At 45.7% G+C, this 281,157-nt stretch overlaps 6 protein-coding genes across 12 annotated transcripts; 5 read left to right on the top strand and 1 right to left on the bottom strand.

The window, feature by feature from the left end:
• Positions 1-3,439: 3,439 nt before the first annotated feature.
• LOC122109489 (splicing factor 3A subunit 2-like) lies at positions 3,440-5,857 on the bottom strand. Its single transcript, XM_042681921.1, has 2 exons — positions 5,115-5,857; positions 3,440-3,518 (listed from the first exon to the last, which is right to left on the bottom strand). The coding sequence occupies exons 1-2, from the start codon at positions 5,855-5,857 to the stop codon at positions 3,440-3,442; spliced, it is 822 nt and encodes a 273-aa protein (XP_042537855.1).
• A 32,342-nt stretch (positions 5,858-38,199) lies between these two features.
• Positions 38,200-146,452, top strand: Atp2b4 (ATPase plasma membrane Ca2+ transporting 4). 6 transcript variants are annotated; one of them, XR_006147689.1, is made up of 22 exons: positions 83,022-83,165; positions 83,576-84,247; positions 97,069-97,266; positions 97,997-98,254; positions 99,129-99,254; positions 99,663-99,794; positions 100,897-100,932; positions 102,617-102,778; positions 104,155-104,369; positions 106,101-106,343; positions 107,118-107,359; positions 108,568-108,799; positions 109,418-109,597; positions 110,283-110,370; positions 111,590-111,696; positions 115,240-115,431; positions 116,108-116,321; positions 117,166-117,377; positions 117,721-117,828; positions 119,672-119,848; positions 128,552-131,778; positions 146,442-146,452. XR_006147689.1 is itself a non-coding variant. In XM_042681402.1 (22 exons), the coding sequence occupies exons 2-22, from the start codon at positions 84,055-84,057 to the stop codon at positions 128,843-128,845; spliced, it is 3,693 nt and encodes a 1,230-aa protein (XP_042537336.1). In that variant the 5' UTR covers positions 83,022-83,165; positions 83,576-84,054; the 3' UTR covers positions 128,846-132,704. The 6 variants fall into 6 exon arrangements, 5 of the variants coding, with proteins under 5 accessions (XP_042537334.1, XP_042537336.1, XP_042537333.1 ...); XM_042681402.1 differs by lacking the exon at positions 146,442-146,452 and adding an exon at positions 122,809-122,892 and having other exon boundaries at positions 128,552-132,704; XM_042681400.1 differs by lacking the exons at positions 83,022-83,165; positions 146,442-146,452 and adding an exon at positions 38,200-38,260 and having other exon boundaries at positions 128,552-132,704.
• Lax1 (lymphocyte transmembrane adaptor 1) lies at positions 143,578-149,825 on the top strand. Of its 2 annotated transcripts, none has more exons than XM_042681403.1 (6): positions 143,578-143,874; positions 144,387-144,556; positions 146,371-146,480; positions 147,068-147,178; positions 147,671-147,750; positions 148,836-149,825. In XM_042681403.1, the coding sequence occupies exons 2-6, from the start codon at positions 144,474-144,476 to the stop codon at positions 149,700-149,702; spliced, it is 1,251 nt and encodes a 416-aa protein (XP_042537337.1). In that variant the 5' UTR covers positions 143,578-143,874; positions 144,387-144,473; the 3' UTR covers positions 149,703-149,825. The 2 variants fall into 2 exon arrangements, with proteins under 2 accessions (XP_042537337.1, XP_042537338.1); XM_042681404.1 differs by lacking the exon at positions 143,578-143,874 and adding an exon at positions 144,219-144,253.
• Positions 149,826-155,070: 5,245 nt separating this feature from the next.
• On the top strand, positions 155,071-160,084 carry Zbed6 (zinc finger BED-type containing 6). The gene has a single exon (XM_042682107.1). It carries the CDS (start codon positions 155,937-155,939, stop codon positions 158,871-158,873), a length of 2,937 nt encoding a protein of 978 aa, XP_042538041.1. The 5' UTR covers positions 155,071-155,936; the 3' UTR covers positions 158,874-160,084.
• An 11,809-nt stretch (positions 160,085-171,893) lies between these two features.
• On the top strand, positions 171,894-201,389 carry Zc3h11a (zinc finger CCCH-type containing 11A). The gene is made up of 16 exons (XM_042682108.1): positions 171,894-171,976; positions 175,100-175,219; positions 176,218-176,341; positions 177,854-178,057; positions 178,170-178,286; positions 178,752-178,832; positions 179,993-180,103; positions 181,046-181,108; positions 184,956-185,054; positions 186,118-186,186; positions 192,809-193,312; positions 193,875-193,954; positions 195,333-195,660; positions 196,785-196,945; positions 198,592-198,659; positions 199,438-201,389. The coding sequence occupies exons 1-16, from the start codon at positions 171,923-171,925 to the stop codon at positions 199,694-199,696; spliced, it is 2,442 nt and encodes an 813-aa protein (XP_042538042.1). The 5' UTR covers positions 171,894-171,922; the 3' UTR covers positions 199,697-201,389.
• Positions 201,390-206,561: 5,172 nt separating this feature from the next.
• Snrpe (small nuclear ribonucleoprotein polypeptide E) lies at positions 206,562-213,008 on the top strand. Its single transcript, XM_042681863.1, has 5 exons — positions 206,562-206,681; positions 207,421-207,447; positions 209,171-209,233; positions 210,898-210,976; positions 212,743-213,008. The coding sequence occupies exons 1-5, from the start codon at positions 206,628-206,630 to the stop codon at positions 212,796-212,798; spliced, it is 279 nt and encodes a 92-aa protein (XP_042537797.1). The 5' UTR covers positions 206,562-206,627; the 3' UTR covers positions 212,799-213,008.
• The last annotated feature ends 68,149 nt before the right edge of the window (positions 213,009-281,157 follow it).

The raw sequence follows: 281,157 nt of genomic DNA, 5'->3' as shown, positions 1-281,157 counted from the left end.
CTAGCACAAAATAATGGTACTTTGTGTTTAGGCAAGATTCATACTGTTTTTCCCTTTTTGTGGTACAAGAGGTCAAACCCAGGCCCTTGCATATGTACACAAGTGCTCTGCTTCTCAACAGTACTGGTGCTCTACCACTTGAGTCACAGCTCCACTTCCTGCTTTTTGCTGGTTAATAGGAGATGAAGAGTCTCTGTGGACTTTTCTGCTTAGGCTGGCTTTGAACAATGGTCCTCAGACCTCAGCCTCCTGAGTAGCTAGGATTATAGGTGTGAGCCTCCTGTGCCTGGCCGGCAGTACTCTAAAGCTAAGCAGTCCTCACCCCCCAGGTGAAATCCATGGCTCTGAAAAGACACAGCAGCAGGGGTCTGAACCTTAAAGTTCAGACGAAGATGTGGTCTGTGGCCTGCGGAGTTCCCTGCACCTGTGACCCAAGCTCTCTCCTGAGAACTGCCGTTTTCATCTACCCTGGGGCTCTGCCTGGACAGAGTCCAGACCTCCACCCTCTCTAATCTCAGTCCTCTGACCCTCCCATTCCAGTGTCCCCGTCCCTTTGACCCCTTGCCTCTGTCATATTCTAAAGAAGAAAAATCCAATCCTGCCCTGCTGGCCTCACTTCTCCTTAAAATGCCAACTGGAGTAGAAGTCAGTGGGAGCTGCCATCTAAATCTGACTTCTTCCTTCTGCAGCTCCATTTGTGATGGGAACTGCGAAGCCATTTATCACCATCACGGCTGCTAGTGCCACTGGCTGGGGCCACGGATGGCCATGCTACCTGGAGCGTATCCTCCTGCCTGCATTTTCTTTCACTAGTGTTACTGTGCAAAGATGATGAAGGATGCGGGGGGGGGGGGTGGGGGAGGGGGGGGGGGCGGGGGGACACTAAGGGCTAGGAGGCAGGGAGAGAGACACAGCTCAGCTTGTCACCAGCCCTGGGCAGCAATTGCCAAGGGAAGGACACAAACTAATAGCTGACATGACTCATAGAGAAAATGCCAGACCTGTACAGCTAGGTGGGCTGTTTCATCTCTGGTTTTCTAAATGCCTCTAATACACTATCCGCAGGCAAAAAAAAAAAAAAAAACATAGACTCGGAAACACGCGGCCGGTGCTGGCTGAGCACTGGGAGAGTGGCAGATTAGAAGAGGCAGTTCAACCTCAAAGGCAGACCAAGGACAGGGAAGAATGCTGAGCTTCTGCAAGATGGATTAAGAAGGTAGGCAGAAGGGAGACACCAATCCACACAACAAAAAGTAGCTGAGGAGGTAATACGTTTTCCAAAGAAACATTGTAGACATCTGCCTCCCTTTGGGGATGAGGGAAGACCACTCTTGGGGAATGAAGTTGGATCACTTTTGCTTTGTAGTCTTCTTTTTCCTTGTGGTCTTCCTCCTTCTTCTCCTCTTCCTTCTTTGCCAGTCCTGGAGCTTGAATTCTGAGTCTGGGCACTGTCTCTGAGCTTCTTTTGCACAATGCTAGCACTCTACCACTTGAGCCACAGTGTCACTTCCAGCATATCCTGAGTAGTTTATTGGAGATGAGAGTCTCATGGACTTTCCTGCTTGTGCAGGCTTTGAACTATGATCCTCAGATCTCAACCTCCTGAGTAGTTAGGTTTATAGGCATGAGTCACCAGCACCCAGCTTGCTTTGCTACTTTCTAGGAAGTTCAGCATGACAAGGAGGTAGCTTAGGACATCCGGTCTGAGGCACCCTCTGCATATCCCACCCTGAGATGGTGCTCAGTCTCAGAGTTCTCAGGTCCACCAGAGCTCTGGCAAAGGAGTGGAGTTCAGGAAAGCTGTGTCTCCCAAATTCAATGCCAGCTAGAACATTAGGCCATGTCTTTCTTTGAAAATTGTCTTTGCAGGTGGAGTTAATGCCATCCTGAATTTGGGGTGGACCCTATGCCCATGACTGATTGCTGGCAAGAAGAGATACAGGAAAGAAATGCCACGTGAAGACAGGAGGTAGATGTATGCCTCTTCAAGGCAGGAGTACCAGGGATTGTGGGCCACCACAAGACACCACAGGAAAAGAGCATGGAGCAGAGTTTATCTCTGAGCCTCTGGCAGGAAGCAATCCCACCAGCACCTTGACTTCTGACTGCCCAACTTCTGTTACTATAAATCATTACTTGGGCTTTAGGAAAATGGTACAAGGGATCTGGGCAGAAAGGCTCCAGAGGGGCCCCATCTCCTTGGTCCCATAGAGCCCTAAAGATATCACCCAGTTTGGTGGCCCAGGCATCTTTGTCACCAGAGTTACCCAGCACAGCATCTTCAGAGCCTAGAGATTCTATTACCTAGCACCCTAATCTTGGCAGACATATACAAAGCCCAGCTTCATTGTCATGTATGGGTACCTTCCCTCCTCCTGAGCACTGATGCCCTCTGGGGCCTGGGCCCTCCTAAGATGACCTCCTCATAACTACAGTCTACAAGCAGAAGCTTAGACAGTGGCCATCAACCATGGTCCCTCTCCTATGTCCTAGGCCAGTGGGGACAGGGAACTAACCATAACAAGTGCTAGGTTAAGAGAGGTCAAACCAGTGGCCATCAAGAATCCAGTATTCAAATAGGGATTCAGAGACCCCAAGACATGACACCTATATAAAAGAGACAATCAATGCCCATTTCCTCCTATCAAGGTATCTGGGGAAGTACCCTTCCTTAAAATGTGGCATTCAGGGGCTGGGAAGGTGGCTCAGCAGTAGAGTGCTTGCCTCGCATGCATGAGGCCCTGGATTCGATTCTTCAGCACCACATAAACAGAAAAAGCCAGGAGTGGCGCTGTGGCTCAAGTGGTAGAGCACTAGCCTTGAGCTGAAGAGCTTAGGGACAGCACCCAGGCCTAGAGTTCAAGCCCCACAACCAACAAAAAAAAATTTTAAAAACACATGTCATTCAAAAGAAATCTCAGAGTAGAAGGGCGGAACAAAAGTAAAGAAATAAAGTAAGCTGAGTGCTGGTGGCTCACACCTGTAATCTTAGCTACTCAGGAGGCTGAGATCAGAGGATTGTGGGTTGAAGCCCAGCCTAGATAGAAAATTCTCTGAGACCCTTATCTCCAAATTTCCAACAAAAAATATAAACAGAAGTGGAGGTGTGTCTCACATGGTATGGTGCCAGCCTTGAATGAAAAAAGCTAAGCAAGAACAAGAGGCCCTGAGTTCAAGCTCCAGTACTCACAAAGGAAAAAAAAGTAGGTAAGAGAAAGAAGTATGCGGTCTTCCAAGTTATCTCCCCTGCCTCTTCTAATACCCTCCTCCCTCTTATTAGACATCTTGCCTACCTTCTTAACCATCTATCAGAGCTCCTGAGTTTTATCACATTCCCAAAGCTTCCTGGTCCCTCCTCAGAGCTGGAGCAGAGGTGCTTATGATTCAGTACTCTCTGCTCCCTTGTGTGGGTTTCCTGCTCTGTTGCCTGTGGGTGAACTCAGAGCCGGATGGTGGGCTGCTGCCCCTCTTCCCCTAGCATGGTCATACCCTGTGCCTTGAGGTCTTTCATGGAACCCCTAAGGAGCAGAGGCGGGGTGCTGTTATCTTGACAGAGTGGAGTAGAGACGAAGTACTGACAGATGAAGTACAGACAGTCACCACGCACAGGGGCAGCTGATGGGGATCTTTGGTTCCATGGAAGACAGAGCCAAGCAGATCTTGACCCAGCACCCAGGACTGGGCAGGCATGGGGGGAAATGGGAGGGCTGGAAATCAGGAAGCTAAGGGAGCAGATTCACAGCCACTGCAGATCCCAGTGTCAGACTGTCTGTCCCAATGGTTCTAGAATGTGGCCACCAGAAGTATGGCTGTCTTCCTCCCACTCACAGCTGGTCAAAGCTGTGCCAGGGTAGACCTTGGGCACCTTTCCTTCCCTTCAGCCTCCAGCCTGACTCATCCCAGGAGCCTAGGAGAGCATGGGTCCTAGAGACCTAGCTCCTTGCTCCTTGGCTCTCTTCTGGTCCTTTCAACCTCTCCTTAAGTACATCCCACATCCTGACAAGAACTGTCCTGACCCCAGCAGGGGTCCCCTCTCTTGAGGTCTGAGTTGGGCCACTGGCAGGATTTAAGACCACCACTAAAGGGAATTGCAGCCCTGGAGTAGTGTTGGGGTTGTTTGCTTTTGAAAATGTCACCAGCAGTCTCTGGAACCTCTCCAAAGGAAGTCTAAGGACAAAGGGGCCAGGGATCCGGCCGAACTACATCCCACGGCCTCCACAGCTTTAGGAAAGGACTGTCCAGAATGTTCGTGGAGGCTGAGGCCGGGCTCCTAGGGCAGGGGCTGTGAGCCCATTTCCTGGGGAGGGGACCCTGTCCTAGGGGAGGGAGCTTTCCTAATTACTAATAAATGTCTTTTGTTCTTAATGAACAGTCTGTCTACCGCCTCCGACTCAGTTCACGCTCCTGCTTTCTAGGAAGATGGAGCCCGAGGTTGAGTGGGTGGCAGAAAGGGAGACACCCCCTCCTCCCTCCCTGCCAGTCACAGCCTCTCCACCAGGGAACCTGGGAGCCTGAGCTTCTGGTTTTCCTTCAGGAGCCCAGAGACAGGAGGGCGGCAGAGGGGAGAAGTAGCAGGCTATGTGTGTAGGTCCTCCTGGAGGACGCAGGTTCTAGAACCGCATCTCTCCTTTCCTTCCACTTCTTCCCTCCTCCCTCCCAGCGGGCCAGGCTCACATTTTATCCGGAGCTATTTTAAGGGGTGGAGAAGTGGGGGACAGAGCCAAGCGGTGGAGCCCAGGCACTCCCGCGCTCGGTTCCCCTCCTCCCCTCCCCAGCCTGTTTCCAGGTTGCCAAGGGGACTGTACAGCCTGTATCTGCCTCTCCTGCCTCTCTGCTGTCAGCACTAGGAAAACTTTCTAAGGCCGAATCAGTGGGAGCGCTGGCAGCTCCAGTCGGTGGGCCAGGAAAGGCCTCTCTGTCTTCAAGCTTTCTGCCACACGCCCTCCCACACAGCTGAACAGGCAGGCACACGCGCCCGCACACGCAGGCACAAGCTCACACCACCCCCACACCCCCTCAGCTCCACGCGCCCAGCCCATCTACAGGGAGAAGAGAAATTAAAAAAAAAAAAAGATTGTTCTGCCCATCCCCCGCTCGGTGGAGTGGCGCCCCACCCGGCCTCCATCTGCTCTGGTGAAGCCCGTGGGGTGTGGGTGGAGCCCGTGGGGTGTGGGTGGAGCCCGGGGTGTGGGTGGAGCCCGTGGGGTATGGGTGGAGCCCGTGGGGTGTGGGTGGAGCCCGGGGTGTGGGTGGAGCCCGTGGGGTGTGGGTGGAGCCCGTGGGGTGTGGGTGGAGCCCGTGGGGTGTGGGTGGAGCCCGGGGTGTGGGTGGAGCCCGTGGGGTGTGGGTGGAGCCCGGGGGTGTGGGTGGAGCCCGTGGGGTGTGGGTGGAGCCCGTGGGGTGTGGGTGGAGCCCGGGGTGTGGGTGGAGCCCGGGGTGTGGGTGGAGCCCGGGGTGTGGGTGGAGCTCGTGGGGTGTGGGTGGAGCCCGTGGTGTATGGGTGGAGCCCGTGGGGTGTGGGTGGAGCCCGTGGGGTGTGGGTGGAGCCCGTGGGGTGTGGGTGGAGCTCGTGGGGTGTGGGTGGAGCCCGGGGTGTGGGTGGAGCCTGTGGGGTGTGGGTGGAGCCCGGGGTGTGGGTGGAGCCCGTGGGGTGTGGGTGGAGCCCGGGGTGTGGGTGGAGCCCGGGGTGTGGGTGGAGCCCGTGGGGTATGGGTGGAGCCCGTGGGGTGTGGGTGGAGCCTGTGGGTGTGGGTGGAGCCCGGGGTGTGGGTGGAGCTCGGGGTGTGGGTGGAGCCCGTGGGGTGTGGGTGTCTCCTGCACCTCCCCCTCCCGAATCACCCCCCACACTCCATGTCATTCTGGGTAGCAAAACAGGTTACACTAGAGGAGAGGACAGCAAGGGGCTGATGGCCGGGGGAGGTGGGGATGGCCCCCAAACTCCACCAAGGGTCACAAAGTATGACTTCAAGGTGGACACCTTCATTTGTTCATGCCACCAAGACACAGCTGCTTTGGGTGTAGAAGGGTCAAGTGCTTGCCCGGGACCATCTGAGAGGGTTCTGGAAAGGGGATGCCTTCTTTGAGCAAGATCATAGGTCAAACGAAGTTTGAGCTGTGGCTCATGCCTGTCATCCTAGCTATTCAAGAGCTTGAGATCTGAGGATTGAGGTTCAAATCCATCCCAGGCAGGTAAGCCTGAGTCTTATCTATAAGTCACCACCGAAAGTCCAGAAGTGAAGGTATGGCTCAAGTGATAAAGTGCCATCCTTGAGTGAAAAAGCTAAGGGACAATGCGCAGGCCCTGAGTTTAAGCCCCAGTACTGGCAAAAGAAAGAAAAGAGGAAAGGAAGGCTTTTGTATTGTTATTGTTTTGTTCTTTTGTTTTAGTTTGCTGGTCCTAGGGCTTGAACCCAGGGCCTGGGCACTCTCCCTGAGTTTTTGTGCTCAAGGCTAGCATTGTACCACTTTGAGCCACAGTGCCATTTCTTGGTTTTTGGTAGTTAATTGGAGATGAGAGTCTCGCAGACTTTCCTGCCCAGGCTGACTTTGAACCACAATCCTCAGATATCAGCCTCCTGAGTAGCTAGTCTGCCTCAACAGGTCTTCTTGGCACATGGGGGCCTCAGGTGAAGGCAGAGGGTACCTCATCCTTCCATCCACACATCTACCCTTCCACTGATCACCCCCAAAGCCTGGTGATTTTCTTGGAGGATCTAAGGGACTCAAGGGAGGACAAGTCAGGAACGGCCCAGGGGAAGGTGTCTCCTAGGAGGGGAGAGACTGTCGCCACCAGCCTGGGGAAGGTCCTGTCCAGAAGGCCAGTTTCCACTTGGAATGAAGCGTTGGAGCTGGGAACGGGGACGCCCTCTCATTCACACAGCAGGGAGGCTCTTGTTGGGGGCACTGCTGGGCATGGTTGCCATGTATGAATGCCTGCCTACTGCCCACCACCCCTTTGTCACTTTCCCCAGCTGCCAAGTTCTGAATACTCCAATGGGACATAGACGGGCCGAGCTCCCATTCCAGGACCCAGCCTCCCTCTGCCCTCCCTCTGCCCATGCGGCCCGGGTAGGGGAGCCTCGAGACAGACACCTGCGCCATCGGCCTGTGTCGCAAAGACAGAGTCTTGGCTCCACTAGGACTCGCGTGTGAGGACTTCCTGGTGAAACAGGAAGATGCCAGAGTCAGCCCACTGATCTGCTCAACCCCAGCCCCCATGGGCGGCCTTCCAGGGAGCTCAGGAACGTGCAGGACCACGGAATGGTGTGTCTAGACCTGAGACACCTCATATGGTGGAAGGCTGGCTTACAACACAGCACAGTGCCTGCCAAGGGGCCCCCTGGGGTCCTCACCACAGAGGCAGGGTACTGGACGGAAAGCTCGATGCTCAGTGCTTATGCTTACAAGAATGAGAGAGAAAAGCTGTTCGCCAGTGGCCCTCTTCCCCCAGAGGGCTATGAAGGTTCATCTAAAAGAGTGAGCAGCCTGCAGGGAGGAGGGGGTGTCCAACTGGAGCGGCTGTAAATCCCGGCTTGTGTGGGCTGAGCTGGCAGTGCTTCGCAGTCATTAAACCCCATGGTGAAGGCAATTATACAAAGGCCTGCGCAGACACCTGGGCCAGGAGTGGGCAGATGGTGCCCTGAGTGCCCCCTCCCCGGGAAAGAGGGGGAGAGAGGCATCTGGAAAGATATGGGAGGCTAGTGAGAGCGGCTTAAAACAGAAAGGCAGGAGAAAAGGGAAGGGGCGAGGGGGGAAGCACCAGGGGAAGGTGCCCATAGGGGCCAGCGGGGGCTGGGGATGGAGTGGGTAAGGCAGAAGACGGGGAACAAGGTCCAACAGTCAAGGGACCAGGGGCTGGAGCAGGAATCCCAGCAGAGCTTACCCCCACAGGAGGGAGAGAGAGACAGAGACAAAGCGCTTGCCTCTGTATCAAGCATGCCTACAACATGCCAGGCACCATGCCAAGGCACCAAGGATGTAAAGGCACATGACTTTATATAAGACAAGCACACCTCAGCTTTCCAAAGCATGCAGTGACAGAGGTATACTCAAGAACTGATACCCATAAGAAAAATAATAATAGAAATGAGCCAGGTGTGGTAGCACGTGCCTGTAATCCCAGCACTTGGGAAGCTGAGGCAGGAGGATCAAGTCAGAAGTCAGCCTGGGCTACGTAGAGAGACCCTATCTTAAAAAAAAAAAAGCAAAGCTGGGCACTGGTGACTCATACCTCTAATTCTAGCTACTCAGGAGGCTGAGATCTGAGGATCATGATTCAAAGCCATCCCAGGCAGGACAGGCCGTGAGACTCTTATTTCTAATTAACCACCAGAAAAAGCTGGAAGTGGTGCTGTGGCTCAAGTGGTAGAGTGCTAACCTTAAGCAAAACGTTGCTCAGGGACAGTGCCCAGGCCCCAGAGTTCAAGCCCCAGGACTGGCAAAAGAGAGAGAGAGAGAGAAAGAGAGAGAGAGAGAGAGAGAAAAGAAATGTAGGATGGAAGGCAGGAAGGGAAAAAGAATGAATGCAAAGAGGCTTCCTGGAGGCAGAAGGTGCCCATTGAGTTCAGTGCTGAAGTTTGAGTTAGTCGTGGAAAGTAAGGTCATAGGGGCTCCAGCCCCCCCCCCAGCACCCCAGAAAAGGCATGAGCAAATCATTCCTGGGTCAGTTCAGAGTGGGCACAGACAAGCACCTGAGATGAGCTGGGAGACAGCAGGAGACAGGCGCGGAGACTTTGCCGGTGACAGGGAGTCATTGAGGGGTTTCCTCAGGTTGTGATATGGTAGGGGTTCATGTTAGGATTGTCACACTGATGGTGACATGAGAGATACATTTGTGTGGAGGCAGGGAGACCAAGTAGGAGTTGATTGCCATTGTCAAAGTGAAAGACATGTGCCACATACTGTGATAGAGGACCAGGAAAGAGGAGGAGGACAGAGGGGAGGACTGGATGTTTGTAGACTCGCTGAGGCCACGTGTCTAACAGGCTTCTAAGGGAGAGAAGGGTGCAGCCCACCATGCAGATGTGGGCTCCATCCCCAGAAAGATCGGGGGGAGGGGTTCTATGAAAACATACAAGGTGGAGCAGCAGGCCCAGTCAGGATCCCAGAGGCAGCCCTGTGAGGAAAGCGGATTATTGAAAGAAGTCAGAGACACGGAGAGACACAGGCAATTTAAGGCCCCAGACACCAATGAACACATACAGGGTTTCTGGAAGGAAGGCGTGCATGCAGGGTCATTAGCAATAGAGTGGAGAAATGGGGTAACGGTGTCTGCCAACCACTCAGCCCCGTCTCTTGAGGGGGAGAGCTGTGATTCGTTCTCCCCAGCACCTAGCCTTGTGGTTGGCACACAGCAGATGCTCTTCGAACCGCCTTGTGGGCTTCAGACTCCCCCCACACAGGTGGCCTTGCCCAATTGTCTCTTCCAGATGTTTCTAATAAAGGGCGCCCGGGACCCACCACTCAAGAGCTCTGGTTCACAGCTGCTGTTCCTGATGTCCTGGCTGCCGGGTCCCTGGCTTTCCCCGCCCACACTGCCGGCCACATGCTCCCTCCACCCAGTCAGTGGGGAGCACTAGGAGCAGGCTCATTATTTAACGGTCAATGGCTTCTCCAACGTCCTCTCCTCCCCTCCCCGCTTCACGAAGACAGTTTGGAGCCCAGCCTCTATTCCTGTTAAGTGGAAAGCGATTTTCACTCATTCCCAAGATGAATCATTTTGTTTTAATCGTCCGTCCTTTTGCTGGCACTGTCCCTGCCATGGCTGCCGGCTTTGCCTTTTAGCTGACAGTTGGCAGGCTGCCTGCCCAGTCCCTCCCCGTTCATCACCAGGAAGGGAGGTACAACTACGAAGAAACCGGGGAGCTCCCCTCATGGAGGGAAAAATTTAAAAAGAGCTGGGTCATAGGTGGCCGTGGGGCAAAGCTAATGACAATGACTAACTGTCCTCCAGTTCAGAGCAGGCAGAGAGCGCCTCCTGCCTTCCTACCTCTTGGGGGGCTGTCACAGCAGGAGACAGAGTTAGGGGGATGGAAGACACCCCCCAGAGCTGGACCCACAGGTGACCAGGAGACCCTAGGGCCAGGAGCTGCTGATAAGAAACAGGGAAATTGCGGGACCCAACTTCAGTTTCCCAAATTTTGGTATAAAATAGGTGGGCTTCCTGGGAACGAATGTCATTGGAGAGGAAGAAAGGACAAGAGACCCATTCAAAACTATCTTTGGAGGTCCACTGGGGCTAGGTTCAGTTCCAGGCAGGTGCTTATGTTCTGTGGCTCCTCCTACATCAGAGGTTGGCTTGACAACTCCTGACTTCAAGGAAAAGTGGGTGAGTTTGGCCAAACCAGGGAGGGACTCCAGGGCCTTCACCATTGCTCCCAGACAGCACCAGGACAGGAGAGGGGAGAGGGCTCAGGCAGCGACACCAATATAGCCTTTTTCCTGGAGGCCAGGTCTGGAGCAAAGGTCACTGTGCTGATTGGAAGATGCTTGTGATGATCAGAAACATGCCAGCTTTCCTCTTTCTCCTCTCCTTCCTCTTCTCCATCTTCCTCTTCCTTCCCTTTCTCTTCTTCCTCTTCCCTCTCTTCCTCCTCCTTTCCCTTTTCCTCCTCTTCCTTCCTTCCCCCTCTTCCTCTTCTTCCTTTCCTCCCTCTGCCTCTTGTCTTCCCTCTTCCCCTTCCCCTCCTGCTCTTCCTCTTCCTCCCTTTCCTCCTCTTCCCCCCCCCTCCTGCTCCTCCTCCTTCTCCATCCATGTTTACCAAGTCTCTATCTGACTCTGCTTGATTGTACCTGAGAGTCATTCTAACAACCTGTTTCCCAGATGCTGGGCTCCTAGACAGGTCCCAGGCAGGGGGCTGGGGGAGAAGGAGCCTTAGAAATTCTTCTCCCAAAGACCCTGATGGAGGGGAGACAAAACAAGGGCAATTTGTGAGCAGGAAGGAGTTAACCTAGGCTGAATGACACCGGACAACATGTGTGCGAGCTCCAAGCAGAAATCCTGATGTCTGTTGTTCTCAATAAATATTAATCGTCCCTCCTGCCTTTCTTGCCACCGGACAATGCCTCCCATTCCAATGCCTTATTCATCATTTATAACCCCACAGATCATAATAAGACTCATAAAAATTCAAATTGCAGTAGCTTCCTTCTGCTTCTTTTGCTCCAGATCACAGAGCTGTGTGGCTCCCGCTCTGCTGGGAGAGAGAGCCCCATCCTTGGATCTTGCTCACCTCTATTTAGGCTTATAATTCGGATCATGCCACCCCTTTGGATGTCCTTGGAAGCGTAAGTGTCTAGTGTCTTGTCTGCCAGGAACATGGCGAAGATAAGAGATGAATACAAGGGCCGTGCCTAGCTCCCTAATTTGGGCTTTCTGGATGTGGTTCCCAGGGCCCCTACTCCACAGGCCTCCGACAAGAGGCCGAGGATTTCTTGTGCCTGTCTTGGCCCTGATCTCAGGCCCTGTTCTCTAGCTTCTATCTGCTTTTCATTTGCTACTAATGGATCTCTTCCCCCATGAATTCTTAGCACCCACAGACAGATCCGCACATTGATTAGGAGAAGGCTTTATGTCTCGCCATCAATTTAAAGATACTACCAACTGCAAGGGATGGAACTCTAAAAGGATGTAACAATAACTCTAGCTCACAGAACATACCCAGCCTCCTGAAGGAGTTCTGAACTTCTCAAGCTCTTTTCTGGGCAGGTCATAGTGGCCCCAGTCCAAGGCAAAGTAAGAAAAAGGTAAGCTCATTTTTGGTTTTGAAGTGAAGGAGCCTGGGGAAAAGGAGGATGAGGAGAGGGAAAGGAAGGTGTAGCAGAAGTGAGTCCATACTGAAGTATTCAACTGGGAGCAAAGTGCTTGCTTAGCATGTGGTGGGACCCTGGAATCCATCCCAGCACCACAGAAAATAAAATAAAATGTTTAAGAAAGAATCCTATATCACTTAACAACAGTGATAGGTTCTGAGAAATACATCCATTTAAGGGCTAGAGATGCTGGTTTAGAGGTAGAATGCTTGTGTAGCCTGTGTGCATGTTCCTGGGTTCAATCACCAGCCCCACAAAAAAGAAAAAATAAAAAAAAATAAAAAAAAAAAGAAATGCATGCTGAGGCAATTTCCTCCTTATGAGAACATGATAAAGTGCACATACACAAACCTAGCTGGTGTAACTCAAGATCTTCACGTGATCTCTTTTAGTGAAATCAGGAGATGAAGTAAACAAGAGCCAGGTATGGTAGCACACACCTGTAACCTCAGCACTCAGGAGGCTAAGGTCAGCCAGAAGAACTTGGTGAGTTCAAAGCTCTAAGTGAGAGAGTCAGAGAAAGAGAGTGAGAGACAGAGACAGAGAGAGGATAAACACTCCCTCTTTCAAAAAGAAAGAGAAAGGAAGGAGGGAGGGGGGAAGGGAGGAAGGAAGAAAGAAGGGAAGGGAAAGAGGGAGGGAAAGATTACCAATGTCTGAGGTTGCTGCCAATGTACTATTATATGCTGGTTTACAGGAGAATTTTTGTTGTAAGCAGAAGGAATACATTCTAAAATAACAAAGTATAAGACCAGGCCACCAGGTATAGTGACATACCCCTGTAATCCCAATACGAAGCCAAGACAGGAGGATTGCGGAATTCTAGGCCAGACTGAGCTATATAATGGACCACATTTCAAAAACAGTCAAGCACAGCCACTCTATAAATGAGTAACCCGGCCGCTCTCCCTCATTATCCAGTACTATGAACCACACATAGTGGGACGAGTCTTCTATGGTGGCGGTGCGGCGGCTTTGCTTACACTAACAGCACGTGGACACAAGAGTCAGGTGTTGTGCCATGTCACTGGGCTCCTTTGGGATCTCAGGGGACTGCTGTCATACATGTGACCCCAAATGGACCTAAGTATCCTTACACCCAGCACAGGTAGATCCGTCTTTCCCAAGCTTAGGGCCCCTCCCCACAGCTGGACACGAGATGAAGAGTGACAGGAGACTTGCCTGCCAGGGTCAGTTTACCCAGAGGTCCACTCAGTGTGTGGAGAGCACCCCCCACCCCTCCCCATTGCACCCAGCAAGCCTCGGTGGTCTCTCCCACCTTTCCCCGGCTTACCCCTCCCCATTCTCCTCAGTGCCACCTTCCCTCTCCTACAAGGCTGACACCCTGGGTGAGCAGAACCTTGGCCCTGCTTGCCGCCTGTCCAGCCGCTCTGACTTAGCACTGCTTCCTGCTTTGCAGGGTCCCCTCCTACTTTCTGTGCCAGGCCTTCCTCTGTGTGGCCAGCCACCCTCAGCCGCCTACTGTGCAGCTGCTGCCTTGCTTTCTCATGGTTTTTGAGACAGGGTCTCATGATGCAGGTCAGGTTAGTGTTGAACTCTCAATCCTCCCGGCTCAGTCTCCTGGGTGCTAGAATTACAGGCTGGCACCACCATGCCCAGCTTGCTTTCTGCTGGAACTCCTGGTCTCCAGAAGTGACCTGACCTATGTAGCCCACTCACCCCTCCTGAAGACCCTCATTCAGCCTTCGCTGCCTGTCCCTTGGCATCAACCCCTTCTCCTCTCCATCTGTTGCTTTACCTCCTTGTTGAATGCTTGGAAACCTGCCTCAGTCCTGCCTCGGTCAGTGGCGGGCGAGCGGCTCTCTCTCCTGCGTGTGTATCATAACCCTCATCTGAACTGCCTCACTACATAGCCAAAATGAATAATTCATTACTAGGAGCCAGAGAGCTGCTAAAAACCACCAGCCAGGGTCTGTTGAGCTGTTCTCTGGCTCTTATTGACACATTGAGCTATTTTCCCAAGAAATCCTACCAAGTAAAGCTGTGTTCTGTTGGTTTACACCTGTAATCCTGGCTTCTCAGGAGGCTCAGATCTGAGGATGGAGGTTTGAAGCTAGCCTAGAAAGGAAAGTCTATGAAACACTAGTTTCCAGCTGGGTTTGATGTCCCACCTACTGAGCAGGCCAAGGCAGGAGGATCCCTTGGGCCCACGAGTTCCAGTCCAGCCTGGGCTACATTGTGCTTTTGAGAACAAAGTCTATGGATACACAAGTCCCCATATCAAGTGCTGTAGGATTTCTGCCTGTGCATTTCACACACATCTCCTATATAACTAGTTGGTGTTTTAAGACAGAATCTTGTTATGTCCCTCAAGCTAGCCTCCAGCTCACAATCCTATGTGCTAGGATTACAGGCATGCACCACTATGCCCTTCACCTATATACTTTCAAGTCACGTCTAGATTACTTAAACTACCTAATGTAATGTAAGCGCTGTGTAAACAGTTGCTCTGTTGTACTGTCTAGGAAATAATGGCAAAGGGGGAAAAAGGCCTTTATGTGTGCTACATGGAGGCAATTTATTTTCAATTCATTTTTTACATCCTTGATTGGTTGAATTTGAGGATTTGGAACTGGTGGAGACAGGGGTGTCTGTAACAGACAATCACATGACCCCACTAGCCCTTGCTCTCCTCTCCTCCTTGTCCACCCCCCCCCAACGCCCACACTGGGTAGGTTTCTCCCAGAAGTCAGAGTACCCTGATGCAGGGCTGGCACCATTTGCATCTTTCCCAGGGAGGAAGTGACAGGGCAGCTCCACCCCTGTGCATCTGATGACTGGCAGTCTGACACCCTGGGGCCTGAACTCTAGGCCTGGACACTCTCCCTCAGCTCTTCAGCTCAAGGCTAGCGCTCTACCACTTGAGCCACAGTGCCACTTCTGGCTTTTTTCTTTTTGCTTATGTGGTGCTGAGGAATCAAACCCAGGGCCTCAGGCATGCAAGGCAAGCGCTCTACCACTGAGCCACCTTCCCAGCCCCTGACACCCTGGATTCTAAAGGAGGCCCTACCCTTTCCTTCCCAGCCAGGCTTTCATTCTGATGCCTGTCTCCAGTTCTTGGTGCCTGAAGATGACACAATCCAGGCACCTTCAACCCCTGTCCTGAGTGTTCCCAGGCCACCGCTCTCTGTCTGGGTACTGTCCTGGGTAAGAAGTCTCTGCCTCATATTCACCTCCTCCAAGGACTCTTCTCTGATTGCATCTGCTTTGTTCTAAATGGTATGGCTCCTCAGTAGTCAGGGTGTGGCTTCATGGGAGAGCAATTCCTAGTCCTGGTTTCCATTCTCAGCACCTCTGTCCCAAAGAGCAGGCTGAGCATGGTGTGGCACACATCTGTAATCCTAGCATCTGGGAGCCTGAAGCAAGACCATCATGAGTGCTAGGCCAGCGTGGGGAACAAGCAGGGCCTTGCTATTAGAGCTCAGGCTGACTTCAAAGTCACATTCCTTGGGGGCATATTTATCTTTTGGGACCATGTCTCAAAAAAATAAAAAAATAAATGACATAAGTAAGTAAATAAGAGATAAGATGAAGTAGATAAGAAACTTGCTTTCTGTTTACTGTTGGTTGTTGGTTGTCTGCTGTGTAGGCAGTGTAGCTTCCACTTTCCAGGCCTCCAAACACTGTCTCCTCCCCCCAGGCTTCTGGTAGAAACCTGTCATCCAGACAGGCATAGTGACAACAGGTTCCCAGCTTCATGGTGGGTGGCTGCAAGGCCCAGATGGAGGCCAGGGGCCTAGGGAAGGAGGACCCACGACCTGGGGCGGAGCCACTGGGGTTTGGAGACTGATGGTAGCACACTGATTGCACATGTGGGAGCTTACTGGACTCCCTAAGGACAGCCATGCTAGACCAGAGAGGGCGGAGCCAGCCAGGCCAGAGTGTCAACAGAGCCCCTGGCCCCAGGTGTCAGAAAGGAAGGGAAAGAGGGAAGGGAAAGGTACCGAGGAAGGTGAGGGTGTGCTGGGTGGGGGTAATAACAAGAAAAGACAAACAGGAAGAAGAGAAAGATCTGATCAAAATATTTTTAAAAATAAAGAAGATATGATACAATCAGAAGCCAGGACTCCCCAACACACAAAGACCAGGATAAAGTTCCCCATCTCAAGATACACCCTCAGCTGAGAATGGTGGGTCACTATGACCACGACCAAGCTGGAGGAACAGCAGGGAACACGGTGGTGGGCCTGGACTGTGCAAGGACTTGGGGAATCCCATTGTGTGTGTGCTGTGTACTGTGGCTTGAACTCAGGGTTAAGGTGCTTTTTTGCTCAAGGCTAGCACGCTACCCTTTGAGCCACAGCTCGGCTTCCAGCTCTTTCGTGGTTCATTGATGATCAGGAGTCTCATGGACGTTCCTGTCAGACTGGCTTTGCACCTCCACCCTTAGATCTCAGCTCAGCAGATTCCTTTCCTTCGGAGAGTTTTAAAGCCCGGCGCCAGCTGCCTGTATGCCTCTGCTGGCTTGCCCTGCAGGCTGTGGGAAGGACTGCATGATTTCTCAAGGTCACTTGATGAATTTGTATCATGAACCACTCAGCCATACAAGGAGATAGCACGAAGAAACTCATGCCCCCATGTGGGTAAAGCCAACTGGGCATTTACTACACCACTGTAGACCCTGCCTACCCTCCCTGATGGCCTGATTCTCCTCCTCCCTGCTGACTATAGCTCTGGCTTGTCATCCCTAGGGTACCCCTCCACCCCACCCCAGCCCTCTCACAGGCGGGCTGCCTGTTAGGGCCTCTCTGCAGCCCAGCACCCCCCCCCTGCTCGGATGGCTGAGCAGACGATCAATATTTATGTGACTCCACAGCTCCCGCGTGGGCGGGCTTCAGTGCAGACACTGCGCGCGTGAAGAGACAGCTCTGGCATCCCAAAGCCAGGAGCTGGCCACGCTGAGACTCCAGTGGCCAGGACAGATATGCACCCTTGTCTCTTTGAGGCAGCTCTTCCCATCCCTGCCCTGGGTTCACAGCTCTATAGTAGTGGACCAGGTAAAGCCAGCTGACAGTAGGAAGCAGTTTATTCACCCTGGCTAGAAGGGTTGTGGGGGAGACCCATTTGTCCTCCAGAGCTCCAGTCCAGCCCCAGCAGCCCTTCCCATCTACTCCTTTAAGCATCAAGCAATGGCCACCTGCCCCACAGACCTCCCAGAGGAGCTGGGGTGTGGGGAGGGGGAGGAGGAAGGGGGAGGGGAGCTTCACTTTCTCAGTGGCTGATGGCTTCTGGTTAGTTCTCTGACCTGGCTTCATCCTCTCCTTGAGGAAGGATCCTTCCTCCTCTCCCCCCACATCTCCTTAATTCTCACATCATCACCTGACACAACAAGAATTTCCTCATGGGAAAATGGCCATACCAGCCTGGTTCCTCATGCCTGTAATCCCAGCTACTCAGGAGGCTGAGATCTGAGGATCACTGTTCAAAGCCAGCCAGGGAAGGAGAGCCTGTAAGAATCTCATTTCCCATTAAGCCACTAAAAGAAAAAGCTGGAAGTGGAGCTGGGATCAAGTGGTAGAGTGCTAGCCTTGAGTAAAAAAGCTCAAAGACAGTACCAAGATCCTGAGTTCAAGCCCCAGGACACACACACACACACACACACACACACACACACACACACACACACACACACACACACACACACACACACACACACACAGCCTGTACTACAACTCCTGGTAAGCAGGGGTGGGTTCAGCCACGCCCCTTGTTGGGGCCTTCCCTTCCCTTGGACTTCCCCAGGAGGACTGATAAAGGGACACCATTGTAATTGTTGAACAAGTGGAGAAAAATTCCAGAAAAACATCTGCAGCTGCCCACTTAGTCTCCCCCACCAACCATTCCTCTGCCCACAACTAGGCCCCCACCCCAGTAGAAGCAGCATCTCAGGTACTCTACTTGAATTCCTTTGAAACTCCTGCTGATCTCTGTTTGAGGAGTTTATCTACCCATTCATCAGTCTCTATGATATTCAGATATTTGTATTAAAACTATCCTAATTAGACCAGGAGTGAAGGTTAGTAGCAGAGCATTTGTCTAACACACCTGGAGCCCTACATTTGATTCCCAGCACTGCAAAAGAGAGGCGGGGAGAAGAAAGAGGAGGAGGAGGAGAGGGGAGGGAAGGAGAGGAGAGAAGGAGAGGCAGGCTCCATGCAGCCCATCTGCTTAAACACACACACACACACACACACAGTGTTTACCATACCTTTGACTTTCACAGGTAGATCTCCATTTTATAGATGAGGAAACTGAGGCTTAGAGATGGAGAGATGGATCTAGAGCTCCCAGTTGGGACCCGAGTCTTCTGATCGCAGTCTCTCACATGACCCTGACCCTGCTTGGCCCCTCTGCTCCTCTGATGTGCCCTTCACAAACCACAACCTCTAGGAAGGCCTCTCTGCCTGTGGGCTGGGGGCAGGGTTCTCTGAGGACAATGGGAAGCTGGAAGTCCAGGCAGTGAAGGGGATCCTTTGGGGGTTCTGCTAGTGAAGCCTTTGAGGGAGGGGGTTCCATGGTTCCCTATGGAGGCCAACTCCATCCCTGCCTAGTGAGCCACACCACCGCCCCGGTCCAACACACACCGGAGGCTCAGACAACACATGGGGTTGTCAAGCAGCACCCATCTGCCCACCTAGCTCCAGAGCCCTAGAGAAGCCGGCAGACACTTCCTTATTATAGCCCCACACCCAGGCTCTTCTCCCCTCAGCATCTTCCAGGACCTACCACAGTTTGAGCTGCCATCTTCTGATGCCTCCGCTGAGCACACACCTTTGTTGTCATATGTGGTTCTCACTGAAAGAACCCTTGAGGAGGAGGTTTGGGCAGCTCACACCTGTAATCCTAGCTACTCTGGCAGCTGAGACCTGCTGATCATGGATTACAGCTAGCCTATGCAGATAAACCCACAGTTCTCCAATTAACCCAGTAAAAAGTGAGAGCTGCAGGTGTAGCTCAAGTAGTAGAGCATCAACTGTGAGTGAAAAAGCCCAGGGAGAGTGTGAGGCTTTGAGTTCAAGCCACAGTACTGGCACAAGGAAGAAAAAAAAAAACAATCCAGGTCTTTCTAAAGTGAATCCTGATGCCCTCTCCTCATCCCATAAACTTTTCCAGCTTCCTATGCATTGAGACTGGAAATGATTGTTTTCTCTTTATTTTTAATATATCCTATAGTCAAATAATTGAAACTCATGAACTGCAAAGAGGGGCCTATGAAAAGTATCCTATCTTTCTATACTTACGTTGTGCAAATTAGTAATAATTATATTTCTCTGGGACTCTCTTCACGACCAACAGAATACTACATACATTTATATATGCTTGCTTGTTCTTTGGTATGAACTCAGGAGCTGACACTGTCTAGACCAAAGTTCTACCACTTGAGTAATGCCTCCAGCCTTGTTTTTGGTTGTTGTGCCCATCCTGGGGTTTGAACTTGGGGCCTGGGTACTGTTCCTGAGCTTTTGTACTCAAGGCTAGCCTGCTACCACTTGAGCCATAGCTCCACTTCTGGCTTTTTTTGGTGGTTAATAGGAGATAAGAGTCTCATGGATGTTCCTACCTGGGCTGACTTGGAACCACAATCCTTTGATCTCAGCTTCCTGAGTAGCTAAGATTACAAGAGCTACTGACACTTGGCTTCAGCCTTGGTTTTTGCTGGCTGATTGAAAATGGAGTCTCTCCAAAACTCCTGTGCTCAGGCTGGCTTTGAACCATGATCCTCCAGGTCTCAGCCTTCTGAGTAGCTAGAATTACAGGCATCAGCCACCAACTCCTGGCAATGTGCTTGCATTTTGACTAAACAATGTGTTCTGGAGATTGTTCCCTGTCTAGACCTGACATGCTCTCCATTTCTTTTGATGACTGCCAAGTGTCCCTCTCACCAAACCTCCATGGTGGACATGTGGATTCTTTCCTATCTCTTTTTTTTCAGAGGCAGTGGTTGCTGGAAATTGGACCCAGGATCTTGTACATGCTAAACCAGGACTGGACCACGGAGCTACTGTGCATACCCATTTCTAATCTTTGGCTATTAAAAAGAATGACAGTAAGAGACATGCAAGGCCACTTTAGGCCAACTTCTGGATGTAAAATTGTTGAGGACACAGGCTCTGGAATGGAACAGTCCCAACAGGAGACAGAATAGAAAGGCAAAGAATCTACTGACAGCTTCCACTCAACGTAGACCTCTATCCAAGAGCTGATTGACAGCATCTATCCAGTTTCTTGCCAATGCAATCTCTAGAGGTTTTATAACCTCTCTGCCGTTTGGTTTCCAGTCTAGGGACACATGATGTAGTTACCAGGGTTCAAGTGCAGTAGTTTCAGGACCCAGCACACTTTCTCAGGGAAGTACTGAACTTTCAGGGCCACGATTGTCAGTACTTATTTCCCAGGTCCCAAGCTGGAGCTCCTTCCTTGGCCCTGTCCCTCTCTCCTCTCCTCCTCCCTTCCTCCATTGCTTTATTAGGTTCCTAATGTCTAACACCTCCTTACACGATCTGCCTGGCATCCCAGTTCTTTGTCCATGTGTGTCTTACCCACCAGACATATCGTCTGGGAAAGGCTGACCTGTCACCTTCTGGGGTCCCTCATCCCCTGCCATAGTTCCAGGCATGTAGTAGTAGTAGCTTGGTGAAAGTATCCCTCAGCTGTCCAGGCTCTCAGTCCTTCAGCAAAGAGCAACAAAGGTCACCTCCAGCCGCAGGCTGAAGAGGCAGTCGGCCTCCCTTTCTTCCTCCCTGAGGTTCGATCATCAGAGAGGACTCTTGACGCCATGGATAAAATCCCCCGCTTCTGCATCCCCCCCCTCCATCTCCCCACAGCCACCCACACACGCAGAGCCTGGGGAAAAACATTCAAGACACGCCACCTCTGGGGAGGGAGGAGTGGAGAACACTCCCGGCTGCTTCCTCCCCTCCTACGCTGGTCCCCAGTCTGGACTCTGTGCCACCACCCCACCAGGATCCTCAGGGATCATCCCCGCTTAGGGACGGGTGTCCAGAAAGCGAAGGGAGGTGGGAGGAAATCATTTTGATTTTTCTCTGGAAGCATAAATGCTTTTTTAATTGCTGTCAAAGGCGGCTCCTCAGGAATGTATTATTGATAGCAATTGAAATGAAAGAAGAAAAAGCAGCCGTCTCCCTTTGCTGCTTTCCCGGCCCTCCCTCTGCTGCCAGCCCACCCACACCCTTCCCTCCCAGCTAGACCCCACCCGCCCGCCGCCTGCCTGAGATTCCCCTCCCAGCTCCCAGAGCTCTGCGCCTCCATCTCCCCCGCCTCTCCCTCCACAGTCTGCTCTTGAACCTGCCGAGATGAGAATCTCGGTTTTCCCACATTCTGCCCCTGCCCTCCTCCTGGCTCCCCAGGGTCTCTTTTCCGGCTTGGCGGGAGCTCCTGGCCCTCACTTCCGGTCTGCCATTCTGTCACCTCAGCTTATGAGGTCCCTCCCTCTGGGTCCCCCACCTTTATCTTAAATGTGCATTGCCGTAGACCTTTCCTTGACCTCTCTGCCCGGCTTTCCCGTTCCTGAGGCTGTGGTGATTGCTTTCCACCCTCTCCTCTCTTGCACACTCATCTTCTCATTTTCTGCCCTGGCCTCTTTTTCTTGAGCCCCGGTGCCCATTTAGTCTGTGTTTAATGAGGCGAGGTGAGGCTATCCATCGTGTTTCCAGACGTGGGATATGCAAATTTGGGGGTTCACCCTGTGTGTGTGAATGTGTGTTCGAATGTGTGTGTGTGTGTGTGTGTGTGTGTGTGTGTGTGTGTGTTAGTACTGGGGCTTGAACTCAGATCCTGGGCACTGTCACTTAGCTTTTTGCTCAAGGCTAGTGCTCTACCACTTGAGCATCACCTCTCCTCTTGGTGTTTTGGTGGTTAATTGGAGATAAGAGTCTCAGTAGACTTTCCTGCCCAGGTTGGCTTTGAACCTCCATCCTCAGATCTCAACCTCCTCAGATCGCACCGTCTAGAGTAAGTAATTAGGATTACAGGCTGAGTGGCACCCCACGTTCTTCTTCTACCCAGGCCTTCATCTATTCCTCCAAATTCCTCAGGACCTTGAGAGCTTGGCCCTGTGGGATGTAGGGGAACAGGGCTGGAGGCAGCACTACCAGAGCCAGAAACAAGTGGGCCCTGAGGACAAGAGAGGAGAAGACCCACATGCTGTTTGTTGCTCTCTACCCTGCTGCTGTTCAGATCCCTGGCACTGTGGAGTTCTTCCTGCTCTAGGTGAGATCCAGTTGTTGTTGTTGTTGTTTTACACTGGAAGCTGTCAGGGCTCCTGGTGAACCAGATGGGCCATCCAGTTCCCCAGCAGGGCCTCCTGTGCCTTTAAGAAAGCCAAACACTCAGGCAGTCCAGGCTTCCCCACCCCCCTCCCCAGCTGTGGGGGAGGGGAGCACAGCCAGCTACTCCAGCCCGCCCCCTCCAGTCTCACTCATAAATAATGGTCCCTCTTCCCAGGGGGGACCTCGATGGTTGTGCTCCACGGAGCCTAAGAGAAAGGTGACAGGGCTCGTTTATCTCTTGCTCTCTCTTCGGAGGCTTCCTTCCCCCACCCCTCTTTCCTAGCTATTTCTTCCTCCCAGAGCTTTCGTGGAAGGGAACATGGGATGAGGCCGAGGAGGGAGTACTCCAGACTCCCCCAGTCCTCCCAGCACACCTGTCTCTCAACACCACCCACAGATGTTTACTGAGCAGTTACTGCGTGCTGCGCTGTCCAGCCAGAAAGCACAGCTGCCCTTTCTCCCTTCCCCAGGTGTCCAGCCCAGTCTTACCTGCCTGGCGGCCCAGCCAGACCCCACCCACCCCATCCCCACCCTACAACCTCCCAGAGGGCCTACAGCTGTGGCCTCCGCACAAATGGCCCAGAAGACAAATCTGCATGACTGTGATATTTGCTTGCTTCTCGTTTTTAGACCAAAACGCAGTGAATTTCCCAAGCCTCTCTGCCAGCCCTTCTCCCTCTCCGGGCCCTGCTTTTCTTCCTCTAAGCCCAGCCTGCAGCATCCCTCTCTCTTCCCAGTGCCCTCCTTCACCTGGTCACAGTGCCAGCCAAGTCTGGTGCAGCTCCATCGGGGCTCACCCTCTGCCTGGGCTTGCTCCCAGCATGCCCTTTGCTCATGCAAGGAGGCAGGTGTCTGTAAGCTCAAGGAGCAAAGACAGCAGATTTCCCTCAAGTACCTCGTTGCTGCCCCTCTCCCCTTTTTTTGTGCTGGTACTGGGGTTTGAACTCAGGGCCTCAGATTCTCGCTTGGCTTTTCCCACCCAATGCGTCATGATGCTCTACCACTTGAGCCACACTCCACTTCTACTTCTGGCTTTTTTGTGGTTAGCTGGAGACAAGAGTCTCATGGACTTTTCTGCCCAGCCTGGCTAGCTAGGATTACAGGTGTGAGCCACCAACACCCAGCCTGACCCTTCTTGCTCTGCTGATCCACAATTGTGTTCTCTGTCTATCCTCAAGCCCTCCTTGAAGGGCAGAGTACACAGCCACCATCACCATAACCTCTATTACAGAAAAGCTCAGGGCTGCTAGCCTCTGGCCAGCTCTATGCAGATGCCAGGCCTCAGTCCCTAATGGAGAACGGGAGGGGTCAGGGGTCAGGAGAGGCTTGCTGTCTCTAGTCCGATCGTGGCTGCAACAGATAAACCATTGCTGAGGGCTCTGGGATGGGGGCCTGGCCTGGTGTTCCTGCTGTTACCCCTGTGCTCCCCCAACTTCCATCGCAGGGACACCCAACTGTCCTCGGTCCCATCTGTTTTCCTCCCATCTCCCTGTACCTCTCTTCTGCACCTCTCTTACTCTCCTTACTCCTCAAGGCTTCAGCTTTTCTGCCTCTCCCAGGCTTCCTCACTATCCTTCCGCTCCACCCCCTCCCATTCTCCTCCAACTCCCTCCTTCCCGCCCTCTGTCCCTCCCCACCCCCCAAATGCACACCACCTTCCCTCCTGCCACTATATTTAGCTCAGAGCTGGGGGCTTAGAATGGTGGCGGCTGGAGTTCCGCTGCTTGTGGAGCTGGTGTCTAGGTTTGGAGAGTCTGTGGCATTTCTACGGGTCTCTCTGGCTGTATATCTGGGCTGTTTTCACTCCTTGGTGGCTCCAGCCTGGGCTGTGTCCACTGAGAATCAGGACCCAGGTAACAGCATAGGCAAGCCCAGTAAGACAGGACCTGCCACAGATGGGGACCCGCAGCACCCCGTGTCCCAGCCCTCCCAGCCAGAGAAACAGAGCGAGTGGTTGTCAGAAATCAGACTCCCTTCCCCAAAGTATCTCACTATGCTGCTGTAGTCTCTGTGTGAAATCCACAAGTGTGTGTGTGTGTGTGTGTGTGTGTGTGTGTGTGTGTGTGTGTGTGTGTGTGTGTGTATTGCTGGGAAGGAAACCCAGGAACTCCAGTAAAACCACAGAAGAGCCTGGTTGTGACACCTGTACTCCCAAACTCCTGATGGCTGAAACTGGAAGACTGAGAGTTTGAAGTCAACCTAAGTTACATAACAAGACTGCATCTCAAAAGAAAGGAGGGTTGGGAGCAAGTGGGGTAGCTCACACCTGTAATCCCAGAAGGCAGCAGAATTAAGAGTTTGGGGATAACAGCAAGATCCACACAGCTTGGCTCTGTAGTGAGGCTTTATCTAAAAATATTTTTAAATCATATCCAATATTGGAGGGTATCTTTACAGTCAACTGATGTTTTTTGATTGGAGTTTTTTTCTTTTTCTTTCTTTCTTTCTTTTCTTTTCTTTTTTTCTTTCTTTCTTTTTTTTTTTTTTTAGCAGGACCTTTTTAGGTAATCCAGGCTGGCCTTGAACTCTCTCCTTTTATACCTGGCTCACCATTGCTTCTGATCCTCCAAGTCTATCCCTCTGTTTATTTATTATCCCTCTGTTTAATTGTTAATTAGTTGTACCAAGAGGTTACAATTCCATAAGTCAGGTTATGAATTAGTAATGCTTGAACTTGAATTCAGGGCTCACATCCCTAATTGCTGTGCTTACTTTAGTGTAGGAAGCTGTCCACCAGTAGGCAGCCACCAGCCCCTGGAGAGCCATGGACTGGAGTCCAGGCTCTACTTCTTATTCTGTACCACCTTCGACAGGTTATCCTCTCCTCAGAGGACCCATCAGTGGTGTGCTTACAGATAGCCCCAGTCCCTGAAAGCAGACAGGGGCACAGGACAACTTGTAAAGGAGAAGGTTCTGGAATGGCATGGGGCCTGGCGTGGGTGAGACAGGCCACAGAGCTGGCTAGCATATGAATGACAGGTGCATGGAGCAGCAGGAGTCAGGGGGTGTTAAATGTCAGCTACCACATGGGCCCTGGCCCAGGTGAATACACACCATCACCTCTCCTGGTACAATGAATGCATGCAATGATAGATAGATAGACAGACAGACAGACTGTGGATTGGACAGGTACTTGCCTAAGTTAATGTGCAGTTTCCCTAAATCTTATCCTTCCATCTATTTCACTGTCCACCTATCCATCCTATGCATCCACCTGTCCTTCCTTCTTTCCTTCCATCCACCCATCCCATTAACCTAATTTATAGAGCATCTGAAAGACAAATGCTGACACCTCAGACTTTTCCTCTTTCTCTGGTTTCTTTATCTTCACAAGATCTATAGGTCTGCCTTTGGGAAGAACCTTCTAGGCAGACAACTCACCTTCCCCCACAGCCATGTTTGCAATGAACAATTCTAGCCACCAGAGAGCATTGGTCATGTTTAACCTGGTCCCTCTGGCACCGTCCACACTACCTTCTCTGCCTCCATAAGTTCCCCTGCTTCACCCTGGACTCTTCTAGCTTTCATTGGCTTTAGTATTTTCATGACCTCCTGAGAAGAGCTGTGGACTTGAATTCTAGTTCTATCACTCACAGTTCAGTGGCCACAGCCTCAAATTCTTTGGGCCTCAGTTTCTTCGTCTGTAGGCTGAGTGGAATAATATCCAGTTGCTATGAGGAGGATCAAATACAATAATAGGTGGGAAGCAGGTGTGTAAACTGTAAACTGCCCTGGCCATGGGAAGCTTCTCATTAAACAAAGAGAGAAGAGCTGGGGAAGCAGCAGGGCTCAGGTCAGAGCTGGGGATGAGCCCTGCCCTCTGGCTTTCTAGACAGCCGTGGGAAAGAAGCCATGGAACCTCTGAGCCTCAGTTTCCTCATTAAGAAAGGAGGAGGCATTAGACTCCAGCCAAGGACAGGAGAGCTTGTAAACAAGCATTGCTCACTCTCTATTTCAGAGACGCTTCTGAGTTCACCACAGCCAATTACCATTTACTGAGCACACGCCATGCTGTGCCCTAGGCTGGGAAACAGACCTTTCAAAGGCCCAGGCCTGGTCCCCAGAAGCAGGTTGCCTAGGCCAGCCCTGCTGAGGCAGGAACATGGCCATCTCTAACCACATAGCATCTCCTGTCTTCTCTGCTTCTGCAGCTCACCCAGCTTGGCATCCACCACCACACCCAGCAGAACCCTAAATGACTAACACAAGGAAGGGTTTCCTAGTCACGTCTGGCCTCAGTGACCAAGGCTGGTGATTCCTGCTTCTCAGGGACTTGCAGCTGCCCCCCACTCTGTGTCTGCACCCCCCTGGAAGAGACTTCAGCATCATGGGCATAGACACCTCCTCAGCTTCCTGAAGCTCTGGGCTCCCTTCTGGGCCATCCAGTCTGCTTCCTGATGGCAGACAAATCTTCCTACAGCATCATTTGAATCCCTCAACTTCCTGCGGGATACTTTTAGTGGTTCCCTGTCACTTAAAGGATAAGTCCTATCAAAATAGCAACTTCAGGCCAGATGCCAGGGGCTTATGCCTGTAATCCTAGCCAGTCAGGAGGCTGGGATATGAGGTTTGAAGGTTTAAAGCCAGCCCAGGCAGGAAAGTGTGTGAGATTCTTATCTCCAGCTTAACCACCAGAAGTGGAGCAGTAGCTCAAGTGGTAGAATGCTACCACTGAACAACAACAACAAAAAACCCTCAGGGACAGTGCCCAGGCTCTGAGTTCAAGTCCCTGGACGACAGGTACACACACACACACACACACACACACACACACACACACACACACACACACACACACACACACACACACACACACACACACGACATCCTGGCTACTCAGGAAGCTTAGAACAGGAAGATCATAATGATCATAATCCAGACTAATCAGAGAATAAAGTTAAGACTCAATCCTAAAATAACGAAAGCAAAAAGGACTGAGGGTATGTCTCAAGTGGTAGAGTGCCGGCCTAATGCAAGGCCCTGACTTCAACCCCAGAGTGTTTTGGTATCACAAGATTAAAAAAAGAAAAAGCTTAAGAGTGGTAGGCTATGTGGGCATGGTGGGACACAGCTGTCACCCCAGCAGTTGGGAGGCTGGAGTAGGAAGATCATGAGTGTGAGGCTAACCTGCACTCATAACAAGACCCTTTTTCAAAAACAAAAACCTTGAGAATAGCAGGGCAGATACTCAAGTGGTAGAGTTCAAACTCTACTACAGCCAAAACAAACAAACAAATTGGAGATGTAGCTCAGCGCTTGTCTAGCATGCACAAGGGTATGGGTTCAATTTACAGTTTGGAAAAAAAATAAAAATAAATAAATTCTTTAAAAGGGAAAACTTGTTAAAGATAATATTGAACAGAGTGCTTACATGACCTTGGCTCCACCTCTAGGGAAAGGCACTATACAAGCAAGAAAGCCACAGTGGTAACAAAGTTGGGGCCCTAGCAGCTGGAAGTCTTAAGCAGCACCAGGATGCCAGGCAGTGGGCATGGCTGGAGAATCTGCAGCAGCCAGGGCCAAAGCAACAACAGGATGACTTCATTTAGCAAGTTATCAAAACCCACAAGGTCTGCAAACCACAGCTTCTGCCAAGAAAGAGTGAGTCACCGGGACATACAGGAAGGAGGGACCGTGGGCCGGAGGGTGGGTGGGTGGCAGGCAGCCCTGCAGATGAGAAAAGCAAGTATTTTGTCCACACACAGGTTCAAATCCTGACATAGCTCTTCGTTTCAGCTTCCTTTTTCTTAAAAAAATGAGGGATAAAAAGCATCCTTATTTTATAGGGTTGTCTTCCTTCCTTCCTTCCTTCCTTCCTTCCTTCCTTCCTTCCTTCCTTCCTTTCTTTCCTTCTTTTTTTTTTTTCCAGTCCTGGGGTTTGAACTCCAGGCCTAGACATTATCCTTTAAGTTTCTTTTGCTCAAGGCTAGCACTCTACCACGTAAGCCACAACACCACTTCTGGTTTTTCCTGTGTATGTGGTACTGAGGAATCAAGCCCAGGGCTTGATGCGTGCTAGGCAAGCACTCTACCACTGAGCCACCTTCCCAGCCGTCTTATGTCCTTTTTTTGTTTGTTTTTAGACAAGTTCTCCCTTCCTAGTCTAGGTTGACTTTAACTTACTACTTAGCCCAGATTGACTTCTTTTCCATGTTTTTTTTTTTTAAATAAAAGTCTTAAAAGACTGACAGGAAGTCAGTGCTGTTAACATAACTTCTCAATGCATTTAGAAAAATTGTGAGCTCAAGAAAAATGAAGTGTTTAGCCAATAAAACCCCATCAGAGAGAGAGAGGTGGGGGAGAGAGAGAAATGACATGGGAAATCCTAGTTTTCATCATTCAGGAGACTCCAATTTTTCTAACTCCAAGATCTGACAACTTGGGTTATAATCATTTTGAAGAAAGATGGAAGAATTTTGATATCCAGCAAGGAGATTTTGCTTCTCATGATACAGAAGAAGGTGAGAAAAATCTCTCTGGCCACAGAATCTCTCTGGGGAAGAGAAATGGAAAGCCAGGACTGGGGACTGGAAGCAGGTATATGGCAACACCTACCTAGCCAAGGTGCCAGAGATGGCAGATCACTCGGTTGGTGGGTGGTGAACTTATCCATCAAGAGACTGGTGCCAGGAATAAACTATCTTGGGAGCTGTGAATAGCTGACTTGATGTTTGTGGAGAAGTCAAGTGGAGACAATGTCTTCTCCAGGAGAGCGAAGGGGAAACTCTAGAATCAAATGTCAGCCTAAGAACCAGACGGCCTAGAATTCAGTTCCTAAAATGGAGATAGTCACGTTGTCCTACCCCAGCCGCCCTCAGCCCCTGGCTTTCTACCTTTGCCTTCCCTACCACCCCGCCCAGTGAGAGTTGCTCTTCCCAGGACTCCTTGGGTCTCCCCAGACCCCTTAACTCTAGAGATCTGAGGCCTAGGACATAGAGGGCAAGAAATCTTGTCAGCTCAAGGGGCAGAGGTGGAAAGAGTTGGTTACGGTGATAACTGAACTATTAAATCAACCTATCTGAGCCTCGGTTAAGATGAATAATAAGTCCAGCGAAGACAGGAAGGGAGGGAGAATGCAGTTATAGTACTCAATGTCCTATGAAACTAGCACAATGAGGGAGGGGAGGGCTTGGGTTGGGGGGATGGGGGCGATACTGAAAGGATTGGCATCCATCAAGGTGCGCATTGTACTTATAGAATGGTTTATTGAGTGGTGACCCTTTGCACAAATATTTAAAGACATTGAAGATAAAATTAAAAAAAATAACTCATGCCTATTTATTTGACTGACTGACTGAGCTACATAAGAGTCTCCTTAAATAGCTCACACTAGCCTTGAACTTGCCACCACACCGAGCCCAGAGGTCTTATTCTTCCTACCGTATAGGAACTTTGCAAGGATTAAATTGAGCTTCTATATAGAAAAAGTCATTTGTAAACTCAAAGTCCTATGCAGATACAGGAGGCTTATTTATTTATTTACTTACTTATTTGTGCTATACTGGTACTTGAACTCAGGGCCTAGGTGCTGTCCCTTAGCTTTTTTGAGCAAGGTTGGCACTCTACCATTTGAACCACAGCTCCGTTTTCCAGCTTTTTGATGGCTAATTGGAGATGTGAGTCTAATGGACTTTCCTGCTCTGGTTGGTCTCAAATTTCACTCTTCAGATCCCAGCCTCCTGAATAGGTAGGATTATAGGGGTGAGCCACTGGTGCCTAGCTACACAGGAGGCTGCGGCTGCTGCTGCTGCTGCAGATGATGATATAGTTGTACAAAGGTTACAATTTCATAAGTCAGGTTATTAATATAATGCTTCTTAGTCAGTGTCACCCCTCTCATTGTTCTTCCCCATTTTCCTCTCCTGTCCTACCCTCAAGAACACAGGAGGCGCCTAAAAGTTCTGCTACTGGACCATGTGGGAACAGGTAGGTAAGCTCTTCCTGTTAGCTTAGGAGTCAGAAAGTACTTCCATTGGGTTTTCTTTGATCTTCATTTGAGACTTAATGAGCACTTGGGACATTGCTGATACTCTAATTAGGATTAAAATTTAAAAATGATCACTTTTCCCTTCCCTCCACTCTCACTTCCTCAGCTCTAGTGAGCATAACCATTAACCAAAAGCTATTTTTAAATGGCACTAATTTTCTCCACCCTGAAACAAATGAGAGACAAATATTTTGTTAGGAAAACAAATCACAAAACCAAAACTTGAGTTTAAAGCAAAACAAAAAGCCAGTTAATGAGTTCAAAGTGAAATCGAGACCACACCATGGCAATTCCACAGCAATTGACCCAGAATGAAATCTGAATAGCAAGAATATGTGCCAAGTAAATCAAACTGATTCTGCATATTATTAAGGGCCCTGAATCAAAATGAGACCTCTGGCTTTCATCTCTGTTCGGGGATGTTCTCTATCTGATTTTGCATTTCATATCAGCAGTGGAGGTACAAGCCTGAAATTCCAGCACTCTGGAGGTGGAGGCTGGAGAATCATGAGTTCAAGGCTAGCTTGAGCTCCATAGGGAGACCCAGTCTCAAGTAGAACAAACAAATATCTGAACCCCAACTTTTACAGATGTGCTGTCACTGCCAATGCAGAGAAAAAGAAACAATCCATCTCTTTCCTCTAGGAGCACACAGCCTGGCACAGGGTTTGCCTGTGACAACTTCCCCCTATCCAACTGTCCTCTTCCAGCGTTCCTCTAACAGAATATACAGCTGAGGTCTCAGAGCAAAACAGACCTTGGCACCACCCCTAGACCCTGTTACTGCCTGAATCAGAGCATGAAACCAGCAAAGCAACAAAGCACACGCATACATTAAAAAAAAAAAAAGCCAACAAGCGAACTGAGCCACAGAGGTCTCTGTGGTGACAGTGACTCAATGGTCCTCTGAGAACAGCATCTGAAGCCAGCCTTGCAAATTCAGACCTCATCATCTAAGGGAGAGTTGCCTCCTCCGTCTCCACAGGAATCCCCAGAAGTGTAAAAAAAAATTAAATTATTGCTTCTGTAAACATGGGTATCCATGCCCCCCCCCCCAACTCACCATGGGGTGAACTGGAAGACAGGCCCCTGTGGAGACTCTGCTGGGTTCCCTCAGTGGAGACACAGCCTGGCTCTGCTTAACTCTCATTGGTATCTAGCCAGAACTGTCTACCCTGACTGCTCTTGGGCCCTCCCTGCTGAAGTCATCAGCATCTTCTGTTAGCAGAGTCCTCACTTCTAGTTCCTAAAGCCAATCTCACAGCTATTTGAAGACTAGGTAGGTTGTTCGGTTTTGGGTTTGTTGGTATTGGGGTTTTGAATTCAAGACCTCACACATGCTAGGCAAGCACTTTCTCACTTGAGACACATCCCCCTGCCCTTCTTGTTCTTTATTTTTCAAAAGCATCTCTTGGCTTTGCTCCATCTGACACGGATTACCATATGTCCCCGATGTAGCTGGGATTACAATGGCAGGGGCATGCCAGCTTTATTTGTTGAGACAAGGCTTTAATTTTTTAATTTTATTTTATTGTATATTTTTTGCCCAGGGTCGTCTTGAATCTTCATTTTCCCAATCTCTGCTTCCTAAGTAGCAGGGATTAGAGATGTGATCCATCTTGCCCATCTGAGAATTAGGGGTGTGTGTGTGTGTGTGTGTGTTGCTGATATCAAATGCTAGAACTCAGAGACAGAGCTTTCCTTTTCACTCAAAGCTAGTGTTCCACTATTGATGCACAACTCCACTTCCAGCTTTTTGCTAGTTAATTGGAGATAAGAGTCTTCACAGACTTTCCTTCCCTGAGCTGGCTTTGAACCCACAATCCTCAGATCTCAGCTTCCTGAGTAGCTGGGATTATAGGTGTGAACCATCAGGCCCAGCTGAGAATTAGTGGTAGTTGCAGATGAATACGTCTTGCTTGGTGAATCTTGGCTATCTGTTTCCATCTAACTGGTAGCTTCTCTTATCTCCTGTCTAGGCCCAGGCTAAGTCCATGGTCTAGTCTGCATTATTATCCCCAACCCTTTAGCTGGAATTCACAGCTCTCTCCTCCCCCAAGCCTCTGGAGCCAATCTACAGCTATATTAGAATCACAAGCTGTGTCCCCATTGGATCCCTGGCCCTGGGCAGACACCTGAGACATGAGCAGATATTACTTGGTGACATGCCTCTGCCCTCCCCTTAGCCATCAGCAGGCCTGTTCTGTAGAAATGAAAACACTAGGAGAATCCTGGCATCCCCTGGAGTCCCACCAAGACCAGACCCCTCTTCCCTGGGTCCAGTCCATGTTCAGCTTCCCCTTCATGAAACTTGTTCTGAGTTTTTCATCTGGATCCAAGTTTTAGGCAGAAACGTAGACCTCATCATACTTTTGCCTGTTTTATGTGTCTCTACAACTAGATCAGAGGATTCTAGAAGGCAGAGAGTATGTACTTTATGTAAAAAAAAAAAAAAAAATACAACAACCTAAAGATTTTTGTTGTTGCTGTGGTTTGAGACAGGATCTTGCTTGGTAGCCAGGATGGCCTCAAACTCCAGATCTTCCTGCCTCTACCTTCCAAGGGCTGGGATTTTCAGGCATGTATCACCACACCCAGCCAATTCAAAGACCATGATTTGCTTTAGTTTGCAATTCTAGAATCAGACATTTCATTCCCCAAACTAGAACTAATGTTCCAGTGAACGGTCAGAGAAGGCTGGTTTTGTAGACAAAGAAAGGCTGGGAGAAGAAAAAACAAACCTGAAACAGAAAACAGAAAACAAAAAGGCAGATGGTAATTTCAGAGTTACTTTCCTATAAGTCAGGGAACAGGGAGAGAAACAAAACATTAAACAAACAACTGATTAGTTAAGACCAGGTGTCTGTGGTTTCTTTTTTCATAAAAGGGGTCAAGTAGATAATATCCTATTCTGGCCAATTGAAGCTAGAGAAACTTGGAATTATTTTCTCTCCCTTGTCTTCTTGGAAGGACAGTTAACTTTCTTGCGGGTAATATGGAACTTTGGCCTGAGTGACTCCATTTTTATTTCTATGTTAGGGCCCAAAACAATGGTCTCATAATTTTTTACTTAACGGTTCTATAAAATTGCCCAGCATTATGCTGAGCCTGGACGGTCCCCTACCCATCATCTCTCAGTTTCTGATCTATTCTACAACCTGTAGCCACTCTGACAAGATTGGGTCCCTTCATGGACCAGCCCAAACCATCTACCCACCCACCCTTTATTCTTTCTACCTCAGGACTTTTGCTCATGACTGTGTTCTACCTGTTCCCTGGCTGTTCCACCCCACCTCATCTCCATCCAAAACAGCTTAAAGCCTAGTCTTCAAGGTTCTACCGTCTTTTCTAGCACTTCTAAAAAGCATCCTCTCCTTTAATTTCTACAGGAGTATTTTCACATTTCACCTTTTGAGTTTTTTTGTTTTTTTTTTGTCGGTGGTGGGGCTTGAATTCTGGGCCTGGGCGCTGTCCCTCAGCTCTTCAGCTCAAGGCGAGCGCTCTACTACTTGAGCCACAGTGCCACTTCCGGCTTTTTTCTTATGTGGTGCTGAGGAATTGAACCCAGGGCCTCATGCATGCAAGGCAAGCACTCTTACACTGAGCCACCTTCCCAGCCCATACTGTAGCTATTTCTATGTATAACTCTTCCTCCTTCTTACTAAACTATAATCTTAATTCTCTGAACACCTCATCTGAGCCCAGTAGATGTAGAATTGAGTTGCAGGTATTTGAATGAATAAATGTACTGAAATGAGTGTATCTTCAAGGAGGCATTAGCTCAAATGGTTTCAAAATTACTTTCTAGCTCAGCACCCGTGGTGGCGCATGCCTGTGATCCTAGCTATTCAAGAGGCTGTGATCTAGGATCAAGATTCAAGGCCAGCAAGGGTAGGAAAGTCTGTGAGATTCTTATCTCCAATTAACCCTCAGAAAACCCCAGAAGTGGTGCTGTAGCTCGAGTGGTAGAGTGCTAGCCTTGAGCAAAAAGAAAACCCTGACAGGGCTCAGGTCCTAAATTCAAGCCCCAGTACCAGCGAACACTTACTTTCTGTATTTTATTTCTCTAGGATTTCATACACGAGACCAAAGCCCCAGCTTCATGGAGCATGTAGCTAGATGGTGGGTCCTGGAATGCATCTGGAGGAAAGGCAGGCATCAGATACCACAAGCACAGACTCAGTGCCAGCTTATACTCTGTTCCCTCTCTCCTGTGACCTTTACTCTTTCTGATTGGCTAGCTTCTTCTACATGCTGAGATGGAGGCGGGGAGGGAGGAGGTCCAAGGGTCCTGATGCTTCCAGATTCTCCCACCTACTTACTGTGCTCACTGCTGAACTGAGCTTTATTCTCTGACTGATCTTCAGTTCACAAATCCTAGGGAAGGATGTTATTGATTGAGCCTGGGTCAGGATGGGGTGGGACCTCTAATACAGTAACCGCTCCCGTCTTAACTGAGAGGAGAAGGAGCATCTTGAAGAAGCCCTGGATCTGGGCCTGGGGAAGAGAGCTGAGGGGATATCCAAGTAGAAGTGATGCTGTCTGCCTCCAAAGGAGTCAGGAAAAGGATGAGGGGGGGCTAGGGGACTCTACCAGATGTCAGGCAGAGGGACAGACAGAGAGACATAGACATATTCTGTGAACATCTAAGGGAGACAGTGCTACTTTCCCCTTTTTGGTGCTTAGATAGAGACAAGAATCTCATGGACTTTTCTTTGTGGGAGCTGGCTTTAAACCATACTCCTCAGATCTCAGCCTCATAAGTAGCTGGGATTACACGTATCAGGCATCATTACCCAGTTTGGCTGCATTCTCTGAGCACTATCTGAGGTCACCCTGACGTACGTGCATCCAGGGATCAGGCAGAGAAGGTAGGGTAGGGCCCTCCCTCCCTCTGGCTCTAGAAGGGCAACTCTACTTTCCCACATCTAGTGGTTATTTTTATGGATGGATTTATTTTTAACCCTTGTCAACTTCAAAACTGCTGCAGGAAGAACAAGGCACAGGGCCTTCTAGGCTTCCTCAGAACACAGGCTCCAGTGGCTACACCTTGGCCACCTTTCCTACGCTGTCTACAAGGGCTTGGGGGTGGGAGGGGAGCCTTCTTCTAGCCTATAAGCCCCCAGCCAGGAGCAGGGGAACATTGTCTAAAAGATAGAAATCACTATTCAGATGGGGTGTCATCAGAGCCCATTCCCAGTTACACACACACACACACACACACACACACACACACACACACACACACACAGAGTGCTTGTCTCCTTTGAACACAAAGTTAGAGGTTGAGGAAAGGAGGAAAGGATCTGGCCTATCAATAATAACCACCTATGAGAGGTCATTATTCCCAGCTCCCCTCCCCCTTCACACAGGCCAAACAACCAAAGCTGGCTTCTCCTTTAACAGGACCACACAAGTCCCGCAAGACAAGTAGATTGGATAATTAGACAATGCCTCCACTGACCACTACAGACAAGCCTAAAATACACTTTCATACATTTAAAGAGTCCTTTCAGAGACTGGCTCTTGCCTGAGATGCAACTGGGTGCCCAAATGTCAAGGTGTTGCCATCAGCAGCTAGCCAGACAAGCCAGAAACTCCACTGAGCTGATTTCTGTCCTTTCCCATGTCTACCCCAACAAACGATTGGAGCTCCTGAAGTTGGACCTAATCCATCTGACAGGGTTACCATCTATCTTCCAATAAAATCTCTGTGGAAGCAAAAGGAACTGGAGAGCTGCAAAGGTCCCAAACACAAATGAGAACAAATTTCACCTGCAATGTCCTCTGAGTACCTTTTGAAGGTGAGATTTCTAATTCCAGGAAGAAAGTACTGTTTGGGGAATGATCATGGATGGCTTCCGGTTGAGGGTGTCCTTAGAAATCTTCCCTCACCCTTGCAGCTTGCTTTCAGCTACACTGGGCTGGGCTAGAGGAGAGGCACTAGCATGGCCAGGGACTTATTTTGGATTTTATTCCCAAGATAGAGGATAGCAGGCAATCTCCTCCACACAGAGAACTCTAAGTACTGAACTAGCCCAGCTCAGATTCCAAAATAGTTTCTTTACTTTTGTCTGTTTAACTTTCCCTGGCTCTGAAATAGGAGGTAAAAAGGAACAGGAAATAAAGGCATAGGAAACAAAAAGAGGAAAGAAAGAACCCAAAGAATAGGAAATTAAGGAGGGTGTGGGGTCTCGTCTACTTGCCTTGGCTCTGCAGCGCAGGGAGGGAGGGCAAGGAGAGGCCTAGGAGGACAGATGAGATTCGATGGTAGAATAAGATCAAAGAGCTCAAAACCCTATTTAAAAAGCTGGAAAGCCAGACACTATAATCCTAGCTACTCAGGAGGCTGAGATCTGAGGATTCTGGCAGGAAAAGTAATCACCCAAAAAGCCAGAAGTGCAGCAAGTGCTACAGCATCAGCCTGGAACAAAAAAGCTAGGGGAGACTGCAGAGTGCAGGAAAGTCCACAAGACTCTAATTTCCAATTAAATCACCCCAAAAGCAGAAGATGGAGCTGTGGTTCAAGTGGTAGAGCACCACCAGCCTTGAGCAAAAAAGCTAAGGGAGAGTGTCTGGGTCCTGAGTTAAGACCCTGGTACCTGCACCAAACTAAAAAGGCTGGGAAGTTGGAGCTGGTCACTTCTTGGCATGATTTTACAAGCACAACCTGTGAGATCTGGTTAGCTTCCCGCAGCAGGGAAACGTGTTGCTGAGGTGGGGGCGGGAATGTATCGTGAAGGTGCGTGTGTGTGTGTGTGTGTGTGTGTGTGTGTGTGTGTGAGACAAACGTGTTGGTACTTGAAAGCTTTTACGGTTCCATGCAGGATCTATGGGTGGCACTGTTGCTCAATGCTGGTGGGTGTGTAGGTGCGGGGGTGTGATACAGTTTACCGGTGTGTACAAGTGTGCAGGGTTGTCTGTGCGTGTGCAAATGGAAATGTGGGCCACCGCATGACCCCGGGAGGAGCTGGGTCTGACTTGGCCTTGGAGCCTGGCTCGGCCTTTAACTCGATTTCTAACCTTGGGCCAGCAACTCAATTTTCTCCACTCCAAGAGGAGGGTGGGGTAAGAACCTTTCCAGATCGTCCTGAGGGTTAGCAACCTGGCTGTAGGATCTTCAGAGTCGGTGTAGCCGGCAGCCATGCTGTGCTGTGCGGGGACAGGGACGCGGGGCGGGGGGGGGGGGGGTGACCCCTGTGTGCCACGTGGATGCAGAGGCGAGAATGCGGGAGCCCCGGAGCCGTCCTCCCCGCCCCCGCCTCAGCAGCAGTGACAGCAGCAGGATGCCGGGGAGACGTCCACGAGGCCGCGGCCCCCTCGGGGCTCGGGGTCGCGGTCTCCGAGGCTGTCAGGCCGGTAGGAAGGAGCTGCAGGAAGCCTAGGGTTTGCAGACGCTTCCTTCATTTCCCTTCCCCGCAGCTACGGTTGAACACCGCCGCCCACATCCACCCCACACGTCCACCCACCCCACCCCGGCGCTGCTGCCTTCCACAAGTGAGGGCCCGCCCGACCCGCCAGCGCGGGAGGAACCAGCCTGGCTCCCCGGTCCGGCCCATGCCCCCTTAAGACGCCCCCGAGAGGCCGTGGCCGCCGAGAGCCGAGCGGGCGGCGCCACCTTAAGAGCAGAGTAATATTCTGGCGCGGCGCCAAGCTCCGCCCCGTCCGGGCCCCGCCCCCGCGGCCGGGCCCCGCCCCCGCCCCGCCCCGCCCCGCGGAGCTGGGGAGCCCGAGTCTGGCCCGAGTTGGCCGGAGCGGTTTCCATGACAAGCGTTTTCTTCAGAAAGCGCCGCCGCGGAGACGGTCCGGAGCCGCGGGAGGGTGGGAAGGGGCGCGCGAACTTCCCGGGGAAGCATCGCTGCGGGGAGAGCGCGGGCAGAGACAGCGCCCCACGCCGGCCGGGCTCCCCGCACGCGTTCTCTTCCAGGAAGGTCCCCCGGGTCTGACGGCAGGGCCGGGTGGCGGGGAGACCCAGCCCACTCCCGGGCTGCCGTGCGGGACCGGCGGGAGCCGCCGCCGAGCCCGCGCCTCCAGCGCGGCGGCCGCCCGCGGGGAGCCCGGCGGGGGGGGCTCCCCGCCCAGCCCAGCCCTCCATGGAAACCCGCCCGGAGAGTCCGGCCGGCGGACGCCCGGACCTCTGCTAGACGGCGAGGTAGGCAGGCGGCGCGCGCCCGGACGCTGCGGGGGGCAAACTTTCCGCCCGGCTCCCCGCGGCTGCGGAAGCTGCGGGGCTCTGGGGCCCCTGCGGTGCGGGTCGCGGTGCGGGAGGTTGTTTGTGGGAAATCCGTGTGCGCGTGCACGGGTCCGCCGGCGCCCGTCGCTCGTCCCCGGCCTCAGTTCTGAGCAGCCACGCGATCAAACAAGTGATGTATTTTTCTTCTCGTAGTTCGTGTCGCGCCGGGCCCGCGGCCCGGGGGCGGGGGGGGGGGGGGAGGAAGGCTGACTGGGGAAATGGAGGGATGTGTTTTCACACTCACAGGGAGCTGGGGGGGGGAGCGTTTTAATTCCCTGCGTCCGCCCTCCCCCTCCCCTCCCCTCCCCTCCCCCTCTGGCTTGGGAATGAGACGCAGAATGGAAAACTGTTGCAAAAAATATTTTCCGCGTCTGTTCGTTCCCTTTCTCAAAAGCCGGAAAGAGAGATGGGGAGGAGGGGAGGGAACCAAGGGAGAGATCTTCATGGGGGTGGGCCGGGGAATAGGGGGGTCTGGGGCGGGAGGGTTGATGGGATGGAGAAGTTGGGGGTGGTGGGGAAGATTTGAAGCGCCCCAATGTCATGTCTTCACAGAGAAACCTCAGTAATTCCTCTCTGCTGCTTACAAAACATCCTCAGACTTTGACGGCTATAATTAGCTGTGGAAAAAGCTGGGAGTTCCCTGTACTGCTGTTGTTTGAGTGTGAGCACCCCGGAACCAACTGTACGAGTGTCTCTCAGGACACCGCCCCGGGCATCTCCGGGCGTCCCCCAAGGGGAGGCAGGAGAAAGGGTGGAAGTTGGAAAGTTTTGTTTGGTTGTTTCAAGGCTAGAGACTTGGGAGGCTGGTTGGAGTGGGCTGCAGGCAGGCATTCTTGATAGGGCCCCCAACTGGCTTGCTGGAGAGCTAGATGTTAAGGCTGGGATTTTGTCCTTTTGTGCGCTCGCTTGCGCTCTTGCGCTCTCTCTCTCTCTCTCTCTCTCTCTCTCTCTCTCACACACACACACACACACACACACACACACACACACTCTCTTGGCTCCCTCCTGGTGGAGGAGGTGGCCGCACCCTTATACCAGGGGTCAGGCCTCACACCCATCCACCTACTCCAAGGGTACCCATTGCTCTTTTTCTACCTAGATGTGGAGGGTGAGGGAGGGGCTGGCCAGCCTCCTCCTGGGCAGAGTAGGTGCTGGCCAGCCCGGGGCACCTCCCTCCTGGGCATTTCTACCGGATTTCCAATAACTTGCAGCCATGATGCTGGCGCCTGCTGGCCTGATAGTGGGGTGTCAAATGAAGAAGCACTCCGCTGCATCTGTGATACAGGGAAGGAGGGAGGGAAAAACAAAAAACAACAGCCCGAAAGCCCATTCTACAGCGCCTCCTCTGGGTGGGGTGTCTGGCAGGGAGTCTTCACATCCTCTCCCTCCATCCTTTGCACTGCCCTCCCCCCCTCCCCAAAAGAGCTCTTCCTCCCGCAGGCCCTTCCTGCTGCAACCCTCTCCTGGCTGGGGGTTCCCCTTACCTGGAAGGGAGGAGACCTGAGCCATTCCTGGCTGAGACAGGCTTGGAGAGGGAAACTAAGGGTGAAGGGGACTGGGTGGAGAGGATTTAGGAGAAGGTCCCCAAGAGGCTGTGACCCTCCCCCCCCACACCTTTTACACCCCCCACCCCCACCCTCCACCCCCCACCCCCTGCTGGTGAGCTAGGCTATCCTTGGAGAGGAGGCTGTATAGGGTAGGAGGGGGGATAGCCTGTTGGTAAGAGTGCTGGGGGAGGGGGCAGGTCCTGGGCCCTGAGGGACTCTCTGTGGGGGGGTGAAGCTAGAGGTCCAGCTCACGTGCTTGTGCTTGCAGGAATAAGCAAAGACCTGGCTAGAAGCCCATGGGAGACTGGGAAGGCTGTCTGCTAGAAGGCCTGGGCGCCCCCCACCCCAACCCATTGTCCTTTCCAGGTGTGGGGTGAGGGATGTCACCGCACCCCAAGGTTAGACAGCGCCACCTCATTGCAAAGTGGCCTTCCCCAAGAGGGAATTAATGGCCTTGTCGGAAGGGGTGGGGATCCCTGCTCTGCCTGGGGAGTCCCCATCCTTCCTGCCTCAGCTGGCAAAGGTACAACCCTGAAATCACTCAGCTCCGCCTCCGCCCTTCACGCCCCTCCCCTGCTGACTCCCTCCCTCGTTCCGGTAGCCTGCCTTCCTCCTTTCAGGACCCTGACTGGGTGTCAGTGTGACTTGGGGAGGGCTTCCCGACTCGCTGGCAAGCCTGTGAGCCCCTGCTCCGTGGCCTTGAGTCCTGGGCCTAGGATGGTGCAGAAATCCTCACCCCGCAGGGGTCCACGGGAGAAGGGGCTGGGAAGGGGGGGGGTCACTGCAGCAAACCCACAGCCCCCCATCCCTCTGCAGCCTTTGCAGCCCCCTCTCCCCTTCTGCAGAGCAGGGGTGGGGGGTGGGGGGATATCAGAGCTGGGGATCTGGGGTTTCCTGCCTTGGGCCTGCCACGCCCCAGTCCTTCTTTGGGACCTCTGCATCTCTAGATTCAAGGTGAAGTCCCTAGCAGTCCCAGCGCCCAGCAAGGTGCACTTGAGAAAAGGAAGGGCCGCATAGATGAGCCTGGTATCATCCACATCCGGGGGTGTTGAGGGGAGCCCTAACTGGCTCTGTGATCTTCAGCTTCCCCTCTGCACACCAGGAAGCCTGCTCCCCACAGTCACTGTTAGGTGTGGGGAGTGGCTGACTCCCATCTGTGAGACTGTCAGAAGAAAACCAAAAGGGGAAGCATCTAGAAGTTGCCCAGGTTACAGGTGCTGGAAGACCAACGGTGGCCTGGGTGGCCTAAGGTGGCCCATCTAAGTTGCTGGGCAGAAAGGTCGGGAAGCCTTCTCCATCCACCCCACTCTCTTTCTGAAGGGGGCGGGGCCGCTCAGCTCTGCCCCCTGTCAGCAGTACAAGCCTCAACCTGAACTTCCCAGTCAGTTCCTGCTCTGCCCTGGGCGCTTTTGTTACAAGCTCCTGGCCTTGGAAACCAGCACCCACATCAAGAGCCAACCCTTCCCATCCAGGATAGAACATTCCAGAGCCTCTAAACTCAGGAAGGAGAGAAAAAATTAGGTTCATTCTTGGCCACCCAGAACAAGAAACAAGTATGGTGATCTTGCAGGAGAGAGCCCTAGGCCTGCCTTCTCTAGGATAATTGAGCCCCCCCCCCCCCCCCCCCCCCCGTCTCCACTCCCCCCTTGACGTTCATAGTTCATAGTTATTTTAAATTGTCATATGAAAGTTTTGATACATGTACACATTGTGTAACACGCAAATCAAAGTAAATGTTATTCGTCACGAAAATTCATAATCACTACCTCTTGGCTCTTTTGAAATAGACAGTTATGGTTTAGTCTCTAGAGATTGTTCAGTGAAATACCAGAACCTTTTTTTTTTCTAGTGTCAGTACTGGGGCTTGAACTCAGGACCTCACTCTCTTACTAGGCTTTTTCCGCTCAAGACTACCACTTGAGCCACAGTTCCACTCAGAACTTATTTCTCCTAACTCTTAGGACCTATGATCAGCCCCTATTCATCTCCCTCCCTCCCCCCCAGCCTCTGGTAACCACTTCCATGCTCAGCTCCTAGAAGATCAGCTAGCTCTTCCCAAAGAGGGGAGATCTTGCCATACATATCTGTGTATGGCTTATTTCACTTAACACGACTTTCAGTTCCTTCAGTGTTATCCCACATGACAGGCTGGTTCCTTCCTTATAGCTCAATAATATTCCATAGTGCGTATGAACCACATTCCCTCTACCCAGTTACCAGCTGATGGACACTTAGTTGTTTCCATCTCTTAGCTTTTGTTAGTAGTTCCCCAGTGAACGTGGTACAGATGTCTCTTTGACACACTGATTTCACTTCCTTTGGATACATACCCAGTGGTAGGATTGCTTGATCATATGGTAGTTCTATTTTTAATGTGTGTGCTAGGCGGGTGGAGCTGGAACCCAGGGCCTTATGCATACCGGGCAAGCACTCTGCCACTCCCCAGCCCTATTTTTAATTTTTTAAAAAACCTCCATGCTCTTTTCTATAAGGCATGCTTCATTTCCCCTTTTCTGTAAGTCAGAGGAATGAGCAGGGCCTGAGGATGGCATCCACGTGGATGGTATGGAATGATTTGTGCTCTGTCTTCTGCTAGTATCTCTTTCTGCCTCCTCTTTCCCTTACGTGGCCATTCTTGTTCCACTGACCTATTTTCCTCTGCATGTGAAACAGAAAAGCCAGGATTCTCCTTCTGCCTCCATCTTCAGTGTCTACTCCACATGAACTTGGATGGAGGAGGGAAACTAGGTGGCACTTCTTAGAACCACAACCAAGTCTTCCTGGTCAGGGAAGAGGCTGTGTAATGGGGTATGAGGGTGAGTGATCGAGGAGAGAGGAGAGGAGAATGTGGTATGGAGGGATGGGTTGTTTTCCTGTCTTCTGCCTCTGCTTTCTCCTCTGGTTTCATACATAAACTCCTGGGAAACGCTGGGAACGATGAACTAGAATGGGACAAATGAAACCATGTTCTGTTGCCTTCCTGACATCATTTAGGGAAGGCTCGGGGTAGTGCCATGTTTGATACACAGGTTAACAACATTCTGTTAGGTTCAAAGAAAGTTCTCTGCTCACACTTCATAAGGTCCAGTGATTTGCAGAATTGGTGGCAGGCATGCAAACTAGCACAATCCTCAGGAGATTAAATTAGCAATATTTAACAGACTATACGTGCATTTACCCAGCAATCCTACTCATAGGAATTTATCCTGAAGATACACAATCAAAGACCAGGAAAGATGTAATGCAAGGTAATGCTTCTTTTTTTTTTGTTATTTGTTTCTGTTCTTGTGCTGGGGCCTGAACTTAGGGCTTGGGTTCTGTTCCTTAGCTTTTTGCTCAAGGCTGGTGCTCTACCACTTTAGCAACAGCTCTACTTTCAGCTTTTTGCCGCTTTACTAGTGGTAAGAGTCTTGTGGACTTTCCTGCCCATGCTGGCTTTGGACCACAATCCTCAGTTTTCAGCCTCCTGGTGTGAGCCACCAACACCTAGCCCATGTGGTTCTTACACCAGAAAGAGCTGGAAGCAGTGCCTCATGCCTGAGTTTTCAAGTACTGCTTCCCACTGGAAGAAACCAATGTTTCTTGGAAAATGACCCAAATTCAACACTGGAAAGGTTTGAACCAGGCTGTGCCAGAAAGCTCCTGTGGAGCACACCAGAGCCACTTTAAGGAGCTCCAGACAAATGGGGGCCACACTCAGAAACAGATCATGATAACACAGTGAACAAAAAGAGATTCCACTGCCTCCTGTTTAGAGGAGGCAGGGAGAGCAGGAAGGGAAAAGTTAAACCAAATGCCAACTAATCAGGTATAGAAGTACAGAACTTTTTAAAAGTTAAAGTGTTGGCCCATATCTGTAATCCCAGCTACTTGGGATGCTATAAGATCATGAGTTTGAGGCTGGTCTGGACAAAATAGCAAGACATTGACTCAAAAAAACCAAAACTTTTCCTTCTTCATTACTTGCTCTGAGAATGGATTGTTTTCATATATCTGTACGGTTGTTACATGACCTTGAAGGGTTGACCTTTGATCATTGTTATTAGTGTACATTAATTGTACAGAGGGGTCCTACCATGTTATCCCACACGCCCTGCATATCAACCCTCAACTGCTGCTCTCTCTTTTCCCTTAGTTTTTATTTTTTTTGGGGGGGGGGTCCGGTCGTGGGGCCTGAACTCTGGGCCTGAGCACTGTCCCTCAGCTCTGCAGCTCAAGGCTAGCACTCTACCACTTGAGCCACAGTGCCACTTCCGGCTTTTTTCTTTTTGCTTATGTGGTGCTGAGGAATGGAATCCAGGGCCTCATGCATGCAAGGCAAGCGCTCTACCACTGAGCCACCTTCCCAGCCCTCCCTTAACTTTTAATTGAAAAATAATGATACATATTTGTAGAGTACCCAGAATGATGCTTCTATATATGTATATATTAGAGCTATTAATTCAAGATGACTAACATATCCATCATCATATATTTATCTTCCTTTTGTACATGTTACATGAATGTTTGAAATCTGTTCTCAGAAGTTTAAAAATATACATTATTATTAACTATAGTCACCATTAACTATGGTGTCACCACCAATGTCTTAGAAAGGCACTAACCCTGCTCCTCAGGGCTCCACCCTCATGATCTTATTTCCCAAAGGTCCTATAGCACTTCCTAATGCTTTGAATTGGGTATGAGGTAGGGGTGGGGTTACCACAAGCATTTAGTCCAGAACACCACATATGAATTCATTATTTAAGTCTTGACAAAAGAAAAAAAATCTTTAAAGAAGATCCACTACTTGACACCTCAACCAAGTGATCAAGCCTCAGCAGTAGTGGGACCAGCAACTGAACCTCCCCCAGGAGGCTTAATCTTCAATAAAAGCTCTAGTTTAAAAAAAAAAAAAGTTCATCTTGGGATACAGATGTGGTAGGCCATAGAGAGTCTGTCTAGCAAGGCCTAGCAAGGCCCCGAGTTCAGAAACTCCAGTACTGACCCCCCCCCCCCCCAAAAGTTTATCTTGGATCTAATTTAGAGAGACAAAAGAGAAATCAAGACTGTGATCCAGTCTAAATAAAAGCTAACTAAGACTTTTCAAAAAAGCAGATGTCATAAAAAGATAAAAATTGTGTCTCGAAAGGTAAGGGTAGAAACTTTCTAGCCAAATGCAACACATAAAATAATTGGATCCTGAGCCAGACACCACCACCACCAAAATCCTAGAACCATTGGGAACCCTTCAATAGAGGAATTAGATAATAGGCAATAAGTTTTTTAGGTGTGATGACGGTAAAAGAGTTTCATAAGGGAATATTCTCATTTTCAGGGATTTCATAGAAGTATTTAGGGCAAAGTGCCTGCAAGTTATTTGAGATCATCAAGAGTGTGCATGCCTGCATATATACAAGAGAACAGGCAGTGTTAATAATCCAAATTGGTTAATCTAAATGAAGGATCTATGGTTTGTTGGGCTAGCTTTTGAGCATTTGAGGTTTGGCATTTTTATATACTAAGACAGGAGACAAGGACAACACCAGGAAAAAACACTAGATGATTCCTGGACTCTTGTCATCCATCCCCCAAGTCTTACTCTCCCAAGGGCTTCTAGAATTACTCATGCTTTTTGAGGATGGTCCCAGGTTGTAAGAAGAGGGCTGTATCAACAGCCAGAGGTGGTTGTTCAGCATCCATGATTGTTCCCTTGGAGGTTTATAAATAAGTGGTTCTTAGGAAAAACTCACTGGACCTGCCCAAAGCCTTATACCTGGCTAAGCTGGACCTTCCAGTACCCCCTTGGCCAGGACAGTGTATTAGTAACCAAAATAATTTTGTTGCTATTCCCCCCTCCCCCAGCCTGGTTCTGGCTTTGGAGAGAGATAGGGTTTCAGGGATGTTCTCCTCTCTTCCTGCAAATCCTGGGGTTAGGCCCAGTGTTACTTAAGACTCTTCATGTGCTGGGAAGGTGGCTCAGTGGTAGAGCATTCGTCTTGCATGCTCAAGACCCTGGGTTCGATTCCTTAGCACCACATAAGCAAAAAGAAAAAAGCCGGAAGTGGCACTGTGGCTCAAATGGTAGAGTGCTAGCTTTGAGCTGAAGAGCTGAGGGACAGTGCCCAGGCCCAGAGTTCAGGCCCCATGACCGGACCCCCCCCCCAAAAAAAAAAAAAAAAGACTCTTCATATAGGACAGAGCTATGGATCCTTCAGTCTTTCCCTTCTGTCTTTCCAGGAGCCTGCTGGAGCAAGACAGACAGACATTGGAAGGGGAATAGACAGAGAGGGGCTTGTTCCCAGGGCTGTGGGACTGCCATGGGTGAGGGACTATGACCAATGCTGGGCATTCTCTCTGTCTCTATTGGTCTTTCTCTCTAATGTTACTGGAGTCTGATTCAGGGTCTTATACTTGCTAGGCAGGTGTTCTATTACTTGAGCAATGTCCCCAGTCCAGATCTAGACTCTATGTGCTGTCTGACCTTGCCGGAGGATGGGGATACCATTTCTGACGCAAAAGCCTCAAGGCCCAAACTCCTAAGATAAACCCTATTTACCCTAGAATCTAGAGTGGTGCTGAGCAATCTGCGCCTTAGTCTTCTATCTTCTACCATGAGAGGAGTCCAGAAAGGACCTGCATTTCTTGAAATTTGGGAAGAAGAACTTCCCTGAGGAAGTACTTAATTCTGTATTTCCAAGGTCATGGTTCTGTCCTGTTCTAAAACGGGAGCTAAAAGTTCCAGCTAGAGGTAAGGTCCTCACTCAGCTTGCTGTCTCTTTTAAGGGACATGAGCCCTCAGAGAGTCATTTGGTTAAACCATATGAAACTGCCAATAGGCTACCATTTTCAGCCAATAAAAGGTGACTTCATATGGTTCAACCTGCCATTAACATTATTAGACATTAGGAATTAAGGATTTTATTCAGTGCTATAGTCCGGAGAGGTTAGATCTTCATCTGAACTGTGGACTGCATTAGGAGAAATTGTGTAAAATTGCCAACTACTAGGCCAGCGGGCCTTGTCTCTCAATCCAGACTTTTGGTGCTGGAAATAGACAAGTAGCCCAAGCCCGTGTACAGACTCTGATTGAGATCTTCTCACAAGCCTTCCTGGAACTGGCCAAAGGTAGAGGAACACGCCATGCATCTATTCCCAATTATTCCTCTGTCCTGAATGCCTGGCTGTTTGTGTTTGCAGCTAAGGCCAAAGGAAACTTTTAATTCCCAACCCATCCCCTCTCTTTTCCCCAAATCTAGTGGCGGATAGGATTCAGAACACACACACACACACACACACATACACTCTCTCTCTCTCTCTCCCTCCTCCTCCTCCTCCTCCTCCCCCCCACCCGCCCCCCCTCCTACTCACTTGAAGCCACACAGGACCCAAGGACCCTAGTACTTCCTTAGGGAATGCTGGGAGCTTGAAGAAGTGTTTGTGGGAATGGACCAACCAGAATTTAGCAGGATTAAGCTGGAAATGGTTCTTGGAGGAGATGATCCCAAACAGGCTTTGGAGGAGGAGCAGGATAGATGGATGGAAGGGTGGTGAGGGGAAGGAGAGGTTGGAGGGAATACTGCACTGCTGCCTTCCGTGCCTGAGCATGATGGAGAGTCAGAGGCTCTGGCAGGTGAGGGAGGCTGTAGACTTCCACCCGCTGGACCACTGGACTGGCTCCAGACCTGTCTGAGCCAGCGAGCGCCGCCTGTGTCGCGGGCGGGATGGCATCTGGCCTCAGCTGCGGCCGGCTGGCTGGCTGCCTGCTCTCATGGTGCCATTAGGATGATGTGTCCTCCCTGCCGTCTGTACCACTGCCGTCTGTGTGGGGCACACTCGTCGGCATCTGTTAGAATTTGAGGCCAGGCACAGCTGGCCTCTGAACATCCAGGAGCTTTCTGACCTTGCACACTGCACAGGCAGGTCAGTCTTCAGGCTCTGGGTTGACAGGAGGGCGACGGGGGATGGCTTATTTTGTTGAGCCAGCATGTGAGATATGGACCAAATTGGAAAATCAGTTCCATTTCCTTTTTTCACAAATGAGCAAACTGAAACCTAGAGATTTGCCTAAGGACATGGGGACATAGCCAGGGCTGGAACCCAGATCATCACCAAACCTCCCTGGTACCCAGCGTCTCTCCCCGCCTCACGTGGAGAGCCATTCCTGCCCCTTGGAGGAAGATGTGTGGTGCAGGTGGTCATGTGTTGTGAACATGTTGAAGAAAGATGCTGGAAACTGTAAAGCCAGGATGCTGACACAGCACAGGGTTGCTTGGATTATTAACTGTCCAGATCATTATTAGCACTGGAGAAAATGTAGATGAGAAGACTTCTGGGTACCGCCCTCTTCCACACAGCGTCCAGTGGAGCTGGGTTTCTGCTTCTCCAGTTATTCTCACACAGGGAGCTTTTGAGCTGGGAGAAATCAGAGAGCAATCGAGAGGGGGAAGCAGGCATCCTGGGAAGGGGTGGGCAGGGCCTTCCTCCTGCCTGGGTATCCCTGGCCCTGCCCTTTCCTCTGGGCGTGGCTCTTTTACAAGGTCATAGGAAGTGCAGAGGGGAAGATCTTCACTTCTTTCTTGCCAGCTGACTAAGCCAGACTGACCACTGACTCGACTCGGCCCTGGTTTGGGGTCTAGGAGTCAACAGGGCGGGGCCACCCTAGTGTGACAGCGTGTGCTGATTTTATATGGCGACAGCCAAGCTGTCATTCATATGCTTGCTCGTTCACTCCTGTATTTATTCAATGGATGTGAAATGAGTGCAGACCATATGTCAACCGCTGTATTGGGCTGGGGAGAAGTGGTTCCCCAAGAGGCCGGGAGGGGCATAGGGGCTGGCCTGCAGTTCAGGGAAGCCTTTTCTGTGCAAGGCCCCTGCTGTGGCAATGTTCCCAAGAATTTCCCTTTGTTTGTCTGGTGAGCACAGTTAACTCCTGATTTCAGGGAGTTAAGACACCCCTGAGCTGGGAAGGGCTTTAGATTCCACTGCTGGGCCCCTGGGGGCTACTAGGGGCTGAGGCAAGGTGAAGGATCTAGCCCTGCCCTCTGCTAGAGAAAGACTCCTTGTGGACCAGGCTGTGGTGCTGAAGCTGGGTGTGTGTCCAGCCTGGTGGAGTCATTCCTCAGGATGAGATCTCAGCATTGCCTGGCTAAAACTCCTGCCATGTCTGGATCCTCTGATGGAGGAGACAGATGCAACATCTCTGGGATGCCCAGAAAGGGTATATAGGAATCAAAAGTCAATTTCCAGGAAGCCTCCAGTTTTTCTCCTCCAGCCCTTGCTTTTCTCTTCAGCCCCTCCACCCTTCTTTTGGAGGCAGTGTTGTATGAAGGAGTGGATTCAGCTTTGAACAGTACATCCTGGACATATGTTTACTGAACCTCAGTTTTCTCTTCTAGAAACTATATTTGACTCACGTCTAGAATCCAAGCTATTCGGAGATTGAGATCTAACCATTGAGATTCAAAGACAGACCAGGTAGAAGAGCCCACGAGGCTCTTCCCTCCAATTGACCACCAAAAAGCTGGAAGTAGGGTTGTGGCTCAAATGGTAGAGAGCCAGCCTTGAGTGAAAAGGAGAGAGTGAGGCCATGAGTTCAAGCCCCAGTACCAGCACCAAAGAGAAAGGATGCAAGGAAGGAAGGAAGGAAAGAAGCGGAGGGGAGGAGGGGGGAGAGAGGATGAAAGATAAAAACATTTCATTAACATGCAGGTGTTACATACAGGGATAGCTTACTGTGCCTCCCTCTTCTCCCCTGCACTCTCCATCCAGTCCCTCCTGTCTACTGCCCATCCCTGTGACCCCATTCCCCAGAGCATCCTTCTCTGTCTCACTCCCTGTGCCCCATCCTGCTCTTACCACGTCTACACAAGCACACAAGACCCAAGACAACACTTGTGCCTTAAATAACGACAGCAGTAGACGTCTTAATCTGAGTCCATGTTCACTGTGTGTTCAGAATGAAATTCAAATAATCTCTTTTCCTATTCCCAGTCAACAAAGAAGCCAATACTCATCCATCTTCATTTTATAGATTCATAAAGATATTCATAAAACAAGACCGAGGAACAGCCCTAGTCTAACCTATTTATGGATTTCCTCTCTCTATTGCTGACTGACTAGCTGACAAAAACATGGAGAGACTCAACAGCATTTATTGAATGTCGGCTTAACGCCAGCTGCTTTTCAATTATGTCACAACAACCACCTTCTGAGACAGGTATAGGATTTGTCTTAGATCATCTGGTTATAGGAACAGGAACTCTCCTGCACTTAGAGGAGCAGGAGAAAAGAACAAAGTTGCAGGGAAATGGTACAGAGCACTTTGGGAAACTATCCCCACACAAGGCCATGTCTTCTCTGGACTTCTGCAGCTTTGTCCACACCCACAGGCTCAGCTGCTTCGTCCATGTCTAGTGCTCCATATCAGTTCCCTCAAGCTCTGAGTCCAAATCCTCAGAAATGTGGATTGTCCTCCCCTGCTCCAGTTACCTGGGAACTCTTGGCAGAGGGTGGAGCCTAGTCAGACATGGCCACCCAGGCCTATCTCATCCACTGGGGCTTATGGGGTGCATGTGGGGTCAGGTGTTCCTGGATGGGAAAAGGACTGTAGTTGGGTTCATATCCACGTGGGCTCATCAGCATGGGCTCATCAGTGTCTTTAGGACACTGGTTTCCCAGGCTGAGACCTCTAAATTAAGAGGAAACAATTTATTCCAAAATCTATGGGTTTGTTCATTTTAGTTCGGTCTTGGGATCTTGTTTTTGTTGTTGTTGTTGTTTTCCTTTTTTGAGGTTTGTTTGTTTGGCAGTTTTGGGGGATAGGTAATCCACAGCTTAAGTCACACCTCTTACCTCTTTTTGCTTTTGTCATTGTACAAATGGGGACTTGCTTTTTGCCAGATCTTCCTATTTATGCTTCCCACACAGCTGGGATGACAGGCATACACCACTGTGCCTAGCTTTTTTTTTTTTTGGTTGAAATGGGTTCTTGTTAACTGGCATCTATTTGTGATCCTCCAGATCTCTGCCTTCTAATAGCTGTCATTACAGGTGTGACCCACTGTACCTAGTTATTTGGGGTTTTGGTGGTGGTGGTGGTGGTGATGGTGGTTTGTTTGTTTTTACTTGTTTGTTTATTTTGCTTTTCTGAGACTTACTAAGTGTCCGGATTGTTTTAAGTTCTTGCTGTGTAGCCCAGGCTGGCCTTCATGCACCACCATGTCCATGTGCTAGGCATTCTGTCGCAATTATCTTTAATCCTTACGACCCTTTATTAACATGCCAACATGTTATTGTACCCATTTTACAGGTAAGTAGGTCAAGCTCCCTCCCAGAAGTCATCTGGCTGATTGAGGCTGAGAGCTGACCCAGATCCACCTGACACCAAGGCCTGTGCCATGCTGCCTCCCAAAAATATATGTGTCCTTAGCACAAGGATCTAAATCATTTTTGTCCATTGAGCTTAAAACAGTCCTGGCACTAAAAATCCATTGCAGTACTGGGGGTGTTACTCAGTGGTAGGACACTTTGCCTAGCATGCATCAGGCCCTTGGTTTGACCCCTAAGTTTTGCAAAAAAATAAAGCCATGAAACAAACAAAAACTTTCAGATAGGCTTTCCCCAAATCAGGGAAGAAAGACATTTTTCTAGCCTTAGAGAATAGCCCACTAAAGTAAGTACAGTGTCTTTTGGATATGTTTCTTGTCCCTGACCCCAAAGTCTATTTTTATGGGGGGTGGGGTGGGCATTAGGAAGTAAATCAATGTAAAAAAGTCTAAGGAAAGTCTGGCGCTAGATTCCCCCTGTTTCCTATTTTGTAATTGGGGGAGCCCTAACAGGAAAACCTATTTCCTGGCACTTGGAAGAAGAATAGGGAGGTCCCATAGTGACAGAGAAAGTATGCCTATTTCCACAGGGTTTTCCACCCCAAGAATCAGAATTGACCAAATCCTGAATGTCTTTGAATATTTTTGTCTGTAGCATGTTCCTGGGTTCCAAATGACCAAGTTCTCCTTAATACCAGCAGCAACTGATTATTCTGGAAGAACACAGGTTTAGGGGAGTCAGGTGGAACTGGCCTCAAGTCTGGTCAGATGTGTGTCCATGTGCAACTTAAAGACTCATACATGTTTTGGAGGTCTGGCCCAGAGTAGGTGCTTCAATTTTTGATATTTCCTCTTCTACCGCTGCATTTCTCTCTTCCTCAAAGATCATGGCATCAAGCCTGTCCACCTGTCCCCTGCTAACCTCTGGACTCAGTGCATTAACGGAAATGTTCCTGATAGCTGAAAAACCCAGGGGCTGCAGATTCCTGCAGCTCTCTAGCAGAGCACCTGCAGGGCTGGACCAGGGGCTCCATTTTTTTTCCCCCTTCCAAACATCAGGTTATCCTTTTGGTGCCAATTCTAAGGTTGTTCTTGATAACTGAGCTACAAGTCTTAGCCAGATAAAGTGAGGGGAAGATGGAGAAGTGTAACCACCTTGTCTTGTTTGCTCTCACTTTGCATTCCTCCTCCAGGAATGGATTCTGTAAGAGCCAGTGGTGGGCAAACTCTTGCTGATGGAGGGAGTCAGACTAAGCAATGATGCTCTCACTTTTTTAGACGCTATCATGGCCCAAGAGAGCCATCCACTGTTTGGTCACCAGATTGGCTGCCAGCTGGCACTGGAACTGAACAGACAAGTGGATAAACAAGCAAGAGAGTCTTAGGTTGGAATGTCCCTGTACGCCCACACAGAGACGTGGCTGGTGTGAAGTGGCACCTTGGTCAAGGTAATGCATGCTGGAAGGGAATTAGCCTTGAGCGCCATCTTGTTCTTGTTTCCAGTAGGTCACTTCAAGGCTTAAGGCTCTCTGGGAGTGGAGGAATACTCCAGTCCCCTCTGTTTCTAAGGTATAGAAGCATCCAGCATTGGAAGATGCTTTCAGAGGAAGTGACTTTCAGACAAGGATGTGAATCTTAGCGGGGAGTTCACGTAGGCAGGCCATGGCAGAATGGTTGCTGGAATGCAGCAGTTTTACAAAACCCACGCACCATCCTGCAAGCTACTTTCAAGTAGAAAGGAGAAGTGGTCCTTTAGTAGCCAGTGTTTAGCAGTCTTTGGTTCATAGCATGATGATCAGTAAAGGATGGACGGATGGATGGATGGACCAGTGGATGTGTGGGTAGGTGGATGGATGGGAGGATGGGTGGATGGTTATGTAGATGAACAGGTAGGTAGACAGATAAATAAGTAGAAACTCTACAACTTTTTTTGGGGGGGGGGCCTCCAGTCGTGGGGCCTGAACTCTGGGCCTGGGCGCTGTCCCTCAGCTCTTCAGCTCAAGGCTAGCGCTCTACCACTTGAGCCACAGCGCCACTTCTGGCTTTTTTCTTTTTGCTTATGTGGTGCTGAGGAATCGAACCCAGGGCCTCAGGCATGCAAGGCAAGCGCTCAACCACTGAGCCACCTTCCCAGCCCCTCTACAACTTTTTTTTCTCAGAATTATCATCTTTGCTCAATAGCTTATCTTCTTTTGCCAATCTTTCCTAATGGCAGCCAAATGTTCTAGTGGCATGAGTTCCAGATGAGGAATCAGAAACCTGGGATTTGAGCCATTTCATCTACTCTATCACCTTTAAGAACTCACTAAACCTTTCCAGATTCCAAATTGCACAAACGGAAAATGAATAGTCTGTGTAAATTGTACTTCAAGGGCATTTCAACTTTTACCATGCTGCTTCCTCCTACCCAAACAACCCTGCAGATTAATTATAGTTGGTTACAAAAATTTAAAAGTAAGAAGATTTCACATCAAAACCCAAATTTCTTGTTTCTTTCCAAAACCCAGAAGCCCTGATGCTATCAGCCTACCTTTTTTCCATGGCAACGGTCAGCAGGAGCTAGGTAACCACTGCTCCCTTCAGATGGGCGTGCAGTTTCTCCTCCACCACGCAGTCCACCCTGCTGCTGGGTGCTCAGCCTGCCTCTGTGTTTTGTTGTCTGCCCAGTCTTGCAGCCATGTGAATGTGCAGACCTAGAATAGGGAAAATAGAGGTTGGAAAGGTGGAGGCCAGGGCACCTAGGATAAGGTTGATGGTCTGGAAATGGGCTCATTTGCTCTGTTGGGTGCACTTAGCTTCTCATATGCACCTGTTCTTGTAAACAGTTGCTTTGCAAAGCTTCCTGGTCTGGCCCAATACACAGGTTCATCCAAAAGCCCCTTGTCTAACTTGGAGCTAACTTGAGCCTGTTTAAGCTACTTGGACCCCTAGTTATCCTATCTGAGCCCTCAACTATAAGTCCTCTAATAATGCCCCAACCAAGCAAAAGACCTCCCTGTTCTTCCTCTACTTCCTGGCTTGTATACCTACACTTACTCTATAGTTTAATCAATCTTTTTTTTTTAGCTTTTTAAATTTTGTCTTCTTTGTGGTGCCAGGACTGGGACTTGAACTCAGGGTCTGTGGCTCTCACTTGGCTTTTTCACTGGTCTACAACTCGAGCCACCTCTCCACTTCCAGCATTTGGCTGGTTTATTGGAGATGAATCTCATGGACTTCTCTGCCCTGGCTGGCTTTGAATCACAACACTCAGACCTCAGCCTCCTGAATAGCTAGGATGACAAATGTGAGCCACCAACACCCAGCTTACCCAGCTAGTTTGTGCATTTTCCCCCCTCCTCCAAACCATCTAGGGTTGGATGTAGCTCAGTAGTAGCTTATAGATTTAGCCTCAGGTTCAGTCCCCAACACCAAAAGAAAAATAACAACCATCTATATTTCCTTTCATTGGCTTTGTGTTTCTCATGGTCACTGCCCCTTCCTTGCCCCCTACCCTTCTAGACCTTTCATTTTCATAGGTGCATGGAACAGTCAGTTCCTGATCGTTCCTGCTCTAGTTGCTTCCCGAGGCACTGCGCTTCCAGGAGGTATTTTGGTCTTTTCTAAGTGTCCTTTAATGCAAGTAGTGAATTTTCAGCCAAGTGACTATTTCTTTTTTTAAAGATGTTTACTTTCTCCCTAAGCACAAAAGCAATACAAATAAAATCTAACATCCACTAAGCACTTACTGTCACCCACCAAGAGAGATGCTAACATTGTGTGATTTCATTTCCTCCTTGTGACAGCCCTATAAGGAAGGTGTCATGCCTTCCTCCCTTTCAAAAAACGCAACTAAGACTCCAAGAGAAAATACTTTATCCAGGTTCCCACGGCTACTAAGTGGGAGGCATAACATTCAAACCATTGCTTCTAAGACTCCACAGTCTGAGCTCCATAGAGTTTCTATTCAAGATCATTCCAGAAAAATTTGGGAAATTCAGAAAAAAATTGCTTTAAAACCAGGGATATTTTGCTATGTTTTTTAGTCTTTTATATGTGAGATATATATATATATATATGTATATGTATACACATATGTATGTGTATATATACGTGTATATATATATATATATATATATACACACGTATGTGTATATATGAGAGACAGGGTTTTACTTAGTTGCTTAGGCTGGTCTCTGATTCCTGGGCACTGATGGCCATGCTGCCTTTAGCTTCCTGAGTTGCTGGTATTACAGACATGCACTACTCTACCCAGTTTAATCTATACTCAGGGGAGTCCTGAGGCTTGAACTCAGGACTTGGTTGCTCTTGTTCAAGGCTAGCACTCTACCACTTGAGCCATAGTTCCTACTCTGTCTTTTTGGTAGTTTATTGAAGAGAGGAGCCTCACAGACTTTTTGCCCAAACTGGCTTCAAATTGTGATCCTTAAGTCAAACAGGCAGGAGCCACCAGCACCCAGCAAAACTTGACATTTTAAAAAATAAAATCTTGGCTGGATGCTGGTGGCTAATACCTATATTTCTTAGGAAGCTGAGATCTGAGGATCCTATTCAAAACCAGCCAGGGCAGAAAAAGTCTGTGAGATTCCTATCTCCAGTTAACCAGCAAAAAAGACAGAGTGGAGATATGGTTCAAGTGGTAGGGCACTAGTCTTAAGAGAAGAAAGCTAAGCAAGAGTGCAAGGATCTGAGTTTCAGCCCCAATAGCAACATAGTATATACATTCATGCATACATACATACATATGGAACATATTGACTATCAAACGATTTCAATTTTTTCCCTACCCAACACTGTCATGAGCATTTTTCTACATCATAAATAACTGGCCACCAGTCAATCCCACATGTGGTCCAGTGGAATTCAGAAACTGTCAGGCAACTGGAGGCAAAAGGTCAGTGCGATTTTAGAAGAGAAATAAAGGTGCAGAGGCCTGCAGCTTGTGCCTTGAAACTCACTGCCTGGAGACGGCCCTGGTGGGGTACAGAATTCAGGATCTGGGATCAGGGTCAGGAAGGCTTGGGACTCTTGCCCTTGGGATATTTTTCCCCTCATCTAGACACACAGGTGTAACAAGATGACCTGGCTAACGTGTTGGAAGTGAGAGTTAAAAAATGCAAAGTAGGTGGGACATAGTGGCTCATACCTGTAATCGTAGCTAGTCAGGAGGCTGAGATCTGAGGATTGTGGTTCAAAGCTAGCCTGGGTAGGAATGTTCATGAGACTCTTACCACCAATAAACCACCAGAAAACTGGAAGTGACGCTGTGGCTCAAGTGGTGGAGCACTAGCCTTGAGCTGAAGAGCTCAGGGACAGCGCCCAGGCCCAGAGTTTGAGCCCCACAACTCGGGGGTGGGAGGCAGCTTTCTCCCAGGCTTAGCTGAGGCCAGGCTTTCTGAAGGTAGGGCTTGCCCTAAGCAAAGCCCCCTATGAACTTTGAGGGTGTTACTGAGCTGGCCACTCCTGCTGGGCTTAGTCTCTGGTTAGAGAGAACCATGGGGCTTTCCCGTCTTTATTCTCTTACATGAAGCTGTGTAAAGACAGGTTAAATATATTTTGTCTGCAGCTATATCTTAAAAGACTCGGCTCACGCCTGTAATCCTAGCTACTCAGGAGGCTGAGATCTAAGGGTAGCAGTGTGAAGCCAGCCTAGGCAGGAAAGTCTGTGAGACGCTGATCTCTTCTTAACCACCAGAAAGCCAGAAGTGAAAATATGGTTCAAGTGATAGAGCGCCAGCCTTGAGCAAAAAAAGTTCAGGAACAGTGCCCAGGCCCTGAGTTCAAGCCCCAGGACCAGACCCTCTTCTCTCCTCCCCCCCCCCCCCCCTTGAAAAAAAAAAATCTAAGACTTGAGTAGGGAAGTTGGAGAGAAAGGAGTTTATGAGGTCAGGAAGCTGCCATCCACTGAAGGTTGATTAGTTGGCACATGTAGGGGGGTGGCAAAGGAAGTGCCCAGTGTACATGATGGGCAGACTGTCCTGTCCTTGCAGTAGCCTTGACACCCCCTCAGCAGTTAGGATACTTCAGTGCTGATCCCGGGTCCCAGCCTTTTGGAGGTTGTATCAACTGGCTGCCATTAATTCAAGAGCAACAGAGTGCTGGTGGCCTTGGAGGCAGATACAGGCTTGTCCAAGGAATGTTGGCAGATGCTCAGTGTGGGATCAAGGGCTGGGACATGAAATCTTGGGTTCATCTCCCAGCTGGCACAGCCTTGCTGTGTGACTGGAAAGCCTTGGTCTACTCTGCCCAGTCTGACCTGTGGGTGGTGGAGAGTCTTCATCCTCCCACCTTCCTTCCCCCTTCCTGGGGAGGAAGATGAGAAAAGTGGAGGGGGATGCTTTGGGTTTCCATTATGAATACAGAAGATCCCTCATGATTGCGTTAGTTAACACAGAATTACCTGCAACAGCTAGAGAGGAAAGCAGTGTTTTGTGGGACGTGCTAAGTTATCGGATGATATAATCCTGAATACCTCACAAGATTATTACGAGAGTGTGTGAGATAGGGATGGGAATGTGCTTCGTAAACCACAGAGCGTCTGTACATACGCAGCTGTCGGGTCATGAAGCCAGAGGGAAGGGAAGCCGTTCCCTGCTCTCCCTGCTCTCCCTGTTTAGAAGGAGTCCCCAGCAAGTTGAGTCGTACTCTCTCACTGCTGAATCGGGGAAAGTGAGCCCAGCAAGAGTGCATAGCCTGCTTCTTGGGGCATTGAAGTGTCTCTTAATTGAGGCCCACCCTTGACCATGCCACTAGCTGCCAGTGTGACCTTGAGCAAGTCCTAGAACCTCTGAGCCTTATTTATTCTCTCCTTCTGACCACGAGAAGAGACTATGACATCTAAATCGAAGTGCTCAGGGGTTGGAGGCATGATTCAGGTGGTAGAGCAAATGAGCAAAAGCAAGTGTCAAATAGCAAGGTTGAGTCCCAATCTTGGACAAAAAAAAAAGTGATAGAGAAAGGGGGAGAGAGAGGAGGGGGAATGGGGGGAAAGAAGGAAGGGAGGGAGGAAAGAAAGGAGGAGGGAAAGAAGAGAAAAGAGATAAAAGTGCTGCCCTTGTGCCAATGGCTCACGCCTATAATCCCAGCTACACACAAGAGGCTGAGATCTGAGAATCACAGTTCCAAGCCAGCCTGGCAGGAAAGTCTGTGAGACACTTATCTCTCATGAACTACCGAAAAGCCAGAAGTGGAGTTGTGGCTTAAGTGGTAGAGCGCTAGCTTCAAGCAAAAGAGCTAATGGACAGCAGGCTGAGTTTAAGCTCCAGTACCAGCACACACGTACACACACACACACGTATACACACACACAAAGTACTGTGTTGTACAGACAGAAAAAGCTTTTACAGACTGGGAAAACCTAGGCCAAAGACACTTTTGGTTCCCACAGTGGGACTTGAGCAGCCTGTCACAGTCCCCACTTCCCAGGCGGGGCCCAGGCCCCAGCAGTTCAAGGGGGACAGTTCAGTCTGCCATCTTCTGGCTGCAGAGGAAAGCACCCAGGCTTACCTGTGCAATGCCCATGATACCCTGCACTGGCACACTCCCCACTTCTGTCCCAGACTTCCCTCAGTTTCTCCCTTTGCTCTGACCCCATCCATCCCTTAATTGACCCGGGGTGCTTAAGCATGCAGGAAGCACAGAGTGGTCAGGCCCTGTTCACAGAAGTCTTAAGCACTGGGGGTATGGGATCAGAGTTAAGGGGAGTCAGGTAAAGGGCTGGGCGGGAACTAGAAGGTTCCTGAGGTGTGGACAAGGGTCATGGGGAGGGTGAGGGGCACCAGGGCCGGAGCAGGGAGGGGGGAAGGATGAGTCACTGGTCCTCTGAGTGAGCCAGCACTGCTGCCAGGGTGGGGCCAGCCACCTAGTATTTAGGACTCCTGGGATGATGAGCCAGGCCAGCCCCACTGAGGCTCAGGCATCGGTTTCTGCAGCTGCTCCCTGGTCTGACGCCTGAGGCTCAGGCAGGGAGCGGCAGGTTTGCAGGTTTAGACCCAGCCAGCCACAGGCCAGGGCAGCCGGAAGGGATCTGGGTTCTGACTTGGGCTGTGGGACACAGTGTAGATGCACAGTTAGGTGTGGGGCTCCTGTGGACCCAAGCCATCCCCCACCCCCGAGCTGCAGTGGCTGCTGCTAAACCCGCCCCACTCCTGCTCCCCAGCCCGGAAGTTCACGGCTACTTTCTTGTTAGACTAATAGGTTTATAAGCCACGTGTTGACCATATTGTTGGATGGCAGTGTGAGGCCATGAAATGCTCATCTCTGATTCTAGCTACCTCTTGGTAGTTTGGATTGCCCAGGTTAAAATTTTTGCAGATGGAGTTGGCCACTGGCAACTCATGCCTATAAATCCTAGCTACTCAGGATGCTGAGGTTTGAGGATCAGGGTTCAAATCCAGCCTAATCAGGGCTGTGAGACTTTTATCTCCAATTAATCACCTTTTGGTAGAGCTGTAATTCTGTAGAGTGCCAGCCTTGAGCAAAAAAGGCTAAGGGACAATGCCCAGGCCCTGAGTTCAAGCCCCAGTACAGTCTCACACACACACACACACACACACACACACACACACACAAATTGTACATGGAAACATTTTTCTAGTTCTTTCTCCCCTCTCCTTTTTCTTTTTTTCCTTCTCTTCTTCTCCTCATCTCTTTCCTTCATCTTCCCTTGCTTTTTCCCTTCCTCCTTCCTTACCCCCTTATCTCTCCTACCTCTATACTTTTGCTTTCTTTCTCAAGTACACAAAACTGGGTAAGTCAGAACTCATGGTTTATAATACATGAACATTCATTGGCTTATGTATTCCTTTTGTTCCTTGGGTATAGATTAATATATTCTTAAATTAGTTGGCAAGACTGGGGATTTGAACTCAGATTCTTTTGTTTGCTAAGGAGGCACTCTACCAGTTGAGCCACACTCCAGCCTTTATTTTAATTTTTTTATTCAGCATTTTTTTTTTTTTGGCCAGTCATGGGGCTTGAACTCTGGGCCTGGGCGCTGTCTCTCAGCTCTTCAGTGCCAGGATAGTGCTGTAACACTTGAGCCACAGCACCACTTCCATTTTTTTCTGCATAGTTTTATTGGAGATAGAGTCTCACAGACTTTGTTGCCCAGGCTGGCTTTGAACTGCGATCCTCAGATCTGTCTTCTCAGTAGCTGTGATTTACATGTATGAGCCATTGGTGCCCAGCTCAGCTTTTTTTTTTTTTGGTCAATCGTAGGCTTGAACTCAGGGCCTGGGCACTGTCTTTTAGCTCTTTGCTCAAGGCTAGTGCTCTACCACTTTTAGCCACAGTTCTACTTCTGGTTTTCTGGTGTTTAACTGGAGTTTCTTGCCCAGTCTGGCTTTAATCACATGATCATCAAATCTCAGCCTTCTGTGTAGCTGGTATTATAGGCATGAGCCTCTAGCACCTGGCTTTATTCAGCGTTTTATTTGCCAATTGTATCATTAATTTTACAGAGTGAGAAAGAGAGATTTCTGATTGCTTTTGAGATTGGGTCTCTACATGTAGCCCAGATTCTCTTACTTTTGCTTCCTAAGGGCTGGATTTTGCTTATTTCATCCATTGAACATAGCTGTAGCTCATTCACATTCACTGCTATATAGCATTCCCTTGGTGACAGCATCTACCTTCTTTATCCTTGTGAATGACAAGGCCACACACACTCCAGTTCAAATCTCTTGATGCCATATGTAGGTCTGTAGTTGGTATGGGTCTTGGAGGGGAATAGTGGCTCTTGGTTTGTAAATCTTGAACTTTACAAGATAATGACAGGTGATCTCTCAATGTGGCTGTGGTTGGTTTTATCCCGCCAGTGATGCTGAGAGATGCTGGGGATCTGCTCCCTCCCATGTACTTACCAGAACTGAATGCTTTTGCCAAGATACTAATATCTCTTCATGTTCTTGGTTTATATTTCCTGATTACCAGTGAGGCAGGTGCAGACATAGCCTTCAAACCAGACTCCTGGGAACTGTGGACTTCAGTAGCTGGGTATTGAAAAAAGGATGGAGAGTCAAAACATTGAGTTGTGGGGCTGGGAAGGTGGCTCAGTGGAGAGTGCTTGCCTTGCATGCATGATGCCCTGGATGCCATTCCTCAGCACCACATAAACAGAAAAGGCCAGAAGTGGCACTGTGGCTCAAATGGTAGAGTTACTCACCTTGAGCTGAAGAGCCCAGGCCCAGAGTTCAAGCCCCATGACTGACCAAAAAAAAAAAAAAAAAACAAAAACCCTCAATTGTTAGGCAGATTTGACAAAGAGCTAAAAGTAACTTCTAGACTTTTTTTTAAAGATAAAGGATGCTATTTTTATTTTATGATCCTCCTTTTTGGGGAGTGGTGCTGAGGATCAAACCCCAAAACAAGCACTGAACTATACTCCCAAACCTTCAGAAATTAATACTGACATCATTACATGAATAGTATCTTACAGCTGAAGAGGAAGTTAGTAAAGTGGAAAGATATTTTTGAAGAGATTATATAGAAGATGAAAGAGATGAAGATAAAAATTAGAGGCAGAGAGCTTGGAGAATAGGAGCAGGGTGGACAAACCTTTCCTGTGAAGGGCCGGGGAGTGAAGCTGGTAGGCTGTTGTGGTCACCTGGTCTCTGTCATAACTGCTTAGCTGTGCTGCTGTATTGTGAGAGCAGCCATAGACATGTAACTGGTGGGTGTGGCTGTGTGTTAATAAAACTTTATTTGTAAAAACAGGCAGCAGACTGAATTTAGCCCATGTGCTGTAATTTACCAACACATAGAACATAGTTCAAAATGGCAACATACATTTAATGAATGCTGTGGAAGGAAAGGAGTATGACATCATTCAAAGAAGTCTAGGAATTGATAACTACAACTGTCATACATATGGACTCAAATTATACCGGTGGTAAGTAAAATTCTCCCCTACACACAGTGTAATAGGATAAATAAGGTTAAAGTAAAACCAAAAGTTATCTTAAAGAGAATGACAATTATCCTGACAGTTACTTTTTCAACATGAACAATAAAAAAAACAAAAGATAATAGAGTAATATTTTATTTTCTGCCCATCCTAGGGCTGAAACTCAGGGCTTGAGCACTGTCCCTGAGCATCTTTGCTCAAGCTAGTTCTCTGCTACTTGTGCTGCAGTTCTACTTTACTTGTGCTACAGTTCTACTTCTAGCTTTTTTTTTTTTTTTTTGGTAGTTTATTGGAGATAAGAGTTTCATAGGCTTTCCTGTCTAGGCTGACAATCCTTAGATCTCAGCTTCCTGAGTAGCTAGGATTATAGGCACGAGCCACTGGTGCCTGGCTCCCAATTAATATTTTTAAAGTACTAAGAAAATAGCCGTCATACTATAGAATGCTGTCACCAGTTTAAAAACAAAAATCACAAATACAGGTAAACCGGGCGCCTGTGGCCCAAACTTGTAATCTCAGCTGCTTAGGAGGCTAAGATCTGGAAGCTAGAGATTTGAGATTAGTCTGGGTATAAAGAGTTCATGAAACTTCAATTCAGTGGAAGGGATCGGTAGGTGGCATTCACCTGGGATCCTGGCTACAATGCAAAGTATGAAAAAGGCAAATTACAGTCAGGCAAGGGCCCAGGGCTTTAAGCAGTACAGCACCTGTCTGGCAGGTGCAAAGCCTGAGTTCAAACCCCAGCACTGCCAGAAATAAACAAAAACATCAGCAAAACCTTGTCTCCTTTGGACACAAGCAGACACAGAGATTTCTACCAATAGACATTCCCCTGTCACCACCCACCACACACAGACCCACATTGAAAAGCTTACAAAGAAAATATAGCTCAAGAAGAAAGAAAATTACTTAAGAGGAAGATAACAATGTCTAATTTATAAAGATAAAAACAAGGCTATAATTAAAATCCTCAGTAACCATAGCACATAAGTGGGACAGAGTAATTGGAGTTTTAGTGTTCTGAGATCCCTGTATGGGGTGGGAAGAGGCTGGAGATATTATCACAGGTTTTTAACTTAAGTATAGGTGTTAAGATTGCTAAGTTGTTTTTTTTTTAATGTAAATTCTAAAACTAGTCGAGGGGAAGAAAAGGAAAGAAAATGAAACACATGGATAAAGTAGAAAATGTGACAGTTAAAGACAGTTTTAATTGTGACAATAAAAGCATACCAACAAAAAAAAAAACAACAACCACAGTTTTAAGGGCTGGGTGTGGTTGTGCATGCCTGTAATCCCAGCTGCTCTGGAAGTACAGAATGGAAGGATTGGTTCAAGGCCAGCCCTGTACAAAACTGTGACCTTATCTAAAAATTAAAGCAATAAAAAGGATACAGAGTGTGGCTCTAATAGTAAAGTACCTGCCTAGAACTGAGAGACCCTACATTAAAATTCTAGTATTGCCAGAAAAAAAGGTCTGTGATACAAAAGAAAATAACAACTGTTCCCTTTATGAGTAGCTGCTGCATTAGTCACTGTGAATCATTCATCTTCTTATTTCACGTAATATATGTAACAGTGCCAAGTGCAAGGCAGGCATGAAAAAATGCTTTCTATTTATTACTGGATTTCTGAACCTAAAACAAGGTCTCGGACTAAAATAACGACTCACCATTATTACAGAACGGATTGCATGGGTATTGATTCTAATCTAAGGGTTTGCAAACTAGGGCTCTGAAAAAGAAGAATCTTGCCTCTTCTCTTTAGGAATGCCGGGGATGTGAATGAACACAGGGCCTTGCTCCCCTCAGAGTTCTTTCCCCAAAAAGGAGCAAAGCAATGCTTGACACAGAATGGCACTCATTAAATGCTAGGAGATCACTTGTGGCACACCGTGTTGGGAGGGAACATGTCCAAAGTCACAGACCTTAAACAGCTGTCTGTCCCTTACCCTTTTTCTCATTTATGACTTGTGAGCAGTTTCTGAGGGCTCCAGATCTAACCAATGAAATGCTGGGACTGATAGTATTGAGGGGTAGGGGACATGTTCAGTATGCAAGAGGCCCTGGATTCCATCCCTGGAGCTGCATCCACACACATATACACACATAATATGTACAGCCACACTAGGTATATTTGGGAGCTCTATGGATTATCTAACCATCTCAAATCTTGTGAAATACATCCATATTTGGGAGCTCTGTGGATTGTTAACCATCTCAAGTTTTGTGAAATATGTCCTATTATTAATCACATTTTATCAAAGTCCACACTGAAGAACAAGACATTAAGTATCCCTGAAAACAGTCAAGGCTGGTATATCTGGATTCTGTGCCCAGCCGTAAACTCAGCCTGTGCCTTTGGCCACTGTGCTATGCTTTAAGAGATTATTGTCTCTGAGAGAGAGAGCCCTCATGGCTCACAAGCACCTTAAAAGCAGTATTAAGGGGAAAATGTGGCCTGGTCTGGCTCACATTAGATGGGTGTTTAATGGTGTTTGCACCTCCTCTGCAGAGTGGGGGCAGTGGCACCTCTTTCTCAGGGTTGGTGTTGGTCAAGTGCGAGAATAGAATATAGAAGATCCTCAGGACACCTGGAGACTTGTCTCCATCTTGGAGCAGGAAGGCCACGGCTTTACCTGTTGAAGTCAGGTGCCTGTGCCCTGGGCTGGTGGCTGGAGTATGGGCAGGTGAAAACTGACTTTCTTTCTCCTGTTCCTTGAAAAGGTGACTTGCCACCTCTGTCCAGTCCCCTTTATCACCCCCCCCCCCACCTCATAGTATGTACAGCCCCTGTCCACGGATGGGCCCCGAGCCCAGCAGGCACCTTGTTGAATCATTTGATGTTGTCCCAAACCCTTTATAGGCTCTCACCCTTGGGCTGTCAGAGGCCATTGTGTGGTGACTGTCCTTGGTCCCCTCTCCTCCACTTCCATGATTGTGATGGGGCTGAGAACAGCAGCTGGGAGCCATTGCCCAGAACTTAGTTCTTCCCTGCCTTCTTTGCCCTCTTTACCTCTCCATGCCAGCCCTTGTCCCAGTTGCTCTCCTCCCTTCTTCAGCTTTTCTATTGTGATAATCTCTAGGAAACAGCATTTGCCCTTCTAAGCATGTGTAAGTATGCAGCTCAGGGCCACTCAGTTTTTTTTACCAAGCAGGAATTCTGTAGCCACTGATCAGTAGCCATCATTCTCCCTTCATCCCGCCCTGGTATCCTCCGCTACAGTCAGCATTGCCCCTTGCTACATAGAAGCAGGATGAATAGGATTTGGCCTCTTGTGTCTGGCTTATTTCACTTAGCACAGTGTTTTCCGGGCCGATCTATATTAGAGCATGTGTCAGAGTTTCCTTCCTCGACCTCTCATTCTATTGTATGTGTTTGTTTACTCCTCTGCCCATGGGCCTGTCTCTATCTGGAGAGCTGGAGAGAGGAAGCATGGACTTTTTCTTCCTGAGGAGACCACTCCTTGAGGTGGTGGGGCAGGGATGCGCCATTGTACAGGCCTCTGGGAGGATATGCCACTGTGCAGGCCTCTAAGAGGGATGTTCCATTATATGGCCTTACCTGGGGGTATGCCATTGTACAGGCCTTCTGGGGATGCACAGTTGCACAGGCCTTCCTGGATGATATGCCATTGTATGGCCTTTCCTGGGGGTGTGTCATTCTACAGGCCTTCCTGGGGTCTCTTCTCAGCCCATTCCCAATGTGCCTGGCATCACTGGGCCCCGGAGGCACTACCTGGAGAAAAGTGATTCTCAGGGTGCCCTCCTTGCCACTGCCCACATTTCATGTGCCTGGGGCAAGAGATGGGGTATCATCACTCTAGCCGTCCTTGATTTTCTTGAGCCATTGAGGCTAGAGGGTTTTCTTGCTTTTTTTTTTTTGTTATTTCCCTGCAATTTTGTTTTTGTTTCTTTACATTTCTTCCCTTGTCATTCATTATTGTTTCAAGGCCTCCCACTTGGCTTTGAGGCCCTGCAGAATTTCTGTGTGCTTCATACTAGAAGCATAGGCCTTCTTAATGTGTGTTTCCTGTCTCTTTTATTTAGACTTCAGTAACTGGGGGTTCCCTAAGACCAAGGGCCCCCGCCTTCCTTTCTCTGGCTCTTCCTCTACCTTTTTCCTCAGTGCACCAGGAGCTGTACAGAGACCACAGACAGCAATGTGTACTGTGTGTGTCTCAGGCAGCTCCAAGAGGAAGTTGGAAAAGCCTGTGTTCATCCTCTGAGCTCATCAGTGCAGGATTTCCCCAGCACCAATGTCCTGATCAGGCCTAAAATTATCTGAGTCTTTTGTATGGGCTGCTGTCTTGTTCACTTATTACTGATTCTCTCCCTTTCTTTATAGGACCTTCGAGGCTGTGGCCTCTCTTAGCTGCTTCTGTGCTCTTCCTGTGGTCACATGTCCATCACTGAATGAGTCACTGCATGGTTAGGACCATGTGTTATTAAATTTGTAAAGGGAAAAATATTGTCACTCCTGTCCAATTTAAAAATTGTTACACTGACTATGGTGGCTCTTATCTATTATCCCAACATGCAGGAGGCTGAGGGAGGATTATGAGTTGGAGGTTAGCCAGAGCTGTATAATGAGACCCCATCTTAAAAAGCAACGCAAACTAACAAAGGTAGAAATATCAGAGTACTTTGAAAACTGTGATGCATTACTCCATGTGAGTTTTTATCCCAGCCTTGGGGTTTTGTTTGTTTCTCTGAGTATGTGCATGCACCCAGTATTTTTCCCTTTACAGATTTTAGAACATACACATATGCACATTGGTACTAGGGCTTGAATTCAGGGCTTCATTGTTTAGCGCAGCTTTTTCACTCCTGTCTGGTGTTCTACCACTTTAGCAATACCCCCTCTTCTGGCTTTTTGATGGTTAATTGGAGCTCTTAGATTTGTTTGCCTGGGCTGGCTCTGCACCATGACCCTTAGATCTCAGCCTCCAGAGTAGGATTACTAGCAGCCAGTTGGATTACTTTTTCCATTTTTTAGGTAAGGCCAACTCAGGCTTAGGAAGAATTGATTGGGAAGGACTGTCAGGACCAAGTCGATAAGCTGTGGGAGCGGGAGCTTTGCTAAGGATGGACAGCTCTGACATCCTGGGCATGGGTCCAGGTGGACCTGGCCCAGGGGCTTACAGTACTGGCTGCCTTGACATTTCCAGCCCTGCTCCTCCAGTGCATCCCTGGCCAAGCTGCATTCACTTCTGTGGATATTTCTTAGGGTTTTGTGGTCCAAGGGAATGTGCCAGATTGATAGTTACATACAGTTGCTAGCCCAGAAGGCTAAGGATTTTAGAAAGATGATTATAGCCCACGGTGTGAGGCCCATCCAAACTAAACTTTGTGGTTTGATCTCCTAACCACCTCCTTGCTGATACCCGTATGGGAGGTGTACCTCACACAGCTGTGCACAGCAGCCTGGGAAGAGATAAGAAAGTGTCCTTATCTCAGTGGTAGGACCTAGTCTCTGAGGGTATGTCCTGGCTGTGAGTGAGTCTCCTGCCACAGCTCATGGCCCCAGGTTGGCCTGCCATGTGGGCATATAGGTGTTTCATATGGACAGGTGAAAGGTCAGAGAGTACTTCTGTACTTCATTTGACATCCAGTTCAGATTTCTGCATTGTTTGCTTCTGCCTCTACTCTGTTTTCTAGTGGACAGTGTTTGCCTCATGGATGCTAAGTGTAAAGTCAGGGAGACTGCAGTAGACATTCCCCAGTATCTTCTCAATTCTGGGATTCTGTGAGTTGTTTGATTTTTTTGGTGAGAAAAACAAAGGACCCGCTCCCAGAAAAGGCCAGGAACTTACTAATGTGTTTACCTACCTCCTGGCTGTGGCCCTCCCTTGGCCCTCTGCTTTGAGAAGGCAGCAGGGAGCAAGTGGTATTTAATGTACAGCACCACCTCAATCTTAGCTTCTGAGGAGAGCAGAGTCCAGAGCAACTCGGTCTCCTAGCCACCTTTCTATGGGGAGTCAAGCTACCACCAGCTGAGGAGCATTCTCGGGAGGGGTTCCTTGGCCAGATGTCAGGGTTCCGCTGACAATAGTGAGCTACCACCCTAATTTTAGGAACAAGAGGGTCCTGAGTCAGCAGGGGACACGAGGAGGCAGTGTGGGATGCCCGTGGAGGGGTGGGCAGCGGCGCAGGCCCAAGCTCTGGTAAACAGCGTCTCCACCCATCACTCTGGGGACATTGACTCACCGAGCCTGTTGCAGGCGAAGCTCTGGGCCCGTGGAGGGCCTTGGCTGTCCCAAAGGAGCTCATTTTCAACTCTGCACGCCCTGCCTGTAGATTTGGGTGGTGGACACGCTCGTCTACCTGATCACTTGTGGGTGATCTCACACCTTGAGTTGGGCCTCATCTGCCTGCAATGAGGTCTTCCTCCTGGCACTCACAGGGCACTTGGGGCCAGGCAGGGCCATCTGTGTTCTTTCTCCTGCTCTGCAAGCAGCGTTTCATTTTGCCACATCTGTCTCCCTGCTCTATTCCTCAATCTATTCCCACAGGAACTAAAAGGCACTTCCCCTCCTACCCCTGTTTTAGAGCAAACTTCTGTTTGTCCTCATGGCAAACTGGCCTATGAGGCCACTTGTACAATTTTGGGAATGTTCCAGACCCTGGGACTCAAATCCCAGAGTTCTCTGGCTCTTCCTCCCCCAAAGCAGGTCAGAAACCTCTGGCTTTTTTAGATCTGCTAAAAAGGAGAAAGCCTCTGAAAGATGCAAACCCCCCCCAACCATTCCTATTATGAGGGGGCTCAGCAAGAGGAGCAAAGCTCTCAGTGGGGTCTAGAGTACACACCCATATGGCAGCATTGGCTAGGAATCTGGGAGAAAATTCTGGAGCAGGGTCTCTCTATGTGTGCTTACTTTTTGTTGGCTCATTTCATCTTTCTCCTCCTCACCATGACTCCATTACTCTGTGATTCCAGTGTTTGTTTTTTTTCCTCCTCCTCCTCCTCCTCCTCTTTCTTTCTTTCTTTCTTTTTTTTCTTCTTCTTTCTTTTTGTTTCTTCTTCTTTTCCCTGACATGTTTGTCCTTTTCGCTCTGGTGCTACCTTTTAAAGCCCCAAGTTGGGAATCCAGAGAGCTGCGATGATTAACTGCCGGAGCCCAGTGGGAGAATTCCACAGCCTTAGACGGCAAATTTCTGTAGCCTCCCTCCCAGCCCGCCGTGGGACTCCAGGCAGAGCCTTCTCTCCAGCTGGTCCTGGAGGGGGAGGAGTGCAGCAGGCCGTGTCCTTGGCTTCTCTTTAGGCCAGCAGCTGGCAGAGAGAAGGCTCAGTGCCTGAAACCCTAAAGGGAGAACACAGCCCCTCTCCCACTCTGAAAAAGGCTGTTCTCTGGTAATGAAGTTCTTAGTAGCTGGCTGCAGTGTGTGAGGCCTATCCCCATCAGGGTGCCTGTCACTCCTCTTCTCCTGTCCCTCTGGAAACCCTTGCATTGGGGTAGGAAGAGACAGAAGGCTCAGAGTGAGACAAGGTGGGACAAAGAAGCCATCTTGCCACTTGTGGTTGGATGGAATCAGCCTGTTGTCCTCAGGGCCTGAATCTTCAGCTTGCTCTGGGGACATTGAAAGGAACAAGGTCAGACTATAGCTCTGAGGGGGTCTCTTCTAAGAACCCCATCTCCCAGCCCTTTCTTCCATCAGGCTGTTCCCCTGTTTCTGCTAGAACAGGAGCTTGGCTGAGGATCCTGCATGCTGACTTTGTTGTTAGTCCACAGGGATGGTTTTATAGCCCTCCTCCTTTCCATCTCTACAGTCCTCCCTCTGGGTCATCACTGAGCATTTGACCTTTGCTGCAAGTGTCGTTACAAGCCATGTGGCTATGTGACTGGGCAGGCACTGCAGGTGGACTTTCAAGAATGCTGAGTGGCCACAGAGGCCTGTTGTGTAGACCATGAATGCTGTGGCACAGATCTGGTTCGGTGTTGGTGCAGGCTCTGGTGTCCTACAGTGCCTGACCCTCTCCACATGTCCTTCTCTCTCTCTGCTGCCTGAGCCAGTTTGGACTTGAACTGGACTGATCAGTCTCAGGAATTATCCAGGTAAAAAGAGATACATTCTGCCCAATTAGGCTTTCCCTTTTGATGTGGAAAAAGAGAGAATGAAAAGGATTGAAATAGACACATTGGGGGGAGATATGCCAAGAGATGAAAGAAGACAGTCAGGGCTTAGCACTGAGGTAGAGAAATGAAGATGTAAAAAGAGTGATGACTAGGTATTTCCCCCCATGATTCTTGACAACAAAATCATCCAGAAAACATCCAGATTTTGCTACTTCCTGCTGCTACTCTCTTCCCTGCCCACACTAATCCTCTCCTCCCAGGTTCTTTTTGAAGGTGGGATAGTGCTGCTCAGAAGGCTGAGTGCAGGCCAGATGCAGTGGCTCATACTTGTAATTATAGCTACTTGGGAGTCTGAGATTGGGAGGATCGTGATTCAAGATCAGCTTGGGGTGGAGGGAGTTTGCCAGACTCTTCCATCTGAGAGCTGGGCACTATGGTATGCACCTGTTGTATCCTGAAATAGGCAGATCATGGCTGGACAGGAAATGAGAGCCTATCTCAAAAATAACCAGCACCAAAAAAGAAAAAAAAAGGTTGGAGGCGTGGCTCATTGGTATAGTGTGAGGCCCCATGTTCAAACCCCAGTACTGCTAAAAACAAAACAAAAAACAAAGATGCCAAGCACAGGAATTCAGTATGGAATGGTTTCCACTCCTTCCCTTTGCCTATTCCCACAGAGTGGATGAGTCCTACAGCGATGGACACACCCCACTATTCCTCTTACCCCCAAACTGTAGGAACTGTGTCTCAGAAAATATGGAGGAAGTGCCCTCAATTTACCAACATCAGAACCCAGAGGGAAGTACTGAAGAGAATCACAGCAGCTGATCTCCCTTGGAGAAGATGGAGACCCCTCGGGACCTCCCCTCCTCTTTCTTCCCTTGGAAATGAATGCTCAGAGAAGCAAAGGACGGCCCATGGTGTGCCACACCTGAGCCTTGTTCGAGAGGCAGCAGAACTCCCCAGCTCTTTCAGGAGAAAATACACGGAACCGGCACTCTCTCTTCTCCTGAGAGACTGCCATCAACGGTGACCAGCTGGGGCTGAGTCACCACTTTGCCTGCCTTTTGTCTATCTCCACAAGGCGCCCTGTGTCCATCACTGTGGGCCAAGGCCTTTTGAATAGATGCTCTTTATAGCTCTTTATAGTTTTTGGAAGCTTACTCTACCTTGGGACTCTGAGACACATCTGTGTCTGTAATCTTTTTAGGTTTTCCCAAGTAATGGCCAACCCAGCTGGAGTCAATGTCCCTGGTCCTAGGAGAGACACTGGTTCTGTAGAACTGAAGTTCATAGCGGGCGCCTACTTACATCGTCTAGGATGTTGGATCCTTTCTTCACCCCTCCCGTCTTCGGTCCTCAGGGGACTCGGGTGGTGATGACAGTGGGTTTGACAGGCTCCAAAATGCCGGCCGCTTTGCTCTTTTGACCTCAAGGTTCTGCCAAGACTGATATCTATCGCAAGTTCTGATTTTTCCAACACGACTTTAACAGCTAACCAGGGCTGTCAGTGAGGACTTCTGACTTCTCCTGGGGCAGCAGAAGGTTCCCTTCTGGAACCTTCGCCATTCTCCCCACCAGGGTTATTTTCCATATCCTTCCCCAGCCTTGCCAGCATCAGGAAGGCATTCTGTTATCTTTGAGATGGAAGGAATTAGGACAGTCTGTGGGTTTTGCTCTTTTTTTTTTTTTTTTTAACACTGCCTTCATTTTGTTAATTAATTAATTTATTTATTTTGTGGTGTTTGAGAATGAATCCAGGGCCTTTGACTTGTTTAGTAGGCAACCTTTCTACCACTGAGCCACATCAAACTTGTTTTTAATCTGGTTAATATGCCCATTGCCAGTGGGAAGGTTTGTCCTAGTAAGGACATACCAATCAGAAAGCATATAGAATATTGTGGAGAAGAGGGTTAAGATCCTACAGCATTTTCTGTAGAGATTTCAACTAGAGATTTCTAGAAGGTATGTCTTACCTGTAGTAACCTATAGCATGTTTGTCTGTCAGTACACACTTTCAGCTTAAGAGAGAGAGAGAGAGTGTGTGTGTATGTGTGTGTGTTATTCACCACAGTAGCTAGTAACTTTGACTTTTAGCTTTTTCACCCAAGGATGGCATGCTACCACTTGAACCACTTCTCCAGTTCTGGAGATATGGCTGGATAATGGACATAAGAATCTCAACTGTTTTTCTGCATGGGCTGGTTTTGAAACTGGATTCTCATATCTCAGCTTCCTGAATCTTTCTTATCGTCTCTCTCTCTTTAGTTCAGACTAGCTTTGAACTCATTGTGTAATCTAGGATGGCCTCGAATTTGGGATTCTCCTGCCTCAGGCTTTCAAGGGCTGAGATTATACGTAGCTGCCACCAGGCCTGGCTTCCTTTATTTTTCTTTCTTTCTTTTTCTTTTTTCTTATTTATCTTGTTTTGGAGTGAGAGAATAGAAAAGGCAGGGGCCAGAGTGTCCCTCCTTCTCCTTCCCCCTACTCCTGGCCTGAACAGAAAAAAAAATGTTCTAAGATAAACAGAATGAGTTTACTTGAAAATGAAAGGGAAACCATAAAAGAAAGTAACCAGACTCTGCATCCCAAGGGGGTCCCCAAAGAGAAGTCCCCAGGCTTCCATCTTAGATGGGCTATGCAGGGATATCTCTTCACCCCAAGGTTCCTGGGGAGATGAGTATTAGATGAAAGTTTTCTGGACAAGTGGAGAGACAGGTGACTTTTAGAAGCAGCTCTAGATGTTGTTCCCTGTGGGAAGCCATTGTGGGAGGGCGTGGGGAGCCCTGAGGCTCTTCCCACGGTTCCGGAGGGATCTGAGGCTCTTCCACCTGATTGGAGGCAGGTGGGGCTAGGACAGTGAGGAATGCTGTGGCTGGAGGAAGAAGACAAAGGGGACATTGTGAGGAGGTGACGACATGGGCCTGGTTTGGCCTCTCTCCTTGAGATGCTAGGAGGTGGGGCAGAGGTTCCCAGGAGATCAAGCAGGCCTGTGGCCCAAAGCCTTCTTCCCAGGAGCTTATCCAGAATCCTCCTTCCAGCTTTCCCTTCTTGACTCAAGGCATAAGCTGGTTTCTGGCCTGTCTTTTTTTTTTTTTTCTCCTTCCTGGCCTATGCTCTTTTTTTCTCCTGAGAAAGTTGTGATTATACCCCCCCCCCACACACACACACACACAACACACTGCTACCTTTTTTTTTTTAGCTGTTTTAGGGGGTTGGGAAAGGAAAAACTTTGAAAGTAAAATAATAAAAAACAGACCACTCTGCCATTTCAGGCACATAAATAGCTTCACCGTAGCCTGGGCTACACATTCCCTTTACCATAGCAACCTAAAACGAGTGTTTATAACAGGCTGTCAGCCCGCCTGGAAAACAGCAGCTGCTGCGCCCCACCAGCACGGCCAGCCCTTGGCCTGGGAGCAGTGGGCAGCTCCCTGGGGGTGTTGCTGAGGCCCTGGGCCTGGTCCTTGGGGTCAGGGAGAAGGCAGCCTGGGGTCCATGTGGACAGGAGCAGAAGGGAAGCGAGTCTTGGGTGTCCCTGGCTTTGTTGGGCCCTCATCTCCCATGGAGACTCAGGACCCCAGTGTGTGGGGCTTGTTTCTGATCTGAAAGGGCCCAGGCAGGGGGTCTGGAATCTCTGGTTAACCCTGAGATATAGCGTACTCTGATGCCTTCTCCCCCACATCTGTTTTCCTTGGGAAGCCCATGGATCTAAGAAAGATTCTCCTCCAAGCTGAAGGAAGGGAGACCACCCTCCCCAGAGGATGGAGGAGACTTTAGGCAGGCCTGGTCATTCAGGTTTCAGAGCACCCAACCTGGTGGTGTTGGAGAGCTTCTTGAGCAGGGTGGCAGACATGCTTCAGGGACACCCTCCTCCTCAATGGTGTTCTCAAAGTGTGTTCCCTGAGGCAACCACAGCCCCTTTCCTTGATAATGCCCAGTCTAGTCTGGCCCCAACCCTCCCAGGTTCTGGGAAGGGCACAGCACTAGGCTTTCACTAGCATCCCCCTAGGGGTCTTGGCACCACCTCCCACTCCCCCTCATCATCCCCCCACCCATGTCTGAGAATCACTCCTAAAACCCTGCACAAGTACAGAGAGTTGGGATGAGTCTCCTGGAGAAAGGTCAGGCCACCTTAATGGCTGCAGGCTGTGCCCTGTGTGAACAAGGAAGAGTTAAACAAGGCCCCAGAAGAGACAGGTTGGGAGGGAGTGCCCCTGGCCCTCTTCATAAACTTCAGCACAGAGCCTTTGCTCATTTGCTTGTCACTTGGGGAGATAGTGGGGCTGAGAGAAGGCTGGGACAACGGGGGTGGGGGTCATCAGGGAGCAGAGAGGCTAGTGGGAGTGTCAGCCAGGGAGATCCCGTTTCCCTCCCCGCCCCATGCAAATCTGGGTCCCACAGGAATTACTTTGCTGAGCCTCTGGGGACAGAGCAGCTGTCCACAGCCCTCTGTGGCTCATGTTAGGTAAGATGAGGCCTCCTCCATCTGAAGTCTAGGAATGGAGCAGGTCCTGACACCCCTGTAGCCAGGGGAGATTGAACCTCCTCTCCCTCTCCAGGAGCATGACATGTATCTGCTGAAATTCATTTCTAAAAATAATCCCAGATCCAATCCAGCTGCTAAAAAGCCCCTTTGTTCCCTTGGAACCAAACCATGGAAAAACCACCAGCAGCCCCAAGAAAGGCAATCTCTGTGGTCCCAGAGCACGCGTACGTAACTGAATGCATGAGTGGCACGCCCCCAGTCTGCGTCTTGTCTGGGGCCTGGTGGCTTCCTGTCCCTATTCTAAGGAGTGTGAAGCAGATCTCAGACCAGCCCTTACCCTGAGCATTTCCCACCATCAGGTGGCAGGGATGAGAGGCTGCCAGCTCCCCTCAGTAAACAACAGGCCTTATAGATGGCAGTCACCCCCACCTAACACCTGCTCTCCTCCTTCTTAACCAACAGAAGGATATGGTCAGTATTATGATTACATTCTGTACATTTGAGCTTGCTGTTAATTCCTGAGCTCTAGCTTGCCTTTAGTTACTCCCCCTGCCGCCCCTCCTCCAAGTCACAGGAGGATACAGAGGTGACCCTGGCCACTGTGACCCCGATTGTTAGGAGAGAGTGATTTCCCTGTGGCTTGGGCCCAAGGGGCTGCCCTTTTCATCTTCTAATACTGATGCTATTTTAGGATGGAGCCAGGGGGTGACATTGCCTGCTTGCCCACATTCCTGCTTCCACCCACATGCTATTTCCTGCCCATGCCACAGAACTTCTGTGGTTATGTGGAGCATCCTGGGGGCTCCCACCCAGCCTGGGACTCAGCAGGTCAGATGACAGAGCAGGCTATTGATCCCCAGGGTAATTCTTGGTATCACTGTGTGGAGAAGACTTGTCCCATCTGTGAGTCCTACTGCTCCTTTCCCCTGCCTCCTGGAGGCATCTGGATACCACTGAGAACTTTTGCCATCCTTCTCCTAGCATTTCCTAGACAACTCAACGACCACTTCATAGCTCCTCGAGGATCTTAGTAGCATGGTGTGTGTTGTTTCTGTACATTTGGACTTCAGGTGCAGAGGAGTGAGTCCATTGCCTTATGGATTTGTCAGTGATCTATGTGAGGACCCTTTTTCGCTCACTCTTTTCCTGCCATGGGAAGCCTTCTAATATGCTAAGATGATGGGGAGGAGGGCCAGGGTAATATGCCAGTCCTGGGCTTGAACTCATGGCCTCACACACTCGCTCAGCTTTTTCACTCATGACTGGTGCTCTGCCATTTGAGCCATAGCACCAGTTCCAGAATCTCAAAGATTTGTCTGACAGGTCTGGCTTGGAACAAGGATCCTCAGATCTCAAGACTCCTAAAGAACTAGAATCCCTGCTTAGGTCTTTCTCTCTCTCTCTCTCTGTCTCTCTTTCTATTACATATACACATATATAGGTAGATATTGGTCTATGTATATCTTCAAATGTATATCATTGTTTAGATGCCTGTGCTTAATTTCTGTAAAGCTGTGACATGATCTTTTTTTCTTCCATTGGCACCGCATTTTTAAAAAATATCCCCAGTATTGTCACTCTAATCTGTACATCTAACTGTTGCTAATAGTCCATGCTCCCTAGCTAGTATATTGCAGTGATCCATCACTGGGAGAGTGAATCTCAGATTGCTTCCAACTTCCCTGTCACTACAAATGATACAGTAGGATAATAAACATCCTGGCATGCGCACTCTTTGGGTCCTATGTGAAAGCTCCTTTGGGATATACAGCTGAGAGTAGACAGCTGCATCACCTGTGTGCATAGACTTCATTTATCTAAGAAGCATCCAAGTGTTCTGGGAAGAGGGGGGAATCCTGCATCCCTGAGACCCAGGAGTCAAAGGCTGACATATTCTCTCCACCTAGTTGCTCTAATTCTTGCTCTGTATTTCTGCTGCTGAATTGAAGAGGGTACTCTAGGAGTAGCAGACTTGAGGAAGGAGAGAGAAAGCAAGGAAGCTCATACATATTCCCTCCTAACCCAGAAGCAGTGTTCTCCAAATGTTCTCCTTTTAGGGGCTAACAGAGTATTGGCATTGACTCTCTAGCCCAGGCCTCAAAGTGCCATGAGTGTGGCTGTTGCCTGAGCTTTCACCTGCGCCCTGGGCCCTTCTTCCCATGCCTTCCACGGAGGCTGTGTGCTCAGGCTAGCTCTGTGAATCAGCCAGTGTTAGCTCAGCACGACAAGCATAAGGAAGGAAGGAGGGACCCAGGCCACAGTAAGGAGGGCCACTAGGCCATGTGACAGATGGTGGCCACATTTGGGGGAAGCTGAGTCATAGAAATAAGGGGTCAGTAATGAGAGCAGAGCCGCTTCCAGTGGGATTCATGCCTTCAGCAAGAAAGGCCAGCTCAGGCTGTTTCCAGTATAGCACGCTGCTCCCACCATAGCCAGAGTCGTCTTGTACACCAGGCTGGCCTACAATTCCCATCCTCCCGCCTCAGCCTCCTGTATGTGCACCAGCACACCCTGCAAAGCCAGGTTCGTACCAACTTTTTAGACAGAAAACAGCCCTTTGGGAAGCAGAAAAGCTTGAGACATTCTGGTGCTTCCCAGTCTTGGTGACCTGAGCCTGTAATTTTACCTGCTTCGAGGGAAGGTGGAGAAGCGGGAATTGAGGTTAAAGGCCAACCTGAACAACAACAAAAAGACGTTCATGCTGGATGTGGGTAGCTCACACCTGTAATCCTTGCTACTCAGGAGCCTGAAATCTGAGGGTCACCATTCAAAGCCATCCTGGGCAAGAAAGTCTGTGGGACTCTTATCTCAAATTAACCACCAAAAAACTTGAAGTCCTGCTGTGGCTCAAAGTGGCAGAGCACTAGCTGTGAGCGAAAAAGCTGAGGGAAAGCACCCAGGCCCTGAGTTCAAGCCCAACAAGTGACCAAAAACAAACAAACATACAACAACAAAAAAAGACGTTCATGTGACTCCATCTCAACCATAGTGGGGTGCAGTGACATGCACCTGTCATCCCCAGTGACAGGAAACACAAGGAGGAGGATTCTGGACATAAAGTGAGACTTTTTCTTGAAAATAGCAAATGCAAAAAGGGACTTAAATGGTAGAAACCTTGCCTAGCAAGTGTAAGGCCCTGAGTTTGGTCCCCAGTACCAACACAAGGGGAAAGTCCAGATGACACATAGGAATTAGCACAAAGAGGCTCTCTCAGATCCCTGGGAGTGGCAAGGCCAAGGGTGGGAGATGACAGTGTGGAGGAAGGAGGAAGCCCACGTCCTCACCCCTCATCCCAGTTTTGGTTGGTACTAGACTGACGTGGGCATGGTTATCTGGTTTGGGATGGTGACAGTGTGGTGGTGGGTAGAACCTAGGGCCTAACACTCTGTCATTTAACCTAAACCCTCAACTTAAAAAAAAAAAAAAAAAAGGTTTAGATTACTTTGATCAGGCTAGCCTTGAACTACAAGTCTCCTATATACCTCCAAGGAGCTGGGATTACAGGTGTGAGCTACCTACATCCAGCATGCTGGCCCTTCCTATATGTAGTAATGATCATAGCTACTGTTCACAGATCAGCTGCTGTATGTCAGCCACTGTGTGGGCACTTTTTGCAGTGATATTACCTGCATTTAATTGTGCTATAATTTTCACATAAAGTATCTAGTATGGCACCAGGCACGTTAGACATGTTCCAGAAATATAACTTCCCTTCCTTCCCACTTCTCCTTGCCCTGAAGAGAAGCAGAGCCTCATATGGGATGAGGGCAAGTCTGGGTCAGAGAGAAGATCAGCGTTATTGCTGGGGGCCCGGAGGAGGCTTTCAGCTTCATGGGGGATATGAACACAGGTGGGACCAGCCCACCTCCCTCCTCCAAGGGTTTCCCTTCATCTTTCACTTCCTTCCTAGAAATGATGCCCGGATGTCCACAAATGCTACCTACCATCTTGCTCCCAAGCAGGGAGAGAGCAGGACAGGGTGAGGGCAGTTGCTGTTTATTTCAGGCATGTCCTATAGTGCTGTACCAGCTCCAAGGCCTATACACCACCACCACCACTACCACTCCCTGCTTCCTTTCCCCATTTCCACCTGTGCTTCCTGGGCCTCACCAGATTCAAGAAGAGCCTTTGGCCTGGAAGATTTGGGGGGTGGGGGAAGGGAGTTCTTCCACATCTCCAAAGATGCCCTTCTGTGTAATCTCCACAGGGAGTTACCCTTTTCTCCAGCACTCCGGGAAGACTTCCAAGAGAAAGGGATTCCTTGGACAGAATTGGAGGAAATTAGTGTCTGGCTGCTGTTGGCAGTTGGGTGGCTTTAGGGCATGAGGGCTTTGTCACTGGAAGCTCCTTATTTTGGGGACTTGCTAATGAGCCTTGCTGCAGATTGGCTTATCAGGAAGCATAGGGACCTGTGCTTTTCAGCAGTGCAGAGGACTGTTTACTGTGTTACCTGGGATGTCATTAACTCTGAAATGTAAAAGAGAAAGGGTGAGACATCCCCGATTGGAAGCATGTATTTTTGTACCCTGGAAAGGCCTCTTTTAAGGGATCTCATAAGCTGGGTGTGGTGGTAGGTGAATGCTTGCAGTCCCAGCGACTCAGAAGGCTGACACAGGTGAATCACTTGAGCCTAGGAATTCAAGGTCACCCCTCTACCAAAGGACAAAAGCAGGGAGCTTCTCAGATGTTTCTCAGAAAAGGAGGAAGTAAAGTGTGCCGCAAGGAGGGCACTGGTGGCTCACGCCTATAACCTTAGCTACTCAGGAGGCTGAGATCCGAGGATCCCTGTTCAAAGTCAGCTGGGGCAGAAAAATCAGGGAGACTTTTTTTTGTCAGTCCTGGAGCCTGAACTCTGGGCCTAGGTACTGTCTCTCAGCTCTTCAGCTCAAGGCTAGCACTCTTACCACTTGAGCCACAGTGCCGCTTCAGCTTTTTCTGTTTATGTGGTGCTTAGGAATTGAACCCAGGACCTCATGAATGCAAAGCAAGCACTCTTACCACTGAGCCACCTTCCCAGCCCAGGGAGATTCTTATTGCTAATTAACCAGAAAAAAAGCCAGAAGTAGAGCTGTGGCTCAAGAGAGAAAGGTCTTGAATTCAAGCCCTAGTAGTAGCACAAAAAGAAAGGAGGGAGGGAGGGAGGAAGGAAGGAAAAGAAGGAAGGAAGGAAAAGAAATAAGGAAGGAAAGAAGGAAGGAAGGGAGGGAGGGAGGGAGGGAGGGAGGGAAAGAAGAGACATAGGAATGAGAAGAAGAAAAAGAAAGATCACCAGGCAGTCAAGGCCTTGACTTGCCAAAGACCCATCACTTTTCTCTCTTGGGCCTCCCTGTATTGGGGGTCAGAAGTCAGCAGTCAGCTCTCAGCAGGGTCCTGTCAAGAATGCCTATTTTACGTGTTATCTACAAATTATAGAACATGTTACAGCACTTTAAGAGGAAAATAATTAAAAGGATACAATGTCACATAATTTTTTTGCCACAGGAGGAGGGATGGGAGAGTTCACCCCTGTATCCTCTCAACCCCTAGGCTGGCAAAAAGCCAGACACAGGAGTGAGAACATACCTTACCCAGAATACCTTTCACCAAATGATTAACTGACCTGACAGAGGTAGTGCGCCTCCCTGCCTGGCTGAAAGGCTGTGGGCAGATTGTGCCTCGGCAGTTGCCTAATAAGGTTAGGGGCCAGGCAAGCTCAGCAGTTGCAAAGAGCTCATATTTCAGAGGGATCGGAGAGAAGTCTGGACACCATGGTAAACCTCCTTACTTCAACAGATCTGTGGAGAGTCCACCTTAACCACTCGCTGCCCATTTGATCCCACAGCCACCACACCTCAGCCATTTCCACATTCAGGCTTCAGACCCATGGCTTTTCTTCTCATGCACCCTTTCCAGTCTGTTCCCTATGTGAGAGGAAGACTCTCTCTCTCCTTTGGTACCTATGGCAAGGAATCTGGACTCAAACTATGCCTTCTTTTACTCTACAGTCCCTCGATTGTATCTGCCAGAGGCCATTGCTAATAGTTATAACCTAATTAATGGCTATTGTGAAGAAAACTGCCTTGGAATTTTCCATTCTTTGGAGGAGAGGTCTTCTCCTTAAAGGGAGAAGTCAAAAAGACTGCCTTCAGATCAAATGAAGCTTGCCCCCCACCCCTTACCTGAGTGGCATTAGACATCTTTCTAAGAATTTTTTAAATCTAAAATACTATTTTCACGTATTACTTTCTTCAGATAATGTGATTCGTTTCCCAGTTGCAAAGAGTTTGCAAGGAACTAGTCTGCAGAAGGTGAAGGGACTTGCCAGCGGGAAAGGGCACACCTGATTCTGCATCTGAAGTGACCTAGAAAATGTCAACGGAGGGGCTGGGAAGGTGGCTCAGTGGTAGAGCACTTGCCTTGCATGCATGAGGCCCTGGGTTCGATTCCTCAGCACCACATAAGCAAAAAGAAAAAAGCTAGAAGTGGTGCTGTGACTCAAGTGGTAGAGTGCTAGCCTTGAGCTGAAGAGCTGAGGGACAGTGCCCAGGCCCAGAGTTCAGGCCCCACGACCGGACCCCCCCAAAAAAATAAATAAATAAAATTAAAAGAAAAAAAAAAGAAAATGTCAACGGAGTGGCCACTGTGTGTTAAGTTTTCTTGTAGGCACTAGGGAGCAAGTAGGGAAAAAATCACACTGTGTTCATCAAGCGGTGACACAAAACAAGTCACACCTTCCAAGTCTTAGTTTCCCAACATCTTCTTTGGCTTTTCTGCTCAAGGCTGGAGGTCTGCTACTTGAGTCATAACTTTACTTTCAGCATTTTGCTGGTTCATCAGAGATAATCTCTCAGATTTCTTTGCCTGGGCTGGCTTTGAACTGTGATCCTCAGATCTCAGCCTCCTGAGTAGCCAGGATTACAGGTGTGAGCCACTAGTTCCTGGACTAGCATCTTTTTTGAAAGGTTGAGTTCTAATTAAGGATCAAGATTTGCTTCTCGCTGGTATGGTCCCCTCCCCCTCCTTTCAGGCTTGGAGAAGAAGCTAAAGTGAGAGAAAGTCTTGGGTACAGTCCTTCTTCCTGATCCACTGGATTGTGTTCCAAGATAACTCAGTGGATGTTTGAAACTATTGATAATATGAGCCTATACATACCATATTTTTCCTAAGCATAACATATCTAAGATTAATTTATAAATGAGGCATAATGAAAGATCAACAGTAACTAATAAAATTGAACATGGAACTGGAGCTGTGAACCTGAGAGAGTAAGAGGTTTCAAACTTTAATACCGGACAGACAGACAGACAGATAGATAAAATGGAATAAAATTATGTGAATATGATCTCTCTGTCTCTGTCTGTCTTTCTCTCTCTGTCTCTCTCAGCGTCTCTCTTTTTCTCTTTCTCTCTCTCTGTCTCTCTCTCTCATCTCATCCTCATCCGCTTTCTACGGGCAGTGAATAAAAACAGATTACCCTCCTGCCTGTTTCAATACCAGGCTAAATGAAGAGACGCTGAACCATGGCTCAGGTTCTTCTCTCATTTTGTTCCCCAGGATTCCCTGATGGCATCTAAAATATATTTAAAACAGACAAAACCCTGCTCGCTTAAATCTTTGTATATCGAACAGTAGGCAAGGTGGCAGAGGCATGTTGAAAGAGAGAGGGGTGTAAAAATCTATGTTCCAGAGGAACCTACTGGAAACCAGACTCTGGCCATTATGATTTGGGGGGAAATTCACTGATAAAATGTTGTGTTTATTAGATAAGCCAACCAGGGGATCCTTGCCTCCCTCTCATAACTGAACAGCTTGACCTGCTGTGTCTGTTTCTGGATCAGCCTATAGCAGACAATCAGGACTTTGTATCCAGGGCCTCAGGAAGAGCCCCTTATACTGAATGGTGGGTGTGTGACAGTGCCTCTGATGTGACACACTGCCAGCACCTCTCTGAAGCTGAGAACAGAGCTCAGCTCCGTCTTCTGCCCGCCTCACCCATAGCTCCATCCCCATGCCTTAGTGAGCATGTATGTAAAATGCCACTTGTCTTGCTCAGGAGAGATGCCTGCCCCTGTCTGATGTATATACACGCATCATGATGTGACCCCCCCAGCGTCCCTTATGTGCAGGCCAGCTTCTCTCTCTCCTGATGACCTTGCAGGGGCTCTGTGCTCTAGCTGAGCTGATAGCTCCCTTATCCTTCACACACTGTAGAAACTTTAACTCTCATAAGCTGCATACCCACTATCTTCACTCCTCAGAACTATATCTATCTCCTTTAGAAAGGGGAAAAAAAAGATTCCACCTTGTATCATAAACTGCCAGAGCATTTCATTTTTTCTTCCCCCTCCACCCCACCCCAGAAGCCTCTGGGAAAGGGAGGAGGGTAGGCTTAGCCCCCAAGCCCCAACCTCATTGGCTGATAACTGTCTCAGACAGCAAGTTTCCATACAGCTGAGGACAGGCTGTTCTAAGGGACCTTGGTGGATTGAGGGATCTTCTATTGGGACACCTTTCTGGTTTGTAAATGTCTGTGTTTGGGGCGGGGAAGAATGTGGAGCAGGGGAGAGGGTGGCACCCTGGCAGGCTACCTTCTAGATCACTTGGGTCTGGACTGCCTTCCTAATCTCTTCTCACCTCTTACAGGTAAGGCCAGATCCCTCAGACAGAACATTAGAAATGGAAACACTGAAACATTGAAATTGAGGGATTGATGTGGTTGGGATGAGAGACGTAAGGCCTGAAGACGGATTATCTAAAATAACCTCTCTGTTTCAGTTATTTCATCATTGGGGCCTCTTGTGGTCAGGTCACTTGGCATAGGCCTCAACCCTTGTGCTACAATGACTGACTACCTTTTGCCCTGGCAGACCCTAGATCCTCATGGCTGTTCTAATCATTTCTTTTTGTCTGTCTTTGAATTTTTATTCCAGAGATCCAGTTGCCATCTGTATCCAGGGAGCCCTCCTCTTCCTCCTTCTGCTGACGCTCTACCACCACCGTTGCTGATTGTTGCTAAGGTTGCCTCCATGGTAACATGCTCATCCTGTTTACACCTCCATCTGGCCACATCAGTCTAAGCTAGGAACCTACCTGCCCTGGACAGCTACTTCCATCACCACCCCCTTCCAGGGGGGGACACCAATCATCGTGACACAAAGTCCATCTTCTACTCAGTTCCCCCATCCTCTTCCTCCCCCCTCCCCTGTCAGGCTTCAGAAGAAAGGATCTAGATTTGGGGTTTCTATTCTGAAGCTTCCTGAACAAGATATAGTCCGTCTGTTTTGTAACTGGGCCCCCAGAAAAAAGGAAGAAACAGAAAGAAGTGGGGACAAGAACACAGGTGACACTGGCCAGTTGAAAAGAAAACCTCACATCTTCTGTGGTTGAGGGACTAGTAACTGCAGGCAAAATGACGAGCTCCTCGGGACAAAGTGTGCCGGCTAACTCAGTAACTGAGAGCCGTGATGGGGAATTTGGTTGTACGTTGATGGAACTAAGGAAGCTCATGGAACTACGTTCAACGGATGCCCTGAACCATATCAATGTCCGCTATGGAAATGTCGCCAATCTCTGCGCTAAACTGAAAACCTCTCCTGTGGAAGGTAAAGGCCATTTTAGGGGTGGGCAGTTGGGAAAAGAAGGCTAGTGTTTCAAAATAGAATTTTCCAGCTTCTAGAGAAGGTACATTTCTGGTAAGCCAACTAATATGTTTTTGCCTGGTGGAAAAGTATGAAGTCTAAAGCCTGGAGAGGAGGGTTGGCCCCACATTGCTGATGTTTAGGGACTGTAGTATCCTCTAAAAACATATTTTTTGGTCAGTCACAGGGCTTGAACTCAGGCCTGGACACGGTCCCTGAGCTTTTTTGCTCAAGGCTAGTGCTCTACCACTTGAGCCACAGCTCTACTTCCAGCCTTTCAGTGGTTAATCTGGGACTTTCCTTCTCTGGGCTGACCTCAAACCAGGATCCTCATATCTCAGCCTCCTGAATAGCTAGGATTATAGGCATGAGCCACCAGTGCCCAGCTGAAGACCATTTTTCCCCTTATTATTTTTTCTGTATCAGTATACAGAAAGGAGGATGTTTAATTTATAAATTATTTATGATACCAACTCTTTTATTGGTAAATACTCAAGTTCTTTATTCTATATCGGTCTTTGACTACAAAACAGTTTAAGACACAGTTCTTCCTCTAGTTCTCCATCTAGCCATCTGACACTTTATTGGACTGTACACAGATGTAGGATGGTAAATCTTAAGGTATATATAGTTGTGTCCACCATATCTGTTTTTTGTCATGTATTATCAATGAAATTTTTTGAACCTGCCTGATACACTTTTTTTGTATGTATGTACTAGGCTTTTGAACCCAAGGCCTTGTACTTCCTAGGAAGGTGATCTACTACTTAAGCCATGCCCTTAGGTTATTTTTCCATTCTCCCCCCCCTTCCCCCCCACCCCTTAGAGTTTTAACAGTTTTGCCTAGGGCTAGCCTCAGACCATAATCCTACTGAATAGGTGCAACTATAGATGTGTACCCCCTCCCAGATTGTTTGTTGAGATGAAGGTCTCACTAGCCTTTTGTCTGGTCTCTAATTCTCATCCTCCAGAGCTGCAGAGTATAGTCATAAGCCACTCCACTTAGTCTAATAAACTTTCTTTTCTTTTCTTTTTGGCCAATACCACAGTTTGAACTCAGGGCCTCTCACTTTCACTCTGACTTGTTTGCTCAGCTGGTACTCTATCACTTGGGCCATGCCTCCAGCCTGGCTTTTTGCTGGTTGTTTTGGAGATGGAGCCTTTTGACTTTTCTACTCTTGCTAGCTTTGAAGTTCCATCCTCTAGGTCTCAGCCTCCTTAGTAGCAAGCTAATATAGCTCTTCTTAATCTATTTTTAAGGGAGAATCTAAAGAATCCAGCTTCATGTATTCCTGCCTCAGTCATTTACTAGCAGAATAATACTGAAGAGTTCACTCAGCCTTCCTGAATCTATTTCTTCTTTAAAAAATAATATTAGTGATATCTAGCTCCTAGAGATATTGGAATTAAAGAATATAATGTTTACACAAGTCCAAATTTATAGTAGGGATTCAATAAATGAGTTGTCTCAGATTAAAACAGAACCCGTGTGTCTGGGGACGTGTCCCAGCACATGAGTCAGAGCGTGTGGAGAGCAGTGTTTATCTCCATCTGGTGCAGTTACTGCATGTGCAACTGAGGCTGCCATCTTCCCTGCTCATGGTGTAATCTCAAAAAGAGATCTGAGCCAGGTGTGGGTAGCTCATGCCTATAATCTAGTGACTCAAGAGGCTGAGATCTGAGGGTCACCTTTTGAAGTCATCCTGCACAGAAAAGTCCATGAGACTCTTATTTTCAACTAACCACCAAAAAATCCAGAAGTGGAGCTGTGGCTCAAATGGTAGAGCACCAACCTTCAACAAAAAAGCAATATAAGTTCAAGCCCTACCTAGTACTGGCACATGTACACACCAAAAAAGAAAAAAAGAAAAAAAAAGAGAGAAAGAAAGAAAAGAAAGAAGGAAAAGAAAGAAAGATAAGAAAAGAAAGAAATCTAGCTAAGATGGCAGTCTTGGCCTCTAACTGGTACCTAGGCCTTTGGACATTGCCCACTTCTTGCCAGCTACATTTCAAAATATTCACCAATTTTTGAAGCAGTATTGACCTTAAGGTGAGTTTCAACCTCCTCCTCTTTTCACTGCGATTATACAAGGCTTTACAAACACCCATCAGGACTGAAGCAGCGCCAGGCACTGGTGGCTCACGCCTGTAATCCTAGCTACTCAGGAGGCTGAGATCTGAGGATCACGGTCCAAAGCTGGCCCTGGCAAGAAAGTCCATGAGACTTTTTTTTTTTCTTTTTTTTCTTTTTTTTGTCACAGGGCTTGAACTCTGCGCCTTGACGCTGTCCCTGAGCTCTGCAGCTCAAGAAGAGAGCTCTACCACTTGAGCCACAGCACCACTTCTGGTTTTCTGGTGGTTTATCGGAAATAAGAGTCTCATGGACTTACCTGCCCAGGCTGGCTTTGAACCGTGATCCTCAGATCTCAGCCTCCTGAGTAGCTAGTATTATAGATGTGAGCCACCAGCACCGGGTGTATGCTCTTTTTTTTTTGTCGGTCATGGGGCTTGAACTCTGGGCCTGGGTGCTGACCCTTAGCTCTTCAGCTCAAGGCTAGCGCTCTACCTTGAGCCACAGCGCCACTCTATGAGACTCTTATCTTCAACACACCACGAAAAAAGCCAGAAGTAGAGCTATGGCTCAAAGTGGTAGAGCACTAGCCTCAAGCAAAAAGAGCTCAGGGACAGTGCCCAGGCCCCAAGTTGAAGCCCCACAAACTGACCAAAAAAAAAAAAAAAATTGAAGCAGGGTCTTTTCTTTTTCTCATTTCATGCTGTTTTGGTCAGATGTTTCTCCCCTAAAGTGGACCTCAGAGGCTCAGATAGGCTGTACCCTGGGGAGGTCCTAATAGCAGGATGCATGCAGGCTTTCCATCTTTCAGATCCCTTTATGCAGCTATGACAGTTCACTTTCTGATTCCCCAGGAGCTCCCATCCCCAAAGCAAGCACGTTTTTCTACTTTTCTCTCAGCATTGGAAATCAACTGTCATAGGCACGGTACATGATGCTAGATTCTTTTCTACTCCTGGTTTCAGTCCTGTGTTAAAAAGCCACCACTTCTGACAGCAGGAACTACTCTGGCTACAGACTCTGTCCATGTTTGCTTCCCCATACACCAAAGTGGCACAGTTGCCTCCTGCCATTCAGCTTCCTTAGATCACAAATATGTGTCCTAATTTTGGTTGTTACTGGTTGGTTTTGTCTTTTTGTTGTTGTTTTTTGGCTTGGCTTGGTTTGGTTTGAATGATAGTCCCAGGGTTTGAACTTGGAGCCTTACACTTGCTGGGCAAGCAAGCTTCCACTTGAGCCATACTTCATCCTCTTTAAGACAAGGTCTCAGTATGGCCTGAGACTCACTGTGTAGCTCAGGCTAGCCTCTGATTCTTGATATTCTGCTTTATCCTGAGTTCTGGGATTACTGGTATTTGCTACTACACCTAGTTTCTGACTCGTCTTCATATGAGATTTACCATACTGCACGTCCCAGAACTAGAGAATCCATCTGCTCGGGAAGCAACCTTTCATTGCTAAGTTTTAGCCCCTCATTCCAATAGTGATCTCTTTGTTTGTGAGAGAAATAGAGTGGTAGCAAAGGAGACACCGAACAGCTAAGATATAGGAGTCTCTGCCCACAACAAGACTGATCCTGAGCTATTTAGTTGGGCCAGCAGGAAGAACAACAACATGAAATGCAGATGCCCCTTGAGCTGGTGCTATAAAAAGCTAGCCTGTTCACAGAAGACCACACTCAGGTGCCTGACAGCCTAGCATAATTTTGTCACCTGCAGGAGGCCCCTGCAGTCTAATAATAGGAGTAAAGTTATTTACCCAGGGCTTGACTTCTTCTAGTTGGATGCCAAGACGAAATAGATTAAAGAGATTAGAGCCAGGAACGGTGTGGCATGCCTGTCAGCCCATCTACTCAGGGAGCCAAAGCTGAGAGATTCGCCTGAGCCCAGGAGTTCAAGGACAGCCTGGGCAACATAACAAAATTCAGAAATAAATAGACAGAGAGAGAGAGAGAGAGAGAGACAGACAGACAGACAGAAAGATAGATATTGAGGATAATGGTTCATAGAATATAGACCTTTTTCCTTGTATTTTCTGTGAATCAATAGTATATTATAGATTGACAGGAATTTTTAAAATTTTTTTAGACATAGCTACTAAAGGGCCCTGGAACTTGGGATTTATACCATTCCTGACACTAACATGGTTTTATTACCCTTATTTACACAACTCTAAATGGAGGTAGACTTCATCTCTCTTTCTCTAGGCTAAAGAATTCCAGTGGCCTGCCTGAGGGATTAGTACCAGATAGAATGTGATAGAACGCTTCATGTTTTCTAGCTCTTAGCCTATTAATGCTGTGCCTCACAGTACAACAGAAACAGGGGAATCTTGAAATCTAGAAATATCCATCAAAAAGAGGGTTTTCAATACATAGTAAATCATCAATCATGGAACATCATTCAAAAGACTAAAGATAATTTCCCAATAGACATTGGTGGGATGCTCTGCTTTGTGTTCCCATGTACCTGCCTGTATCTCATCTCATCTCTGCAGAGTGGTGGTGTGGCACAAATCCTGTTCAGCCACACATAACTATGTAATGCCCACACGGTGCCAGGGCCACAAGGTAGACTCTGCCCCTCCTTCTGGAGAGCTTCCAGGCTATAAGAAGTTGCATGAAAATGGCAGCTGTTTCAGAAACCGTATCAGAATGCCATGTTGGAGAGCAGGGCATTGTGGGAGCACCCAGCTAGAGGGATTGCATGGAGAGGAAGGGGCATAGAGGTTGGAGATGGAACTCCTGTATCATCTAGGAATTACCCAGGGGAGCTCCAGCATGGCCACACTCTATGGTGATTGTACCATTTCCTGAATGCTTCTGGCTTACAGTTCAAGCATCTTCGCTTTCATAATTATTAGTAGCTTCTGGGTGCAGGAAGCTGAGATTCTCTGGGGATTTGATGGCAGAAGAGGAAAAGAATCTGTTTGAAGATAGCCTGAATTATGATTGTGGTTCATTAACTTCAGCACTAGATCAATGTCTCCCATTCCCTTAAGACTCCTGGGATTTTATGGTATTCTGTCACCATGCCTTTTCAGGACAACGGCATATTCTAAAAGAGTTGTCATGTAGCCACTAGCTGGGATATACTAGAACTGGGCTTTTCCTCAGAGCAAAATGCAGATCTCTCTCTCTCTCTTCCCTCCCTCCCTCCCTCCCTCCCTCCTTCCCCCCCTCTCTCTTTGCTAGTCCTGGGGCTTGAACTCAGAGTCTGGGCACTGTCCCTGAGCTTCTTTTGCTCAAGGCTAGCACTCTACCACTTGAGCCACAGCACTAATTCAGCCTTTTTCTGTGTATGTGGTACTGAGGAATGGAACCCAGGGCTCCATGCATGCTAGTAAAGCACTCTACCACTAAGCCACATTCCCAGCCTCTTTTCTCATTTTTTAAAATTTTGTGTACAGTACTTGGGATTAAACTGAGGACCGCAAACATGCTAGGCAAGTTATTTTTACCACTTTGCTATACTCCCCAGTCTTGAAATTTCTAGTATACTCAGTTTGTTAACAACAATGCCTGTGGCTCATAGCTACTCAAGAGGCTGAAATCTGAGGATCAAAGTTTGAAGCCAGCCCTGGTAGGAAAGTCTTTGAGATGTTTATCTTCAGTTCACCACCAGAAAGGCAGACAAGTAGAGTTGTGGCTCAAGAGGTAGAATGCTAGCCTTGAGCAAAAAAACTTAGAGATGAGAAGGGAAGAAAGAAGGAGGGAGGGAAAAGGGAAAGAAATTCTTAGTACTTGGTAGCAGGGATGGACTCATAAACCCTGGAAGAGGTGGTGGCACATGGGAAAGACAGGGGAGAATGGAAGTCCCCTCCCTGTCCCTCCTCCCCAGAAGGGAACTTCCCTGTCTGCTTTAAGTTTCATGCCTAGGGCTGAATTAGGCTGTCACAGTAGTCAGCCTAGTCTTCCCAGCCCAACTGCATGCTGCTCATTCTTCTTCCCAACCCAAACCCCCTTGGCTAGCTAGCTTCTGGACTCACTGGCATGATACTGACAGGCAGGGATGAGAAAGATCTTGATGGGAAAATGTGGCTAACCCTTCCAAACCTAGGAGTCCTCACTCCACCCTTCCCTCCTCCTCCACGCCTGGAACCCTCCACGTAGTGTAGCTCAGCAACTTTTGTCACTTGCTTTGAGTTTGGTCTCCCCTTTACCTCCCTCCCACCCCCAGTGCCAAGAATGGAACCCAGAGCTTGTATATGCTAGGCAGACACTTTACCACCGAGCTATACTCCCAGCCCCTGAATTTAGTTAGTTAGTTAGTGCCACTACTAGGACTTGAACTCAGCGCCTAGGCACTGTTCCTTAGCTTCTTTGCTCAGGGCTGGCTTTGTACCACTTGAGCCACAGCTCTACTATCTGGCTTTTTGCTAGTTACTTGCAGATCAGATTCTCACTGACTTTCCTACCTGGGCTGACTTTGAACTTCAATCCTCAAATCTCAGCCTTCTGAGGATGACAGGTGTGAGCCACCTGTGCCTGGCTCCTGGCTTGATTTTTTTTTTTTTTTGTAAACTTCTTGTAGTGCCCTTGTGTTGAACCCCCAGTCGGGGGCAGGAGAGAAGACGGCTCCCTCCTGGGTTGAGGCTGATACTGTGCCTACCCTCAGAAGTGGAGCTTTCCCTCTTTTCATTTAGCTCCAAGGTGTGAGCCCTAGGGATGTGCGACTGCTTGGAAGGAAGAGCATGCATGCAGTCTAGAAGGTGATGGAGCACAGGGCTGAGGAGTGCGGCCCCAGGAGCTTTCTCTTCTCTGGAGCAGAGCTGGAGGTTTCCAAAGAAGGCAGAGAGTATAGGTGGGGGGGAGGGGGCTAGAGAAAGGGAGGCATGCCCTGGAGAAACTGCCCACTGGGCAGGCAGGCTTTGTAGAGCCAAAGAGGAAAGGAAGGAGCCTTGTCTAGTCCAGTATCTTCTTGCCTTGATCTTGGCTCAATTGCTTTATCTCAGCGGATTCTAGCAGATAGAGAACAACCTGGAGATACAGAAACAGGGAAAATGTTCCACTCTCCTTGAAAGGGTGGCATTCATCAGGAGCTGGCTCCACCCCACAGGTCCTCTAACCTACTCCCTTCCCTTTGTACCTAGTTGAGGACCTTAAAGCAAGACTCAGAAGGTATTTTTTGTTATTTATATGTGTGTATGCACATACATGTACACATGTGTTTATGATATATGCATGGATGTATGTATAGATGTGTGTGTTCATGTTTATAACATGCATTGCGTGTGTGTGTGTGTGTGTGTGTGTGTGTGTGTGTGTGTGTGTGTGGTGGGTGCCGAGAATGTAACCCCTTTGCATACTTGGCAGGCTCTCTACCCCTGAGCTGCACCTCCAGCTCTTCGAAAGTATTCTGATCCCTGTTCCTATGAACTGCCTGCCAGTCAACCTTGAGAGACTTCTGCCTTGTACTATCTGTGTGGGAGAGGATTCTACTGCCTCTGTTGGCAAGGTATCAACAGACATCTGGGAAGTCCTTCCTGATGTCTGCCTGCCCCAGCAGCCCCACCCTTCCTGGGGCTGAATGGTTTCTGAAAAAGGGTGTCTCTGCCCACACTACCCTTGCTGTCTGAGGATGTGGCCCAGACCCTTCCCTCCTGGAGGCCCCTGAGAGGGGGGGCTGGGTGGGCTCCACTTCTCCCAGGCTCACAGTAGACATGGATGTTCACTCTAACTGGGCTCCAGCCTCGGGTGGGGGCGATGACTTCATGGCTGACTTCTCCTTGCCTTTCCAGCTTATGGGTGCAGTCCGGTTCTTGGGGCCAACAGTGCTTGTGGTTTGGGTGGGACATTCTCTCTGCTGTTCTTAAGGACACATTTCCTCTCATTTTCCTCATGAAGTTCTTGGGGAAACCCTTTTCCTGTGTTTGCAGCATCCTCTCCTGCCAAGTTTTCCTTCTTCGCTCCAGGAAGCTGTGGAAGCATTTGAGAAACCCCTGCAGAGATCAGGGCCCCAAACAGTATTGGTGTGAAATTACAGCTGCCCAGATCAGGGTTGCAAATCCCCTCTGGAGCTAAAAGAATGGAATGGAAAGCCCCAAAAATTGGGGCTTGGCCGAGTTCCCAGCCCACATGTCTTTCCCTGTAGCTCTGTGTCAGAGAGGATTCCCAAGACTACTCTAGCTCACAGCCCCAGCCTGCCCCACCCTGCTGCAAGGCTTGCTGGGAACTGGGTCAGCCACTTGACTTCTTAAGGTAGCTATTATCCCAGCTCAGGGTGACTTAAGGTGGATCAGATACTTGTGGAGAAAATGGCAAAAAGGAAGCAAACGTGTAACTGATGGCATGTCTGCAAGAACTGGCCTAAGTTTTTATGTGGGCCATAATGTGTCATGCCTTGCTTGCTGGGGCCCCCAGAAGGCCTTAAGTATGAGATTCATGGGTTGGACTCTTAACAGACCTGATGTCACTATCCCTGAGGACAGGACAAACACCAGGACTAATCACCCCAATTATAGACCACAGGAGCTGTGCTGACTGTTTCACAGTGAGGAGTACAGCTACACACACGTGGACCTACCTTGTGATGCAAGCAGTAGAGTGGCCAAGCAGCCTGTGGGCTGGCACTGAGGGCTGTTCTCAGGAGACCAGAACTCCATCAATACCTAGCAAGTCCCAGAAAACCAGAATGAAGCCTCAGCTGGGTATAGGTTGGCATCTAGTCACCTCCTGTGGGAGATATAGGCCCTGTCCTCTAGATCAGGGAGCCCCATCCCCTCCCCAGGCCTTAGTTTGTCTGTATGTTAAATGGGTTCAGAGTAGCACCTCCTGGGGTTTGTGATGTTTCAATGAAAAGGCTCACAGTAGTCGCCCAGATGTTCATACCCTAGTTTATTCTTCTTTCCATTTACTCAGTAGATTTGTATGTGTTGTGTGGTGCCAGGTACTGCTACAGGCCTGAGGGAAAAAGAAAAAAGAAAAACCCTGCCCTTGTAGAGGTGGGTAACAGACAAAGAATAAATGAGTAAGTCCTTAGCACAGAGGGTGAGGAGACTTTGTCTGTGGAGGAAAACAGCAAAGCCAGGGTGAGGAGGATTGAGAAGAGGACACTGGGGCTGGAGCCCAGGCCTGGAATGGAAGCATGTGCAGAGGGTGTTTTCTGAGTAGAAGGAGCAGAACTGGGCTAGCACTTGGTGACACAGCTTCTAGGGGTCCTGCAGCGTATGGTAAAGTCTCCATACCCAGTTTGACTCCAAGCAAAAGCCACGGGGAGTAGATGAGTGCTATGTGCTGATCCTTCTGGCTACTGTGTTGAAAATAGACAGAACCAGATAGCAAGAGTGGAAGAGACAAGAAGAGAAGTTGGGAGATGGAGATGCTTAGAGAGTTTTCCTATGGAGCTGAAAAGGGAAAACAGCCCTGCCTCCTATACCCAGAGTGGATAGCTCCCAGATACCCAGCTATTGTGATGTCCCTTCAAATGATTTTAACATCATATGTCAAGAGTTACCTACAGAATGGTCTCCTAACTCTGGGGTAGTTAATTGGAGATAAGAGTCTCAGCCTCCTCAGTAGCTGGGATTACAGACCTGCCCAGATATGCTATTAAAGAAGAGAAGGTCTTTTTTTCCCATTACGTGGTGAATCCTCCTGCTTCTTCAAAACAGCCATTCCAGTGGGATTGATGCGTTATCAGAACTCCTGCTTCCCTTGAGCAATCTCGACCCTCCCACATAGCAGTCCCGGTTGGCACAGCCTTGCCATCTCTGGTCTCTGGGGAGGGAGAACCAGCAAGGACCTGCCCCCTGGCACCCTTCCTCTGCCTGTTTGGGGATCCAGCTGCCCTGCCTGGACTCTCTTTTCCCAGGCCCTTGCTTTCCTTTCCTTTGGGAACCTGACTGTGCAGAGCATTGGGGGAAGAAGCAGGGAACATCTGGAAGGCAGTTCAACTTGCTTCTAGGACTTTGTCCAAACTCTGCTCTCCTGCTGAGTTCAGCTGTGCCACTCAGCAGGGGACCAGGAGGGAGGCCTCACCCTGGGCTGCCAGGGGGCCTGTTTTACAGCCTCTGGCACCATCTTTCCACTGTCCCTCAACCCTCCCCACACAGAGTGGAGGCCCGATCGTTCCCACCCCTGTACACCTCCAAGCAGCCTCCCCAGCCTCTCCCCCAGATCTATGAATATCTCCCGCTGGCCTGGTGAGTGGGGAAGGGGGTTTCCATGAGAGCTTAGACTCAGATCTTAGGCTCTTGCTTGGCTTTTTCTACTCAAGGCTGGCTGGCTCTCTGCCACTTTGTCCACAGCTCTGCTTCCAGCTTTTGGGTAGCTAGTTGGAGATAAGAGGCTCATGGTCTTCTCTGCCCTGATGCTTTGAGTCAGGATCCTCAGATCTCAGCCTCCTAAGTAACTAGGCTTACAGTCTTGAGCCACCAGGGCCTGGCCAACGCTTCTGTTGTAGATAGGAAGTGGAAGCAGTCTCAGACCCTTTCGTACCATTTCCCATCTTCAGGAGCTTTCCTTGTCCTAATGTCTTCCCGAGGTCTAACTCAAATCTCTGCTCACAGCTGTTGGAGGTCACGCTGTTGGGTGCTATTCAGTGCAGACCTCCCCACAGCTTCCACTTGGCCACCTTCTCCTCTTGCTCTGGGTAAAGCTCAGTGGAAGTTCCCCTTCCCCAGTTCTTCACCTGCCCCTTGCCAACCTGTTTTTAAGAGCAAGGTTGCCCCACCCTGCCTGCAGGGAACTCATCAAACAGACAGCCAACTGCTTCCAGTGCCCAAGCCAGGACTAATTTGCTGCAGTATGTAAACAACCTGATGAGTGCCATCTGGCGCTAAGGGCTCTGGAGGAACCCCTACCCCTTCTAGGGTCCAGTTCCAAGGCCTTAAATCTTCAGGAGGGCAACTGAGAACAATTCTGCCTGTCTTGTCCTCCTGGGACTGTGCCTACAAGGGGAGCCAGGTGTGTGGTCACGGGTTGTGTGTGTGTTGCATGCAGGATACATAGTGCAGGTGATATGGAGTTGTGGATGTGACTGGTGTGTACAGCATGTGGTGGTGGGTGAGTGAGGGTGACGTGGGGTTGTGAATGTGACTGGTGTGTGTGGTGCAAGTGTGCAGATATCCAAGTACACTTAGATTGAGGAAGCTGGTAATCAAGAACTATGTAGAGCTGGGCCTGGGGGCTCACGCCTGTAACCCTAGCCATTCAAGAGGCTGAGATCTGAGAATCAGATCTCAGAGCCACCCAAGCAAGAGAAAACCCCAAGGCTCTTATCTCCAATCAACTAGCAAAAAGCCAGAAATAGAGGTGTGGCTCAAGTAAGGAAAGTACTATCCTTGAGTGAAAAAAAAAGTAAGGAAAACATGAGTTTAAGTCCCAGTATTGGGGTATGGGCATGTGTGCGTGTGCATGTGCACACACATCACACCACACACACACAATCTTCATAGCCTTGCCTTTTCTCTTTTATTTATTTGTTTGTTTGTTTGTCTTTGCCAATCCTGGGGCTTTGCCAAACTCTGGGCCTGGGTTCTGTCCTTGAACTTCTTTTGCTCAAGGTTCTTGCTCTACCAATTGAGCCACAGCACCATTCTGGCTTTTTCTGAGTAGATTATTAGAGATAAGAGTCTGATGGACTTTTCTACCTGGGCTGGCTTTGAACTACAGTCCTCAGATCTCAGCCTCCTGAGTATTTAGGATTACAGGATCTCAGCCTCCTTAGGATTACAGATATGAACTACCAGTGCCCGGCCATTCTTTTTATTTAACCTGCATAGTAGTATGTCTCTTAGAACTAGTTAGTATTTAATACCTAGCAGGTGCACACTACTTAGTGTGTGTGACAGAGGAAAGCCCCAGGACAGGGCTGCCTGCGGGGGGGGGGGGGGGGGGGGGCTGCCTGTCCACTGCAGTCTCCAAGCCTCTGCTCCCATGACCCCTTGCAGCTTCAGGCACTTAGCATCAGGACTTGTGGGCAGGCTCTGTTTCCACCTGGTATGGTCTGGAGCAGGTGGCCTGGGTTTTTTGGTTGTGTGTGTGTGTGTGTGTGTGTGTGTGTGTGTGTGTGTGTGTGTTTTCTGGCCTTCATTTGTACACCTTGGTTGGGAGCTAGCTCAGCATTACCAGCCTTTCCATGATGATGGAAAGTTCTGTGTGCCTCCAAGGAACATTTTAGCATTAGTGTTCTTAACTAGAGCCTGGAGCATAATCCATGGGAACAGGTGAAAATTGGGTTCTGGGTCAGCTCATCCTGGTTACTAAATGAAACAAGAGACTCTTGTCTTAAGGCCAGCTTGTTGAAGTTGGCCCATTTTTTTAAACTAAAAGTTCCTTACCCATGGAGTACTGAGCAAATCAGGATGGTTGGCCACCCTCACTGGGTCGATCCCATAGCCAGATGAGAAAGCCAAGAGGTCTGTGTGTGTATGTGCGCACACTCATTGTAGGGCTTGAACTCAGGACCTGGGTGTTGTCCCTACGCTTCTTTTGCTCAAGTCTAGCTCTACCACTTGAGCCACATAACTCCACTTCTGGCTTTTTTGGTAGTTTAGTGGAGATGAGTCTCACAGACTTTCTGCCCAGGCTGGCTTTGAACCTCGATCCTCAGATCTCAGCCACCTGAGTATGAGTAGCTAGGATCACAGGTGTGAGCTACCAACACCCAGCACCAAGAACTCTTCTTTAAAGGGATCTTTTTAGAGGGTCTCTTTATACCCACATTCTGTTACCACTTCTCTTTCATCCATTTATCTGCTATCTCTTTTTCAGGTCTATCAGGGAACCCTGCAGACCTGGAGAAACGTAGACATGTGTTTGGAAAGAACTTAATCCCTCCAAAAAAGCCTAAGACCTTCTTAGAATTAGTGTGGGAAGCACTTCAAGATGTCACACTCATCATCCTGGAGATCGCAGCCATCATCTCGCTGGTCCTGTCCTTCTATCGCCCCCCTGGTGGAGATAATGAAAGTGAGTATGTGAACAGCTCTGATCACCCCCCCCCCGCCCCCACCTTTTCCCTCTGTTGGTAGTTTGCAGGTGATAGAATAAAAGTTATGCCTAGACAGATGCCAGTGGCTCATGCCTGTAATCCTACTTACTTTACTCAGGAGGCTGAGATCTGAGGATAGTGGTTTGAGGCCAGCCCAGGCCAGAAAGTCCATGAGACTCTTAATCACAGAAAAAGCCAGAAGTGGCACTGAGGCTCAAGTGGTAGAGTGCTAGCCTTGTGTACAAGGAGTCCAGGGACAGCACCCCCAGAATTCAAGCCCAAGGACCCGTAAAAAAACAACACATGACTGTCATTTGGCAGGGTCTTCAAAGGAAACCCAGTGACTTCATCCTTTTTTCCCCTCCTCCCATCAAATCCATCCTCTGCCCTTAGCTAACTGTCAAGACCCTGCTACTCCACTGTGTCATGGCACTCTGGGAAAGAGCAGAAAGGGCCCAACCACATTGGGAGTCCTAGGGTCCTTCCAGTCCTTCCATGTGACCCGCATTGACAAAGGGTCTGCTTTTTAGTCATGTGCTTCCTTCCAAGTAGCGTAAACAGATCTAATGTTGGTGGTGAGACAGTGCTTCACCCTGCTGTCCTGATTTCCTTGGAGTTTTGTACTTTGTTCCTCTGGCCTTCCACTTTTACAATTCTTTATGTCAACAAAAGCCCCTCAGTGATTCCTTCTCTCCCTTCCCTGGATAGTCTGTGGTCAAACCGTAGCTAGCGCAGAAGATTCAGAGGAAGCAGAAACTGGCTGGATCGAGGGGGCGGCCATCCTGGCCTCGGTGATTATCGTGGTGTTAGTGACCGCCTTCAATGACTGGAGCAAAGAGAAGCAATTTCGGGGGCTGCAGAGCCGCATCGAACAGGAGCAAAAGTTCTCCATTATCCGGAATGGTCAGCTCATCCAGCTGCCTGTGGCTGAGATAGTGGTGGGAGATATCGCCCAGATCAAATACGGTGAGAGCGCCATGTGTCTTCTATCAACTACACACACACACACACACACACACACACACACACACACACATACACACACACGCACGCACGCACGCACACATGCACACACACCCATTTGAGGAGTAGGACCATTGTGTGCTGGGCTTTGTGAAGACTCAAGAAGTTTAAAAATAAAAATGTCTGGCACATGAAGCTGTGTTGGATTCTAGGCTAGAGGTTAAGGAAGTAATAGAAGGAATTTCAAAGAAAGCAGTTGCTGAAACTCTCAAATTGGTCAGACTTGTGTACTCTGTGTTAGAGTTGAGGATATGTAATAGCCAGACCAGGGGGAGTATTTGTTTGTTTTGGGGGATCAGTAATCATTTGAGTTTAAAAAGAAATCTGTTCCCACCTGATGAACTTAGCTGTTTTTCTTCCTTCCTCCTTTCCTTCCTTTCTCCTTCCCCTTTCCCTCTTCTCTCTCTCTCTCTCCATTCCTTACTCCTTTATTTCTCTTTCTCTTTTTCTCATTTTCTTTCTTCCTTCCTTCTTTGGCCTTTCTCTTTCTCCCTCTCCTCTCTCTCTCCTCTCTTTCTCCCTCTCTCTCTCTCTCCTTCCCCCTGTCCCTTTCCCTCTCTCTCCCTCTCCTTCTCTCCCCCCCTCTTTCTCTCGGGAATTGAACCCAGGACCTATACACTGTAGGCAAGCACTCTGACAGTGTGCCACCTTCAAGCCTGGAGTTAGCTTTTAAAGTTTATGAGTTCTTGCTAGGCTAGTACTGTGGTGGGAGGGCCAGTGGGAGGAGGCCTGAGATGGAGTGCAGAAGCTGGAGGTCCTCACCTCTACCAGATTCCTACCTTCTTTCCCTCATGGTCTCCTTCCCCCTATGCACCAGGTGACCTGCTTCCGGCAGATGGGGTCCTGATCCAGGGGAATGATCTGAAGATTGATGAGAGCTCTCTGACAGGAGAATCAGACCATGTCAAGAAGACCCTGGAGAAAGACCCCATGTTGCTCTCAGGTATAGCCTCTTACTGCCTAACTTCCTCTCCTCACACTCTCTCTCCTAGCCCTGTCCTGTTTCTTCCTTTGGGACCAGCTCGGGCAGTAGTCTATTAGTGAGTTAAACACAGAGGTATTAGGGAACCTAAAAGAGGTTTCTATGAGACAGGCAGGCACTCTAGAAGCCTTAGAGGGACTCTGCTACCTGAGAGATTGCTGCAGAGTTAAATACATTTCCTACTTTAACCTCAACTTGCTTGGGCTGTTTTAAATGGGCTCAGTTTGTGACCTTTTGTTTTTACGCTCTGCTAAGAAAGGTGGTGGTGATGGTGGAGGGGTGATGTTTTCTTTTAAATTTGTGCTTCATACAAAATCCTGTCCAGGGATAAATAACACCCCTTCTCATCTTTTCTCTTTCCTATTCTAGGGACCCATGTGATGGAAGGTTCTGGACGAATAGTAGTAACTGCTGTCGGGATCAACTCCCAGACAGGAATCATCTTCACCCTCTTAGGGGCCAGTGATGATGATAACCAGGAGGAGGAGAAGAAGAAGAAAGGTAAAGAACATGCAGAATGGGATTCTCTTTCTTCTCATCCCTGTGGATGAACTCAAAGCCAAAGAACAGATCCAGATGAAAATATCTACCAGAATGAAAAGGCAGAGCCCCAGACTCCTTGGGCTGAGATCCAGGTGTAGCCCTCAGCTCTTGGGGAAGCCCTGATAGAAGCCAGATGCTGACTCCAGGCTTCCAAGCCAGGTGTCATTTGAGCCTCAATCCCTGTGTCTTGGGTGGGCAGTGAAAGGTTGAGTCAGTCTGGCTCAAAGCAAGCTGCTAGGTGCTCTAACTCCAGGTCTCCTTTTCCCCAAAGATCAGGGAGTAAATGAAGCATCATAATTAAGGGGAAACTGACTCAAAGGATAAAATTGGTTCCTGCTGAAAGGATGGGCTCTCCAGGCAGAAAGACACAGCTAGAAGAGTGGGAACAGACAGTGTCATTCCCTTCTCCCTTAAACATTAGCACAGTCTTTGCTGGTCACTTTTTCCTGAAGTAGCAATCACTTTTTCCTGAAATAGCAATCACTTTTTCCTGAAGTAGCAAAAAGAAAAAAAAAAAGATTCGAAAACCAAATCAACGCATTTTTCTGAGCCTTCCATCTTCCCCTTGGGAAGAGGAGGATTGCTGCTGCCACCCAGGGCCCGAGGACCATCTTGGGCCGTTCAGTGGGTGCCCACATTCTGAATCCCAGAAGCAGACTGTTGCCACCGCTGCCTGCAGGTGAATGAGGAGGCAGGTCGCCTAGTGATGTCGCTCTGACATGGAGACACCTTTCAGGGCCTTTGCTACAGGGCAGAAACAGTGCCCACCTCTCTCTCTCTCTCTCTCTTTGGCCTCCACTCCATTTTTCCAAGTGGCAGCCATGCTTCAAGAGAAAGCAGCTCGAACACCCACGTGATCACTCTGCCTGCCATCCCAAGGATTCATTAGAACGTTTAGGAAGAATGAACGAGCCGAAATATGGGAATCTTTTTATATTTATTTCCCTGTCCTACAATCTGTTCCTTCACTGTAGCCCTCTGGGCTGATGGCAGGACGAACAAATTGCATATCCCATCTCTTTGGGTCCCCGCCCCACTTTTCTCTTTCTTGTTCAAACAGGTAAAAAACAAGGAATCTCTGAAAATCGCAACAAAGGTAACCTCTCCACCCACTCATTTATTACCACTTCTATCTGCCCACACTCAAACCAGTCTTTTCCAGGCTATCATCTGCCTTCTCCCCTTCCCTCTCACTAATCTGTTACCTACTACCCCTGGTCCAGATGCTTTATTCTGAGGAAGGTGCAGAGATTTGGGGTGGGCTGAAGGTCCTAGTCTGGACCTAAGACAGGACAGCAGCACCCTCTGCTGTTGGTTTACAGAAACTCATGTTCCGGCTTCCCGGGTGTGTGAGGATGGATCTCCTCTTCCCAGGGTGCTCGCTGCCCACTGTCATTGGTTTCTGGGTTAGATGTCTTGACAGTCCTTAAAAGGGAGGGCAGAGGACCAACCAATCCTGCACCCTCCTCTTCCCAGCCGCCTCATCTGTGTCTTCTTGTCTGGATTCTGCACTAGTCTAACTCAAGGGTGCTTGGAGAGAGCCCTTCCTCTCACTCTCTCTCCCACTCTTTTCTTTCTTCCTGCCACAGTCTGTCTTGTTCCTCCTGATCTGGTGTGTGTTTCTCTTTTTGGTGGCCATCTTTCCATCCTGTCTCTGTCTTGTTTGTGTGTGTGTGACACCACAGTCTGCCTCTCAGGAAGGGACCCCTCGGGCCTGGGCTATAATCAGGGCATGTAGCAGGAAGCACTCTCTTGAGCAGTGGTGAGAGACCCTTTTCCCTTTGCTAGCACATCACAGTTAATTCTTTACCTAGTCAGAGAATCAGGACTGAACGGCAACAGTGCTTTAATTTTAGATCTCTTTAATTCTTCTAAAAGCAAAAATCTCGGCTTTCTCTTACTCTGAGGATCCTTTTATGTCAGCATCTTTCCCCTCCCCGGAATACTTAATCCCAGATCCCACTCTTGGACCCTCCCCCGCCACATCTGGGAGGGAAAAGGGGGGTTTCCTTCCCCATCCTTTAACTTACATAAAGAGGGACTGGGAGGTGTCTTGGGTCTGAGAGGCTGCAGAGGAAGAGAGGAGGGAGAAACATTTTTATTTTATTTTATTTATTTTTTTGGTCCAGTCGTGGGGCCTGAACTGTGGGCCTGGGCGCTGTCCCTCAGCTCTTCAGCTCAAGGCTAGCGTTCTACCACTTGAGCCACAGCGCCACTTCCGGCTTTTTTCTTTTTTTGCTTATGTGGTGCTGAGGAATTGAACCCAGGGCCTCAGGCATGCAAGGCAAGCACTCTACCACTGAGCCACCTTCCCAGCCCGGGAGAAACATTTTTAACAAAGTAGGTTAAGACCTTCTAGAAGCTTCTCCCCTTTTAGTCCTTTTCTGCAGTAAACATTCACTATTTAAACACTGGATTCCAGGAAGGATGGCGTTGGTAATTATACTTAGTGGCAAGATAAGCCCTTTTGCTGGAATAAACCTAGCCTGGGGCTCAGAAGTGGTGCCAGGGAGCTGCCACTGAAGAGGAAGTCCAGGCCCTAAAGATGCCCCAACACACACACTCTCTCTCTCTCTCTTCCTCTCCAGTTGTTAGCCTACCATTCCATAGGCCCTGGTGGTGGGGAGGCGGGTGGTCTCTGAACTAATGTCAGGGCCCAAGGTGCACTCCAAGAAGAAGATAGGATTTTTGTTGTTATTGTTTGTTTGTTGTTTCTACCAGTCTACTACTCAGAGCTACCACCTTGTCTGCTCACTCATCTGTTTATGTGTACACCCTAGCAAAGACCCAGGATGGAGTAGCTTTGGAAATCCAACCACTCAACAGCCAGGAGGGGACAGACAATGAGGAGAAGGAGAAGAAGTTAACCAAGTTACCCAAGAAGGAGAAGTCAGTGCTGCAGGGCAAGCTCACGCGCCTGGCTGTGCAGATCGGGAAAGCTGGTGAGTCAGCCAGTGCTGCCTGCCTGTCGCTGGAGATCGCCAGCTTCTGTATCCTTCTCTGCACCCACTAAGGCTGGCAGAAGGAAAGCAGGGCTTCTGCATTGCTAGTGTATTGGACAACACAAAGAGAGAACATCTTAGGCACCATAGAAAGTTCTATAGGCATGTATTGTCCCAGCCTAATTTTTATTATCTTGAAGTCTCTTCGCATATAAACTCAGCCTGGATGGGATGAAATACAGAGGCAAGTTATTGAATATGGTCCACAGGTTTGAAACATTAAAGAGACCTCACCAAACCCCATTCTAGCTGTTCCTCATTATTCTTCGGGGTGCAAGCTCTCTGAAGATTGACCAGTAGTCTCTACTGCTTGTTTTATATGTCAAATCAGGTCAGGACTTAAGGAGGCAAGTGCCTTACCCCACCCAGAGAGTGAGCACCTCCCTAAGTTTTGTGCTACAGGTGACTGTCCTGGTCCTAATCAAGCCAACTACAAATGAATACGCTTCCATTGGTATCATTACCCCCAGCCTTGCTCTGAGGCCTCTGAATCATTGGGCCCTCAGCAAAAGCCAAGGGCAAAACTTGACAATATAGGATGCTTGTTACCCTACCAGTGTGCCATAGCAGAAGCTTCTGTGTACCTTAATTTTATCACCTTGAAAAAGCTGTGATGGGGTTGGATGGAACTCAGTGGTATAGCTCTTGCTTCTCACGCACAGGGCCCTGTAATCAGTCCCCAATATCAGAGAAGTGGGTGAGCCAAAGAGGGGTGAAACAGTAATTCACCTTATAGGGTGGTTGTGAGGTGGTGGTGAAGGACACATCTGACCCATAGCAGGCACCATATACATTTCTGCTGCCATCTTTCCTGTGTGCTGAAACAGAAGATTGACCACTATGGATAATGTGCTAGGGCTACAGGGGTGTCCTTGTCACCAAAGTTGTAAATTGTCCCACATTTGTAGGCTAAGAGATGACAAGTCAGAATTGATAAGCTACCAGTAAATGGACAAATACAGTGTCTGTATTAGGGACTGTGGAATGGAATCACAGGATGCTGTCTCAGAAAGCAGACCAATCCTCTTACTTATGAATGAGAAATGTAATCTAGTACATGGACCCCATGAGAATCAATGGCTAATTCAAATTCATGAGTCACACATATGCAGGCCTGGGAATAGAACCTTCATCTTTAGACCCATTGAGTTTAGAACTAGCATCTTTTGACTTAGAAGATTTTAGTCTGACTCCCTAAAGCTGGTGGTCTTAAAGCAACTTTGAAAGGCTACAACTTGGGGCTGATCTTTCTCTGGCTGGAGCCCTGGGAACTCTGCCTCAAGCCTGGCTCATTTATACCTTCTTTCCCTGGACAGGCCTGCTCATGTCTGCTGTCACAGTCCTCATCCTGATTGTGTACTTTGTGGTCGACAACTTCATCATCCAGGGCAGGCCATGGCTACGTGAGTGCACACCCATCTACATTCAGTACTTTGTCAAGTTCTTCATCATCGGTGTCACTGTACTGGTGGTTGCTGTGCCAGAGGGGCTGCCCTTGGCTGTCACTATCTCTTTGGCCTATTCTGTGAAGGTGAGACTGGAACAATTCTGTTGCTGTTGTTTTTAAATAGAAATCATAGATGCCGTTCTTGAGAAGGATTTTTCTGTATGTAAACTTTTTAAAAAAATATATCCTTTAAGTGGTTTACAAAGGAGTTGCTATTTAACAAAGCAGTTTATGACTATAACATATCTTGATCAATGTCACTCCTTTAAATCTTCTCTCTTACCTACCCCTTCCCTCACTCTTCTTAATATACATTGGATTCTTGAATGCATTCTCTCCCTCTACTCATTTGTCCACCCCTTTCTCTTGATCCCCTGCCCTTTTCAAAAGTTTTTTTCTTAAACATATATCATCTCAGATCCTTACATTGACTTCAGAGTTTTCTTTACTAAGGTGATAAATAATTAACTTCAAATCTATAAATTCTAAATTCTAAAAAAAAAAAAAAAATACAGTAAGTTTCAAAATTACCTTGAAACGGCCCAAAGTCAAATAGCTAATAATTTCCAGAGTTGATATTCAAACCAAGCATTTTCTGTTTCCAGTACTTTCCAAAGCATAAGAAGATAGTTTGTTCCCTCCACTAGCAAATGTGTGCCAGTAAAATGTGTGCCAGCCACTGATCATAGCACTGAGGATTCCACAGTGAATGGAGAAACCCTACATCCCCGACCTTTTAGAGCCTGTGTCCTAAAAGATGGGGATGACAAATAAAATGTTACTTGAGGGACTTCAAACCAGAAATTCTATGATGCTAACCCCAAAGATCATGCTTTTTATAAGGCAAGGGTCAGGCTCTGAAGCACATACTTTTTTTAACAAGGTCTCTAGGTAGCATTTTGATGCTAGATGTTAGTTTGACACTGCTACACTAGAGTTTGTTCATTCCTTCTGAACACATCCTTCTATAGTGATTTCTTTTTTTTTTTTTTTTTTAAGTTTTTATCTTTATTTATCTTTTTTGAGTCCGGGCATGGGGCCTGAATTCTGGGCCTGGGCACTGTCCCTCAGCTCTTCAGCTTAAGGCTAGTGCTCTACCACTTGAGCCACAGTGCCACTTCCGGCTTTTTTTTTCTTTTTGCTTATGTGGTGCTGGGGAATTGAACCCAGAGCCTCATGCATGCAAGGCAAGCGCTCTACCACTGAGCCACCTTCCCAGCCCCTATAGTGATTTCTTAAGGTTAAATTTTAGAAGAAATTATACACATCTCTTAAGAGAATAATTCTGGGAATGATTCTGTTCTTTGGTGGAAGGATAATCTATTCTGTCTGCTTCAGATTTGGGGCAGCATCTCACAAGAACACAAGTTCTGGCAATGGGGAAGCACTATGGCTTTTCATTTCTTCAGTGATTAAATAAACCAGTAAATTCTTAAAAAAAAAAAAAAAAAAAAAAGCCGGGCACTGGTGGCTCATGCCTGTAATCCTAGCTACTTGGGAGGCTGAGGTCTGAGGATCTCAGTTCAAAGCCAGCAGGAAAGTCCGTGAAACTCTTATCTCCAGTTAACCACCAGAAAACCCGAAGTGGCACTGTGGCTCAAGTGGTTGAGTGCTCACTTTGAGCTGAAGAGTTCAGGGACAGTGCCCAGACCGAGTTCAAGCCCCACAACCAAAAAAAAAAAGAAAGAAAGAAAAAAATCTTATAGAAAGAGTATCTGACCATGTGGAGGGATACTGTCCAGGACATGGCCTTTGACCTATGTTTGGGAGATCCTAGTCGGTCCTCTCTCAAGTCCTTTCCCTTTTCCTTTCTAGAAAATGATGAAAGACAATAACCTGGTGAGACACCTGGATGCTTGTGAGACCATGGGTAATGCCACAGCCATTTGCTCCGACAAGACGGGCACACTGACCATGAATCGCATGACAGTGGTACAAGCTTATGTTGGGGAGACCCACCACCATCAGGTCCCAAGCCCTGATGTCATCGTGCCCGGGGTCCTGGATCTTATTGTCAATAGCATTTCCATCAACAGTGCTTATACCTCCAAGATTCTGGTAAGTCCCACCTGCCTTCACCTGGGCACCAGGAGGAGAACATTTGTTTTCTCAGAGACATATCTCTTCTTGTTTATTCTTCCTGCATCACCATCCCACGTCCCATTTCTGACTCCTGACTGAACATGTATGAGGAAAAACTGGGGATCGGTCTATGGGAGTAGATGGAGGGATGGGGATGATGACTGTAGAAATCAAGGGCCCCAGCCAGGAACCAGTGGCTCACACCTGTATCCTAGCTGCTCAGGAAGCTGAGGTCTGAAGCCAGCCCGGGCAGAAAAGTCCATGAGACTCTTACCTCCAATAAACTACTCAGAAAAAGCCAGAAGTGGAGCTGTGGCTCAAAGTGGTAAAGTGCTAGCCTTGAGCACAAAAAGGCTCAGGGATAGCACCCAGACCCTGAGTTCAAGCCCTATAACTGGCACAGAAAAAAAGAAAGAAAAAGAAAAATTGAGGGTCCTCCATTTACACTGTAATGGCGATATCTCTGAGGGATCCCATGTTCTTAGCAGACTTGGTTTATCTGGAGTAAAATACTTAGAAACTAACCCCTACAGGATGAGACACCTGCACTGCTACTAGAGTAAATTTAAAATTTCGAACCTGGATGGCTTTGGGATCAAGATTTCCCCACCCACGGCTTACCTTTGAAAAGACAAAAACAAACACTGCCTCCCTGGGGGTTGGGGTCTGCCCAGGACATTCACCTTCTTGAGCTCTCCCTCTGTCTCCCCATGTGTCATTCATTCATCACGTGTATATTTTTCCTCTCAGCCTCCTGAAAAGGAGGGAGGCCTCCCACGGCAGGTGGGCAACAAGACGGAGTGTGCCCTGCTGGGCTTTGTCAAGGATCTGAAGCAGGATTACCAGGCCATACGCAACGAGGTGCCCGAGGAGTCGCTGTACAAGGTTTACACCTTCAACTCCGTGCGCAAGTCCATGAGCACTGTCATCAAGAAGCCCGATGGGGGCTTCCGCATGTTCAGCAAGGGCGCCTCTGAGATCATGCTGCGCAAGTGAGTATCCATCCCCCTTTCTCCTTGCCTTCATCATGATCCCCTTGGAAAGGTCGTGGTGACAGGCCCCACGCTGAGCCACTCTAAATGATGAGCAAGCCCTCCAGCCACCCTGTGACACCTCACTGACATCTAAGCACTGACCAAACATTGGTTTTGAAGTACTTCAGGTGGCTCCTTGTATTTAATCCTCCCAACTCAGGTGCATAGCGATCGCCCCTCTGTTACCATGAGAAAACAGCGGTGCCAAAGCAGTTGTGCAATTTGTTCAAGGAGATCCAGAGAATAGAATTTCTAGCTACTTAGGAAGCTGAGATCTGAGGATCTTGGTTCAAAGTCAGCCCCAGTAGACAAATCCTCGAGCTTCTTATTTCCAGCCAACCAGCAAAAAACTAGAAGTGTAGGTGTTGGCTCACATGATAGAGTGCCATCTGTGAAAAAGGAAAAAAAAAGCTTGAGGCCCTGAGTTCAAGCCTCCCAATACCCCCCCCCACACACACACACACACATAAAGTGGCTAGTTGAACCAACTTGAGGATAGGTCAAGTAGAGCTAGTTTAACCAGCACCCCAACTTCAACATCCCAGCTTGACTTCAGCCACCTTCTTTTCATCAACACATTCCTATTTAGCAACCCTATGTGTTTTTTGTTTGTTTTTTTTTTGGGGGGGGGTGGCAAGCATGTGTGCATGCACGCTCACATGAGCACTCATGTGCACGCACATGCCAGTCCTGGAGCTTGAACTCAGGGCCTATAGGGGCTTAGTCCCCAGGTTCTTTTGCTCAAAGCCAGTCCTCTACCACTTGAGCCACAGCTCCACTTCCAGCCTTTTGGTAGTTAATTGGAGCTAAGAGTCTCACAGACTTTCCTGCTCTGGCTAAACTTCAAACCATGATCCTCAGATCTCAGCCTCCTGAGTTGCAAGAATTATAGGCATGAGCCACTGGTACCTGGCTGAAAAGATCTCTCTACTTTTAAGAGTTCAGAAGAGCAGATGATCTACAAGTGTCTTACATTGTGCCCTGCCCACCTATACCCCATAGATCCTTGGGACACCCTCTCCCCTGCCTCCTTAGAGGGACTCAGCTGGGTGATGGATAAAGGAGAACTTTGACAGAGGACTGTTTTTAGGGATAGTGTCTGATTGTGCAAGCCGGTGGAGTGGGAAGGGAAGGAAACACTGATGTCTGACTATGGGCTTTTCCAGGTGTAATCAAATCTTTAACAAGGAAGGAGAAGTGGTGCCATTCAGGAGCAAGGACCGAGATAACATGGTCCACACTGTCATCGAGCCCATGGCCAGCGAGGGACTCCGAACCATCTGCATAGCTTACCGGGACTTCGATGATGCAGAGCCCTTGTGGGAAAATGAGAATGAAATCCTCACGGAGCTGACCTGCATCACCGTAGTGGGCATTGAGGACCCTGTGCGCCCAGAGGTGAGGCTTTGTCTTGGAGAAGGAGCAAGAAAATATGAACCACCATCTCCCAAAAGCTGCTAGCCTAAGCACAAGCCTAATGAGACGCCATTTATGGAGTCCCAGGAAGGGAGAGCTAGTTCTGAGTCCAGTTGTGACCCCCGGAATGTTGCCTGACCACTGCTGCTGCAGCGCAGATACAGGTGTTTCTGTGCCTCCCGTTTCCCATTTCATGCCCGAAGCCATGCAGACAGATGGGCTGGCCTTGGCCAAGGCCAAGTCCAGCAAGGGCGTCCTGAACTTGGGAGATTGCAAAGAGCTGATGAGGTGCTGGCACCTGGGCTGGTGGACAGAGAGTTGGTCTGAGATTGTGCTCAGAAGGAAAGCCATGGCCTTGTCCCCAGATGCTGCCCTGCCCTGCCAATAGCTTGCAGGACTAAGGGGACACCTCAGTTCAAACCTGGCTTCTGAAGCAGTATTTTGCTTCAACTCACAGGACAATGAGAACAATTCAGATGTGACTAATACAGGGTTGGACAGAAATAAGGTACAGCCAGTAGCTGGACAGTGGCAGGCTAGGTGTGACTACTTAGGTGAGGTATCACTAGCCCCATACCCACCTCTCTTCTTTCTCCATAGGTACCAGAAGCTATTGCCAAATGCAAACGAGCTGGCATTACTGTCAGAATGGTGACAGGTGACAATGTCAACACTGCTCGGGCCATTGCCACTAAATGTGGCATTCTGACACCTGGAGACGACTTCTTGTGCTTAGAAGGGAAAGAATTCAACAGACTCATCCGCAATGAGAAGGGAGAGGTGGGTCCTGGGTGGGAGGAGCCAGGCCTTCGGGCTGCTGAGGGCGGGGCATCTGGGGCAGGTGGGTGGCTTCTAAACAGAAATCTGTTCATAGTGAAACATCTCTTGCTACAAAAGCTGCCCAGATGGTGAAGGGGGTGGGGGGTGTTTGTCTTCATTCACAAGTTATCTTGTGAGACAAAAATCACTTGATCTTTTGCATGCCTTCCTACCTTCAGTCATGGGATGGTTTTTTAGATTTCCCCTACTACCTAACACCTTCCACGTCACTGCCCGGTAGCCAATAGGTGGCTACAGTTTGTACTCGGATGTGGCGTAAGTGTCAAGTAGACCAGAGATTCCTGGTCTCCAGAGAAATCACATACACATGAGGCCTTAGAAATGTTACCTGAGCCTCCGGAGCCAACTTCTGGCCCCAGCTCATCTCCTGGGCAAGGCTTCTAGAACAAAGGCTTGGTACCCTGCTAGGAAGTTGGGAGGAGAAAAAGAAAATACGCAGGTGCTGAGTGGCTGTAATCAGTGGCTCTACTCTTGGGGAATGCCTTGTGGGTCTCATCCCCCAAGAGGCCAGGACAGGATACTGTTTCCCACTGGGTTGGGGTCTCCAGGACTCCCAGAAGCTGGGCTTGGGTGGACAAGAGCTGACCTGAGTTTGACTGACCCAGGCATGGTCTGGTATTGGCAGGTGGAGCAAGAAAAGCTGGACAAGATCTGGCCTAAGCTGCGGGTGCTGGCACGGTCTTCTCCCACAGATAAGCACACATTGGTGAAAGGTAAAGTTGGCCCCTGAGTGAGTGTCTGCCATAGCTGAGGGGTGGGGACAGGTAAGAGCCAAAGCAACCCTCCTGTTCCAAATCGGGAGTCCTGTGAGAACTCTCAGGCTAATGGGGAGAAGATGTAGCTTAGCAAACATCTGAGCCCTGGGGGAGTATTCAGAGAATAAAGTTGGGTTTTAAAACATTCATCAGCTGGGCGCCAGTGGCTCATGCTTGTAATCCTAGCTACTTAGGAGGCTGAGTTCTGAGGATTATGGTTTAAAGCCACACAGGCAGGAAAGTCCATGAGACTCTTTATGTCTTCTTCACTACAAAAAAAAAAAAAAAAAGCTAGAAGTGGAACTGTGGCTCAAGTGGGAGAGCACTAGCCTTAAGCACAAAAGCTCAGAGAATGTGCCTAGGACTGGCAAAAATAATTAATTAAGAATAAAACATTTATGAGAGGTACTAGGAACTAAGCCTGGCAGGTAAGACCATTCCCATTTTCTCAGTAAGGAAGTTAGAAGCCAAAATGACAAGTAACTTACTCAGATTGCCTAGTAGGTAGGCAGAAGGAATGCATTTGACCTCCAAGTATCTGCCTTCAAATCCATCTGCCACTGTCCCTTTCCCTCTCCAACTCCAACTCTAACCTACACACACACACACACACACATCCCTCTCCAACTCCAACTCTAACACACACACACACACACACACACACACACACACACACACACACACTAGTTCTGTCAGGTCACTAGATGGAGACTTTTTTTTGGACTATGCTAGTACTGGGGCTTGAACACAAGGTCAAAGCACCATCCTTGAGTTTTCTTTTCAAGGCTGGATCTCTACCACTTGAACCACAGCCTCACTTCCAACTTTTTGCTGGTTAATTCGAGATAAGAGTCTTCCAGACTTTCCTGCCTGGGCTGGCTTTGAACCGTGATCCTCAGATCTCAGTCTCCTGAATGGCTAGGATTACAGGTGTGAGCCACCACATCCAGCCAAGGACTAACTTCTTTGGCTCACGGTGCTACCCAGGAGTCAGTTGCTGCTCTGGGTGATTACTATAGACTTCCAGCTTAGGGAAAAGGTAGGAAAGAGGAAGAAGGGGTAGGAGGTAGTAGAGAAGGTGAACTGAAGAGGAAGAGCCCTTCTCCTGGGAAAGACATTGCCAGATGTCCTCCATAGCATGTGTAGGCTCACTGTGACGTGTATCTGTTGTTCTCAGGCATCATTGACAGCACTGTTGGGGATCAGCGGCAGGTGGTGGCTGTCACTGGCGATGGCACGAATGATGGGCCCGCCCTAAAGAAAGCAGACGTTGGTTTTGCCATGGTAAGCTCAGCACAGCGAGTCTCCATGTGTGCACAGCACCTTCTCCATCAGGAGTCAAGACAGGCCTCCCTCAGTCTGTTGCCCTGCAGCACTTACATCTCTAACTCTTTATCTCTTCCCTATCTGGCCAATAATGTGTGTGTGCTGTAATATGAAAACAAGATGGCAGGCAGGGAAATCCTAGAGCCCCTTACCAACTGAAACTTGAGCATGATGGTGATGTCTGCCTAGGCACATTACGAGAACCCCATGCGACCGTGCCTGAGGGACGTTTGCCACTCTGCTTTTTCTTTTTTTCTTTTTGTCAGTTGAGGAGCTTGAACTCTGGGCTTGGGACAGCGGTCCCTCAGCTCTCCAGCTTAGACTAGCGCTCTACCACTTGAGCCTCAGCCCCACTTTCGGCTTTTTCTGCTTATGTGGTGCTGAGGAATCAAACCCAGGGCCTCATGCATGCAAGGCAAGCACTCTACCATTGAGCCACCTTCCCAACCCTCTGCTTTTTCTTTGTGAGGCCAAGAGCATCAGTGCCATTTGAAAATGGTGCTAGAAGTGTTTGATTTTTTAATATAATTTTACTGTTATTATTATATTGTACAACAGGATTACCATTCCATAAGTCAGATAATGAGTATGTTTTTTTTAAGCAAACATCCTAGCTGATTCTGATGTTCAGAGACATTTAGAAGCCCCCAGATGGCAAAGTACAGGCCTCAGATTCAAGTAGCTTATGCTTGAAAGCCTCCCATACAGACTAACCTGTTGGTGATTTTTAAGTAGCAGAAAAGGTAATTTAAGATGTATTCTATACTTAAAAGCCAAAGCTTTAATTCTAGAAACTTTAAGAATACGCAAAATAGGAATCTTATGATGAATTCCCATGTGCCTGTCTGTCACTCAGTTTCAACTCTTGCCTTCCTTTGACCTTTATTTTTTATCCCACCCAATACCACTTCACCACTTTCCTTGCCTCAAGCTGATTTTTTTTTTATGGTACTGGAGTTTGAACTCTGAGCCCTGAGCTTACAAGGCAGGTGTTTTACCACTTGAGTCATGCACACAGCTTTTTTTTACCTTGCTTACTTTTGAGATAGAGGCCTTGCTTTTTGTCCTAGCCAACCTGGACCACATCCTCCTGTTTATGCATCTTGCTGTAGCTGGTGGCACATGCTACCACATCCAGCTTTTTCTGTTCAGATGAAATCTCTTGATTTTTTTTTTTTTTTTTTGGTCCATACTGGGGCTTGAACTCAGAGCCTTAAAATTCTTAATAAGCTCGTTTGCACACGGCTGTTGCCCTATCACTTGAACCATGCCTTCACTTCTAGCTTTTTGCTAGTTATTTGGAGATGAGTCTGAAGGATTCGTCTGCCCAGGCTGGTTCCACTTCTCAGATCTTAGCTTCCTGAGTGGTAAGGATTACAGGTGTGAGCCAGCAATAGAAGTGTCATGAAGGTTTTGCCCATATCTTCAAATCTCAGCTTTCCAAGTGGCTGGGATTCCAGGCATGTACCACTGCACCCATCTTAGCTGAATTAACTGAACAAATCCAAGACATTATTTTGTCCTTTGTTTGTTTTGAGGTATTAGAGATGGAGCTTACTTAGGGCCTCAGGCTTGTTCATATCCCCAGTTTGTGTATGTGTGCTGGTCCTGGGGCTTGAACTCGGGCTTAAGCGCTGTCCCTGAATTTTTTCGCTCAAGGCTGTCACTCTACCACTTGAGCCATAGTTCCACTTCTCACTTTGTGATGGTTATTTGGAAATAAGAGTCCCACTAACTTTCCTGCCTTCGCTGACTTCAAATTTCAGTCCTCAGATCTCCGCTTTCTGAGTAGCTAGGATTACGGGCATAAGCCACCAGCACGTGGCTAGTATAATTATTTCTAACAATTGCCAAACAGAAATTTATTACTAAGAAGCAGTTTGAACATTTGTCTTTGGTTTAGTTTGTGCTACCAGTTGGTAGAAGCAGTTCATTTATGTCATGTTGCTTTCTGTTTTAGAGATTGCTTTTTAATTGTGTTTTCTATTTGTATAAAATAGATTGTGCTACAGTCAAGTATACAAAACAAGGCATGCTTGGCTCCTCTGTCTTTTGCCTTTGCCCTAGTTTTGGCCTATTCTTTTCCTGTGTCTTTAGTGCTATAATCAAATGTGTGGTATGTTTATATCTTATCTCCGTAGACAAGTGTCTCCATTCTGCCCACTCTTCCACTTAATTGTTTTATTCAGTTAACAACTAATTAGATTATTCCATCATGATAGTTATATATAGACCCTGTATTTCTTTCCACAGTGCAATGTGTCACTATATTAGGGAACTCTTTTCTTGCTTTCTTTCTGACAGGATCTTGCATTATAACCTCAACTTTCTAATCCTCCCACCTCAATCTCCTGAGGGCTAGGGTTACAAATGTACACCACCAAGCCCACACTAGGGAATTGATTTATGGAGAGACTAAATTACACAGTGTAAGGAATCTTCATTTGTTGCAGTCTGAATAGGACAATACTATACTAGGTAAAGAGAACAAATAGCTACCAAAGTAAGGAAAGAGCAACTCAGAGGGTTACAGGAATCTCAAGATAATGGCTTCGGTTTGCTTCTTGAAGCAGTTAGGGTTTAATTGAATGGGCCCTAAGGGTAGACAGGATTTGGAAGTATGGGGGAAAAGGATGTTTCAGGCGTGGGGTACATGGTGGGAACAGAAGCGTAGACTCTAGAAATGAACGAGCGATTTGGGAGATATTTATTCATTTGTTTATTGTGCCAGTCCTGGGGTTTGAACTCAAAGCCTCGTGCGCTCACTTGGCTTTTTAACTCAAGGCTGGCACACAACTACTTGAGCAACACCTCCTGTTTGGGCTTTTTGCTAGTTAATTGGAGGTAAATGTCTCATGGATTTTTCTATTCCAGCTGGCTTCCAACTTTGATCCTCCAGATCTCAGCCTCCTGAGTAGCTAGGATTACAGGCATGAGCCACCAGCAGCCAGCTTGAGATTTGGGAGATTTTAAATATGCCAATAGGTGTTGAGCAGAAAGGTTACATAAGAGCAGGTTGAGAAAATGAATCAGGGCTTCCATTTGAGGACAGGCTGGAAAGGTTACTGTGTCCGAAGCATGGCTTCCAACCATTGCTGTGTTTATTCAGAAACCTTCCATGGTTCCCCAGTGGCAGGATTTTGAAGAAGGATAGAATGTTCTGGAGAGCACTACTAGTAGAACAAAATGACTTAAGTGAGATACTGGTAGCAGCCAAAGAAACTTAAGAATTTGGAGATGGGGTAGATAGGACTTTGCCCTTTTCTGGGGGAGGGCAGTGAGAAAAGTCTGATCAGAGATCAGAGATCTCCCTGCATGTGTGCTGGAGTCATGGCTTCAGGGCCCAGCCTAGTGACCTGACAGCTTCCTTTTCTTCTGTGTGGCTGATGAGCCCTCTAGTGGACGCACCTGGTTCTGAGGTTTCTTGTGGGTCAGGAAATGGGAGCCTGGGCTCTGCTCTGTCTACTCCTTACTGTCTTCCTTCCCCGTGTCACCCCACAGGGTATCGCAGGCACAGATGTGGCCAAGGAGGCCTCTGACATCATCCTGACTGATGACAACTTCACCAGCATTGTGAAGGCTGTGATGTGGGGACGGAACGTCTACGACAGCATCTCCAAGTTCCTGCAGTTCCAGCTCACCGTCAACGTGGTGGCCGTCATTGTGGCCTTCACTGGAGCCTGTATCACTCAGGTGAAGGGGGCATGATCTGGGCTGACAGCAGAGGGGCAAGGCAGAGCCTGAGGATTATGGGTAGATGTTCAGTTGTCTACAAGGGTTCCCCAGTAACGTGGGGATACAAGTTCGCTCAACCAAGTCCACTGTGCACATCTGCTTATGTGGAGTGATTAATAATGTACTTGTATTAGTTGAGCATGTTGGTGTCAGCCACAATGATGTGTTACCCATGGTCTTTAAAAGCAAGCTTGCAGTTGGGCTCACGCCTGTAATCCTATGTAAGAGACTATGAGAGGAAGATCGTGGTTCAAAGCCAGCCTGGGCAAACAAATCCAAGAAAATCTATCTTAAACTAATTGGCAAAAAGCTGGCAGTGGAGGTGTGGCTCAAGTGGTAGAACCCCAGCCTTGAGCAAAAAAGCTAAGCCAGAGCACGAAGCCCAGAGTTCAAGCCCCAGTATCAGCACAAAACAAAACAAAAAAAAAGCTAGTTTGCAAAAAGCTAGTTTACCAGTGAGAGACCCAAGCTTGAAGACACTGAGTAATTTTCTCAAGGTCACTGGTGGCCGGATTCAGAGTCTCTGTGGATACCAGGAATGAGAACAAAGCCAGCCAAAGGGAAGGAGGGGCCGGTGAGGGAGGCAGGGTGGCTTCTCAGGGAAGCTTGAAGGACTGATTCTTCTCTCCCACAGGACTCTCCACTGAAAGCTGTGCAGATGTTGTGGGTTAATCTAATTATGGATACATTTGCTTCACTGGCCCTGGCCACAGAGCCCCCTACAGAGTCCTTACTGAGGCGTCGCCCCTATGGCCGAAATAAACCTCTGATCTCTCGCACTATGATGAAGAACATCCTGGGGCATGCCGTCTACCAGCTTACTGCCGTCTTTGTTCTTGTCTTTGCTGGTGAGCCACAGAGGTCAGCCATGCAGTTGGGTTGCTAGTGGAGATGGGACAGAGAATAGCCTGAGGAAAGAAGGTGACATGGGGTTGGTGGAGCCCAGACCAGGCAGAGCAGCCCCACCCAACCCCATCCCGATACCCTGTGCATTCCCACTACACAACGGGTGCACATACCGTCCACCATATCCTTTTGCAAGAAAGTAATTATGAATGGAGAAAACCAAGACACAAAGTTAGATCAATTGAAACCAGGGCTGCAATTTAAAATATTTGATCAGCCGGGCACTGGTGGCTCACACCTGTGAACCTAAATACTCAGGAGATTGGGATCTGAGGGCCCAGGTTCAAAGCCAGCCTAGGCAGGAAAGTCCATGAAACTCCAATTAACCACCAAAAAACCGGAAGTGGAACTATAGCTCAAGAGTAGAATGCTAGCCTTGAACTAAAAAGTGCCCAGGCCCTGAGTTTAAGCCCTAGGTCTGGCATAAAATAATAATAATATCCATAAGCCATTGACATGGCTATCTCCACACATTCTAAAATTAACCTGAAGACAGGTGCTGGTGGCTCACACCTGTAATCCTAGCTATTTGGGAGGCTGAGATCTGAGGATCGTGATGGCAAGCTAGCCAAGGCAGAAAAGCCCCCATGAAAGTCTTCTCTCTAATTAACCACCCAAAAACCAAAAGTGGTGGTGGCTCAAGTGGTAGAGTGCCAGCCTTGAGTACAAAGAGGCTCAGGGTCAGCGCCCAGGCCCTGAGTTTAAGCCCCACAATGGAAAAAATAAAATAAACCTGAATCTTAATTGAGGCCACGGTGGCCCCTCCATGCTTGTCCTCCCTATCAGGCGAGAAGCTGTTTGACGTGGACAGTGGGAGAAAGGCACCTCTCCACTCGCCCCCCAGCCAACACTATACCATCGTCTTCAACACCTTCGTGCTGATGCAGCTCTTCAATGAAATCAATTCCCGGAAGATCCACGGGGAAAAGAACGTCTTTGCAGGCATCCACCGAAATGCCATCTTCTGCTCTGTAGTCTTAGGCACGTTCATCGCCCAGGTGAGAGGCCATCCACAGTTGCGGAAAGAGGTCTGAAAGATGCAAGCCCTTAGCTGGAGGCCAGGATTCCCTAAGCACTCAGGAAAACGAGTACACGAATAAGGGGGATTGAAGCTAGGGTTCCTTGAGCCCAGGACAACACCTAGTCCCTGAGTTCAAGCCCAGGATCGACCAAAAGACTCCATCTGTCCATCTGTCTACAAAGACCGGATCTGTTTCCCCTTAACTCCTTCAAGATTGCTTCTTTCCAGTGCTTCAGCAAGCAAATCAGTAACTGTACCACAAGGACCCCTGGGCCAAAAGCCACGTCTGGAGAGCAAATTGCTTTTTTTCTCTGTGGTAGGTTTTCATCGTGGAATTTGGGGGTAAGCCCTTCAGCTGTACAAAGCTCAACCTGATGCAGTGGTTGTGGTGTCTGTTCATCGGGATTGGAGAGCTTCTGTGGGGGCAGGTGAGTATGGCATGCCCTCCAGTGCACTCGCCCCGCCCACAGAGCTGTCTTCCCCCACCTTCCCTCCCAAGTTTCCAAGTTAGCTCCAATTCATGGAACCCTTCAATGGTTAATCACCACCTGTCCCTTAAGACACTCAGGTCTCTTCTGCTCCTACCTGCTGGTGTCTCTTGAGACAGACTCCAATTTTTCAACCCATTTTTTCTAAAAACCAAGGAATCTTATTCTAATGGAACAGCAGTATGGCCACAGTACAAACATAATTCAGGGCTCCCCAACCTCATGCCGGGTTACTGGAGCGGAATATGTGATACTCACCTGAGATAAATTTAGATTTTCAAGGCCTTGGGAGAAGTAGAATGGCACATGGTTCTGAGCATGGGCTGAGAGAATGGCTGAGTTCAATCCCGGTTCTCCTGCTCACAAGCTAGATCACTGTGGGCAAGTTACTTAAACACTCTGCCTCAGTGTTCCAACTTAGGAAAACTGGGCTGTTGTGAGCTACTTACTACCTGCTGGTACCAGGTACTTGGTGGCTATTAATAGTAGTTCTTAGACTCTCAAGTGTGGTAAGAGTTTCATTCCTTTTCTAACGCCATCCTCACTCAGCTCTGACCAGGCTGTGCTTCTCTTTGTAAACCCCATATCTCAGCTAATAACCCTGTAGTGCCCTGCCACCTGGGGCATAGAGGCTGCACCTTAACTAGTCTCCAAGGTCCCTCCCTGGGCCACAGGGCTTCCCCGAGGCTAGCTCCTGAAGCCTTCCTCATTACTCTCATTCTCTGTGCCCAGCCCACTTCGTCCTCCCTGGTCTGCTAGCTAAAGTTTGATACCCAGGGGGTCCTTAAAGCAGTTTTACCCCTGCTCTTGCTTCACCTTCTGTTTGAGGCTCTCTCCTGAGAGCCCGGATGCCAGGTAGCAGCCATTGCTATGCGTCACCACACATCCCAGAGCACATGGCTCCCATTCCAAATCAGTTTTTGTGGGCTCTACCTTGGCCTGCCTGGGAAGTCCCTCTGTCCCCTCTGAGCTCTGTCATAAAGCACACACTTATAAAGTGCTGGCTGATGGATCCCAGTGATACATTTTGAATTGCAAGTGCAGCATAGCACGCCACGTGTTCTGATAATAGCCAGACACCCATTCCCTCATGGTCTGTGCCACCCACCTCCTTACCCAAGCCCAAGGAAACTTCCCATCTTTTCATCCATTCATGTCATCAACAGGCCAGCTCCTTTCTCCTAACCTACTCACGTGCAGTAGGACCATCTTCTTCCCAGATTTGCCTCCTCCTCCCCCAGTCCTGGTCCTGACTGTGCCCTTCCTGCTCTATGCCCTGCTTCATGGTTCTGTTTCCCTTAAAAGACGACATGCCTGACACTGGTGGCTCACACATATAATCCTAGTTACTCAGGAAGCTGAGATCTGAGGATCCTGGTTCAAAGCCAGCCTGGGCAGGAAAGACTCTGATTAACTCCCAAAAAGCTGGAAATGGAGCTGTGGCTCAAGTGGTAGAGCCTTAGGCTTGAATACAAAAGCCCTGAATTCAAGCCCCAGAACTGGCACACACACACAAAAAAGTGCACTGGAAAGGAAGAACTGAAGCAGGAAGAGGAAGTATCTATCCAGACAGGTGTTATAAGCAAGTCTCTTCCGTGCATCCATAAATATGAGCTGGGCAGCTGGGGCACTTGCTGATTGGCTCCTGAACACACCAGTGCTTTTCCTGCTTCTCTCTGGCGGGAAGGGTGGCAGGCAAGGGCATTTCTCTAGGCTCTGACTATGACATTCACACCAGCTGATAGCTCTTCTCCCCCAATTCTGGTGCACCCTGTTTACTTAGGTCATCTCTGCCATACCTACCAAGTCTCTGAAGTTCCTGAAGGAGGCCGGCCATGGTATTTCCAATGATGAGATCTCCAAGGATACAGAGGGCCTCGAAGAGATTGATCTCGCAGAGATGGAGCTACGCCGTGGCCAGGTCCTCTGGTTCCGGGGCTTGAGCCGTATCCAGACTCAGGTACTAAGTTGTTGGCCTGGCTTCACCTTCTGCAGAGGTGCAGAAGGCAGCAGGTCTTGGTGCCCTGCATCTCTTCCCTTCCTTAGGCTCACCACTAAAGGCAGCCCTCTATCCTAAGATTCGGACAACAGGGGCAGGGGTGTGTGCGTGGGTTCCTCTTGAGACAGTAGACCCAGCCTTGGGCCACTGTTAGCAGAGTCCTTCTGCTGGCTGAGCAAGCTTCCCACTAGCCCTAAAGGAATAGAGCTGAGTGTAGTGACACATACCTGTAATGCCAGCACTTGGGAGACTGAGACAGAAGAATTATGCATTTGAGGCCAGCCTAGACTAGGGAACTAGACCCTGTCTCGAAGAGGGAAAAGAAAAGGAGTAGACAGCAGACAGCATCCCTCTGGCAATAGCCCCAGTAGTCACTTCTGTGACTGGCTGTGCTGCTGTCATGGTAACACATGCTCTTGGGAGGACTCCTGTAACAGACATGCACCCTCTTACAGTTTAAAGCTGTGATGGGGAATCTGATGGTTAAGTGTATAAAAACAACAGCAGTCTCTCGATGCCTGAGTATCCTTGACATCATTCAGACTTGCTTCCTGACATAGAAGAAGCTATCACTTCTCCAGACCATCTTGTACTTTCTGAACTGGGGTAGAAGGAACTCTTAAGTCCTCACCTGTAGCCTGGCCTTATCCCTGCAGTAACTTTTTCCCCCTTTCCATGCATGCATCCTTTGTGGCTCCCTTCTGGGTGGATGGGCTGGCCTAGGCCTTGCTACTTCTCTTCCCCTGCTCCCACCCCATGCTCCTTTACTGTTGTAGTCCCGGGCTCCCCATCTTAAGGAACTGTCCATTCTAAGATCTCAAAGGTTTGCTAAAAGAGCCCAGGCTTATTTCTTTTCTAATTGGCTGGTGATCCCCCAAAAATGTTCCACTCCCCAAAACTGGTCTTGCAAATGGTTTTTTTTTTTAATTCTCTAGCATGACAAGTGCAGTGACTATTCCAAACCACGCACCTAGTAAGAACTCACCTCCCATGGGCAACACAATAGGTGGGAAGATGGGAGAAGCATGGGGCTCCTTCCCGTCCTGAGTTCCTCCTCCTAGGAGACCTGCACCAGCTGCCTCGTGGTGTCAAGATTTGCCCCCCACCCACCTGCCAGGCCTCTGAGTCCATCAGGTGCCCCCAGAAGCTGGTGCTTAGCTTCTGTCTCTAAAGCCCCAGTGCTTTCCCTTGGGTCTGCTCTTTTCCAAATAACCTCTTTGCTTTTCTTTCCTTCAGGATCATCTGCGTCCTCTTCCTCTTTTTTTTTTTTTTTCCTAGTCAGGTTCCCCACGTTCCATTCCAGAGCCTCCTCATTCCTATACCAGTGTCCTCTCCATGGGGGCAGAGGTTTATGGGTCTTCTTCCCCTCCACTGCCAACTTCCATCTCCTCCACTGTTCTCTGTGCTCTCATTGCCTGCACAGCTTTACGCAGTCGACCTTTCCCCACTGAAGCCTGAGGCAGCTGAACTAGAACAGCAGTGAACTCAGGTATCAAAGGCAACCTGTTAAAGAATGCCACTGGCCAAATCGGTGCCGTTCTACTGGGCACCTGACCCTGTGAGCTGAGGAGGCTGAGCGTGCTCATGAGCACCCTGGACCCCTGGATCTCTTTTGATGCGTTCCTCATTGCTTAGGGGTCAGGGATTGCATTGAGGCCCAGATCATAGCCATTGTTGAAAAAAATTGGAATGAATTGCCTGTCTCTGGTAAGAATATTGGTATAGCCACTCCCCACCACCATCCCACAAAACTCTACCTGCCAGCGTCCTCCTGTCAAACCTGTCAGATCTCAGGATCTCCCATGCATAGTGCTGCAGTACCCTGGCCTTCTCTATCTAATGGGCCTGGCTGTGGATTCCTGCACTCCACTTTAGCTGGAGAAAACGTATCTCAGAGAGACCCCTAGCAAAGGGCGAGCTAAGTGCCTCATATCCTCAGCCCTTTCTACCAGGGCCACAGCACCCAGGCCACTCCACTGCCTCTGCTTTCCTTTAAACACGTTATTTTTCTAGGAAATCTGGAAACAAATGTATAGTTAATTGAGTTGAAATTCAATCATATGAATTTTGCCCTTCAGTATCTCAGATTACATGCCTTTTTTAACTTTTTCTTTTGGTGCTGGTACTGAGGCTTGAACTCAGGGCCTGGGTGCTGTCCCTGAGCTTTTTTGCTCAAGGCCAGTCCTCTACCACTTGAACCTACAGCTTTTTGGTAGTTCACTGGTGATAAGAATCTCACAAACTTTCCTGCCTGGCCTGGCTCTGAACCCTAATCCTCATATCTCAACCTCCTGAATCACTAGGATTACAGTCATGAGCCACCAGCACCCAGCACATGCTTTATTTTTAAGAGTACAGGTCAATCGGGCTGGGAAAGTGGCTCAGTGGTAGAGCACTTGTCTTGAATGCATGAGGCCCTGGGTTCTATTCCTCAGCACCACATAAGCAAAAAGAAAAAAAAGCCAGAAGTGGTGCTATGGCTCAAGTGCTAGCGCGCTAGCCTTGAGCTGAAGAGCTGAGGGACAGTGCCCAGACCCAGAGTTCAGGCCCACAACTGGACCCCCAAAATAAAAAGAGTACAGTCAAAGCAATGGATAAGCTGCTGGTCTTTGTCTAGCTATTTGGAAGATAGGATTTTAAATTCTCAAGATCCTTGGATACCTGTGTACCTCAGATATCCACCCAGGATTTGAGGAGAGGGAATACTAGATTGTGGCTGAGCACTTGAGGTCCACGGCGAATTGTTCCTTAAAGGGAGCGCGATACACAATTCATGTTCCCTTCCACACTCCCCAGTTGTGGATGAGGGACTCTGCTGTTTTCCATCCCCTTTACCAGCCCTCCAGACATTGCCTGCCTCTTCCTTCCCCTCTCCTCTCTGACTGTGGAGCAAAGATGTCTCACCCTCTGGTTCTTTGCAGATCGAAGTAATTAACACATTCCAGACGGGAGCCACTTTTAAGGGCGTCATAAAGCGACAGACCATGGGTCCTAGCTCGTCCTATGCAGCAGCTGGACCCGCCAAACCTTCCCCCACCACCTCTGCTGCTGTCTCGGCTCCCATGGGCAGTGAGTGATAGTCCATTGTGCTGCATGATTTGCTAGAATGACCACAAGAGAGCACGTGGCATCCACTTTGTAGTTACCTTTTCTTTTGATTTTTTTCTCTTCAGTCTTTGGACTTAAGGGAAGAAAAGCCACAAATTCAACTTCTAAAATCAGGACATATTGCCTTGATTATTTTTTTTCATGTTGTAAAGCTACTAAACCTTCACCATGGTAAATTCAACCATCCTGTTTCCTAAATGTTCCTCTGCATTGCTTATTTCTTCCCTTTGAGCTTTTGTTGTTGTTGCTTGCTTTTCATTTTCATTCTTTTCTTTTTGGGTTTTGGCTTTTGCTTTTTTGTTGTTCTTGTTTTGTTTCTTTTTTCTCCCCTGCTCTTGCTCCTCTGAATCTCAACTATCTCCTAAGCTTAGATGTAAGATTAGGACAAATAGCAACCCAGAGACTCTACCTGGAGCAAGTTTGGGAACTCCTGAAGAAAGGTAGTAGGGACCTACTCTGCACTGGCCATGGGACTTAGCCTAATTGAATCCATGTTGAATTTGCTCAGTAATAACAATCCCTCCAACCAGCCCTGATGTCAATAAAAGTTGTATCTCAAAGGTAGAGAAATGAGCATCCATGTTATCCTACTCTCAGGGACTTTCAACCAGATTGTGGTTTAGGAATTAATTAGGGGTTGGAGGCATGGCTAAGGTGGTAGAGTGCCAGCCAGTAAGCAAAAGTGTCAGATACTAAGTTCAAGTCTTATTCTCAGCCCCCCCCCCCCCAAAAAAGAAATAATTCACATATGGGAATCGGCACTCTATGAAAAGTTCAAAATCAACTTTTCTTTTTTATTTACTAAAAGTTTTAAAACTGAGCAGGATAGTTGTATGTCTACAATCCCAGGACTTGGGAGGCTGAGGCAGGAGAATCAAGAATTCGAGGTGACTATACAACAAGACCCCATCTCAAAAGAAAGAAAAATTAAGGAATTTAAGAGCAACCCATTTTGTTCCTCCTCTGCTGTAGTTTATTTCACCAACCAGGCCTTTATTTAACTCTGTGTGTGTGTGTGTCTGTATGTGCGCGCGCACTTGCGCGTACACATGCGCATGCAGGCCTGGCGTGGGTGCTACCCCTAAGCTTTTGCACTCAAGACTAGCACTCTGCCACTTGAGCCACAACTCTACTTTGGCTTTCTGGTGGTTTTTTACTTGGAGATAAGAATCTCATAGACTTCCCTGCCCCAGCTGACTTAAAACCATGGTCCTCAAATCTCAGCCTCCTGAGTAGGTAGGGTTACAGGTGTGAGACACAGTGATGCCCAGCCCAACCAGCACTTTATATCATATCTCACATGTAACATTTTAGAAACCCCTTCCTTGCCAGTCTTTCAGTGGGAATACTCTCAACTTAGGTCCTGGCACTCATTATAGGTTGTTAGACCCTTGCTAGCACCTTGCTCTTCCTGGCCTTTTTACCTTTCCCAAATGGGAGACATTGAGGCAGCCACTAAGGTATCTGATGAGGAAGGAGTTCCACTGTATTGAATATATTGTGATTCTTAAGGTTAATACTTAATGTTTAATCTATCCTCTTCTGCCCCAGGCCTGGGACAGAGAAAAGAAAGAACAGATACACTGCTTGTGGTTCACATGATTACAAACTGGGAAGAATGACCAGAGTTAGATTTGTTGGTTGGTTTTCTTTCTAGCCAGTGACAAACATTCTTGTGGGTGGTGTAGGGTCTTGGCATTCATGAAGACATTATGTCTTTAGGTTCAAAGTCAGTCAAAGCCACGGCCCCCTCATTGTAGTCCTTCCAGATTCCTCATTTAATTCCTTTTTTCTCCTAGTTCTGCCATCCCCTTCTACTGGGCTTCTACCTTTGCTCTGTCATCCCTCTCGGGCAGGAGGGGGAGGCTTAGTGTCACGTTTCCCAGTGATTAGATGGTAGAAGGCAACTAAGCAGGCCACAGAGGCCAGTAGCTCTTTCAAAGGGGCTTGAAGAGGGTATCCTCTTCAAAGTCTACACGATGGGGAGAGAGACAGGCCAAAGTCTACACTTACCTGGAGATCCTAGGGATTGTAATCAGGAGTTTTCAAAGCCTTTGTTCCCATTCTAGAGCTCCAGATGGATTCACATGTGTGTCTGTCTTCGTTAGGTAATTGCTGAGCTTTTCCTCTGGAGGGAAACCCTAATCCATCTTCTCTTCCCCTGGCTTCTGAAAAGGGAACCCACCAACACGACTGAGTCCCAGCTGGGGAAAGTAAATTCATCAGACCACTTGCTCAGCTCCCCCAGAGTGGTCTTTGCACTCATTCCTATCCTGGTACTTCAGGAGGCATGAGCCCCAGGCTCATGGCCCAAAGGTTTTGCAAAACAGTGTTGTGGGAGAGCAGGACTTATTGGCTGAATGGATGGCAAACGAGGCTGTCCCCACACTGCTTCAGTAGCCAGGCCCTGTGCCCGCCCACCGCTCACAACAGACCCCCTGCTGCCAGAAGGGCTGCTGGTAATACCTTATGTGATTGCTCATCAACATGTATTCTCTGAGCCCGTGCGGGTGCTGAGAAACATTCTAGCACAGCCCCTCATGCCCTCCGCCCCTCCTCTTCCTTGTCTCCATCCCTAGCCCACTGACTCCTCTTCACTTGGCCTTCCCTTACAGGTGACTGGCTCTCCCCTGGACTCCAGAGTCCTGCAGTCTAGCTGAATGATTGATTGTTCTTTGCCTGCCCCCAAGTTTTCCCTATGTTCTGTACCTTCCTGTCCCTCAGTTCACCTTTATTTCATAACTGTCTGATTGGTCACCCCGACAGGTAAAAGAAAAAGCCAGCAAGCAGGGTTCCCGAACCTCACTCCAACCTAATGTTCAAAAGCTGTTGTTATCCTGGATTTCACATATAATTATTTCAACTGAGTATTCAGTTGCTTAAAAAAAAAAAAAAAAGGTAAACCAGGCACTGGTGGCTCACGCCTGTAATCCTAGCTACTCAGAAGGCTGAGATCTGAGGATCTCATTTCAAAGCCAGCCTAGGCAGGAAAGTCCGTGAGACTCTTATCTCCAGTTAACCACCAGAATACTGGAAGTGTCACTGTAGATCAAGTGGTAGAACTGAAGAGCTGAGGGACAGCACCCAGGCCCAGAGTTCAAGTCCCATGACCAACAAAAATAAAATAAAATAAAAGCAGGAAGTTTAAAAATCATCGAGAGGGGCTGGGACTGTAGCTTAGTGATAGAGTGCTTGCCTAACATGCATGAAGCCTAGGGTACAATTACTTAGCACTACATAAACAGAAAAGGCTGGAAGTGACACTGTGGCTCAAGTGGTAGAGTTCTAGCCTTGAGCACAGAGAGGCTCAGGGACAGAGCCCAGACCCTGAGTTCAAGCCCCAGGACAAGCCAAACAAAAAAAAATTCCCAAGATAGAAAGAAGCCAGTGAAGAGCAAGTGAGCAGGTGCTGGCTGTCTCTAGGAGTCATTAGAAATTGTATCATCTAAAAGTATCTGAAAAACACAGACTGTAATCACTCCTACAAGGATGGGTGGGCTTTGAACTTCTCCCTTGACCAGTGACTGGGTCTGTACCAGCACTAAGGGAGAAGGCCTCGAGTTCAGACTCATTCAGTCACCTTGCCTCTCTATGAGATGTGATGCCCGTCACCAGAATTTGGGACCTTGCAAGCGTTAGAGAGTCTCCATTCCACCCAATGATCGCACCTAAATCTGGAGCACAGGCTGTGTGATGGGTAAACCCACCATCTGAGCGTCAATAGGCGTCACAAGAAGGTGGGAAAGTGGTTCCGTTTCACATGGTGAGGGTGAGCCAGGTTTGTCAAGGTGTTAAGCTGATACAGTTGAGTGCTGAGGAGGCCTTTTCCTTCTAAAGAACCCTCAGTCCTGGGTAGGTATGCAGCCTGGAAGAGAGAGGGAAGGAACACCTGAGCCTGCAGAGGCCCAGCCTTCCCCAGAGAAGATGGGCGGCCATCCTGCTGTGTAGTGTCTCCATCCACAGTGGTGGTGCCCTGCCGACACAGGAACCTCACCCTGTGAGTTAGCCTCACTTCTACTGTGCTCTACTACTTCCTTTGTTTAAACAACACAGGAATGAAAGAGGGGTCCTGCCCCAACATCCATCCCCCTGTACCTTTCTGTCCTCCTCCTCATTTGTTTTCTGAGGGAAGGAGACTTTTTTAGACAAGACTAGCAGTTCCCACCTCCCTCAATCTCTTTTAAACTAGCCTACAACCACTTCCCTTTCCCTGGGCTCCCTCTCCGGTGTCCAGGGCTCCACCTCCCTCTTCCTCTCCTTTCTCACCTTCCTTTTCTCACTTCTCCCAGTGTAGCTTCTAAGCCACCGTCCAGAAAGACCTACAGTTCAGAAAAGCCAAACTCCCAAATGAGCTGCGGATAAACAACAGCTGCTCTCAGCAATCCATCATTAGTTTTTGTTTTTCTCTTGACTCTCAAATTATTTATTAATCCCTTCCTTTTGGGCTCACAGAATAAGGACTTTGGTGCAGGGCAAAGCATATCCCTTTACCCAATGAACCTATAAAACTGTAGTTTCTTCCCCTTCCCCCTCTCCATCTATCCCATCAGAAAGAACACTTGTTTGTAGCCTGGCTCCCAGACTAGGTTTTTCTCTTGGTTCCTTACTTTCCCTCCTGCATATAAGACCATGCTCCTGTTCACAGTATGGAAATAGCTGGAGCAGGCAGCTGGTGTGGGGCACCGTGGCAGTACAACAGAGCCACAGATATGCCCAGGAGCCATGAGAGCCAGGTGCTCCTTGTGAGCAAGGGAAGCCATCTTTTCCACACCTTTATTGATTTGGTCCACCTTTTCTGGGGGGAAGACATAGAGTGGCGTTCTGCTTCCTTTGAGAGGAGAGGACATGGTGGAGGTTTGGGATATAAATATATGCATGACTTCTGGCTGAAGAGGCCAGTTATTACGTTGAATAGTTGTTGGTTTTGTTTACTTAATTTCCTGCATGCTGCTGAATGAAGATTGGTCCGTCTGCCTGGCTGCACAAATATCTCTGGTCACATGCCACCCATTGTGTATTATGTGAAGACTGGTAGCTCTTAGCTCTTGGAGAGTTTTACGCGGTTCACAAAACTGTTAGTGTGTCATTTTTCTACTCCACATGCACAGAATGTTTGGCCTCGGCATAGAAAGCCACCATGCGAATCCTTTGTTAAGTTTGGCTATTAATTTGCACTCAGTTCCAATGCATCCTGCCCTCTTATCCAAAAGAACTAATGAATCCCATTGGTTTCTGGTTTCTTTTAAGAGTGCATTGTGGGGGGAGGAGGAAGGAATGCTAACTTTGCTTTGGGTTTTCTACTTTTTTGTGAATGTAACCATTGAGACATTCTCGTTGTGTGCCATCATTACTCACCTGCCCTTTTGCTTGAGATTTGAGCTGTGTACTGTTGCCGGTGCCCCGTGACTGCTTCTGACGTGTTTGGTTGGGGTTGTGTGGAGCAATTACGTTTTACAGTTTGGGTTTTATTTCTCTCCTCACACCACTCCTTCCTTGTTCTGCTGGCCAGTTCTCACCTCCTTGTTTTCTTATCATCCTTTTCTTCTCCGGCTATAGATCAGAGTGGTCAAAGTATTCCATAATTCCGTCCACGAACTCATTAAGAAACCTAAGAGCCAAGTGTCCATCCACAACTTCATGAGCACCCCTGAATTCTCCATAGATGAGGAGGCACCACAAACACCATTCCTGGAGAACCAACAGGAAGAAGATGCTGAAAAGGGTTCGAAGAGTGGGACCAGGGTGCTCCTGCTGGACGGCGAGGCCTCTCCAAATGCTAACAAAAACAACAATGCCACCGTGGCCTCCCCTTTGGGCAGCCCTCTCCCAAGCCTGGAGACATCCGTCTGAGCTTTTCACCCTCCGACTCCCATCCCTGCTTGTTCTCTAAGTTCCTTTGCATCCATCCCATCGATGATGGTGGTGATGGGACTTGTCATGTCAGCTGCTCCCGAGTGTGAGAAAAATCCCTCACCTGACCACAAAGAACAAGCGCACACACCCATAAGGATTTCAACTGCAATTTGAGTTGGGGTTTGTAGCAGGACCCAGTCAAACCCCCGGCAGGTAATGGTAGAAGCCACCTCCTTTGGTGAATTGTCATTTTTAAAGAAGTAACAGCAGTCCTCCTGGCACCTCCCCAACCTAAATATCCATGGTGTTTCTACCTACATCACCAGCTCCTGACATCTGGAAGTGATCCTAAAAGTCTCTGTTATTTACAAGCTAAATTGAGAGTGACAGATATCCACAAGTGAAATGTGTCTGGGCAGAGATGGAATGTATAAAATCAGCCAGTAGAGTGATTGTAGTTAAGGTATTTTGTTTCCATGTTGAAAACTTACACCTGAAGGTCTCTAGTTATTTCTACCCTTTCTAACTCAGCCTCTCACTTTTTTCCAAGGTTCTGTTGGTCTGGTGTGACCCTTCCCTCCACTCACTCTGTTCTTTCTTTGTTGCTTTCTTTCTTGTTCTTCTTTTTAAGTTGTGAAAATTAAGAGAATGAATGGGACGTGGATGGATGTGAGTCAACGTTCATCCCCCCTGGCTCTTATGATCCCTTGGATTAGCTCTAGAGGTCGACCGGTCTCTCTGTTCAAAGGCAAAGTTCCCAGTAGGGCCGCAGGAGTTCCCTCTTGTTACCAGGTTGGCTTCTAATTCTAAACCGTCATTACATGAGCTGCTGGAGAGATCAGCCTTGACTGTGGGGCTTGCGAGTGTGTGATCAGTAGTTTTTATTACCGTCGGTCTGAGTTGGAAGGAGAGCTGCCTCCTCACTGCTCTTGGGGACTTGGGGCCAGACGCTGGCAGGCCGTCCAGGCAGGGCTCCCATAGAGCCCACCATTTCTTTCAAAGCCATCTGCCACAGTTCTTCACAGAACCTGATTCTTGGGGGAGCAAGTAATTGAGAAACCTTGGGTAGAGCAAGAGAGCTATTCTGACAGGATCTGAGCAGACCTCCCTGCAGACCCCAGAAACCCTGAGCCTGGGTGCCTGTGTACCAGCTCCCACCTTCCCCCCACTTTTCCTCATTCTCCTCTTCACTGTGTCCATTGACATCTTCATGAGAACACTTCCAACCTCCCAAAGATCCTCTGGTTTTGGAAATACATACCCAAAGGGAGAGGCTCTGGTGACATTGTGCTGACCTCAGGCAAACCGACCCCCTCTCCTCCCTGAGCTCACATGCCTCAGTCTGGCCGCTGCCCAGGAAAACCCTGTGCCTTCTTGCCCTGAACACGGCCCAGCGCATCCCCTGCCCACCTGCCTCGCAGGAGTTGACTTTGCCAGGAGGCTTTTTAAGTGTTCCTTACTCTGGGACAAGGTGGAACCCCGTTCACCTTCACAGGAGTACCAGTTTGGGTTTGATTTTTTTTTTTCAATCCCACTGATGCTATTCGAATGAAGCTGTCCTGTCCCCAAGTCCCATCTCCCATGAGATCAGTGAGGCACATCCCTTCCCCCCCCCACCCCAACCCCCACTGTCCTGAGCAGTGGCAGTGAGAAGAGGGCACTGGAGCCTCCCAACTACCACTTTTCTATTTGGGAGGGGAAGGTGACCTGGAGCCTGTCTACTCCAACCCTTTTTACTGCCCCTTCCTTCTTGCTTCCTCTCACCTGAGTCGTTCAAGGAGGGAGGAGTCAAGAAATGTACCCATCACTCCGACATCCATCGGTGAGAAACAGGAAACCCGATGTGATTTCATTTTTGTCAGGGTCACCTGCTCCAACAGTGTCTCTGTCTTAAACACTCATGGTGGGGGAGAGGGGAGAGCAGCTCACCCAGGCATCCAGTGTTCCCATGTGTATTAAGTACATTGGAGGATTTAGTTCTGTCAAGTCTTTTATTACCTCAGATCATTTAAAGAAAAACAAAAGCAAGCCAATAGCAAGCTTCCAAGGCTGTTCTACCATTTCTGCTCCCAAAATACCCTCGCAGAGCCTGCTGGGCTACTTCTCACAGCTTGTGTCTACTTTTTTAAAGTCAACCGTTTCGTGTGTGTGTGTGTGTGTGTGTGTGTGTGTGTGTGTGTGTGTGTGTGTGTGTGTGTGTGTCCTAGTTTCCATAGTAAGAAATAATATAGAAATATTATGCAAAAACATAGTTTTCTTTAGCTCAGAAACTGATATTTTTGAGTCAGTCATATGTATTTTGTTTAAAGGATTTAGAATAAAGTACTGTCATTGTGTACCACATAGCCTTGTGGTAGGGAGCGTTGGATATGAGAGATGACTTTTGTTAGTATATTCGTAATTGGTTTAAAAGCCAATAGACCACACTTCTTTTCTCCAAACAGCCATCTTTATACTTAGGGGGAAAATTTGTTGGGTTCTAGACTTTTTTAATAGAAATTTTGTTGCTATGGGGTTGAGTCCATTTTGTTTCTGTGCATATGGTTTTTTAATACATAGTTCGGTAGTGTTGTTGTTGTTGTTTTTCTATTCAGTGTCACTAGCAGTAAGTGAATATGGCATAAGTTAAATAACGCTTTTCCCCAAAATGGTGCTTTGGATTTGTAAAGGGTCCAATGGGAGAGGTGGAGGAAATATCCTAGATTCCTTTCTTGATTAACCTAGAGAAAAAAAAAAAACAAAACAGGAAGTGAATGACTGGTAGGAAGGAAAACAAGGAAGGACAAAGTTGACCGAAGTCAAGAACTGGATGTGTTGTCCCAACACATGGGTATCCAGGCTTTTTGGTAAACAGTGGTTAGTATCAGGGGCCTTGTGTTTAGATGGGTGTTTCTTAAACAGCTGGCTGGCAGACTGGTACAAATGACATTGTGGATCTTCAAGGATACTCTGACTTGGAATTTGCATTTCTTTTTTATGGTTCTTTCACTTCCTGTTCCCCCTAGACTTTTCCATTCGTGAGTCTTTGTGCAAGAGTCTGATCTGTGACTGCTTCCCTCCCCTAGAATGATTTTGTGCAATATATTAGATGTAAGACAGAGCTCCATGTGGGGGGGGAGATACAATGGCTGATTCCAGTCCTAGGTGATAATCTCAGGACTAGGTCCTTCCCTTAGGTGTCCTCCAAAATGATTCCCCAGCCCCATTGGGGCTGACCACCTAGAGGCGCCTCTGGGCACTGTGGGCTCTTCAAAGTTTGGGTTTCCTCTTCCCTTCCAGCTTCCGAGGGAAATTTGCACAGATAAAGCCGAGTGAGTTACTTCACTGCCGAAAACTCAGAGGGGCCCAAACCCTCTTAAGGCAGCCCTCTCTTTCCTGCTTCCCTTGCCTTATGACCCAAGCCACCCATGGTACCATCCCAGTGTGCACGCACGATTGTTCACCTCTCCTGTCTCGGTTCCACCCCACTGCACCAGTGATGGTGGGCACTTATAAATAGCCGCTGTTATTCTTAAGCCATTCCAGCCTCTTCCTCAGAATAGACCAGACCTCCTCCACTTAATTCAGTGCCAGAATTTTTGCCTTCCCAACTCGGCAGTTAGGCCAGCCCAGCCCCTTCCCTCTGGACTCCGAGAGCCAGAGGGAGATGAGCTCGCCACAGCTGAACTGGCCCTTGGTTCCTGTGTTCTGCCCATCTGTATATACGCCATATGTGGATCTGCCTATGCCATATCTACGTGCCAACAAATGGACGTTGTTCTTTTCAGATTAGCATGCAGATAGGAATTTTGAGTTTCCTCTTCTCTTCGGTAACTAATATAACAAGCACTGGTATTTTTGTACAAAAAAAACAGAAAACAAAGACCCCCAACCTCAGAGGATTGACTCTTGTGGTCCGCATGGCAAACGGCGATCACAGAGTAGTGAGTATCCTTGTGTGTGTGTGTAGCCATAATTTGCAGTTCAGCTTAACAGTGCACCCAAAGCCGTACTTGCATTTTGATATTATTGAAGCTCTATGTACAATGTTTTTGCATGTATTTATATGGTTCTTTGGGCAAATCTGAAATTCAAACGTGTTGTTCCACTGAGACAGGAAGAAGAGGAGTTTTCAAAGGGATACCTTTTCTTTTTTTTTTTTTGAACCAATAAAGCTTTTTGCTGATGAGCAGAAACCGATACTGTCATGCACTGAGAATAAAAACCCATGTCCACAGCCCCGTGCTGTCCCCGTGTGTCTCCACTCTGTTCCTCTTGGAGCTGGGCACTGTCACAGCCACCTGCTGGTGTCAGCACAGAACCCAGCCTTCTCTCACCGTGTCCTGCGCTCCTGGGCCCTCACTGCCCGAGTTGCCAATCTCCACCCAGTAGAGAACAAGCTTTGTGCTGCCCACTGAGGTAAGTAGAGTCCATGATCCAGAAACATGGACACTCGAGTCTTGGGAGGGATAGGAAAGGGGCAGCCTGGAGAACACTCTCCTTTTCTATTTTATTTGTTTATTTCTTTTTGTGCCAGTACTTGGGCTTGAAATCAAAGCCAGAGATCTCTCTTTTTTTTTTTTTTTGGCTCAACGCTGTTGTTCTACCACTGGAACTACCACTCCACTTCCAGCTTTTTGTTGGTTACCTGGAGATTAGTGTTTCTTGAATTGATCTGCCCAGGTTGGCTGAGATCTCTGATATCACTATGGAATACGGTAGGACAGCCAGCTCAGCCCCTCGCTCAGGTGAACGTGGAAAAGACATGCCCTTCTCTTCCATCTTTTTCCCTACCCCCAGTTTTAAAGATAACTCTTTGCCCATCACCTTTAGTAGTGGTTTGTGAAATCCCCTTCCTCACTACCACATTCTCTCCCTGTGGTCACTGGATTGCTTCCAAGCTCTCTACCGATCTGCCCTGGTTCCTTTCCATGCAAACACATGGCCAGGCCTTTCACTCCCTGACTGATTCTGTGGTGGAACCAAAGAGGACTCGTCGGCTGTCAAAAAGATAGTACCAGCCCCAGACCGTGACCAGTGTGTGCCTGACCATTCCCATCACTAAAAGTAAGAAGGAAGATGAGAACGACATGTTCTTCACCAGCAAATACCTTTGGAAACCTGATGTCAATAACACATGTAGACATGTTGCTATCTCTGTGTGGCATGAACCATCATGAGCCAACATGAACCTAAGCTACAAATAATAGCTTGCTAGCTGAGTAGGCCAAAAGCTTTCATCTTGAAAATGAGGGTCAGAGGAGGGACGTTTCTGGTTCTGAATCCTGAGGTGAGCCAGCCATAAACAAGTGTTTATGTTTAAATCTTTTTTCAAATAAGATCTCCCAGGCAGAACAAGATGAAGGAAGGAAATGCCTCTGCCCCATCTTTAAAACAGTGTCAACACCCAAATGCTAGCCCATACTTCCTTCCACTGAAGAAATGAAATAACCAGAAGTTGAACTTCTCATGGAGTCTAAGCAAGGCTAGTACCACTACATTCCCAGGGATGTGTCTATCTCTTCTGGCTCCTGTGGACAAAAATGCCCCCTCTTTTTATTTCCCCAGGGCCTGGGTGCTATCCTTGACCTCCCCCCACCCCCTTCCAGACTAGCACTGGTCTAGGCCACAGCTCTACTTCTGGCTTTCTTGGTGGTTAACTGGAAATGAGAGTCTCGTGGAATTTCTTGCTCAGGCTGGCTTTGAATCACAATCCTCAGATCTCAGCCTCTTGAGTGGCTAGAAGTACAGGTGTGAGCCACCAGTGCCTGGTAACAACATACCCTCTAAGACCACATAGATGACCATCTCCTTCTAGCATATGCTTTTTCAAAATGGGCTCAGTTACATTTTCTGGCCATATTAGACCCAGGAATATGACACTGGACTTAGTGTTGTAAAATTCCAGATCTTCATGTCTTGGCCTACTTACTTTTCGTTTGTTCCTATGTTGTGATGCTGGAGAAGGAACTCCAGACATAGTTACACAAGACATAGTTATACTCTAGACTGAACTACATCTCCAAACCCTTATGCCTATTCACGGTAAGTATATATTGACATTTTACTTGAGCCAGAGGTAGTGGGGCATGCCTGTGATCCCAGAACTTAGGAGGGTATTGAATTTAAGGCTTACCTGGACCATGTGGTGAGACCTGTCTCCAAAACAGAACAAAACAAGGTGAAGAAAAATGGGGCGATGAGGGGTGGGGAAGGAGAGGAGGAAATGGAGGAGGAAAAGGAAGAAGGAAGCTGGCACCAGGTGCCTCATTTTACTACTCCTAGCTACTCAGGAGTCAGATCGGAGGATCGTGGTTCAAAGTCATCCTGGGTGGAAAAGTCTGTGACTCTTGTCTCCAATTAAATCACAGAAAAAGCCAGAAGTGGCGCTGTGACACAAGTGATAGAGAGCTAGCCATGACCAAAAGGAGCCCAGGACAGCACCCAGGCCCTGACTTCAACCCCAGGACCAGCACAAAAACAAAAACAGGAAGAAGATAGGAAGAAAAACCTTGAAAGAGGAAGTATGTCTAGGGAGTGAAGGGTGAGGAACTATCAGTTTCCTTCAGCATACCTAAGAGGGAGACCAAATATATTTGAAGTCACCCAGACCCCTTCATTTAAGTCCAGACTGCCAGCATCTTCCCCAACAGATCATTAACCAGTAGAAAAGGGAAAGGTTGGAACCCTTGGGAAACAAGCAGGAAAACAATGGCTCCATTTGAAATGGAAGCAGCCACTGTTGCACAGGTGGCACGCATGTCCTGATCGCAGCTCCGCTTCATTCCCATCTGTTCAGGACCATCAATGTGTGGAAATGATTCTCAGATCACACTTTGAAGCTTGGAAAGAGACTCCTCAGAGATGATTCAGGGCCTACAGGTGTTTGACAAAAATAGCACTTCTTTAAAGAAGGGTTGCCGACTTGCAGATCAGCTGTAGCTTTTGAAAATGAAAATGACTTAAAGACTGAACATGCTTCTTTTTAAGGTCCCTGGGAGCTGAAATGCTACGATTATAATTTCAAAAAATAAGCCAGACACCATGGCTCACACCTGTAATTCTAGTTTCCTAGGAGGCTGAGATCTAAGATCCAGTTCAAAGCTAGCTCAGGCAGATAAATATGAGGAACTCTTACCTTCAACTGAATTGCAAAAAGCTGGAAATAGAGGTGGGGCTCAAGTAGTAGAGTGCTAGTCTTGAGCAAAGAAGCCCTGGGGGCAGTGTTCAGGCCCTGACTTCAAGCTCTAGGACTGGCACAAAAAAATAAAAAATGTAAATCAGCACTGAAATGCTCCAAAGTTGAGTAATATTGTAACAAGTTGTATGTTTAACTATATGAGCAAGCTAGGCATGGTGAGGCACAGCTGTAATCCCAGCTACTTTGGGGGCAGAGAGGTAAGAAGATAACATTCCAAGTTTATCCCAAGAAAAACACAACCTATCTGAAAAACAAAAGCAAAAGGCCTGGGCTAGTGGCTCATTTTTAGAATCCTAGCTACTCAAGACGCTGCAACCAGAGAATTGTGGTTGGCAGTCAGCCCAGACAGAAAAGTCCATGGACTCCATCTCAGTTAACAAAGAGCCAGGATGGAAGCATGGCTGAAGTAGTAGAGCCCAATAAGAAAGCTGAGTGAGCGTTTGATTAATTAATTAAAGTATACATACACACACATGCACACAGCAACTCTAATTTGGACCCCATTTCAAATAGCTCCTATCTTGGTTACCAACAATATGCAGAAATAAAATATAATAAATCTTTGTGATTAGAGTCCAGCCATCCAAAACACTCATCTAACTAATTCTGTAGAGAAATGAAAGCCTTCTGCTGTGAAATTTGCTATTGGATGAACAGTAGTTTGGAAATGCTGTGATCTAGCCCGTGGCGTGGTATGAAATGAGAGGAAGAGTCAAGTGTGTCACTTGCTCTAAGGGCAAGCAGAAGGAATGGGTTTTAATCCTGACCCGGCTGTCCATTTGCTCTGTCACTTCAGGCTCTTTCCGGCTCTGACCCTGTTTCCACTCTTGCTCTAGTGTTTAACCACTATTAATAACCAGAGGAGACTGGCTAAATGGAGGTTCTATTTCATGCCTTTATCTCCCCTGGAACATAGCTCAATTGTGCATGAATTAAAACACTACTGCATGCACAGATAGGCTGCTTGTATCCACCACCACCAAGATTAACTGCTCCATGCCTTTAAAGTACAAGACATAGGTTTCTTTTCTAACTCAGACCCGGCCTTGAACTAGCTTGAACTCCCCCGGGTCTGTGAGAGGATCTTGTCTGCTACCCTTGGATGCTGGCCCGTCATTCCGTGCACAAGCACAGTATTGGTTGTCAGGCGTTGTATGCACTGAGCATACATAGTACAAGGCCCTGACCACCTCTCCTCATGGAGAAGAGAGAACTATTTATCAAGTGGAGGGGTGATAAGGGCCAGGGGGGAAAGGAAGGTGGAATAAAGGGAATGGGGAGGGCAAGATATAAGCCATTCATGAGGTTTGGAGAAAGCGTGAGAGCGAGTGAGGTGAAGATGTGGAGGCCAGGGCCTCCACGCACAGAGCACAAGTGTAGAGGCCCTGAGGCAGGAGGCCTTGCAAGGAGACCAGGGATGGAACTGAGTCACTAAGTGGGAAAGTGAAAATGATAAACTCAGAAGCTAGAGGCCATGGTAAATTTGGTGTTCATGAAGCAGAAACTCATTGCAGGGTTTTACCTGAGGCCTGCAATGATCTAGCTTACAGGTCAACAGGGTCATACCACCTGTGCGTGACTGCCGATCTAGGGGGAAACAGAGGGCTGATGTAGCTTCACTGCACATGCACCCAGTGGAACTCACCTCCTGTTAAAGGGGTATAGTCAGATCCAAGCCCCATTGCTGAGCTCTTGTCCTAGACACACAAAACAGCAAAAAGAAAGAGCTTGCTCCAAACAATAAAATAAAATTGCTCACCATGGAGGACAATTAGAGGACTGTGATGGGTAAGATAACCCCAACCCTCCCCACGGTTCTGCTCACACCTGAAAGGCAGATGCCTGCCTCTCCCCTGCTCTAGCCTCCCACTGACATCCTCGCCACCCTCCTGCCAGGGCCCTGGGATCAGCTCGGGAAGGAGGCATCCCAGCCCACTCCCAGCAAGGACCACGGAAAGTCCTGGCGCTGTGAGCAGACATTTGCTCCTCTGGTCACATCTTCACAAGCACCATGGCTCCAGGGCTTGGTGGCTGGTAGATCTCAGGGGACATGAGGAGGCTTCCGAGCAGAGACCGGGAGGACTGAGAAGGCTAACACCTGCTCTGCCCTCAGAACACCCACCTTAAGGGAAGAATTTCCTGCTGTATCAGCAACACCCACCCTCTTCCTCCTCCCATTACGGCTGAGTCTAAGGTGAGAGCACACACTTTACCTAGCCTGATTTCAGATACACAGTCCTCTGTCTACTCAAGAGTAGGGCACTGGTGGTCATACCTAATATCCTAGCAACTCAGGAGGTTGAGATCTGAGGATAGTGGTTCAAAGCCAGCCTGGGCAAGAAAGTTTATGTGACTCTTATCTTCAGTTAAATACCAAAAAGCCAGAAGTGGAGCTGTGGCTCAAGTGGTTGAGTGCTAACCTTGGGCATAAAACTCAAGGACAGTGCCCAGGCCCTGAGTTCAAGCCCAGGACACACACACATATACACATACACACACTATCAAGGGTGAAGTGGGGCCAGGAGCCAGGGAAGGAAGAGGAATGTTCTGTCCTGGCCCTGCTCTTTCATGTCTTTAGCTTCTGCTGCCTCCAGTCTGGTTCAGACCTGTCTGGATTGTAGAGACCTCACAGCTCCAGAAAAATGCAATGTCCCCATTAAGACTTCCATATCATGCTACCCAACTTTCATATCACCCTCCCACCCCCAAACTTACAAAAGACAAAGCCTGGTTAGGGTTGTCCTTCACACAGGACAAGTTTGGAGTTTTCTTTATTTGTCCCCCCCAAAATGCAAGAGCTACTTTAAAATCTGGCCTGCAAAGCCAGCAGCCACACGAGCCAGATTTCCTGCCTTTTTTTCTGCCTTTTCTCATTGATGGAGGAGGGCTGGGCAGGAAAAGCTAAGCCCCTGCTTTTGTCTCCAGTGTCCAACTCCTACACGTGCTTACATCACGAATTCTCCCAGCAACAACCCCCTAAGAGAACTGCTCAGTGGCCCCCTCAATTCTTGGGCCAGGCTCTGCCCAGATGCCAGAGACACAATATGTGAAACTCAGTCCCCATCTCCAGGGGAGACGTAGAAGCCAGGAACTCCCACAAGCATGAGGTGAGTACAGCTGTCCCCAAGTTGTATGCACAGTGCTGTAGGGACACAAAAGAGAAAAGCCCAGATCCTATCCGCAGAGAGGGAGGCTCATAGACTTACAGCTCTTGGGCCACCATTTTCCTTGGAATAACAATGCTCCTTTAAAAAAAAAACAAAATCAAAAAAAATTCAAAAAAATAAATAAAAAATAAATAAAATTGGCAGTTGAATCTTCGTAACAATTTAAGCAGTAAGACTCCAAAGGAGAGGAAGTAGAGCTGCAGCTCAAGTAGTAGAACATGAACATAAAATTCAGGGAGAGCAGCCAGGCCCTGTGTTCAAGTCCCAAGACTGGCACACACACGTGTGTGCGCGTGCACACACACACACACACACACAAACACTGCATTTATAATTGATGATGACGTAATAAGTAAATAAAAAAATTTTTAATTCAAAGAAGAAAGTAACAAGACCCATAACCCAGAAATGGGCAACATAAAGTTATAAAATATAACATTTTTTTTGTGTGTGGCCAGTCCTGGGGCTTGAACTCAGGGCCTGGGCACTGTCCCTGAGCTTCTTTTGCTCAAGGCTAGGACTCTACCCCTTGAGCCACAGCACCACTTCTGGCTTTTTCTGTTTACGTGGTACTGAGGGCTCGAACTCAGGGTTTCATGCATGCTAGGCAAGCACTCTACCACTGAGCCACATTCCCAGCCCCAAAATGTAACTTTGCTGGAATTTAACAAAAGAAAACCAAACAGCTACTAAAGGAATTTGTGCAAAGGCTCAAAATACTAAAGAACCATCAGCAGCTTGTGTGTGGAAGCCAGCCAGCAGGACTGGCTCTTGTGCCTGCCCACTGTGGCAGCCCCACCTGCTCATGAACCAATCCAGTGCCTGCTGTCCACACTGGCAGACTTCCCATAAATAGGTGGGGCTTTTGGGTTAGTTAGTTGGGGCTTTTTTTTTTTTTTTTTCAGGATCTTAATTAACAATATAGCTCTGACTAGCCTCCAACTGGCAGTCCTCCTGCCTCAGCCTCCTAGATGCTGGGATTTCAGGCACACACCACCATGCCAAGGCTTAGATATTTGTTTAAAGAAGAAAGTAACACAGGGAAGACAGCAAGAAAGCAGGAGGAGGGGAGTGAGAGCGGGAGAAGAGAGGCTGAAAGAGGCAGCCTAGCAAACATCCGTGAGACTGATGTCCTAATAACAGTATAGCAGCCTCCATTCAGTGAGCTCACCATATATGAAGCCTTACACCAAGCACTCTCCATTATCAGTCCAGTGAATTTTCACAACAGCATTCCATAGGAACTGTTAGCGCTGTCCTTTTACATCAACGGCAACACCTCCAAAGAACAGATAACTGCAAATCTGTAAGGTACAGCTTGGAAAGTGAACCCAGGTAGGTGCTGTTAAATACAGAGCTTTGGCTTCCTTGGGGAGTTTCTGAAGTTTCTCCCTGAGGTTTCCCCGCACCCCACCTCACACACCCCATTAAAGGACCTTGCTCACCTATGTATAGAATCTGGGTCTATAAACCTATCTCATTACCGTATCATCACATGTCATCTTCGACCCCAAGAACGATTAAATGGTCCAAACTGGGATGTGGCTCAGTACATTTGCAAAGCCCTAGGTTTTCAGGGATGAAGGAGTTGTTTTGTCAAAATGTGTTATAATAACAATGACATATTTATGACCTTAAATCTTTAAAACAAAATTAAAAAAAAAATCAGTCCAGACTCCAGTGGCTCACACCTGCAATTCTAGCTATTCAAGAGGCTGAGGATCATGATTCAATGTCAGCCTGGACAGGAAAGTCCATAAGACTCTTATCTCCAATTAGCCACCAGTAGAGCTGTGGCTCACGTAGTAGAGCCCAGGCAGTGCCCAAGCTTCAGGACCAGCACAAAAAAAATAACAAAGGTTCAGAAGGAGCCGGGGCAATCAAGTGTAGAACTTGTGGCCATTTCACAGGTAGAGTGGGTGGGTGTCCTCTCCTGTCCTGTGTGTCTGATTTATTGGCTGGACTGGGTTTGTACCATGGAGGGAAGAATGGAAGAGTGGGCATTGCCTGTACTCAGAGCAGGAGACTCCTCTCAGGAGGTGAGTTGGATGAGGAGAGGCAGCAGACAGTGGGAACACAGGAGGGGAGAGGTGGTTGGCATGGGAGGGGGCAGGCACTCACGAGGAGTGAGCCTCTGCAATGGTGACATAAGGAGGGAGCACTGGGGCTGGGCTCAGGGCTTCATGTTCTCCCTTAGCTTTCTCACTCAGGCTGGTACCCTACCACCTGAGCCACACTTCCACTTTTGGCTTTTTGCTGATAAACTGGAGATAAGAGTCTCTTGAGTTTGTCTGCCCAGATGACCTTGAACGGCAATCCTCAGATCCCAGCTTCCTGAGCAGCTAGAATGATAGGCATGAGCCCTGGCCCCTGGCTAAAGCAGCTGTTTTTAAGTAGCAGTCCGTTCAGAAGTTTGTTTCTCCCTACTCTTCCCTCCCAGCTCCTTCCAGGTTCCTAGCTCACACACCATTCCTATGAGTGCAGTGGCGAGGTGGGGCGAGGGTGCAGCTCAGTGGTGGACACTTGCCTGGCATGCCCAGGCCCCGGGCTCCATCCCCAGCACCACAAAAACACTTGGAATTCAGTGACACGAACACCAGCCCCAACCTCCCGTCATCGGCACAAGGCGCTCATTAGTTTTCACTCCGACCTCATCCAATGGAGATGCAGACAAGAGAGAGACCCTCCTTCCAGGCCTGGAAACAGCCACCACCAAATAGTTTGCATTTCCTGCTGGCTCAAGCTCTGGGGAGAGCCACAGGACCAATTTGCAAATCTCTTTGGTCCTGGAAGAGCTTGGCCACATTCAGGGAAAGGCTGGGCTTGGGGACCGAGGATCGAAAATGTCCACTTGGAAGAGATGGGAGAAAGGCCCAAGAGATAGGGCCTTGTGTCATCTCTTTATCTATCTGCCTGTGAAAAATGCAGTCCGAGAGGAGAGGCCGTGTGTGTGTGTGTGTGTGTGTGTGTGTGTGTGTGTGTGTGTGTGTGTGTGTGTGTGTGCGCGTGCATGTGTAACCACTTGAGCCACACCACCACTGCTAGTTTTTTTGCTTGTTAATTAGAGAAAATAGTTCTACAAACTTTCCTGCCTGGGCTGGCTTCAAACCTTGATCCTCAGACCTCGGCCTCCTGAGTAGCTAGGATGACAAATTATCCCCATGAAAGTCACTTGGAAAGGGCCCATGTTAAAAGCCCGTAACAGAGCCTGGCACTAGTGGCTCACTTTGTAATCCTAGCTACTCAGGATTTGAGTATAAGATATGAGGATCAGCCGGATGCCAGTGTCTCATACCTGTAACCCTAGCTATTCAAGAGGCTGAGATTTGAGGATCACAATTCAAAGCCAGCTTGAGCAGGAAAGTCCGTGAAATTCTTTATCTCCAATAAAACACCAGAAAACTGGAAGTAGCACTGTAGCTCAAGTGATAAGCGCTAGCCTTGAGCTGAAGAGCTGAGGGACAGCACTAAGGCCCTGAGTTCAAGCCCCATGACCGACAAAAAAAAGATCTGAGGATCATGGTTCAAACCATCCAGGGCAAGAAAGTCTATGAGACTCTCGTCTCCAATTAATCAACAAAAAGCTAGAAGGGAAGGTGTAGCTCAAAGGGTAGAGTGCCAGTTTTGAGCAAAAGAGCCAAATAAGAATTCAAGGCCCCAAGTTCAAGCAGCAGCACTGGCACAACAAGGAAAAAAGGCCAGGCATAGTGGTACCTGCCTATAATCCCAGCTACTCAGGAGATGGAGAATCATGGAGGACCTTGGTCTAGGGCCAAACAAAGAGCATGAGACACTATCTAAAAACAAACTCCAGGGCTGGGAGCATGGCAAATTGCCTGCGTAGTAAGTGCAAGGCTCTGGCTCTAATCCCAGTACCACCATAGGCTCACGCCTGTAATCCTAGCTACTCAGGAGGCAGAGATCTGAGGATCACGGTTCAAAGCCAGCCTGGGAGACTCTCATCTCCAAGTAACCACCAGAAAACCAGAAGTGGTAGAAGGTTTGCCTTGAGCTGAAGAGCTCAAGGAGAGTGCCCAGGCCCAGAGTTCAAGACCCACAACGGACAAATTGTACCCAGAGAGATCTGCAATTTTCTCTCAAAAGCACCTTCTCATGCTTATTTAGACAAAACAAACAAACAAAAAACCCACTTTGGCCCTGGAGGGTAAATGAATACTTCTCTAAATGTCCCAGGAACCTGGGGTGAGGAACTGACTCCACCCCCACCCACATCCACACACGCCATTTTGATCACACGCACTGACCACAGCACCTGTGAATCCCCCAGAGGCAGGTGGCACACAGGTTCTTTCAGTCTGACAGTCAGGCTGCGTTTCCTGTGCCCCAGGCTTCCTTAGCACCTTGGTGCAGTTGCTTCCTGTCCCTGACTCTATGTTTCCATTCTGCCAGAGTGGTTTGCTGTTTTCGCTGTGCTCAGAAGGTTGAAGGCAGAAGTTTCTCACGAGCCTCCTGGAAGCTTCTCTCTCTGAGAGGGCCCCTCCTGTTTCCATCAGAGACAGAGACTAGAGATTCTCCCCAAGCCGCCTCACATTGGAGCCCGAGTGCCCGGATGAGGGCACCGCCCGCAGTGGGCACCGCAGCCTCCCATGGTAGAGCCAAACCTAGGGGGCCGCTATCTCCACCCAAATCAGCTTGATGTTTCAGGAAGAAGACACAAGGTAGGGGGTCTCAAAGACAGAAAGTTCTAGAAAGAACGCTTAGAAGCTCTAGAAAGATGAACCCAGCGGATTTGTGTTCTTGCTTGCTTGGCTTGGTTTGGTTTGGGTTTTGTTAGGGCCTTTGATGACTATTTAGGAGGAATGACTTTTTTTTTTTTTTGGGGGGGGGTCCGGTCGTGGGGCCTGTACTCTGGGCCTGGGCGCTGTCCCTCAGCTCTTCAGCTCAAGGCCAGCACTCTACCATTTGAGCCACAGCGCCACTTCCGGCTTTTTTCTTTTTGCTTATGTGGTGCTGAGGAATCGAACCCAGGGCCTCAAGTATGCAAGGCAAGCGCTCTACCACTGAGCCACCTTCCCAGCCCCAGGAGGAATGACTTTTGTGAGTAAAAGCAGTGGCTGGGCAGTAAGACACGGAGCTCGGGAAGTTTTCTGCCATTCCTGGATTATATACTTGTAAACAAAAAGAAAGGGTTTCAGGCAAAACACAAACCAGTTTGCCTTTTCTCTTCAAGCAACACAGCACGAGCTGAGGAAAGGTGCCTCTCAGTGGTCATCATTTTGAAAAGGTGTAGGAGCTGAAGTCTCAGAGCTTCTGTGCCATGGCAGCCTCCCCCACCTCTGCGGCTACAAGGAGGACCTCAGAGCCCAGCACGACCCCGGTGACCCTCGGCAGCCTGGAAGGGTGAGTGATTCGGGGTGAACTCTACTTCCCTGATTTACACAGAACACCCCGGTTCAGTCCATAGAGCTGCTAACCCAACAGTACCGCAGCTCCATACATCGAGGCTCAGGTCCGCTAGGCCCACCAAACTCTAGGCATTTGAAAGCAGATGTTGAAGTTTTGGATTTCTCTCCTTTCAGATGTTTTGATTTTCTCTGTCTCCAGCCTTTGCTAAAGCAGGTCCTCTGTGCCCCCCCCACCTAGAAACAAAAGGCCCAATTTCCCAAGGAAATATGTTTTTAGATCCTAAAACCTTGCCACTAAGGGAAGGTGTGCTCGGAAATGTAATAAAGATACGTCTTAAGGACATAAAAATCTCACAGGAATAATCGCAATACAAAGAATCACAAATACAAATTCACCGCTACGGTTTTCAACTTCATACAAACAAACAAAAGGTCCCTTGGGAGTTGGAGCTTCACAAACACTGGCAGGTATATATTTCATGCTGAAATCAAAATAAAACATAAAGGATGCTGCAAGCAGGTGGCTTACACCTGTCATCCTAGGATTACATCTCAGGAGGCTGAGATGTGAAGATCGAAGTTCAAAGCCAGCCCAAGCAGGAAAGTCCGTGAGACTCTTATCTCCAGTTAACCACCAGAAAACCAGCAGTGGAGCTGTGGCTCAAAGTGGTAGTTGGCAGGCGAAGCTAAGGGGAAGCACAAGGCCCCAAGTTCCATCCCAAATACTGAGTTCAAGCCCCAGTACTGGCACAACTAACCAGTCAATCCATCAATCAATCAATGTGACTAGGTGTGTGGAAGCTGCTTATATGCTGGTTGTTTGGAAGTACAAGAAAAAAAAAGTGGTCAGGAATGGTGTCATGATGGTGTTTTTTGTTTTTGTTTTTTTTACAATGCCAGTAGATGATGAGAAATTCCAGAGAAGAAGCTATCACAGTTTAGTATTGCTTGGAGACATCTGTCAGGCAGCCTAGGAGACACGTCCACTGAAAGTAAGCCTAGGCCTCAGGAGGGTCCAGACCTGGTTTCTAATATATAGAGGTCACAGGGCAGCGAGAGATTCCTGCCCTTATTTCCAGTTATAATGGGCACCACTGCCCCGGGTTGTAATCATCTGCATGCATTTCAACACCAAGCAGAGCAGTAACTCCAGCCCAGGCCAGGGAATTGCAAGGTAGCCAGCGCTTGCTTTGGTTAAATTCTATGTGAACAGTTGAGTGTTGCTTGGAGACCAGCTGGGGTTACTCAAGTTCACGAAAGCTGGACTTTGTCACAGAGCCACACCCTGATTGGGAGTTGAGTAATCCTCTCCTCCCAGCAAGCCAGGAAGCTGGAAGGTGGGGATGCAGGGCCAGATGGCTTGGGCTTGGCAAGTTTGGGAGTGTAGTGTGGTAGAAGAGAAGGAGAAAGAGCTCCTAACCCAGAGCGACCTCGACTCACATCCCATCTCCACCCCTTCCTGCCTGTACCATCATGGACATGGAACTTCTCCTTTCTGAGTCGTGGCCTCCTGGGCCACAAAGTGAGCTAGGATTATTGTGAAGTTGAAATAAGTTCTACATGCAAACCCCCAACACGTGGTAGACATTCAAAAGGAATAGCTCCCTTCACCCACGTGCAAATACTATTGTCCATGCAGTAATTAGTATTCAGACACATCAACCCTCTTTTCTACTGTTTGGTCCACTCCATTGCCTTTCTTCATGGAGTGCCCGTTCCAAATCCTTGGGCTCAATGAAATGTTTTCTCCTACTCCATCCCCTACCATCCTACAGCCATCTGGGATGTGACACTGGCTTTTCCTCCTAGAGATAAAGATCAGAGCAGCAGCATCTTCTCTGGCTTTTCAGGACTCCTGGCTCTCCTCCTGGTCATCACAGCTTTCTGCATCCTGTGGAACAGGAACAAGTGGAAGAAACGTGAGTCACTTGTCTGTCCCTGGTTGAGATGGAGTAATGCGCTGGGGAGTCCTCTGCTCTGACTCCTTATGCGATACACTAATCCTGAACTGCAGCAGCACTAGGAAGTCAGGGCCCTGGTGCCCCTAGACCCAGCTTCCTTTTCCTGCTTCTGTTCACTGAGTCTCCTGTTTCACTAGCTCAAATGGAAATTCTTCTAGCTCAAGTCTGAAAAACAGATTGTGTGTGTGTGTGTGTGTGTGTGTGTGTGTGTGTGTGTGTGTGTGTGTGTGTGTGTGTGTGTGTGTGTGTGTGTGTGTGTGCTGGTCCTGAGGTTTTGAACTCAGGGCCTGGGCCCTGTCCCTGAGCTTTTTTGCTCAAAGCTAGTGTTCTACTACTTGAGCTGCACCTGGGCTGGCTTTGAACTGTAATCCTCAGGCCTGAGCCTCCCAAGTAGCTAGGATGACAAGCATGAGCCATGGATGCCTGGCTGAAAATAGATTTTTTTTTATGATGCATGGGGAATGTGTCCAAGGCCCATCTGGCCCAACTAGTCTCCACATTCAGTGTCCTGGTCCCTGTCATGACCCTGTCTGACTGCTTTTCAGGGCAATCTCCTTACCTCCAAGTGACTGACCTACCCTCGCTGGCTCTGCCTCGACCCAGACAGCGAGCCAAGAATGTTTATGACCTCTTGCCTCGGCAGCAAGACGATCTAGGTAAGCTTCTCCTTTGGAACCACCGATTTCTAATGTTTAGAACTTCTGCTCCCAGAATGCACCTCTCACCACTCAGAAGCACGTTTGAGCTTCCAGATGGTTCTGCCCAGCTGATAGTGGCAAGGAGAAAGGACTAAATAAGACTATAGGCTATACCTCCAGTGTGGGGCTGGAGAGTTCTAAAAGGTAACAGAGGGTCATTTGGATTTGGGGTTTGGTTTTATTTGACAGTGAGATAACAGAGGAAAGCCAGGTATGTGTAGGACTGGAATGATGACCTGGCATTACAGGCAAGGGGTGGAGAAGTCTTTAGCAGAAGGTGGGTAGGAAGCTTCCAGATCTCGAAGCACATCACACCTGTAGCCTGAGTATCTCATCATCAAGTACTAGTCTGGAAGTAGCAGGGGCTGCGCAAACCCAGGTCTCCCACCATGCGGGAATTGTTGAGGCTGAAGCTCTCTGAAGACTGGCCAGCTACCTCTGTCATTCCAGGGAGACATCAGTTAAGGAGTAGCCAGGTGTTCAGTACCGAAAGCCTCCTTTCCAGAAATGCTGACAGCCCTGAGCATACGGTAAGACACCAGGGGAAAAGAGAAGCCCTGGAGCAAATGACAGGGCCCCTGGCCGGAGAGCTGGGAGGAATGAATTTGAGGCCATAGATCTGGTTTCACAGCAGATAAACCATGTGTTCTGTGGCCCACACCCTGTAGTTCCTATTAATAAATTAGACCTCCCTATTGCCCAAAGAGAAATATTTAAGAATTTAATTTAGATTTTAAAATGTTACAGGCTGGGAATGTGGCTTAGTGGTAGAGTGCTCACCTAGCATGCATGAAGCCCTGGGTTCCATTCCTCAGAACCACATAAACTGAAAAGGCCAGAAGTGGCACTGTGGCTCAAGTGGTACAGTGCTAGCCTGGAGCAAAAGAAGCTCGGGGACAGTGCCCAGACCCTGAGTTCAAGCCCCAGGACTGGCAAAAAAAAAAAAAAAAAAGACAGGAAACAGAAGCACAGAGATATGGGGTAAAGTGCTCAGGGTGGGAGGCTGGGTTGGCAGCCCTGCTCTGAATCGAAACCTCTACCTTTTCTTTCTTTTTTTTAAAATTTTGGTACCAGACCTGGACTCAAACTCGGTATTTGACTTTTGCTCTCACTCATTGGCTGGAGCTCTATGACCCGAGCTATGCCTCTAGTCTTAAGTCTCTACCTTTAGCCTGTGTGTTTCATTGCTTCTCCGTGAGGCAGAGTTCACCAGGCCTCCTCATGCTCTCACTTGGCTTTTCCACTCAAGGCTGACTCTCTACCACTCAAGCCATGCCTCCACTTCCAGCTTTTTGCTGGTTAATCAGATATAGGAATCTCACAGATTTATCTGCTTGGGCTGCTGTCAGATTTGGATCCTCTGATCTCAGCCTCCTGAGTAGAGTTAGTTCGGATTATTAGCACGAGTCTGCAGTAGCTAGCCTGTGACTGCTTTTCCTAATCACCACCCACTTTCGCTCACACCCTTGCACCCGCCCTGGCCTCTAGAGCCTCACAATGTAGAGCTCTGCTCTAAGGAGGAGAACAAATGAAAGAATCCAGGGGCCAGGCAGGAAAGGACAGGCCTTGTCTCTACTGCTTCACCATCCCAGTTACTTTCTCTCCTTCCTGACAGCTCTCCCAAGCAGATGAGGCCCTCCAGCTGGACAGAGCCCATATCCAGGCTGTGGGGTACACAGTGGGAATCTATGACAATGCCACAGTGCCCCAGATGTGTGGGCACCCTGCTCCTTCCACAGACTACATCAACATCACAGCGTCCAGGGATAGCTCGAGCATTTCTTCAGAGGAGTCCAATGACTATGTCAATGTCACCACTGCAGAATCGGCTGCTGAGACTCTAACTTCAACCAACAGCCTGCCTGAAAATCTGTTTGCTCTTCCTAGTACCCAGGAGTTGGAGGTTACTGAGGAAAGACATGCAGGCCACTGGGACACCAGTGACTGCCCTTGTTTTGGGGCTCCAAGAGCTGAAGACAGTGACCCACTCAACAGTGAGGAAGATTCCTCTCAGACATCAGATGACTATGTCAACGTGACAGGCTTAGATCTTGAAAACATCCAGGAGATACTGCCATGGGTGGCTTTTCAGTGCTGTGGAGATTATGAAAATGTCCCACCAGCAAATCCCAATGGAAGCCAGCAGCAGGCTTTGGAAGAGGTGGCCTGTGCACTCACAGGCCACAGAGCGGAACACACAACAGGTCCAGGGACCCACAGCCAACTTGCCATGAGGAAATCCCTGTCTCCAGGGTATTATATAGCCTTTCAGCCTCCCACAAAGAGTGGGAACAGTCAGGTGACATGTGGGAAAAAGATGTCAGATGTAAATTCTCACGACTATGAGAATGTACTAGCTACAGACTCAGAATGCGGGAACCGGGAGCATGAAGGAACGCTCGGGTACCAAGCTGGAAAGCCACATGGGGTGGCATACTCTGCTGGCTCCTCAGCCACTGCAAAGCTTAATGAAAGCCCTTGAGCACTCTGGTGAACCAGTGGCTTCATGGCTTGGGTCAAAAAGAGGCTTAGATGGCTGGGAATGTGGCTTGGTGATAGTGCTTTGCCTAGCATGCACGAAGCCCTGAGTTCGATTGCTCAGTACTACATACACAGAAGAAGCCACAAGTGGTACTGGGGCTCAAGGGTAGAGTCCTAGTCTTGAGCAAAAGAAGCTCAGGGACAGTGCCCAGGCCCTGAGTTCAAGCCCCAGGACTGGTTAAAAATGAAAGGAAAGGAAAAAGGAAAGAAGGGGCTTAGAGAAGTAGGAAGCAGATAGGCCGTCCCAAAGCAAAGATTCGGGACACCCACAACGAAGTTCTTTTCAAGCTGGGGCTCCTTGATCTCTCAGATCAGCTGGAGGAAGTTTGTTGCAATTGCCTTTCTGGACTGTTCAGAAAGAGAGAACCAAATAATAATTAGGGTGCACTGGACTATGACATATCAAAAGTAATCATATTTATGGGTACCAGCAAGCTAAAAGCATGCCTATCTGTGCCGGTCAAATGGAAAAAAATGTTCAAGTGTGATTGCCATTTCTATCTTGCTACATGCTAATTTACAACAATGCTACTTTCAAGGGATTGTGTATTTTTAAATGGTTTCTGTTTTGGGTTTTGGGTTTTGTTTTGTTTAACTAAAACTGAAGTAGAGATATCAGTCACACAGAATTTTTAAAGTGGATAGATTACAATGTAAAAAATGTGGCTAGAGCCAGGCCTCAAGTACCTCACACCTGTCATCCTAGCTGCTCAGGAGGCTGAGCTCTGAGGATCATAGTTCAAAGCCAGCCAGGGCAGGAAAGTCCAGGAGACTCTTGTCTCCAATTAACCATAGGAAAACCAGAAGTGATGCTGTGGCTCAAGTGGTAGAGTGCTAGCCTTGAGTTGAAGAGCTGAGGGACTGCTCACAGGCCCAGAGTTCAAGCCCCATAACCACCAACAACAACAAATGTGGATAGAGGGCTGGGAAGGTGGCTCAGTGGTAAAGTGCTTGCCTTGTACGCATGAGGTCCTGAGTTCAATTCCTCAGCACCACATAAGTGAAAAATCTGGAAGTGGCACTGTGGCTCAAGTGATAGAGCGCTCGCCTTGAGTTGAAGAGCTGAAGGACAGCACCCAGGCCCAGAGTTCAGGCCCCACGAGCAGCCAAAAACCAAAAAAACAAACAAACAAAAACAAATGTGGATAGATTACAATGTAAGAAAAAAAGTGGATAGATTGCATTGTAAAGACTGAAGACTGAAAAGGAGATGCCCAGGTTAACTGCAAGGAGAGAGCATTCCAGCAGAAATTGCAAGTACAACTGTTTAGAGGCAAAAAGGTTTCCATGTGTGTGAGGACCAGAAAGGAGGCCACTGTGGCTGCTGTGTGGGGAATGATGGATACTAATGGTGAGAGGAAGATGAGATGGCGACCAGGTTAAGCAATATTTTTTTTTTTTTGGCGTGGGTCTTGGGACTTGAACTCAGGGCCTGGGTGCTGTTCCAGGCTCAAGGATAGCACTCTACCACTTGAGCCACAGAGCTACTTCCAGCTTTTCCTATTGGCTAATTGGAGGTAAGAGTCTCATGGACTTTGTAGCCAGTGCTGGCTTCCAACCTCAATCCACAGATCTCAGTCTCCTGAGTAGCTACGATTATAGACATGATTCACCAGCACCTAGATCAAGCAGTATTCTATAGGCCACAATAAAGATATCCTGATTAGCATTTAATTCTAACTGCATTAATAAGCCATTTAAGGTTTTTGTTGTTGTTGTTGTTGTTGGGGTTTGAACTCAGGACCTAAGCACTAGCTCTTAGCCTTTTAGCTCAAAGCTAGTACTCTATCACTTGAGTCACAGCTTCACTTCTGGCTTTTTTCTACCTTCCAGTTTTAACATCTTGGATCAATAGCCTGTTGGAATTTGGCAATCCCCACATACCAGATCCATAACGTCAGAGTATATTTTACAATGATAATTTATATTTGATAAAATAAGGTTTTGTTACCAAAAACTTAAGGCAGCTAAGTTTGTATCTTGCGGGGAAAAAAAATTTAGGCAAGAACACAGTGAAGGTGAGGATAGGAAAATTTATTTTTTTTTTATTTTTTGGGTCAGGTCATGGGGCCTGAACTCTGGGCCTGGGTGCTGTCCCTCAGCTCTTCAGCTCAAGGCTAGCACCCTACCACTTGAGCCACAGCGCCACTTCTGGCTTTTATTCTTTTTGCTTATGTGGTGCTGAGGAATTGAACCCAGGGCCTCAGGCATGCAAGGCAAGCACTCTACCACTGAGCCACCTTCCCAGCCCAGGAAAATTTATTAGAATAGAAATATGACAAAGCAAGAGAGCCGAGGCATCGATATGCCACAGGAAGACAAGTCTCCAGGCCATCTCAGCCATTTTGTGTTATCTTCCCAGTTATTCCCAGAGATTGGCCTTGGGTTAAATAGGAAGAAGTGGGGGTTTTGAAGATTGATGGGCCTCCTTACAGTTCCCTACAGGGTCTGGGTGCCAAATCTTCAGTCCTTCTTTTTTTTTTGGGGGGGGGTCCGGTCGTGGGGCCTGAACTCTGGACCTGGGCGCTGTCCCTCAGCTCTTCAGCTCAAGGCTAGCGCTCTACCACTTGAGCCACAGCGCCACTTCCGGCTTTTTTTCTTTTTGCTTATGTGGTGCTGAGGAATCGAACCCAGGGCCTCAGGCATGCAAGGCAAGTGCTCTACCACTGAGCCACCTTCCCAGCCCTCTTCAGTCCTTCTTACTTCTTATTCATTTGTAACCTCAATCCCTCAGGCAGATTTTTTTTTTTTTTTTGGTTGGTCGTGGGGCTTGAACTCTGGGCCTGGGCGCTGTCCCTCAGCTCTTCAGCTCAAGGCGGGCGCGCTACCTCTTGAGCTACAGCGCCACTTCCGGTTTTCTGGTGATTTATTGGAGATAGGAGTCTCACAGTCTTTCCTGGCCGGGCTGGCTTTGAATCGCGATCCTCAGATCTCAGCCTCCTGAGTAGCTAGGATTACAGGCGGGAGCCACCAGTGCCCGGCCCTCAGGCAGATTTTTGGCTTATCATTTTATCCTGTCATCTGCAAGCTGTATAGGCCTCAGTTCTCTGACTACCTACTTTCTACTAACTCCAATCATTTTACCTACCAACTATATAAAGTACTAATTCGGGCCAGCTTGGAAAGCTCTAGGCTATAAAATCCCTAAGCTGTTTGGAAAGCAATCATGAAAAATCCTTAGGTGTGGCACAGTCAGAATCTGGTTACCAGGAACCTGCTTGTTAGGTCCAGTTGTCATGGTGATGAGTATTGTCGTGTAAGCCAGGATGCTGCTGGAATTCTGAGGTTGTGGCTTCTCACTTCCAAAGAAGGTAAAAACCTACTTGTGAGGAGACCCCCTCGGATTGATAGATGCCCAGTCACTGGCTAGGGTAAGGAAAACAAGAGGAAATGAAAGGTGCCTGGACGTTCTTCCCTCTTTGTTATTATCAAGCATATCTTTTCTCAGCAGAAACCTATTCTGTATGTAAGTTAGGTCTAATGTTGCCTCCTAGGAAAGTTCTGTTCTGTTAGTCCAGGATTATTTTAGGCTCTTAATACAGCAGTGTAATATATTGAAATGTATTTTAGCTTAGGAAGTTAAGAAAGTATATATATACTGAGACTAAGAATAATGAAATTATTTCCTAAGAATGAGGTTAGGGCAGATTTTAAATTTCTAATCTCAATAGATATCTGTATTATTTATTTTTAAAAGGTAAAAAAAATATGGGCTGGGGTATGGCATAAGAGGTAGCGTGCCGGCCTAGTAAGCATAAGGCTGTAAGTTCAAATCCCATTACTGCAACAACAATAATAATAATCCTTTTCTCCTTAAAAAAAAAAAAGGTTTAGACACTCACACAGGAAAAACAGGTTATTAACACGGAAACTCACAGGCACTGCTCATCTTTTTCCCTTTTCTGCCCCTCCTCGGGAATTTTTCAACAAGCCTGACTTTCCTAACGCACAAATTGGTTTTAAGAAATAAAATGCCTAAAAGCTCCACGACTTGGAATAAAAACAAATGCACCGAATAGTTCAATACTGTTAGATTTCCACATGCTCTGGGGACGTAATCATTAAGGCCACTCTGGCGACCCGCGCGGTCTGATAGGTTCTGGCAGCTTTTCCTGGCACTCCTCCCCGGCCTTAAAAACGTCAACGGAAGGGACCCCGCGCATGCGGCCTGGCGCCGCCCCCTCGCTCCCGTGACTCCGCGCCCGGGCAGCCATTTTAGCCTCGTCGCACAGACAAAACTACACTGTCCAGAATCCCTTGCGCATTGCGTCGCGCTGGCACTTTTCGTGGCGGGGGCCTTAGACCTCAACCTGTAGCCGGGCGCCATCTTTGACGCTGGCAGTCCGGGATTTCTGCTGGCTGTGGCTGGCGTGTGGACGGCGGGCAGCCGCGGCTGAGAAAGAAGAGAGACGTGGCAGCAGGCGGGAATCGGAGATAGTGTCCTCGGTTCGGTAAAGTTTCTGTTCTCTGGTAACTAGACCCGTTTTTTGCTTCCCGGCTGGCTTGGGAGGTGGGAAGGGGGCCAGGCGAGTGACCGCGGCCGCCTCCGGCCCCCGGGTCTCGGCCTAGCCCGGGAAGTCAGGGCAGGCGGGCGGGGTGGGGGGTCCTGGGCCCCCGCGGTAGCGACCTCTGCCCCCTCCCCGGCCGCGGCCTCCTGCGGGGCGGCCGGGGCCCCGACTCCCGCCCCCACCCGTTCCCTCCACTCCCCCTCCCCGCCGTCCTCCCCGCCCCCACCCCCGCGGCGCCCGCTCCTCCCCAGCCACCTCCTCCCCTCCCCCCACATCCGGCGCTCGCCCGGCCGGGAGCCCCAGAAAGCCGCCTCTTCCCGGACCCCCCGATAGGGGAGCTGGCACTGTGTGGCCGGCTCTCGGGCAGCAGATTCACCTAGTCCCTGGGTCCACTGACCTGCCGGTGTCCCAGGGTTCCTCCACCCAGCAGCTTCTCCGCCACTTCCCTTATAAAGTTACCGAATTCCTGTGTCCCCCCACCCATTCCCCACCCTAATCGCACACCCCTTCTCCCCCTCCCCCCCCCCCAACCCCAGCCCCAGCCTCGGAGTGGAGAGCTACGGGGGACACTTGGTTCTCCTGGTAGGATTGGAGAGACGGTAATGAAGAACACCCCCCTAAACTCTCAGATTGGTGCGGATTCCTATGGGGAAGGCCCTTATTGTTGACATCTTCCAGACTTTGGTTCTGGACCTTGAGAAAGGAGGCTGTGGAACTAGTAATAGCGATGCTTTTTAGGGTAAATGTGTGTAGGTATTGGGGAGAAGGGAGGGAGCCGTGAAAAAAGACATGGAGGTGGGTTGAAGCTTCTATTTCAGTTTTTGCTGTTCATCTAATGGTCAATTTGTGAGTTACCTTATTTACAGGTTTTGTTTACAGGTTTTAAAGCTTGCTTCAGTCTTAGAAAAAATTATTAACTCGGGATAAAAATGAATTTTTTAATGCAGCTTGTGACCTTGTAAAATTTTTAACTCCAAAGAACTTTTGTTCAGCCACTTACATTTTTTAAAATTGTATTACTGTAGTCAGAACTCAAAGGGTTCAACTAGCAGTTATGTTAATGACCAGTATGTGGAGTCTGATTTAGCTTTCCAGAATTGACTTTTTGAGTTGTATTGGCAAATCATTGTCCTAAATGATGAATGTTGAATGATGCACTATGTTTTTGTTTAAATGAAATTTCCTGAAAATAATTAATTTCAGAATTAAGGGAAAATCGATATTGCTATCAGGAGGAGTCATAAAAATAATATATTTTAAGAACTGAAGGCATTTCAAACAGATAAGAGTTGTTGATAAAGCAGAACATGAACCTGAGATTTGGAAGACCTGGCTTTTCTAGCTGCCACTAACCAACTCTATGACCGTGGGAAAGTGGGCCTCGGTTCTTCTTTCTATAACATGAGAGCACTGGACTGCTTAAATTCAGAACTCAGAAATCTAGAAGGGATCTTAAAGCCCTCTAAGAAAGAGCTTAGGGATGTTCTCCATTGCTGCTATTTTTCCTCCAGAAATAACCTGCCTTGGAAGTCATTGGTCCCAAGGGAATTTGACTTTCCCTAGAAATTGGAGAAAAGGTAATGCAAGTAGAGAGGAACAACAGTATTTCTGCATGAATAGTAAAGCCACCATCAGATTCTGGTTTGAATTTTGGAGCCATAAAGAGAATGAGTATATGCACTCTAAGTGTACCAGTTTCCTCACTCTCTCCTGGTAGAAGATACAGCTCTTTTAGTGGTGCTGGGGTTCTGGGATGTGTTTCCATTAATTCTAATACTGATGAAGAAGATGTGGTAGAGGAAAATATGGTGGCAGGAGTGGATAAAGAGGCAAAATTGCCTGCTAAAAAGAAAAGAAAGAAGGGTTCTCGAATTAAAGGAAAAAGACGTCGGAAAAAATTGGTCCTTGCCAAAAAATTTAATAAGGACTTGGGATCTGGGAAGCCTGGTGCCGATACCCCTACTTTGACAGCTTCTGGTGCCCCTGAGCCAGATGAAGAAAGTCTTTTTGAGAGCAATATAGAAAAGCAGATCTACCTACCTAGTACCAGAGCCAAGACCTCTATTGTGTGGCATTTCTTTCATGTGGACCCCCAGTACACTTGGCGGGCTATTTGTAACCTCTGTGAAAAAAGTGTCAGCAGGGGTAAGCCTGGCAGCCATCTTGGTACTTCTACTCTTCAACGACATCTGCAGGCAAGACATTCACCTCACTGGACCAGGGCCAACAAATTTGGAGTCACTAGTGGGGAGGAGGACTTTACATTGGATATGTCTTTGTCTCCCTCTTCTCCTGGAAGCAATGGAAGCTTTGAATATATTCCTAGTGAGTCATTAGATGATAATAGAATGGGTAAGAAACGTGATAAATCCACGTCTGATGCCCTAAGGGCAGAAAGAGGGAGATTTCTCATTAAAAGTAACATTGTCAAGCATGCCTTAATTCCTGGAACCAGAGCCAAGACATCTGCAGTTTGGAATTTTTTTTACACTGATCCTCAGCATATCTCAAGAGCTGTGTGCAATATATGTAAAAGAAGCGTGAGCCGGGGTAGACCAGGTTCCCACTTAGGAACTTCAACACTTCAACGACACCTGCAGGCCACACATCCCATCCACTGGGCTGTTGCCAACAAAGACAATGGTGCTATTGGAAATGGATTAGATGACACTGAGAGTGAGAGCAATGAGCTCTTGAATGACACTTTGAATGGAGAAAAGTCTACAGGCAGCCAAGATTTAATAGCTGAGGACCTCAGTGACTCTGAATCAGATGAACCTCCTGCTTTAGATGTTGAAAATAGATCTGAGAGTCCTATTCCTGTTGTAGAGCAAGATAATCTGATGCATACAGAAGAAAGGGAGACAACATGTGAAAATTCAGCCTCAAGTCAAATAAGTCAGGCAATTATTCAAATGATTGTGGAGGATATGCATCCTTACAACTACTTTTCAACTCCAGCTTTTCAAAGGTTCCTACAGATTGTGGCTCCAGAGTACAGGTTGCCATCAGAGACTTATTTTTTCACTAAAGCTGTGCCTCAGTTATATGACACTGTCAGAGAAAAAATTTTCTTAACCTTGGAGAATGTTCAAAGTCAAAAGATCCATCTCACCGTTGACATATGGACCCATGACCCATCTACTGACTATTTTATTGTCACTGTACACTGGGTCTCTTTAGAAGCTTCATCTTCTCCCAGTAACAGTGGCATCCCTGATTTTAGAAAGTGGGCAGTGCTCTGTGTCACAGGTTTGGCCAAAGACTGTCTGGTAACCAACATTTTACAAGAACTAAATGACCAGATTGGTCTGTGGCTTTCTCCTAATTTTCTTATCCCTAGCTTCATTGTTTCTGACAATTCTTCTAATGTGGTACATGCAATCAAAGATGGTGGTTTTACTCATGTGCCATGCTTCCTGCATTGTTTAAATATAGTCATTCAGGACTTTTTCTGTGAGCACAAAAGCATTGAGAATATGTTAGTGGCTGCTAGGAAAACTTGTCATCATTTTAGTCATTCTGTCAAGGCCCGTCAGATACTGCAAGAGTTTCAAAATGATCAGCAGCTTCCATGGAAGAATTTGAAGCAGGATGAAACTGGTCACTGGATTTCCACTTTTTATATGTTAAGATGGCTCTTGGAGCACTGCTACTCAGTTCATCACAGTCTTGGTAGAGCTAGTGGAGTTGTTCTCACTTCCCTTCAGTGGACTCTAATGACATATGTTTGTGATATTCTTAAGCCATTTGAAGAGGCTGCCCAGAAAGTGAGTGTAAAGACCACAGGATTGAATCAGGTGTTGCCCCTAATCCACCGTCTACTCCTCTCTCTGCAGAAACTCAGAGAAGATTTTCAAGTCAGAGGTATTACTCAGGCCCTCAGTCTGGTGGACAGTTTATCTTTGAAACTGGAAACAGATACCCTACTTAGTGCCATGCTCAAATCCAAGCCCTGTATCTTGGCTACTTTGTTAGATCCTTGTTTTAAAAACAGTTTTGAAGACTTTTTTCCTCAAGGTGCTGATTTTGAAACATACAAACAGATTCTTGCAGAAGAGGTTTGCAGTTATATGGAATCTTCACCAGAGGCATGCCAAATTGCAACTTCAGAAGCATCTGGTCCATTAGTTACAGTAGGAGCTGATTCGTTTACCTCATCCTTAAAAGAAGGCACCTCCAGTTCAGGTTCCATGGATAGCTCAGCTGCAGACAGTGTTACCATTGGAAGCAAAGGCTTCATGTTCCCTTCTGCTAAAGCAGTAGTGGATGAGTACTTCAAAGAGAAGTATTCAGAGCTCTCAGGAGGTGATGACCCTTTGGTTTACTGGCAGAGGAAGGTGAGCATATGGCCGGCTTTGGCCCAAGTTGCCATTCAATATCTAAGTTGCCCTATGTGTAGTTGGCAGTCTGAATGTATGTTTACTACAAATAGCCACTTTCATCCAAAGCAGATCATGAGTATGGACTTTGACAATATAGAACAGCTAATATTTCTGAAAATGAACTTGAAAAATGTTAGCTATGATTACTCTACATTGATTCTGAGCTGCTATCCAGAGAATAAGGTTGCTCAAAGCAATGAAAAAGAAATAGTACATTAATTTCTTTTTCCTTTCTCTATTTAAAATGAGCAATTTTTACTATATTACTATATCCTTTATTACTGTAGTTCCAATGTATAGGTATACTAATTATTTAAAAATACAGCTGGACATGGTGACACATGTCTATAGTCCCAGCTGCTTGGGAAGCATAGGCAGGAGGATTACTTGAGCCCATGAATTTGAGACCAGCCTGGGCAACATAGCGATACCCTATTAAAAGTAAAATAAAAAACACAAAACCTGGGGAAGCCTGAAAATTCCTCAGAGACAGTATAGTGTTGAGCAAATGAAGGTTAACTTTAAATTTTTTTCAGTTATAACTCAATGTAGGTAATACAAACGTTCATATCAGTTGAAAGAAAAATATTGTTTATTAAAAAATATAGTGCAGCATTGAAAGGCTTTGTTTCTGGCTTGGTATAGATTGAATGAATTTGAAATAAAACCACCCCAACCTGGGAAGGTTGATTACTAGAATCAGTGAATTGAAACCCTCCTAAGCTGCTGTTCCTCCCCTTCCTCATTTTACTAGCTCTTTGAAAACCATGATGTTTACTTACAAATTTGCAAGAAGAAACCCATGAAATTGTTTTATATTTGGAAATTTCGAATTACCTCCTCATACTGGTCAGCTTTATAATACCAAATTGCTGGGTGTGATAGAATTACCCTTTGTATTTAGGATTAGGTTTGTATAAAAAGGAAATAAAAAAATTAGGAAAAAATTTAGTCTTTGAATTGCCTTTTCCAACCTTTATAATATAGAATAACAAAGATAGCGTAGGTGCTCTTTGTATAGTTTTATGGCTAATAATGCAATAAAACATTTGTACAACTGAAAAAGATTCAGTGAGATTTGAAATGTAAGCCCTATGAGCATACTTTGACAAACCCAGTATGAATTCCCAAAGGTTTAGTTTAGGTGTTTTTTAAAAAGCATATTTGGTTCATACTATTATATTCTTAGCTAACAGTTGTTTGAACACTGTATTCTTAACTAAAAATAAGCAGTCAGTATTTTAATGGTGAAAAGAATGAGCTGATTTCAGTAACCCTCAAAAGTTCCCTGCCGCTCTGAAAGTTCTATCTCTGTGATTTGAGTGGGAGGCCAGAAAATGATGACTTTTAGTAAAGGTCTCTTCAAAGTTTCAGACTGCATAACTAATGTAAGGTCCCAATTTTTCCTGTTTTTCATTTTAGATTTGGGGATATTCCCTGCCCAAAAATTTCCTGGAAAATTGACTAGTATTAAGTGTGAGTAAAAGGTGTCCACTTTTTTTTTTTTTTAAGTTTTGATTTTAGTTTTGTCTTGGATAGTATTTGACAAGATTTAGCCTAGAAATTATGTAGTATTTATTACATAAGAATCAAAATTGCTTTGTTACTGGGCTGGTTTCAGAATTTGGAAAAGTAATTTCTGTGTATCAGAATACCTTTTTAAAATTTTTTTTTATTCTTAAATGGTAACTGTACCATTGTGAAGTGAAATTTCAACCACAGAGTTTATCCTTTTATCAACTGAGTAAATGGCTAATTGCCAAGTCTTTAGCTATAGCCATCTGTAGTAAAGAATTTGGATCTAGACCTCATAAACAAGCCTTTGCAGGGCCAGTATTGAATGTCATACCAGTGATACTGGTGCTGAAAGAAAAGCGGAAAAGGGTCCCAAAGATAGGAAAAAGCTTCCTTTAGATCCACAGTGTCTACTCAGAATGGCTATAATGCTGCTGTGCCTTCAGTTGACTGCACCACTCTGTAGTTACTCTGTAACTATATGTTTATATCTGTTTTGGTTAAAGACTCCATGATGATGATGATGGTGATGGTGATAATATATCCATCCATGTCATGCACATTGATAGTTGTGGGGGATTTCCCTTTATTTTGTGGGCTGGGCAAAATTTAATGTCACATTAACTATGGTACTTTGGTATAAGACTAAATTCACTATTTTTATAATGAATCCAAATCCAAAGGCTTTTAGAATATATTTTAAAAGAGGGAACTTAACCCAGATGTTTTATTTCTACACATTTGTGTGTATATGTGTGCGTGTGTACAAGCCAATTAGTGTATATGTATTTTATATACATAAAAGCTTTATATTTTTACATATAGTATGCTTCTATTATACAGATAATAAAGATGGGGGAAGGTTTCTGTTTTTTTCTTAATAGGTGAAGAAATCTTGAAGACCAGAAATTGGATCTTATTGAATTTTGGTGTTTTTTGTTTTTGTTTTTTCTCTTTTTTCTTTTTCTTTTTGTATTTTTTTTCTTTTCAAATTATATTGTTCGACTATGGAAGATGGATTTTTTTTTTCTTATTCTTTGAATCTCAAGTTCATCTTTAAGTGAACTTTTTTTTTTTTTTTTGAGGAGATAACTAATGCTAGCTGTCTCCAGTCTGACAAAGGTTATTCGAATGGACTTCATCTTCCAGTAGTTGGGAGATGTTTTAAAACACATCCTGTGTTTCAATTGTGGCTGAGAGGTGTCCTTGGCAATGTGAGGAGGAAAATTCTTTCTGCCTCATTATTATTAATTCATGGATTGAGTGTTGGTTCGACCTACAGGCGTAATAGATTGGAACTCAGTGAAGACACAGATGTTCCTGTTGAGAGCAACCAGCTAATGTAAGTGGGGAAGTGGGCTTTTTCTCATTAAAGGAGTAAAGATTTTTTTATAATGTAAGGTATAATTTTCTTGGACTAGTAAGAAATTTAAAATTTAAAAGACATTTTTTTTTCCTCTGCTTGTTCACAAGTTTTTAGAAAAAGCTTGGGGATAGAAATATGATTTCTTTTCCTTTTTTTTCTGAGTAATAGTACATAGCTATTGTAAAAAAAGTTTGTTGTTTTTTTTAAAAAAAAAAGAGGGGGGGCAGGGGGAGGCTGGGAAGGGATGTGAAGGGTAAACAAAGGAGGAGGCTGCAATGCTTGATAAGAAATGTACTCATTATCTTGCCCATGTAATTGTAACCCCTCTGTACAGTATGTTCACAATAAAAAATTTAAAAAAGAAAGAAAGAAAGGGGCTGGGAAGGTGGCTCAGTGGTAGAGTGCTTGCCTTCCATGCATGAGGCCCTGGGTTCGATTTCTCAGCACCACATAAGCATAAAAAGCCGTAAGTGGTGGTGTGGCTCAAGTGGTAGAGCACTTGCCTTGAGCTGAAGAGCTGAGGGACAGTGCCCAGGCCCTGAGTTCAGGCCCCACAACCAACAACAAAAAAAAATACGTACATACATATACATACCTACATACATATGTATGTGTGTGTGTGTGTGTGTGTGTGTGTGTGTGTGTGTGTGTATTACACATCCAAGATGAAATTCTGTAATTCAGTTTCCTTGAGAAAAATACACCGTTCCTTGTCCATGCGCATAGCTCTGCTTCATCTTTTTAGTGCCCATGTAATGTTCCATTGTATTAACATGCCATAATTTTATGTATCCTTTGTTGATAAACATTTTGGGTTTTTGCTATTACAAACAAAAATAGAACATATCCAATAACAGCTTTGTGCACATATCCATATGAACTTAACTACCTTTTAGGATCAGTTTTTGAGTGCATATTTATAGATGTTACTCTAAAGAGGTTGTAACAACCTCTAAAGAAGTTGAACAACTAATGAGGCCACTTCAATTAGCAAAAGCTGTCAATTGTAGTAGTACTACTCTCTCTGGTCATGTTGCAGTTAAAGCTTTTGCTGTATAAATGTTACCCTTTTTCTTTTTTTAAATCACTTTTGTTGTTAGGGTTTTTAACCAATGTCATAAGAAAGGACATTTTTACTCTGAATTTATGAAAAATACCATGATTCACCCTCCCCTCCAGTATATGTGTTTTTCTATTGAAAATGCTAAGCATTATGATTAATCTGACATCACCATCATCATGCAAGCACAGGAGATGTCATATAAGGCTTGTCCTTGTGCAAGCATATTTATGATTTCACATTCCCCCAGAACCTTTACATAGTAAAAGATTTTTTTTCAGATGCTGACCATTTTTGTTGGTTAATTTTATTTATTCATTTTTTTTGGGGGGAGGAGTCTGGTTGTGGGGCCTGAACTCGGCCTGGACGCTGTCCCTCAGCTCTTCAGCTCAAGGCTAGCGCTCTACTACTTGAGCCACAGCGCCACTTTGGGCTTTTTTTTTCCTTTTGTTTATGTGGTGTTGAGGAATCGAACCCAGGGCCTCATGCATGCAAGGCAAGCGCTCTATACCACTGACTCACCTTCCCAGCCCCTCTTGTTTAATTTTAAATGTCACTTTCTTTTTTTTTTCTTTGTGGGCTAAGCTTTTATTCTACTACCATTCACACTCCTTTCTAGCCTTTGATTTCAAGAATCTTCACCACTATATATGCAGTGTTTAATTTATAACTGTACTGAGCAATGTAGTCACTAGCCAAGTGTGACTATTTAAGTTTAAAATTAAAATTACCTTGAAATGATCTAAATCTCACTTTCATAAGTAACATCAACTCACTTGAGTTGTTGAGCTATGTGCTTATTCATTTGCAAACATTTAAACAATATTTATAGTCAGATAGAGCAAAACTCCTCTATTTTTTTGGGGGGGGGCGGTGGGAGGTCCGGTCATGGGACCTGAACTCTGGGCCTGGGCACTGGCCCTCAGCTCTTCAGCTCAAGGCTAGCGCTCTACCACTTGAGCCACAGCACCACTTGCGGCTTTTTTCCTTTTGCTTATGTGGTGCTGAGGAATGGAACCCAGGGCCTCAGGCATGCAAGGCAAGCGCTCTACCACTGAGCCACCTTCCCAGCCCATTACATTATATTTGTTATATGCTGGTGGTTTAAGTTTTTTGAAATTCACCAAGGGGTTTTGTGTTTGTATTTTACTTGGAGTGGATGTTGCATTTTACCTTAGTCTTTTTTAGACATCCTACCTACTTTGTTACTTTGTCTTGGAAACATCCCTGTTCTTTGGGCAGTTTTATGGGGGGCGGGGTCGTTGAGTTAGGGTTTCTGTGTTATCCTGGCTGGCCTTGAACTAAAGATCCTCCTGCTTCCACCTCCTGAGTACTAAGATTACAGTCATGCTTCACTATACCTGGCAATAATAGATTCTTAAATGGTGGCATATATGTACAATAAAGATTCTTTTTGAGGTTAAAACACATGATTTTCTATACTGTAAGATACAGAAATTCATAAGCTCTCAAAATGTATTGTTCTTTAGTACTTCAGCACAAAATATATGCTCTTTAAATTCAAAGAGTTCAGTCGAAGTTTTAGATTTGGATGAAATCAGTGCATAAAACTATACCATATTTACTCTGGAGCAGTGAAAGAAGTTGTGGATTCCCAGGATGGAGCTGGGAACTCACAAGATTACCTGCAAACCTTAGTAGAACCTGTTCTATATCCTGGTGGCTCTCCCATTTGTGTGGGTCCTAGCACTGTGCCTTGGCTTCCATTTCCTCTCTTCCCTCTCCTCTACCTTACCCTCCTATACCTCCCAATAATGGATCTCATGATTTTTCATCTTTAACTCACGGAATATTTTGATATGTTTTGGCTAATTTTTTAATATGTGAAAAAATTCTAGATACTGTTTTTGCTGATTTTAATTTTTCTTACGACCTGAGAATGTGCTCTGTGTAGTTCAAACTTTATTCAGATTTGTTAGAGGAAACCAAGAGAATTTGCAATTTCTCTTTTCTGGTATATGTGATTTTACTACATGCATTTAATGTTCTATTTCATGATGCATCAGGATTTACTCTTGTGTGAATCCTTAATTTACCCTTTTTTGTGTGTGCTAGTACTAGTGCTTAGACTCAGGGCCTCATTCTCTCTCAGCTTTTCCACTCTGGACACTTAACATTTGAGCCACACCTCTGTGTTCTTTTCTTTTCTTGTTTTGGTTGGTTGTGTGGGTGCTGGCTCATGTTCTGAGCTGGAGACTAGTGCTCTACCACTTTGAGCCACAGCTCTACTCCACTTTTCTGGTGATTAGAGATAACCATTTTTCCTGCTGTGATTGGCTGCTAATGTAGATCTTCAGATCTCAGCCTTTTAAGTCACCTGGGATTATAGGTGTGAACTACCAGTGCTTATAGAATTTTGTCATAATTGTCTGAAACAGTTGTTTACAAATTATTGGAAAAGCATCATAGATAGTATCAGTGACATAGTTTGTTTTGTTTTTACCTATTTTTACTGAGTTTTCTAAATTCTTTTCCACAAGTTAAAATACTTGCTTGGATGATTTTTTTCCCCCAAAAATCCCAAATTTTTCTCCAAAAATAAGGAGTACATAGAAGCTAGTTTTTTTGTGTGTGTTTTTTTCCTTTTGGTACCATTACTGGGGCTTGAACTGAGCTTTGGGTATTTTCCTTTGCTTTTTCATTCAAGGTTGATGCCGTACCAATTGAACCATACTTTTACTTCTGGATTCTGGTGGTTAATTGGAGATAAAGAGTCTCACAGACTTTCCTCCTTCGGCTGGCTTTGAGCTGTGATCCTCAGATCACAGTAGTTATGATTAGAAGTATAAGCTACTAGCACCCAGCTAATGGTACATTTTTTGAGTCTTCTCTTGTCTAAGAACATCTTCCAGGGCCTAAATTGAAAGGTTAAAACTAGGTTATAATCTTCCTTCAATTCTGGATACCTGGCACTGGCCTTTTTGTCTTTTGGTAGTTTCAGATGAGAAGTCTAATAAGGTGAAGTCTTGATTTTTCTTTCATCAGTCTGCTTTTTCCTGGAAATCTTTACCCTTGGTATTACATTCCCCCCCCCCCCCCCCCCAAAAAAAAAAAATCTAGTTTCTCAGAAGGCAGTGTTGGAGGATTATTGCTCAAAGGCTAGTCCAGGCAAAAATTTGTAAGACTCTTCTCATCAATAAAAAGCTTGGTGTGGTGGCTTACACATGCCTATATTGCAGCCTACATGGGGAATATAAATAGGAAGATTACAGTGTAGGGTTGCTTGGGCATAAATATTGAGCCTCTATACCAAAAAGAAAGAAAAAAGGTCTGGGCTCAAGTCATGGAGCTCCTGCCTTGCAAACACCAGTACTGCCAAATACCTAGTTTTAGTAGAAATGTCTTTAGAGACAAGTTCTGTCTGACATTTGAAGACCCAAGTCTATCCAGCTTAGAGAAATTTTCTGGTATTGTTTTCTTTACCTTTACCAATTCCATTGCTACTTTTTAGAATTTCTATTGTCCAGAAATTGAGAAATTTGAATTTCCTCGTATTACTTCCATGCATATGCCTTTTCTTGGATATCAGTGCATCTTTTTGCACTTCAGATTCTGAGAGATGTTCTGTCAATGATCTCTTACAATCCAGTTTTATTTTTCATTGTTACTCTGCTATATATTTCTGTCTGTCTCTCTTCCTCTATTACCTTCCCCCTTGAACTCTCCCTTCTCTCTGGGACTTTTTATTGGTTAATTGGTGATAGTCTCACAGACTCTTCTGCCTTGGCTAGCTTTGAACCCCAGTCCTCAGCTCTCAGCCTCCTGAATAGCCAGGATTACAGGTGTGAGTCATCAGCACCTAGCTTTATATTACTGGGTTTGACTGACTTCATGCTTCATAGACAGGTACTCTACCACTTATGCTATACTCCAAGCCCTTTTTGCTTTATTTTTTAAAGAGGGTCTTCTGTTTTTGCTTGGGGCCAGCCCACAATCCAACTACTTCTAACTCCCTAATAGTGGGGCCTGCAGATTACCACAATACCTGGTTTTTTGGTTGGAAAGAGATCTCATTGACTTTTTTTCCTGGGCTGGCTGCAAACTAATATTTCTGAACTCTTATTTCCCAAATAGCTGGGGTGATAGGCAAGTACCACCACGTCCAACCCGTTTTCTTATTTTGTAATGTTTTTCTTCTTTCCATTCTTTTCATAGTGGTGATTTCATATGTCTCAATTCTCTATCTTTGGAAAATGTCTCTTTTTTTTTTAAGAGAAGACCAGCTGCTTGTCTTGGCTTCCTACTTTGAGTAAGCTATTTTTTTATTTTTTGGGTGCCTGTCCTGGGGCTTGAACTGAGGGCCTGGGTGCACTTTTCCCGAGTTGCTGTTTACTCAAGGCTAGTGCTCATCCACAGAGCCACAGTGCCACTTGTAGCTTTTTCTGAGTAGTTTATTGTAAATGAGAGTCACAGACTTCCCTGCCGAGGCTGGCTTCAAATTGTAATTTTCAGATCTCAGCCTCCTGAGTAGCTATGATTACAGGTGTGAGCCACCGGCACCTGGCTCTGAAAAAGCTAATTCCATTTATAAAGTAATCTAAGGTTTTACTGGGCAGCCTGAAGACATTTTTTTTCTTTTAAGACTTAAGTTGTGGGCTGGGAAGGTGGCTCAGTGCTAGAGTGCTTGCCTTGCATGGATGAGGCCCTGGGTTCCATTCCTCAGCACCACATGAGCAGAAAAAAAAAGCCAGAAGTGGCGCTGTGGCTCAAGTGGTAGAGCGCTAGCCTTGAGCTGAAGAGCTGAGAGACAGGGCCCAGGCCCAGAGTTCAGGCCCCAGGACGGGACTCAAAAAAAAAAAAAAAAGACTTAAGTTGTGGGTGGGTCACTGGTAAGTAGCTCACTCCTGTAATCTAGCTCTTTAGGGTACTGAGATCAGAGAATTGGAGTGATTTAAAGCCAGCCTAGGCAGAAAAAGTCTTGATATTTCATTTCTAATTAGCAAAAAGCCAAGCAGGCTGAGTGAGGCTTAAGTACTGACTTCAAGCCTGGAAATTGGTGCACAAACAAAGAAGAAAGAAAAAAATTACTGGCACACATCTGATGTTGGATTTTTGCTTGGGACATGTTTGTTTGTTTGAGGTTTTGTTGGGAGGGGGTGAGAGGGTTTGAACTCAGTATTACACAGGGAAGGTTGGTACACTACTGCTGATGCATACCTCCAGCCTTGTGTTAATTAGCTATTTTTAGGACAGAATCTTGGTTTCTCTGTGGAATGCCCCTGAGCCTTGATCTGCCTTATTCAGGCTTCACATTGTCACTGAGCTTACAGTTGCATGCTGCCAGGTCCAGCTTCCCACTATAGAAATGGGAGTCTCGTAAATTTTTCTATGCAGACTGGCCTCAAACTGAAACTCTGTTCACTAGCCAGGATTACAGGTTGAGCCACGAGCTCTGGGGTAGTTTTTAGTTAAATTTCTAGGTTTTATAGGTTTTTATCTTCTGTTTATAATTCTAGGAGCCCAATGTATAAAGGATGTTTCCTGTTGAAGCACTGGCAGTGAGCTATCCACTCAGAATAAAATCATTTCCTCTGCCTAAAACTCCAGGGAATTGTGCAGAGAATTCTAAGCAGAGAATTAGAATTCATGTTATTTAGTTGCTATCTCATACCTGTTTTATTGTTTAATCCGTTTGTAGGATGACTTCCTAAAGCTAGTAAATTACCTGAGTATATATATTCTTTGGGATATTTGTCTCAAGAGTGGGATTGATCTCAAAACTTTTTTCCATCTTTAAAATACTTTCCTAGCCGGGCGCTGGTGGCTCACTTCTTAATCCTAGCTACTCAGGAGGCTGAAATCTTAGGATCATGGTTCAAAGCCAACCCTGGCAGGAAAGATTCTTATCTCCAATAAACCACTCAGAAAACAGGAAGTGGTGCTGTGGCTCGAATGGTAGAGCACAGAACCTTGAGCTGAAGAGCTGAGGGATAGCGCCCAGGCCCAGAATTCAAGCCCCACAACCGCCAAAAAAAAAAAACAAAACTAAAATACTTTCCTATTAAAATTTATATTTTCCGGGGCTGGTAAGGTGGCTCAGTGGTAGAGTGCTTGCCTTGCATGCATGAGGCCCTGGGTTCGATTCCTCAGCACCACATAAGCAAAAAGGAAAAAGCCTGAAGTGGTGCGGTGGTTCAAGTGCTAGAGTGCTAGCCTTGAGCTGAAGAGCTGAGGGACAGTGCCCAGGCCCAGAGTTCAGGCCCCATGACCGGACCCAAAAAATATATATATATACTTTCCTTATTTTACTTGTCATAATTATTTGAATATCCTTTAGAGATTTGGTTCCATTTGAGGGAGCTTTTTATTTATTTTTATTTTTTGCTTCTTCTGGGGCTTGAACTCAGGGCCTGGGTGCTGTACCTGAGCCTTTTTGTGCTCAGGGCTAGTACTCTACCAATTGAGCCACAGTGCTACTTCTAGCTTTTTCTCAGTAAGTTTATTGGAGATAAGAGTCCATGGACTTAACCTGCCTGAGCTGGCTTTGAATAACGATCCTTAGATCTCAGCCTCCTGAATAGCTGGGATTACAGCTGGGAGCCACCAGCAACTGGCTATATTTTAAAATTACTTTTTTATGTGTATGTGCTGGTCCTGGTCCTGAAGCTTGAACTTAGCCTGGGCACTGTCCTTGAGCTATTGTGTTCAAGGCTAGAGCTCTGCAACTTGAAACACAGCTCCCCTTTTGGCTTTTTTTTTTTTTTTTTTTTTTTTTGACAATTTGAGATGAGTCTCATGGGATTTCCTGTATGAGGTGGCTTTGAACCGTGATCCTAAGGTCTCAGCCTCCCAGGCATGAGCCACTGGTACCCAGCATTGTTTACTTTTTTATAAGAGATTGTTAGATTCGTTTTTATAATCCATATTATATCAACTAAGGCTTCCATCAAACAAAACAGTATCTTAGAACAACAGAAATTTATCATAATCCCACAGTTATGGACGCTGGATGTCTGAAAGGGGTCAGTAGGGCTCTGCTGCTTCTGAAGTATGGAAGGGAGTGATCCTTTATTTTTTCTCTTAGCTTATGGTATTTGCTGGTAGTCCTTGGCATTCCTTGTAAATGCGTCACTCCAGATACGTGGCTATCTTCTCCCTTGTGTCTTATCCTTCTGTACATGTCCCTTTCAGACTAAGCTGACAGCATCTCTGTTGAGGTAGTTGGTTGGATCAACAAGCCACACACCTTATCTCAGCATCTGCTGTCTAGCCATTTTCTTGGTATTCTCTACAATTCTTTTCTTTTTTGAGTATGAGTAGGCTGAAGACTTTCAAAGTACCTTCGTTTATCTCTTCTTGTATTTTGCTGTAAGTAGCAAGGAGAAACCAGGCTGTTTCTTACACAATTGCTACTCTTTAGGTAGGGGCTGGGAAGGTGGCTCAGTGGTAGAGCACTTGCCTTGCATGCATGAGGCCCTGGGTTCAATTCCTCAGCACCACATAAGCAAAAGGAAAAAAGCCGGAAGTGGCACTGTAGCTCAAGTGGTAGAGTGCTAGCCTTGAGCTGAAAAGCTGAGGGACAGCACCCAGGCCCAGAGTTAAGGCCCATGACCGGACCCCCCCCCCCCCCCCCCCAAAAAAAAATTCTTTAGGTAAAAATACCCATGTTTTGCTAGGTGCTGGTTCAAAGCTAGCCTATGCAGGAAAGTCATTGAGACTCTTTAACTCCAATTAACCATCAGAAAACTGGAAGTGGTACTGTGACTCAAAAATAGTAGAGCTCTAGCCTTGAGCAAAAAGCTCTGGGACAGGAAGTGGCGCTGTAGCTCAAGTGGTAGAGCGCTAGCCTTGAGCTGAAGAGCTGAGGGACAGCGCCCAGGCCCAGAGTTCAGGCCCCACGACCGGACCCAAAAAAAAAAAAAAAAAGCTCTGGGACAGTGCCCAAGCCTTGGTTCAAGTCCCACAACCAACAACAATATTCTTTGCTTGTAAGTTCTACCTTCCACCCAACACCATACAGTTGTACCACTTTATAACAAGAATCTTCTTTCCTCAAGTTTCCAGTACCATTCCTCATTTGCAACTGAGACTCTTTCAGAAGCACCTTTAATTATTTTTAGCAGTAGTTTATTCTAGGCCTTGTTCTGTCAAGCACCTCAAAATTCTGTTAGCCTCTACTCAGAACCCTGTTCCAAAGATACATCTTGATTTTTCAGGTGCTTGTTCTTAACAGCAGCTTTCATTTTAGGATATCGAACTCTGTTATGGGTCATACTGTTACATGAGAAGCGCTATTTTAAAAATACTCCTGTTTTTGAACATTGAGGTTTCTGGGTGTTCTTATTAAAAATAAGATAGTAATGAGGTTATGCATTATTGTCTTGAATATTTGTTGAATATTTTACCTTAGGATAAATTATAAAATGGGATGACTGGATCAAAAGACATAAATTTTAAACATTTTGGTGCAAGGTTAGTTGCAGATTCCTACTCCCACTTAGGATGTTAACTTCAAGGCATACTATTCTTAGATTAGGAGTTAGTAATAGAAGATAAGATTGGATTTGGTTGAATTGATTTTTGTGGTAGATCACTGTTTATAAAACCAAGTCACCCATCCCTATACTTTTTTTATATTTATATTTTTATTAGTTATTTTGCTTTTTTAGGGCTTTCTTGGACATTTTAGTGCAGTGTTCAGGCTATTCGAATGTTGGTTATTCTCTTGAATTGCTGTTTTTCAGGAATAGCCCTGAAGACTTCCTTTTTTCTTTGTATATAATTGATGTTCCATAGATAGTATTTTACCAATTTTATTCTAGCTGAATAAGGTTTTCCCACCAATTATAATTTTGAGTTCTTTTGACGTAACAAATGTATTTGAATTTTTTCATTGAGTTGAAAATAATATAAAATATAAAGTAATCCAGGTTCCACTAAAGTAAATTGTAGATCATATTTAGTTAGCAATGCTCTTTAGATTGTATGCTGAGGCAGTATAAAAACCACAGAGAATCCAGAAGAAAAAAGAGCCTGGCTATCATTCACAGAATTTTACATTATCAATGGCACTGTACACTGTTCAGATTCAGCTTGTTCATGAGTCTTTGTATAGACATATGCATGCTAATATGTATTTTTCAACTGTGATCTCAGAGTGATTTGGAGGAGGAAATTGGAACAGTATACCTAAAATATTTTAATTCGCTGTCTCCTTATTTTAGGGTTATGTTTAAAGACGAATTCTGTGATTGAGTTGTCATTTGGAAGATTAAACCCATTTCAAGAGGACTTTGAGCTGGTCCTTACCATTTGGAAGCAGTGGCTTATTTCAAAAAGCCACTTCTGGTCAAGATTGTTCCCATCATGCCTAACCAAGGAGAAGACTGCTATTTTTTTTTCTATTCGACATGTACCAAAGTAAGACTTGGTATCACTAAATGAATTCCTTCTGTAGTTTCTACCTTTCTAAAAGTATGCTTTTGTGAATTTTTTACTTTGTCAGAATGTCCTGTATTTCTGATCAAGTCATCTTAAATTGTTTAGTATATCTACCTACCTGCCTGCCTGTCTCCTTTCTTTCCTTCCTTTCTGTACATGCTAGGCAAGCATTGTACTACTCAACTACATCCCTAGGCCCTGTTACTTTGTTTCTGATTCTATGTATTTGTATGTTAAGGTAACTGGGGTGGGGGGGTGGGGGGGGGAAGGGGGCTGGTATTGGGATTTGAACTTAGGACTTTATACCTGCCATGTAGGTATTTTACTGTTTGAGCCACACCCACCAGCCCTACTTTTACTTTTGTTTGTTTTTTAATAAGCTCACCTATTTATGTCTGATCTGGGCTGAACCACCATTCTCTACGCTTTTCCCATAGATGGGATGACAGGTTTTATTATTATGCCTAACTTAATCTTCTGGTTTCTGCCTTCAGACTATGATTATAAGCATGAGTAACAACAGCTTTCTTAAATTATCTTGATGTAATAATGTCTGGAAGTGGCGCTGTAGTTCAAGTGGTAGAGCGCTCGCCTTGAGCTGAAGAGCTGAGGGACAGCGCCCAGGCCCAGAGTTCAAGCCCCACGACCGACAAAAAAATAAAATAAAATAATGTCTAACTTTCTTAAATTATCTTGATGTAATATGGGCACCAGTGGCTCACACTTGTAATCCTAGCTACTCAGGAGGCTGATATCTGAGGTTCAAATTTAAAGCCAACCTGAGCAGGAAAGCTCCAGTTAACCAGCAAAAAGTCAGAAGTGGAGCTGTGGCTCATGTGGTATTGCTCTAGCCTAGACCAGAAAAACTAAGGGACAGCACCTAGTTCCTAAGTTCAAGCCCTAGTTACTGGCACAATAATTCAATATAAATAGATAAAATTGATGACTTTGTGTTTGAGAGAGTAGCTTAGTGGCAGAGAGCACAATTAAGATCTTACAGGTTTTTTTTAAAGGGTAAAGTCTAGTTTATTTAGATTTTGAAATGCAACAAAAATTTCTGATCACTCATCTAACTGAAAGGAAATGGTAGTTATAACACTTTTGGTTTGTAAAACTATCAAGAGCAGTGTTGGTTAAAAAGTAACTAAGCTGGGCGCTGGTGGCTCATGCCTATAATCATGGCTACTCAAGAGGCTCAGATCTGAGGATCGCAGTTCAAAGCCAGCCCAAGCAAGAAAGTCCATGAGACTCTTAACTCCAATAAACCACCAGAAAACTGGAAGTGGCACTGTGGCTCAAGTGGTAGAGTGCTCTCTCTGAGCTGAGGAGCCCAGAGTTCAAGCCCCATGACCAACAACAAAAAAAAATAAGCAATTAAAATACCCACTTCTTTAGTTTTTAGGATAGCTTAGTTATCCCATCTATTGAGAGTCTAGAAAGAGAAGAATTAAACCATGTTTAACAGTTCCAGAGAGGGCTGGGAAGTTGGCTCAGTGGTAGAGCGCTTGCCTTGCATGCCAGAGGCCCTGGGTTCGATTCCTCAGCACCACATAAGCAAAAAGAAAAAAGCCGGAAGTGGCGCTGTGGCTCAAGTGGTAGAGCGCTAGCCTTGAGGTGAAGAGCTGAGGGACAGCGCCCAGGCCCAGAGTTCAGGCCCCACGACCGGACCCAAAAAAAAAAAAAAAAAAAACAGTTCCAAAGATACCCCAATTTCTTTTATTGCCAAAAATTAAAAAAGCTGGGGCTGGGAAGGTGGCTCAGTGGTAGAGTGCTTGCCTTGCATGCATGAGGCCCTGGGTTTGATTCCTCAGCACCACATAAGCAGAAAAAGCCAGAAGAAGTGCTGTGGCTCAAGTGGTAGAGTGCTAGCCTTGAGTTGAAGAACTAAGGGACAACACTCAGGCCCAGAGTTCAGGCCCCATGACCCACCAAAAAAATAAATAAATGAAAACCAATTATGAGATGATTATGACACAACCATTTCTTTTTTGGGGGGAGGGGGGCGCGGTCGTGGGCCTGAACTCTGGCCCTAGGCGCTGTCCCTCAGCTCTTCAGCTCAAGGCTAGTGCTCTACCACTTGAGCCACAGCGCCACTTCTGGCTTTTTTTTTTCTGCTTATTTGGTGCTGCGGAGTCGAACCCAGGGCCTCATGCATGCAAGGCAAGCGCTCTACCACTGAGCCACCTTCCCAGCCCTGACAAAACCATTTCAAACCTAAAAATCTATTTTTTTTTTTTTTTTTTACTTTGAGAGATCAAAAATACCAATTCGGAGTGTTGTATGTTAACTGAAGTGTATATGTAAAGTAAAATACGATTGAGCTTTAAAACATGGAATGTACATTTGTGTAAGCATTATATTCTGGGAATGTAATCTGCAGAATATTTTTTACTAAACCTTTGAAACCTTGATACTTGCAAATGAAAAATCATAAAAATTATCCAGATACAACTGTATAAAGAAGATGACACTAGTACATACTTTCATAGAGAGGTGAATGCTTCAACAGTTGTGCATTTTGTAAAAGTTTTGAAAGTATGCATTATTTATTTATTTGTTTATTTATTTATTTGGGTCCAGTCGTGGGGCCTGAACTCTGGGCCTGGGCGCTGTCCCTCAGCTCTTCAGCTCAAGGCCAGCACTCTACCACTTAAGCCACAGCGCCACTTCTGGCTTTTTTCTTTTTGCTTATGTGGTGCTGAGGAATCCAACCCAGGGCCTCATGCATGCAAGGCAAGCGCTCTACTACTGAGCCACCTTCCCAGCCCAGTATGCATATTTTTAAAGTAACTAGGCTTTTTAAATAGTGGAATCTTTGTCTGAAGCAGTTTTGAAGATGACCAGTAAGATAGAGTGTCTACCTGACAATCTTTGTCTTTTTCAAACCTGTCAGCTGTGTCACTCGTGTTGTCAGAACAGGTGAAGCATACTGTCAAGAAGTAGGTTATACAATATTATAAAAATTCGTTGGTCCAGATTTTTCTTGTCATTGCATCTCACCTTTCCTTGATAATTTATGTTTATCTAGATTCTAGGAAACTCTTGAACATTTTACCTTGGATATATTTTAGTGCTACAGTTGTTTTCTGTTTTCTTTAACAGGGTGACAGCTGCCCTTTCCGTCACTGTGAAGCTGCATTAGGAAATGAAACTGTTTGCACATTATGGCAAGAAGGGCGCTGTTTTCGACAGGTGTGCAGGTTTCGCCACATGGAGATTGATGTAAGCTTGCTTTTGGGTGTGTATGTGTGTGTGGTTATTGTTATTTGTTTTTGTTTTTGAGACATGGTCCTTGTAGCTCAGGCTGGCCTCAAACTTACCTTCTTCCTCTGTCAATTTCCTAAACACTGAGATTAAAGGGCATAGACCATCGCATCCAACTTGAGTATTTGCAACAAGAAACACACTCTTTTTTATTATGTTATTTTTCACTATGCATATGTTATTTGTATAAGGAGTAGTTTCATTGTAGCATTTCCATATGTGCATACAATGCATTCCAATTTAAACTCTTTTTGTCATGGGGCTTGAACTCAGGAGTGTTAGGTGATGTCCCTGAGCTCTTTTGCTCAAGGCTAATGCTCTTGAAGTAGCTTGAGCTACTTCTGGTTTTCTGGTGGTTAATTGGCCATAAGCGTCTCAGGGACTTTCCTGCCGGGGCTGGCTTTGAATGCATTCTCAGATCTCAGCCTCCTGAGTAGCTAGGATTGCAGGCATGAGCCACCAGTGTCTACCTTTAAACTCATCACTTTAAGCTTTGAACTTTTAAACTATCACTCTCCCTTACCCCCTCTCAAGAAAGAGATTTTTCTACATAGTGATAATGCAACCACCAAAATTAGAAAACTGACAGTGATTTAACTAATCTTCAGATTGCATGCAAATATTGCCAACAGTTTCAGTGATACTTTTTTTGGGGGGGGGGCGGTCTGGTCGTGGGGGCCTGAACTCTGGGCCTGGGCACTGTCCCCCAGCTCTTCAGCTCAAGGCTAACGCTCTACCACTTGAGCCACAGTGCAACTTCGGGCTTTTTTTTTTTTTTTTTTTTTGCTTATGTGGTGCTGAGAAATCGAACCCAGGTCCTCAGGCATGCAAGGCAAGTGCTCTACCACTGAGCCACCTTCCCAGCCCTTCTTGTATCAGATTTTTAAATCCTATATAAACTTGGTCCAAATTAATATATTTTTTTAAAAAATTTGAACACATGTTTTCTCTTACAGAAAAAACGCAGTGAAATTCCTTGTTACTGGGAAAATCAGCCTATGGGATGTCAAAAATTAAACTGCGCTTTCCATCACAACAGAGGACGCTACGTTGAAGGCCTATTCCTACCTCCAAGCAAAAGTGAGATCTGCTTTTAAGTGAATACTTATTCTGCACATTGTACTAAGTGCTTTTTCACATTGCTTTCACTCAAGTGAGAGCAGCAGTATTTCCATTCTGCAGATGAGGAGATAAACCTTATTAAGGTGAAATGGTTTGTGTACAATGATGGAATCAAATGTTTCTTGGCATGCAAGATTAATTACTGTAGCTTGACTCATTTCCCTATATCCTGGGCTTTAGGCCTTGTATTTTCTAGGGGGACACTCTTCCTCTTGAGTCATGCTTCTGGCGTTTTTTAAACTAAACATTTATTGTAACGCAGCTTCTATCATTCTTGTATTTATGTTCTGTAGTCACTTTTTTTTTGTTGTTGTTGTGGGGCTTGAACTCTGGGCCTGAGCGCTGCCCCTCAGCTCTTCAGCTTAAGGCTAGTGTTCTACCACTTGAGCCACAGCGCCACTTCCGGTTTTCTGGTGGTTTATTGGAGATAAGAGTTTCACAGACTTTCCTGCCTGGGCTGGCTTTGAACCGCAATCCTGAGGTCTCAGCCTTCTGAGTAGCTAGGATTACAGGCGTGAGCTACCGGAGCCCGGCTTTATGGTCACTTTGTGCTACCTCAGCTGTGAATAGTTGAGAAACCACATATGGCCCATAACTATCTTAATTCTCCGCAGAAAAATTTCCAAATGTTACTGTAGCTGTCATCCAAAATAAAACTTAATACTCTAACAGGAACATATTTGTTTCCAAAGTCTCTTTTATTATTTCTTAGTGGAATGAGTCATTAGAAAACCACATCTGGTGGTTTTCGTGTCTGTAATCCTAGCTACTCAGGAGGCAGAGATCTGAGGATTGCTGTTTGAAGCCAGTCTTGGCTGGGAAGCCCAGGACAGACTCTTTATCATAATCCAATTAACTACCAAAAAAGCTGAAAATGGAGCTGTGGCTCAAGTTGCAGAGCTCTGGCCTTGAGGAAAAATCTCAAGGACAGTGCTCAGCCCCTAGGACAGGCACATATACACAGAAAAGTATGTCACTCTTTTCTGATTTGGTTCAAGTAAATGTTATGTATCCTTTAAGTTCCTGTGCTGAGTAGAAATCCTAGAATTCAAAATTTAAATTAAATGTCTAGAATTTGCAAAGAAATACTACACCTAGTCTTCTGTTTATTCTGTATTTTGAGGACCCATTGTGGTTTTGTATAGTGAAGAGTTCTGTTATCTAAGACACTTTTTTTTTTTGGTCGGTCTTGGGGCTTGAACTCTGTGTCTGAGCACTGACCCTCAGCTCTCTCAGCTCTTCAGCTCAAGGCTAGCGCTCTACCACTTGAGCTACAGTGCCACTTCCGAGTTCTGTTATCTAAAAGCACATTTTCCCTCCCTAGAATTTAGAATATAAACAGGAAAATTAGATTAAAAGACACAAATGATTATAGTGACAATATACCAAACTTAACCATTAAGAGATGGATTTTTATTGAAAAATTGTACTTTCTACGTTTAATTTATGTCTGGATTTGTGTGTGTTCAGCTGTGTTGCCCACTGTGCCAGAGTCACCAGAAGAGGAAGTGAAGGCCAGTCAACTCACAGTTCAGCAGAACAAACTGTCTGTGCAGTCTAACCCCTCTCCTCAGCTGAGGAGCGTTATGAAAGTAGAAAGTTCTGAAAATGTGCCAAGCCCTACACATCCACCAGTGGTAATCAATGCTGCAGATGATGATGAAGATGATGATGGTAAAGTTTGAGCTTGCTTCTTACAGGATCTCTTAGTAAATGGGAAAATGTTGAGTAAAGCTCTAATAAAGCTCTTTTTAATTACCAATTTCCCTTAAATGTTGGCACACAGATCAGTTTTCTGAGGAGGGCGATGATACCAAAACACCCCCCATGCAGCCAACTCCTGAAGTCCATAATGGATTACGACTGGCTTCTGCCCGGAAACCTGGAGCAAATTTAAAGCAAGGTAAGAAAAGAGGCTGTTACTAAGTCTTACACATAACACTATTCAGTTTGCCCACAATGTTTTAACTACCTTTGAAATGTAGTTCATAGTCATTGATTTTCTTTTCACTTTATTCATACTTCACACACATATTTACATATATGCTTTCTCAAGAATTCACTCAAAATATGAATGCCTGCTTTGAGCAGGTAAAAGGCAAAAGTACAAAGGCTCTAGGGCTGGGAAGTTGGCTCAGTGGTAGAGCGCTTGCCTTGCATGCCTGAGGCCCTGGGTTCCATTCCTCAGCACCATATAAGCAAAAAACAAAGCCCGAAGTTGCACTGTGGCTCAAGTGGTAGAGCGCTAGCCTTGAGCTGAAGAACTGAGGGACAGCGCCCAGGCCCAGAGTTCAGGCCCCACGACCGGACCCAAAAAAAAAAGTACAAAGGCTCTAGTTCCTCAGTGGTTTTTATTTGGTTTTCTCAGGTGAATGTTTGAATTTTGGAATAAAAACTCTTGAGGAAATTAAATCAAAGAAAATGAAGGAAAAATCCAAGAAGCAAGGTGGTAAGTCACCATTTTTTGGCACAGATGGTTGTGTGGTACCAGAGAAGAACAAAGACACATCTGGAAGCAATGGCCAAAATAGAGATTTCTATGACTTGGTTGGAACTGAAATACAGACTTCCTGCAGCTCTGTTTCAGTCTCCTTACTCTTCAGTTATTCATATATGATGAAGAATCTGTTTATCTTGAGAAATACAACTGCCGAACATTGTACATGTACATAGACAGTTTGAACATGTACGAAGACAGTTGAGACTGGCCTGGAACTTGTGGTCCTCTTGCCTCTAACTCCCAGTTACCTATACTGATAGTCTAGGTAGCACCACTCCTCCTAGCTAAGAACTGTATTATGACAGTAAAATAGTATTATGAAGATTCTTCTAGGTTTTTATTCTGGAGCTTCCCTAAACCTGGTTGATGTATATTTTTAATCCTAAAAATTATGGGGGAACGTAATGTGTGTGGAGTCCGTTGGTTTTAAGAACTCTGCTGGAGACCAACACTGGGTTTGAGCTGGGCCCCATGCTTGCTAGACTAGTAGTCTAGCACTTGAGCCATTGCCTCCGCCTGTAAAACCTGTATTAAGCTAATTCTATAGGAACCTTGGAGTTTTGTTTTACACAAGATTAAATGTGGGGCTGGGAAGGTGGCTCAGTAGTAGAGCGCTTGCCTTGCATGCATGAGGCCCTGGGTTTGATTCCTCAGCACCACATAAGCAGGAGAAAAAAAAAGCCGGAAGTGGCACTGTGGCTCAAGTGGTAGAGTGCTAGCCTTGAGCTGAAGAGCTGAGGGTCAGCGCCCAGGCCCAGAGTTCCGGCCCCACGACTGGACCAAAAAAAAAAAAAGATTAAATGTTAGACAGAAACAGGTGAATTGCCTAATACACTTCTAAGGTTATCTTTAGAATAATGTTAGCCTTATTGGTAAATAAAAGTGGGTTGAGTGCCTAACTTACTCAAAACAATTTTGCAGCTTATTTTCACATGTCTTAAGTCTCCCCTAGCCAATTACCCCTTCACTTTAGATAAGAGGATAAAGAAAAACTGATCTACTGTAGTCATAGAATAGTTTATATAGACTAGGTTTTAGAAACAAAATCCCTTGACTTGTGATAGCATTTTTCTGTAAGTTATTTGCTATTCTTTGACTTTCTTACTCAGAAGGTTCTTCAGGAGTTTCCAGTCTTTTACTCCAGCCTCAGCCCATTCCAGGTCCTGAAAAAGAGAATGTCCGGACTGTGGTGAGGACAGTAACTATGTCAAGCAAACAAGGTGAGGGATGGACAGGGCTTAATTCCTACTTCCATGTTATTGGGTTTTTTTGTTGTTTTTTTTTTTTTTTTTGTCTCTAACTTTTGGTGGCTTTGCAGGAAGGCTTTAATATGTTGGTCAGATACAAGGATGAGAAGGAAAGTGGGTACATTTAATGCATCTGTTTAAAAGGTTGAGCCAGGCGCTGGTGGCTCATGCCTATAGTCCTAGCTACTCAGGAGATCTGAGGATCATGGTTCAGAGCCAGCCCAGTCAGGAAAATCTGTAAAACTTATCTGCAATTAACCATCATAAAACCAAAAGTGGTGCTGTGGCTCAAAGTGGTAGAGAGTCTTGAGCAAAAAGAGCTTACAGTGCCCAGGCCCCAAGTTCAAGTCCTATGGATGACAAAAAGTAAATAAAAAGTTGAAATTTTTTTCAAACATCCCTTACTTATGTATTCTTTATAATCATTAATTCAACAAATTTATTGGCTCCTCATTGTGGGTAAAGAATTCTAATAAACCCTTTGAGTATATTAAAAAATGACATAGGGATTGTACATATTTAAATGTGCCCTTTGTACAACAGATAACCAGAAGAAAGCTCTCTTGCTCAAGTGATAAAGTATAACTTTTCTAAGTGCAAAAGGTATAGCTTGGGTTTTATAAAAAGTTGGTTAAGAACATAAGCTGTCTTATACTTAGCTGCTTCCTATACTTGGCTGCTTTCAATAATACTGTAATATTGCTTTCCTTTGGACTCTGCATTTGACCCCATCTTCCTCCACCCCTGCCCAGTCTTCCTTTATTTATTTGTAGTCTTAAGACCTGATTTTTAAGTGGCTTCCTAGTGGGCTCATACTATTGTCGGCACATAGTTTCTACTCAGTAATACAGAAATCTAATGATAGGGAAATTCTCATAGCTAACAATACAGAAATTCTGTTTTTTGCCATTTCAGGAGAAGAACCCTTGGTTAGATTGAGTCTTACAGAGAGACTGGGAAAACGAAAATTTTCAGTGGGTAAGAAATGTAGTGCATGCCTTTTGTTTCTGCTTGTTTGTTCAATAACATGCTTGCTTTTGCACACCCTGTACACATCCCATCACTGCTGATTCACTGCTCCCTTATTATTCTTGACCAAAAGCACTTGTAAAATTTCCTCATGGTTTTCATGTGAGCTTTCCTTAAATTTTTCATTGAAGTTATTAGTTATAATTAAATTAGATTCTGACCATGACCAGCTTTTTTAAAAAGAAAGGTAAAGAATACCTTTATTTCTTTGGATAGACTTAGTGTATTTTAGAACAGGTAAAGTATCTAGTTAATTCAATTTCATTTCTTAAATTTATTTTATTCAGTCTTTTACTGCTTTAATATTTAGGGAAGTAATTTACTATGTTACTGAATTGTATATCTACTATAATGTGTCTGTCTCAAAAAGTTACTTTAAAAGCTGGGCACCAGTGGCTCACACCCATAATTTTTTATTTATTTATTTATTTTTTGGGTAGGTCTTGGGGCTTGAACTCCAGTCTTGGGTGCTGTCCCTGAGCTGTTCAGCTCAAGGTGAGCACTCTACCCATTGAGCCACAGCACTACTTCCAGTTTTCTAGTGGTTTATTGGAAAAAAGAGTTGCACGGACTTTTCCTACCCTACCCAAGCTGGCTTTTGAACCTCAATCCTTAGATCTCAGCCTCCTGAGTAGCTAGGATTACAGGCATGAGCCACCAGTGCCCAGCTAATGCCTGTATTCTCAGGAGGCTGAGATCTAAGGATCATGGTTCAAAGCCAGCCTGGGCATGAAAGTGAGACTTTTATCTCAAACTACCAAAAAGGCCAGAAGTGGAGCTGTGGCTCAAGAGATAGCAAAAGAAGCTCAGGAACTGCACCTAGGCTCTGAGTTTAAGCCCCAAGACTGGCAAAAAAATATTTTGAAAACCTGGGTTTATAGATTTCTTTTTTGTTGTCATTTGTGCTGATACAGGGTGTGAACTTAGGCTTCAGACTTGCTCACCTGTACTTTCCTGCCTCCTCTGACTTTGATCCTCCTGAGTATCTAGGATTTATACTGTGAGGCACTGGTGCCTGTCATGACTTTAGAGATTCTTTTTTGTGTGTGTGCCCATCCTGGGGCTTGATCTCAGGGCATGGGTGCTGTCCCTCAGTTTTTTTGCTAAAGGCTTGCACTCTACCACTTCCAGCTTTTGGGTTATTAATAAGAGATAAGTGTCTCATAGCTTAGAACAGTGATCCTCTGATCTCAGCTTCCTGAGTAGCTAGGATTATAGACATGGGCCACCACCTCCTAACTAGAAACTTTAATACTACTTAGAATGTATTTAAAATACAACATTATTTTCATTTTATGTTTTTTGGTGGGTTTTTTTTGTTGTTGTTGTTGTTGTTTTTTTGTCAGTCGTGGGGCTTGAACTCTGGGCCTGGGCGCTGACCCTCAGCTCTTCAGCTCAAGGCAAGCGCTCTACCACTTGAGCTACAGCGCCACTTCCGGCTTTCTGGTGGTTTACTGGAGATAGGAGTCTCACGGTCTCTCCTGCCCGGGCTGGCTTTGAACCGCGATCCTCAGAGCTCAGCCTCCTGAGTAGCTAGGATTACAGGCGTGAGCCACCAGCGCCCGGCTTGGTGTTTTTTTTTTTTTCTATATTCTCATTGCCCTGCCTTCTAAACTGTCCAGGAATGGTGATAAATGCTTGTAATTTTATCACTTAGGAGACAGGGAAAGAAAATCAAGAAGTTTAAGGCCATCCTGAGATAACATAGTAAGACCTTGTCTCAAACAATCAAGATGTAACTCAGTGGTAGAGCACCTGCATAGCATACACAAGTCCCTGGGTTCAATCCTCAGCACTAAAACAACACGAACCAAAAAAATGTTCTGAGCTTAGTTGCTTTCAAGTTTTCAGCCAGTCAGAAAATGAAAATATTGGGCTGGGAAGGTGGCTCAGTGGTAGAGTGCTTGCCTTGTGTGCATGAAGCCCTGGGTTCGATGCCCTGGCACCACATAAGCAGAAAAAGCCAGAAGTAGTGCTGCGGCTCAAGTGTTAAGAGTGCTAGCCTTGAGCTGAAGAGCTGAGGGACAGCATGGAGGAGGGGAGGTAGTGAGATGGGAGGAGGAGGAAATATTGAATCTGTTGGACAGTTATTGCCATAAGTAGTAAAAACCTTTCAGCAATTAAATCATGCCTATAATTACTACAGATTCGTTGTGTCAAAATACCTGTGTATACTTTGAATCTAATCATAAGAAATGCCTGTGAAAGTTTTCTGCATTGAGCTTATTAAATTTAGAAAGATGTAATTAATTTAATTAGTTATATGTAAATGAATAGAGTATAGGTTATTTCCAACAGGAGGGCCTAGAAATCCTTTATCAGCACTTCAAGAAACAATCCCAACCCTAGAAATTTTTTTTTAGAGACATTGTCTTGCTGTATAATCCTTGCTATACAGGAGGCCTGAGATCTGAGTATCACAATTCAAAGCCAACCAGGACAGGAAGTCTGTGAGACTCTTATCTCCAATATACTACCAAAAACAAAAAACAGAAGTGGAGCTATGATTCAAGTGGTAGAGTACTAGCCTTTAGCAGAAGATCAGGGACAGCACAAGACTCTTGATTTCAAGCCTCAGAACCAGCACAAAAAGAAACAATAACCAAATTTTAATGATATTTAAAAGTGGGTACTTGTGGCTCAAGCCTATAATCCTAGCCACTGAGAGGGGGCTGGGATCTGGAGGATGAAGAGATTTAAGGTCATCCCCAGGCAAAAAAGTTAGGCTCAACTTCATCTCTAACCAGCAAAATGAGTGGCTGGAGGTATGGCTCAAGGGGTAGAATACCAGCCTAGAAAGCACAAGTCCCTATACCACTGCAAAAACTGGTAACACTTAAATGATTTATATTGGACATGTATGGTACTGTACACTGGATGAGGAAATTTGATTCAGGTCTTGGTCTGTTAGAAACTAGTTGATAACTTGAGTAAGAAAATTAGAACCTTAGATTTCCTGTTATTGAAGGAAGGTACTGTTTATAGAAACAAATTTCATAAAATTTTGTAATTTTGTTGTTTCATGAATTCAGCACTTGCAAGTTAAAAGTCTTTTTTTAAGTATGATTATTTTTCATGTTCTTTTTTTTTGGGGGGGGGGGGGGGCGGGTCCGGTCGTGGGGCCTGAACTCTGGGCCTGGGTGCTGTCCCTCAGCTCTTCAGCTCAAGGCTAGCGCTCTACCACTTGAGCCACAGTGCCACTTCCTGCTTTTTTCTTTTTGCTTATGTGGTGCTGAGGAATCGAACCCAGGGCCTTGAGCATGCAAGGCAAGTGCTCTACCACTGAGCCACCTTCCCAGCCCCATTTTTCATGTTCTTATTTGTAAACTCAACCTATGGTTGGCTTATGGTCTCATTTGTAGTTTTAGTGACCTTGATAAGTGCTTATTTATGCATTTAAATTTTTTCCCTTCCTTCTTTGTAGGGTACTTTTACTCCACTGAGTTCTGAGGAAACTGGGGGACAGATATACCATGTGAAAGCAGAAAACTTTTGCATTATCTGATTTTGCTTTTATTTCTTGACCTAATGAAAGACTACAATTTTTGTTTTTGTTTTTGTTTTTTTCCAGTCCTGGGGCTTGACCTCAGGGCCTAGGCACTGTCCCTGAGCTTCTTTTGCTCAAGGCTAGCACTCTGCCACTTGAGCCACAGCGCCACTTCTGGCTTATTCTGTTTATGTGGTACTGAGGAATTAAACCCAGGGCTTCATGCATGGTAGGCAAGAATTCTATCACTAAGCCACATTCCCAGCCCCTTGAAGACTACAGTCTTGAACTTGTTTCCCCTGTCTATAGGTGGGGACAATGATCCCCCATTAAAGCGGAGCCTAGCACAGAGGCTCGGGAAGAAAGTGGAGGTGCCAGACACTAACCCTGACAAAACACAAAAGAAAGGTAAGTTTGTTCTAACATTAACTCTGTCACTGTTTAGAAGTTTATAACTGAAGTTCATCATTCTTTTGTTCCTGCACATTAGGTTGTTCTTTTAGTTTTTATTATTATTTGACAAACATTTGAGTGTCTACTCTGCTAGATTCTGACCAGACACTGTTGAATAAAGTTAACATCATCATACCTCTCAAGAGCTTAATAATAGACTCCTGGCAGGTAGGAAATCTTATAGGTGTTGTGATTAAGTTCTGTGACAGAGAAGTACACAGTGCTATGTAAACATACAGGAAGGACACCAAACCTTTTCATTAGTGAGAGGTACATTTTTGCTTTTCTGATCTAATTAGGGGTTTTTATGGTTGGGTTTTTTTTTCCCTGAGCTTTTCAAAATATTCTAGAGAATCTGTGATTCACCTAAATCTGTTCTGTAGCAAGGAAAAGTTTAAGATCTTGAAAGATTTAAAGAGTAAAACACAAAGCAAAACCACTTATTTATACCCCAGGTATAGTGTAACTGGATAAACTGGCTAGTGCCTGTAATCCCAATTTCAGCTAACCAGAGAGTGGAGACCGGGAGATTGTGAATTCAGGCTAGATGAGGCAAAGTTAAAAGACTATGTCAGAACTGAAATTTTGCTCAAGAAGTGAGTAATGTGTTTGCTGAGCATGAGAAGGGCCCCAGAGTCTCACCGTAGTACCACAAAAGGAAAGAAGGAGACCTGGGCTCCAGTGGCTTACACCTGTAATTCTAGCTACTTAGGAGGCTGAGAGCTGAGGATCAGTGTGAAGCCAGTCAGGGCAGGAAAGTCCATGAGATACTTATCTCCAATTTACCACCACAAAACTGGAAAAGGCACTGTAGCTCAAAATGGAAGATAGAGCCCTGGCCTTGAGTGCAAAAGCTTAGGGACAATGTCCAGGTCTTGAGGTCAAGCTCCCCAAGACGCCCCCCACCCCCCAAAAAAGGGAAGAAATATCGTCCAATTTGTGAGCTTAAAAAGATAATTTGTTCTACAAAAAGTTTCTTTTCTAACCTTTGTATTTTGAATTTTTTTTCTGTTCATAGTTCAAGTTTCCAAGTCTTTGAAGGAGCGTTTAGGTATGTCAGCTGGTCCAAACAGTGAGGAGACAACAGGTATTTGTCATAAAACTAAATTCTGATATTATTTTTCTCGATATCTATTCTTTCCAGTTTGCTTACTACACTTGGGTTTTGTGGCTTTGGTTCTTTATGAATTCTCTTGGTTTTAGCTATTGATTACTTGCTGGTATGGAGTCCTTTCTTATAATTAGGGCAAAACTATTATCATAGTGTTATAGGACATCCAACAAAAATTATGTAAAAATTAAACAAAATAGTATGTTCTAATGGTTTAGGAGTATAGATCAATGCTAAGCTGTATAAGCCCCCAAGTTCAGTCCTCCGCATAAACAGAAGTCATTGAGAGATTGGAGACTTAGCTCAAGTGGTAGGGAATCAGCCAATGAGTGTAAAACATCAGATAGTTCAAGTCCCAGTCTCATGGGTGCTTGTGGCTCACACCAGTAATCTTAACTACTCAGAAGTCTAAGATCTGAGAAACATGGTTCAAAGCCAGCCCAGAAAAGAAAGTCTATAAGGCTCTTATCTCTACTACCAAAAAGCTGGTGTAGAACTGTGGCTTAAGTAGTAGAGTCCTAACCTTGAGCAAAAACGCTCAGCCAGCCCGGGCAGGAAAGTCTCTGAGACTCTTACCTCCAATAAACCACTAGAAAACCGGAAGTGCTACTGTGGCTCAAGTGGCAGAGCACTCATCTTGAGCTGAAGAGCTCAGGGACAGCACCCAGTCCCAAAGTTGAAGCCCCATGACTGACCAAAAAAGGAGGGAGGAGCGCTGTGGCTCAAAGTGGTAGTGCTAGCCTTGAATGAAAAAGTTCAAGGACAGTGTCTAGGCCATGAGTTCAAGCTCCACAATTGACCAAAAACAAGAAAACTATCTTTTCCTTTAGCTGGGTGCCTGTGGCTCATGCCTGTAATCCTAACTACTCAGGAGGCTGAGATCTGAGGATCACAGTTCAACCAGTCTAGACAGGAAAGTATGTGAAAGTTTTTTTTTTGGAGGGGGGGGGGTCCGGTCGTGGGGCCTGAACTCTGGGCCTGGGCGCTGTCCCTCAGCTCTTCTGCTCAAGGCTAGCACTCCACCACTTGAGCCACAGCACCACTTCAGGCTTTTTTTTATGCTTACGTGGTGCTGAGGAATGGAACCCAGGGCCTCATGCATGCAAGGCAAGCACTCTACCACTGAGCCACCTTCCCAGCCCCAGCATGTGAAACTTTTATCTTGTTAACCACCAGAAAACCAGAAGTGGCACTGTGGCTCAAAGTGGTATAGTACTAGACTTGAGCAAAGAGCTCAGGGACAGTGCCTAGGCTCTGAGTTCAAGCCCTATGACTGACACCACCCCATCCCATTAAAAAAAAAAGGAAAAGGAAAAGAGGCAGGTTCTGATGGTTCATTCCTGTATTCCGATACTCCTGTGGAGGCTGACATCTGATGATCACAGTTCAAAGCCAGGAAAGTCTGTGAGACTCTTTTATCTCAAATTATCACCAAAAAAGTCAAGAGTAGAGCTGTGTCTCAAATAGTAGAATACTATCTTCAGCAAAAATGCTGAAGGACAGTGCCCGAGCTCTTAAGTTCAGGCCGACACCAAAAAAAAAAAAAAAGTAATTCATTTTCTTTAAAGTTGTTTTCTGAAAAATAATGGTTTTTTAAATGCAAAAAGCTTGTAAAACAGCACATATACCAGTTTTGACCTTTTATTTTATTTTTTAATAAATTAGGAAAGGAATGCACTTTCAATAGAAAATAGATGGGCTGGGAAGTTGGCTCAGTGGTAGAGCGCTTGCCTTGCATGCCTGAGGCCCTGGGTTCCCTTCCTCAGCACCACGTAAGCAAAAAGAAAAAAGCCGGAAGTGGCGCTGTGGCTCAAGTTGTAGAGTGCTAGCCTTGAGCTGAAGTGCTGAGGGACAGCACCCCGCCCAGAGTTCAGGCCACACGACCGGGCTCCCCCCCCCAAAAAAAAAAAAAAGAAAGAAAGAAAATAGATGAAAGCAGGTCATCTCTAGGGTGAAAATGATTTTTATCCTGGCATAAGTTTTTATTTGAAATGTAAGGGGTCTTAAGATCCTCCAAGGACCAGCCCATGGGTAGTCACTGTCCCAAGGTGGGGAGAGATTTACTGAATTAAATTTGATCCTTAGGCCATAGTTCCAGATCTAAGTAGTTAAAAGATTCATTGTTCCAGGAACTATTCGTTGACCTGTTGACTAAAAACTATCATTAATATTTAGGTGGGTAGATTACTCAAAGAACTCATCCTGTGACATTCCATGACCTTAGTTGGGTACATAAGCTGGTTTAATTACAATGTTTTCTTCAGAGACCTTCTGAACTTCCATTTTATTTCCTTTTGCATTTCCCCATAACTTAGGGCTAGCTGTTATAATTTATTCCTCCATCAGGACGCAAGATCCCAAAAATGTTTTAGAGAATGGAAGTTAAAGTCAGTCTTCGGGTACTTTCTGGGGGATAGACCTAGGTAGAGTCTTGTTCTTGCACTCTCTTGATGGAGACAGCTGTGTCAGTGGGATCTCAGGTCCAGGGTGATCCAGGATGCACAAAATGGTATGTGTGTATTAATAGAAGGGGTTCATCCTTTGGAGATCATAAGCAACTGTAGTTGTGTTCAAAGGAGGAGGCACATTTGGGTTTTTCCTCCAGAGTAATAGAAATAGCACTTGAAAAAAAGGCAAAATTGGAAGACAGAAAGGAGTAAGCAGCAGATAAATGGGCTTATATTATGAACTATTTCTTTTCCATCTCTTGGCTTGAGTTAATTTTGAAAAGGTTGGCACATTCAACTCCATTTGGAGTCTTTTTTAATTTATTTTTTAATTTTCATAGGTGTAAAGAGTTCAGTAAAGAGAAGTAAGGCCATTCAGGAGAGTGAACAGCAGGGCCTGGAAATTGGTTGTCCACCTAGTGTACCAGGGACCAGCTGTTTTTGTTTTTTTGTTTTTGTTTTTGTTTTTTCAATCATGGGCCTGAACTCTGGGCCTGGACACTGTCCCTTAGCTCTTAGCTCAAGGCTAGTGCTCTACCATTTGAGCCACAGAGCCACTTCCAGCTCTTTCTGCTTATGTGGTGCTGAGGAATGGAACCCAGGGCTTCATGCATGCAAGGCAAGCGCTCTACCACTGAGCCACCTTCCCAGGCCCGGACCAGCTATTTTGTATTGTCCCTCTCCAGCTTTTTTTCTTCCCTTTTGGCAGTTTGTCAGAGGGTGATTTCTTTGTGTGAAACAAGCAAGACCTGTCCTTGGGCAGTAGCCACAGGAGGGCTGGCCTGTGTTACAGCAAGACCCTTCCCTCAGTGGTAGCTACAAGTATGGGGCTCAAGGCTAGCTTTCTACCATTTTTTAGTCACAGTACCACTTTCTTTTTTGTTGTTGTTGTTCGTCATGGGGCTTGAACTCTAGCCTGGGCACTGTCCCTCAGCTCTTCAGCTCAAGGCGAGCGCTTTCCCACTTGAGCCACAGTGCCACTTCCGGTTTTCTGGTGGTTTATTGGAGATAAGAGTCTCACTGACTTTCCTGACCAGGCTGGCTTTGAACTACGATCCTTAGATCTCAGCCTCCTGAGTAGCTAGGATTATAGAAGTGAGCTACCAACACCCAGCTAACCACTTTTTGTTTTTTTTATTCATCTGTCAATAGATACCCCAACTGAGTCTACATTTGGCTATTAGGAATAGTGCTTCAATAGCATTGGAGTCCAGTGTCTCTATGCTGATTTAGATTCCTTAGGGTAAATACCCAGCCAATACAATATACATGGATCCTGTGAGTTTTTTGAGGAACCACCACACTGGTTTCCAATAGTAGCTTTACTAACTTACCTTTCTATTAATATTGTATAAAGTATTTATTTTCCCAGCATCTTCACTAGTATTAGTTGTTCTTTTATTTTCTAGGTCATAGCCATTTTGAATGTAGAAAGAAAGAACTACTGTGTAGTTTTGATTTGCATTTCCTTGACTAAAAAATTTTCCATTCTTTTCATGCACTCATTGGCCACTTGTACTGATTATTTCCAGAATTGTCTTTTCATTTTGCTTGTTTGTATAGATTGATTCTTTTGGTGACTTTTTTTTGTATGTGTGTGCCGGTCCTGAGGCTTGAACTCAGGGCCTGGACACTGTCCCTGGGCTTCTTTTGCTCAAGGCTAGCACTCTACCACTAAACCACATTGCCATCTTTACTGATTTTTTTTATTTGTTTACATATTCTGGAAATAACTCCCTATTAAATAAATAACTAGCAGTGATTCTTAGTTTTTGTTTTTGTGCTGGTCCTGGGATTGGAACTCAGTGCCTGAGCTCCATCTCCGAACTCTTTGGCTCAAGCCTAGTGCTCTACCTCTTGAGCCTCAGCTCCATTTCCAGTTTTTTGCTGGTTAATTGGAGGTTAAAATCTCACAGACTTTTGTTTCTAGGCTGGCTTCAAACTGTATCCTCAGATAATAGCCTCCTGAGTAGGATTACAAGCGTGAGCCACTGTACCCAGTTTTCTTCAATTCTGTAGGTTCTGTCTTCATTCCAGTAGTCAGTGCTGTGCAAAACCTTTTTAGTTTAATACAATCACGCGTTTTAGTTCTTATTTCCTGAGTTATTGGCATCTTATTCAGGAAGTTGTTGCCTATTGTCTTCAAATATTTTCCTATAATCGTTCTAAAGTTGCAGGTTTGACATTAAAATCTTTAATCCCTGGAGTTTTAGGCAGAGGAAATTATTTTGTTCTGAGTGGATGGCTCATTGCCAGTGCTTCAACAGGAAACATCCTTTATACATTGGGCTTCTAGTTTTTGTGCAGAGTAAGATGGAGAGGAGGGGGTCTGCTTTTCAGTTTTTCAGTTTTCTACATGTGGATATCCAGGTCTCCCAGCACCATTTGTTAAGAGGTTATCTTTTCTCCAACATAGGTTTTTGGCACCTTTTTATAAAGAATCAGATGGCTTTAGTTGTGTGTGTTTGTATCTGTATCCTCTGTTCTATTCTGTGTGTTTGGTTTTGTGCCAGAACCTTGCTACTTTTGTTACTATGACCCTGTAATATTATTTGAAATCACATTTTATGATACCTCTCTATTGCTTTTTTTGCTTAGTATTGCTTTATTTGAGGTCCTTTGTCTTTCTGTGGTTTTAATATTTTTTTCTAGTTTGTTGAAGACAGTCTTTGGGTTTTGAGGACTGCATTGAACCTGCAGATTGCTTTCAATAGTATAGCCACTTTCACAACATTGAATATTTCTTCTAATCCCTGAACATAGGATGTTTTTTCTTTTTTTGTTGGTCATGGGGCTTGAACTCTGGGCCTGGGCTCTGTCCCTCAACTCTTCAGCTCAAGGCGAGCATTCTACCACTTGAGCCACAGTGCCACTTCCAATTTTCTGAATGGTTTATTGGACATAAGAGTCACACAGTTTCCCGCCCGGGCTGGCTTTTGAACCGATCCTGAGATCTCAGCCTCCTAAGCAGCTAGGATTACAGGCATGAGCCACCGGTGCCCAGCACAGGGAGCTTTTATTCATTGATGTAGAAACATATAATCTCCAACACAGGAGGAGAGGGAGGGAGGAATGAATTAAAGAATCTATCTCTTTATATCATGCCAACTTCTGGGCCTTTCCTATTTTATTTTTTTCTATGGTCACCTATTTCATCTCCTTTTACTGCTTTAAATGCCACTGAAATATCCTTTCTGCTGTTTCCCTTAGCCAATTCCTAGACAACAATGACCATTCTTGCTGTATGCTCAAGGTAGTTTTAGGTGTGGTTTTTTTTGTTGTTGTTGGTACTAGGGCTTGAACTCAGGGGCTTAAGATTACTGGACTTGATTGTTCAGCTGGTAGTCTACTGCTTGAGCCATGCCTCCAGCCTGGCTTTTTGCTGGTTATTTTAGAGTTGGAGTCTCACAGACGTTTTGCCCTGTCTGGCTTCAAACTGATCATCTGGATCTTCACTTCCTTTAATAGTGGGTGAGCTATTAGCACCTAATTTGAAAACAGTTTTTAATACATTATTATAGCTTGTTTAATTACTGATCTGTTAGACTGTAGACTACATGTGGACAGTGGTGATATTTTATTTACCATTAGATGTCCAGCACAAGTTTATATCTGTGAATGGGAAGATTTTATTTCTATCTTATTTATAAGATAAGATTTATAATGGCAGACTTCTCCAACTTGGAAATGCTTTTCAGATCTTAAGAATAAGCTTCTGAATAAAAATGCACATGAGTCTGAGAAGGTGGCTCAGTGGTAGAGCACTTGCCTCGCATGCATGAGGCCCTGGGTTCGATTCCTCAGCATCACATAAGCAGAAAAAGCCGGACGTGGCACTGTGGCTCAAGTAGTAGAGCACTAGCCTTGAGCTGAAGAGCTGAGGGACAGCACCCAGGCCCAGAGTTCAATCCCCACGACCGACAAAAAAATTAATTAAATAAAAATGCACATGAGAAGTGTTTCCTCTTTAGAGTTCTAAGAAACTATAGTAGTAGTAAACTACTTACTAAAGCATAATAGTCTAAAGTAAGGCATGAAGCTGTACCAATTGAGTACTTTACTGGCCCACGAAGGCTTTCTCTCTGCTGGACTGTTAGAAGAGTAGCGGGATCATAACTCCAAGTACAATGACATGTTTCTTCCCAAAACAGAGAGAGTTAATAAAGTTGGTGAGATCCATGTCAAAACATTAGAAGAAATTCTTCTTGAAAGAGCCAGTCAAAAACGTGGAGAACTACAAACTAAACTCAAGACAGAGGGACCTTCAAAAGCTGAAGATTCTACTTCAGGAACAAGAAGTTCTTCTGCTGTCCGAATTAAAACTTTCTCTGAGGTCCTAGCTGAAAAAAAGCATCGGCAGCAGGAAACCGAGAGACAAAAATGCAAAAAGGACGCAACTTGCATTAAGCTAAAGAGTGACACTGATGTAAAAAAGCCAGTGGTTTTACCACAGGTGGTTGTCAGCACAGGGCAACCAGAAGAGCCTGCAGGAAGAGCACGGTCCATGCAGGAAGTGCACATTAAGACACTGGAGGAGATTAAGCTGGAGAAGGCACTGAGGGCACAACAGAGCTCCGAGAGCAGTGCCAGCTCCCCGCCTCCACCGGAGGCCACCCCCACAGCCAGACGGCTTCTGCGAATCACCAAAAGAACAGGTCTGTATTATCACTGCCCTGGGTAACTTTTCAAAGGACCTTGTGCCATACAACCTTCGTAGGAGTTCTTTTGAGTTTTGTTTTTTGTTTTTGGTCATGAGGCTTGAACTCTGGGCTTGGGCGCTGTCCCTCAGCCTTCAGCTCAAGGTGAGCACTCTATCGCTTGAGCCACAGTGCCACCTTCGGTTTTCTAGTGGTTTATTGGAGATAAGAGTCTCACGGACTTTCCTTGCCTGGGCTGGCTTTGAACCGTGATCCTCAGATCTCAGCATCCTGAGTAGCTAGGATTACAGGCGTGAGCCACCAGCGCCCGGCGAGAATTTTACTGATCACTTGGGAATCATTGGATTCCAAATTGTGGTTTGGTAACAGCAGTACTATATGATGTGCATAGAGTCCTTGATATTTTAACATGCACTTGAGATCCCATAGGACCAGTAAGCTTTATCTACATTTTGTCATATTTTTTAATCACTGCTCTGAGCCCAAGAAATTCTGTCACTCATCCTTACAAAGTTGCAGTCTAAGTGAAATAACTTAATGTCTTTCATTGCAAGTATAGGTACAAAAGAAGAGAAGAGACTTCAGGAAGGAAGTGAAGTGGCTTCTCAGATGAGTGTTACTGTGGCAGAGGCTAATGAGGTGAGTTAAGATCATCATGTAGTGTTCATGTCAAGTGAAAGCTAAATGAATATTAAAATGTGCTTTTTAACCTTAACATAAGTGTCTCTTAAACCTTTCACTGATTGGTGTGCCTGTGTTTTTGAGGTTTTGGTTGATGGGATTGTTTTGTTCTTTGTTTTTATTTTGTTAGGGGTGTGTGTGTGTGTGTGTGTGTGTGTGGATATGATGAGGGAGAGAGGACTGACTGAATTGGACGTGTGCCTGGCTCATCCTCCCTAATGCTGGGGTTACGAATGAGATCAGCATTATGCTTAGAAAATTCATCAGTGCTTCTCAGTGTTTTTTACCTCCTAATTTTTTTTACATTAAAAGTTTTATTTATTTTATTTATTTATTTTTTTGGTCAGTCGTGGGGCTTCAGCTCTGGGTTTGGGCACTGTCCCTGAGCTCTTCGGCTCAAGGTGAGTGCTCTACCGCTTGAGCCACAGTGCCACTTCCAGTTTTCTGGTGGTTTATCAGAGATAGGAGTCTCATGGACTATCTTGCCTGGGCTGGCTTTGAACCTCAGATATTAACCTCCTGAGTAGCTAGGATTACAGGCATGAGCCACCGGTGCCCAGTAAAAGTTACATTTTTTAAACTTAGATTTTCCCTGCCTTTGTACATAACAACTTAAAGAACTTTCTGTTTTTAATGAATAAGTAATGTCAAGTATGGTGGTACATACCCGTGATCCTAGTACTCTGGAGGCTGAGGTAGAATCTCAAGACTGAGGCCAGTCTGGGCTATACAGCAAGACTTTGTCTCCAAAAGAAAAAGGAAAAAAAAAAATAGTAAACTGTACATGTTGGCACAGCCATAATCCCAGCCCTTGGGAGGCTGAAGCAAGGAAGCAAAAAGATTGTTAAGTTTAATGCCAACCTGAGATACATAGCAGAATCTTCTTTCAAAAAAAAAACCAAGAAAGAAAAATTTAAAAAATACAAACTCTAATCTACAACTCAGATGTATATATTTTTTTCATAGATTTCTGTCAAGTTTGTTTATATATGCATTTATGTGACCTTTTTAATGTTTATAAAACCATTGAAAATTTTGCTTTAGCTTTACCATCTTACTGTCTAATCTTCCTAGACGTGAAGATTTTCTTTTACACAGTGAGAATTAGATCATGAGTATCTTTGAACAAGTCTTTGCTTAGGGTTATGATTGTGTATCCTGTGGGGTCTAAATTGTTTTCCTTGTGTCGTACAGCTTTGATTCTAATCTTCCGTATATGGCAGCATACTTTCTACTTAAAACCAAATGAGTTTTCTCCCATTATCCGGTACAGTGATAATCACAGATTTGTTTAGAGATACTGGATTTCAGTTTTGTCATTTGAATGTGTCTATAGGCTCTAGATGAGTCCACTGGAGTCGATATCACTAAAGTTCCAGCCAAGAAATGTGAAACCCTGAGAGAGAAGCTCGTGCAGAAGCCGCAGGAGAGGGGGGCCTCACACAAGGAGAAATCTGTCCTCACGCCCCTCCGGGGAGATGTTGCCTCTTGCAATACCCACATGGAGAAACCAGTGCTCACAGCTGCGTTAGGCATTGCCCGGCACTTGACCAAGCGGCTTCCCACAAAGCCATCCCAGAAAGGGGAGGTAGAAACCTCCGGGATTGGGGACTCCATATTGAATGTGAAATGTGCAGCACAGACATTGGAGAAAAGGGGTAAAGGTGAGTGTTCAACAGTTAGGTGGAGTTTTACTTATTTGATGGATTGCTCACCTTTCTCTTTGTTTTTTGTTTGTTGTTGTTTTGTTTATTTTATTTTGGAACTGGGGTTTGAACTCAGAGCCTTAGACTCAGCTGGCACTCTATACCTCGATAAGCCTCCAACTGCCCATTCCCTTCTTTTTTGCTATTACTAGGGCTTAAATTCAAGGCCCCTTGTTCAGGGTTGGTACTTACCACTTGAGCCACATCTCTACTTTCAGCTATTTGCTGGCTTTATTAGAGATAAGAGTCTCTAGGATATGTTAGCCTGAACTGGTCCTGCACTGTGATTCTCATTTCTCAGCTTCCTGAGTATTTAAGACTACAAGTATGAACCACCAATACCCAGCTTCGTAACATTTCCCATAGCATTATACTAAGGTGAAACTAGATGAGTTCTCAGAATTTAAAATTGCTATTATCAAAAGCTTTGTCTAGCTGGGCACCAGTGACTCACACCTGTAATCATCCTCAGGAGGCTAAGATCTAAGGATTGCAGTACAAAGCCAGCCCAGGCAGGAAAGTCCATGACACTCTTATCACCAGTAAACCACCAGAAAACCAGAGGTAGTGCTGTGGCTCAAGTGGTAGAGTGCTATCCTTGAGCTGAAGAGCTGAGGGACAGCACCCAGGCCCAGAGTTCAAGCCCCACAACTGACAAAAAAGAAAAAAAAAGTCTCACAGACTTTCCTGCCCGGGCTGGCTTTGAATGGTGATCCTCAGATCTCAGCCTCCTGAGTAGCTAGGATTACAGGCGTGAGCCACCAGCACCTGGCTTTTTTTTTTTTTTTTTTGGTCGTGGGGCTTGAACTCGGCCTGGGCACTGTCCCTCAGCTCTTCAGCTCAAGGCAAGCACTCTACCACTTGAGCCACAGTGCCACTTCTGGTTTTCTGGTGGTTAATTGGAGATAAGAATCTCACAGACCATCTTGCCTGGTCTGGCTTTAAACCACGATCCTCAGATCTCAGCCTCCAGAGTAGCTAGGATTACAGGTGTGAGCCACCAGTGCCTGGCTTATTTTTCCTATATTTCTATATGAAGAAAAATTTTTGTCTATTAATCAGATATATTTTATCTTCTGTAGCTAAACCCAAAGTAAATGTGAAGCCATCTGTAGTCAAAGTTACTTCACCTCCCAAGCTGGCGCCAAAACGCAAGGCTGCAGAGGTGCACCCTGCCGTCATTGCAGCTGTGAAGCCACTCAGCAGTGTCCTGCAGGAAAGTCCAGCCAAGAAAGCAGCCATGGTAAGAAGCAGCTCCACCTGAGGCGAGGAAAGAGCTCTTTTTTGACTATATATCTTTGTGTGCCAGTTGCTGCCATTTCCTAAGTATTTTAGCTGCTTAGGTTGTTGGTATGTTTTATACATACACCTTTGTGAAACATGATGTGTGCTCGTGTGCATGCACCAGCACAGGGGGGGTGGGGTTTGAATTCAGGACTTGAGTGCTATCCCTGAAATTTGTCCACAAAACTAGTGCTCTACCAGTTGAGCCACAGCTATACTTCCTGTTTTTTTTTTTGGTGTTTAAAAAAAATTGGAGGAGCCGGGCGCTGGTGGCTCATGCCTGTAATCTTAGTACTCAGGAGGCTGAGATCTCAGGATCGCGGTTCAAAGCCAGCCCGGACAGGAGAGACTGTGAGACTCCTATCTCCAATAAACCACCAGAAAACCGGAAGTGGCGCTGTAGCTCAAGTGGTAGAGCGCGTGCCTTGAGCTGAAGAGCTGAGGGACAGCACCCAGGCCCAGAGTTCAAGCCCCATGACCGACAAAAAAAAAAAAAAAAATTGGAGGGGAGCTGGGAAGGTGGCTCAGTGGTAGAGTGCTTGCCTTGCATGCATGAGACCCTGGGTTAGATTCCTCAGTACCACATAAGCAGAAAAGGCCAGAAGTGGCACTATGGCTCAAGTGGTAGAGCGCTAGCCTTGAGCTGAAGAGCTGAGGGACAGTGCCCAGGCCCAGAGTCCAGGCCCCACGACCAACAACAACAACAAAAAAAAATGGAGGTAAATAGTCGCATGCTCAAGTTGGCAATCCTCAGAACTCAACCTCCTGAGTAGCTAGGGTTATAGGCATGAGCCGCTGTTTTTTTGGAGCTGAGTTTTGGAGCTGGGTGCTGGTAACCTACCTGTAATCCTAGCTACTCAAGAGGCTGAGGTCTGAGGATCAGAGTTTAAAGCCAGCCTAGGCAGACAGAGTTCAAGAAACTCTTATGTCTCCAATTAAACAACGAAAAACAAAGTGGAGCTGTGCCTCAGGTGGTAGAATACTGGCCTTGAGCAAAAAAGCTAAGGGAGGGCACCACAGCACCCAAGCCCTGAGTTCAAGACGCAGTATCGGTACAAAGAAAAAAAGCTAAGTCTCTGGTGGCAAGATACTTTGCTTACTTACACACTTAACCTTTGGATTACTGCTTTTTTCTTTCCCAAGCTTAAAAATTCTATTTCCTGGGTCAAAAATGTAGCTCAGTGTTAAGAGTACTTACCTAGTATATGCAGCACCCTGGGTTCTATTTTCAGCACACACAGAAAAAGGATAGCTAGCTGGGCGCTGGTGGCTCACACCTGTAATCCTAGCTACTCAGGAGGCTGAGATCTGAGGATCGCGGTTCAAAGCCAGCCCGGGCAGGAGAGACCGTGAGACTCCTATCTCCAATAAACCACCAGAAAACCGGAAGTGGCGCTGTAGCTCAAGTGGTAGAGCACTCACCTTGAGCTGAAGAGCTGAGGGACAGCGCTCAGGCCCAGAGTTCAAGCCCCATGACCGACAAAAAGAAAAAAAGAAAAAGGATAGCTATGGTTTTAACCAGATGGCAGCATAGAAAATGGATATGTTTAAATAAAAAGCCAAGTCTTTCACTCTTTCACTGAAAACCTGACTGTTCTTTTGTAGGCTGTTGTCCCGCTCCTCTCTGAGGATACAGTAGCCCCCAAGACGGAGCCAGAAAAACCTAAAGACAGGTAAGTAATGCCTTCCTATTGTCCTTAACCAAAGTTCCCACCTAGAGTATAACACTGATAGATAGCCTTGGACATTTATATTTAATGGCTGCTAAGTAATCTGTTGAACTTGACATTAATTGCCAGAAAGCATGGCATTCAAGACTACTGTTCCCCTTTAGAGCCCTTGTTGATATTTTCCTACACTGTAAGAACCTACCCAAGTTATACTCTAAATCAGAGATGGGAAACCTTTTCTCTGCCAAGGCCATTTGATACATGAAGAGCCCTACAAAATTATCAGTCCACACAGAGGGTCCTCGGGCAGCCAAGGAGAAGCATATGAGAAACATACATGTCTGGGGCTGGGAAGGTGGCTCAGTGGTAGAGCGCTTGCCTTGCATGCATGAGGCCCTGGGTTCGATTCTTCAGCATCACATAAGCAAAAAGAAAAAAGCCGGAAGTGGCGCTGTAGCTCAAGTGGTAGAGCGCTAGCCTTGAGCTGAAGAGCTGAGGGACAGCGCCCAGGCCCAGAGTTCAGGCCCCATGACCGGACCCAAAAAAAAAAGAAACATACATGTCTGTCCCATGTCCCAAATGGTTTCTCAGGCTTTATGTGGCCTGCAGCTGGACATACCCACTTCTTCCTTAAATGATGAAAATACTTGGTCACAAAACAGTTCTGTGTGTCCTCAGAAAACAACATCGTGTTAACTCTGTTCCCAAGACTGCCAAGTGAAAACACCAGGGAAAGTGGGTGCACTGCTAGGTATAATAGTCTTTTTCATTTCTTTCTTAGTTTTGTGCTGCCTCCAACCCAGTCTTCTTCAGAACCCTCACCCCCAGAAGTATCTGGCCCTTCTTCATCCCAGGTAGCCACGAAAACTCGCCGACTCAGCTCTGCCTCAACAGGAAAGCCCCCACTGTCTGTGGAGGATGATTTTGAGAAACTAATATGGGAGATTTCAGGTGGCAAATTAGAAGCTGAGATTGACCTGGATCCTGGGAAGGACGAAGATGACCTTCTGCTGGAGCTTTCAGAAATGATTGACAGCTGAAGGTGGTAGTGAGAACACTTAAAAAAAAAAAAAAGTCACCAAAAACTGGACTTGGTTTTATCTATTACATCATTTACCTGAGATGATTTCTTTAGTCTCAAATTTTTCCCTAATCAGAAGTATACCTCTGAACTGTCTATATGTGTTCTGAATTCCATGGGTCAGATTTTCCAAGTCCCTTGATAAGCATTTTGTTGAGCATCTTTGAGAAGAAGTTCTGCAGTGCCCTTCTCCACAGCGACAGCCTGAAGGCGAGCCAGATGAAAAGGGTGTGAGAACTTGGTGACTCCTTGAGGTGTTCCTTAGCTCTGCCTGTTCCCTTTGTTGTATTTTTCCTTTTTTGTATTGTCTTAACATATTTAATGTTATCTGAGTTTGAAATGAATGGATGAAGATGGCTGCTACCATTGTGGACCAAATTCCATGCTACCACTTAAAAAAAAAAAAAAGGAAAAGAAAAAACACCGAGTCTGTGTTAAATTGTATGTCTTTTTAAAGGTATTTGGAGATTCATCTAAGCTTTAAAGAGGGCTGAGCAGCTCAAGAACCTGCAATATGGGCATAAGACCTGGTTTGAATGCATCAGCTGCTCTGAGAGCCTCTGAAGAGCAATAGCTAACTTATTACTGTAATTTTTTTAAAGGCTTTAAAGTGCCTCCAGGGTCCCTGAATCTAATTTTCTACTTCTGAGATTCCCCAGATTCTTGATAAGAGATGGTGAGATGAGTTAGAGCATCTCTTTTTTTAGTATGAGAATTGTCCCTTCAGTACTTGCCTCCTTCTGGCATTGAATCATTACAGGGACAAAAAGTAGTACATGTTTTTATTTTATTTTAAAGTCTCCCAGAAAACTCCTCTTGCCCAGTATTTCTTTGGTGCCCTTTAATACTGGAGGAGAAAAACAATAAACTCAAGCTGCCAATATTTCTGGCCTATAGCCAGTACACTGAACTGTACTGTAGCAGGGATATTGAGCTCTGGGGGGTGTATTGTATACCTTCCAGTTTCCTTAATTTGGCAATTGAATTCTCTTTTGTTGATACTGGTCTCCATATCACCTCAAGGTTTAGACTTGTGAAGGAACAAGTAAGATGGGGTAGTGGTCTTGAAAGGAGACGTGTTGTACATAACCTGGAGGAGGAAAGAAGGACCTGTCCATTTTGATACTTTGCTTTAGGTGGACAGTTTATTTCTCATGGGGAAATCTGAACCACCGGTCGTGTTGGCTCCTAAGGAACTGCTGTTGTAAGCGGCTCATCGAGAGTTGAACTTCATTGTAGCCTTGTTGGGATTATGGAAAAGGAAGAAAGCCACAGGACTGCTCATTCAGTCTTGGGAAGATCTGGATGATTCTGCACAAGCAAAAATGACTTGAAATATATGTATAGACACATCTCTACCAGTCCGTCTTCAGTCGACTGAATGCTGTGTGACGGCCCTTCTCCACAGCAGGGGTGGAACGCTCTTGTTTCTCCGCAGAGTTCACAGATGCATTGCAGTTTTGGAATCAGCATATAGATTCCAAGTCCTGTTTGTATATAACCTTATTCTTTGACTTTTGAAAAGTTAATTTTTGTTCCTATATTTAAAGCCCTTGTATTAGTCAATGATTCATGTTCAGCATTATTTGAACCATTTGCCATTACAGAAAGAAAAATAATTTGTGTTTTAATAAAACTGGTGTAGGAAAGTCTTGATGTTGTGAGTGAAGTAGTTTGATATAACTTCAGTCTAGATCTGCCTTGACAAGAGTCTCCAGTTGCACTGTTGTCGGCCTTTTGTCAAGACCCCAATTTTTGTTTGGCCTTAGAAGTCTTTTACAAGGAGAGTGTGCCAAACTTGTCTACCAATGTGTATAGTATTAACTGCACATGCTTCAGGTTAAGGGAGAAGACGTGTATTTTTTTTAATAAAAATACTTTGTGTGTGTGTGTGTGTGTGTGTGTGTGTGTGTATGCCCGCACATGCATGTGCACATGTGTGTACCAGTACTGGGGCTTGAACTCAGGGCCTGGACACTGTCCCTTAGCTTTTTCAAACTCAAGTATAGCATACACCTTCACTTCTGGATTTTGGTGGTTAATTAGAGATAAGAGTTTTATGGACTTTCTGGCCCAGACTGGCTTCAAACCATGATTCTTTGATTTGATTTCAGCCTCCTAGAATAGCTAGTATTACAGGCATGAGTGGCTAGTTCCTAGCTTCTGACACTGACTTGTAACACTATTGTATTCAAATGAAGCCATTACATTTTTAAAAGGAAGGAAGATTGAAAAGTGATTGTTTTGGGCAGTAGTATGGTACATTTAGGACCTTGCATAGGCAAGTGCTCTACCACTTCAATGGTACCACTTAAAGATTTGGTGATAAAGTTTTCAAGCATGAAGGTGAAGAATAAATAGTTAACTTAGAAGATTCTGGGGTTAAAAAAAAAATTAGGTGTTTTTTTTATTGTGTTTCAGCTTGTAATTATGAAAGTACATGTAAATTTGCTAAAACCAAAGAACAGTTTTTTTTTCCTATTCTCAGCACCATATAAGCAAAAAGAAAAAAGCCGGAAGTGGCGCTGTGGCTCAAGTGGTAGAGTGCTAGCCTTGAGCTGAAGAGCTGAGGGACAGCGCCCAGGCCCAGAGGTCAGGTCCCACGACCAGACCAAAAAAAAACAACAAAGTAGTGCTGTGGGTCAAGTGGTAGAGTGCTGGCTTTGAGCAAAAGAAGCTCAGGAACAGTGCCCAGGCTCTGAGTTCAAGTCCCAGAACTGGCCAAAAGAAAAAGATTTGCAGAGGACCAGTGGCTCATGTAATTCTGAGGAAGCTGAGATCTAAGGATTGCCACTTGAAGCCAGCTAGGCTGAAAAAAAGTCATGAGATCCTTACTCCTACCTTCCAAGTAATCAGTAAAAAGTCATGATACTGGGTGCTGGCCTCACTACCTTAGGAGGCTGAGATCTGGGGACCAAGATTCAAAGCCAGCCCAGGCAAGAAAGTTCATGAGATTTATCTCCAACAAACTATTGAAAAGCCAGGAGTGGAGCTGTGGCTCAATTGGTAGAGTGCTAGCCTTGAGCAAAAGAGGCTCAAGGACAGTGCCCATGGTTTGGGTGCTGTCAAGCCCTATGACTGGCACACAGGAAAAGTCACCAAGCACTTATCTCCAGCAAAAAGCTAGAAGTAGAGGTATGACTCAAGTGGTAGAGCACTATTCTGGAATGAAAGTCAAGCCAAAGTAAGCCAAGCAGCAGCCGGAGGCCCTGAGTTCAAACACCAGTACCAACACACAAAATGAAACTGAAAACATTCATTTAATAGGCCTAATAGTGATCCAAGTAGGCCTGATTGTATTTGGGCAGGAGGCCAGCCAGGGAGGCGGATGCGCACACACGCCGGTACTAAGACTTTGATACAAGCTTGGGGTAGGAGTTAGAGGTTCCATTTTGTTTCTTGTTTTGGGATGTGTGTGTGTGTGTGTGTGTGTATTTTGTTTCTTGTTTGGTGTGTGTGCGTGTGCGCGCGCGTGCGCCATGCGCCAGTTCTGGGGCATAAACTCAGGGCCTGGGTGCTATCCCTTAGCACTTTGGTTCAAGGCTAGCGCGCCCTACCACCTGAGCCATGCCTAGAGCCCTGGAGTATAGTTTTGTTTTGGAATGGTGATAGAAATGGTGATTGTGAGTAGACATCTAGAAATTATAAACATTATAATGTTAAAAAGCAAAATCAGGGCTGGAGGTATCAGTACCAACCACCAAAGAAAAAGGCAATTTTTTTTTATGTGAGTACTGGTACAGTGCTTGAACTCAGGACCCTGAGCTCTTGCTCTAATGACACTCTACCATCAGAGCCATGCCTCCATACTAGCATTTTGCTAGTTAACTGCAGATGGAGTCTCAGATATTTCTGCCCAGCCAAGATGGTTTCAAACTGAGATAATCCAGGTCTTAGACTTTGTTGGTGGTGGTGGTCGTGGGGCTTGAACTCAGGGCCTGAGCTCTTTTGCTCAAGGCTAGTGTTCTACCACTTTGAGCCACTTGCTTTTTTTGTATTGTAAACAGTCTCACAGACTTTCCTGCCCAGCTGGCTTTGAACTGCGATATTCAGATCTCAACCTCCAGAGTATCTAGGATTACAAGCATGAGCCATCAGCATCTGGCCAGATTTTAGATTTCTGAATAGCGAGGATTATAGACATAAGTCACTAGCACTCAGCCAAAAACCTTTTGTTTTTTTTGTTTTGTTTTTTTTTTACAAAGAAGAAATCAAAGCTACCATGGCGGCTCATTCAGGGACAATCAAAGTTCAAGGCTAGCTGGGCCCAAGAGTTCAAAACACCATCACAACCAATAAAAGCTGGGTGCCGTGTTGCATAACTGTCAGCTACTTAGGAAGCATAAATAGGAAGCTGGTAACCCAACCTGGCCAGGGCATAACTGTGAGACTCTCATTACAAAAATAACCAAAGCAAAAATGGCTGTGTGTGTGTTTGTGGTTCAAATGGCATAGCCCTTTTGATAAACTGTATGATTAAAGGATTAGTTATAAGATTCAACCCAAGTGTATAGAAATCACATCCACACCAAAAGAAATGACAAAACATCTCTGCTTTTAACTGGATTGGGTCTTATTCTGTTCATGTTATCTTGTATGTGAGTGCGCGCATGCGCACATGCCAATTTTGGGACTTGAGGGCCTGGGTGCTGTCCCTGAGCTCTCTTGCTCAAGGTTGGTGCTCTACCACTCAAGCCACAGCTCCACTTCCAGCTTTTTGGTGCTTAATTGCAGAGAAGAGTCTCAAGGACTTTTTTGCCCAAGTTTGGTTTTAAACTTTAATTCTCAGATCTCAGCCTCCTGAGTAGCTAGGATTCCAGGTGAGCCACCTGTGCCAGCTCATGCTACCTTTTAGTAAATCCAGCACATAAGCCTATTGTATTTGGAGTGAGACACATCTTAAGCTTTCGGTAGTTTAACTTCATCTCAATGCCTTTGTGTCTGGTACTAGGGTCTGAAACACAGGTCCTCTCTCAGGCTATGCAAGCACTCTACCACTTAAGCCGTGCCCCTCATACCTTCAGAAAGTTGACATTCATGTTATTCCTGTTTAAAAGAACTCAGCTGAGCAAAATCTGATTTTACTATTTACCCTGTGTTATCCCCATAGGTAAGTCTCTTCAATTCTGAGCTTCAGTTTCCTCATCTATAAAGTGGGTATTCAAATTCAATGTAATTTCAGTCAGGCCACAAGTTAAGGTATTAAAAAGCTGGGTGAGCACCAGGTGCTAGTGGTTCACACCTGTAATCCTAGCTACTCAGGAGGCTGAGATCTGAGGATTGTGGTTCAAGGCCAGCCCGGGCAGAAAAGTCCGTGAGACTCTTAAACTCCTAGGAAACTGAAGTGGTACTGTGGTTCAAAGTGGTAGAGCACTAGTTTTAATTCAAGTATACTAATGGATTCCAGCTCCTCCACTTACTAGTGTTCCCCAGGGAAGGGTGTTTTAACCATGACAAGAACTCAGTGTTCTTTCTACTGACCAGGTTAGCCTTGCGCCCTGGAGCTCTCTGGAGCTGCTGGACAGCTATGGCTACGGGTCAACTACACAATGATGAGGGGAAGGCTGACACTACTGTGCACTGTGCTACATGCTGTGGAGGTAAGTAGGTCAGGTGTGCTCAACTCACTTTCTACTCACCATGTGTTTATCTGAGTACAATGCCACATAGTTCCAGGAGCATCTGTTCATTAACTTCACTGAGTCTCCAAAACTTCCCTGAAGAAAGCACATTTAAAGGTCCATGTCAGAAACAAGTGAGCCAAACCCAGCTCTTGTGGCTCACACCTATAATCCCAGCTACTCAGGAGGCTGAGATCTGAGGATCACAGTTCAAAGCCAGCCCAGCCCAAGCAGAAACTTGTACTCTTGCTCTGCTTTTTTGTTCAAAGTTGGCACTCAACCACTTGAACCACACCTCCAAGATTTTGTTTGCTTTTTTTTCTAGAGATAAGCTCTTGAGGATTTTTCTGCCTAGACTGGGTTCAAATGGTGATCTCAGATCTGTCTCCAGGGTAGCTAAGATTATAAGCTTGGTCTTACATCCTGATTCAATTGTCAGTTCTTTAAACCATACTATACATCTTAAATGAATATGGGGGAGGGGAGGGAATGGAAGGGGAAGGGAAAGAAAAGAAACGGAGCCAGAAGGGGTGAAGCTGAGTAACTTCTTGGTCACACAACTCCAAGTCACCTGGATCTCCCAGAGACCTGGATTTGAGCCCAGCAAGATCAGAGTGGCTATACACGCAACACCTACCCCAGTTGCTTACCGGGGAGTCAGATGAGACTTGGTTAGGACCTTGCCCCTGTCATGATGGACGCTTGGAGTCTGGGCTTGAAGTCCCTCCACCTTTCCCACCACTAGGCTACCACCAAGCCTAAATCTCCTTAGGAAAATAGCCCTGAGGGACAGAATAGAGATGCCTTTGTTCTATGTGCCCCAAGCTGGGTGGGCCTGGAGCCTTACACCTCAGCATGGCCCAGTCATGCTCCGGCTCCCATCTCCTGAGTGCTGAAATTTCAGGGGTGCCCCACCACCCCTTGCTAAGATTTTGCTTCTTACAGCGGCCTCAGAACTTGAAGTGAGGGCCGGGGCCTGGCCTCCCCTCCCGCCGGCCGCCCTGCAACCCAAGCAACTCGGCGACCCTCCCACCTCCCTCCAGGTGGCGCTGCAGGATCGACGCGGCTTGGCATCAATCTGGTCGCCCCCGGATGCTTAGGAAGCATCGAGAACAGGGACTGGGTGGCTAGAGAGGCATTTTCCCCCCCCCTCCCAGGAGCTACCCAGGTCGCGGCTGGGCCGCAGACACTTCCGGTTCCGGTTCTCAGTTCCGGAAGTTGCCTCGTAGGGTGGCGTGCTGATCCGTGTGGCCTTTGTAAGATTCCACCATGGCGTACCGTGGCCAGGGCCAAAAGGTGCAGAAGGTGATGGTGCAGCCCATCGTATCCTCCGCGGTGTGTCTGGAGCTAGAAAACAGGGAGGGCGTGTTAGGCGGAGGGCAGGCTGGACGGAGCTCCGTGCGGGCTTGCCTCCCATGAGCCCCCGGGGCGGCCGAGCCCGGGAAAAGCGCGGGCCGGAGAAGGACGGCGGTGGAGGGCGGCGGGCCCGGGCCGACCCCGGCCGGGAGGGTGGGCACCGAGCCTGGGCCGGGAGGGCAGGCCGGGCGGGCACCGACCCCGGCCGGGAGGGCAGGCCGGGCGGGCACCGACCCCGGCCGGGAGGGCAGGCCGGGCGGGCACCGACCCCGGCCGGGAGGGCAGGCCGGGCGGGCACCGAGCCTGGGCCGGGAGGGCAGGCCGGGAGGGCACCGACCCCGGCCGGGAGGGCAGGCCGGGCGGGCTGTGGGTTCAGCCGACCCTGAGGGCAGAGGGCAGGCACGACTGCGGCAGCGGCAGGGGCCCGGGCTGTCACAGCCGCCGGGTGGGAGCAGGAGTTAGTGGCCTGGGCAGAAGGAAAAACGGGCTCCCAGCCCCTGAAGGGAAGGCGCGGGGCGGGGGCGGTGTCTTCCAGTCCGTAGGTCTACCCCCCCCCCCCCCCCCCCGTGCATGCGCAGCTGTACCCCGCTGTCAGGAAAGAAAAGGAAAAAAGTGAGGGGGAGTTGGGTAGCAGCTTAGTTTCAGGGAGTAGACTCTACGCTATGCCTGTACTTTTTTTTTTTTTTCCTTAACCACGGTGATTCAGAATCTTATCTTCAGATATTTACAAAATGTAAGTACGTTTGCTGTATACCAGCCACCATTTAAATAGAAGTTGTTTTCATTTGGCCGTGTGTATCATCTTTTCCTGATAATAGTGTTCTACAATTAAAAAAATAGATGAACTTAAGATATTAGTAGAATGAAAGCTCTAGTGTAATAAAATAATGTGTTTCTGCTAACTCCAAAGCATGCAAAAAAAAAAAATTGAGTCATTACTTTGGTCAAAATGAATGATTTCACAATTTTAGTGGTACTTTTGTTTGTAGTGTTGATAGTCGTCATTGTAGACTTTCCCAATTAGATCCTTTACCATGAAACTGAAACCTAGTCACCTTAAACCAGGTCGTAAGTGCCTAGGTCATAGGTTTACTACCTGTGGGGAAGCTTAAATGAAGAAAGGGAAGAGGGAAAGAGTAGATTCAGAGAAATTTAGAGTGTGAAAATAGATTAAGCCATTTCAATTTTTTTGGGGTGGGGAGGGGTCCAGTCGTGGGGCCTGAACTCTGGGCCTGGGCACTGTCCCTCAACTCTTCAGCTCAAGGCTAGTGCTCTACCACTTGAGCCACAGTTCCACTTCTGGCTTTTTCTGCTTATGTGGTGCTGAGCCACATAATCGAATCCAGGGCCTCATGCATGCAAGGCAAGCACTCTACCACTGAGCCACCTTCCCATCCCAAGTCATTTCCATTTTTAATTGCCAGAGTTGAGTGTCTTCCCCTGGTTAAGTGTGCATCATGGAATACCGAACCTACAAGCCCTGCTTTGGACCTGGATTTTGCTATGGCAAATAAGCCTTTGGTCAATAAAAATTACTACCTAAACTGGGCACCTGTGGCTCATGCCTGTAATCCTGGTTACTCAGGAGGCCTAGATACGAGGATTGCAGTTTAGAGCCAGCCCAGACAGTAAAGGCCTTGAGACTCTTATCTCCAGTAAACTTAAGGAAAAGCCAGAAGTGGTGCTGTGACTCAAGTGGTAGAGTGGTAGCCTTGAGCAAAAAAAAAAAAAAAAAGCTCAGGGGTGCTGAGAATGTGGCTTAGTGGTCAAGTGCTTGTGTAGCATTCATGAAGCCCTGGTTTGTTCCCTCAGTGGCACATAAACAGAAAGCTAGAAGTGGTGCTGTGGCTCAAGTGGCAGAGTGCTAGTGTTGAGCAAGACAAGCCCCAGGATCAGCAAAAAAAAAAAAAAATTACTGTCTGGTAACTTATCCACATACAGACACACACTCTCACCAGTTTTCATTTTAAATATGTTGAGAAGCAGTAAGAAAGATGGTTACCTGCCAGGATCTCAGGAAAATGACTTGTTTGGACATTGTCAAAATAGCAGTTTTTTTGGGGGGGAGGGGGGTGGTCCGGTCATGGGCCCTGAACTCTGGGCCTGGGCGGTGCTGTCCCTCACCTCTTCAGCTCAAGGCTAGCGCTCTACCACTTGAGCACAGCACCACTTATGGCTTTTTTCTTTTTGCTTATGTGGTGCTGAGGAATTGAACCCAGGGCCTCAAGCATGCAAGGCAAGCACTCTACCACTGAGCCACCTTCCCAGTCCCAAGATAGAAGTTATTAAATGAAACTTTTTAGCAGATAACTGGTTTGTTTACTGTTAGATATGGATTGCTTAGTTAAATTTCTTGGCTTATATTCAATAAGTTTTAAAGGAGTCATTTTCTATTGATGGAATTTTCTATTGATAGAAATAATTGCTTACTGTTTATTTATTTTTGCTTATGTCAGAGATCTCGGATTCAGGTGTGGCTCTATGAGCAAGTGAATATGCGGATAGAGGGCTGCATCATTGTAAGTACCCTCACTTTTTCTTAATGCAGTTTGTTAATAGAAAAAGACTATACAAAATGGCTAGCATGCAGTGTATTTAAAAGGGCGGGGGGGGGGGGGGGGCGGGGAACTAACCCAAGCAAAGCTTTTCAGGGCCCACTGTTTGGACTTTTTTCCTTGTTTGGTTGATAGTGATTGGGTTGGGGGAAGAGAGGAAAATTAAACTTTATATGTAAACAATAGAATTAGAGGAAGGTCTGGGCTAGGTACTTCCTGAATAGAATTGGTGGAGTAAATTCCAGGATAGCACAGTGTGTTAAGCAATGGTTTTGGTTTTTGTTTTATTTTTTTTCTACTCTGTTTTTATTTTGTACTTTTTTGCTGAAGATCAAACTCAGCCTCTCACATGCTGAGCAATTGTTCTACCACTAACCCTTCCCCCAGCTCGGCATTTTTTTGTTCTCCTTTTGAGACAAAGTCTTGCTAAGTAGTCCACATTGGGGTTGCACTGGATCCTTAGTCCCAGCTTCTTGAGTACTAGGATTACAGGCGTGAACACCATTCCTAGTCTTAATGCTTTGAAAAAATATATATATAGCTAGACATAATTGTCTGTTAGGAGACTTTGGTGTCAGAGATTCCATCAGTAATCTCCCCCTGCTCAAAGCATGTAACTGGGATGATAGTGTTTGTGGAGCACATATCAAGAGCAATGGTAGTAAAATGTAGTTCGTCTATGTACACACATACTATGTTTGACAGGTTGTAAAAGGGGAAGGAGGATGGCTTGCTAGTATAGCAAATGAAATACTGAGTCTACAAGGTTGGAGAAATAATAGGGACCACATTCTGGCCAAACCCCCCACTCACACCCCACACTCTGCCTCCACTGAGGATTGAATTAGATGTCTCCTGCATGCTAGGTTCGTTTTTAAAAAAAAAAAAAAAAAAAAGCTTCAAGCGAAGTACTGGTGGCTCACTCTCACCCCACACTCTGCCTCCACTGAGGATTGAATTAGGTGTCTCCTACTTGCTAGGTTCGTTTTTAAAAAGAAGCTTCAAGCCAAGTACTGGTGGCTCACACCTGTAATCGTAGCTGTTCAGAAGGCTCAGATCTGAGGGACACAGTTTGAAGCCAGACTGGGTAGAAAAGTTTGGGAGACTCCATCTTTAGTTCACCAATAAGAAGTTGGGCTAGGGGCTGGGAAGATGGCTCAGTGGTAGAGTGCTTGCCTTGCATGCATGAGGCCCTGGGTTCGATTCCTCAGCACCACATAAGCAAAAAGAAAAAAGCCAGAAGTGGCACTGTGGCTCAAGTGGTAGAGCGTTAGTCTTGAGCTGAAGAGCTGAGGGACAGCGCCCAGGCCCAGAGTTCAGGCCCCACGACCGGACCCCCCCCCCCCCCCCCCCAAAAAAAAGAAGTTGGGCTAAAGGTGTCCCTTAAGACAGAAAGCACCAGTTTAGCAAGGAAGAGAAACACAAGGCCCTGAATTCAAACCCTGGTACTGGACCCCCCTCCCCCCCTCAAAAGAAAAGAAAAGAAAGAAAGGTATATTGCTGCTAAAAAATCAGTGGATGACTATTGAATTCCTACAGTTACTAGGCATTTCTGTATCTGGTTATATAATCTTAGAATGGTTTGGATCTGATTTTACTTGAAAATAACAGTTAAATTATTTTTTTAGGGTTTTGATGAATACATGAACCTTGTGTTAGATGATGCAGAAGAAATTCATTCTAAAACAAAGTCAAGAAAACAACTGGGTAAGTGTATAGTTGGCTTTACAGAATTGTGGATGTATTTGTTTTACTGGAGAAGCCAATGGCCTGAACCCAGTTCGTGTGTAAGTTTTTCCTTTGAGAGCTTACTTCTGAGAGAGAAGCCACCGCTGCCAAGTTGTCCTTTCTGCTTCTGTTTTTCTGAGCAAGCTCACCAAAAGCTAATGGTATTAAGTCCTAAGAGTCGTAGTGTTCATTTCAGACTCCATAAACATATTTGACCATGCTGGCCACTCCCTCCTTGAAATGCTTTGACCATTTGATTCATTTTTCATCTTTGTTCATTCCTTTGAAGCATTTGTATATTCATCCCTTGAGACTCAGCCCGTAAATGTTTGAATTGCGTGGGGCTTGGTCCTTAGTGCTGTTTTCCTAGGCACTCAAGACCTCACTTCAGTTACCATCTGTGTATTGACTTGCATATCTGAGGCCCTGGCCTCTCCTTGAGCTTGTTTAGCATGTCTACATGAGAACTTTTCAGAGGCTCATCAAAGTCAAATCAAATTTAGCTCCTATTTGTGTGCTGTTTGGGGCCATTTCAGTGCTCACCGCCTTACAGGAAGGATGGCACCAGTTCACATTTAGCCCATGGATTGGTTCCTATGTGGCGCTCACTTCCACCTTACTCTCTGGGCTTCAACTATCTTTATACACTTGACATCTTTCTGCTTGAAATTCTCTTTGACTTCCTGTTGCTCTTATGACAATGACAAAACGACAGTGAGAAAACCATTCGTGTGTTTTGCAGGGCCCCGTGTCCATTGGCTTTGTCTGCCTCTGCTCATCTATTTACACTATCTTTATTTTCTGAGCTTTCCACACTTGTCTTCCTCTGGTTCGTTGCTCCACCATATTTTAAGGTTTGTGTTTTATTTAGACAGGATCTTGGTATATGTACGGACTGGCTTCATTCTCAATCCTCTGGCCTTGGCCTCCCCACTGCTGGGATTATAAGCATGCCCTATCATGTATTCCCAAGCTGGCCTCATTCTCACTTCCTCTGGCCTGAACCAGGCTCGTGCGTGCGTGCGCGTTCAGTTGTGGGGCCTGAACTCTGGGCCTCAGCTCTTCAGCTCAAGGCTAGCACTCTACCACTTGAGCCACAGCGCAACTTTCAGCTTTTTCTGCTTATGTGGTGCTGAGGAATTGGACCCAGGGCCTTTCGTATGCGAGGCAAGCACTCTACCACTGAGCCACCTTCCCAGCCCCTATATTTTATTTATACACACACACACACTTTTTTTTGGTTGTGGGGCTTGAACTCTGGGCCTGGGTGCTGTCTCTAGCTCTTCAGCTCAAGGTGAGTGCTCTACCACTTGAACCACAGTACCACTTCTGGTTTTCTGGTAGTTTATGGGAGATCAGAGTCTCAAGGATTTTCCTGCCCAGGCTTAGCTTTGAACTGTGATCCTCGGATCTCATGAGTAGCTAGGATTACAGGCGTGAGCCACCAGCGCCTGGTTCCTACCATATATTTTTGTCTATGCTGTTGCCATTGTCTTTAGAATTGAGATCAAATAGTGAGTACTTCTATTAATATTAAGCCTAGGGTTTAATTTGATTTTACTTAAAAGTACAAGATAAGATGTGCTGAGCTTGTTAAGATGTATTGATTAGTCTGTTTCTTAGTTAATGTTTCTCCACTTGAAAGAAATATTTTCAGTGTTTTAATAAATGGACGTAAGTTTCTGGGGGTAAAGGTAATTACATGTCTGCATATGTGGTATTAATAACTTTTTTTGTTGTTGCAGGTCGGATCATGTTAAAAGGAGATAATATTACTCTACTACAAAGTGTTTCCAACTAGAAATGATCAATGAAGTGAGAAGTTATTAAGAATCTTATACAGTGTTTTTTTGTTTTGTTTTTTTGTTTTGTTTTGTTTTTTAGTGTTCTTTGCTGGGAATCTAAGAAAACATCTGTTCATATTGTTTGATGAGCCCCGTTGTTAGTGTGCACAGTTCTGATGACCTTGTGTTATCATCAGGTGACAATAAATGCCTTGGGATTGTTTTTATTAAGTTCATATTGTTTCTTTGTATCCAGTGGTAAAGACCTCATACAAGGGCACTTTTAGGGGGTGACAGTTAAAAGGGTTGGTAGTTCTGGGAATATGCTGGAGTTTTTTTGTCTTTTGTTTTGTCAGTCATGGTGCCTGAACTCTGGGCCTGGGCGCTGCCCCTCAGCTCTTCAGCACAAGGCTAGCTAGCACTCTACCACTTTAGCCACAGGGCCACTTCCAGCTTTTTCTGTTTATGTGGTGCTGAGGAATCGAACCCAGGGCCTCATGTATGCAAGGCAAGCACTGTACCACTGAGCCACCTTTCCAGCCCCAAATATGCTGTTTTCATAACAGAAACCTACGTGTTTTTGAGGCACAGAGTGGGAATTGTAGCTGACAGGCAAGCTTTCAGTGTTGGGTGACAGAGGAAAGGAGAGATCAGAAATAAACAAGGGTATTGACTCAGTGTCACATCTCATTCTTATAACTATCCTAGCAAAGGGTTTAGGCCCCCGGAACTCTTGAATTTCTAAGTGAAATAGGCGGAGGGCATGAGAGCCCTATTGTTTGTTCAGCACTTACCAGCACACTATGAGGTCTTCTGGGAACCAAGATCACAATGTGAAGGTTGGAGAATTCTCTCAGTGGTAGTGTTTGCTTAAATATGAGGTTCTCAGTTTGATCTCCAGCACCAAAAGTACACAAATAGAATTGTGAGAAGCCAGGCATGGTGGTGCATACATACCTATAAGCTCAGTACTCAGTAACTGAGGCAGGAGGATCTCAAGTTTGAAGCCAGTCTGGTGTACATATACTAAGACAAAACGAGAGACTGGACACCAGTGGCACACACCCCTTTTAGCTACTCAAGAGACTGAGATCTAAGGACTGCTATCAAAGCTAACCCAGCAGGAAAGTCTGTGAGACTTACCTCTGATTAACCACCAAAAAAGACAGAAGTGGAGCTTTGGTGCAAGTGATAGAATGCTAGTCTTGAGAAAAGGAAGAAAAAAAACTCAGGAACATCACTCAGGCCCTAAATTTAAGCCCCAGGACTGCCACACAAAAAAAGGATCAGAATGAGTGCTATTTGGGTATAAACAAAGAATAAAGTGGTTTTTGAAGAACATTAAAAATATCTGGGCACCAGTGGCTCACATGTGTCAGCTACTTAGCCTTATCTGAGAATTGCAGTTCAAAGCTAGCTTAAACAGAAAAGCCCTGGAAGTATGCTCAAGTGGCTGAGAGCAAGAAAGCCAGGCAAAAGACAAGACTTTGAGTTCAGAACCCCCAGTACATAATACATACACACAGTACAGTCAAAATAAGATCTTAGGATTTAACAGGAAGGTGACTAAGAGCTTGGTAGTCTTAGAGGCCACAGAGCTGGTGAATTTAATAGGTATATCCAGAGTAATAGTATATTGGCAAGGCATACATGTTTCATTCTTAACTTCTGAGATTTTTGGTTCCTCTTATGTCTTCCCTAAGTCTCATGTGAACAGGTAGCTCACGGTGGTAAGCTGTTAATGGCTGCTGAGCATCTGCTCTTACCTAGGCACAAAGTTAAGTAAATACAGTGACATAGGTTGACTTCAGGTTTTTTTTTTTTTTTTCTTTTCCTTGAGATGGCATCTCACCCAAAGCCAAAGCCTCCAAGTCTTCCTGCCTCAGACTTCAGTGCTGAATTACAGGCATACCACACCCAGTTTAGTTCTGATGCTATGTCCCGGAGGATGCGGTCTCTCACATTGTGATCTTAGCTACTTAGGAGTCTCAGATCCAGAGGATTGGCAATTTGAAGCCAGCCGGCAGAATAATCCACAAGACTCCCATTTCTACCTAGCAAAAGCTGGACTGGGGCCTGGGCCTCAAATGGTAAGAGTACCAGCTGAATAAGAATGAGGCTTGTACCTTGTGCCAGCCAAAGAAAACATGTTCTGGTGCTACTTAAATTGGATCTTGAAAGATGAATAAAGCCTGTCTTTATTTTCTTGTCTGGTGCTGGAGGAGGAGCCTAGGGCTTTGAGCAAGCTCGGCAACCTCTCCCCTCAGTATTAAAACTGGATAAGGAGCTGAGGAAATGCAGCTCAGTGGTAGTGTATTTTGCATGCACAAGGCCCTGGGTTCAGTTTTTATCACTATAGAACAAATAGACCCAAAAATGTGAGTATAGCCCAAAAGTCCATTTCTTTTAAAAATTTCTTAATAGTATAAAGGTGATGTACAGAGGGGTTACAGTTATGTAAGTCAGGTAAAGACTACATATCTTTTTATATAGTGTCAGCCCTTATTCTCTCCCAGTTTTTTCCTCTGGTCTCCACCTACAATTTGTTCTTTATAATTTTTTTTTTAATTTTTTATTTTTTTGGGTCTGGTCATGGGGCCTGAACTCTGGGTCTGGGTGCTGTCCCTCAGCTCTTCAGCTCAAGGCTAGCGCTCTACCACTTGAGCCACAGTACCACTTCTGGCTTTTTTTCTTTTTGCTTATATGGTGCTGAGGAATCGAACCCAGGGCTTCATGCATGCAAGGCAAGCGCTCTACCACTGAGCCACCTTCCCAGCCCCTCTACCTACAATTTGTATAGTTCATTTTCAACATGGTGTCCAGTGAGTATCATTGCTACATTTGTTTACTCTCTCCCTCCATTTCTGTGCCCCCTCTTGCTCTTCCAAAGACAGATAAACAGGAGCAAGACACAAAAACAACGAAGAGAAAACCTTGTAACCATTTCCTAGAAGCTCCTTTTTTATGTGTTTATAAGAGAGAATTTTTATTAGCCAGAATAAAGCCTTTTCTGAGATGTTAGGTAAATGGAGGAGCCAGTTTTTGTTAAAACTGCATTCCAGCTACCATCCTCTCTAAGCTTATCCCTTTTTGGTTATGTTGAATAAGGAACTTTGCTCAACTGCCTACGGCTCAGAAGGAAAACACTGGGCAGTAGAGGGAGTTGCAACCCTGAGACCCCTTCAGCCCTGCTTGTGGAAAGTTGAAGCTTTTGCAGAGCATAGCAAAGACCTCCTTGCAGCTTTCTTGGCGCTGGAATAGCTCAGCTCCGGAGAAGGATAAAAGCTGAGGCAGTGTAATCCCTAAGAAAACCTGCTGGCTGCTTTTGCCATTTCCCCAAGCGGCCTTTCTCACCTGCCTGTCCTGGGTAAGCAGAGCTGCGCCTGCTGTGGCTTATTCTGAATGGATCAAGACATGGAAGGTTCTATTTTTGACAAGCAAACGATGATAGTGAGAAGTAAGGTACAGTGAAGTCTTAAAATGGAGCTCTGTATTTAGAAATCTCTGCTTGCTTTCCTGCTCTGCTGGCGCCTGTGGTGTTTGCTTTTTAAGTTGTACTTTTCCACAATCTGTAGATCCTTTCTTCCAGCCAGAATTGCTATTGCAGAGGGGGGCGTTGCTCTCTGCTTCATTAAGGTTACTAAAACATGCTACTGGAAAGCTGTTCTTGTTGGCAGCTCTTGGAATGTGAGCAATTATTTTTCTGGAATGGCCATTGGTTTCTGAGGGGGTCTTGCTAACCACCCACTAACTCATAACATTCCTGAAAGGAGGCGGGGGAGCGCTGGAGAATGAAAAATAGTGAAGTGCTGGTATGGCCTGATACTCTATTAGTAGAAGATATGAAGGAAAGATTTGCAAACTCCTAGGACTTCATGTTTGTGGGCACCAACTCTTACTATGTTACACTTGTCTGCCTTTTACAAGTCACGCATGTCATACTTTTGAAGCTCCCTAATTAAAATAGGTGGGTCAAGAAATGTCATGGGCTGTTCCTGGAGTGTTGAACTCAGGACTCACACATGCTGAGCAGATACTCTACCATTAATCTATACTCCCAACCTGTTAGGAGACTTTTTCATTCATTTCCTAACCTCTTAGAAAACTGTTTAATTCATTATTAGTCTGTTCAGATTTTCTTTGTTTCTGTTTTTTCCAGTGCTACCCCAGAACCTTGCATACCAGGCAAAGATTCTACAGTTGAGTTTCATACTAGCCCTGGTCTTGCTCTTTTCTTAGTTTTATTAGGTTGTCTAGGATTTACTCATCTCTTATAAATTTACCCCATTTGTTCAGAATGATTCAAAGTAAGCTTTTGTTTTGTTTTAAGATGGTCTTACAATATAGCTCAAGCTAGCCTCACACTCAGGATTCTCCTGTCTCAGACTCTAGTGCTGGACTTACACATGTATTCTGTCATATTTAGCTTTCAAAAAGAAAGTGAACATTTCCTTGATCTTTCATATTTTTCTAGTCTCTATTTCATCTGTTTCTGCTCCCATCTTTATTGTTTTCTTTCCCTAACTGAGGAATAAATAGTTATTTGAAATCTGTCAACTTTTGATATGGATATTTGTTGCCATGAACTTTTGTCTTAGAAATAGTTTTGTAGGGGCTGGGAAGGTGGCTCAGTGGTAGAGCACTTGCTTTGCATGCCTGAGGCCCTGGGTTCCATTTCTCAGCGCCACATAAGCAAAAAGAAAAAAGCCGGAAGTGGCGCTGTGGCTCAAGTGGTAGAGCGCGAGCCTTGAGCTGAAGAGCTGAGGGACAGTGCCCAGCCCTAGAGTTCAGGCCCCACGACCGGACCTCCCAAAAAAAAATAGTTTTGCGGTACTCTGAGTTTGGGTACTTTGTGTTTCCATTTTTGTTTTTTGTCTTTTTTCACTTTCTTTCTTTCTTGCTCTCTCTCCCCCTCTTTCTTTCTCTCTTTTGTATGCCTGTATTAGGGCTTAAACTCAGGGTCTTATATACTCTTGTTCTTGTTCAACGCTGGCACTAATATTATTTGAGCCATACCTCACTTTTGGCATTTTGTTAATTGAAGATAAGAGTCTCAACGCATTTTTCTGCCCAGACTGACTTTAAACTGAGATCCTCAGACTCAGCTGAGTAGCTAGTATTACAAGCATGATTCATTAATGCTAACTTTATCTTCATACTCTTTTTTTCCCCCATTAATTTTAATTTCTTCATTAACTCTGCTCAAGAACATGTTGCTTAATTTTCAAAATTCAAAAATTTTGAATTTCCAAAATTTCTCCTGATGTGGCAGGGGGAGTTAGCTCTGGCCATGTGAGCTTAGTCTACGGGAAGGCCTTTGGTTCAGCCTTTACTCTGCAAAAAAAGAAAACTTCTTCCCACTTTTATCCTGTTGTCACTGGAAAAGATACTTGGCAGGATTTCAGTATTCTCAAGTTTGCCAAGGCTCATTGTGTGTTCTAACCTGATCTCTCCTGCAGAATGTTCTGTATGTACTTAGACATACATCTAAGCTGAGCACAGGTTCATGCCTATAATCCTAGCTACCCAGCAAGTCTTGAGATCTGAGGATCATGATTCATAAACAGCCCAGGCCAGGAAAGTCTGTGAGACTCTTATCACCAGTTGACCACCAAAAATGTTGAGAGTGAAACTCAAATGATAGAGTGCTAACCTTGAGTAAAAAAGCACAGGGACAGTGCCCAGACCTGAGTTCAAGCCCTGGTACCAAAACAACAACAAAAGAAAACACTTGTATTCTCTTGCTGTTGGTGAAGTGTTCAGTATATGTGAAGTCCACCCAGGTCTGATATTCAAGTCCTGGACATCCTTATTTGTTCCTGTCTGCATGATGGTTCCATTGCTGAAAGTTGGGTGTTGAAGCCCTTACTATTGTTCTGTTACAGTTTGCTACTTCAGATCCTTGTCTCTTTTTACAGACTTTGTCTTAGAAATTTGACTTTGTGGGATAGAGGTATAGATAGCTCTATCTGTTGTTTTGGAGATGGAGTCTTACAGACTTTTATGCCAGTTTAGCCTTGAACTGTGATCCTCAGATCTCAGCTTCCTAAGTACCTAGGATTGCTGGAGTGTGCTTACTGTCCCTCAACTACTGTACTTTGTTCTTCAAGAGAAGTCATGTCACAGATATCCATTTCTTTGGAGTCCATTACTGGAGATTTATTAGTTTGTTCCTAAGGAGTTATGGTTCCTTGAATTTTTTTTTAATGTGCCCGTTGTTGTCTGAACATTTGAAGAGGAGGTAGCCCCTCTCTCTTCTGGCCCTAATAGGTTAAGTGTATTTGGTCTAACCTGCGGTCCTGGAAGGGCCAGTCAGAGGTGACCTTGGACAAGTAAAGCTTGTGCTGGGTTCTCCAGTTGCACCCATGCCAGCTGGGCCTGCTGGCTGTGCCCTACTGTTCAGACTCCTGGCGAGACTGCTACCAGCGGAGCATGGTATTGTGACTGCTTTGGCGTAGGCTGGTCACAAAATATACCTCTGGCTGGGAAATGCTGATCTTTAGGATGCAGTTGGACAGGGCTGTAGACTGGTCCACGGCAGTTGCTGGAGGAGGGAGAGAACATGGGGCTCCAGGGGCTGTGCTGTCTGAAATGCATGGTTGAAGGTTGTCCCTGTGGCAGGATGGAGCTGTGAGAGCGAGTTTTGGCTGAGGTCTGTGCCTTCATCTTCTCTGAAATGCAGAGGTGAGGGGCTCCCTGAGCTTCATGAGTGATGTCATCAGGTAGTTTTGACTGACAGAATTGCTTGAGTGCTGGGTCTGGGCGATCCAGCCCCTACACTTCTGCCTGCATTGGTGGGCCATTGTGATGGGCTTTGAACAGTGTGCGCACAGAAGTAAAAATACAGGAGGGTGATATAAGGGAAGCTTCTTTTGAAGAGAATCAGCTTTGCTTTGCAGGTGTGGCCATCACGTGGCTCCTATCTCCAGTCAGCCACCCCAGCTGCTAGGACCACACAGATCTTTGTACCTGATCCAGGCAGTCTGCCTGTGCCATCCCCACCAGTGTTTGATGGGAGGTAACTAAACAAACTTCCTGGAAAGCATCTGTGATGCAGGAAGCTCCGTAACTGCCACTACTTCCCTCTCCTCTTTCCTCTCACCGGGAAATCCCACCCACCTGTGGCTAGACTTGGGTAGGGACGGGCAGGGCGCTCAAGGAGAAATTGTTCTTATACTTCTAACTCCATTCTCATTGAGCTTTGCAGATCTCTTGGGTGTTTCAGATTTGTTGGCAAGTAGTAGGGTTGTCAAGAGCTGTTCTGCTCTGAATAGTTGCTGGAGAACTTTCTGTGGGTGGCAGTGGAGACTTAAGACTTCTGCTCTACCCGCTTGTTTTTAACCTACGTCTTTTACTTGCAGTTTACCAATCAACTTGGACATAATTCCATGCCAAGTAGCTGTAGCATGCTCTATTTAAGTATCACTCTTCTCCTTAGTGAAGATTTAGGATGTTTCAACTTGTTTCCGTTAAAGAGTGTTGTGGATGGTGGGGAGGCTGTAGCTCAGCAGTAGAGCACGTGCCTGGTCTATGGCAGTCCCAGTTTGAATCCTAGCACCACCAAAAAAGACAAACAATTTTGTAATGCAAACATCTTTTTTTTTTTTGTCGGTCGTGGGGCTTGAACTCTGGGCCTGGGCGCTGTCCCTCAGCTCTTCAGCTCAAGGCGAGCACTCTACCACTTGAGCTACAGCGCCACTTCTGGTTTTCTGGTGGTTTATTGGAGATAGGAGTCTCATGGTCTCTCCTGCCCGGGCTGGCTTTGAACCGCGATCCTCAGATCTCAGCCTCCTGAGTAGCTAGGATTACAGGCGTGAGCCACCAGCGCCCGGCTAAACATCTTTTTTTTTTAAGTCCGAGACTAGAACTTGAACTCAGTACCTGACACTGGCTCATTGGCTTGTGCTCTACCAACTTAGCACATGTTACTTGTACGCCAGTATCACTCCCTCATCCCACTCCCCTCTCAGAACCACCCAACAGTTTTCTTCATCAGTGTGTGTGTGTGTGTCTGTGTGTGTGTGTCTGTGTGTGTGTGTCTTGGGGCTTGAGCTCAGGGCCTGGGCACTGTCCCTGAGCTCTTTTGCTCAAGGCTGGTGCTCTACCACTTTGAGCCAAAGCACCACTTCTAGGTTTCTAGTAGTTAATTGGCGATAAGAGTTTCATGGACCCCTCTGCTCGGACTGGCTTTGAACCTTGATCCTCAGATCTCTGAGAAGGATCTAAGGATCTGAATAGCTAGAATTATACTGACTGGCTTAAAAGAACTGCTTTTTTTTTTTTTTTTGGGTTGGTTATGCGGTTTGAACTCAGCCTAGGCACTGTCCCTGAGCTATTTTGCTCAAGGTTAGCACTCTACTACTTTGAGCTGCAACTCCACTTCCAATTGGTCTATTTTTATAATGCACAACTTAACCTATTTTTGTCTAGTTAATGTGTTCCTGTCACATGAACTCATAGAAGTGAAATTGCTAAATCAAAAACTGCACATTTAAGTAAATATTTCTGTAGGTCCTTCTAAATTGCCTTCTGAATTACATATGAAAAAAAGATCTTCCTCCTATCAGCATCTGCAGCCAGAAGCTTCTATGACATTAACAGGCCTGATGTGAATCCAGTATAAATAACAAGAAGGCCAGAGTTGGACTGTGGAAACCACCTGTTCTTTAATGACTTCGTGAGACAATGAATTAGTCAACTCTGCCCTTCAGTCACTTACATATGTGAGGTAATAAATTTCCCTATTGTCTGAGCCGGCTTTGTGTGTATTTCTTGTTATTAACAGACTTAAAGCATTGTAACTCATAGAATGTCAGACTCCACGAGCAATCAGATGTCCATAAATATAGTGAAGTGTCAAATGTTTGAGAAAGTTGACAGTTGAAGTAAGTTTGGGTTTTGTGGGAGAATCCAAATGAAGAAATGAAGTAGCTAATTTTTCTCAGTAAAATGGTAAACATTACTCCCTTCCCTTGTTAGGAAAATAATTCCTAGGACCCTGTAATCCTAACTACTTAGGAGGCTGAGATCAGGAGGATTGCAGTCTGAGGCCAGGCTGGGGCAAAAAAGTTTTCAAGAGCTCATCTAAACTCATAAAAGACTAGTCATAGTGATGTACAACTGTTGTGCTAGTTACACAGTGTAAATAAGAAGGCCATTGACCAGGCCTGCCTGGGCATTTGAAAAATAATGAAAGCAAAAAGGTCTGGAAACACCTGTTCTGGAAGGAAGGGAAAGAGAGGGGAAAAATTCCTAAGATGAGTTGGGGGTCTGTTGAAAGTGTTATCTAGACATATCTAGATTTGTCATTGGGAGTCAGCGCTGTTTTGCTGGCCTGGAGGAATAGCAGGAGGGAGGGGAGAATAAGCAAATGAATGCCCTTCCTCTGGGGTTCTGAGGAGCAGCCTTGGGTGCTGTACCTGGTGCAGCACTTGGGTTGGACCACAAAGTGAAGAATATCATCTGTAGGTGCCCTATCCTTGATAAGTTGAAGCCACAGAAGAGAATAGAAGGGAAGGAAACTAGGAATGCAAGAAGCCTCAACTCATGATCACCCAGCCTCTACCTCAGCTACATAAAGTTGTTGGAATAAATTTACTCATTTTTTAAACTAGTACTAGGACTTGAACTCAGAGCCTCTTGCTTGGCTTCTTTATTCAAGGCTGGCATTCTATCACTTGAGCTATAGCTCCAGCTCCACTTCTGGCTTTTTGTTGGTTAGTTGTAAACAAGTCTCAGTTTTGTCTGATAGGCTGAGATGCTCAAATCTCAGCTTCCTGAGTAGCTAGGTTGATAGGTGTGAGCCACCAATACCCACACCCAGTGGGTTATTGGAATAAATCAATAATACAAATGAAGCATTTATTAGGCCTCAGTAAGTATTGGTTTAAAAGGAGTAATTGTAAGGAGGGTTCTTTTTTGGTTGTTTTTATTTTCGTAGGAATGTGAGGGAAAGGTAGCCAGTTGTGTAAATCGAGTTTGTTTTTCTCAGCTTGTTCCCAGGCACTGGGCTCATACTTTCACTTGTACTCAATGTAATCTGACTGCACATGATCAAGCCACTGTACTGCAGGCTGCATTACTATACTTGCAGGGTCCAACATGTAGCCGCAGACCCTCTGTCCTCAGTCTACCCCACCAACCCTCCAGCAGCCACAGATCTGCTTTCAGAGCCTGGAGCTTTACATTTTTCACATCTTAGTGTAAGTGAAGTCTCACAGGATGTGTGTATCCTATGGTGTCTGGCTTCCTTCATAGGATCATGTCAAGATTCATGTTGCATTTATCTATAATTTGACCCATTTTTACAGATTACTATTCAGCTTGATGGTTTTACCACTGCTTGTTTATCCATTGACTAATTAATTGACATTTGGATTGTTTATACTTTGGAACAATTATGCATGAACTGCTGTAAAATTTATGTATAGCTCTTTGTTTTAACTTCCTTAGATAAATATCTAGGAGTGTAATGAGGCTGAGTAAGAGCCAGGCCAGTCTGGGCTGGAAAGTCAGACCCTGTCAAACAGAAAGAGGGCTGGGGTGTGACTCAAGCAGTAGAGTGCTTGCCTGGCAATCAAGGCCCTGAGTTCAAAACCATGTACTGCCAGAAAGAGAGGGAGGGAAAGTATTATTCTTTTGCATTCCCATTAGAAATGATTAGAATTAGTTATCCTATATCACGTGGCATTGTCAGATTTCTTTTTTGTTGTTTCTCCATTCTAGTAGAAGTATGATAACTAGTCATTCTTTTTACTTATATTTTCCTGATGACCAGTGATTTTGTGTATCCTTTCATGTGCTTATTTGCCATCTCGTTTTCCCTCCCCCTTCAATTCTAGGGATCAGATCCTGAACCGCATGTGTGCTATCTAGGCTAATATTCTACCGCTGAGCTAAACCCTTAGCCCATTTCTTGTGTGGGGGTGGAGGTAAGGGGTAGGGTAGAAGTGCGTACACAGTAGTACTAAGGCTTGAACTCGAGGCCTCACACTGTTGTTGACTGGCTTTTTTAGTGCTCTACCACTTGAACCATACATATCTCCAGCCCAGCATTTTGCTGGTTAATTGAAGATACTTGTGGACTTTTCTAAGGCTGGTTTCAAACCACAGTCTTACAGGTCTCAGCCTCCTGAGTTACTAGGAATATAGATGTGAGCCACTTGGCTCATTTCTAATATTGCTAATTGTGTTTTTACTTTTTATTGGTCAAGCTCACCAGAGGTCTAGCTTTGTATTGATTTTTTTTCAAAGAACGATCTTTTCATATTTTTCCCTAATATTTTATAGTTTTCAACTCTATTTCTGTTCTTTATTATTTCCTTCCGTCTTTGGCTTCACATTGATCTTTCTGTAGTTTCTAAGATCACAGCTTTGAATAATGATTCAAAATTTTTTTTTTTTTTGGTCCGGTTGTGGGGCCTGAATTCTGGCCCTGGGCGCTGTCCCTCAGCTCTTCAGCTCAAGGCTAGCGCTCTACCACTTGAGCCACAGCGCCACTTCCAGCTTTTTATCTTTTTGCTTATGTGGTGCTGAGGAGTCGAACCCAGGGCCTCAGGCATGCAAGGCAAGCGCTCTACCACTGAGCCACCTTCCCAGCCGCATGATTCAAAACTTCTTTAGTTTTTCTTTTTCCTTTTTTTGCTTTCTACTTTTTGGCTGATGGCGGGAGTGGTTTGGGTGGCCCCCCACCCCCTTTTTTGCAGTGTGGAGGATCAAGCCTTTGCCTCACACTTGCTGGGCAAAGGCTGTACTACTGAGCCAGCACCCCAGCCCTTTCTCGTTTTATTTTGAGACAAAGTCTTGGTAGGCTGCTCAAGCCAGCCTCCAACTTGCAGCTGTCCTGCCTCTACCTCTCCAGTTGCAGGGATTACAGGTGTGAGCTACAATACACTCATTTCACGCATGGCTCACAAAGGTTGGTATGTTGACTTTTCATTTTGACTCATCTCAAAGTATTTTCTAATCTTTTTAGTTCCTTGTGATGCATGGGTTATTTAGAAATGTGTTGTGCTAGTTCCAAATATTTGGAGATTGTCCAATCATTTTTATTCATTTCTATTTTAGTTCTTATGTGGTCAGAAATGGATTTTGTGTGCTTCAAATTATTACAAATGTGTGAGGTTTGTTTTATAACACACAGTCTGATCTACGGGTTTGTGACTGCTCTGTATCCACTCATAAAGTATGTGCGCTCTGTTGGGAGAGCAACTCCAGTGAAGGCAGTAGGTCAGGTGGCTGGAAGTGCTGTCCAGCTCGCCTGTCTTCTTGCTCACTTCCTGTCCCTTTGTTTTCTGCCCTGCTGGGCACAGTAGGTTTATCATCAGTGTATATAGTTTGTATCCAGTCTGAGACTCTGCTTTTTAACTAAGGTGTTGAGATTAATTATCTTCAGGATGATTCTTGATTGGTTCAACTGTATCATCTGATGGTGACAGTTCTCCAAAAGTCTATTTTCTGAATGTTTTACCTACAAGGTCCTGACTGTGCTTTGTTCCACACTGCTTTTTTTGTGTTTTTGTGCAGGTACTGGGGGTTTGAACTCAGGGCTTGCGCACTGCTCCTAGGCTTTTTCACTGAAAGCTAATGCTTTACCACTTGAACTCCAGTTCTACTTCTGGCTGCGGGAGAAGGTGTGAGGGGAGGGGAAGCTAATTGGAAATAAGAGTGTCACAGATTTTCCTGCCTGGGCAGCTTTGGACCACAACCCTTAGATCTCAGCCCTGAGTAGCTAGGATTACAGTCATGAGCCACTGAGCCCAAGCTCGGCTTCTCTGTTCCTCTAAAACAAACAAAAAATTAGACCAAGTGCCAGTGGCTCACGCCTGTAATCCTAGCTACTCAAGAGACTGAGATCTAAGGATCACAGTTCAAAAACAGCCTAGGCAGAAAAGTCTGTGAGACTCTTATCTCCAGTACCCACCATAAACCAGAAATGGTACTGTGGCTCAAAGTGGTAGAGCACTAGCCTTAAGGATAAAGAGATCTAGGCCCTGAGGTCAAGCCCCACAACCAACAACACAAAAATAATAATGATAATTTGCCAGGAATTACAGTATACATCTCTAACTTACTACATTTTTTCCTCTCACTTGTGGTGTAAGAACTTTATGTCCCAGCTTCTCCCTCCTGTGCTTTTGGGGGCGTGGGAGGAGATTGGTCATACTTTTAGATGTAAGTCCCACAATACATTGTTACTATCTTTGCTTTAGACATTTATCAGACTCATAAATATACCTGTATATTGAGTTAAAGCATCCCATTTAGGAATTTTTTAAAAATGAACATCAGCTTTTGGATAGGAAATGTTTTAGGTCATTCTTTTTTGAAGTGGTACACGGTTATTTTTGTCAAATGGATCTTTTCTTGGCTTCCAGTTGCGATCTTTCCGTACATGGCCTGCCCAGCCCTTCGTGGGGGAAGCCTGAAGGCTGATTCCATTTATGTATGGGCGGCCTCTGAAGTCTTGGCTGGAATTCAGTGTCAAGGAACTAACAGCAGGAAAGGCTGGAGGGCAGGTCAGCAAGGCACTTCCTTTTCTCCTCTTATTGTTAATGTCCTTCAGACAGCAGAAGAAAAGGAAAAGTATTTTATACACAGTCCTTATACCCTGTTCCAACTCCAGGGTGTTTCTTTCTTCCAGATTCCATTGTTAAAACAGTTTCTTATGAAAGCCAGAGATTTTTAAAATATCGCCGATAATCCCGCTTCCTATAATAGCAATTTCCCACTATCCTCTGGGCTTTGTGCGTGGCTGACAATAATTTATGAGACATCGGGTATTTCAGCTTTTTCACTGTTGTAAATTACAGTGAGCACCTTTGGGGTATCTCTTTTCTGCCTCTCTCAAAGTCCATTTTTGTGACAGATAGGATTTCTGTATTTTAAAATTGTAAGTGTAAAAAATTTAAAAAAAAATTATAAGTGTGTGTGTGTCCTGGGGTTTGAACCCAAGGCACTGTCCCTAAGTGTTTTCATACAAGGCTAGCACTTTCATACCCAGGCTGGCTTTGAACCATGATTCTCATATCTCAGCCTCCTGAGTTGCTACGATTACAGGCCTGAGTCACTAACACCTGGAAAACTGTCAGCCTTTTGTAGTTTTAATCATACCAATATGTTAGAGAACACCAGGTACCCATGGCTCTCGCCTGTAATCCTAGTTGCTCAGAAGGCTGAGATCTGAGGATGATGGTTTGAATCCAGCCAAGGCAGGAAAGTTTGTAAGACTCTTATCTTCAGTTAACTACCAAAAAAGATAGAAGGGAAGCTATGGTTCAAATGGTAGCGCACTAGCCTTGGGCAAAATAGCTTAAGCACCACACTCAGGCATTGAGTTCTAGCGACCTGATGAGCACAAAAAGAAAAAAATAAAGTAAGAGAAGGAAGTTTGGAAAATGAATACCCTGGGGAAATAACTTTACTCAGAGAAAGAAGGTAAATTGAAGTTTCAAAATTGGTTTATGGATTTCATGTTGTTTTTTCCAGAAATTAATTTGAGGTTCATATACCTCTTTTTTGTATCTTTGCTTTGCTTTTGCTTTTCTTTTTCTTTGCCTTTGTCTTTGTCTTTTTCTCTTTTTCTCTGTATTTGAGATTGAACTCAGGGTCTTGCACATACTCAGAAAATACTCTGATACTAAGTCATACCCTCAGTCCATATTTACTTATTAATTGATTGATTAATGGTGCTGAGTTTTGAACTCAAGGCCCCTCACTTGCTAGGCAGGCAAGATAGGGTCTGTCTTTATGCCCAGACTCTGAGCCTCCTAATTTTATGTTTTCATGTCACTGGAATAATAGGCACATGCATCTAGCCACCCAGCAATTGGTGGAGATGGAGTCTTGAGAACATTTTGCCTGGGCTGGCTTTGAGCCAGATCCCCTGATCTCTGCCTCCAAAGTAGGCAGGATTACAGGCTTGAGCCACTCTACCTAGCCTTATTTACTTTTCAGATACGGTCTCATTAAGTTGCTTAGGTAGGCCTCAAACTTGCAAATCTTCTGCCTCAACCTTTCTAGTAGCTAGGATTACAGATATGTGCCATCTGCCCTGTTAAATAACTGCTCTCTCCACACCCCCACCCCACCCCCAGGTCCTGGGGCTTGAACTCATGGCCTAGGTGCTATCCCTGAGCTCTTTCACTCAAGGCTAGCATTCTACCACTTTGAGCCACAGTGTTTTCTGGTAGTTAATTGGAGATAAGAGTGTCGCAGACTTCGCTGCTGGGCTGGCTTTGAACCATGATCCTGAAGTCTCAGCCTTTTGAGTAGCTAGGATTACAGACTTGAGCTACCAGTGCCCAGCTTTAAATAACTCTTGAGCCTCTTTTGTGTGTAGTGTTTTGTGCCATTGCTGGAGCTTGAACTCAGACCCTCGAACTCTTAATTGGCTTTTTTACTTGCAGTAATTTTGCTTTACCACTTGAGCCACATCTCTAGTCTGGCATTTTACTAATTAATTGGAGTTGGAGTCTTCAGGGCTTCTCTGCCTAGACTGGCTTTAGAACCTTCAGTCCTCAGCCTCTTGTGTAGCTGGAATTACAGGCATAAGCTACCAGTACCTGGTTTCTTGATTGCTATTTAAAACAGTATATGGAGTCCCTTGCTGGTTGACACTTCGGCTGCTCCTGGTGTAAAGCATGTTCTTACCAGGATTTGCTGTGTGTGGGATAGCAGACTCATTGGAGAAAACATGATACCGAGCTCTTTATAAAGGGCCTCATCCTGTGTCATCCACTGCAGATGCCGGTCACCGTAGAAGCCTTGAAATAGGGCTGCTGTGACTGTTAAGCCTAGTTCCTAGCTGAGAAAGCTTTTAAGAATTTGGGAGTAACTTTTGTGTGAGAATCTACTTTGTGTGTGTGCATGCGCTCTGGTGTGAGAATCTACTTTTTTTTTTTTTTTTTGGTGCCGGTCCTGGGACTTAAACTCAGCATAGGCACTGTCTCTGAGCTTCTTGGCTCAAGGCTAACGCTCTACCATTTGAGCCACAGTACCACTTCTAGAGGGATTTTTTTGGAGATAAGAGTCTTACAAACTGACTGCCTAGGCTGACTTTAATCAGTAATCCTTGGATCTCAGTCTCCTGAATAGCTAGGATTACAGGCATGAGTTACTAGCACCTGGCAAGAATCTTTTTTTTTTTTTTTGATCGGTCGTGGGGCTTAAACTCTGGGCTTGGGCGCTATCCTTGCGCTCTTCAGCTCAAGGCGAGCGCTCTCTTGCTTGAGTCACAGCACCATTTCTGGTTTTCTAGTGTTTTATTGGAGATGATAAGAGACTCACGGACTTTCCTGCCTGGGCTGGCTTTGAACCGTGATCCTCAGCTCTCAGCCTCCTAAGTAGCTAGAATTACAGGTGTGAGCCACCGGCGCCCGGCAGAATCTACTTTTTAAACTATACATTTAATGAAAATTAAATATAGGCCCAATATTTCTGATAAAAATTTAATATCCTAGTTGATTGTATTACATATACAGAGCAAATTTCAAAGACTAAGAACAAAAGTAGGAATCAGAATACTTCATTTTTTGTATTTATTAGTGTGAAATATTTTGGTATAATAGGTAATTAAATATATTATTAAAATTAATTTCACCAGTTACTCTTTTTGATATGTCTATTAGGTAATTTAACATTTCATACATAGATTGCATTCTCTTTCTGCTGGACAACACCAGCCTAGAGATAATATAGCATAAGTGAGAAAGCACAGCTCTAAAATGTTGGTGGGGCTGGGAAGTTGGCTCAGTGGTAGAGTGCCTGCCTCGCATGCATGGGGCCGTGGGTTCGATTCCTCAGCACCACATAAGCAGAAAAAAGCCAGAAGTAGGGCTGTGGCTCAAGTGGTAGAGCGCTAGTCTTGAGCGGAAGAGCTGAGGGACAGTGCCCAGGCCCAGAGTTCAGACCCTATGACTGGACCCAAAAAAAAAAAAAAAGAAAATGTTGGCCACACAACTCATTGTTTAAAGTGAGATTAATGGAGTGACTGAGATTAGAGAATTGCATGTTGGGGATTTTGGAAGGAGACTCAGGAAAGCTGAGGCAGGAACTACTGGATATGGGCATAGAATAGGCATTGGCAATTGCTGTTAGTGTATAGCATAAACAACATTATAGTGACCTCTGTAATCCCGGGACTGTGAGGTAGGAAGATTTATGAGAAAATTAAAATAATACATTAAATTTATAAGGATACAAGTTTGAGTGTGGGACTGCTGGAGAAGAGAGAGGTGATCCAGGCCAGCTTGGGCTACATAGTAAGAACCTGCCTCAAAGGACTGAAACAAAAAATTACTCAAGCCAGAGAAAATATTGAAAGCAAAGAGGAAAGATGTTACAGAGAAACAAGGATGACAGCGTATTTCTCATCAGCTGCAATGTAGGTGTGAAGACAATGGGGCAACGTCTTTAAATATTGGAAGAAAAATCAGAACTTGAATTTTATATCCAAAAATCAAGATGAAGTAAAGATAGATATACAAAAGCTGAAAATTCATTTTCAATGGACTTTACTACAAGAAGTATTAGAAGAAACGCCTTAGGTACAAAGGAAATAGGGAAATATGGATCTATAGAAAGAAAAGCAAATGCTTTCTGTTTTTTCTAAAAATAACTACCATTTAAAAGTAATAAAATGGATGTAAAATGTGCAACAGTAAAACATCCAGGAAGGGAGAAATGGGATCTTACTGCTGTGAAATTTCTTACTTTAAGAAAAACTTACTTGGGCTGGGCGCCGGTAGCTCATGCCTGTAATCCTAGCTACTCAGGAGGCTGAGATCTGAGAATCATGGTTCAAAGCCAGCCTGGGCAGGAAAGTACATGAGACTCTTATCTCCAATAAACCACTAGAAAAAACAGAAGTGGCGCTGTGGCTCAAGCCGGTGAGCAATCGCTTTAAGCTAAAGAGCGCAGGGACAGTGCCCAAGCCCAGAGTTCAAGCCCCACGACCCGACAAAAAAAAAGAAAAGAAAAGAAAAACTTACTTGGGCCAGGAACATCACTCAGTGGAAGAACACTTGCCTAGTAGGAACAGGACCCTGTGTTTGATATGCAGAGTGAATGTGCACGCGCGTGCATGCACACACACACACACACACACACACAATCAGTGTAGACTATTGTAAATTCAATCTGTAACATAGATTACAAGCACTAAGGGAATCACCAAGAAAAAAAAAAGGGAAAACGAATAAACCAAGGAAAGAGATTTACTTAAATCATTTTTTAAAAAAAATCTTAGTTTAAGCACCAGTAGCTCGCCACTGTAATCCTAGCTATTCAGGATACTAAAATCTGAGGATCAAGGTCTGAAGCCAGCTCAGGCAGGCAAATCCAGACGACTCTTATTTTCAGTTAACCAGCAAAAAGCCAGAGTTGTAGGTATGGCCTAGGTAAGAGTGTCAGTCAGGAATAAAAATACTCAAGACCCTGAGTTCAAGCACACATCTCAATTTGAAAGGAAACTGAAGAAAAAGTTGAGAAGAGCTGAAACAGAATGAAGACATAGCAAGGTGGTATATTTAAAGCCAACCTCATCAATAATTATGCTTGGTATTGAGGGCTTAGCTTAGTGGTAGAACAGTTGCCTAGATTGTTACTCAGATTTTTTCATTACAGACAAAATAATCTGGCATAATGTGTGGAGGGAAGATTTATTTTAGCTCATGGTTTCAGAGATCTTCATCCACACTCCTCAGCTGTGTGGGTTTGGGGCTGTACTGAGTCAGAACATCATGGTAGAAATGGGAAGGAGGATGTGGTTCACCTCAAAACAGGAAGCAGAGAAAGAATGACTGCTCTGGCTGGCTTTCTCCTTTTGCCCTTCTTATGCTATCAGAGCCCCCCGAGTAGTGGATGGTGCCAACCACATTTAGAGCAGGTGTTCTCCTCTAGTTAATCCTCTCTTGAAAGGCCTTCACAGTCCCAGAGGCACAGCCTCATAATCTCCTAGGTGCTTCGCAGTCTAATTAAGTACTCCATCAAGGTTAACCATGACACGTAGCAAGCCTGCAGTCTCTGGCCTCGAAAACAGAAAAAAGTTGTGCACGATAATGAAAATTACTCCCAAACACATCAGAATGGATTTATAAGACAAAATAGACAACCACTAAAGATACAAATAGATAAAAGGATAAAAAGAATCTTTCTTCCTCCTTTAATAAAAGAGCCAGAGAGGTAATCATATCAGACAAAGGAAAGTTCAGAACAAAGCATATTATCAGGGAAAGCAAGGTCATTTCAGAAAGATCACAGGGTCAGTTCAGTAAGAGGCCATATTTTACCAACTTTACCTGTTTATATGCCTAATAACAGCTTTAAAATGTTTGAATCACGACCTGCTGAGGTGAAACAGTTCTCACAGTCATGTTTTAACACCTTGCAATAACTGATAAAACAAGTAAAAAGTCCAATGTAAAAGACGTAAATGAAGCTATTAATAAATGTCACACAAGTGACCTTTATATTCAGCAGCAGCAGAAACCTGTTTTCTTCCAAGTGTTCAAGGGACTTCTATCAAAATGGCCATATTCTGAGCCTCTATCTGGTCCATAGATCAAAAACACAAAGGGAAACTGGGACTTATTTTGAACAGAATGAAACTAAAAACACAACATGTGAAAATATGTAGGATAGAGGTAAAGCAGGGTTCAGAAGAAAATTCTCAGCATTCATATTCTATCTGTAAAAAAAAATAGCTTAAGTCAATAACTTCAGTTTCTACCTTAAGAACTAGGAAAAATATAAAAGGAAACTCATAGTGAGGTGAAGACGAAATAAAAAGGGAAAAGGAAGGAGCTTTCTAACATTCTAAATTTTATTTATTTATTTATTTATTTGAACAAGGTCTCACTTTGTGGCTGAAACTGGTCTCAAGCTAGTAATCCTCCTGCCTCAGTCTCCTGCATGCTAGGATTACATGCATGCCATCATGTTTGGCTTTGACATTCCATTTTAAAAATAACATTTCTTAGCCAGAAAAGGTGGCTTTCATCTGTGATGTTAGCTGTTCAGAAGGCTAAGATCTGAGGGTTATGGTTCAAAGCTAGCCTGGGCTGGTTTTTTTAGTCCTGGGCCATTATTAGCCATTATTTCTTTGGTTATTGCCTCTGGCCTATTTTCTTCCTCTCCTCCTTCTGGAACTTTAAATAGTACTTTGTTAACTCCTTAAATTATGTCCTCTGGTAGCTTTTTTTGTACTGATAATCTTTTTCTCTTAGTTATATTTATTGTGGATAAATTTTTATGTCTATCAAGTTAACTGTTTTTGGCTGTATCTATGGAACTATTAAACTCATCCAGAAATGTTTACATTTTAATTACTACCCTTTTGAAGACTTTCTGTTTTCAGATACATTACCTTTTATTCATATTTTCTATGGTCTCTTTTCTTTTCAGTTGCTTTCCTAGAAATTTATTATTAAAAGTACTTTCCTTGGGCTGGGAAGGTGTCTTAGTGGTAGAGTGCTTGCCTAACATGCACGGAGCCCTGGGCTCCATTCTTCACTACCACATAAACAGAAAAAACCAGAAGTGTTGCTGTGGCTCAAGTGGTGGAGTGCAAACCTTGAGCAGAAGAAGCTCAAGGACAGTGCCCAGGCCCCGAGTTCAAACCCCAGGACTGGCAAAAACAAAAACAAAACAACACCAAACCTTTCTTTTTCTGTTTTTGCTTGGCAACGCCGGCATCTGATGTCTTTGTAGTTCTATCTGTGCTGTCGTTCTCTCTGGCTCTTGCTCCTAGGGTTTGCGATTTTGTGATTGGCATTTTGTTTCTGTTTTAGTATGGAGTAACTTTATTGTACTTTGAGAGTTTTTTGAGGCCTGAAATATAAATGAGTTTTCCCCAAAGAGATTTAAACCTAATTCTTAGATTATGAATTTTATTTTTTGGAGTGTTTTTTATTATTTGGGCTGGAAATCTGCATTAAGGCTTGTTTGTGCTTTGAGATTTTTTGAGATTATCTCTTCCCCTTCTAGCCCCAGAGCTAAGCTGTAGGCTTTTTTGTTTTTTGTTTTTGTTTTTATTTTTGCCTGTCCAGGGCCTGCATGCTATCCCTGAGCTTCTTTTTGTTCAATGCTAGTGCTCTATCACCTGAGCCATAGCCCCACTCCCAGCTTTTTCTGAGTAGTTTATTGGAAATAAGAGTCTCACAGACTTTCCTGCCCCAGCTGGCTTTCATTTGTGATCCTCAGGTCTGTCTCTTGAGTTCCTAGGATTACAGACATGAGCCACTGGCACCCAGCTCCCTGAGCTTTTTTTGCTCAAGACTAGTGCTTTACCACTTGAGCCACAGCGCTATTTCCAGCTTTATTGTTGTTGTTGTTGTTGTTGTTGTTACTATCATTAGGAGATAAGAGTCACACACACTTTCCTGCTTGGGCTGGCTTCAAAATGTGATCTTCAGATCTCAGTCTCCCGAGTAGCTAGAATTACAGGTGTGAGCCACTGGCAACCTAGTTAAATCCCCTATTTGGGGTAGGGATGTAGACCAGTGATGGAAGTCCCGGATTTGATTACCAACATTTAGAGTGTGTGTGTGTGTGTGTGTGTGTGTGTGTGTGTGTGTGTGTGTGTGTGTGTGTGTGTACACTAGGGCTGAACCCAGGGCCTTTAGGTTCTCATTTGGCCTTTTGCTCAAGGCTGACACTTTACCATTTGAACCATACTTCCAATTCTGGTTTTCCGCTGATTAATTGGAGATAAGACCTCATGGTTTTTCCTGCCTGAGCTGGCCTCGAACCACAATCCTCAGATCTCAACCTTCTGAGTAGCAAGGATTACATGTGTGAGCCACTCATGTCTGACACTATGTTCCCAGTTTTAAACAAGTCTGGGTTTTGATTTCCAACTTGCATGCTGTATTATGTTACAAAAATCTAACCTGTAGCTTTTTCAGTGTGGGTAGATTCCATCTAGATTTTGATTTATTCCCACATTTCTGTTTCATTATTTGAAATGTGTATTTTTCACCCTTTAACTTCTCTGAAATCAGCGTACTTAAACTGATACAGTCTCCAATCACTGTCACCCAGGTCACGTGTTATGTAGATGTCCTTATTTATGCCTGAATCATTATCAAGGAACAGCAACAACAATTGCACAATGATTATCAGTGACTAGGAAGAATATCTTGAGGCTCATAGTGGGACATTCTTTCAATTCCCAGGAATCAAATATGTGGTGAAACAAAGTGTCTTCATTGTGACTCAGCCTTACTCAACGCATTGCTCAAATATGAGTCAAGCATAGGTCACTGCTTCAGAATTGCCAAACCAGGTTTACAGGCCAGCATCAGTGCTTTGTGTTCCATTAAGGATTCTGTTCCATGGTAGTGCATCACTGATGTTCCCTGCGGTCCAGCATTGTGTGCTAATGTCAGATTAAATAGAAAGAAGTTTCAGGCAGATTTTTAGCCTTTCTTTTTGCTGCTTGTGACTTATATGTGTCTGATAATAGATGATGCAAGATGGATAGTCTAAAGGGTCTTCAGTGAGTATAAAACAGAAGTTAGTTGGGCCCTGGTGACTCACGCCTTTAATCTTAGCCTTGAGCTGAAGAGCTGAGGGACAGCACCCAAGCTCAGAGTTCAAGCCCCACAACCAACAAAAAAAACCCAAAAAAACAGAAGTTATGCCAGGCCCTGGTGGCTCATCCCTGTAAACTTAACTACTAAAGAAAGCTGATCTCTGAGGATCACGGTTCAAAGCCAGCCCTGGCAGAAAAGTGTGTGAGATTCTTATCTCCAATTAAACACCAGAAAACTAGAAGAGGCACTGTGGCTCAAAGTGGTAGAATGGTAACCTTAAGCAAAAGAGCTCAGGGACAGCACCTAGGCCTGGAGTTCAAGCCCTACAACCAACAATAACAATAAAAATCCCAGATGTTATAGGCTAAGGATACAACTCAGGGTGCTGTGCTTGCCTAGCTTATGTGAGGCTCTAGTTTTGCTTGCTTTCTTATGTGGGGGTGGGGTGGAGGAAAAGATCTGGGGCTTGAACTTGAGGCCTAGACACAGTCCCTGGCAGTATTTTTTTTTGGGGGGGGGGGGGAGATCCGGTTGTGGGGCCTGAACTCTGAGCCTGGGCGCTGTCCCTCAGCTCTTCAGCTCAAGGCTAGCACTCTACCACTTGAGCCACAGTGCCACTTAAAGCTTTTTTTTTTTTTTTGCTTATGTGGGGCTGAGGCATCGAACCCAGGGCTTCATGCATGCAAGGCAAGCGCTCTACCACTGAGCTACAGTCCCAGCCCCCCCTGAGCTGTTTTGCTCAAAGCTAATGCTCTACCGCTTAAATTACAGCTCCATTTCCAGCTTTTTAGTGGTTAATTGGAGATGAGAGTTTCATGGATTTTCCTGCTCTGGCTGGGGGCTGGCTTCAAACCATGATTCTCATATCTCAGCCTTCTGAGTATCTAGGATTACATGTAAATGCTGCTAGCACCTGGCTTCTGGTTTTACTACTTTTAAAAGTAAATTACAGGAAAACATTATGTCATATTTTAGTGATAATCTGTTTCCTTCTTGTAAGAAAAGCACCACTGTATAACACACATGACATAGGCTAGGCATGGTGGTACAGGTTTGGGCCACCTGGTACTTGGGAGGGCATTGACAAGGGGAGTCCAGTTCAAGGTCAGCCTAGGTTACATAATGAGAGCCTGTCTTAAAATTTTAAAAATAATTCATTAAATAAAAAGTCAGTAAAATAATGTTATATATTTCAACCAATAATCTGTTTAAAATAGTTGTTTCCCTTTCAAATTTTTTAAAATATAGAGAAAACGAAATAAAACAGAAGAAGCAGAATTAGAGAAACAAGTGTAAAATATAAACTCAGATAAACAACCTATAATAGTTAAAATGAAAAGCATAAAAGTTAAACTGCTCCTAGAAAGTAAAAGTACATAAACTATTTAAAAATAAGTTATAGTACAAACTTCTAATGTGGATATTTAAAAACCATAATGGGGGTTGGGAAGATGGCTCAGTGGTAGAGTGCTTGCCTTGCATGCCTGAGGCCCTGGGTTCGATTCCTCAGCACCACATAAGCAAAAGAAAAAAAGCCAGAAGTAGTGCTGTGGCTCAAGTGATAGAGCGCTAGCCTTGAGCTGAAGAGCTGAGGGACAGCGCCCAGGCCTAGAGTTCAGGCCCCACTACCGGACCCAAAAAACAAAAAACAAAAAAACCATAATAGATTGGGAAAAAAAACTTATGAGAAAGGAAAACAAGGATCGCAAATGTTAATATTAGGTAAAGTAGAACTTAAGACAAAAAGAAACTAAACCAGGTGGGATTACTTTTATTGCATACACTAAAAGATCATAAAAGTAAGGTCATATGCCAGGTACAGTCCCTCATTCCTGTAATCCTAGCTTTTGGAGAGGTGGATTCAAAGTTAGCCTGAGACTCCATCTCAGCCAGTACCCAGGCACTATAGTACACAGCTGGCGTTCCGGCTGCTTGGGAGCCTGAGACTGGAAGGGCGACAGCAGACAAAGCAAAATAGTTCATGAGACAGCATCTCAAGAGTAAAAGTTGGGCACAGCAGTTCATGTCTATCATCCCAGCCGTGGTATGAAATATAAATAGGAGGATTGTGCTCCAGGTGAGCCCAGACAAAAATCAAGACCCTAACCTGATAAAATAACCAGCACCCAGAGGGTTGGAGGTGTGGTTTAAATAGTAGAGCACCTACCTAGCAAGCTTGAAGTCCTAACTCCAAACCCAGTGTCACAAAATAGTCGGAGGATTGGTAGGGATCAACATACTTACATACTAGCTAGGTGAGAAGTATATATCGATAGGTTTAAATGATAAAAATACAATTCCAGCAAGGTTTAAACTCAGTACTACCAATGACAGGTTAAGCAGCCCTGTGTAATGGACAGGGATATTCAAACACATCATGGGAACCTTATTCCATGTTTCAGGCGCTGCTGCTACACATATTTATGTACAGTTATTGAGGAAAGCAGGTTATACAGAGAAAATTTATTAAAAACAAGAAAGGAAAACATCTCATCGCCCATATTTTCTGTTCACAGTGAAACTTTGTTGGTATAGTTATTTTCTTAGAAAAAATCCTCTATAGCTTATAAAATAAATATGCCCCTCACCAATAAAATTTTGGACAGAAGAAAGGAAGTTGGGGGAAGAAGAAGAACTAAAATGTAAAAAAGATTATGCTTTATAAGCTATAAAAGTTGGGTTGGTAACAGAGCTGGGAATGTGGCTGAGTGGTAAAGTGCTGGGTTCAATTCCTCAGTACCACATAAACAGAAAAAGCTGGAAGTGGTGCTGTGGATCAAGTAGTAGGTAGAGCTCAGAGACAGCACCCAGGCCTGGAGTTCAAGCCCCAGGACTGGCCAAAAAAAAAAAAAATTTTTTTTTTCTTTTTGATGATAAGCCAGGCACCAGTGTAATGATAAGCCTATAATCTTCGCTATTCTGGAGTTTTGAAGCCAACCTAGGCAGGAAAGCCCATGGGACTTTTATGTTTAATAAACGGCAAAAAAAAAAAAGCCAGATCTGGAGCTGTGGGTGGAGTGGTAGAGCACTAACCGTGAGCAAAAGCAGCTCAGCCCTGAGTTCAAACCCTAGAACTGACACACACACACACAAAATTAGTGATGAAGGTTAATCATTTTTTTTTTTATCTATTTAAAAGTAACAATGAGGTAAAAAATAGTTTTGGGATAAATCAAAACAGTATTTGGAGGAAAATGTAGAGCTTGGTTTTTGTTTGTTGGTGCAGTACTGGGGATTGAACCCAGAGTCTTGTGCTTGCAGAGGAAATCTAGGCAAGCACTTTACTGCTCAGCCCTTTGTGTTATTTTGTCTATGTGCTTCAATATGGACGTATTGTACTTGGATCTGATTGATCCCTCTATTGCTCTCTCGCCGTCCCCTCCTCTATTTTTCAACAGCTTTATTGACCATCTTCATACATAGCCAGCAATGTAGCTTCTTGGGTCTTGGATTAGTTAATTTTTATTTTACCTTTGAGTGCATTTTTAATCCAATCTCAATTATTAGGTGAAAAAAATCATTTTCACCTTTATTGGTCACATTTGTGCCTTTGTTGTTGTTGATGGTGGTGGTGGTGATTGGGCTTGAACTCTGGGCCTAGGCACCCTGAGCTCCTCAGCTCAAGGTGAGCACTCTACCACTTGAGCCACAGCGCCACTCCCAGTTTTCTGGTGGTTATGGACATAAGAGTCTCAGGGATTTTCCTGCCCGGGCTGGCTTTGAACTGTTATCCTCAGATCTCAGCCTCCTGAGTAGCTAAGATTACAGATGTGAGCCATTGGTGCCCGGCTATAAGAATTTTTAAAGATGCATTTTTCTACAACTTTTTCTCTAGCCCAATTATAAAAATAAGGGCAATAGCGGGGAACTTGAGAAACAATACTCAAAGGAAAAACTAGAGAATAAGGAAGGGAAAATTGGAGCGAGGACTTTTCAGTTTTGTAGAGACCTTTTTTTTTTGAGATGAAGTTTTGGTATATAACTCAAGCTAGCCTGGAACCCAAGATCCTCCTTCCTCAGCCTCCTGTATTCTAGAATTGCAAGTGTTAGTTCTGAATAAATTCTTACGATTTTTTTTTTTTGGATGGTTGTGGGCCTTGAACTCCGGGCTTGGGCGCTGTCCCTGAGTTCTTCAGCTCAAGGCCAGCTGAGCTACATTGCCACTTCCAGTTTTCTAGTGGTTTATTGGAGATAAGAGTCTCAGGGACTTTCCTGCCCGGGCTGGCTTTGAACTGTGATCCTGAGATCTCAGCCTCCTGAGTAGCTAGGATTACAGGCGTGAGCCACCAGCACCTGACTACTTACGATGTTTTTGAAATTCTGTGTTCACATAAGCATGTGAGAATGACATATCCTGTAAATTCATTTTCTGTCATTTTCTTGGTTACAATTGTCAAGAAATTGGTATGAGATTTTGAAAGTAGAAGTGAAATTGCAGAGAATTTTATGCTTTGCAGGTCAATGTAGGGCAGGTATAGTCACATAGTTTCATAGGTTGTCAGTCACCTATTGGCTCTCTTTGTTGATTCAGGGAATCTCCTCCTTTTTCTCCAGATCCTAGCCCAAGTACAGGTGGCACCCTATGCTGAAAAATGGGTGCTTGTGTTGCAATCAACTCCATTATCAAGAGTGGAGGAACAGAAAGGCACAGTCCTCATGGCTTCAACTGTCTCTGTCTCTCTTCTGTCTGTTTCTCTGTCTCTCTTCCCTTTTTTTGGTTTATGTCTGCCTCTCTCTGTGTCACACACACACACACACACACACACACACACACACACACACAGGCGGGGATCAGAGCCAAGGCCATGTCTGCACAAAGCAAATACTCTGCCACTGGGCTACATCGCAGCCTGCTTGTCCTTTGCTCTTCTTCATGGCTGATCTTCCTTTTCCAGCAGAGCTTGGCTGACTTCACACTCAACACCAGACACAGAAGATACAGCAGGCTGCTTAGGGGCCTCCTATGAATGCGAACCACCAAATCCCTGTAGTCTGTTCCACATTGCTCACAGAGACCTGATCAAACCTAACTGGTACAATTCCCATTTCTTTAAAGATCACACAGAGAACATCTGAAAAAAAAAAAAAAAAAGACCACAATTAGCTGCATGTGGCCTCTAAGAGAGTGAGAGAATATCTCAAGAGATAGAGCATAGGACTTGCAATGAAATGCACAGACCTGGTATTGTCAAGGGTGCTTAGGCCAGTGCCTAAGCCTGAGCACACCTCCATAGCACTGAAAAGACCCCAAAACCAAAGGGCAAAGGCAAACTTGAGAATGCATGGTTTATTTGGGAATAACTTTTTTTTTATTATTGATTACTTGTATTAGAAGTCTCTCACAGTAATGTCTGACTCAATCTGCTCTAAACAAATGTTTATGGAATGAATGGAAATTGGACTGTCTCCAGAATATTCTGAAACTCACTTTGTCAAAATGTTACTAACTCGGCCAAAGAGATATTATTGCCCTGTCTTTATAAAAGACAATGGGTAAAGTGTGGTGAAGTGCTAGTACAATGTTGTCTTTTTTGATAGAAAATATGTACTGGATAATAACAGGTCTGAATTTTGGGAAAGGAAAACGAGTGTTGTACAACCTTCTCATTTTCTAAACAAGTTCAAGAGAAGTGAATTGCTTTGCCCAAGGTCAGGGGGGAAGTGTGTGCTCAGCCCACTGCTCTATCCTCTATACCATAATCTCTTCCCAGAAAAACACTTGGGTGAATTTATTTATGGCTGACTGGAAGTTAAACCCAAGAACTGATAAGCTCAATCTTGACTGCAGGAGAAATCTTAAAGTCCAGGCTTTACTTCATTCAACATTTTCTTCAGCAATTAGTTCAAGACTTAGGAGAAATACCTATGGGATTTTCAAATCACACAACTTGCAGTAGCTCTAGCCCTGACATCAACCTAGAAAATGAGGATTCTGAGTCCTAAATAACCCTGTATTGTTGCTCACTGTGGATTGGTGTGGTTTGAGTGTGTTCACTAAGGCTGTGTGGTGTGTTAGAAGCTTGGCCTCTGTTATGGCAGCATTGGGAGGAGGGGTCATGTGGGACCATTAAGGGGCACGAGTGGCTCATGCCTGCGATCCTAGCTACTCAGGAGACTGAGATCTGAGCTAAGACACCAGGAAACAATCTGTAAGTATAAATATCTTCCACAAGGTATAGTCACACAATATGGATCAATGTAGATAAAGTACAAAATATGGAAGGGGAGATTGCATTCAGGTAGCTTCATGAGGAATGTTCTCTGAGGGTAGCTTTCAGGTTGGGTGTAGAAAATCCCTTCCTAATAAAAGGCTTCCAAGGGCTTGGGGATTTAGCTCAGTAGAAGAACATGTGCCTGGTAAGTGCAAGGCCTTGGATTCAGTCTTCAGTTCTGGGGGGGGGAAATGCTGGATGCCAATGGCTCACGCCTATAATCCTAGCTGAGATCTGAGGATCAAGGTTCAAAGCCAGCCCAGGCAGGAAACTCCATGAGACTCTTATCTCCAATAAGCCACCAGAAAACCACCAGAAGTGGCACTGTGGCTCAAGTGTAGAGTGCTAGCCTTGAGCTGAAGAGCTGAAGAACAGTGCCCAGGCCCAGAGTTCAAGCCCCATGACCAACAACAGTAACAACAAAATACTAGTATTGCAATCTTTATAAATAGTAGGAAAGTTAAGTTAGAAGTTATTATAAATTCTGTAAGGCTTAGTCTTTATTAGTCTCAACCCCCCCCCCCCATCAAATTATATCTAAAAGGCCAAAGATGCCTAATTATTGGGCCACAATTTCATGTGTGCAACTAGCAAAATCTGCTTGTTTATGCTATGTTGTCAAATCTGTATTTAAAGTTGTATGAGTAAAGAGCTGGCGGCATAGCTCAAGTGGTAGAGCATCAGCTCTACCAAGTACAAGGTCCTGGTTTCAAATCCCAGGACTACCAAAAAAAATAGGTACAGTTTATAAAGTTGTAGGAATAAAAGCTGGGTGGGTCTGGGTGGCCTGTAATCCTATCTATGCAGAAGGCTGAGATCTGCAGATCAAGGTTCAAAGCCTTTCCCAACAGATAAGTCAGTGAGACTTTCGTCTCCAATTCACCACCACATAGCTGGAAGTGGAGCTGTGGTTCAAGTGTCAGAGTGCCACAGAGGCACTCACCAAGAAGCTCAGAAAGATGATAATTTCTGAGTTTATTGTGCCAGCACAATAAACAAACAAATAGATAAATAAAAATAAAGTTATGGGAATAAAGATGAAATAAAATAAATGGCTGAATATGCAAAAGTCAAGAGCCAACTATTGAAACAATCTTAGCAACTATGAGATGATGTCTATTAACTGCAGAATTTCTTTTATGAAAAAATTTCAATGAACTAGGAGACAATGAACATTACAGACTTCAAGCCTTAATATTTCTTCTCTCCTATGTAAAACCAGATAATTAAAAGAGCTGATACCAAGAATAACAGAAGACCACAGGATAAATCAGATCAATCATAATGTTTGATGCAGGAAAGGATTCTAACTATCAATAGCCAGAAGTCTTTCAAGAAGAATTTGAAGAGAGAAATGTGTTTGGAGCCGTGACCACACACCCGACACTACGACAGAAAGATTTTCAGTTACGTTATCGCTCAGTGGTGCAAGGTATCAGTAACTGACTTCCTTTCCCTGTGCCCTCTCTTCCTCACCACAGCCCTGTAAGGCCGGGATTCTTGTAAAAGCGAGGTTTGCTTTAGAGGCACGGGGAGGGCGGGGGGGGGGGGGACCCTCTCTCTGGGTTTGTTCTTCCTGAGCATTGCAGCTTCAGGAGAAAGTGAGTCCAACACCCCCTGGGGATTGCTGAAGTTTTGCTTTGCTTTGTTGTGTGCTGGTCCCAAGGCTTGTACTTAGGGCCTGGGTCCTGTCCCCTTGCTTTTTTCACTCAAGGCTAGCATTTTACCAATTGAGCCACAGCTCTACTTTAGGTTTTTTGGTGGTTAATTAGAGGTAAGAGTCTCATGGACTCTCCTGCTCAGGTTAGCTGCTAACTAGGATCCTCAGATCTCAGCCTCCTGAGTCAGTAGGATTATAGAGGTGAGCCACCAGTGCCTAGCTTAAGAAGTTTTTTGAGCTGTTCGAAGAACTTCCACAAAACCCCATGAGTAACCTATGGGGGCATTCTTGACATGGAAAATTTCAAATTGTGTGTGGCAGTGAATACTATAATCTCAGCAGTTAGGAGGCTGAAACAGGAAGGTCCTAAATTTGAGATCAGCTTAGTCTGCATAGCCAGACCTTGTCTCAATAAAGGAATAAACAGTTTGAAATCCACTGTGTAACGTGAAGAATTCCACACAAATATTGAGATACCTTTGTGGTAAGTGTGCCAGTGTCACACTGGGGGGAGGAGGAGTGTCACATAATTGTATCTCTAAAGCTCTAATCACCATAAGCCTTCATTTCTTCTTCTAGAAATAGAAAAATACCTCCATCTCACAGGGTTTATTGTAAGGGGATTTATGGCCAATGAGCTGGTGGCTCACTCTTGTAATTCTACCTACTCAGTAGGCTCAGGCTAAAGGACTGCAGTTCAGTCCTGGCAGAAAAGTCTGTGAGCCTGCATTTCCACAATAACCAGCAAAAGACCAGGCTGGAGGTATGGCTTAAGTGGTAAAGCACCAGCACATGAAGCAAGAGAATTAAGCATGAGGTTCTGAGTTCAAACCCTGGTACTGACCAATGATGTAAATGTGCCAATTCTGGGGCTTGAACTCAGGGCCTGGGCACCGTCCCCGAGCCTCTTTTGCTCAAAATTAGCACTCTATCACTTGAGCCACAGCGGCACTTCTAGCTTTTTCTATTTATGTGGAATTGAACCCAAGGCTTCATGCATGCTAGGCAAGCACTCTAACACTAAGCCACATTCCCACCATGTGAAATCTTGATGAACCTAAAGTGCTTAGAAGTTAGCTATGAACAAATGTATCCTCACAGGCATATGGGACCAAAATTGTAAGCCTAGCACACTTAGGTTCTCCGTCAGTATTGCTGGCAAGTTTATCCTGCCATGGAAGAATCGGAGGCCAGAGGTTCCTATACCTTAGCTAAGGCCAGAACTGAACTTACAGCCTTTCCCCATCACTATAAACAGGGCATCAGCCCCAGCTCTGTGCCTCACTGCTTAGGGTTGTTAGTTGGCCCCAAAGCTCAGGGTCTAATTTACATCACCTGCTGTGGAAGTAAGCCGCTCCTGGCTCAGCACAAGGGAGCTTGCTTGTTTTCTCTGCGTCTGGCCAGCCCAGGTGCTCTGACCGTTTCCCCAAAGCCTCCTCAGAAATTGTTCCCCAAAGCCTTGAGGAAATCCGATTGGCTAGAAATTCCCCCTTTTCACTAGTTTTGGTGGCATAGGAGCCATCCATGATTTGTGGCTGAGCAGTATGGGGAGACATCCCTCTAGGGATGCCTTTGTATATACATTGTTGTGTGAGCTCAGAGACCAGGAGATGCTTCTGGATGCTTTCCTCTTTGATGGGTTGGTAAAAAAAAAAAAAAAAAAAAAATCCATACTCCTTCATACTTTTGGGAGATAATCTACCAGGTTGGCCCAACTTCTAGAAGGATGAGGCTGACAGGGCGTTCAGGGCATCTAGGCCCTCTTGGCACAGGGGCCGGCTAGTACTGGTCAGCAGGAAGCCCCATACATTGCCTGTTCACCTGGAGAAAAGCGGGAGTGGAGGAGGAGTTAGGAGTGTAGAGTGCGGAGGGAAGTAAATGTGAGAAGTACTTTAATAATTTTACTATTATCGTTAAGGTGTTGGATAGAGGGGTTACCATTATATATCAGGTAGTGAGGCCAGTTCTTTTTGGACAATGCAACCCCTTCATTTGTTTTCCCCAGCTTCCCCCTTCTGTCCCTACCCTCAAGTTGTATAGTTCATTTTCCACATAGTGTCTACTGAATAGCATGACTGCATTTGTTCACCTTCTTCCCTCAGTTCTGTGCCCACCTTTGACCCCTAAAAAGACAAAAAAGACCCCAAAGGCAAAAAACAAACAACAGTACTACTGCCACCATCACCACCAACAACAAATTATATTTCCATTTCAAAAAGTATTTTTAATAATCACATGTGAGATGGTTTCTTGTTTATGAGCCCTTTGCTCTAGACCCTTATAGTTCTGAGTATGTAAAATGGGGTTAAGAAGTAAAGGCAGCTGGGTGCCAGTGGCTCACGCCTGCAATCCTAGCTACTTAGGAGGCTGAGATCTGAGGATAGCAGTTCAAAGCCAGCCCTGGCAGGAAAGTCCATAAGACTCTTATCTCCAATAAATCACCAGAAAACCAGAAGTGGCGCTGTGGCTTAAGTGGTAGAGCTCATGCCTTGAGCTGAAGAGCTCAGGGACAGTGCCAAGCCCAGAGTTCAAGTCCCAAGACTGACCAAAAAAAAAAAAAAAAGAGGTAAAGGCAGATTGTTTACCTTATTGCATTCTAAACATAACTGTTGTTTGATAGGAATTCATGTTTGGCTAAGTGTCTCCACTTGAGTCTGGAGCAGGAGGATGAAGAGTTCAAGCCTAGCCTTGGGCCACATAGTGAGACCCTGTCTCAAAATAACAACAACACAGGAAGGAAGGAAGGAAGGAAGGGAGGGAGGAAGGGAGAAAGGGAAAGGAAGGAAAGGAGGGAGGGAGAGAGGGAGGGAGGGAGGGAGAGAGGGAAGAAGGGAGGGAGGGAAGGAGGGAAGGAGGGGAAAAAAAAGAAAATGAGAAAACAAAAATTATTGAAATGTAGTTTCCTGAACGGACTGAGGGGTGAGTTATTGGCATGAGGGGCTCGCTATAAAGGGGGAGCACTGGCCCACCCTTCCTTCCCCCACCTCACTCTCACAGTGCAGCAAGAATGCCTCCTCACTAGATGCAGCCACATTGTCTTGGACTTCCCAGCCTCCAGAGCCCTGCTCCAAGTGTCCTGTTGTTTAGAGCTTTCCCGGTCTATGGTGTTCTATTGTAGTAGCAAAAGCAGAAGAAGACGAAAAGCATGCAGCTTAGAAGGGCATGGGCGACTCAGTTCTTCAACTTTTTGGTGACTTCTGGAATCCCCTTCTTTTTCCTTACACGCAGCAAAGGACTTGCTAGCGGAGGGGCTGGGGGGAATGTGAGAGCCGTGAATATTTGTAGCACAACTTTTCTCCACATTTATACAATCTATTCATTATTTTAAAAATCATATGTTGTTAGGTTCCATCATGTTAAGTCAGAGTCAATACTTGTTGAAGACAAGTCGCCTTGATCATCAAGCTTACAGAAACAAAAAGCCAAAGCAGAAACAGCAGTGAGGGCAGAGTGTGGCTCAGTGGTAGAGCATGTACTTAGGACGTGAAAGGTGCTGGGTTCAACCCCAAACAGCAGTGAAGTAAGAGTAGGATGGTTTGGTGAAGCTGATAATAAAAGAAAACTTGGGGGAAAAAAATGAGGGTTTAGTGTCCAGAGAAGGATTCAGATTTCCTACTGGAGAGAATAGCAGACCTACGGAAAATACTTTTTTTTTTTTTTTTTTATGTCCTGTGGCTTGAACTCAGGGCCTGGGCATTTTCCCTGAGCTCTTTTGCTCAAGGATAGCACACTACCACTTCGAGCCACAGTGCCACTTTTGGTGTTTGAGTGGTTAATTGGAAATAAGAGTCTCACAGACTTTTCTGCCCAGGCTGGCTTCAAACCGTGATCCTCAGATCTCAGCCCCCTTAGTAGCTAGGATTACTGGTGTGAGTCACTGGCACCCCATGACAACTTTTTTTTTGTTGTTTGCTTGTTTGTTTTTTGTTTTGTGCTACTCCTAGGGCTTGAACTCAGGGCCTGGTTGCTGAGCTTTTTTTTTTTTTTTTTTGTCGGTCATGGGGCTTGAACTCTGGGCCTGGGCGCTGTCTCTCAGCTCTTCAGCTCAAGGTGAGCGCTCTACCACTTGAGCTACAGTGCCACTTCCGGTTTTCTAGTAGTTTATTGGAGATAGGAGTCTCACGGTCTTTCCTGCCCGGGCTGTCTTTGAACCTCGATTCTCAGATCTCAGCCTCCTGAGTAGCTAGGATTACAGGTGTGAGCCACCGGTGCCCAGCTTGCTGAGCTTTTTTACTCAAAGCTAGTGCTCTACCATTTGAGCCACCGCTCCACTTCTGGCTTTTTTGGTGGTTGATTGGAGATAAGTCTCACAGATTTTCCTGCCCAGGCTAGCTTCTAGCCATGATCCTCAGATGTCAGCCTCCTGAGTAGCTTGCATTATAGGTGTGAGTCACCAGTACCTGGCTTGACAACTGTTTTTGTTTTGTTTTGTTTTTGTGGGTCCTGGGGCCTGAACTCTGGACCTAGGCACTGTCCCTCAGCTCTTCAGCTCAAGGCTAGTGCTCTACCACTTGAACCACAGTGCCACTTCCATTTTTTTTCTGCTTCTGTGGTGCTAAGGAATCGAACCCAGGGCCTCATGCATGCAAGACAAGCACTCTACCACTGAGCCACCTTCCCAGCCCCCAAAAGAGGACTTTTTGATGGAACCAAGCCCAGGGCTTTAGGACCCTGAAGGGATGAACAAAGATGTCAATGAACTCACTTTCCTCTCTTCTGACCATTCACCACATCTGTGGGTGCAGGTGGCCTAGCAAGATGCTGGCTGTGGAAGTGGTTGCTGCTGTGCATCCCATACCTGGGACCAGGCACCCTTGAAGAGTGATTGTCACATTACCAATCTACACTTGTAGCTATGGGAAGCCAGATAGCATCAGAGCTGGCTTCTGCAGAACACTTAGCCCTGCAGTGGAGAAGGCCAGGGTGGCAGGCAGAGGGGCCCCGGCTGCAGGAAGCGTGCTCACCCAGGCTCTCCCCAGCAGAACCTACGACCTTATGAACAGGGCAGACAAGATTGCTACCCCTTGTTCAAAATGCAGGCCATGCCGTAGTTGAAAAATGGACCTAAGTTGCGATGGAACAAGAGTAAATCCTGCCCATCACCAAGGCACATGTGAGCCAGCACTGGAACTAATCTGCAGAGTTCTGGACAGCCTCCCAAGATCTGAATGCTCTGCCAGCCCTTGGGGCAATTTAGTTTAGATTTTATAACAAGTAGCAATCAAAACAGTTACCAAATGCCAACACTATGTGCAATATGCTGCCTTTGCGGGAGAATGAAAAGAAAATTCTGAAGTCTGGTGTGAAGCACTCCTCTTGGCCAGAGGAGGGCCTCGTGCTGGTTCGGTCGAGTCCCAGGGAAGGGTCACTTATAGATACTTAAGGTGGCCCAGCATTTCATCACCACCCTAGTGGGCCATTTCCTGACATAACGCCCCACGTGCCCAAAACAGAAGGCAGCCACTCCGTCTCAGGCCTTCCCATAGCTGCGGCATGCATCAGAATTTATGAGAATGTGCACTCCTCAGCTAGACGCTTCGGCTTGAGACTTTATTTATTTATTTATTTATGTCGGATGTGAGGCTTGAACTCAGGGCCTGGGCATTGTCCCTGAGCTTTTTTTCTCAAGGCTAGTGTTCTACCACGTTGAGCCACAGTGCCACTTCCAGTTTTCTGATGGTTAATTGGAGATAAGAGTCTCACAGACTTTCCTGACCAGGCTGGCTTTGAACCATGATCCTCAGATCTCAGCCTCCTAAGTCTGCTTGAGATTTTTGAGTAACAAGAGTAGGATGGGGAAGCAAGGTCAGTTGTCCTACCAAGATGGCATTGACAGTCCAATTGTTTATTTAAGAGAGATGGAGCCCTATTCAATTCACCCTCATGAAAGTATAGCTCTGTGGCATCATACTGCAGTATGACTGCTATCGTTTTTGTTTTTGTTTTTTGGGGCCGGGTGTGGGGCCTGAACTCTGGGCCTGGGCGCTGTCCCTCAGCTCTTCAGCTCAAGGCTAGCGCTCTCCCACTTGAGCCACAGCGCCACTTCCAGCTTCTTTCTTTTTGCTTATGTGGTGCTGAGGAATCGAACCCAGGGCCTCAGGCATGCAAGGCAAGCACTCTACCACTGAGCCACCTTCCCAGCCCCGACTGCTATCATTTTTTTTTGCCTATTTCTACCATGCTGTCTCAAGCTCTTTGATGTATGAGAGTTGGGATGACCCTCTTCTCCTCCTCCCCTCCTTTCCCTTCCCCTTCCCCTTCCTTGCTCCTTCCTGTCTTCCCTCCTTCCCTCCTCTCCTCCTTCCTTCCCCCCTCCTTCTTTCCTTCTTTTTTCTTTTTCCTTTTCTCTTTCTCTCTCCCTTCCTTCCTTTCTTTCTTCCTTCCTTTCTTTCTTTCTTTTTCTTTCTTTCTTTCTTTCTTTCTTTCTTTCTTTCTTTCTTTCTTTCTTTCTTTCTTTCTTTCTTTCTTTCTTTCTTTCTTTCTCCCTTTCTCTCTTTCTCCCTTTCTCTCTCTCTCTTTCTTTCTCTCTTTCTTTCTTTTGCTGGGAATCCAACCCAGGGCTACATGAATACTATACAACAAGCATTCTACCATTAAGCTATACCCCTAGCCAGGATGACAGGTATAGACAGAACAAGGCTAGATAGGTAGTTGGAGTGTTGGGTTCAGGGACTTTCCTAATTCTTCATTTTAAGTACTTTACATAGGCGTTATGGCTTTGCATCGAAAAGTTCTATGCAAAAATGTGTAAAGGGGAAGAAGTGGCGTGCCCCGAGTGGAAGCCATGACAGCAGATAGTTAAACTAGAGGAGGAGCCCTGACGTGTTACGTTTGCTAGGCATCCAGTGTTGTGAGATGATGAGCACCTGATTGCAAGTAATGATGACTCTTACTGTGTTGGGAACCTGGAGGCAGAAGTCTTTTGAGGACAGATTGTTGGAGGTGCCTTTGAGATACCAGTCAGCTGGGTGGTTGAACACATGGATCAAAAGCTCAGGAGAGGCAGGGTCACCGGCAAATGGTGGGCGTGGGAAAGCATTGAGAGGGGCTCTCGCTTGCCTTGGCTCATACTGGCTGTGGGGCCTACATAACAATTCAGAGCATGCCTTGGCTACAAAGGCCAACAGCCTCAGGTAAAACCGGTTTATTGGAGGGATGTGTAGTGAGTACTCTTGGTCAGTGAAGCATTGGTAAACCAAGCCGGGCGCCAGTGGCTCACGCCTGTGATCCTGGCTACTTAGGAGGCTGAGGTATGAGAGCTGTAGTTCAAAGCTAGCTTGAGCAGGAAAATCCGTGAGACTCTTATCTTTGATTAGTTACCCAGAAAAGGTCAGAAGTAGATCTATGGCTCAAGTGGTAGAGCTCTAAGCCTTGAGCAAAAGAGCTAAGGACAGTGCCCAGGCCCTGAATTCAAGCCCTACGTCTGAAACAAACAAAAACTATTTATAAACCAAACTACATGGGTAGAAATGTAGCTGGATTCAAGGTATGACTAGAAAGACATTCCATCCAACTTACCCTTCTTTTTTCCTGTGTTCCCTGATACTTACTTCCTCTACATGGACATAAAGGGAAACAACTGGAAAGGCACAGTTACTGTCACTAAAGTTTCAATGTTGAATGTTCTTCCAGAGTTTCATGGTTTGAGGGCTTAAGACCCCAGGATGCTGCTACAGGGAAGGGCTACAGATCTTTAGGACGTAGGACCTTGTGGGAAGTCTTCAGACTACTGGGGATATGTCCCTGTAGAGGATTGCGTGAGCCCTGCCATCCTCTCTGCCCCTGCTTCCTGGCTTGTGATGCATATGCTCCTGCTATGGTCTGCCTCCCTCACCAGACAACCAAAGAGGGGATGCCCAGCCTTCTACTGGAAGCTGCAGAACCATGAGCCAAAGAGATCTCTTTATTTCAGAACTAGTCTGGGTCCAGTTTTTGGTTACAGTGAAAGACAGCTGACAAATGTAATTGCCAGCTTAATCTATGATATACAGTTTAAAGTACAAGAATACAATAAAAACATATAAAAATAAATATATTATAAAAAAATAAAGTACAGGAAGTGAGGGACAGACCGACTCTTCAGATGGACCTTCGTTGGGTGGTTGTTGTTGTTGTTTTGTTAGTACTAGGGCTTGAACTCAGTTCCTAAGCAGTATCTTTAAGCTGTTTTGTTCAAGACCTGTATACTACCACTTGAGCCATACAGCTCCACCCTTAGGGTTTTTTAAATGGTTAACTGGAGACAAGAGTCTCATGGAGGGCTGGGAAGATGGCTTAGTAGCAGAGCGCTTGCCTTGCATGCATGAGGCCCTGGATTCCATTCCTCAGCACCACATAAGCAGAAAAAGCCGGAAGTGGCGCTGTGGTTTAAGTGGTAGAATGCTAGCCTTGAGCTGAAGAGCTGAGGAACAGCGCCTAGGTCCAGAGTTCAGGCCCCATGACCGACAAAAAAAAAAAAAGTCTCATGGACATTTCTGTCCAGGCTGGCTTTGAACCAAGATTCTCAGTCCTCAGACTCCTGAGTAGCTAGGATTACAGGTGTGACTCACCAGCACCTGAAAATTATAAGCATGGAATTATTGACTGGGCCTAGGTCAATAAGATCAAGTCAATAATTTCTCTCCCTGTATAAACTGACTCTGATAGTAGTCATGTATATGCATGGCAGTATAAAAATTAGATATTCATTATCATGATGGTGATCTGGCTGTTGTGATAGTTAAAAAAAAATAGAAAGGAACCAATTTCCTCATGTAAATGCCCAGATGGAAAGATAATACTGAAAATATATTTAACTAGATATTGATGGATCAAACCAGGGGTAAGTCTAAATTTTATAGGTTAAAAACATTTTTTAAATCATCTGTAAGGCAAATTATACAAAGGTTCTAGTATAAAGTTAGGTAAAAAAGAAAATATTTGACAAGGTACTGGTAGCTCATGCCTGTAATCCTAGCTACTCAGGAGGCTAAGATCTGAGGATCGAGATTCAAAGCCAGCCAGGGAAGAAAAGTCCCTGTGAGACTCTTGTCTCCAATTAACCACTCAAAAACCAAAAGTGGTGCTGTGGTTCAAGTAGTAGAGAGCTAGCCTTGAGTACAAGGAAGCTCAGAGACAGCACTCAGGCCCTGAGTTCAAGCCCTACAACTGACATAAAAAGAAAAAGAAAAGAAAAGATTTGCTAAAATATGAGAAAATAAAGCGTAATACATTCTTGGGGCTTTATCAAATTTAATAGACAATCTTCTCTATATCTAGAACACTCTACAGCTCAGTACCTGCAGATCTCTTAGGCGCCCAGACAAGCAGGAAGGGGGCTGTGGAAGTTCTGCTTCATCAGCATCTTGGTACATCTGCTTTGTGAATGGTAAACATTCTTCTCCCAGTAACAGGAAGAGAACAGATGCATAACCAACAGCCCCTCTCATGGTCTCATTTTATATAGCCAGCTCCAAAAGATATTACCAGGATTTGTAGGCAAGGATTCAAAAGAAATATGTCAGCTTAATAATTGATAGCAATGCGTTAATGTGGTCAGTAGATAAAATGGAGTGCATTGTAGGTGTTGAATTCTTTGTCCTTGTCATCACCGAGGATGAGCAACAGATAGAGCAGAGCTCATTTGGATGAGGTCAGTTTTTTTTTAATTTTTTATTGTTACTATAAAGGTGATCTATAGAGGGGTTACAGTCTCAGAAGTCAGGTAAAGAGTACATTTCTTTTTGGACAATGTCACCTCTTCTCTTGCTCTCTTCTAGTTTTCCCCTCTCATCCCCACCCACAAGTTGAACCGTTCATTTCAACATAGTGTCCAGTGAGTACCACTGCTGCATTTGTTTCCCCTTTGGGATGAGGTCGGCTTCAATGTAATATAGAGAGATGTGAAGGGCAAGGGATTCCCAATATAAAAGATCTGGGTGTGATTACCCGTTCTGCAGATAGCTAGCAATATTGACTAGGCAAGTGGTTTAACCTCTCTGAACTTTGATTTCTTTTTTTTTTTTTTTTGTCGGTCGTGGGGCTTGAACTCTGGGCCTGGGCGCTGTCCCTCAGCTCTTCAGCTCAAGGCGAGCACTCTACCACTTGAGCTACAGCACCACTTCTGGTTTTCTGGTGGTTATTGGAGATAGGAGTCTCACGGTCTCTCCTGCCCGGGCTGGCTTTGAACCGCGATCCTCAGATCTCAGCCTCCTGAGTAGCTAGGATTACAGGTGTGAGCCACCAGTGCCCGGCTTGAACTTTGATTTCTTATCTGAAAAATGAGGATAACAAAACTTAATTTGGGTTTCTCTAAGGATCAAATGGAGATGAATTTTAAAATTTGGACATATATGTCATCAGCACAAATCATGTCCCTATCTCCCAGCTTCTTTTTAGTACTGAAATTCTTTTCTTTTTTTCCATCTTCATGCCTAGCAATACTAAAATTGTATATGAGATTTGTAGTTTGTCTTGAGATATAAATAGGGTTCAGATGAGCACAGAGGGGATCAGGATTAAACATAGGGGCTCCGATTCTAAGGTAAAATATCCCTGCTTTTTGTCTGGACAATATCCCCTTTGCTTTGTGAGGAACTGTTCATTTTCTGACCTCAGTACAAATAATTTAGAGACAATTTAGAAATCAGGAAACAATACCATTATCACCCAATTTCTCCATTCTTGTCATTATAATTATTCATGTTGTGAATGGAGAAATAAGTCCTCAAGTAAGTTCTTTTAAGAAGGGCAGGTAAATATTCTGTTTGCATATCTGAGAATACTTTTCTGTTGTCTTCTCCCAGGAACATTCATTTGATTGGATATCATTTTTTGCAAATATGTTCAATATCTGGCTTAAAAGAATTCTATTAAGAATTAGAATTAGGGCTGGGAAGGTGGCTCACTGGTAGAGTGCTTGCCTTGCATGCATGAGGCCCTGGGTTCCATTCCTCAGCACCACATAAGCAGAAAAAGCCGGCAGTGGCGCTGTGGCTCAAGTGGTAGAGTGCTAGCCTTGAGCTGAAGAGCTGAGGGACAGTGCCCAGGCCCAGAGTTCAGGCCCCACGACCAACAAAAAAAAAAGAGAGAGAGAGAATTAAAGGAATTTTCATTCTATTAAGAATTCTAAAGCTGGGCACCAGTGGCTCATGCTTGTAATCCTAGCTACTCAGGAGGCTAAAATCTGAGGATCACAGTTCAAAGCCAGCCCAGGAAGGAAAGTCCACAAGACTCTTGTCTCCAATAAACCACCAGAAAACAGGAAGTGGTACTGTGGCTCAAGTGGGAGAGCACTTGCCTTGAGCTGAAGAGCTGACGGACAGTGCCCAGGCCCAGAGTTCAAGCCCCACTACAGACAATAAATAAATAAATAAATAAAATCTATTGTATTAAAAATAAGAAGTGAAGTGACCAATGCTGGCTCACACCTATAATCCTAGCTACTCAGAGGCTGAGATCTGAGGATTGAAGTTTGAAGCCTGCCCAGGCAGACAAATCCTAGAGACTCTCATCTCTAATTAACCAACAAAAGGCTAGAAGTGGAGGAGTGGTTCAACTGGTAGAGCATCAACCTTGAACAGAAAACCCAAGCAAGGCCCTGAAAACAAGCCCCTAGTACTGCAGTACTAGAGAAAGAAGGAAGAGGAGAAGGAGTTGGAGGAAGAGGAGGAGAACAATAACAACAATAATGAGAAGGGGAAGAAGATGGGCTAAATTCTCATACATTTCTGCATTCAATATGTTGTGATATGTCTGTTATCATGGTTGGAATATTAAAGTCTGACCTCTCTCGACAGACACCGAATTAGGAAAAGGACAAATACTTTAATTATCTTTCCAGGTAATTCTGGATGTTCTTTGATAATATATTAAAAATTGAGACATGATAATTTCCTAAAGTTTAAGAAATCAATGTGGATTCTAAAACCATAAAAATAAAAAAAACTTGGGGCTGGGAAGGTGGCTCAGTGGTAGAGCGCTTGCCTTGCATGCCTGAGGCCCTGGGTTCGATTCCTCAGCACCACATAAGCAAAAAGAAAAAAGCTGCGAGTGGCGCTGTGGCTCAAGTGGTAGAGCGTTAGCCTTGAGCTGAAGAGCTGAGGGACAGCGCCCAGCCCCACAGTTCAGGCCCCACGACCGTACCCCCCCCCAAAAAATAAATAAAATAAAATAGAAAAACTTTCATGCTCTCTCTCTCTCTCTCTCTTTAATACCTGTCGTGGGGCTTGAACTCAGAGCTTGGATGCTGTCTGTGAGCTGCTTTTGCTCAATACTAGTTGCTCTTTCACTTGAGCCACAGCTTCACTCTGGCTTTCTTTGTTAGTTTATTGGAGATAAGAGTCTCACAGACTTGCTAGTTTGGGGTGGCTTCAAACCTGATCTTCAGATCTCAGCCTCTTCAGTAGCTAGGATTACAGGCGTGAACCACCAGTGCCTGGCTGCCTTTCATGCTTTTCATGGTAAATCAGAACCCCTTGATCTCTCTTTTATACATCAAATGGACCTTGTACTCATGCATATTTTTATACCAACATAGAACTATTTGCAAAAGATAGGTTTACTGAGTTAGGAATATCTCCCAAACATTGACACATTTCATTTAAGCAATATCCATTCCCATTATCATTAATCTAATCAGAAAAGTCTTTAAGTATTAGAGACCTGTGCTCAGAGCAACAGATACAACTTTCCCAACATGACAGCTTTCCTTTGAAATCCCAATCTTCGTTACTTCCTTAGTTTTGAATTGTGGGGATTGAACCCAGAACCTCTCACCAGTGAGGCAAGTACTCTTCCACTGTGCTACATCTCCAACCCTGAAATCTCAGAGTTTTTCCCCTGTTGGTAGCAAACATTGTCAAATGTTTCCTCTGAAAGAATAGGATCGCTTTGCTCATTTTCAAGTAAAAATGGCGCTACGTGAAAACCAGCCACATGAGGGTGAGCTTGAAACTCAGCCGCACAAAAGCATTTCCTGGAGGTGACCACCATGCTCCAGCGGATTGCAGAAATGCTTATGGAGAATTCCTACTCATTCCCCAGAATATTACAAAGGCTTTCACTTAAGAATCAAGATTGAATAAATAAATATTTTTATACTTCCAACAAGGAACTTTTTTTCCTGCAGGTGTATGGCAGTGAGGAATATCGAAACCACCAGCACAGTTGGGACCATGGCCATGATTTGTGCTAAGCTGCCAGCCATTGTACGGATGATCGTCTTTGTCTCAACAGCACAAATGGCAGCACAGTGGGAAAGACCAACGGCATCCCATAATTATTATGAAAATAGCTTTCACCTTGCAGAGACCTTGATAAGATTTCAGAGATGCTGAGGGGTCTGTGGGCCATGTTTTGAAAAAGTGTTTTACTGACTTTGGAGGGGGAAAAGAGTTGTCCTCCCCCTCTTCTTCCTCTCCCTCTTCTTCCTCTCCCTCTTCCTCCTCCTCTTTGTGTGGTACTAGTTTAAAATTGGGGTCTTATGTTTACAACATAGGTGTTGTAACACTTGAGCCTGCTCTCCCGCCTTTAACTTTTCTTCAACATGGTATTTTTAATACTGAGGAATGCTCCCAAAGTTTTAATTTTTTTTTGGGGGGGGGGTCCAGTCGTGGGGCCTGAACTCTGGGTCTGGGCGCTGTCCCTCAGCTCTTCAGCTCAAGGCTAGCGCTCTACCACTTGAGCCACAGGGCCACTCGCAGCTTTTTTCCTTTTGCTTATGTGGTGCTGAGGAATCGAACCCAGGGCCTCAGGCATGCAAGGCAAGCGCTCTACCACTGAGCCACCTTCCCAGCCCCCAAAGTTTTAATTTTGACTTCCTTTTCTTTTCTTTTCTTTTTTTCCCTCTACTTAAGAACAGCAATAATTCTTGAGTTAAATCTGTTTTCTGATCTCTGTTGATACTGTCGGGGGCAGGGGTGGAGGGGGAGTTTGGGGGGGGGGGTTTGCTGGTGACGATGCTTGAACTCATGGGCTGGCACTCTCTCTCTCTCAGCTTTCTTGCTCATGGCTGGTGCTCCACACCTCCAGCCTGACTTTTCACTGGGTATTTTGGAGATGGAGTCTTGCAGACTTTTCTGCTTGGGCTGGCTTCAACCCTGATCCTCCAGATCTCAGCCTCCTGAATAGCCAGGATTAATTATAGACATGAACCACCAGTAACTAGTAGTTTTCTTTCTCTTATTATTTCATTTTTCTCTCCTTTTCCTCCACATATTAGAGTTCCCCTTATTTCTTATTTGCCCTCTTGAATATTATATATATATATATATATGTGTGTGTGTGTGTGTGTGTATATATATTACAATGTCAGTTCTATGTTTGCTGTCTTGGCATTTCCCCTCAGATGTGGGTGGTTTGATTCTCTAACAGAAATCCCATCCCCTCCCCCTCCATCGCTATCCTTCCTCTGCCCCTCCCTCGCCCTTCTCGGTGCTGTAAATGCAGACATGTGCCACCGCAACCAGCTCTCTTTCATCATTTCTGCTCACTGTACTTTATTCCGCCATCCTTTCATCTCCTTTCTTCTTGATGACTTTTTGCTCAATTTTGTTTTAGAAGACATGACCTCTTTTTAGCCTAGTAAAGACATAGCTATTATCAAGCAGAGTAGGAGATGAGATTTTTCCTTGGCTTCCTCATTGCTAAGTTGTGGACTGTCCCAGAATTCTGGCTGTTGATGAGCTGTGTATCTCTAACCCTGTTCCTAGTGTCTGTAACACGGTCTCTTACAGCAGTTTTGGCATACTAGGGTGAAATTCCTAATATCCTATGCATGGGTAGCAGATACTTTGAACCATGGATTTGAGAGAATGCATTTCATTTTCAGCCCTTAGTGATTCCTTCTGTGTGGAGAGAGCTGTATAACTTTCCTGGTCTCTGTACCCTCCCTTTCTCTGGGCTTTCCTTGGGAAGAGAGGAAGGAGGTTAGCCGAAAGATGAGTTTAAAGGATGGGCCTCGGTAACAACCTCTTCCTTCCGATTTGTCTGGACAAAGGCAACTTGTCTGATTTTGTTGTCTTCCTTGCTGCGCAAGGACCAGTGTGGCTTCTGTAGAAAGGAGAGCTACAGATTTGGAAGAATAACTGCAAAAAGCTTCAGCATCTAAATCATTGGACTATGAGCATTGGTTCATAAAAAGGGAGTTAAGTTTTGGAAGGCAAAACATACTCAGAGGGTGGCTTTGTGTGAGGTAAGGCATGTAGCTGTGAGTTAGGGTCCAGATATCCGTAGTGTGTTTTGACTCCAGCATTTCAATAAAGTCATACAAGCGAGGTAGATTTTTTTTTTTTTAACAATTGTGTCAGTAGCTTTTTAACTCATGCAGAGCCTTTAAGTTCTTAAACCACCTTAGATTTTTGGCCTTGGCAGGTGATTGCAGCTTCTGTGAGGATACTACAACTTCTATTTCTTTTTCTTTCTTTCTTTTCTTTTTTTTTTTGTTTTTGTTTTTTTTTGTCAGTTGTGGGGCCTGAGCTCTGGGCCTGGGCTCTGTCTCTCAGTTCTTCAGCTCAAGGCTAGTGCTCTACCACTTGAACCATAGCACCACTTCTGGCTTTTTTCTGCTTATATGGTGCTGAGGAATGGAAAGCAGGGCCTCATGCATGCAAGGCAAGCACCCTACCACTGAGCCACCTTCCCAGCCCTACAACTTCTATTTCTGAAAGGGAGGCAATGCTATACACACCAGGCCTAAAGCAAATAAGTGGTGTGTCCCTCCTCTCACCAGGCCCCCACGCAGCCTCAGGTAGTCTTGGGAGCAAGCCGTGGCTCAGGCTCCACTTCCACCCATGTTTTCATGGCCTTCCTCCAGCTGTGTGGGCTTCTCAGAAACTTCAGCAGGCACTGGGGAATCTAGAGGACTGAGTAACAGGCATGGCCAAAGCAAGAAATTAAACTTGGAAGGGAAACCGTTTCAGTGTGGAGTCCTTTTAGGGATTGGTGGGCAGAACAGTGTTTGCTGAATTTCAAATAGAAGCCAGTTGAATCCACCCATGAGCTCCAAGGCAGCTCATGAAGATCGGCATTTCCTTATCATTGCTATTTTGTGGTGTGTTCTTTTATTTTATCTTATTTTCTTTTTATTATTTTCTAGTGCTAGAGATCCAACCCATGGCTTTCTGCTGGTTAGGAAAGGTTTCTACCACCAAGCTACACCTACCAGCACCCAAGGTAATATTCTGAATCTTGATCTGGGCACTGGTTACTCGGATGTATTTTCTGTGTAAGAATGTATTGAGCTGTATTTGATTTCTACATTTTTCTGCAGGTGTGTATTTCAAAAGGTAAAGTCAGTGTGAACAATGAGTAGTAAGCATATGCCCTATGCAGACAGCATTAAGATTGTCTGCACAGGGCATAAGCTGAGCGTGATGACACATGCATGCAATCCCCAATGTGAAGAATTGTAGTCCCTTGCTGTCCATGGGTGAAGAGGGAAAAATGCTATCTGAAAATAAGCTAAAGCAAAAGGAGCTGAACATGTGGCTCAAGTAGCAAGAATAAAACTGTGGGTGCAAACCCATTACCACTAAAAGAAAATTTTGTTTGCTCAAAATATTTATCATATATATATGATATATGTCATATATATTATATGTATCATGTATATAATATGGATATCTGTGTGTTACACACACACACTTACACCTTGCCTGGGGTGCTATCACATTCCTGGACTGAAGTAATCCTCAGACTCTGAGCAACCAGGACTACAGTTGTATGCCACCATACCCAGCTTATTTTATACTTTAAATAAATACGTTACTGCCCAGAAAAACTATTAATAGGACATATTCTTAGATGAAACCAAATATATTCTAATGTAGTGTACATTTTGTCTAAGTTTACTAACTTAATAATGTGAACGTCTGCCAGGCACTGGTGGTTCATGCCTGGAATCCTAGTCATTCAGGAAGTTGACATCTAAGATCGGGTTCAGAGCCAGCCCAGGCAGGAAAGTCTGTGAGACTTTTATCTCCAATTAACCATCAGAAAATCAGAAGTGGCACTGTGGCTCAAGTGGTAGAGCAGTAGCCTTGAGCTGAAGAGCTGAGGGGCAGCATTCAGGCCCAGAGTTCAAGCCCCATGACCACCACCACCAACAACAAAAAGATGTATTTTGTTAGTCATAGTGCTTGAAGTCAGGGCCTCAGCACTATCCCTCAGCTCTTTTGCTCAAGGCTCTACCACTTTCTGGTGGCTAATTGGAGATAAGAGTCTCATGGACTTTACAGCCTGGGGTGGCTTTGAACTGAGATCCTCAGATCTTAGCCTTCTGAGTAGTTAGGATTACAGGTATGAGCTACCAGAGCCTGGCTATACATAAATTTTAATTTCAAAGGAATTGTCTCTTTTTCATTCCTGATATGATTGACATGTAGATATATTTACTATTTATTTATGATCAATCTCACTATACATTTCTCTATTCTAGTATCTAGTTTGTTTTCATGGATATGTCAACAATGTCATTTCTCTGAATTTAAGTTGTGTTTTTACTTTAAAGTTAAATGCCTTATATTTTCTTTGAAATCTATTTTCTGCTTAAGATCATCTTTTTTGGGCTGGGAATGCGGCTTGCCTAGAGTGCTTGCCTAGCACACATGAAGCCCTGGGTTTGATTCCTTAGTATCACATAAACAGAAAAGTTGCAAGTGGTGCTGTGGCTCAAGTGGTAGAGTTCTACTTGAGCAAAAGAAACTCAGGGGTAGTGCCCAAGCCCTGAGTTCAAGCCCCAGAACTGGCAAAAAAATATATATATAATCTTTTTCTTTTTCTTTTTTCTTTTTTTGGGTCCGGTTGTAGGGCCTGAACTCTGGGCCTGGGCGCTGTCCCTCAGCTCTTCAGCTCAAGGCTAGCGCTCTACCACTTGAGCCATAGCACCACTTCCAGCTTTTTTTTATTTTTGCTTATGTGGTGCTGAGGAATCGAACCCAGGGCCTCAGGCATGCAAGGCAAAGCGCTCTACTACTGAGCCACCTTCCCAGCCCTCTTTTTCTTTTTTATATATGCTAGTAAATTGTTGGAATAATAACGTTGCACTGGAACCTACCTGTGCTTGTAAGTACAATAGTGTTTATTTAGTAAAATTTGATATGTTCAGTATTTGGTTCATCTATGTTAAAAATGGTCATCTCCTCCTCCTAGCTTGTTCCCTCTGTCAATATGATGTGACTTTCTTTGTTTCCTCTAATTTTGGTTTGAAGTCTGATTGATCACATATGGGTATCGCTATTCCTACCTACTTTTGGAGTCTACTTGCTTGGAAAATCTTTTTCCATACTTTCACCCCAAACAAAATTTTCTTTGTTTTGAGATATTTTACTTATAAGCAACAGTCAAGTCTTGCTTTTAAATTAAACCCATCAATATAGTATTTGGGGGGGGTGGGGGTCGGTTGTGGGGCTTGAATTCAGGGCCTGGATGCTGTCCCAGAGCTCTTTTTACTTAAGCTAGCACTCTACCACGTTGAGCCACAGCGCCACTTTGGCTTTTGAGTAGTAAGTTCTAATTCAGAGTCTCACAAGGACTTTTGTGCCCCAGCTGGCTTTGAACCATGATCCTCAGATCTCAGCCTCCTATTAGCTGGGATTACGATGTGAACCACTGGCTAAAGATTTGAGAAATTAAGACCAGTAAACATTTAGGGTTAAAATAGTAAGCTATATATTATTTCCTATCAATTTGTGGAGGTTTTTTTTTTTTTTTTACAATGTTTGCTTCTTTTCTAATACTCATTTGCTAATATAATTGATAATAAGACAGGATTTTATTCTTTTCTGTATTTTTCTGATTATGTTTATCTTCCTCTTCTGCATAAATTACTCTGTGGGGTGTGTGTGTGTGTGTGTGTGTGTGTGTGTGTGTGTGTGTGTGTGTGTGTGTGTGTGTGTGTGAGTGTATGTGTGTTTCCTTTATATTTATTCTGAAGTGCAGTTTTAGTGGTTATAAGTTCCTCTGGCTTTTGTTTATTGTGAAAGGTTTTTATTTCTCCTTCAATTATAAAGAATAGCTTTGCTAGATATATTAATCTAGGTTGACAGTTATTATATTTCAGGGCTGGAAAGTATCATTCTATGCTCTACTTGTTTTTAGAGTTTGTGATGAGAACTCTTGTGTTAGTCTGATGGGTTTCTTTTTACATCTGACTTGTTACTTCTGTCATGAAGCTTTCAACATTATTTCTGTGTTCTATATATTTAGTGTGTTAAGTATATGTCTATGGATGTCTATGGATATTGTGTTTTTGTTCTGTTTTTTTGTTCTGAAAGCCTCCTGTATCTGGGTGACTCTTTTTGTCTCCAGAGTAAGGAAGTTTTCTGCTATTATTTTATTGACTATACCTATATTGTTGGCTTATATCTCTTCTCTTTCTTCTATACCCATGATTTGTAGATTTGGTCTTTTAAAAGTGTCCCAGATCTTGTGTGTTATTTACACTCATATTTATATCTATCTGATTGATCTAATTCTGCTCTATCATCAGTCACTAATACTCTGTTTAAATCCTGTTCTACTCTGTTTGCAAGACTTTAGATTTAAGTTTGGATTATTGAACTTTTTCATTCCCAGGCTTTCAGTTTGATTTTTTCAGAATTTCTGTATATTCATTGCATTCCTATTTTATTTCATGCATTATATTCCTTATTTCATTCAGCTATTTTTTGAATTCTCTGTTGCATTTATTTAACTGTTTAATTGTACCCTCTTTGAATTAATTCAAGTGGTTATGCATGCCCCCTTTATTTTTATTGATTATTTTTATCATTGTTATTTTTAGTTCATTGTTTGAACTTTCATCTGCTTCACTAACAGCAAGGTTTGTGTTTTTCACTGTTGTCTTTTATACTTGACATGCTGCTGCCATAGTATATTACATTTTGCTGGGTATTTTGTTTTGAGGCCTAATATTATACTACTTGTGTTTCTACATTGGTATTATATGTTTGGTATAAAGTCACTGGTGAGAAGCTTTAATTGCCAGTCATCTTTCAGTTAAAAATGTCTCAGTGTATACACAGGACAGGTTAGTGGCAGAGCTGAAGTACTGTTTCTCACCACTGGATTGGAGGGGAGGGATATGGCTTGAAGCCAGATACTTACCCACATGCTTAGGACTATCTCCTGGACCCTGTAATCCATGGATCATCGAAATGGAAATCTAAGTCTCCATGGTGGAGTGGGGGAAGTGGGAGAAAATGAGGGAAGGGGTGACGCTGTTCAAAAAGAAATGTACTCATTACTTATATAACTGTAACCCCTCTGTACATCACCTTTACAGTAACAATTAAATTTTTTTTTAAAAGCCTCCATTGAAAAACCTCAGAATGAATGTTAGAGTATTGAGCTTCCAAAACTTCTGCTTGCAACTCCTAGCGGGAATTTGGAGATTTGTCTCATCCTACCATGGTTTGAATATCCTCTCCAAAACTCATGCTGAAACGCACCCCTCCATCATATGCTGTTGATACCAGAAGTGGGGCTTTGGAAGGTAGGGAAGACTAGACTAGGGAGGGAGGGAGGAAAAAGGAAAGGAAAAGAAAGGGAAGGAGAGAGAAAGAAGAAAGAAAGGAGGGAGGGAGGGAGGGAGGGAGGGAAAAAAAAGAAAAGAAGGAACTGTAAGGTAAGTAAACATTACACTTTAGAAATTACCTAGGCTGTAGCACTCAGCTATAAGAACAGAAAATGGGGGGGTGGGTAGGGAGGAGGTGAGGAGGTGGGAGGGAAGGGATGGTAGGGGAAAAACAAAGGAGGAGGTAACAATGCTCGATAGGAAATGTACTCATTACCTTGCTCATGTAACTGTAACCCCTCTGTACAGTATTTTTACAATAAAAAAAAAAACATAAAAAAGAACAGAAAATGGACTAATTTTATAGTCCATCAGTGCATTTTTAAAGTATTTAAAAAATGTACTCAGAATTTCATTTCAGTTAGTCTGTTCAGATAAATCCCTCATGATATAGATAAAAATAAAATTCAATTAAAATGTTTTCCCTGAACTTGCACTATCATTGAATTTCTAACTTTTCAAAGGGAAGTCTTACCTCTTTAACTTCAATCTATCTTCTGCTCCGCTATAAACAGCTAAGACTATTAATATTCCTCCTGGCACTGTTTCAGCCTCTTCTTTACAAATGTGAAATGTAAGAATTTTATTATCAGGCAGTTCTAAAAATATTCTGTTTCCCATTATATTTCCTTCTTGGCCCCATGAACTGTTAAATATATTTTTACACAGAACCACAAAAAAGAAAAAAGAAAAAAATTGTATATTTTACAAATAATTTTTAGTGCTTAATTTTGGGTTAGTGCATATATTCATGGTATGCAAAAAATGAAAATACAAATGACATTCAGTGAAAATCTCAGTCCTGCTCTTCATCCCAGCCCCAGTACTGGCTTCACCAGTGTGCCCAGTGCTCAATTCTTTTCATGTTTAGTTCCAAATGATTTTTAAATATATTTAGTATTTATTCTTTTTTGGTTTTTTGTTTTTGTTTTTTTATCAGTCATGGGGCTTGAACTCAGGGCCTGAGTCTCATGGACTTTCCTTCCTGGGCTGGCTTTGAACCATGATCCTCAAATCTCAGCCTTCTGAGTAGCTAGGATTACAGGTGTGAGCCACCAGCACCGGACCTCTTTTTTTTTTTAACTTTTAAATTTTTTTTTTGTTTGTTTGTTTCTTTTTTTGTACTGGTCCTGGTTCAAGCCTAGGTGCTCTCCCTGAGTTTTTTTTTTGCTCACTAGTACTCTACCACTTTGAGCCACAGCCCCCTTCTGGTAGTATTTATTCTTTAGTTATATACCTTGGAGCTCATTTCATATAAGTCCATGGAGATAGACATGCTTTCAGGCTAGGGATGTTGCTCACTGTTAGAATACTTGCCCAGTGTGCTTGAGGCCCTGGGTTTGATCTCCCACACCACAAAAAATAAAATAAAATAAGTAATAAGAGACAGAGAGAGGAAGGGAGGGAAGAGAGAGATAGAGACAAAGAGAGAAAGATTGCTTTAATATCCTCTTTTAACTCACTTGTTAGTATGTGCATCTATAAAAATTTTGTGGGCTATAAAATTAATTGATGACTGCAATTTCAGTTATTCTTCCAGATGTGCTATATTTTCCTAGGAAAATCAAAATACCTGTTATTTTATTAACCAGTTTCTCCCCCTCCTTTTTTTTTTCTTTTGGTTGGTCATGGGGCTTGAACTCAGGGCTTGGGCACTGTCCCTGACCATTTTTGCTCAAGGCTAGTGCTCTACCACTTTGAGTCACAGCTCCACTCCCAGTTTTCATTTAATTGGAGATAAGTGTCTCATGGACTTTCCTGCCCAGGCTGTCTTCGAGCCATGGTCCTCAGATGTCAGCCTCCTGAGTAGCTAGGAATGCAGGCTTGAGCCATCAGCACCCAGCAACTAGCCCCCTTTAACTGGGCATTAATGGTGTCAGGACATGGAAGGACTCGGCTGTGGTTAACTCAATCAGAGGGGAGCCAGGTGAGATGGTTGTGGTCAGGGATGTGTGTGCCCTCACATGGGGCTCTTTCGTGGTACCTGCAATGCTGCTCATGCCTGAGCTCCTTGTGGGAACAGTACCGAGCATCCAGCACCATGCTCAGCCTGGCGAAGCTCCTTTTCATCACTTTCATGCGCTGCTGTCTGTTAGAGTACAAGGGTCACCACACGCTTCTCTCTTTGGTAAGATGAGCCTACATTTACTCAAATTAAGTTTTTCTACCTTCCTATACCCTCCCCCCTCCCTTTTTTTTCAGGGGCTGGTGCTAGAGTTGAACTCAGGGCCTGGGCACTGTCCCTGAGCTTCTTTTGCTCAAAGCTAACATTCTACCACTTGAATCACAGCCCCACTTCTGGCTTTTTCTGTGTATGTGGTACTAAGGAATTGAACCCAGGGCCTCATGCATATGCAAGGCAAGCACTCTACCACTGAGCCACATTCCCAGCCCTGAGTTTTTTTGTTCCAGCCTACTCTTTATCACTTTAGCCATAGCTCTGCTTCTGGGGTGTGTGTGTGTGTGTGTGTGTGTGTGTGTGTGTGTGTGTGTGTGTGTGTGTGTGTGTGTGTGTGTATGTGTGTGTGTGTGTGTGTGTAATTGGTGGACTTTCGTGTGTGTGTGTGTGTGTGTGTGTGTGTGTGTGTGGAATTGGTGGACTTTCCTACCAGGCTGGTTGTTTTTTTTTTTTTGTCGGTCGTGGGGCTTGAACTCTGGGCCTGGGCGCTGTCCCTCAGCTCTTCAGCTCAAGGCACACGCTCTACCGCTAGAGCTACAGCGCCACTTCCGGTTTTCTGGTGGTTTATTGGAGATAGGAGTCTCATGGTCTCTCCTGCCTGGGCTGGCTTTGAACTGCGATCCTCATATCTCAGCCTCCTGAGTAGCTAGGATTACAGGTGTGAGCCACCAGCGCCTGGCCCAGGCTGATTTTAAACTGTGATCCTCAGGTGTCAGCCTCTTGAGTAGCTAGGACTACAGGCATGAGCTAGTAGTGCCTGGTTTCAAGTTAACTTTTTCAATGACATATAAAATGCAATGAAAAGAAATGTTGAAGGGCTGGGAAGGTGGCTCAGTGGTAGAGTGCTTGCCTTGTATGCATGAGGCCCTGGGTTCGATTCCTCAGCACCACATAAGCAGAAAAAGCCGGAATTGGAGCTATGACTCTAGTGGTAGAGCGCTAACCTTGAGCTGAAGAGCTGAGGGACAGCGCCCAGGCCAAAGTTCAGGCCCCACAACCCATTTAAAAAAAAAAAATTGATAGTCTTTTTAGAAACAACAACAGTAGAAGTGATAGGAGAGTTTCTTAGGAACTATTACAGTTTCGGTTGGCTGGAAACAGCTTGTCTCTAGGGTGAGATGACCACTTTTGATAATTCGGATATCTCAAAATCATCTAATACATTAATGACTATATGTTGTTTGTAACTAATTGCTAAAAAGGCTAAGTATTAAAATGCATTTTTCTTTTCTTTTTTTTTTAACCTTTACAGTTTATTGTCTATTCCATGTTTTTTTAAATTAATTTTTATTTTTTTATTGTGAAAATACTGTACAGAGGGGTTACAATTCCATGGGCAAGATAGTGAGTACATTTCTTATCAACATTGTAGCCTCCTCCTTTGTTTACTCTTCCCATCCCTTCCCATCCTCCCTCCCCCGCCAAGTTGTAAAGTTCATTTTCAACATGACAACTTGTACTTCTCATTGTTGCAACAGGTCCACCTGTATCCTTATTTAAACAACTTGTTTTTCCCCTTCCCCTCCACAAATTATACCGACATCAAATACAGTGAAAGCAGGGGTTACACCGTGGGGGATAAAATGCATTTTTCTTTCTAGTTCTGGGGCTTGAACTCAGGACCTCTACTAACTGTGCCATTCCCCTAGTCATTTTGTTTGCAGGGTTTTTTTTGTTTGTTTGTTTCCTTTTGTTTGTTTGTTTGTTTTTTGTCGGTCTTGGGGTCTGAACTCAACCTGGGCGCTGTCCCTGAGCTCTTCAGCTCAAGGCTAGTAGTGCTCTACTACTTGAGCCACAGTGCCACTTCTGGCTTTTTCTGCTTATGTTGTGGTGAGGAATTGAACCCAGGGCCTCAGGCATGCAAGGCAAGCGCTCTACCACTGAGCCACCTTCCCAGCCCCATTTGCAGGATTTTTTTTTTTTTTTGTCAGTCGTGGGGCTTGAACTCTGGGCCTGGGCACTGTCCCTCAGCTCTTCAGCTCAAGGCGAGCACTCTACCACTTGAGCTACAGCGCCACTTCCGGTTTTCTGGTGGTTTATTGGAGATAGGAGTCTCACAGTCTCTCCTGCCCAGGCTGGCTTTGAACCGCGATCCTCAGATCTCAGCCTCCTGAGTAGCTAGGATTACAGGCGTGAGCCACCAGCGCCTGGCTATTCGCAGGATTTTTTAAGATAGGGTTTTGGGTCAGTCTCAGACTTTGATCCTCCTACTTTTTCCTCATTATTTCAGATCATGGGTCTGCAACACCATGACCAGCTTGTTTTTCAGGCAGGTTCTCATTGAATCTTTGTCCAGGCTAGCCTTGAATCTTACCTCCTACCTAGACCTCACACGGGACTAGGATTACAGCTATGTGTCACTACTCCCATCCCTCAAACCCTTTTTAGAAGACTTCCTTTTCAAAACAGAAAAGTATAACAATGTGTCATATTTACCTTCCTTTTTTTTTTTTTTTTTGTCAGTTGTGGGGCTTGAACTCTGGTCATGAGTGCTGTCTGTGAGCTCTTCAGTTCAAGGCTAGCACTTGAGCCACAGCACCACTTCTGTTTTTCTGGTGGCTAACTGGAGGTAGGAGTCTCACCGGCCTTCCTGTCTGGACTGACTTTGAACCATGATCCTCAGACCTCAGCCTCCTGAGTAGCTAGGATTACAGGCGTGAGCCACCAGTACCTGGCTACCTTCCCTTCTTAAACAACTAAAAACACAAAGAAAATAATGACACAATAGTTTTCCTAAATGTACATCATGCAATGCATAGGTTGGTTGATTCCTTTGAGTAGTGAAAAATATATTACCCTGCGTCATACCCAGATGCACTCTCTAGCCTTAGTTTAATAATGAGGAAGCCACATGATGCCCAAGATCTCCTTGTGATGAGAGACTATGGGTGAGAATTAGAGAAGGTCAAGACATGTAGAATTCACAGGACAATGTATTGGAAAGGAAAATGCTACAGAGATATTCAGAGGGCTTCCCTTTCATACAGTTGAATCCTGATTAGTATACAGATGTGAGAAAACTGCCATAGATGAGGGAAAGAACTGTTGGTCAGAAGTAGGTAGATTCTTCTCACAAGTTCGACAGGACTGAGAAGAATTCATATTCCCGAAAAAAGAAGTGGAGAAACCGTGTGCTATCCAGGACTGAGGTAGAGTGCTGAGATGGATTGTAAGCAGACCAGTGTTCTGATTTCACCTAAGGCTAAAATGTCAGTATGTGAGATGACTAATCTGTTTCCCAAGTAACTAACAGAACAATACTTAAAGACAGCCAACAAAAAGTTAAGCACCCAAGAATGTAAAAGTCACAATGTCATCCATTTAAAAAATAATAAATATAAAAATAACCAGGAAATTAAGTTCATAATGATGAGAAAATCCAACCAATAGAAACTAACCCAGATGGACATGTGCCAGTAGCTCATGTCTGAAATCCTAGCTTTGCAGGAGACTAAGATCTGAGGCTCACAGTTCAAAGACAGTCCAGGCAGGAAAGTCTGTGAGACTCTTATCTCCAATTAACCATAAAAAAACCAGAAGTGGAGCAATGACTCAAGTGATAGAGTGCTAGCCTTGAGTACAAATGCTCAGGGACAGCACCCAGGTCCAGATCCAAGACTGGCAAAGAAAGAAAGAAAAAGAAAGAAAGAAAGAAAGGAAGAAAAAAAGAAAGAAAGAAGAAGGAAGGAAAAAAGAAACAGTAACCCCTCTGTACAGTATTTTCACAATAAAAAATTATTTAAAAAAAAAAAAAAGAGGGGCTGGGAAGGTGGCTTAGTGGTAGAGCGCTTGCCTTGCATGCATGAGGCCCTGGGTTCAATTCCTCAACACCACATAAGCAAAAAAAAAAAAAAAAAAAAGCTGGAAGTGGCGCTGTGGCTCAAAAAAAATAATTAAAAAAAAGAAACAGACCCTGAAATAACATAAATGATCAGCATTGAAATAACTATTGTATAAGTATTCTCTATATTCTTTATTTTTATTTTTATTTTTTTATTTTTTTTATTTTTTGGGTCCGGTCATGGGGCCTGAACTCTGGGCCTGGGCGCTGACCCTCAGCTCTTCAGCTCAAAGCTAACGCTCTACCACTTGAGCCACAGTGCCACTTCCGGCTTTTTTCTTTTTGCTTATGTAGTGCTGAGGAATCGAACCCAGGGCCTCATGCATGCAAGGCAAGCGCTCTACCGCTGAGCCACCTTCCCAGCCCTATTCTTTTTTTTTAACATTCAGTACTTTTAAGAAGGTATTAGAAATTAAGAGAATAATAAAAGAGTAAGCCAGACCCTGGTGGCTCATACCTATAATCCTAGCTACTCAGGAGGTTAAGATCTGAGGTTCAAAGCCAGCCCAAGGAAGGAAAGTCTGTGAGCCACTTATCTCCAATTAACCACCAGAAAACCAGAAGTGGAACTGTGGCTCAAAGTGGGAGAGCACTAGCCTTGAGCAAAAGAGCTCACAGACAGCACCAGGCCCTGACTTCAAGTACCAAAACCAAACCCCCAAAAAAGAGAGAGAGAATGATAAAAGATATGGAAGATAGTTTTCACATTCATCGAGAATATGGTAGGTGGATTTGTATTAATCTGCTAGAGCTACAAAAACAATACTGTAGGCTGGGTAACTTGGTGGCAGCCATAGTGGTGGTGGACATAGTGGCAGTAGGGATGGCTACGGTGGTTTAGCTGTGATGGAATCAATTCTGAAGGTGGCAGAAGCTACAGTGGCTTGAGCAGTATAACAATAAGGTGTCAAATTTTAGACTCACAGTGGAAGGAAATTCTGGAGGCAGAAGCTGTGTCTTTTATAGTGATAGAGGCCAGTATTTGTCAATCCAGGTAGTCAAGGTGGCAGTGGCAGGTCCAGCTGTATCTGCAATGGCACTGACATGTTGAATTAGTTCAGGGAAACAAAGCTTAGCAGAAGACAGCCAGAAAAGTGAGAGTGGAGCTACAGGTTAGAGCAGATTTGTGAACTCAGCCTAGCATAGCAGTGCCTGGGCCTTACTGCTTCAAAGAGAGATTTTATATAATACCTAACTAAAGTGATAAAAGACTTCTGTAGTGAAAACCATAAACCATGGCAGAAGACACTAGAAGCTATTATGTTCATGAGTTGGCAGAATTAATTTTTTGAAGATGGCTACACTACTGAGAGATATCATAGATTCAGTGCAATCTCCACTAAAATTTCAATGTCATTTTTCACAGTAACAGAAAAATCAATCCTAAAATCTACTCAGTTTCTGGAAACATTAAAGACTGAGAAGAAGCCAAGTTATTCTCAGTAAAAAGCATAGCACTGGACATATTCATTCATGACTTCAAATGATATTTACAGAGCCACAGTAACAACACAGCATGGCACTGGGTACCAGTGGCTCATACCTGTAATCCTAGCTACTGAGAACATTGAGATATGAGGATTGCAGTTTGAAGCAGTTTCAAAAAGTCTGTGCGATTCTTGTCTCCAATTAACTTGCAAAAAAATTGAAGTAGAGGTGGTAGAACACTAGCCTTGAGTGAAAAAAAAAAAAAGGAACAACACATAGGCCCTAAGTTCAAGGACTAGTACCAGCACAAATGTATGCACACAAAACCAACCAGCATGGAACAGGCACAAAAACAGACCTTTAAGCCAACAAATAAAACAAAAATAAATAAATAAAAAATAAACTTAAACCAAGCCAAATGATTTTTTATATATAATGGAGAAAAGATGCCTTATTAATAAATGGTGTTGGGAAAACTGGATATCCACATGTAGAAGACTGAAATGCAGCACAGTGATAAAGCAAAGAGGTGGTGGGGGGGGTGAGAGAAGGAGGCCTTGAAATGAAGGAAAGAAGAAACAAATAGAATGATAGATTCCAAGAGCTAGAAAATAAAGCTTCAGGGGCTGAAAGTGTAGGTTAGTGGTAGAGTGCTTGCCTAGCATTCATGAAGCCCTAGGTTCTATTCCTCAATACCACATACACAGAAAAAGCCAGAAGTGGCACTGTCGCTCAAGTGGTAGAGTGGTAGTCTTAAGCAAAAGAAGCTCAGGGATAGTGCCCAGGGCCCTGAGTTCAAGCCCCAGGACTGGAAAAAAAATAAAGTTTCAGTTAATAGGAAAAATGAGTGCAAGAGATCTGTTGTGCAACATGATAATTACATTTAATAACAGTGTACTGTATTTTTATGCTAATTAAGAATTCTCTCTCTGAGCTACCTCCTTAACCCTTGTATTGTTTTTTCTTTTCTTTTTTTTTTTTTGGTCAGTTGTGGGGACTGAACTCTGGGCCTGGACACTGTCCCTCAGCTCTTCAGCTCAAGGCTAGTGCTCTACTACTTGAGCCACAGTGCCACTTCCAGCTTTTTCTGCTTATGTGGGGGAATCAAACCCAGGGCCTCATGCATGCAAGGCAAGCACTTTACCACTGAGCCACCTTCCCAGCCCTCCTTTTTTTTTTTTTTTTTTGGGTCCAGTCGTGGGGCCTGAACTCTGGGCCTGGGCGCTGTCCCTCAGCTTTTCAGCTCAAGGTTAATGCTCTACCACTTGAACCAAAGCACCACTTCCAGCTTTTTTCTTTTTGCTTATGTGGTGCTGAGGAATAGAACCCAGGGCCTCATGCATGCAAGGCAAGCGCTCTACCACTGAGCCCCCTTCCCAGCCCCTCTTTTTTCTTTTTCTGTTTTATTTTCTTTTGTTTCTTTTTAGGATTTATTTCAGGGCCCTTCTATCTCAGCCTCCCTGGTTCTGGGCTAATAGTCTATCTCACTACACCTGGCTAATTCATTCATATTTCAGAAAAATGCTAAAAGAATCGATTTTAAGTATTCTCACCACAAAAAATAACTATGTAAAGTAATGTTTATATGAGCCATTCTACAAAGTATACATATTTCAAAACATGGTACAACAAATATATTATTTTTCAGTTTAAATTAATATATTGTTTTTTAAAAGAAACAAACATCCCAACACTCAGAAGGTGAGGCAGAAGGATCACGAGTTTGAGGTCAGCCTGGGCTATATGAGGTCCTAGCTCAACAAACAAATGACAAAAATCACCAGAGAAGTTCAGCAGCAGATTTCATCAGACATAAGAAAGACTCCAAAGTTGGGCACTTGTGGCTCACACCTGTAATCCTATCTACTCAAAAGGCTGAGATCTGAGGATGGTGGTTCAAAGCCAGACTGAACAGGAAAGTCCATGAGATCCTTATCTCCAATTAACTACCAGAAAACTGGAAGTGGTGCTTTGGCTCAAGTGGTAGAGAACTTGCCTTGAGCTGAATAGCTCAGGGACAGCACCCAAGCTCAGAGTTCAAGCCCCTGCCCTACAAAAAAAAGAAAAGAAAAGAAGGAAGGAAGGAAGGAAATAGAGAAAGAGAGAGAGAGAGAGAGAGAAAGAAAGAAAGAAAAAAAAACCCAAAACTCCAAGAATGAAGACAAGTCAATGGAGATGAACTATTCTAAAGAACAGAAAGAAAAATGAATTAAGAAAAGTAAAGAGGGGCTGGGAAGGTGGCTCAGTGGTAGAGCGCTTGCCTTGCATGCCTGAGGCCCTGGGTTCAATTCCTCAGCACCACATAAGCAAAAAGAAAAAAGCTAGAAGTGGCGCTGTGGCTCAAGTGGTAGAGCACTAGCCTTGAGCTGAAGAGCTGAGGGACAGTGCCCAGGCCCAGAGTTCAGGCTCCAGGACCGGAACCAAAAAAAAAAAAAAAAAGAAAAGTAAAGAGAAGCTGGTTGCCAGTGGCTCACACCTGTAATCCTAGCTACTCAGGAGGCTGAGATCTGAGGATCATGGTTCAAAGCCAGCCTGGGCAGGAAAAATAAAGCACTAGAAAACCGGAAGTGGCTCTGTGGCTCAAGCGGTAGAGCGCTTCGCCTTGAGCTGAAGAGCTGAGGGATAGCGCCCAAGCCCTGAGTTCAAGCCCCACAGCCGACCAAAGAAAAAAAAGAAAGAAAGAAAAGAGAACTGAGTGCAGGTGGTTCATGCCTATAATTCTAGCTACTCAGGAGGCTGAGATCTGAGGATTGTGATTCAAAGTCAGCCCAGATAGGAAAGTCCATGAAACTCTTATATCCAAATAATCACCAAAAAGTAGAGGGGCTGGGAGTGTGGTTCAGGGGTAGAACGTTTGCCTAGCATGCAAGAAGCCCTGGGTTTGATTCCTTAGTACCACTAAACAGAGAAAGCCAGAAGTGGTACTGTGGCTCAAAAAGTAGAATAGAAGTGTAGCTCAAGCAGCAGAGCACTAGCATTGACCAAAAAGAAACTCAGGGACAGCACTCAGTCCCTAAGTTCAAGTCCTAGGACCAGTGTAAAAGAGAGAGAGAGAGATAAAAGTAAAGACATCCCCAGAGCTCTATGTGCAAATGTACATATAATGCACATCTTAGAAAGAGCGGGGGGGGGGGGGGGGGGGGGGGAAGCCAGATACTGGTGGCTCATGCCTATAATCCTAGCTTCTCAGGACATTGAGTTCTGAGGATTGCAGTTCAAAGCCAGCCTGGGCAGGAAAGTCCCTAAGACTCCTATCTTCAATTAGCCAGCAAAAAGCCAGAAGTGGAGTTGTGGCTCAAGTGGTTCCAGCTCTTAGCAGAAAAGCTAAGGGACAACACCCAGGCCCTGAGTTTAAGCTTCAGGACTGGCGCATGCACGCGCACACACGCACACACACACACACACACACACACACACACACACGAGTCCCTCGCCTTTTGAAGTCTAACTACAGAAGCAGAGAAAGATGGCATGGTGTAAGAGACAGTTTGTCACAGCGTATTGTCACTCCTGCCCTCCTGTGGAACACAACTGCAGGTCAGTCACAAAGTGCTCTGCCCCTCCCACAAGTGGGCCAGAAAATGAACTGCTTCAGGAAGTATCCACAACGTCCTGCAAGAAAGTTGTCTGTTCAGACAACCTGAAAGGTTTTACCACCTTCCCTTTGTGCAGAATTTAACTCATTCCTTTCCCAGTTACCCTATGATCGTCACACACACGTGAGCTTCAGTAAGATGAACAGCTGATTATCACCAACAGCCACAGAGGCCCAAAAGGGGTGGGATAGCATATCCAAAGACCTAAAAAAACAAATCAAACCACACAAAACTATCAACAGGGAAGTGTATACACAGCACAGCTGTCCTTTAGTCCGTGTTTCAAGATGTGGTGAAGGAGAAAGACTTGGGGTGGAGCTGAAGGTAGAGTGCTTGCTTAGAAGGAGATGGAGAAGTTCAGTCAGTCACGTAAAAACAAAACTGAGCCCTGTGTTCGAGGCTCACGCCTGTAATCCTAGCTACTCAGGAGGCTGAGATTTGAGGATTGCAAAGCCAGCCCAGGCAGGAAAAAGTCCGTGAGACTTTTATCTACAATTAACCGCAGAAAAAGCCAGAAGTGGTGGTGTGGATCAAATGGTAGAGTGCTAGCCTTGAGCAAAAGGAGCTCAGAGACAGCGCCTAGGCCCAGAGTTCAAGGCCTAGGACTGGAAAAACAAAAAACAAAACAGAAAATTCTGAGAACATCTCTAGACAATACCCTATAAATGTTATTATGGGAGGGAGAAAGGTGGAAGGGTGGCATTGATCAAAATGCACTATACTCATAAATTAACATGCTGAGCTGAACACCTTTGTACAACTACTTAAAAATAATTTTAGAAAGAACACATAAGCACATATATAGAACTGTAAGAAGAGTGGAACATCACTTAAATAGTAGAGCTTTGCCTAAGAAGCATGAAGCCTGTGAGCTAGCTCCAGTGGAAGAGTGCCTTTCTAACAAGCATAAGGCTCTAGGTTCAATCCCAGGTAGTGCAAAAAAAAAAAAACCCATAAATAAGAAAAATTGACAAGATTAAATGAAACTACTGACCATTTAATAATAATAATTATTATTAGAGTCCTCAACATTCCATATTCAATAGTATATAAAACAACTAGGTCACAGGTCACTAGAGAAATAAAAGATATGAACAACACTGTAAGCCAAGTAGATTCAATAGACATCCTGGGGTTGGGAAGGTGGCTTAGTGGTAAAGTGTTTGCCTTGCATGCATGAGGCCATGGGTTTGATTCCTCAACACCACATAAGCAGAAAAAGCTGGAAGTGATGCTGTGGCTCAAGCGGTAGCCTTGAGCTGAAGAGCTGAGGGACAGCGCCCAGGCCCAGAGTTCAGGCCCTACAACCGGCAAAAAAAAAAAAAAAAAAAGACATCCTAAAACCCTTTACCAAACAACAATAGCATACATATTCTTCTCAAGAGCACAGACAACATTCTCAGAACAAATTGTTAGATTATACAACCAGCCTGAATTAATTAAAATCATTAAAATTATATAAAACATATTCTCTAAGCAATAGACAATAAAATTAGAAATCAAGAAGAGAAGGAAATTTGAGGGTATTCACAAACAAGTGGAAATTTCACAATCTATTGCTCCATAGCCCAAAGGTTTGGAGCAAGACAGAGATATCTGCTCACACCTGTACTACTTATTTAACATTATATTTGAGGATCTAGCTAGAACAATTCTACAATAAAAAGAAGCAAAAATGTACCCATATTGGAAATTAAACTAAGCTTATCTTTATTCAGAGATGGCACGATTTTATTGATAATAAGCTCTACATAGCACATACCCACATCTATTCAAATTAGTAAGCAACTTCAGCAAGGTTCTGTATGGCTAAAAAGTCAATATAGAACAAAAATCACTTCTATTGCTCAGTGCTGGTGGCTCACGCCTGTAATCCCAGCTATTCAAGAGGCTGAGATCTAAGGATTTTCTTTCAAAACCAGCCTGAATAGGAAAGCCCATATCTCCAATTAAACATCAGAGAACCAGAAGTGGCACTGTGGCTCAAAATAGTAGAGCACTAGCCTTGAGAAGAACAGCTCAGGGACAGTGCACAGGCCCTGAGTTCATGCCCCATGACCGACAACACCAGAAACCCAGCTGCACTGAGTTTTTGCACTGAGTTGCACTCAGTAAGCACTGCCAATAGTCAATATCAAACTGAAACGCAGGAAGCACTTGCATGCACAGTCGCTTCAACGTCAATAGAATACTTAGGAATAAATCTCACACAACAAAAGAGCAAAACTAGTGTACTGAAAACCATAAACCATTGCTAGACTTTGAATCTTTAATGACCCCTCAAAGGCCTGTGTGGTAGAGGCTTGTTGTCCAGAGTGATGCGTTAGAGAGGTGCTTGAACCTTGAAGAGGTAGGGCTGGGCGCGAGGGTCATTGAGGGAGATAGGGGACCCCAGACTGTTCCTCTTCCTCTCTTGGCCATGAGGTAGCATCTTTGTATTAATACATATTCCATTTTTTTTCAATTATATTTTATTTTTTTCATGCCAGTAGTGGGGCTGGAACTCAGGGGCTGGGGGCTGTCCCTGAGCTTTTTTGCTCAAGGCTAGCAATCTACCACTTGAGCCACAGCTCTGTCTTGGCTTTAAAAAATTATTATTTGGGGGCTGGGAAGGTGGCTCAGTGGTAGAGTGTTGCCTTGCATGCATGAGGCCCAGGGTTCGATTCCTCAGCACCACATAAGCAGAAAAAGCTGGAAGTGGCGCTGTGGCTCAAATGGTAGAGCGCTAGCCTTGAGCTGAAGAGCTCAGGGACAGCGCCCAGGCCCCATGACTGCAATATATCATATATATATATATATATATATATATATATATATAATATTTTTATTAGTTTCTTAGAGATAAGAGTTTCTTGGACTTCCTGCCCAGGCTGTCTTCAAATCACAGTCCTCAGAACTCAGTCTCCTGAGTAGCTAGGATTATAGATTTGAGCTCCTTATGCTCAGCTTTGTTCCATTTATGATACATTGCTTGACCATGGTCCCAAAAGCAGTGATAGCAGTTGGTTATGGACTGAAATTTCTAGGGCTATGAGCAATATGAACCTTCTCTCTTTATAAGTTGGCTATCTTGGGTATTTGTAATGAAAGGTGAGTAACAAGTAACACGTGCATTAAAGAAAGTTTTTAAAGACCTAAATAAAGGGCTGGGAAGGTGGCTCAGTGGTAGAGTGCGTGCCTCACATGCATGAGTCCCTGGGTTCGATTCCTAAGCACCACATAAGCAAAAAGAAAAAAGCTGGAAGTGGCGCTGTGGCTCAAGTGGTAGAGCGCTAGCCTTGAGCTGAAGAGCTGAGGGACAGCGCTCACGCCCAGAGTTCAGGCCCCACGACTGGACCCAAAAAAAAAAAAAAAAACGAAAAAGAAAAAGCCAGAAATGGCTCTGTGCCTCAAGTGGTAGAGCGCTAGCCTTGAGCAAAAGCAGATCAGGGCCAGTGCCTGGCAAAAAAAAACCTAAATAACTAGAGACACCTGCGTGTCAATAAGAAGATTTAATATTGTTACACTAGCAATATTTCCCACATGAATCTACAGATTGAATGTAATTCCTATCAAAATTGTGCAGAGATGGTCATAGTTGTACTGAATTATAGCAAGTGAATTATAACTCAATAAAGTTGCTGTGAAAGAAGAAAGAAGAAGAGGCTGAGGTGGACAAAGCCCAGGGTTTGCTCCCCAGTACCAAAAAATGTAAGTAAAGGGAGAAAAGAAGGCAAAGCTGGAATCCTTGTGTTAATATCAAACAAATGAACCAAGGGTTATTTTATACTGATACAGGTATCAATGCATCTGAAAGACATCCTACGTTTAAATGCTTATTATATATTATAGCAGAGACTGCATCAAGAAAGTACAATTGGAGGTAACAGTAGAAATGGACCAGTAAACTAGAGATTTTGAACTGGTCTCACGGGTTCATGTGAAAAATAAACAGAAATAGGTTATAGAAGGTTACAGGGGAAAAAGGATATAGAAGACTTGGCCCATGCTGTTAACCACCTTGATCTAATTGACATTTTTTAGAATGCCCTATACAATAACAGAATTGTGTAGCAAAGAATTTGGCCTTAGCACTCAGTGTCTGGGAGGCCACCTGTGTCACACTTGGTAGGAATGTCTTTGTTTAGGGCAGAGACTGGCCCGGTCAGGTCTTAGGGTGGAGCTAGCCACACCTCATAGTCTTAAGGTGGGGGGGTTAGGTTAGTCAGTCACCCTGGAGACAGAGTTCAACCACGTCTGTAAGCAATCAATCACAGGACATAAGGAAGTCCCAGCTGACCTGCCAAGCAGGTGTTCCGGGTGAGCTTTTTGATGGCTTGTCTCTTGTGCTCTTGAACTCCAGTGTGAGAAGAAGGAACTCTAACTCCATGGGGAAAAAAGGGGTGCTCTGGTTGGATGCTTCCCTTGGACTCTGACCAATGTGCTTCTGGGACTGACTTTATATGATTTCCCAGTGGTTAACCATAGCTATGAGTCTAATGTTTTTAGCGAGTGTTGTGTGTTTTAGAAGATTATCAAAACAAAGAATGGTTTGGGGAGCATTATGACCTTGTGGTTTGTAAAGCCCGGAACAGGAAGGGAGGGAGGGAGGAAGGAAGGGAGGGAGGGAGGAAGGAAGGAAGGAAGGAAGGAAGGAGGGAAGGAAGGAAGGAAGGAAGGAAGAAGGAAGGAAGGAAAGAAGGTAGGTAGGAGGGAGGAAGGGAGGGAGGGAAGGAATAATGCTGGGGGTTAGTAGAAAAGCAGGCCTACACAGCTTGCAGATGGCAAGATAATCTGATAAAACAAAATCTACCTAACAGCCAGGCACAGGTGCTCACACCTGTAATCCTAGCTATTCAAGAGGCTGAGATCTGAGGATGGAGGTTCAAAGCCAGCTCAGACTCTTATTTCCAATTAATCATCAGAAAACCAGAAGTAGTACTGTGACTCAAGGTGGTAGAACATTAGACTTGAGCAGAAAAAGCTCAAAGATGGAGCCCAGGCTCTGAGTTCAAGCCCCTGGGCTGACCAAAAAAGAAACAATCTGCTTGACAGTGAAGAGAGGGCAGGGGGCAACAAAAGAATAAGGAAGTAAAAAGGACAAAAGAATGAGAAAATAAGGACAAGACCTGAGAGCCATCAATCAGAAAGGACTCCAATTCTCATTTAAACCAAGGCCAAGCTGGCTGAGGTAAGCTAAACCAGCATCTTCTGCCATCTTCTTCACGGCCTGCCTGTGCACATGCTCTCGTTCTCTGCCCTATTTCTTTCCTAATGTACTTTCTTATCATCTTTACCACATAGGTAACCAATATTGGCATCTCACCTGAATTCTCCTCTTGCCAGATGCAAGGAGAGCTATTATTCAGCTATCCTGGACTTGCTGGTAACACATTTGGTGTGTTGGCTATATTAAATAGGTCTGTTACTGACTTGGACTCATGGAAAGGCTACAGGAGGGAAGGTTGGATGAGAGGAGGAAGAGTTTGGGAGGCGGGGAAGGAGGAGGAGAGAGAGAAGGTGTTGGTTTTTCTCAGTGGCATGACATAAGAAATGGGGATCCAAGTGAAACAAGAAATTCTCCCTACTTCAGGTACTTTAGGACTGGGGGTATCTGCATCCTCAACTCCTCTGGGAGAGGATGGGAGACAGTATATTAGAGAAGAGAGGTTCTACAGATAAATCCAGAAGCCAGACTACACTGGGTATTTTCAGTGATATGCGAGACCTGAGTAAGAGACCATGAGTTTAAGTGGGAGTACCCAGACCAGGCCCCTCAGGGCTCCCGTTAACGTGACAGCTCACAATAGGCCCTTGAACAATGATGTCTATAGAAATATTAAGTAAGCTGGGAGCCGGTGGCTCATGCCTGTAATCCTAGCTATTCAGGAGGCTGAGATCTGAGGATCACAGTTCAAAGCCAGCCCAAGCAGACTCTTACCTCCAATTAATCACCAGAAAACCGGAAGTGGCGCTGTGGCTCAAGTGGTAGAGTGCTAGCCTTGAGCTAAAGAGCAGAGGGACAGCGTCCAGGCCCAGAGTTCAAGCCCCAGGACCGGCAAAAAAAAAAAAAAAAAAAATATTAAGTAAAATCATGTAGACATAGGAAACTTCACGGAATTCAAGGGTAGGGAGGGATGTCAACTGGGCATGGTAGTGCACACCTATAATGCCAACACTTAAGGAGTAAGAGTATTGAGAGTCCCAGCAAGACCTTGATTTTTATTTTTTTTTTCAACTGTATTTTTTTTTGTCTTTTCTTTTTTGGTACTGGGGATCGAACCCAGGACGTTGCACTTGCTAGGCAAGCGCTTTGCCACTGAGCTACATCCCAGCCCAAGACCCTGATTTTTAAAAAAAATATTAAACATAGTCCTTAAAATTACAGAAAA

Source organism: Dipodomys spectabilis, unplaced genomic scaffold, assembly GCF_019054845.1.
Source record: "Dipodomys spectabilis isolate Male_0828 unplaced genomic scaffold, ASM1905484v1 ptg000069l, whole genome shotgun sequence".
Taxonomy (NCBI): Eukaryota; Metazoa; Chordata; class Mammalia; order Rodentia; family Heteromyidae; genus Dipodomys; species Dipodomys spectabilis.
Note: the sequence above shows the minus strand (reverse complement) of the source record. Positions and strands in the feature narration are given on the sequence as shown.

Excerpts from the sequence above, each read along its gene's own strand:
- Zbed6 (XM_042682107.1), top strand. The coding sequence starts at position 155,937 with ATGAGTATATGCACTCTAAGTGTACCAGTTTCCTCACTCTCTCCTGGT.
- Zc3h11a (XM_042682108.1), top strand. The coding sequence starts at position 171,923 with ATGCCTAACCAAGGAGAAGACTGCTATTTTTTTTTCTATTCGACATGT. Across the intron at positions 176,342-177,853 it reads ATTCCTACCTCCAAGCAAAA|CTGTGTTGCCCACTGTGCCA; the intron begins GTGAGATCTGCT and ends GTGTGTGTTCAG. Across the intron at positions 178,058-178,169 it reads TGATGATGAAGATGATGATG|ATCAGTTTTCTGAGGAGGGC; the intron begins GTAAAGTTTGAG and ends GTTGGCACACAG.
- Atp2b4 (XM_042681402.1), top strand. The coding sequence starts at position 84,055 with ATGACGAGCTCCTCGGGACAAAGTGTGCCGGCTAACTCAGTAACTGAG. Across the intron at positions 97,267-97,996 it reads CCCTGGTGGAGATAATGAAA|TCTGTGGTCAAACCGTAGCT; the intron begins GTGAGTATGTGA and ends TTCCCTGGATAG. Across the intron at positions 104,370-106,100 it reads CTTTGGCCTATTCTGTGAAG|AAAATGATGAAAGACAATAA; the intron begins GTGAGACTGGAA and ends TTTCCTTTCTAG.
- LOC122109489 (XM_042681921.1), bottom strand. The coding sequence starts at position 5,857 with ATGACATGGAGTGTGGGGGGTGATTCGGGAGGGGGAGGTGCAGGAGAC. Across the intron at positions 3,519-5,114 it reads CCAGAGCAGATGGAGGCCGG|GGGTTCCATGAAAGACCTCA; the intron begins GTGGGGCGCCAC and ends TCTGCTCCTTAG.
- Snrpe (XM_042681863.1), top strand. The coding sequence starts at position 206,628 with ATGGCGTACCGTGGCCAGGGCCAAAAGGTGCAGAAGGTGATGGTGCAG. Across the intron at positions 207,448-209,170 it reads TCTTCAGATATTTACAAAAT|AGATCTCGGATTCAGGTGTG; the intron begins GTAAGTACGTTT and ends TGCTTATGTCAG. Across the intron at positions 209,234-210,897 it reads GGATAGAGGGCTGCATCATT|GGTTTTGATGAATACATGAA; the intron begins GTAAGTACCCTC and ends TTATTTTTTTAG.
- Lax1 (XM_042681403.1), top strand. The coding sequence starts at position 144,474 with ATGGCAGCCTCCCCCACCTCTGCGGCTACAAGGAGGACCTCAGAGCCC. Across the intron at positions 144,557-146,370 it reads ACCCTCGGCAGCCTGGAAGG|AGATAAAGATCAGAGCAGCA; the intron begins GTGAGTGATTCG and ends TTTTCCTCCTAG. Across the intron at positions 147,179-147,670 it reads TCGGCAGCAAGACGATCTAG|GGAGACATCAGTTAAGGAGT; the intron begins GTAAGCTTCTCC and ends CTGTCATTCCAG.